This window comes from Coturnix japonica, chromosome 1 (assembly GCF_001577835.2).
Source record: "Coturnix japonica isolate 7356 chromosome 1, Coturnix japonica 2.1, whole genome shotgun sequence".
In the NCBI taxonomy this organism is placed as follows: Eukaryota; Metazoa; Chordata; class Aves; order Galliformes; family Phasianidae; genus Coturnix; species Coturnix japonica.
In genome coordinates this window covers 113198595-113486952 of record NC_029516.1, presented here as the reverse complement: position 1 = coordinate 113486952, position 288358 = coordinate 113198595, and the positions used below count along the sequence as shown (strand labels likewise).

The 288358-nt window shown below is 35.7% G+C and overlaps 1 protein-coding gene across 1 annotated transcript; it reads right to left on the bottom strand.

Moving 5' to 3' along the window:
• Nucleotides 1-128299: 128299 nt before the first annotated feature.
• ANOS1 (anosmin 1) lies at nucleotides 128300-248035 on the bottom strand. The gene is given in 14 exon segments (NM_001323185.1): nucleotides 128300-128355; nucleotides 129023-129164; nucleotides 131674-131894; nucleotides 133119-133290; nucleotides 135572-135666; nucleotides 149803-149952; nucleotides 154417-154564; nucleotides 156894-157096; nucleotides 167520-167649; nucleotides 174237-174421; nucleotides 180105-180327; nucleotides 183412-183474; nucleotides 225054-225101; nucleotides 247847-248035. Coding segments are annotated over 14 exon segments (2025 nt in total).
• Nucleotides 248036-288358: the final 40323 nt, after the last annotated feature.

Below are 288358 nucleotides of genomic sequence, written 5' to 3'. Positions count from 1 at the left end.
CTTTTATTGCCTAGGTTTTCCTGAACTTCTTTCCATACTCAGTTCAAAGAAGGCTGTTTTCATGGCCTTAATACCCACTCAACAAGCGGGGGAAATGTGAATGTAGGCTGCAGACCCACTCAGGAATATTATTTGTCCATCTCCTCAGAAACTGCCATAGCAATGACACACAACTAAGAGTATTTTTTTTATCTTTTCCTGTCAATGGACAAATGTTCAGTCAACAGTGCTGGAGTAAATGCCAGAGAGAAAAATGAACAGAATAAAGTCTCCTTAAGCAGGTAAAGCATCTGGTAAGGTGCTGTAGTAGGAATTTCAAAAATGCCCTTCCAAACTGCTCTCTTCCTAAACCTTATTACCTCCTCTGTGTAGCTTCACACATATATATGCATTCAGGATGCCCATAAAAAGAAATATACTGATATTAAAAAAATGACGTTGAAGACTTCGCCAAGGTTTCTTATCATTATTGTCCAAATATTAAAGTATTTGAAAAAATTTTGGTAGTCTTAGTTTTATACATAGGAAGTTACTGCTTATGAAGCAGTCTGTGAAAATCTCTTTTGATACATACATAAGATAAAAGTTTGTTTTGTTTGGTTTTTTTTTCCTTTTTAAAAGGAAATGCAAATGTCAACAACAAAATAATTTGTTTTATATCTTTATATCTCTTATATCCATGGCAGTGTGATCCTTGCCAAATGAAGGTACATTATAGATATTTTTCTTGTTGTTTGGTTGAAAAAAAAATGCAAATAATATTAATAAATCTCAAAAATATTCTTAAAATGTAATCTTAATATATTTTGTAGGTTTAGTCTTCAATACATCTCAGTATTAAATATTTCCAAACATAACAACAAGTCACTAAAGTGTGTGTTTTTCCCAGAAAAAATATACTGGTGTTTGATACATAAATGGATTATTCTCTCATCAGAGACACTGAGGAAACTGCCAAATATATATGCAAGAGACTCCAAGGCCCTAGTACCCTGTACATTTCTGATCCTTAGGAAGTGGAAAAAATAACTTTACTTAAATAGATGCCAGTTTATATTTGAAGAAAGATTAAATATTTAATTATATAAATGCACATCAATTTTCAGATTTATAACCCATGTTTTAATCATCTCCAGTTTGCAATAGACATATTAGGAATAAGTTCAATCAAAAATTTCAGACTGAGACAGCCACAAATTAGGGGAAAGTTTAGACTTTAGTCCAGAAACCTCTGATGCATTCAGAAGAATTAATGCTTGGATTATGCTCATAGACATTTCCTTGGCTATTTTAAGTTTCTTGCCTTTCAGAGAGAGATCAGATTGAACAAGGCCATTTCTTGATTTCTCCATTTGTCTCTCAGTTTAGATTTACAGCAATAGGTCTGGGCACCATGGTATGTGATGCCCCTCTTAACTTTAAGGGGAACTGGTTACTAGGTAATTTACTGCACATCAAGGATGATATTGAAGCGTGAACTTGATTTGCAGACATAGCTAATCCTCTTGGTTTGGCTGTGACAAGATCTAAAATAGAAGAAAATACATTTTCCTCATACCTTGAGTTATGATAGCCCAGTGACATAGGAGCATCAGATATAGCAGTCTCACAATTAGAGAAAAAGAAAATTCACTAAGATCAATATAGAAACCTTAGCATCTTTCTGCCAAAAAATAATCTGCTATTAGTTAACTTGCTATGTTGACTGAGATATTTTAACAATTTGATCAACTCTTGCCATTGACAAGAAAGAAAATTTGAAAACAAATTTGTTCTATTTTGTGTGTTGGTTGTGTGTCTAGTCTATGAGTTCATATGAAATCCAAAGACCATAGATACATTAGTACTGTTACTGTGGAATAAATAGCACCCATGATTACAGTTTTGTAGTCATGATTTTCTTTAAATTCCCAGTGAGTTCAGGACAAAGACTTAAATGTAAAGTGAAATAATAATAATAATAATAATGGCAGAAAGAAATATTCTCATTTTAATGTATAAACGTTAATGTATTAGCATTTTTAGGCATGAAAGTTATTCTATTTAAGCAAATTAACAAATCTAACAACATTTTCATTGCCATAAATTTTTCCCTTTTTCTTTTCTCTTCTTTTCCTATCTTTTCTTTTCAGAAAATAAATAAATAAATAAATAATTGTTACATTTGAGGGAGGGAGTAAAATTACTTATGTTTAATCATTCCTTCTATTTTGTAAACTGGCTTAACATTTAACCTTCAAGCAAAAAAAGCTAGTGGCAGTATGTAATTGTAGGGGATGAAAGATTACATTACAATGAGAACATTCAAAATCACATTTGCAAGTTGTGCTAGAAGCCTTTCAGGACATCAAGCAAGAAAATTTCCTATCATTAATAGCCACATATAAAGAACCTTTTAAAATGTTGAACAATTGCAGAAATATTTTTTTTTAATCTCCTCTTTCTAGGAAAATATTAAATAACTCCCTGTATTTAAATGTAGTATACTTTGCTGATATATGAAATATCAGGAAAAAAAAATCCTAAGTGTATTCACAGGGAAGGAATTACAAATGATGTCTAAAATTGTCAGGAGAATAAGTGGGTTTTTTGTTTGTTTGGTTTTTGTTTGTTTGTTTGTTTTAAGAAAGAAAACATGATCCTAAAACAACTATTCCCTTTTCTCTCATTTGGTCTTTTTTTTTTTTTTTTTTCTTTTTTCTTCCCTTTTTTTCACACTAAACTTCAATTAAACTCAGTTTTAAGAGAAAATTGCTGTCTGTGAGCAACCTCAGTGTAAGTCAAAAGCCCAGAATGAAAAGGTTTTCCTTGAATGGTGTATCCTGTTAAACAACAGGATACTGTTGTAAAAGACAAGGAAACATTTTTACCAGCTAATTTTTAAGACTGATGTCAATTTTTTCTCTAATTAAACTAAGGTAGTTAAAGATAATAGTTTCTTTTCTTCCTTAAAACATTTGCTCCTAGATTTCTGCTTGATTTCGTTCAATATTATGCTTCTAAAATTTGGTAAGCAGCCATTAATCTGGTTTCAATCAAAGATGTCCCTAAGAGATATTATTTGGAAAAATCAGTCATTTTTGTGAACTGTCTACTTTCCAGAACTCTTTGCATGGATTTGTTTCATTGTTGATGGCACCTAAGATCACTCTGACATCAAGAGTTGTATGAGATAAATGCTCAGCCCTGACATGAAAGAAAGAAACTGAAAGGTTTCCACATTTGGGCATTTGTTTTTGTTTGGTTTTGTTTTTAATTTATGGAAAATGGTTGTCTGCTTTCATATTTTTTCAAAACTTACTGTAAATGAAATATACCAGCCTTTTGAATATTTAGAAGTAACAGACAGATGTTTCCCAAGAGCATTTAGTTACACTCCTTCCGTTAAGCCCTGAAGTTTGTTTAAGAGCATAAAAAGCGTACTTTCAAATCTGAAAAAAAATCAGCCAGAGTTCTTATTGAAGATGTTGCCATTGCACACACTCATGAAAAGTGTCAGCACTGTTTCAAATATTGTGAAAAATAAATAAGCTTGGGGAAGTGCATTTCCATGTCCATTTTTCTGTGCTGTTGGACTTGATCTACAGAAAGACCATGAAAGTGATCAAAGGGTTGAAGTACCTCTCCTTTGAAGAAAGATGGATTGAGCTAGGCTTGTTCAGCTTGGAGAAGGCTCCAAGGAGACCTCCTATGACCTTCCAGTTCTTGAAGGGAGCTTAAAATCTGGAGGGGGACTAAGTTTTTACACAGGCTGATCAAAACAGGACAAAGAGGACTGATCTTACCTTAAAGAAGATTTAGATTAGATGATAAGGGTAGTATTTTTCACTTAGGGGGCAGTGAGGCACCCTGGTGAGTGGTAGCCCTGACCACAGGAAAGGGCTGGATCTAGATGATTTTTAAGGCCCCCCTCCAACCTAAGTCACTCTATGATTCTACTTAAAGAATTACAGATCATGGCCTTTTTGAGGATTTATTTAATAACACAGTGTTTATGAGGAAATTATGTGATATTACAAGGAATTTTCTGTAAACACTTTAAGTTACAAACAGATTTACAAAAATATTGTTGCTATTTTAGAGAATTAAAATGCATAAACATTTTGTATTATAAATGATTAAATTATTTCTGTGCTGTTCTCTATAGAGGTATGAATAGAGTTATTATCACATTATCAGCCAGAAGGAAAGTGATTTCTAGCTGAAAGTTAACAATTTTTTTCATTTATAAATAGGTAGAATAAAACTTCATGGAAAACTCATTTGAAAATGTCCTGTCTCTGAGTAAAAATCACAGCCATGGTATTTAGTAGATGTATTGTCATAATACATTGAATTCTAACATAAAATTGCACTGTCCTTCATGTATATGCAACTTTTATTATTTTCATTTTTTTACTACAGTGTTTTTCAATTGTAGACAGTCTTCTAAAAAATCTTTGTTTTGAAAAGGAATATTATCTTTTGGGGCAAATTTCAGAGCTATTGTATCACCACCATTTATCTACACACACACACACATATATGCATCTTCCCTAAACTTGTTGTCCAATGGGGCTATTTAGCCAGATGTTTTCCACTGTATCTCAACAAATTCTCCATGGTCCCAGCAGAAACTTAACACCTTTATCTCATGTTTGTCTAGGTATAGACATGCAAAATCCATGCATATATTCACACAAGTTCTTTTGACAACTTCAGCCAACAAAATTTTATAATCCCCAGCCAAATACTATTGATATTTTTCTCTGCTCATCTTAGCTCTACCCACACTGTCTATAACACTTCTCCAAGACTTGGGATGAAAGGATGATGTAAACAATAGAATATAGTGAGGTTAAGACAAGTGCATTTTTTAATGAAAATTTCATTGATTACATTGCAGCAGAAAAAGAAAGATGAATAAGTACATGCCAAGCATGGTGGAAATTATAGGAAAGAGAGAGGCTAAGCACAGAATAGACAAGATAGATTGCTAAAGGCAAGGTGCACATCCCAGTTAAGTAAGTCATTAATATTAGAAAAAGGGAATGGAGGGGCTGGAGAAGTACAAGGGAAAGTTGGGGTTGAGGTTTAGCTATCAAGCTTTTAAATTTACATCAACTAATTTTTGAAAAGTATGAGGCTAAAAAGATACAACATCTTTCACACTGTGACTCAGTCCTTCACAGGCATGTGTAGTGCATTCACAAGGGAGACTGATTTGCAGTCAGTACTTCTTCCCAAATTGCATTCAAGTAGCTAGCAACTGTTTTACCAAGATATTATCAACTTCAAAGCTATTATCAATTCACTTAGTTAAAAAAAAAATCAATTAGCTAGCCTAACAAGATATACCCTATTTTATGATACTCTCATTTGCTATGTAAAGTAAATTATGCTAAAGATCGAGTGAGCTCAGAAATAGTAAACTGTGATATATAATGTGTGAAAATAATTCCACACTAAGCCAAGATGGGTTCTTAAAAAAATCTGTATGTCTGTCTGTATAGTAAACTAGCTGTCACTAGCATTTTGTGCATATGAAGAGGAGTCAAAATGGTTATAAAAAGTCTTGAAAGATAGAAAAAGTATTTTTTATCAATAATTTTCTAGCAATTCTCCCTAAATAGGAGTGTCTTTTGTAAGAAATAGCTACTTTACTGTGTACACACAGTGATGCTTGGTAGAGTACTATGGAATAAAACTCTTCAGGGAAGAGGGGAGAAGGAAAGCTGGTTAATCTTCAAAGATCACCTCCTTCAAGCTCAAGAGTGATGCATTGCAACAACCTAAGTCAGGCAAAAAAGTCTGGACATCAGTGTGGATGAACAAGGACCTAGCACACAGGTGAACTAAAACACAAAGAAAATCTGCAGAGGATGTAACCGGGGATTGGTAACTTTGGAGAAATAAATGTATCAAGTTAGATAAAGTACAGATACAGGCAACAATAAGGGCTTCTGTAAAAGGAAGACTAGGGAAAATGTGAAAGGGAGTGGGAGACCAGATTTCCTAGGACATGGAGAAGAATCAGATGACAATAACATTTTTGGCTCAGCCCTCATAGGCAACTGTTCTAGCCACGCTGACCAAGTCGTAGAAATCAAAGCAGAGACTGGGAGAATAAATAATCACCTACTATAGGACAGAATTGTGTTTGAGGCCATAAAAGGAATCTGAATATGCATAAATCCATGGGACCTGATTAGGTGAATATGAAGCTCTAGAGAGAAATGGCAAATGAAGTTGCTAAGACAGCATCCGTATTTCTTGAGAAGTTGTAGCAGTCCACTATAGTTCCAAGTAACTGGAAAAGGGAAAACATAAGCCCATTTTTAAAATGGGAGGATCCAGGTAGCTACAAACCAATCAATCTTACCTCAGTGATGGACCAGATCATGGAAACTATGCAGATACTAGAAACTATGCAAAGCTTCACAGAGATCAGAAAGGTGACTGGTGACAGTCAATATGGCTTCACTAAGGACAAATCATTCCAGAAAAATATGGTGGCCTTCTACAATAGGATTATAGCTTTGGTCAATAAAAAGTAATTAATGCCATCTACTAGGACTTGTACAAATCAGATGACACTGTCCTTTACAACACCGTTGTCTCCAAACTGAAGAGATGGATTTGATTGATGATGGATCAGTCTCTGGATAAGGAATTGGCTGGATGGTCATACTCAAATGATTGTGATCAGCGCCTTATAGTCCAAGTGGAGGCCAGTGAAGAGTAGTGCTCCTCAGGAATCTGTATGATGATCAGTGCAATTAACTATTTTTGTTGGTGACATGGACAGGGAGACTGAGTGCAGCAAGTTTGAAGATGATGCCAAAAATTTTAGTTCAGTCAACATGCTGGAGAGAAGGGATCTTGACCGGCTTTGGAGGTAGTCCCAGGTTCTTAGGTACAAGTACAAGGTCTGCAGCCAGGTCAGGGCAATCCCAAACACAAATACAGATTGGATAATGAGTCAGTACAGAACAAGCCAGCAGTAAACATTGAAATATGCAGCAGAAAGCTGACCCTACACTGGACTGCATCAAAAGAGGTGTAGCTAGCAGATCAAGGGAGGTGAATTCTCACCCTCTACTCTGCTCTTCTTCCCAGCATGCAGCATGAGAAAGACCTGTTAGACTGGGTTCAGAGAAAAGCCATGAAAATGATCAGAGGGCTTCTCCTATGAAGAAAAGCTGAGAAAATAGGGGTTATTTAGCCTAGAAACAGAAATACTCTGGGGAAATTTCTTTGCAACCTTTCAATATTTAAAGGAGGCCTACAGGTAAGATATGGAGGAAGTCTATCAGAGAGTTTAGTGATAGAAGAAATGGTAATAGTTTTAAGCTGAAAGCAGGTAGTTTTAGATTAGATGTAAACAGGAACTTCTTCACTATGAGAGCAGTGAGGCTCTGGAACAGTTTGCCCAGAGAAGCTGAGGATGCCCCATCTCCTGGAATGTTCAAGGCCAGGCAGGATGAGGCTTTGGGTAATCAGAACTAGTGAAAGATGTCCCTTCCTGTGGAAGTATTAATGGAACTAGATGTTATTTATAGTTCCTTCCAATCTGTGATTCTATGATTCTATGACATAATAAAGACGGCATCACTTGCTGCTTAAATTCTGGACTCTTGTAGAACTGAATACCATTCAAGCTACAATATTCAGTTTAGCCAAAATCCTAAAACCCTGAATATATATCCTCTTTGAGGGAATATGTATTTTGAGTATGCGGTAAGAGTGAAGTTGAGATAAATTATTGTTTAAGTATACTGTGAATACGATAGATCAGGAAATTAATTCCAGATAAGAATTCTAGATGACAGCTATGAGGCTGAAAGTATTAAAAACTACATGTCAGCAAAATAATTATCTAAATTAATGATTATCTAGTTCTTATCTAAAGCTGTGTGAAAAAAAAAAAGTTGAATATTTTCGGAGGAAAAAAAAAAAAAGGTTATTTTATTTTAACATAGTTTTAATAGTAAAATTTTGTTCTGACTTCACCAGATAGCATTTGATCTAAATTTGGAAATATAAGCATTAATTTGCAACTTTGCTTTATTACTGTTGTCTCAGGTCTGATATCATAGTACAACAAAGCATACAGAACTCCAAAACAATCCTTTTAGAATATATTAATTTATTAGAAGAAAGGTAGTGATATGGGAATGTGAACATATGATGGAATACTTGATTGTTGTTATTTATATTTTTATCCACTGTCCAAATTATCCATCTGTTCTTATCCAAATCACTAGGTTGTATTAGTCTGATAAGCTGGTATTTAGCTGAAGAACCATCTTTGGACAAAATTACACTGACTGGTAACTGTTTAGATGTGGTAATATCCTTCGTTTTGCACAGGGAATATAGTGGCTTCAAAGGCTTTACAGATGACAGTAAAACATCTTCCTATCTTTGCTTTTTAGTGAAGGAAAGACTTATGCATTATGCCAATGCCTAAGGAACTGTAAAAGAAATTTCCACGTGGTTTTAATTATAAATTGTATTTGAAATTTATTTTCTTGAACAGAAGCCACAGAAATGGATTCTATTTAGAACATTTTATTATTTTTTTCCATTCTGATTATAGTTTCATTGGTCTTGTTGTAATGAGTTTTCTCCAAAATAAAAATTAATGCATCCTGTTCTTAATCTGCTTTTTTATTTTATTTTATTTTATTTTATTTTATTTTATTTTATTTTATTTTATTTTATTTTATTTTATTTTATTTTATTTTATTTTATTTTTATTCTTTTGCCTCACACAGGATAAAGTCTTCTAGTTCTATTAAAAATTGACTTGACTGGGAAATGAATAGAATTTTTTATTTTCAACTTTAGAAATTCTGTAATAAATTAATGATGCATGTCAGGCTGTTATGAAATGCAACTATGGGACATAAAGATAAAAATCTACTTACTCAGGAAATATTATTAACAGACCATGAGAGAACAGTATATTACAAAAGAGATTAAAAATAAAATCTGCATCTAATTTCATATCCCCACATCACAACATCACAAATCAGTTTTAAGCATATTCTATAGTTTCTGGTATGTAACTGGGGGGTGGGGGGTGGGGGGGGAACTTTCTAATTCTTAACTCTTAACAGTCAGCAACAAAGGCAAATACTTCTGTTCTCATGTACACTGTATACACAGAGCATTTATGAAACTGTACCTTATTTCAGTAGATCTATATATATCTTAGTGTGTGTGTATTAATATGTATGTATGTAAAAGTAAATGTTTTTGCTTGGATTCCCGAATAATTTTTTTTTCTTGATCTGAACTATCACGACTGTGTTTTTGCCTCATAACAGGTCAACTTAATTCAAATACCTGGAGATATACCACATCTGTGTACTTCTATGAAAGCTGTAAGGTAATTGTAGGGTCCAAACAGAGAAAATGAACAAGACTGAATTTTAAGACTAGGACAGCACCTAACCAGTGCAACATCATTCTACACTCTCAACTCTGCTGAGAGTTTGTCTAAATTCTTTCTGAAGTCATTTAGATGAAAAATATGATTCTTAGTTTTCAGAACCACAGAATTTCAGGGGTTGGAAGGAACCTCAGTATACAATGTCATACATCACATATGTCACTCGGGTAGGTATCCAGACAGGTTTTGTATATCTCCATAGAAGGAGACACAATAACCTCTATGGGCAACATGTTCCAGTGACCGATCACCCTTAGCATAAATAAGTTCTTTCTCATGTTTGTATGGACCTGCCCAACTCTCCAATCTGCTCAGCTCTTGTTGACTGGTAGCAGAGCCTTCTGGTGCGTCAACCACTTCTTCACCTTTGTATCAACAGCCTTGCTGAGGGTGGACTCTGTGCCTTCATCCAGGTCACTGATGAAGATGTTGAACAAGACTGACTCCTGAGGAACATCTCTAGTTACAGGCCTCCAATCAGATTCTGTGCCACTGATAACAACCCTCTGAGTTAGTTAGCCAGTTGTCAATCCACCTTACTGTCAACTCATCTATCTCACACTTTCTAAACTTCATAATAAGGATGTTATGGGAGATGGTGTCAAACACCCTGCTGAAGTCTCCCCACATCTGTACAGACAGTGATGAAATCACAGAAGGCTACCAGGTTGGTCAAACATAATTTCCCACATCCCCTTTGATCCTGCATAGTCTACCAATTCCACTTTTGTTAAAGCTATACTGAATGGAGAGGTTAAAACCTGTACTAGAAACAGAGAACTATAAATTCTGTGGACTTGATGGTAGGACCCTTGTTTTCTGTCCATGACCAGCAGTGTCCAGAACTGAGCTTTAACATTTTCTGTATCATTTATGGAAATTACGCAACTGTGAAGTCAAGATTTGAGCTAGATTTGTCATGAATATTTACTAAAAAGAAATAAAAGCCTTCTCAGTTTGTGGCTTTACACCAGAAGTTTCTATTATGTCTGCATCAGAAAACAGATAATAAGAATAAAGTCATAGCCAAAAAGGTTCTATGTAGCTCCTAGCTTAGAGCCACATTCTAAGAACATCCTCACTAAAAGGATATATTCTTACTTTTCTGTCTTGACTTGTTTTTCACAGCAGGTAATTTAATCAGTAAGGAATATTTTCTCATACACATAAGTAATAGAAGGCAAGAATGACTTTATTGTTTCCAAGTTTCAAGCTCTCAGGTGACTTTAGTCCTAGCCACTATTGGCCTACTTGTAGTTAGTGAAGAGAAACAGATAAGGTCTGTTTTCTATTTAATAATTATAATATCTGCCTCATAAACTTCTGAAGATAGCAAAGTGCCCCAAGAGATTCTAGTTAAAATGGCCAGACAAATATGGCCAAAGCCAAAGTCCTGTCGATCTACTGCTAAAGGGACAGTTGATATTCCTTACTGTAGGACACAATTTCTCTTTTATTTAAGTAGATTTTACTGATAAGAGTAACCAAACTTCTACAGAAAAAGAAGGAAACAGGTTACAGTTATAGCTTTGTCTTTTTTTGCGGAATAAAAGTACTTATTATTGTATAGTAACAATTTGAAAAATAAATCAGAAGCTTAGAAATTCATAATAAATATCTCATATAAGAATTATCACTTAATAAAACTTTGAGTATGAATCAAGACATCTTTGTTAATTATCTCAGTACCAGAGTTGTGTAAACATTCTACTTTACTGTGGCAACAAAAAAAAGTAAATTAGAAAATAGATTTTAGCAGACATATGCTTTAGGATCATAGACATAAAGAGAGAAATGCTGGGAATCTGTGACCAATGCATAGAGAAAGTAAGATTGAACTAAAGGTGAGCAAAATTTTTACTGAATGAAACCATAAAAAACTCAATAAATAAAGATAATTTTTTCCAAAAACAAACAAACAAATTTGTATGTTTTTATACTGTTAATAATACTAGAGATTAAAAATATTGAAATTTAGCTCAAATTTATTTTCCAGTCCACCAAGTATAATTTTAAAAACTATTTTGGTTCACACTTCTGGCAACATGTATATCACCAATGTATGCCCACTTGACATTTTCATTTCTTCCTCATAAAACTTACCAGAAAAAGAGGCAGACTGCAGAAAGGAATCATGTTGATGTCACATACATAGTGATAATAAAGAGCTAGATATTGAGAGAGTTGATTGTCCTCAATATAATTCAAACTACTCTGTTGTTGTTAAGTGACAAGAATATAGCGAGTGAAAATGGAGGGAAATGAAGATTCACAGGGGATGAAATATAAGAATAGAAATGTATAGGGAGTTGCTATTAGGCTTCAAAATACAAATAAAGAGGAAGAGGAGAACACCGGAATGAGGAAAACTTGGAATTAAACGGTATCTTTAAAAAAATTTATTGATGTGATCAATCATCAATAAATCATAGAAAACAAAACAAACCAAAACAAAACTGCTGATGTATCTTTTTTGTTTGGTTGATTATTATAAAATTAAATGTCAACAAGTAGCCATTTAATAGAATGACTATATGTAATTAACTTATATGTTTAATTAGTAATGGCTAACAATTGTATGATAGCTATTTAATTTATCTTCTAATCACTTAGCAGTTGAATATGAAGAAAATTAGAATAACTGCATTGATGTGATATTTAAATTTCAAAGCTTTTCAATTTTTTCCTAAACTTCTATTAATAAAATCATAGATTGAAAAGATGGAACAGTTCACTGTCGTAATCCTTTTCTGATCTTCTATAATATGGGTCAAAGGTCTTCCTTCTTAATGTTCCTGAATTTTAGTCAAGCTTTCATATACTAATATTAATCAAAGAATCTGAGGTATAGTCTGTGTAATCATGTTGGTCTGCCACTTGCCTTCAGAGTGAGAGTTGCTATGACTTTTCTTCATTTTTTTTTTTACTTCTTTTATTTGTTTACCCAAATACTAATGGATGAGTTTGAATGAAGGTTAGCAAGCCCATCACTCCTCTCTAATACAGACTCAGAGATAATAGAAAAAATAATAGAAAGTATATTTGTTCACCCCATGTCAGTAGGCATCCTGTTGATGGAGTCTATAAACAAAAATCTTGCTTTTCCTTTTGACAATTCTAAAAATCTGGACGGGGCCCTGGGCAACCTGATCTAGTAAAGGCGTAAGTTTGGTGGCCCTGCTAGGCAGGGGGGTTGGAACTACATGATCCTTGAGGTCCCTTCCAACCCGGGTAATTCTGTGATTCTGTGTGATTCTGTGAATATTACTAAGCTTCTTATCTTTTTGAGAATATTTGCTACCTGCAGATGTAATATGACTCTCCAGCAAGTCTCAGCAGTATTGTTAATCTTTCTCCACTACACTGGATAATTATTTTATCAATGTATAACCTATGTATATCTACTGCTATCTCACAGTCTCTTTCTGACACCCTTACTCATGCCTGATGCTTTACTAATAGAATCTCATCCCAACTCTTTGTCAAATGAGCCACTTCCCCCTCTTTAATGACGAAGAAGTTGTTCTGTACTTTCATTGCTGTCCCTAGTGAGGACTAAGCACTCTGGACATTTAAACATCCAGTGGACCTGGTGATAACTAGTATTAGAAGGTAATCTGAAAGTAATTTCTGCTAAACTAGCCAAATAGTGCTTATTTGAGACAGACTTTCTGTATCAGTTCAATATGAATATCTTCTATTGTAAATCATGCCTGTATTAACTCAGCAAATTGTATTGAGTAGTCAGTAAAGATCATAGAGACCGTAACTGAACATATATGTGCATGCATTCTCTACGTAAGGGAATATATCAACAACCTTTTGACTGACAGCTTGCTGCAAGGTCCCTTCTCTTCCTGTCAGGAAATATTTCTTTCTACAAGAATTGATACATTGCAAGAAAATAAACAGCTTTGTACACCCTATTGATATTCTACAACTTTAAGTCACATAGCTGTGAACAAATAAACTAATTTGTAGTTCCTTATTTTACAAACAAGAGAAAATAATCACTAATTAACAGATACAGCAAACAATTCACTTCTTGTATCTGAAAATCTTCAAAGCTGGATTATCCAATTAGATTCCTGTTCCACCAAAAATCATGAATGTCTGCTTTAATAATACAAAACAAGTATTAAACAGAATAAAAAATAGTGCAAAATTGACGTTTATCTAAATAAGGCACCCCCAACCCAAGGCCCACAAGTCACATGCAGCTCTTGACAGCTAGTTATGTGGCACTACAAAATCATCAATTTTTAACATTGTGTGATAATCACAGATATTTTTCATTAGACAGTTGTGCATAGCTTAAGAGTTGATTACATATGAAACAACAGAAAACTGTGGGTGACAGGGCACAGTGCAGTGCTGACTCCATCTCTCATGCCTGCTGCACACACTCAGTCAACTCGAAACCAGCGTGCATTACACGGTACATGAACTTGTGCTCTTTGGTGAATAAAGCACAGTTGATTAACAATAATAATATTATAACCTACCCCATGTCATCTCAAAAGAAAACAGAGCCCCAAAATAACATGAATTCTTCATGAAGGAAGAGTGTTCTAAGAAAAATGGACAGATGAGTACTCATGTCTAGATAAATTACATGGCAGTATGCTTAATTTGTAAGGAAGTCGTGTCAATTTTCAAAGATTAAGATTTGAAAAGACATTACATGCAAAAACATGTATCTAAATTTGATGTGTATCAAGGAATGTTTTGTATAGGCAAAATAGTGGAAAAGAACAACAAAATCTTTTATAAATATTACCATTCAATTCAAACAGACTCAGTTGTAATAGTTAGTTATTATAGCAAATCTGATTGCAAAATAATCAAATCCATTTCCTGATGGTGAGTTTACAAAGCAATACATTGAAGCAGATCCAATTTACCCTGATAATAAATGGATTTTTCTGATATTTGTCTCAGCAGATTTTATCCAGGCAAAATGATGAAATAGGAGAATTTATCAAAATCAAAATCAAAATAAATAAAAAACTAAAAAAAAAAAAGAAAAGTGGGAGTGAAGCTGTGCTAATATCAAATCTTATGCTTTGGTGATGAGTAAAAGCAGTGACACTATACATGGGACTCAACTTGCCATTTATACTAGTAGTATTGAAAACAAATGTGATGTCACTGAAGAAAATGATTCTTTGATGCCACTGAAAGATACAACTAATTTCCTTGTTTAGTATCAATCAGTAAAAATTACATTAAAATGATTTTCTTTACCCTTTGCCAACATATCTGGTATAGCTACAGATAGAACCCTGGCAATGGACAGTAAGAGAAACTAATAGGAGATAGTATAATTACTTCCAGCAACTAACATTTGATGAAATATTACTGCAACATATATGAAGAAAATTTGTGCGTGAAAGCTTTAAAATGGAAGATGTCATGCAAATTGTCATCAAAGATGCTGATTTCATGAAGTCCAAGGGACTGGATCATCCACAATTGTAGGAGTTATTTAAAAGTATGAATGCTGATTATGGGGACATAATTTACTTTTCTGAAGTAAGGTGGCTGATTCAAGGTAAAAGATTTTATTATTTGCAAAATGAAATCTAGTCCCTTGTGGAATCAAAAGGAAAATTTGTGTAGAATATGAAGATTAAAAAAGGTGAAGATCAGCTGTGTTTCAAAATGGAACAGCTTTCAAAATGAAACTTAAGTTATGGCAAACTCAAGTTATGTCAAATGAATTTATGCATTTTGATACACTGGCTAAACACAGTCCTGTGAACAGTGAAAAATATGCAGCCTTGCTTTCTGTTTTGATAAAAGAATTTGAGAATAAGTTTCAAGATTGGAAAAAAAAAATAAAATCACCAATTTTTGCTATATTTGTGACTATTTTCAGTTGACATAAATACCTTAACTGCAAATTTTGAAACACAATATATGGAGTTGTAATCAAACATTCAACTCAAACTCAAATTCAATCATGCCTCTTTACCAGACTTTTATATCTTATGTATCTTACGAGAGAAAAAATATCCCTTAGTTTACAGTCACTCTTTATTCATGCCATTACTTTTTGGCGGTATGTATATTTGTAAGCAAATATTTTTAAAAGTGAAGAATACTCTTCAAAATAGGAGAAAAATTGCATCATTAATCTGATGATCATCTTGAGAATTTGCTAAGAATTTCAACTTCTATTGAACAAGACTGATGCATTAGTTTCACAAAAAACATGGCCAAATATCCCACTATGTTTTTGTAGCTTTTCAAAGTTTTACTAAAAATATAGAAAATTTTGATACTTAAATACATTAATTATATATTTTATATGTGTCCCAAGACAATTCTTTTTAATTTAGTGTGGCCCAGTCCAAGCAAGAGGTTGGACACCTGTGGTCTTAAAGCGAGAGTTCAAAGTGAGCACTGTGTGAGACAGGACCACAGTCCACCATAGCATGAAAACAATCTACCCCCTTTACTGTATAGGTCCACAGAGACAACGAGATCACTAGAATTAGTTAATATAAAGCTACCTAAAAAGTAACACCATGAGCACAAAATTTAGAGGCATCTGTGAGGAGATGCAGCAGGAAGAGACTGTTGAGTTCTGAACACTGGGATGTTCAAATGACTTATTTGGTCAAATATTTATTTCAATTCAATTTCTACACAGACAGTGTTTGTTCATAGAAATTTAATGAATCAGGAATGATTCATTCAGAAGCACCTCCACAGGGACCATCTGCTGCAGGAACTTTTCTTTCTGAAGTGTATTCCCTCCTGAAGCATTTGTGTATATAGGAAATCTTCAGATGACTTTTACTGGTGGTCTGCTTAAACTTAGTCATAAGATTTTCAATTGAATTGTCAGTGGCTGAGAGTAACTAATGTTGTGGCAAAGCATAAGAGGGAGGATGAAACTGGAGTCTATTTGAGATGGGATAACAGTTAAATGCTAGAGTACGGAAAAAGCTGTGGGCTGTAAATTCAAATTATCATGGAGAACTGATTTCAGGACATGAGTGAGGTAAAGTTAAGCCAATAATGGCAAATAACCACTTTGCAATTAGTAAAAGAACCACTGTTAAGTTTAAAATTTTCACCAAAATTTCACTATATGACTATGTAAAAATTTCTGGGAGTTTTTAGGATTATGCTTGAAGGCTGATCATGTAGGTAGCTACTAAAGGGGAACAGAGCTCCTGAGGGTAAGTGTTGTTTCTCTAGTTTCTTTCTGCAGTGAGGATGTTGCATGTATGCAAGGTACCAGTAATTGCCTCTCATTTAGATGGCGAGTGCAGCTGCTGAGCACCTGGTAAGTGGTTCAATGAGCAAGGGAGAACAGTCATTTACATACAGACACAGCTAATGTTTTGTTATTGTTTCTGTATCTAGAGGATGAAGATTCCAATTTGTGACTGAGAAGACTCCAGTTTTACTGAACATGGAGGGATATTCACGTATGTAAGCTGGGTACTTCCTCTGTATGAATGAGAAACCATTGGTCTTGAAATCTTATAGTCAATTCATTTGTCTACTGGTATATATACATATATACATTTATATACATATGTGTATGTGTGTGTGTGTGTATATACTGCTTTTTATACTACTTTCAAGAAATATATACATACATATATATATACATTTCTTGAAATGGAGTACTACTGTGATCTGTTAGAAATTATGAGCAGAGACAACATAAATAGCTGAAGATTTTTTTTTCCAGACACACATCCTTTATGTGGGAGGAGGAAAGCGAAGAGGGACTCTTCAAACTATGTGGAATTTATGAGGGGGAGTTTGTTTTGATTCTACTTTCTGTTTAATCTCATATTTTAATAGGAATTACTTCAGAGAGCCATTCAGAAATACATAGTTTTTAATGAGCTTCATTCAGTGTTAATGAATATGGTTTTATAAAAGGAAAAAGAATTCCCTAAACTATGGTATTAGTATCCATTGTTTTACAGTTCAGAACAAGATAAATGTCATTTTTTGTTCTAGTGTTTAATATAACCATGAATACCCAAAATGCCTCAAGACTTGAGATGTACTATAGAAAAATCCTTTTTTTTGAACACAAATTATTTTGAGAATCATTTCCTTGATAATAGTGCAATTTTCTGGTCATACACACACTGAACACCAGACAAATAAACTATTCTCATTGTGATATTAAAAATGCCAATAAATGATTAAAATTTGTCATCAAATGAAGTTAACCACAATATTTTAAACAGACTTTATAGAATTCTTCTGCAATAGGTCACATCCATAGGCATCTTGTATATGATTGCTTAGACCCAGCTGACTTGAAAGCCTACTGGGGAAAAAACAGAAACAAAACAAACAAACAAATAAAACCCACTTTATTTATAGTGCATAATTTATCTGACTTATTTTAGCTATGTGTATTAGGACAGCTAAAATGTTGTCTTTCAAGAGGTATTTACTCACTGATACCAGAGTTTGAGGGAACTGTTTCATAACTGGTTAGGTGAAATTAATTCCAACCAGAGTTCTACTTAAATTGTCTCACTGGGTATGTCAGCACTGCTAATGCTAAAGAGAGCCTAAGAGCTATCTGTTGAGCTTCATTCAACATACTGTCCCATTTTGGAACTGCTCCTGCAACATTCCCTTTTCATTCCCAAGAACTGTGCTTCAGATGAAGCAATTCCACCCTCAAAAGTTCCTATAAAACTAGCTTAGAAAAGCTTTGCTTTTCAAATAGCAATTTGCCTCAGACCATTTTCATAACACATACAGTTTTCCATAGTACAAAAAAATCTCACTTTATTTCAGATACTATAAATGTAATGAGCAATGACAAAGTAAAAGCACCTCAGGTGCACATAGCATTATAAAAGGCACAGGAAAGGAAGTCAACAAAAATCAACCTTGTCTGCATTAGAGTGGAAGAACTGAATAATATGAGGTTAAATAATTTGTGCGATTGAATTTCAGGTCTGAGGATCAGTCTCTGGCAATGTTTATTTAATAGTAAACTCTCACTGCTGTTTTTTTGTTGGTTTGTTTTTTTTTTTTTCCCAAAGAAAATAGAAATGGTAAAAAAAAATAAAAATATTCTGAAACCAATTATTTTTGTATGCTTCTAAATTTGGTACTCTTGTTATTTATGATTATTTTCTATTCTCACCGCCAAAAAGAATTACCTCTGAAATGCTTAGCAAAAAGTTTTGATTGAGAACTTTTTGCATCAATTTTCAGTGCTTGTGAAAACTTCACTGGGAAATAGTTCTTTATTCTAAAATACAGCTAAAAATTCTTCCTCCCTAACCATTGCAAAATGCAGCTATTTCATCCTTTCTAAATGTAATATATCCATCTTTTTATCACTCCCCTGAAACACATGCCTCTTCATACCATCCTGCTTCCTGATACCTCATACCATCTTTCCTCAGTTCATGAGTTGAGAGTCAAGCACGAGGCAAATGCCCCTTACCAGTGTTCCTTCTACTTTCCTGTAAATATAGCAAAAACTATGGTGATGAAGAGAGTAGAATTCTAAGGCTGATACAACAGATATTAATGTCTTTATTTTAGGGCAGACATTCGAATGGGTCGTCGCCGCCGCGGGGGCGTGCGATCGGCTCCAGGTTATCTAGAGTCACCAAGAAAGTTGATAGGACACCAAATAGAATGACACCAAATTGTCTGGGAGTGTGGATCTGCCTGTGGGTAACGAGGCCCTACAGAGAGATCTGGGCAGGCTGGAGAGCTGGGCTGAAGCCAGTGTGATGAGGTTCAACAAGACCAAACGCCGAGTCCTACACTTCAGCTACAACAACCCCGGGTGATGCTACAGGCTTGGGGTGGAATGGCTGGAAGACTGTGTAGAGGAAATGGACCTAAGGATATTGATTGATGCTAGGCTGAACATGAGCCGACAGTGTGCCCAAGGGGCCAAGAAGACCAATGGCATCCTGGCTTGCATCAGAAACAGTGATGACAAAAGGAGCAGAGAGGGGATTGTTCCCCTCTGCTCAGCACTGGTGAGGCTGCACCTCGAGTACTGTGTCCAGTTTTGGGCCCTTCACTGCAAGAAAGATATTGAGGCCTTGGAACGTGTTCAAAGGAGGGCGGCAACAAAGCTGGTGAGGGGTCTGGAGCACAGGCCTTATAAGGAGAGGCTGAAGGAGCTGGGAATGTTCAGCCTGGAGGAGACTCAGTGGAGACCTTATTGCTCTCTAACTTCCTGAAGGGAGGTTGTAGTGAGCTGGGGGTCGACCTATTCTCTCATCTCATCAGTGATAGGACTAGAGGGAATGGCTTCAAGCTGTGGCAAGGGAGATTCAGGCTGGACATTAGGAAATATTACTTCTCAGAAAGGGTGGTCAGGCACTGGAATGGACTGCCCAGGGAGGTGGTGGAGTCACCAACCCTGGGAGTGTTCAAGGAATGATTGGATGTTGTGTTGAGTCCAGTTGGACTGGATGATCTTTTAGGTCTTTTCCAACCTTGCTGATTCTATGATTCTATGAGTTCATGATTCTGTGACTATTTTATGCTGTGATTCTTGTTACACATTTATAATAAGTTAACTATCTCCCTCTACTCTGTGAGAGAAAAAAAAAAAAAAAAGTTACTATATTATTTTTTGCTGCTCAGATTATTACACGTGTAATAATCTAACAAATTATATTTTTATAATTTCATTGGTAAGAGAAACAGTCCTTATTTAAACACATATTTAAGGCTCCCATTTAATTCTGTCTGGCTTGCTGGGAATTCTGTGTCTTGATTTGATGAAAGATATGTATGGAAAGATCTTAGATGGAACAATAATATTTAATATACATGCCATAAAATCCAACCTTACTTTCTTCAAAACTAGAATATATTTACATACTTGATGAGTTCAGTCTCACTTGATCTAGTTTTCCATACACTAGAAACAGCTCACATATTTACATTTCAAATTGCTTCTATTTTAAGTAAATTAGAAACAACAACACAATAGAAATTATTTCGTTAAGAAACAAAAAAACTATCAGTTAGATGTTCTGTAATATCACAGAAAACAAGACAGTGACATGTAAAAACCCTAGTAATTAATAAATTACTTTAACCTGTTTACTCACTAAGGTTTCATGGTGTGTAAGCTTGTTCCCTAAATCTCTTCCCTTTACATTCTCAATACATGTGAAAAGAGTAAACTTAAATAGCTGCAGATGCCACATACTTAGCTATGTTCTTTGGATCCTGTTGTGACAGCTACCTTCTTAGAGATCTTTGTCTTCACATCCAATTGCTAACAATTGTTGAGATACAGATTTCCACCTCTAAATTATCATATTATCATTTAAGCCAAGAGAGATGGGACAATTTAATTCATCTGAGGATTCCTAAAAGATATTTTTCTGTTAAATTCTAGACAATGCCCTGAATTCCTGAAGTGAGTAATGAATAATTTTAATCAATTTACAACATCAATCATAAAGAAAATTAGTTATAAACAGTTTCATATTGATAAAGAAGTGCTGAACAGTCAAATACTGCAGGAACAAAATGAAACAACGTACTCCACTACATAGTAAGTGAAGAATTATTCAGTTTCTCTGTCAAATGTCCAATTGGCAGTTGTTCTGAAAGAGACAGGTTGTTTTTTTTTTCTTTGATTTTCAATACAGACTGCCAGCTCCTTCCCTCTATATTTTCCCATTTAATTTTCCAAAAAGCTAAGATTTCTACTATCAAGAAGAATTAGGTCACAGCAATGAAGCAGTTAAATTTCTCTGTTGGGTAATATATCAGTCAGATTGAGCACTTAGAAAAACACTGAACTTTTTTTTTTATATTCTCTCTAGAATATATTTTACAAGAAATTCTACGTTGATAAAATCATTCCATCCAAGGGAAAAATTGAAGCCATATTGTGTAGTTTTGATGTCTGGAAATGAAATTTTGTAAATAAAGCATAACTGAGACCATGTCACTCTTCAACAATAAAAGGAAAGGAAAACAGAGGATATTTTTCTCTCGCTATGAATCCAAATGTTAATGTTGCCTGAGCATAGGACAGCATCTTTCACTAACTACTAAAAATTCTGTTTCCTATTTCCAATAGTGTTGCCTGGAAAAGATATCCTTAATGTAGCTTTAAGACCAGAAGTATCACTTGCCCTCTTTGAAGTTAGGTTCCTGATGTCCATAGATTTTACTTATCCATCAGTGAAAACTCATCAGTACCTAGATTCAAAGAGAGTAAACGTGTATCTACTTATCCTGCAATATAAATCATCTATCTACTATTTCATCCCATCAGCAATGGCAAAGATATGTTATCCCATTGAAAAATCTTCCCCAACTTCAGAGAAGAGAGTAGACTGCAAAGTAGGGAGAGATTCTAACAAAATCTCAACTGCATACCTCCATGCTTGGACACCTCTGGAAAGTTCCATTTTCAAATTACTTGAATACTGAATAGCTTTTTTGTATTACATATTAGTAGATTATTTTAACTACTATTTAAATATAGACTTCAGATTAAAGATATATGAACACTCATATAAACTGTATTTAAATCTGGTTGTCCGTGGGAAAAAAAAAATAAGAAAATTAGAAATATCTTAACAAATACAGAGGTAAATACTTGTGATTTTTTTTTTTTTCCAAAATGCCAAGGAAAGCTGAAACTCCTTTTGTTAATTGCATATTTAATTCCTGAATTAACATACGTTGTGCTTTTTAAAGGAAATGTTAAATCTATTGGGAAGGCATTGCTAAAGTGATAGTGCAAGGGCACTAATAATATAATATAATATAATAATTATAATATATATATATATAATATATATATTATATAATATATATAATATAATATAATATAATAATATAATAATATAATATAATATCTAATATTAAGATAAATAACCAGTGCAAGTCCACTGTGTGTCGTTTCTTCAGAAAACTACTAATTATCTTGAGAAGTGCAATGCTACCAGGTGAGTAAAAGGACCAAAAACAAACAAAAACAACAGGGGGGAAAAAAAAAAAAAGGAAAAAAAAAAGTTGTCAATTGTATTTTGGGTATCCTCATCCACCAAAATTCTGTTCTGTTTAACAGAACAGCCATATTTTACTACTGCTAGTGCCACACATCCCACAGAACATATATAATGCATTTTAATTTTTTTTTTAATTTATTTGATTGAGTATAAAGAAATTACGAACAATTCCATAGTTTCTGATCGTTTGTTGGCTAGTGCTGTTTTGTTCTTTAAGTATATTCAAGGTCCTAGCAATCCATTTTTAAACAGGAGTTCAGTTATGTATCTGCAGGCCATGTTACTCTCAGACGAGCATGCTGTTTACATGAGTAGTTGACACAAGACCTGATTCAGGTGTGCCCATTCCAGTCAGCCTTCATACTGACACATCAGTCAACATCCTTGAAGTCCTTCAGAAAAGTGATTGCTACTAAAGCAAGAATCATGAAACTTCGCTGTTTTGAAAGACAAGCTTTACTCCATATTTCTTGAGATCTTCTAAGCATCTTCAGAATTTACATAGCCACTTTGCTGTTCACAGAATAGTTTTAATTATTTTTGTTATACCTTTCCAAAGCAGCAACAAGTATGAGTGCATATACAGTGACTGTTGGTCTGACTTAGAAGCTACAGCAATTAGGAGCACTCATATAATAGTAATATTTTATTATATTAAAAACTATGTTTGAATCTCTATGTATTTCAAGTAACATGTGACTTGTGTTCCCTGTAGATAAATGACGGAGGATATCCTTCTATTCCAAAAAATAATTACTTCAAAGATCCAATCAAGAAATGAAAAACAAGGAGTTTTCCTCTTCCAGCTTATCTTGCAATACTCTGCTGACTAAGACAAACAGTCTAGGGGTAAATTAACTACTTAGAATAATTAAGCTCAGTAAATAAGAAACTCAGAGGAAGGTTGTTAACTTGGAAATATAAGCTATCACATACATACAACATTTCTTTATCAAAAAGATGTCTACTTGTTCCGTAATGTTTTTAAGTAACAGACAACGAATCAGCATAGTAAGATATAAGGGACCTCTCAATAATAAAACCAGAATCTGAACTAGTTTATATTATAAACTAAGAACAAAAATCCATAATAGTCAGTTATCAGTCACAATTCCTCTGTAATTTTTCAGTCTAAAAGGGATTTACATGTCAGTAGACAGAAAGTCTAGATTCTATTAATTGCAGCAATACATTAAGGAAACAATTCATATTCTTGTTGATTAGTCATTTGTTTTAGGCTATTGCAATAAGATGTTAATCCAAATGAGTAAAAGCCCAGATAAGATTATTTTTTCTAATTTGTAGAGTTCATCAACCTGAAGAGTTTGTGCTTCAGAAATATACATCATTAAGATGATTAAGAGAGGGAACGTGAAATCGTTTACATGCAGTCATCTTGTGGTGAGACCTAATCCAGCTCCAGCTTTACAGCCATAGAGACAGTTGTTTTGATTTAAAAAAAAAAAAAAAAAAAAAAAGTTTAGAATGATGATCAGTCTTAGAAGTCTAGTTCTTGTTGCAGCATTGTGCTGAATCTTGTACTACAAATCGCCCAAAAGCATCAAGTACTATCTTCCATTTAATACAATATTCCCAGCATTGAAAGCAAACAAAGAAAAGTTTGTATTTTCTTTCAGAAAAGTAAGATCTACCGTTTCATGACAATTTAGCCCAACACTCTGAAGAGGAAGTCTTTGCTAAATATTACATGAAGTAATATTTTGTAGCAGTCTATAAAAAGCAATGTTCTTTTTTCCTTATTACAGGAAACCAGCATTGTAACTACTAAGCTGTGGTCCAATAACAACATTTCATTAATGATTTACAAAGAAGTGTGTTAAAGGACAAGTAATAAATAGAAAAAAAATGACTTTTCTGAGCTTTGAGGGGGTTCAGTGAGTTTCCCTCTGGAAAGGATACCTGGTTTTCCTTGGAGTTTTTGAATTTTAAGCTCAAAAAACAAGTTGAGATTAAATAAGAACAGAATCTGAATCCCATCTAAAACACTCTAAGGTTTCCTTGACATTCTTCCAGCATAAATAGGTCTTTGATCGGAATCAGTATTTAAAAATAAAAATAAAAAACAATAAAAAAGCAAAAGTCTGTTTCACTCACCAAAGCCAAAAAGAGGGATGTTGGATTTATTTTTTTTCTCTTCTAATGTTTTTATATATATTGAATTTACTAAATGTCTTAGATTTCTGAAAACACATGCACAAGTGTGTTAAACATCTTCTATTTTGCCAAATATTAGTCAAATATTTAGGGTAAGCTTTTAAAAAGATTTGAGATTTTCAGGGTTTAACTGGATATCTTTGATGTGTATGATCTTAAGAACTTGCTAAAGCTATCTTACCAATTCACTTGTATAGATATTTATGGTAGGAAGAAAAAGGAAATGACAGTCAAATGACAATCACTGTAAATCAAACAGTTATCATTTATAACAGGATTCTGGGAGAAAAAAGAAGACAGGAAAACATGTTATGTTTTATGTTTTACTGGTGGAATCAAATTATATGATCCAAGTAAAGAAGCAGACAAAAAAAAAANAAAAAAGGAAGCCATGAAACTGCTGAAATAAAAAATATTACAGACCAGACTCAGATAAGGCATTGAGATAAAGTTTTAATGGGCAGAAAAGGAAGTGAAGAAGCAAGAAGATCAAGGACTTTTAAACTTACTCAGCAAAGTATTCAGGCCTTGGTGAACTGAGATGGTGAGTCGTCTGTTACAAAAGTTGAGTACCCAGTTCTGGAAGCTATTTCAGCTCTTAATGCTCAATGACTGCAGTGCGGGTAGTTCCACTATTATAGTATCCTTGTATTCTGCTCACAGAAAGCCCTGCTTTTAGAGTTAAAACACACTTTCCTATTTCTTAGTTTTCCAGCACTGAGTATTAAACTGTATGTCCTGTTTAGACAGTCCAGAGATGGTTTGTGCAACCCAAAATGCAAACTGCATAATTTATAAATGTACAAAATGAGCATAGGTGTACAGCTGAAGGCATATTTGAATTTGGGCTCTTTGTCATTCTGTAGAAAAATGCATTTTACTGTAGGCAACAGCATTCGTGTTTTATGCATTTGAGGAATCTGACATCAGGATGTTACGTGCTGCGAAATTTTAACACTGAGAAGCTAAATGAATAAACTAACAGACATTTTATTTACAGTATCATGATTTCCAAATCTTTATTTAAAAGTAGGCCATAAAATCCTCATTTTATTGAAGTAGTAGATTATGTAATGTAGAAAAATTGAAGAAACAATATTAAAAATCCCTCTTATTCTTTAACATACACAACATTCTTGTGTATTTTCATAACCCTGTAAATGTTATGAGTTACCACGATGGTTTCCACTAGTAAAATGAAGTAAAGCAAAGCTAATTTTTCATCTGATATAAAAAAAACAGTTAGGTTTTTTTATATGCGTATTGGAAGTTTTGTCATTTTAACCGTATGCAAGTTTCTTACTGTTCACAGTGGCTTAGAAGATCCTGTTTCAATTTCTTTTTACCTTTAAGAATTACAATCTTATGTTTTTTTAATTCAGTATTAATAAGATTAAACACAGTTGTTAACTTCTGAGTTTCAGAAATGTAAATACATATCTTCTCTTTTGCTACTGATGACTTTAGCATTATGGTAATCTAAGCATTGTTTAGCATTAGCACTTTAGCCTCCAGGATTGTTTGAAATTATAAAGAAAGTATATGTACTGAGCATCATTACAACTTGTAAAGTATTGTTTGTTCTGCTTATGAAAATTGCTGTTTTTTTGGATTTATTTTTTATTTTTTAGTTTTTCATTATTTAGTGCTGTGAATATATATCTATAGTACTTTCTGAGTAATCAGACTAAGTATACTCTGGAAAACCAAAGCAATTTTCTTTACAGTTTTGCATTGTTCTATTAAACAAAAGAGTTCTGCAAATGAAAAAGAAAAACGCAATAAAGGATTATGTTAGAGTTTTAAAATATAGAATTTAAGAAACATACCAATCCATTGATTATTCAAAATGGCACAGGTATCAGGACCTCTTTGACATATCAAAGAAGGCTAATACAGAACTTGTACGGAAACAAAGTTGTTTTTTGTTGTTGTTGTTTTTGGGTGTGTATTTTTTTATTTGCTCTGGTAGGTATTACATGTCAACTGTAGAATACAGTGATTCACTTCATTGCAGGTATGACTAAGGGCATGTGTAAATTTTACTGATGTTTTACAGGTTCAATAAATTAAAACTGTACTTCCGTCTTACTGTACGGGAAACAATATGAGAATAATTGAATCAAACCAATGTTGATGGATCTGTATGTAGGAAGTGATTTACCTATATGAAGTTATCCAAGGGAAAAATAACTGTGAAATAGTGGAAGTGATAAAGCAAGAGGAAAGTGGAATAATGTATTATGAAAATAACATTTTTAAATCATGTAACAGAAGAATTATTATCTGTTACAAGGATGGATGATATTTAGAAGAATAAGAAAGAAAATGTAATTGAGGAGTAAGTAGATGAATAGGACTAGGGAAAGTGCAGTTTTGCAGCAACAAACAAAGATAACATTAGTTCTTAGAACATTTAGGAGATTACTAATGAAACTGATAATGGTTTGTTTTAATAAAGAGAAAGTGTAATGGTTTTCCTGCTTTTATCAGTAGCACAACAGTATTGTTTCTTGATTATTATTGTATCAGCAAATGCTAACTTTCTTCTCATTCCAGTTTGGAATGAGAAAGGAGAAAAAGAAATTCCAATATATTTGCCAACAAAATGAAACTGCAGACAGGGAAAAGAGGTGAGAAGAATTGTTTAAAGAAAATATTTTACTAAAAGCATGACAAAGAATGCATGAAAAAAAGCACGAATTTGGTCACAGAATCATATCTCAAAAGATTGCACATAACTTTCCCTTTTTAGTGACTTAAAAATAATCTACAAGTAGCTGTGAACAAGAACAGCTTACAAACACGTACATGGTACCTTAATTAACAAAAGAATCTCATCAACACAATACACTAAAGAAAATAAACATCTTATGATATACCAGCTTGTCTCATCCCACAACTAAAAATATGCTCTAATGAGAACAGCTACAGAAAAACCCTGAAAGCCATAGCAAATTACAGCACCATATCTTCCTTTACTGACTTAGCATATATTCTGAAAGAAAACTCTATTTCTTTTATGGGAAATATCAAATGAAAACAGCACAACAACAACAACAACAACAAAAAAAGATAGGAATAATATAACTACAATGTTTGACATGCCAAATTTATCTAGCTTAAGACACAAAATCTTACTGGGGAAAGAAAGAAGAGGAAAAAAAAAAAGGAAAAAAAAAAAAAAAAAAATTAACAGGCCTTATAAAAGAGCATCTGGTTAAGACCAATTAACAAATACACAACTGTGACAAATGGTGCTGAAAGAACTGATAGAAGGCACCCTGTTCAGCTGCTGAAGTTTATTAATCAGGTATCCCACAAATAGTGGGATAGTAGGAATCTTCTTCCTGGAGTACTGAACATGTTGAGGAAGTAATTGTACAATTGTTTGGATACATTAGAGTATATGATTTGCCTGTCAGTGAGTAAACATGCCTTCCTAGGTCTGTTGTTTGTGAGCAGAGAGTGTCTTGAGGGTAAAATGACAGTTGCTGGTTGTCTTGGCCACGGTGTCCATGAATTTCAAATCTTTGGTAATAGGAGGAAAGCTATCATGAAAACCTCAACCCTAGCTATGGTGAGAGCAGGCTTCCGGCTTAGTTCACAGAGTCACAGAATCACAGAATCACAGAATCAATCACAGAATCACAGAATCACAGAATTACCCGGGTTGGAAGGGACCTCAAGGATCATGTAGTTCCAACCCCACTGCCTAGCAGGGCCACCAAACATACACCTTTACTAGATCAGGTTGTCCAGGGCCCCGTCCAACCTGGTCTTGAACACCTCCAAGGATGGGGCATCCACAACCTCCCTGGGCAGCCTGTTCCAGGGCCTAAACACTCTCCTAGTGAAGAACTTCCCCCTAACATCCAACCTAAATCTTCCCTCTTCTAACTTAAAACCATTTCCCCTAGTCCTGCTATTGTCAGTCCTTTCGAAGAGTTTACTCCCCTCCTGGGAGTAAGTTCCCTTCAGGTATTGAAAGGCTGCAATGAGGTCACCCCGCAACCTTCTCTTCTCTAGGCTGAACAAGCCCAACTCCTTCAGCCTGTCCTCATAGGGGAGGTGCTCCAGCCCCCTGATCATTTTCATGGCCCTCCTCTGGACCCTTTCCAAAATCTCCATGTATTTTTTGTACTGAGGGCTCCACACCTGGACACAGTGCTCCAGATGGGGCCTCACAAGAGCTGAGTAGAGAGGGACAATCACCTCCCTATCCCGGCTAACCACCCCTCTCCTGATGGAGCCCAGGATCCCATTTTCTTTCCGGGCTGCCAGAGCGCACTGCTGGCTTATGTTGAGTCTTTCGTCCATTAGGACCCCCAGGTCCTTCTCTGCCAAGCTGCTCTCAAGGACCACTCCTCCCAGCCTGTACAGGTGCCTGGGGTTCTTCCGGCCCAAGTGCAAAACCTTGCCCTTTGCCGTGTTGAACCTCATTAGGTTCACCCGAGCCCAGCTTTCCAGACTGTCGAGGTCCCTCTGAATGGCATCCGTTCCCTCCACCGTATCGACCGCACCACTCAGCTTGGTGTTGTCAGCAAACTTGCTGAGGGTGCACTCAATTCTGCCATCGATGTCATTAATAAAGATGTTAAAGAGCACCGGTCTAGTTAATTAGGTCCTCTAGGAAACAAATGGATCTTCATACCTTCAAAGGCAGTTTTGATCACTGCCTCCAAAAAAAGCAGCAGAATAGATAATTGTGACATGTTGGTAGTCAAATAGGTGGAGAAGGGAGATCTAGACAAATTAGAGAGCAAGTCAGGTAACTGTTTAGTTACCTTTAACTTGGAGATATGGAGCAACAATGAGGAGAAAATGAAGTTTGGGGCTGGCACAGATCCAGTTCCTTCACAAGTTTTTAAAATCAATTTCTCCATAGTCTTCTGCTGAACTACTACAGTACTGTGTTAATTTTAAGACTACCTCTAAACACTTGGCTAACGCTGTCTTAGGTCAAGTTGTTCTCTTGTTTAAGCAGACAAGTAAAGGTCACTTAATGGTCCCTAGTCAGAAAAACAAATGGTTAGTATTCTTTAATCAAGAACACACGAGAAGAATTCAGCAATATCACAATTTCATGCAAATCACTAACCAAACATTATAAAAAGGATAGGTTTGGAAAACTATGAATGTTTTAAGTTTAATTTGTAAATAGCATGGGTAATCTTGTTTGCTGTTCTTGGTTTTTGGGAAACCACTGAGCCCCAGGCTTGCACAAATCTGAAATGAGTAAGATATGTCTCTCCAGTGGTACTGATTCTCCCAACAGAAACTTTAGGATTGTGTTAATAGGATGGGGTCAGAAGAAATAGAAATGCTAAGCATTGGTTAGGATAAGTCTTTTTAAATGAATTTCTTTATATAATGTTCCAGTTATAAACTTGATTCATAAGTTACTGCTTTGAAAGTCATCGAAAGAGACTTATCACTCAACATCTGGTGTGAAATACTGATTTTTTCTCTCCTCTCTTTCTGAGGAGATCTGGACGAGACAATGATACGCCTAGAAAGGGCACTTTAGACATGATGGGCTATGGAATCCAGATGTCCCAGTATTGGGATGCAGAGCTGTAACGAGAGAAGTCTTCTGGATGCTATTTTTTCTAAAGTTTTCTTGCAAAGCAGTGAATTTCCTCAGGGTCTGTCTCAAAATCTCTGCAGTTATGAATTCACAGCCACAAGTAAAAGGTAGGATAACTTCTTGTGGGTCACAAATTGGCACACTTGGTTCCTATAGGACAGAGCCCAAAATACAAGAAGAATTATCCTACCTGTGAAGGTCTGTCTGTTGAGACAGCTGAGAAGTTCTCATTAGCTATCATATGCCTCCCTTAACTTTACAATAGGAGCAACGGGTGTTGCAAGGAATGTAGTTATGAGAGCACAAAACTCACTGTGAGCTGCCAAGTCAGTCTGAAAAACTAGATATGGGCTCTGACTGTCTCAAGTCTCTCCAACAAGTTTTGGGGACAGTGACATTCCTCTATTTCATCTATCAAAGCCTGAGTGTTTTAGGATAGAACATAAACCTGCTCAAAAACTTTGTCCTTTTGGAAGCATCATTTCCTAAAGAATTTATTCCTTTTTAAAGGTCAGACAACAGGATGGCCATCAAGAAATGAATATTTGCAGAATAATATCCCACATGAATACCCTCAAAATATCTCTGCCTTTGTAGTCAGTTTTTTTAACTAGCAAGGTCACAGTAAAGTAAAATTTCATGAAAAGGGAGAAAGAGTTTATATTATTTATATAGAAATAGTGTAATTAAAAGCAAAAATGAAAGTAGTGGGACACTTTTTTTTTAATTTTTTCCCACTGACTGCTAGTGAATTTGACAGTAAATTTAGAAAGTGTAAGAAAGGTGACCAATGGACTACATATACAGCCTTTAATGGGACAAAATTAACAACTGATCTAAAGGAGGAGAAACAGTGCAGTCATAGCATGGGACTCAATGATTTGTAAAATAGGAACAAGACAATCAGCAAGGACTGCAAGGCCAAATGACTCAAGAGAAAGCTTCTGACTAAGGAGAGGGATAGATAATACATTTCAGTGGATGGTAAAGGTCTATGTTTGAATATATTTGTTGTTTAGGCATATTTCTTAATGATTTTTCTTCTTAACACAGTCTCCGAAAGACTGAACAAAGAGCTGAATTATTTTTATTTTTAGACATATAACTGCCTATTTTAAAATAGCAGAATCTGAAGAGTAATAAAGTTTCTACTCTTTCTTGGAAATATACATATAGGGATTTCTCTTGAATCTCTCAAATAAGCTAGACTAAGAAAAGCTGTTATGCATTCTTAGGAGGACGTATAATAGAAAAAGAAATGCATAAATAAAGTGCAAAATTCTTTTTGTTGTTATTATTGTCCTACCTCACAATAACAACTCCATTCATGGAGTGTACATTGCTTTCAATACTCTCTATTGTGGCATATTCTCATTTCATGCTAAATGAATAATGCTAAACAGAAATACGTGTATTCCTATCAGTTGTTGAAGCATATTACCTTTTTTTACTTATTGAAAACACTGAGACAGCTAGTCTGCAAAATTGAATTTCCTCTCAAAACTTGGAGCTAGGGGTGGGGTTCTCATACCCATCCTGTTGAGTTCTGTGTAAGCTAAACCCTTTCTGGCACCATCAAAAACATTTTATACTTCATATGTTTCCAGTCCTGCTGAAAAACAGTAGGTCCTGACTTGAAGCCAAATCCGAACTTTCTTTTACAGCTGGATACCCTCGTGACTAACCACTCAGGAGTGATACTATTGTGTTCAGTGCCAAACTCCTACAACAAGCAGATAGACGTGTTTTTTATTTCCTTTGGTTTCTACTAAACTGACATGCATTCCACTCTTGTGACAGAGGCCTTTTCAAGTGGGAATTTCTTTAAAGGCAAGGAAAAATTGATTTAAATTAAGGTAGGAGTACAAAATCAAACTTCCTCATAATTTACTGCAAGCAATAAGTCATCAAAAAGTTAATAGCCCTGAATTTTATGGTATTTTTGTGATTTCTACCGTGGCATTAAATTTAAAACTGTGATTCTCTGATCTGTGTTCATAGGTTGAAGATTCATGTTCCACTGTTTTTTGACACACTCTCCCTCCTCGTTCTCTGCTAACCCAGGAATCAGCTTGAAACGGCCTCAAAAAGCCAGCCTGCCTGCATGTCTATGCAGAGGTTGGACAGACCTCACTGGTAAGGAGGCATAATCCACTGCTCCAGACAGCTCTTGAACTTCCTCTATGACCAGGTAGTATAGATATACATCAAGTCTGTCATATAGCCTACGCATCACTTTTATTGCCATTCCATGAGAGCTTCAACTATGCTACAAAAGATAAAGCGATGAGTGAAATGGATACCAAACAACAACATCCGATACGCATTCTGTAATATAAACACAAGTTTTTGCTGAAACATAGGACAAGAAAGACCTCTGAAGACAGTTATCAAGCACAAATACCTATAATTAACATAGAAAGAACATAAATGGTCCAGTTGAAAGCTAGGAAGAATGGGCCTTTTATCTTTCCTAGGATAAATTTCCTATTGTGTCTTTAGGATGAGAAAAGTGCTATCAACCAAGATGAAAAAGATGAACTGTACAGCTTGAAGACAGTTTCAGCACTGTAGTGTCTATGTTACACAGACATGTGTGATTTGTACCTTATGACTTTTCTGAAACAAAGCATATAGTATTTATATACTTTTTTCCATGTGATCAAAAAAAAACCCTTTATGTTTGGAAGTTTACAAAGGAAGTCTGGAGAAAGAATTGATATATAATAGCATTCAGTTAAGAAAGGCTTATCAACTTACCAAATGTAAAGAGCAAACTGAGCTTTATACATAAAGAACTAATTACTATATAATCTGTTCACTTTATCTGTTCATTTTACCTATACCAGCATGAAACAAGCCATATCCAAAATCTTTGGTTTTACAATGAATAAATAAAGCAAAATATAGGATATTTTATAAAAAAGGATATTATCATCAATACCAAGAAATAAAATAATTTAAAAAAAAAAAAAGTACAGATTTACATTCATGACTAGGTGTAGAGTAAAAAAATATATATTTCTTCATCACAAGACAGAATCATGCTTTCGAAAAAATTTCTGCAGTGTTTAAATTATAAAACCTTTCTAACCACGGAATACTATCTAAATTGCCACAGGGAGTTGTCATTTGTGTTTATTCATGGAACAAAAAGTGACTAACACCTTCAACTATCAATCAAAGAAAGGATATGATGTTGGAAAATATTCTGTTGATATACATTTACTTGAATGTGAAGCTTTTAGCTGTGTCCATTCTGGAGTCACTTTCTGTGACCTAGGCCGTCTACTCATCACCAGTCCAATGAAGATCTCTTCATACAGATAACCATTAGAGCTTCCTCTCCCTTCTTGAAGCCAGAACAATGGAACTGCCTCAACACCACAAAGGGTCAATATTGCTTGTTGGCTGTTATTTTTATGGTAGAGATTAGTTGCATTTATCATCAACAGCTGAGCAAAAAGCAGTCATCAAGATTCCATATCTTCTAGCAATATCCAGGCTGAATAAATACACATATTCTTTATAAGCCATTTTTCTTCCCTAATGTGGTGAAGCTTTTCTCTAAAGCAGTGTTAACACTCTGAAAATCAATCTTTCCATTTAACGCTGTGGTCAGCCTCAGAAAGAGTGGTTATTCTAAGTGATTCACAAACATTCCCAGTAGCCAATAATAATAATATTTGACTGAGGGTTTGAACTTGCACATAGGCACGTGTGCTCACACAAATACATGCATATTGTATATACCTCACTTCTAGAGGTACTAAACAAATGATGTGTGCACCGGTGGCACAGTGGTAGGAATGCCAGCTTGCAACACTGGGGCCTGGGTTCGAATCCCCCCTGTGGTGCAAGTGGTAGAAGTGCCGCTCTGCTACACAGAGGCTCAAATCCCGGGGGTTGGACTTGATGATCTCTAAGGTCCCTTCCAACCCGCACGAGACTATGAGACTATGTACTTCATACTAAAATATCTCTGATATCCATCTTTCTGCTAGTAGACTTACATTAGGAATTAAATACTCAAGGACTGCATGGACACCGGATTGAAAAGTTTTTATAAAAAAACTAGATAAAAATAATTGAGTGTCAGAGTCCTGAATCTATACACTGTTTACAAGGTGTGTATGATGCTTCTTAGTTTATTTTCCTTTAGAAACATTTTACTAAACAGTCACATGGTGCAAGGATACACGGCATATTTGAATTCCTCTGAACTGTATGTGTTTACATTATCTTGAGTAACTGACCCAAAAAAATTGATTTCCAAGATTTAGAGTCTTGATTTTTATTTAATTCTTCAGCCATAACATTACAATTTAAAAAAACAAAACAACAACAAAAAAAAAACTGATTTACTGTAAGCCCATTGCTTTTAGAGTATATAGTTTATATTTTCTTTCACCCAAATAGAGGAACTATCCATACAATGAATTATAACTTATATCCAACAGCAACTAAAATCCATTACCTTCACTGAAACTAGTGATGTGTAGAAAATTAAGTGATAAAATATGATTTTGAGGTATAGATGCAATTTTATTCTCGTTAGAATTAGAAGCAATTTTTTGGATAAAAGAATAAGAGAGGGTAGTTGTGTTATTTTTAAGCCTAGTAAGACAGTAGAAGCAAGACCAAGAAAAAGTAAGATATTTTTCCTTTCAAGATTATTGAACTATTTTCTTAGAAATAGAAAACAAATGCAGTACAAAATGATGAAATAATGTGTCCCATTATTTAACATTTTTTATTAAGAGTAATGTTTTAAAAGTCTTATAGGAATTAGATTTGTCTGGAATGCAATGTGTGTATATACTATCTTTGTCCAAGCTAACAGAATCAGAGAAAGTTCTCATGGCACCTATTTTCTTGCTTGTTTAATATTGAAATGATAGTGTTTAAACACCTAGTCATTTTAAAATGTAAAAATAATTAAAAGGATTTTTTTTCTTCCTTATGGTTTTTATGGTGAGCTTGAAATGCAGAGCTTGGACGTGCCTCCAGAACATAAACCCTAAGAGCAGTAGGCATGCAAGCAAACAAAGTTTTTGGCTGGACAAATAAAATCGGAAACTAAGTCTTTTGCTGCTGAGTATATTGGATCTGGCTTCCATTGTCTACTCTTGGGAGATTTTCTTTCTCGTATTATTTCACTTATTTTCTTTCCCTACCTTCAAAAACCTAGCAGGGTGCACACAGGCCCATTCATTTCACAGCATTCATTAAATATTGTTGAGATTTTGAGCAATATTGCACATGAATGTACTGTTGCACATGAAACTATTCATAATGTGGCAGCCAAGAAGGACTCTCTGTGGAGTCATATGCTAGGTGATGAAAGGAAAATATGAGTTTCAGCCAAACTGGAAAGAACCTCAGCTGGGAGGCAGAGAAAATTTTTTTTTTAAATGGGAGGCACAGAGTGAAAAACAAAGTTAAAAAAAGCCATTTAAATTTTCAAGATACTCAAAGAACTGACAATTAATAAAGCCTTCAAGTATATCAACACCAAACAAGCAAACAGCTAATGCTGCTCAAGATGAGGGCTCAAAGTGGCTATGCTGAGAATTCACTCCCTCCTGCAGTACTCCCTCCTGTGTAGCAGATGGGAAGCACCTTCATTGCCTTGGTATGAACATTCTGTATATCTTGTCAGAAAGGTAGCTCTCTTCTCCCTAATTCAAACTGATTCAAATTCATACACCTGAAGTAGGAGCTGATGTAGTAAAAGCCTGGGAAACTGCAGTGATGCACTAAATATCTTCTTATATAGATTAAAACTCTTTCCTTTTCTGAAACCTCAAGAAAGGCATCTTGAGAAAGTTATCAAATCTGTTGAAAAAAATGCTGCACTGAAGCAAATCCAGGATTCACTGAGTTGATAAAAGAAGGAAGAAATATGAGTATATAGTCTAATGCACTTAGCTGTTCAACTTATGAAGTAGTTGCATTTATTATTTAATTTCAAAATATTTGAACTGTACCAGGAACAGGATTAGGACTCATGCCTATCCTAAATGAACTGCATTAACTGCTGTGTTAATGTGTTATACCAAAAAGATCTGCAATATCTTAACATTACTATGTTGACAGGGTTTCGTCCTGTACTCAATAAACAGGATCACTGGCATTCCAGAGGTGCCTGTGAGCACCTCAGCCAGAAGACCTCTTCATAACAAAATGGGAATCTTAGAATCCATCTAAATTAGACATGAATTCTCAGATGCACTTCTGAGTTTTAGGAGGAACTTGGTGTGGGCAAAGTACAAAAGAAGAAAGAATGTTCTGTGACTTAATCCAGATTTGTTTCCAGTGTTTTGAGTGGACTGTTGGAGTCAAAGTCTTTTAGTCTTTCTGGGAAATTACAAAATTGTAAGTATTTTTCTGACTCCTCACCCATTAAAGCTTGTGTTTTGTCAGAGGATCAAAAATCTAAAGCTTTGCTCCAGCTTCAAAGATACAGATCAAAGTTCAAAGAGGCTTTTACTGTTACTGTACAATGACAGTGAAATTAAATGCTTCACAGAGTTCATCTTTAAGTTAAAGAGATACTTGCTACATTTGCTTCAATAAAAAACATACAGTAGTTCTGGAAGGAGAGGAGGGTGTAATTCTTCCAGTTACTGATTTATGCACCACATAGAGATATGAATATAAGCAAACTCTGTAAAATAACTTAAAAATGTGTTATGTTTTGCAGTTCAAATTTGCTATTAATTGGAAAGTTTTAAAATGTCCTTTTATCTTAATGGTATCAGATTGTATATGGAAATCCAGTTTAAAGGTCAGGTAATGCTAACTGATTGTCGATCTTTCCCTGCAGCCTTAATACAGAAGGTAGCTAGCTTTGATCTCCCATTATTTACTCCAGCTGACAAGACATTTTTAGCTCCTTGCAGACAGAGCAAATTTCAGTTAAATTCATGTCAGGGGGCAAGTACAAGCCTTAACCTCAGCTGGGGATTGAATTCCCAACCTTCCAGTGTAAGGATATATTTGATGCTAAGTCACTTGCTCAAGCACTGTGTCATGTACAAAGTTGCATGCTGTTATTGAACTGGACAAGATTTATCTACTTTAAATAGGCTCCTGAGTCAAGCCCATAGAAACTATAGCATGTAGCTCAACTGGAGCTGTCTTCACTTTTAAAATGTACTTTCCTCTTCAGGTATATTGACCAATATATTTTTAAGAAACTATTTTCTGTGTGTGTGAAAATTGTTTGTTTTATTTGACAGAACTCATCATCAACTGTTCATCAAAAGAGTATTGCTCTCCATTTGGTTTTAATCATGTGAGAAACAGAGTCCTTCATTTAATTCCCCATTCCCTGTTTGCCATTCTTAAATGATTTTTTGAAGAATTAATCTTAATAATTAGTTGCACCAGTTCTCAGCTTGACCATTGTCCTTTGTGTATAATCCACAATCATGCTGCCGTTTCCAATACCAGGTCTCACTCAATCCCCATAATGCCACGCTCATGTGTTTTTGTCTGCCCTTCACCTAGCAGCATAGTTATTGGTCTGCACTGACTTTTACATGTGCCTAGGCACAGAGAGCAAAATATGAAAATCTGGGGCTTGAGTGAGCCAAACATGGACATGAGCAGTTTTAGCTTCCTACCTAGACCCTGGTTATCCCTTCTGAATTCGCAGACAACATTAGCCACATTGCTACCCGGCTTTGACCTTGTACTAGTTCTTCATGTATGTTTTATGGTGTTCTTTTTTGCTTGTTTGTTTGTTTGTTGTTCTTTAATTCTTCCTGTCTCTGATAGGGCAAGATGGTTTGCTCAGGACATTCTCTTCTGAAATACTAGACGGCACTCCTTTTCATCACACTACAGCATCTGTTAACATCATCATAAACTTACAGATTCAGTTTCTGCATTATGCCCCTAAAGCATGCCATATCAATAAAATTTAAACACAAATCCATCAGTAATTTAGAGAGTTCATAAAAATGATCCTTGCAGTGCTCAGTTTAAGTCAGATTCATTATCAAAAAGAAACTATTTCTTCCTTTGCCATTTTACTCCACTTCTGTATCATCTGCAATTCTGTTCTCCCTCTTTACTGAAATTTGACACCTTTCAACCTCCTTTCTCAACACCAGCGCTTCACATAAACATCTCCATGAGCTCCCACTGTTGTTGTCAGTGAATAATATTATGAATTTACAGCTAGGATGCAGAAGAGAAAGTTTTGGACCACCAGGACACTGCAAAAAACCCAGCAGGAGTTCATCTTGTGTCAGGAATGGATTTGGTACTGAATCAGTCAGCCATGTACATAAATGAAATGTGTAAAGAACTGCCAAAGTCAGCAATGAAGAAAGCTTTGCTCAAATCTGTTCATGAATACAAAGGGAAAAAAAAAATTGAGGAAAAAAGAAAAAATAGGACATGAGGGTACTTGACAGGCAGTGTGGCTGGATTTGTTTAGTTATAAAATTGCATTTCATGGGACTATTTAGAGAACATGATTATCATTCAGTCACTCAAGTGTTTCTATAAAAAACATGAAGAGCATTACTTGAGATGTTTCTAATCTAAGGGGTTACACTCTGTTGTCTAGCTACTTGTTTAATCCTACAGTGTAAATTAACGTTATGACAGGACACGATACAGTCTTAATGTTTGCATCAGTAAGTTGTTTGTAAAGTAGAAGGAACAGGATAAATTATTTGAATAGTGAGAACTGATTATGCTCAGAAACAGCACTAAATTACACTGTACGCTCTTGCTTTTATGTGGAAAGATACAAATATGAAGAAAAAAAATGTGTTGGTTTTTTTTTTTTGGTTTTTTTTTTAACGTTATTAAAGGGAACTATTCATACAAGCACTGTACTGCTTTGCACAGTTTCTAAGTGCTGCAAAGAGTAAAATAATTCCCTGTTCCACCGTAAGTCATAAGTGATGAGAAAAACCTCCAAGGATACACAAAAGATGTTGGTCAGAATGAGTAGGATCATTATACCAACTCTTATTTTGTTCAACTGGCAAAACAGAATACCAGCCAAGTCTCACAGATGCCAAGAACTGAGAAAGAACGCTTTTGATGCACAGTTTACTCTTATGATTTTAATTTGTATTTATTTAGGAAATGTATTACAGACAGCTATGCAGAACAGTTTCACAATACTGTATTTCATTACAGTTATGTTCTGAAGCTGATGCAATCTGGGCATGAGCTAAAAGGACCATGAAAAAAATAATTCAATCAGGGCAGCAAAAGGCAAAATGTGCTTATTCAGTGGTTTCTTAAAAGGACAAATAAACCACATTTTTGTTGGAAGAACTGTACAAATTTCACTTCTCATTAAAAGACTTTTTGGTCTATAAACATCTTCAAAAATGATAAAGAAGATGGTAATAGTTTTATCAACATGGAAGAATAAAAATTCATGCTTACAGCAGGTCACATATCACATTGCAAAAAAATGTACTGCACGTTTTCATACGCACTTAATATACACATTTTAAAGTTTTAATATCAAAGTAGGTGAGTAGTTCTGAAGGTATTTAAATGTTGCTGGTTGATGCCAAAAGGAAGACAGCAGCATTTTGCTTTTAAATATTGTGAGAATTACATCATCATCAGATGATGTAGAATCTGCTCTGAACTGGATGTCTCTCAAAATGGCTCTGTGACTCTGTAGCATTAGTAATGTATTACATCATTTTGCAGTATTCTGGGCTGCCCTACAGTGCTTTGAGACACTTAACAGGCCTGTCACAAAAAGGCAGAACTCAGTCCTTAGGAGTTTCAGACAAAAATAAATAGTTTCTGATGAACATCTCTGTGGAAATTTCTATGAATGTGTTATTTTCCCCAGAAATGACTGTGCTGATTATACTTATTTATACATTTGAGGTCACTCCAGAGCCTCTTTACAGATAAAGGAGAGAGGTGAGCAGCTTCAGTTTGTGGTTGATCTAAACCATGCACGACTGAAATATTTTGAAGAAAAAAAAAAAAAAAGCTTCAAGAAAATACTGAAAGAGGTCAGAGGAATTGTCTCCTGAGATTTTCCCTCTATCGAGAGTTCTCTGGTGACTCACTTATGTGACAAAAAACATCTTGTACAAACAGATAACCATGAGTTACTATTGCCAAATAAAAATTTGTCTGAGGAAAATTTGTCCACCAAATGTGGCAGTTTAGATAGGCAAATGGAAGACACAATATTAGCTTTAACAGTATGATATTATGGTCACTGTACATAACGATGCAGTGTTTTCATAGACTCTTTTTTAAAATGGCACCTCTCTTGGAGTCTTTATTTTACAATTCAATGCCTCATTCTTTTTTGCTCCTGCCTCAAGTTCTTGAGATGAAATGCTTGGAATATATCGTTTATCCATCAGATTCACCTTATCTGAAGACAGTTCTCTCTGAAAAAAAATAGAAAGCAGTTCAACCTCACATTTGAAGTAATATCCAGCATATAAATTTGATTAAAATAATTAATAAGATATGTAAATAAAACAAATTTATTTTTTAGGACTTATTCCATACAAACAGACATATGAAACAAGCACACATGGTAGTGGTAGTACCAGTCTGTTTCATCAAGACAAGCAATTGAATACATTACCTGCTCCATCAAAGTCAAGACTGGCACAAAATAGCCCAAAATTTCAATCATTATTCATCAGTTTCTTCACAATAATGTTCATTTTCTAATTGCATATTCATTGTATACTCAAATAAGACATTTTGTTAAATAAAGAAAACACTGCAAATGCTTTTTTAAGCATTTAACCATTAAAATACATATTTCTGGAATTGCATATAATGAAGAAATATCCTGTTGATTGTGTCATATTTCTCAAAAAAAAATTTACTATGCTTTTCAAAGCATGAACCCACTCTTGTCAGAAAAATTTTAATTAAATTAAAGTCAGTGTTTAATAACATTCAGATGAAATGTTGTATGACACATGCTTTTCAGACCTTCATGTTCTAAAAAGTTGTTTTAAGTAGGTCTAAAAAGAACTCCTAAAATATTTCATTTGTCACTGGAGAATGCCACACAACAATTAGTCACAGCACAAAAAAAAATGGAAAATAGAGAGGAGTGTCAAAGTCTCAAACTACCCTGATGTTCAGAAGTGAAGAAACAGAGCTAAGATGTATCATACTTAGAAGAAATGAATTTGACTGCAGTGTAAATGAATCAGAAATGGGTACTAAATACTATTCATACTTTCTGATGCTAAAATCTTCAATTTTTTGTCTTTTTTCTCTTTCCCCAAAAATGTTCATAGAAATCGAAGTAATTAACATTTGAGCAAATCTGTATTTCACTGCACTGTTTGCATGGATAGCTCTTTTGATTCATACAAACAGAGAAGAAAACCTTTTTAGAGATTATCCCATCCAACCTATTACTCTTCTCCAAGTTAGGATAATCTGCATGCACACCAGTCCTCCAATGGTGGTCACAATGCCTATTACCTAGTTTTCATTTTATGAATTCATAACTCATTTCAGAGACTTTCATGTGTGATACTGACACTGTCACAAAAAAAAAAAAATTCAGGACTACACTCATTGAAGGCACTTTTCATCTCCAAGCTTCAGGAATAAGCTTCATGACGGACTGGTAATAAGAATTACTGTGATCAGCTATTGCAGTGAGGATAGCTGGATATGGACATATCCATGCAATGTGATGTCATGTTGAACAATAAAACTGGATGGAAAGAAGCAAGGGGAAGGGATTTTTTTCCAAATGAATTTGTTTGTATTCCCAAAGATGGGCCCTGCTTTCCTGGAAGTGGCTGACAATGGTAGTGAAATCATTATTTGTTCTGCTTTGCTTGGACATGCATTTCTTTTGTTTTGTCTGATGAAGTATATTTATCTCCAGCCATGAGTTCTAACATTTTTACCTTTCTGATTCTCCCACATCCTGCTGAGGAGAAGCTAGCAAGCAGCTGTGTTGATTTTCCTGCCAGGGATAAAGCACAATGGCTACTCATAAAGGAAAAGTTTTACCTTGCCAGGATACCCTGATGAAAAACAGTTGAGATACAAAAATGTCACCCCAGAATGGACAAACATAGTTTGTCCATAGTTGAATGGCAGTGAGAGAAAAAATTATATTCTTCCCATAAATCAAAGCATCACCATAGCAAACTACACTTAATAACACATTATTTACATTATAAATAGTACCATCAAGTGTTTTAAAAAATGGAACACCCCTGTGCTACAGACCAAAAAAATTAACAGCAGTTTACAACTGTGCTATGAAACTGTCATAACATATGATGTCAAATGTTAAAATGATCAATGAAAAAAGAATCAGTGATAATTAATGGGAAACCCCAAGTCACACATTCCATGACTATTAGTAGTAAACTTAGTCAAATTATGTCAGATACTCCTTTTGCAAGCTTCAGGCTTTAGCTATAGCTTATTTAAATTGATATGGTTTTAATAACAGCTATAATCCTCTAATTCATAAACAGAAATAATGATGACTGCTGATGTTATACATGACTATTAATAGTAAGCTTTAGGTTACATTATGGCACATATTTCTTTTGCAAGGTTTTAGGTTTTAGCTACAGCTTATTCAAATTGGAATTATTTTAATAAGAATTATAATCCCTAGATTCATCAGCAGAAATAAGGATGACAGTTTGTTAACTGGTGTTAGTTAAATGTTATGTAAGTTCAATACTAAAATCTTATGAAAAAAATACAAAAGCATAATAGCATTTGAAGTTAAACTACTCACACAGTTCTATTACAGGGTTCTATACTAAAACAGAATGAGATGAGGATATTAATAGAGAAAATAAATACACGAGGAAAAATACATGGAAATCCATCCCAAAGTATATTTTCTAATACTACTACAGACATCTTGAAACAAATTTTTACTGTTTTATTACAGGAAGAGCATTACTTAACATTAGTGAAAAAGGGCTCTGAAGAATGGAAGTTGCAATTCCAATAAATTTCTGACAACTATGAGATTTTAAATCGGCAAAATCAGAAATCGCCTATACAAGAAAATTACAATTTCTGTGGTAATTGTAAGCACAATTTTTGCCATACTTCTTTCACAATTCTACTTCAAAAATTTATTTTCATTCTTCAGATAGCTGAACGTTAGTGTTACTACAATTTACGTGGGTCTACAAAAGTCAAGTTTCACACCCTTATTACATTTTCTAATGGAAACAGTGATGTTAATAAATAAAAATATAATTTAGGTGTGGAATTATATGAGGTTACAGTGGATAACAGTTATAACCTTGTTTCGGCAGGTTCACATACATTAATCTCAGATGTAACAAATCTTAACTTTTGACCAGACGAGTTTTTAAACTGTCATTGTTATTCAACTTTATTTTGGCACCCATGGAAAAAAATCAAGATTGCACAGCATATACATGAAGAAATAAATTGATGGAGAATGGATTTCTATATTTCTATAAGCTTTGCAGTTGCAGAGCTGCTGAGAAACTGCTGATGACAGTGGTACTAGTAAACCCTCTATTAATGTGTTGCAATCATTTTCAAAATTATTTTACTGTGAAATTCCTAGCTATTTTATTGCATGTTTATCACACTTCTGAGAGACCTTTTCACTTATTCATCAGAGTTGGACCAGATGATCTCCAGAGGCCTCTCCAGCCTCTAAGATTCTATGATTCTGTGATTCTGACTCCTGAAAATTGCTTTCTGTTCTACAGAGGTTATTTTTTTTTCCCCTTCTTTTCAGTATTTCTTTGCTTGAAAAGTAACCTAAATCCCAGCTTAAGAAGCAAATGTATTGTAGACAAGTGTGCCAGAAAATCTCTAAGTGACTCCAGTGTGCATTGCTCTCTCAATTTCCTGACAACGTGGAAGTCATGGCAGCACCTTAGGTGCAAAATGAAAATAGCAGAGCTCATAAAAAGAACAATTATAATTGTTGTAGCTGAACACTATTAAGGTCATCATTCCAACAACATCAGCAGCGGACAACAATTTATGGATTTGTCTGCAGACTTAGTCTCAGTTTTACTGAGTTTTATGAGAAAATGCAATATGAATCAGGCTAACCACAGCATACCACTAATCCACCTGGGTCTGGAAAAGTAATAAGCACTGGTAACATACTAATCTTGCAGAGAAACAAACAAAAAAAAAAAAACCAAAAACAAAACAAAGAAAAATATAGAAAGGGGGTGGGAGGAAAAAGAAAAAACAACGAAAAACAATAACTACAACAACAAAAGAGCCTCTGAGAAATTGAGCCTTATGCTGCTTTTTTGTTCTTATAATAAATATTCTTTACAAAAATTTTTGATTGGAGTTTTTGCTGCATTTGCTTTTCCTACATTGACTTATAAACTTAAATAAAGATTAAACCGCACAGCCATGGTGAAAATAGTATTGTTGCCTACAAATTCTGTCACAGCTTGTAATCCAGCAGCAACTTACCATTTGTTTTAATTCTGTGCTGGATTTCTTCCTGCTATTGAACAGTTTAGTGCATACAGAAAAAGCGAGAGTTTTCAAAATAATTATATGTATAGATATGATACTTTGGTGGACAGTTAAGGAATCATTTTCATGTTTTTTCTCCTCCTATTATTACTTTAACTCCTTTAACTATTGCAAGGATAGTTCATACATTTTTAAGCAGCTTTTTTTGTTTGTTTGTTTGTTTGTTTGTTTTGAGCAGATACCATGCTTGGGTACTCGGGCAGTGCCAGCTGAGTTTACTTCGGGATCCATAAATTTCAGATGCAGTTCAATTTCCTCCAGGATACCTCAGACTTTCTCATATCTTTTTATTTCTTATTATTTCTGAATAATAACTTCCTATAAATTCCTTGTCTCAAAGCCAGATTTACTTTTGTCTCATTCTGCTAACTTGCGTACAACATTATTACTCTAGGAAGTAGCTTGCTTTACTGACCTTAAAGGTGACAAAGTCAAAATGTTGTGGCTGCATTTGATGCTCCCTGGCATTCCTATCTAAAGCACTCCCAAGATGTGTCTCTGCTACTCATCTTATAATGGGGCCACACTGGCACCAGTGGTGCTGATCTTGCCTCCCACCTATGGCAGTAAAAAACTGCTGCTGTAGCAGCACCACTCCTGGGAAAAATTATTCTGCAGCATCTGAAGGATTTAATCACCTTATTGCTCAGTAAAAGACATTTATGTAACTATCCAGCAAACCAGCCGTATTCAGCAAAATATAATTTTGGGCTAATTATGTGTTTAAGTTTTGATCTTTAAATGAGGTGAAACTCTTATCTGTAATTGGGCCCCAAAAGCTATTTTTATGGGCTTTCAGAACATTTTAATACTTATAACATTCAGAAGAATTAGAAGATCAGCATTTAACTAAATTGAGCAAAAATGAGACAAAATTATATAACTGTGATACATTGTTATCTTCCCAAATTACTCTCCCAAGCGGTTACAAAAGCAAAGAGGATATTCTCAAACTAGTTGGTTTAAAACTTCAGTTTAGGGAGCAGCCAACCACACTAAGTCTATACTCAAAACTTCAGTAGGATAAATTTTCCTCCTCTGAGCTGTGTTCTGCGAAAGCTGCAGTTCAGAACCAAGGAGAAACAGTGATCCTTACTTGGTTCAAGAGATGCCAACAAGAAGGAAGCACAGAGACCTGAGAACATCACCTTCCTAGTTATGTTACTTGCAAGTTTTTCACCTCCCTGCTGAGTCTGCAATATGTAATGGTTTAGCGCTGGTGCTGGATGCAAAAACTGCTGCACAGGCACTACAGATGAGCATAGAAAAATGCTAGTGAAGGTTCTGTATTTGTATTTGTAATCTTGCTACTGTACTTTCCATGCCTTAGCCCTTCATACACATAGTCTATGTGCTTCTTTGGTTACTAGCTGTACATCATGGTATTTCCCCTTCTCACAGCCTACGTTATGAAGGATTATGGAGTGCACATAATACTGTTTATAATACATAATACTCTGGATAAGAAGCAAAGTGCCTTGCTGGCCTGATGAAAAGACCATGCTTGTTCTCTCAGGTTCTGCTGGGATGCTGCTCAAGCACTGTATCCAGGAATACGGGAGGTGGCTACAGCAACACAGGCACAAGATAACATACTTCTGCCTGAAGCAATTGCTTTGAACAGGAACAACTTCTGCTTCAGCATTTCTGCAATTTTAAGCAGACTGTTGTAGAGACATTAACTAAACAACATCCACAGCAGTTGTCAAAGTAAGTAGCTACTCTACATTTTAAAAGGTTTGCCTCCATCTAGATCCCCAAATCTGTAACTTAAACACTCATGTATTTTCTCTCATCTTTGATCCTTCAGTAGCAAATATTTATTCACTTTTAACGTGCATGGTTGGATTACATGATAAGAGAAAAATAAAGCACAGGAATTTTCATCTCCCTTCCAAACCACACCAAGAGAAAGCTTTCTTCTATCAAAGTTTTTGAGACATGATGATATGATTTTACAGCTGATTTGGTTCTGAAAAGTATTTTGTGTGCCTTTGAACTTAAAAATTTTATGTGACCTGGGTCACATTGGCTTTCAGCTTTCTCTTAGAATCACAGAATCATAAAATATCCTGAGTTGAAAAGGCCTCACAAGGATCATTGAATCCAACTTCTGGCTCCATGCAGGACCACCTAAAATTCAAAACATATTTTGAAGGGAATTGTTTAAATGTCTCTTGAACTCCAGCACACTCGGGGTTGTAACCATTTCCCTGGGGAGCCTGCTCCAGTGTAGGACCACCTTTTTCCTAAATCCAACCTGATTCTCCCATGACACAGCTCAATGTCTTTACCATGTATCTTATCAACATCACCAGAGAGCAGAGATCAGCACTGCCCCTCTGTTCCCCTCATGTGGTGCAGGCTTCCATGAAGCCACCCCTCAGACTCCTCTGCTCTAAGCTGAACAAACCAGGAAACTTACAGTTACTTCTCATACATCTTGCCCTCTAGACAATGTCCTTTATTTTGATTCTCAAACCTGCACCCAGTACAGGAGGTGAGGCCACAAAGCATAGAACAGAGTGGGACAACCACTCATCTCATCCAGCTGTCAGTGCTGGATCTGATCCACCCCAGGGTACAGTTGGCTCTTTGGGCTGCCGAGGCACACTGCTGACTCATGTTCAACTTCTCATTAACTAGAACCCTAGATGCCTTTCAGCTGGGCCACTCTTCAGCCTCTGTACTACGTACTGGGAACAGTATGTAGTAAATCCAGGAATGCCCCATCCTAGGACCAGAATCCAGCACTTGTTCTTGTTGAACTTTATGTGGTTGATGACTACCTACCCTTCCAGTTTGCCCAAGATCTCTATGCAAGGGCTCTGTACCCTCTAGGGAGCCAATAGTTCCTTCTTATTTAGTGTTGTCCACAAAACTTACTATACCTTTAAGTTGTGCTTCCAAGTAATTGATGAAAACAGGAAAGAGAACTGTCCCCACATAAAGCCCAGATACTGGAGTTTCCAGACAGTAAACTTGAAGTCTTCCTAGTATTTTTGGTTGATTTATTATGTTGAACTACTGAATGTAAATGTTTACACAAAGACTACTTTAAATGGGTTTTTGACCACTGTATCCAAAAATATTTGCACTCAGAGGCAAGTTCAGAATCCAAAAGTAGATTGGACTTAAACACTTTGTGGATACATCTGTAAATGAACATGTTTATGTTGAATTAATATGCCAGAGAATATTAGCATTAAACTTTTCACTTAACTCATAAATATAATGGAGAAAAACACACATTAATTACAGCCAGGTAGGACTTGGAATAGAATAGAATAGAATAGAATAGAATAGAATAGAATAGAATAGAATAGAATAGAATAGAATAGAATAGAATAGAATAGGCTTTAAGATTAAATATTCTCTTTTCTCTTGCATTTCAAGTAAGCCCTTGAGAAGTTTGTTTGAGATATTACAATATATAGCAAAAATACTGATACGTGCCTTCTACAACTTTTTGCAAGGCCTGAACCATCTCTTATGCTTATGCTTGCATATTGCTTAAGGCAAAGAAGCCCTGATTTCAATTATAGTTGCTTAGCACAACTCTAATTACTACTTGTGACATCAGGTAAAACATATGCTTTATGGAATTTCTATAGGTTTAGTTAATGGTATATGTTAAATATTTATATGAGATCCTTTCCATATCCACATAGGTAACAAAACCATAAATTAATACCATATGACTCACTTAAGTCTTTTCAGTAATTGCTGTAATATAATATTTCAAATGTTGTCTGTGCATCCAGGTGTATCTTTGTGCTGAAATTCTCTTGTCATATGTAAGAAATGACCATGTAGAAGGCTAGAGTGTCTCTGATGAGGAATAGAAATCCTACCTAAAAAACTGATAATTTTTTTTTAAATATAGGAAGCTGAATTGAACTGATTTGTAATAGGACCTGAATCCTCAGTCTTTAGCCCTCCCAAGTGGGGTTTAATGGAAGTTAATCAAAGGTTGTTGGGATCCTAGCCACACATGTGAATATGTAGTCAAGTATTTAAATTACTCCTGAGGTTAAGCATTTGAGGGACTGTAAAAAAAGAAGAAAAAGAAAAAAAGAAGGAAAAAAAAAAGCAAAGAAAAGAAAAAAGGAAAAGAAACTCCCCTATTAGTCCATTACTAAAAACATAGTTTTGCAGAAACCTTTCTTACATACTAGTTTGTTTTTAAAAATCTTTGCCAAGAAAAGCTTCTTTGCCAAGTCCAAGCTTTGGTGAGAGTTCTCTAAGTACTGGAGGGGGATGTCATACCCCTTTTTGCACAATGATCCTCTAACAGCAGGTCAATATTATTAGTTACACAATGTAAATCTTTCTATCTTCTTCATAACTGTGTGAGAAGAATATATATATATATTTTATCATATGAGCTTTCAGTTGCATAGCACAATGTCACAGGTGTAGACAGTTTTTTGAAAGACCAGTCTTCAGTGTTATTTCAAGAGTCCAGTGTGAGTTTTTCAGCTGATGCTGGTATTGCTGCAGCCAGGTTTTGATTTAGATCTATCCAGATTAAGATGATCTAGGAAACTCACTCTTGAAACCAGACAGGACTGGTTATTTGTGTAAAGCTCAGCTACAAGCATAGAGGGAATTCAGTTGATACAGGGCTTCTCACACCACAGAGTTACTGGGAAATAATTTTATGGATCATACTTTTCAATGCGGGAGTGCAGTACTTCTTTGGATTTGATTTTAACTCAATAAGGTACTATAAACATAGGTTTCTTATCAGACTGGGAGGCACTTTCTGAGTTTTCTCCTCATGTGGAATTCACATATAATTGCCTTTGCTCATCCTTCGCTGCATGCTAACACAGCATATTTTTTACTTTCTTATTTACTCCCAGATGGTTTCTTAATTAACTTTTCCTGAGAATTTATGAAAAATGTTCTCCGTGTTTGCTGAGTCTTTTACTAGCAGTTTTCTCTCTTCTTTTGCCAAAGTATACATATCTTAACAGGTTTAAAAGAACCAGTGATATCATTAGCTTTTGGTGAGATATCTGCTACACTTAGTATACAAAGCAAAAATGCAATACAAAATATAGTTTCAAATATGATAGTAGATAAATAGTCAGTTTGCTACAAATCATCACCATTAGTAAAAAACATGATCTATTTTAGACATCATGAAATCAAAAGTAAACTTTTATCTCATCTACATGTGTACCTTCTTTTCACATTTCCATCTTTCTTTGGTCTTTTTTTTTCCTGTGTGACATCAGTGGAAAGTACCTTTATAGTCAGACATAGCACAAATCTAACCAAAAGTCATTTACCACAAATATATCTCTTTCTAGATTTTAAAGAAAATCTTTGGATGAATAATTTGAATTGAAACATAAACTAATTTACATGTATTTTGCATTCATATTTTACTCTTTTATACCTCTTTTGTTTATCAGCAGTAAACAAACCTGTGTTAAGAGCATTCTTGCATACTGGTCAACACACCATGCATTATTTTTAAAAAATAAAAAATAAAAAATCAATTTTTTGCAATGAATCTACTACAATGTGTAGGACCACCCAAAACTTGGTTCACATTTCACAGTATTTTCACTACTGCTGAAACTCATCAACCGCTCCTCACTGCATCCACTGTTCAGCAAATGATGATAAATGTCAGTGGGTGTAAATTTTTCTGCAAGAAGGTATTCAAGGACACACCTTTTCTCCATATGCACTTTCATATCAGAAGCCATTTTGACAGACTGCCTCTCTGCTGCAATCTGAGGCACAGCTACAATATGGACTATTGGTGGGAAGGATCAACATTCATTACCACACCACTAACATCTGCCTCTGACATAGTGAGCCAATGTAGTAACATAGAAGACATTACTTTTGGAGCAGCCCTGACACATTTTCTGCAAAACCTTTTTTATTAACTTCTAGCCACTTCCAGAGATGGAATAATATATAAATGCCCAACTAAACCTAATATGACAAGCTCAACATTTCTAAATGCTTCATTTTTTGTAATTCTAAACTATATCAAAGACTGCTGACAATTAATGATTGTAGATTTGTCCAGTATAGTTGTCCAACTTGTCCAATGTAGCTACTATTCAGCCAAAAATCTTTTTTCTCTTTTCTTTGATTTTTAAATGAACACTAGATGAAAACTCAGAGAACACTGTTCAGCAGTGAAGATCTGAATACAGGTATGAGGAGAAAAAAAAGAGGATACATAATTCTATCCACTACTAAGATCAAGTAACAAACACCTGGTTATGACAAGGAAAAAGAGGGTCTCTTGTGATTTCTTCTTTTACACCAGAAAAGAAGAATGCAGAGGCCTGTCTCAGGCACACTCTGACACCAGCCAATGTGGCTATTAGCAAAACTGTTTAAGTGAAATCATAAGTCTCTTGTGTTTCCTTCTTTTCCAGCCATAAAAAAGGTGAGGCTTGGCTCATGCTTATATCAAACACTATATTCAAATATTGTGGTTTACTTTTTCTTCAGGGAAATCACTCATCAAGGTCACCAGGCTAATCACAGCTCATTTTAAATCACTGGGAATGGGGAGAAAGTAGGAGTGTGAGAGAGAAAACATATTGATGTATTGTTAGTGACATTTCCCAGCTCTGTGATTTATTTTCCTTTGAGAGCTCTGTGCACTTCACAGAATCACAGAATTGTAGGGGTTGGAAGGGACCTCTAGAGATCATCGAGTCCACTTCCCAGCTTAGAAAGGATGACTCCCAGTTCCCCAAGCTGCCATATCCAAATAATTCTGAGACAGAGATTTTCTGCAAAAGCTTCACTATTTCTCTTTTCTATTTTCCCTACAGTTCATTTATTCTGCCTTTCTTTTATTTCTTTTCTTCTGATATGTTGTCTCACTGATTTGTGAAAGCTTCCTCTCCCACTCTTTACAAGTGGGAACATAGCAACTGAGTGACACTGTATCAATGACCACGCAGGATGCTAAAGGGAAGATTTTGTTTGTTCCTTCTCAGTTAGCAGGAGCAAGAATGTACCCAAAGAGTTTACATCCCACTAGCTCTTTGAATGAGATGCAACAAGAAACTAAACCACATTAATCTAAATAAAATAAAAGCACTGGTCAACAAAGGCTATTCCTTCCAGGATCTGTTATTTAAACTGACCTCAGGTATTAAGACAGCCATACTTCAAACTGCTCTGATTTGGCAAATGATCTGTATGAAAATAAGCTTTTTAAAAACACACTTGGTATTCCCATCCTAAGAATTGCAATCAGTTTTGAATTCTTCTCATGGGTGATTAATAATTCTTCACTAGATCCAGAATCTCTCTTGAGAGCAATATTTTTCAGTCCAGTACTAAATTCCTCCTTTTGCTGCAGCATAGATCATAGTCCTTGTTGCAGATCTCACTCTTCCTGTACCATTCTTTCCTTTCAGTGCTGCTGACAGTTTGTTTGTAAGGCACAACATCAGAGCCTGACTTGAGGCTGTGAATCAATATCTTTCATAGTCAAAACAGAAAAGAGACCACTTCAAAAGCCAAAGCAGAAGAGTATGCTGCTACTTTGAATCATGAGCTTTCAAATAACTGCAGTTGGATCTAAATATATGATGCACTGCACAAACATTCTTTAGCTATAAGTAGCCTTCCGTGTTTAACTAGAAAGGATTTTTATAAATCAGTTATGACATAATACATAAGGACAAGCTACAACAACAAAAAATACTATAAATTTAACAAAGAAAATAATGTAGGAAATTTGAGCCTACTGCAAGTCTGGATTCACTTCTGCTGTCACTAAGCTCTGTTTGCTAAAACAGAAGCAGAAGGGTTTTGGAGATAGAAGATATTTTCCTCGTTTAGAGAAGAAAATAATGATGTAAAGTGAGGGATTTTCTCAAGAGAGTTTCTCTACAGAGGGTTTTTTTTTTTTTTCATTTTTTCTTTTTTCTTTGCTTTTTTTGTTTTGTTTTGTTTTGTTTCCTTCAAAGCCAGACAGCTCAAAGAAAGCACGCAAACAGCTTGTTCTGGAAGAATTCAAACATACTACATCTCATTCTTCCTTCTGATCAGTTTTTTAGTAACTTTCTGCCCTCTCCAGCATGTAGCCATTTCCTAGACAATACCTATTCCTTTGGGTATTTATAGATGCTTCCACCATGTTTTGATTTGTCACTTTCTCTCATAGCCAAAGAATGACCTGTGATCTCTTTCATTTCACAGGAAAGACATGGTGTCTTTCTCTACAAGAAAGACAAATTTTAAACTTTTATATACTGGGAAATTCCAAACTCAAGATTTTTTCCCAAGAACAACATGATGAAGAAAATTCATCCCAGATATCTTCCATGCTTTGAGGAGCTTGAATGCTGCTAATCGACTGTCAAAGCACCTGAGTCCAAAGCAGCTTTCTCAATAATCAGTGTTTATGGGTAAGTCAGAGAAGTGCTGTGTGATTCCTACTTTGTTTCTTCAAGTGGCAGATGCCATCTCACTGTAAGAAATAGCAAAGGGCTGCCTTTTTGCAGTGTTTTACCCACCCAGAACACGTAATGACATTACAGGGAGCATCATTCTTCTCAAATAGATGGTGGTCAGCTTCCAGCACAAAAGCTACCAGAGCTGTGTGATTTCTTGAATGCAAATGAGAATTTCATACAACAAAAAGCAAAACTTTAAATAAGATGGCGTATTAGAGGAGAAAAAAAGAACATTTCTTCTTCTGTGTTTCAAATTTTAATCTTACAAATGTCCATTTTGCTTCCAATAGGTATACTTCAGTTCTCGTGAACTTCAGCTTCTGATAAATGATAATGGTAAATGATACTGGAATTAATGCATTTTGTTTCATTTTGTCCATAGTTTCTACAGTCTGATACATGTAAAATCTGTCTAAGCCTGTTTAAACAATATTATTTCTATTGCTGCATTTGAAGAAAAAATAAAATAATGCGTTCCATTAATTGCAAGATATTCAGTCTTGAATTAGAAGATAGACTTGTACTCTATTTCTTCTGCAAGGCTTCTTAACTGTGGAAACATGAGAGTAGTTAGTTATCCTAAGTTAATATTAGTTAGTTATTCTAAATTAATATTATAAAATACTTTTTATTCATTTCTGAAAAAAAGTTATCTACATAAACAGAAAAAAGGTTGCTTTTTTTTTTAATTTTCTTAAATGATGAGTTAGATTTACATTCATGATTTTCTCATTTAGATGACATTTTACATACAGCAGTCTTCTGTGTATGTCAGTCCTATTAATTCTTGCTAGCTAGATGTTCAGTGCAAATCATGAATGCAATCTAGAAAATATTTTAAGACATTTTAGTCAGTCATTGAGACATGATGCTGAATTTTCACTACTGCATTCATTTTCATGAAGCTCCTGATCCATTTAAGAATATACTTCACCCACATAAAAACATAATTTTACTTCATGTCATGACCACCTTGTCAAGTCTACACCTGTTACATACTGAGATAATGAAAACCAGGCAGGATTAAACCCACATTAAGTATATGGGATAAAATCATGATTACACTTGGAAAAAATGTGTATGTAAGCAACTTTTACAGCATTTCTTTCAGGTGAACTGCAGTTATTTCAAAACAATTTTTTTTTTCTTTTTTAATTCAGAAACACATTTCTTTTATAAGTACTCTTAAAAAACAACCAAAAAAAAAAAAAAAAANAAAAAAAAAAACAAACCTCAGTAAATAAAACCTTTTTCCTTTTTGAAAGAACGGAACAGACATTTTAGTTTGTCAGTTCTCAAACCAGATCATCGCTTATTTCTGGCCAGGTTTCGACTGGAAACAGTAGTGCCAAACCCAAGGAATTTTCTATCCCTATTTATCCAAATTACTGTACTACATAGTTTTAGTTGAAAAAGTATCAGTGAACTTTAACAAAAGTCCACATCTTTTTCACGTTACTTATTGCTGTCTATAAAACTGTCTTTGCAGATCTTTCTCAGTGGCATGGGACACGCTAGCAAGGCAAGAGACAGTCCTCAAGGCTGGATTTCTGCCCTAAATGCTGGCTGACAATTCTCCATCAAAAAATCCATCAAAGACTCTCAAAGGTAACTATTAGGTACATAAATTGAGCTCATTACCATATTTCAGATGTTATTCACCGAGAATCAGAAAACTGACTACATCTTTCAAAACAGTAAGAAGAATCACAATATTAATTAATGTTCATAATGCTTCTTATAATGCATAATTCAGCCTCTCATTGGAAATAATTGTGAAATATTACATAGTGTCCTGCTTGAATACTGATAAATAGATAGCAATGACGATTTTCCTAAATTTGAGCCCTTCTGAGAAATTGGTATGTAAAGGAGGTTTGTCATCAGCAATGACCCAGTTTAATCTGGGAAACTAATACTTTTTCTGTCTTTGCAAGCTTTATGATTCAGGGTTATCAGCAGCTGCTTGATAAAGAAACACATATCTATAGGGATAGTTTCAGCATCTCATCTGGCAATTTCAAAGTTATTAGTAGATGCCCAGGTCATTGGTTTTATTAACAGTGACATCTTAGATTTTTGCTGAGACAATATGTCATTTCAGTTCCAGACAACTCTAAAAATGTTCTTATCTTCATCTGATTTTCCCCATGTCCTTCCCCAGCTCTGTTATACCCAGTCCCAACAATTAGTTCCAATTCACTGTCCTCTGAAATTGAGAATATTTCATTAGAATGTCACATACAATTTACTGCTCTGTTTCTTCTTTACACTCTTTTTTCCCCCACACATCTGTGATCTTTTCCTAAGGCATCCAGAGCCAGCTGGATATACATTTATTAAAATATATGTATCATTCTACAGGTATTGACAATCATTCAGATCTCAAAACAACATAGTTTTACTTCTGTATTGGCTAACATTAGTTAAAAATATCAACTGCCCAAGCTATAAGGAATATGATCAGTGGATAAGAATTAAGGAAATCTTCCTCTTTTAGACCAAGTTTCAGAACCTTAGACGATACCAATAAGTGCTCACCAGTGCAATACAAAGCAAAGACAAATCAACTAACTGTACATTTACTTACCCCTTCCCCATGCCTATATCCAAAATACCTTTCTACTACTGAGATTCTCAGCAGGTCCCTGTGTCCCAGAATAACCACACTTTCCTTTAGCAAGAGGAATATTCACATCACCTACCTTTACAAAACTGATTAATAGGTTTAAATCAGAAGGTCAGCCTTCCCAGTGTCCATACATAGACACTGAAAAGAGGTAGTGTATTGCAATTATGTTCCTGTTCTGAATCACTGTATTTGGAGGATAATAAGGGAAAGTCAATGCTGGATGTACAAAATGTGTGGATATCTCATAACAATCAAATGGAAAGTAGCCTGAGTATACAAAATGAACACTGAAATTTCTCATTTTTGAAAAAAAATAGATTTGACGGAACTGAAAAAGCATAATCTAAAATAGGCTTATGGTTGAATAGGAGCCTCTATTCTTAAATTTGTCCACTAATAGATATCTAGATAGACTGTTGAGGGTAAAATGCCAGAGCTCCCTATTATAATTAAAAGTAATAAGAAAGCCAGAAATAAAATGACTTATTATCATTTCACAAAATCAAAAAAAAATTTATTTTTTTTTTTTTAAAGCGAAATGGCAGGTTTAAAATGGAAGATACATCAGCTACTAAATTCACCATCACAAGATACTGTGATAAAGTTCCAAAAATTAAAACCTGTAGAAAAGCTTCATGAGTGAAAAGCTTTCATATAGAACCAGCAGGAAACCACCACCACTCCAGAAGTTTTCACGCTTCCAATAACTGGAACGGTTGTTCTGGTTCACAGTGAATGGTTCACTGAGCAGAATTATCAGCTCAGGTTACTGAGCCAATGGAGTTTCAGTTTGAACCAGGTAGACACATTTCATCTTCTTACCTTTCATGCTGTTAGACAGGGAAATAATATATTATTCATTTAATAGAGTCACTGGGCTGGGCACTGATCTATAACTAACAAACCTGCTTTTACCATAAAAAAACTTAATACCTGTGCCAAATTGGAAACCTGTACAGTACTACCAGATATTTCACCACTCTCAACTGTCAGGTTTCTGGCTCACTGGCAAGCTCTGAATATTTCAGACTTTCTACTGGAATAAAAAGGCTACAGATTTGTCTGTAGGCATCTACATTTTTAAGAGCAATTTAGACTTCAAAAACCAACCAAACAAACAAACAAAAAAAAAAACCCTTATTTCCATATTTATTGCAAAATACCTCTTCTCCAGTTGATTTAAGATGATGAATTTATCTTTAACATTTTCACTGATTTATTTCAAAATATTATGTCACACATTTGCAGGTAAGTAAGCTTGTGTTGTTCGAGTTAGGACATAAAACACCTTTGGAATGTCAATCCATAACTACCATACAATAAAATTTAAAAAAAAAAAAAAAAAAAAAAAGGAAGGAAGGAGAAGGAATATATTTCAAATACTTCACTGAATAAGCCATTACTTTAATAAGACTTCTGTACACCGTGGCTCATGCAATTCAGATCTGAAGCTAATATGCTGTTTGAAAATGTACCCGCTTCTGAGATTATTCCTAAAGAGGGAGGTAGAATAGCAATTATTAGGTAGGACAAGACATGAGCTGAATTACTGAAATGTACAATAAAGAGATCTCAGCCTCTACAATTTGCCTGTCAAAAATGAAGCTTTTAATCAATTTAATCATTGTAACAATATATTAGCTCAGCAGCCTGCCATCTCAGCATGTAATTTTAACTATAAGGAACATTCTACAAACACTATAGAGCCTTAAAGTGATTTATAAAATGTCTCTAAAACATAAACAAGGTTTTTAATAGCCTGTGTCAGCAGGACTAGAACAAATCACAGGAATGTAATGAAGAAGCATTTTTTTTGCCCAAAAAGGATTCAACAGCACCAGATAGATAATCTGACTACACTCCTCATTCTTTTATGGAGACAGAATCAAACCTTGATTTGTCTCCTTCCCAAAACCTCTCTAGTTTTCATGCCACATGGAAGTACTTAAAATAATCTTCATTAGTTCTCTCAGGACAGTGAATTCATTCATTCCTAATTCCAACAATGCCTTGGCATACTCTGTAAAACACAAAGGAATGTTACAAAACAGAATGAAGAGCTGTAAAGTATTTGTCTCAGACTGCAGTAGATTTTTCCTAGGAAAGGATTACTGTGCCCTATCAATAATTTTAAAGAAAGTGAAATCACCATTTCTATCATTTAGTTGCTTTACAACATTTCAGTGAAGAAATTACTGTAATCAACCTTCCCTCATGTATTCAGTTTTCCTGGGACTAACTGTGAAAATTACCTTCTCAAGCCTCCCACAAACACACCAGTCACCAGAGATACAACAACTAAGAAAGCCAAAGTAACAGGAACATATACAAGAGGGCTAGACATGAAAAGGTCTATATATATAAACACATATTTATGTGTGACCATGAACACTTGAAATAGTATTTTAATGCAATATGGTCTTCCGCTTCACAACATAAATACATAGTTCTCTATGGCGGGAAACTAAGCTATTTGCTGAGCTTTCACATTCCAGCGCACCTGGCCTGCTTTACAATTATGAGGAAGGATGGATGTGCCTTTGACCTCCTCTGCTGCCTTCCCCATTTCACAAGTTAAGCTAGGGAGCAGTGACTGAACCATATGTAGGAATGGAATAGTGTTCTAAGAATTGCCATTCCACAGACCTGAGCATGCTGATGAGCCTAATGTGAACTATCCCCTAAAGAAAACTAGTTTTCTTTTATAAGAGAAGAAAATGAATGCTTGGTCCTCAAAGGAGAATACAGTATGTGCAAAAGCCAACAGCTGCACCATTACATGACTCTTAAAAATCTATCCAAGGAGAAAAACAGATGTGAATTTAGAATAAATTCTGGGACTTGTCTCCCTCACTGCACTGATAACAGGGACACAGAAGGCAGTAGCTTAAATCCCATGACTGGCCTTTATGGTTAGACAAAGCAAATATGTAAACCACAAAACTAAAGAAGAGAGATTATTCTGCTCTGAGAAGCAGCCTAATCAACAAAGGCTTTCCCCCTAAATCAGTACTTTTCATCTTCAGGAGAAATGTGTACAAACTCAATGAACAGGACAATTTAGAAAATTGAGTATTTACACATAGCAATATCTTTACATCAAGGTCAGTGAGATTCTGGTATATTCAATATCTACTATTTGTGAAAATTGCCTTCAGAAATCTCTGAACATATGATAAAATAAAATTTGGGTGGATCCTGCAAATTGATTGATGCGCGCAACCAACTATTAAGTCACGATCTGAATTTCATTTTCTTAGTTCTTTCTCACATAGCACTTATCATGTGACTGAGCATGAGAAATGAAAATTTCACATGAAAATTACCAATCTATTACTTTTTTTGTTTTTTATTTTCTGTGACTAATGATGTAAATATATATATGTATGTGTGTAAGATGGTGTGTGTGTGTGCCCACACAGCGGTGTGTATTCTGCTGACAGTCTGTGAGAACTCTAACGAAATAATCATACCAATAATGCAATAACTACAGCCTCAGTGTCATTAACAGTTTTGAACTCTGCTGGATTTTCCTCTTCATTCTAAATGCTTTACCTGTCCAGTGAGGAAGTAACAGTTAACACAGAAAGTCTTTTTTTGTTGTTACTTTTGTTTGTTTGTTTTTAAATTTTCTTTGTTTTTGATGGAAATTATTTATATGTATCTTAAACTAAGACAGCTGATCTGAGGGTAACGCCTCCTACTTTATTATGTCATCCCACAACATCAGAGGTGGAAGTGCACATAGCATGCAGGTTCTTGTTCATCACTTGTGAAAATGCATAGCTAGTGTTAGTGACTATGTTGAAAAACATTTTGTAGTTGGGAATTTGTTCTACCAAACAGTGCTTTTTGCATCTGTTGTAGTTTCTATGGAGATAAATAGGAGGCATTACATTCAGAGTGACTGACGTATATTCATGGTAAAAAGATTCAGAGCATCAGGAACAAACTTGCGTGTGGAGTTAATTATTAATTCATAAATTTGAACAAAGTTAAACAGACTGAATAAATCATCCTCTTTCAAGAGTTTGCATAGCCTAAGCCTGCTTTAGAGCTTTACACCTAATAGCCATTATACTTCTGAAACAATGTAATCAAAGCCCACAGGATATTTCTTATTTACATATTGTATCAAATTGATTAATCATAAATGATGTGTTAGTCCAGTCAAATAAGATCTTATAACGTAGAAGAAATATATCAGGGAGGAAATTCTATTATATTCTATTATATTCTATAATATAATATTTAAGGCACCATATCTCTTGTAAAATAATCCTTCTATATCTATCATCAGTTAATTATTTTAGACAGCTAATCAATTCAGTTATTATTGAAATAGTTCAAATGTTTGGCTTGGTAAATCTTACATACTGCAATGAAATATGCAGTTACATAACATATTCTTTCTGTAGAGTTGTTAGCTAAAGAAATACTGTTTGTCTTCTCCTTATTCTAGTGCTCATTTTCATGCTAAGTATTTTATCTTTACCATCCTTAATACAATTTTTTTATGAGCCACAAGACAAAACAGATCACATAGATTATTTTGATTTCAACAACAAACACACTAAAAAATATTCAGTGTAGAACATGTGAGAACACAGAAGATTGTGATGGAAGGTTTTATATATGCTGTTCTTATCAGGTAAGTAAATAAATAAATAAATAATATCTCAAAAATAGCCTGTTCACCATCTAAACAAGCATGAGGAAGGATTAAACTCGTGGACTATGCTTATATGGGAAAAAATAAAATTTATAATATATGAGGAATTAATATAAAATTAAATTATTATCTGTTATAAATTAATAGGACTTCTTACCATGGATGATGAAACAAGCGAAACACAAGGAAGAAAGCAGAGGTAGTTAATATTTCACAGCTGTTTTTCCTCAAAGCTTGCAACTTCACTTTTTTTAAATCAAAATGCCCATACAATCACCTTTAAAGAAACTGTAATGCAAAGAATGTGAATGGTTTCTAGAATATGGCTGAATCACTGTTGACACTGCAGTTTTATTTTGTTCTACTAAATATAAACATTAACAAGATTTAATTCTCCCCCAGTTCCCTGCCTCAGTCAGTCTACAAAATGGATGGTCTACCACTACAGTTCACTGAGTCATCCCTGGCCTCACTGACTGTAGTACTCAGAAAGGTTGCTGAAAAAGTTCTGGTTACATTCTTTTTCATAATATTTAAGTCCTTGACAAGTTTTACTGATTTTATTGTAATCTGACTTTTGGAACACAATAACGACTGAGAGGTTTTTGTTTGTTTGTCTGTTTACTTGTTTGTTTTTGGAGTGGGAGAAGCTGAAGCAATGAAAAAATCAAAAATATTGCATCTTTGAAATGCTTAAGATCTTCTGTTTTTAAATAGTACAGCATTCAGTCTGTGTATGAGCACTTCTGTCATCTCCTGCTGAGAAAGTTCTTTTTTATCTCAAACTGGAATTGACCTAATCTGATTTTAAACACCTCAGAAATTTCCATTTGATTTTGACTTCCGTTTTTTTACAGTGAATGAAAATAAAGTGATCTAATTGACAGAGAATATTTGTTTCATTGCAACATGACATTTAACATCGATCTGAAGCATATTCTTTGAAGGTACTTTTTCTTCTCCTCCCTTGGGATGGACCACAGTTAAATTTTCACAGAGAGAAATTTAACTCCAGATATATGTACATGACTGAGAATCAGTATTTTCCCTAGTTCACTAAAACACTGTAAAGCACTCATAACAAGTCCTGTATATGGACCATCATGCCTAAATTTTAATTTAGATAGAGCATATCAGAATGGAGAAAACAACTTTCCCCAGAAGTGAGCAGGGAAAAAGTGTGTACGCTCATACAGTTATACTATGAATCACAGTGTTCCCTACAGGTTTAAGTAAAGACCTCTAATATGCACAGAAAACTGTAGTTTTGGAAATGTTCAAAATAAAACCTGCCTAAATTCATAATCCATATATGAAGTAGAACAGTGATTACATTCATAGTTAGCATCAAGCCTAGACCAAAACAAAAGTTTTTATAGTCTTTATATACTTTTGTTGGAGCAGTTACCTTTATACAACTGGTAGTGTTTGCAAAAAAAGAACATCCGTGGCCTGGACCACAAACAGTTTAAGAATGCTGGAATACATAGGTAGCTCAGTTCCCTTGAGAGTAGGACAGAAAGCATCTCGACTATGCTTTTATCTGTTAAAATGGTAAAACATCAGCCAAGAACATAAGGACAACAGGACTGGAAGAGGGTGTCTACAGTGACAGATCAGTCATCTGATAGGACCCTGCCTCTTCAATTCATACACAATTTTTGTGGTTCTTTTCATTTCAGTTACAAAATATAACAAAATCAAGTTTGGCACCAAAGAACTAAAAACACAAAGTCTTCTATAACCCACTGTCTAAAAATGTATTTAAAAGAGTCGGAATCACATTTCTTTCTTTTGGTGACTCAGAGGTGGCCAACATAGCAAACAGTCTTTTGATTTTAATGTTTCCTGCCAACTGTAATGGCTCCCTACTCATGATCATACTTCTTAAACACCTCATACCTGCAGTGAATGTGTGTTAAAATGAATTTCCTTGAGTCATTTTGCTGTGATCAGACGTGTAGTTTTTAAACATTTAAGATTCTTCCCTGGAACTTATCCAAAGCTTGTGAAGTTCTTTGAAAGCTTGAATGAAAGGTGTTTTAAGAATGAAAAGTCCCTACTGTTCTAGAAAAAAAAAAAAATAAATGATGATGAATAGACAGTTGTTGAAAGATATTAAACTTTTCAGAACTTTTCCGATTACTATTTAAGTAAATTTAATGTGATAACATGATTTGTCTTTGTGTGTCCATGCTATGAATATCTGTAAGTGTACAAGTAACATTTACCACACTGCTGAGACAAGAAGGAAATGGAAAATACAGATTTTTTTTTTCTTCCAATCTGTTTTATACATATATATATCATAAATTTCTTTACTGGCTTTGGAGATATTACAAACAAGCTCAAATGTAGAGGTCAACAAGTACACTTTCACCTGGTCAGATGTAATACTGTAATGCATATACCTCCTGTGCCTTTGGATCAACCATGTCTACAACATCCACTATGAAATCACTACCCTAGGAAGGATCCATGGTTATGCTGTTGCAGGCTGTCTCTGTCTTGTACAGGTTGTGAAACATCTTGGCTCACATAGAGTGAAATGATTTGCTTTTTGGCCATGCAAAGTCTTGAATGTTTACAGATTTTTCTTAGTTCTGCTGAGCAATTCAGATTAAGCAATTGACTACTAAATGTCAGTGTAGTAAAAAAATACGAGATTTTTTTAGCTATGCAGTCTTGTGTCTGCAAGACTTTAAAAAAATTATTTAACTACATGCTTCTTTTTCCTTAATACGTTGCATCAGAAATTTCTTTCTAATAATAATAAAAAAAGATCTTGATCATAATAAATTGTCAACAAAGAAACTTCAAGTTACAGTACACTGTAGCAGAAAATAAATCTGTATTAGGCTGATTTGTTAGCTTGTCTTTATACAAAGGCCCAAGATCTAATACAGTTTTGGAAATGATTGTTAATCAATATTCTTTAGTTGGTTAAGCATATCAACCTTTATATATTCTAGACATTTTCCTAGCTTATTTCCTTATGGTATCCATGTAGAAACTAGTATAAAAGATATTATAAACTAAATGCAAATCTGGTAATAAATGTACAAATGCTAAAATTACTGGACAGTAATTCCTTAGAAATGACAGCCACAGATAAATATGATGTGACACATGTCAGGGACATCATCATATAGACAAAGACAAACCTTCAAACTAAGCCTCCCAGTAGTAATATGTTAAAAGCCTGAGCCCATAAGATTTTCCTGGGAATTAATTAATCCCTTTAAAATGTAGTTAGTGGCTACATTTTACAAACTTCCATATGCACAATAAGCAATCAGATTCTTAGTACTACACATACAAAAGCAAAATTCAGAAGGAATGTTCTTGTGTATTAAAAGCTGGTCATTATCACATGTGTAGTTCTGTCTCTCCAACTTCTTACAATTTACAAGAAGATCCTTTTACACTACCCACCATTTGTTACAGTGATTGAACAGAGAAAAATTTCGTTGTCATAGGAATCTGTTTTCTGAGGCCCTGAAATGAAGTAAACCAAGCTTCACGTGGATCCCTGGTTTGATCAGAACATCCACACAGTCACCCTCAGACTATGAGTCTTCAGCTCATTTAATATATAGCAGTTCTCTCAACTCAAGACTTTGTTCTCATGTCAAATCTTTCTTTAGTATAATCTGTCAAAGTAGATTCTTGGTTAATAGCTCTGATGAATGTGCCAACTCTGTATGTTATAATGTAATAACAAAAAATTGAAGGTTTTCTGTTACGGGAAAAGAAAAACCTAAAAGAACAAAAATGACCATGTCTAGACTTCACTGTGTATTTTTGTTGCCAAACTTACAAATAATACCAACCAAGCAGCAATGCATTCTCCCTCAAAATTAGCGCTGAAAAGAAAATGACAATTTTATTTTATGACAGATACATTACATTTAACTTCATGTAAGTTCACAGTTTGTCATGTACAAGCATTCATGTACAAAACACGTCTATACCTGCTTTCATTTTAATGAATAATCCTACTGATCTAATCACTGTCTTTTTCTTTGACTGATTTAATGGAAAGAGAATGTAGTCTTCTGCTAAAAAATGGTAAAATGATCCAACAAATGTAGAATGTTCCAAAAATTTTCTTAAAATACTGTTTGTTTGTTCTTCGTTTTTGTTTATTTTACAACCTCCTCTAAATCAATGACTGCAGCAAAAAACAAGAACACAATATTCTAAATAATTAAAAAGATGTAGTTTAAAAACTTCTGAATAACAGTGAGAGATTATTATTTCTTAACATGTCAAACCATTGGGCTTGGGTCCAGAGTGATCTCCTGGTCTTGTCTGTCCCTGTTCATCCCTAAGGGCTCCCTACCCATACAGTCCTAGACCCCCACATCGCTGCCAGGGCCTTGTTCCATTTAGGGAGAAGCAGTACTCAGCTCCAGTTCCCCACAGCTCTGCCATGCTCAGCCATAGCTCTGTGCTTTTGAGCCAAGCCATTGGCCTAAAGTTTGACTTCACAGAACTAATAATATTTTATTGGCACAAAAAAAAAAAAAAGAAAAAGTTCAGTATTACATACATGAGTTAAGCAAGTTAAGCATACATAAAGTGTGAATAAACATACATAATTCTGTGTGAAACTTGACTTTTCAATAGAGAGAAAAATGCCTTCTTCAAGAAGTTATCCATGTGGCCAATGGCCAGCCCACAAAGCAGCAAATAAAATAAGTTCACTTAAATACAGATGTAATCCCATTTAAAGATAATAGCAGTCTTCATATTATGCATTAATTTAGAATTCATCTTAATACTTATTAAATGGTACATCACATAATATTTAAGAAATGATACTCTCATTCAAAATTCATGAACTCACTCGAAATCCACAGTAAGTTCACCTTCTTCTTCTGGATATTTATTTCCCATCTAACAACTTAACTGTGTATTATATTGAGCCTGAATAAAAGCATATTATATTTTCACTTTAAAATACAGAAAATTATTCCCAGTAATTCCCAATTATTCTCATCATTATTATAAAAAAACATATGTAAATTAACATTGTCTGTACATGTACTCCAAAAGTTTTTAATGTTTAATATAGCCCAAGAGGAGCTTCTTAAACTGTCAACCACTGAACCTTTTCTAAAACAAAAACGTAGCAAACTATTTTGCAAAAAAAAGATACATAGGTGTCTTCTGAAGATGGATAACTTTAACTTCTGACCCTTCCTATCCACTGCAACACTGAATGCCTAATCCATATCCAAGATATCTTGTGCAAAGATATCTAGAGAAAGGATCCACAGTAACTGCTGAGTTGGAACAGCTAGAATAGTCAGGAGAATGTCTCAAAGAGAATGCAAGATAAATTTAGTTTTCAGTCTTCTTCACAGCCCTTTGGCTGTGAAGTTACATTTTCTCTAGCTGTGATGCACAGACATGACCAGTGTCCTTCAGATGATTCACAATATATAGAAAGACATGCATATATTTATAGATACAAATTCATATGGAAAGCATGTACACAAACATATATCATGTGTTTCTGTGTTTACATATATGTATAACTGCAAATATACTGTACATACAGGCACCTCATCAGCTAGTATCTTATGGATCACTAGCCGCTAAACAAGCCAGTTCAGTTCTTCCTCTGTCTGTGGGGGATGTGAAATAGAAGAGTCCACTATATTATTCTTGTTGAAGTGTTCCATTTTGAAGGAAAAAATTAAATTTTTATTGGCCCGAGAGACAAGCACATGCATAAGTGTGAACATGGCTTACTGGAAAGGATACACTCTTGTGGGTTCAGATTTCCTTTGTCAGGTACTGAGACATGACTGAACATTTCACATTTCTTGAGGTGAAAGGTACACTTAGAAACACAAGGGAAGGCAACTGCTGATCATGAAATTTCAGTCTGTGTGCAAGGGATGGTATTGCAGCAGAATAAGGTAACCCACCACCTTAATCTTTCTGTTAATGATGTAAGTCTATGACACACTGTTAAGCACATTACCTGAAATTTCCAAAGTACCAACCTATACAAGGAACTAAGGTACTGTAGCAAAAATGATAGTTTTACTGTATGTAATATAACATAGACTATATCCTAAAAATACAGAAGATTTCTTTTGCCTGCCATGTATTGGCAGAAATATTTGACTTAGAATTAAGAGAATAAGGTAGAGAGGGTTGGCCAAACTTTTCAAATCAGGAATACTAAAGTTTATTTGTTGCCCTAATAACTGGCTTATACTAAATAAACTGTTAATAATCCTTTAATGTCAGATGGCATTTTATGTATATGAGAAGTATTAACACAATCTTCTTTTTCACACACGACAAAAGCTTTTTAAATTTCTGACCAGGGATATAATTGGCCATCTGTTGGAATTTTTGGAATAAAGATACAGAATGATAAACTACAGTTAAATTAATTCTGGTTTTCCCAAGATGAAAATCAAGCCCTGATTAATTGCAGAGCTATGTTAAGGTAAATTTACTGCTGCTGTGGAAACTGACTTGACATGTTGGGAAGCTAGGAAACATTCTTAGATAGTTTTTATTTAATTTTTTTTTTTCCCCACAGAATCTGGATTCTGTGACTTACATGGAGGAACTGAGTATTTATTCTGCTTTACTTAAGGCATTTTAGAGGTAATTCTGCAGTGTATTTTGAACTACTCAGATAGATACTTCATACAGGTCACTGGAATTGGCTACTGATATTAAAAAAAACTGAGTTAGAAAAAAAGTAACCCAAATGTCTGTTTTTTATGTAGACAGAATTGAAATAAGTTTTGAAGTAGGTGCTACACTCAGGTCTGTCTACTCATATAACTGCTGATGAAAGCACTAGTTGGTCTCATCACAGTAAAAAACAATAGGAAACAGGATTTCTGTCAGTTAATTTGAGTAGCAGTCATTGAACAGCTACAGATTGTAATGACTTTATCTATTAATTTAGTTGAGATCTGAACTACTGACGAGTCCCTTGGGAAATGAAAATTGCAATACATCTTAAGCGTTCATTTCTCATGATTCTGGCTTTAAAATCCACTATGGTTAGCACACCTCATACTAATAAATATATTGCATTTATTTGGCTTATTTCTATAAAAAAGAACAGTTCATGTCAGGTTGATTGGCCAGCTATCAGATACTAATATTTGGCAATACTTAAAAAGCTACCATAAACATTGTGATATGTGCTGAGATGCAATTGATGAGATTTCTTCCAAGTTTTTTTTCATTTCATGTAAAGATCTGGTTATGAATAGATAAAGTTGTATCTACATTATGCATCTACGTGGTAACAGTGTCCAGGAAGGGATATATTTAAAGCTGTAAAGATGCTAGAAAGAAAGTCCAACTTCAGCTATTATAGCTGTGAAATCTGAAAATAAATAAATAAATAAATAAATAAATGAACAAATAAATAAATAAATAAATAAAATAATCTATTTATAATACAGGGGTGAATCAGTAAGCACAAAGAAGGTTCTGGAAAAAGATCTTGAGGTTTCTCTGTAAAGATCCAAGCTCTAAGACAGAGAAACCAGACTGTGTTCTACCTAATGTTTCAACTGGCAAGCCACCCTGTGTTTCTTTTTGCTAGTGATGTTCACATATTCTAAGAAGTACAGTGCATTATCATATCTGCTTAAAGTGCTACTGAAAGACTGTCTTAGGATGAAGAATGCCAACTGTCAGACCTCCACTATCACAGAAAAAACAAACAAACAAACAAACAAACATACAAACAAAAACAAAACAAAACAAAAAACACAGAATCTTCTAGGCTGGAAGATCAAGATAATCAAGCCCCACCATTACTCTTACCTACTGAGTCCCATTAGTGCCACATTCCTGTCTCATAAATACTTCCAAGGATAAAGACTTCATCATTTCATGGGCAGTCTGTTCCGATGCTTAATCATCGTCTCCACAAACTAATGTCCAATCTAAAACTCCAGTGGTGCAATTTCAGGCCATTTCCTAGTGTTCTGGAACGTTTTGCCTGAGAAACAAGACACCCTTCTTACCATAACCTCCTTTCAGATAGTTGTAGAGGATAAGTTATCCCCTCAAGCTCCTTCAGCCTAATCAATTCCAATTCTTTCTGTGATTTCTCCAAAGTCTTGTTTTCTAGCCTCCTCAACAGTTTTGCTAAATTCTCTGCACACATCTGAGCAACTCAGCATCCTTCATGCGGTGAGAGGCCCAAAACTGAATCTGTTTTTGAGGTGCAGCCTCACCACTACTGTGTACCAGCAGACAATCACTTCCCTGGTCCTGCTGGGCACAGTATTTATGATGTAGACCAGGATGGCACTGACCTTCTTTGCCACCTAGGTACACTGCTGGCTCATGTTTAACCAGCTGATGATCAGCATCCCCAGGTCTTTTTCTGACAGGCATCTTCCCAGCCTCTCGTTTTCTAACCTGTTCTGCTGCATGGGGTTGTTATCACCCAAGTGCTGTATTTGGCATTTAACCATGTTAAATGTCATGTGATTGGGCTCAGCTCGTAATTCTGTCTATCCAGACCTCTCTGCAAAGCCCTCCTACCTTCAAGTAGACTGTCAGTGCTACCTAAGTCAATATCATCTTCAAACTTAGTGAGAGCACACTATATTCACTCACTCAGATCGCTAATAGAAATGTTAAACAAAATTGGCCCCCATACTCAGTCCTGGGGAATGCTGCTGTTGACCAGCCACCAACTGTATTGAACTCTGTTCACTGTGACTCTAAGCCCACTGATTTAGCCAGCTGTTCACACAGTGAACTGCACATCTGCCTAAGCCTTGAGCAACCAGTTTCTCCAGGAGAGTACTGTGGGAGATGGTGTCAAATGCTTTACTAAAATGCATCCATTTACTAAATGACATCGAAATGCACCTGTCAGTAGATCTGACAAATCGTAACGGCTACATCATATGGGTTGCATAATACAATCTTGTATTTCTTAAATTATAGGCCATGTCTACATTATTAAATTAAACAGAAATAAGAGGCACAAAGTTAAAGTAGGCGGTGCTACTTCCAAGCACTGGAGCTTGTAATCTACTAGACTCCTTTGTATGTCTGTTGCATATTTTTTACATTTGGTTCCCAAACTATTTCTGGGGATAGACAAGGTCCAGGTGTCATTCACAACAAAGTTTGCATACAGTCAACTACTTTTGCAGGGAAAGATTTCTTAATGTTATGAATGTAGTCTGCTCCACATCAGCTGCCCTCAGTACTGGAGAACAGTCTTTGACACATTTAATATCCAATATGTAAATAGACTTTGCAATAGGTACATCATGCAACAGGAAGATTCAGGTTAGATAAAAGGAAAACTTTTTACCATGAAAACAGTCAAACATTGGCCCAGGTTGCTCAGAGAGGTTGTGAGGTCTATCTCTTGGAGGTGCCCAAGATTTCAAACCTTGAGTAATCTGATCTGCTTTGAGAGTGAAGTAAGATTTAATGACATCCAGAGGTCCCTTCCAACGTAAATTATTTTGTGATTTTGTAATTCATGTTCTGTTTCAAAGTCCAAATCAGGCAGTGCACACAGATAAGGACAATTTAATCCAACATAAGATTTGTTGGATTAAACTATTCTTTCTTAAATTGGCATAACAGGTCATATGGACAAATATTCTATGGATCTTATCAGTGTAATTCATGAGGTTTCAACCCAAAGAAGACCATTCTAGAATGATGATATCAGTATCATGTTAAGGAAGATAAACAGTCAGACTTGAGTACTCACTTAATAGAGACATGTCCTATCAATACATGAATTATATCTGGCAAAAGAGGAAGAAGAAATATAATAAATACCAATTACATTGCATTCATCTGAATGTAACTGAAGAGGATATTAACACCATAAAGGCAAAATCACAAAACCTCTGCCACTAGAAAATGTGCCTACATATCCTACAACCAGTATTTGGATCATGCATAAGATATGCTATGTACACCGTTTTAATCCTTTGAAATTGATTTAACTTAGTTCAGTATTTTTATGTTTTCATTTTAATGAATAGTGTTTATAATGTGTGGAAATTCCTCAATAAAATATAACGTATTTTCAAAAGTAACTAACTCAGCCAAGACAGAATTGTTTTCTTCAGAGTGTCGGGTATTATGTTATGTTCCGGTTCTAGGAGAAAAACAATGCTTATAGTTCTTGCTAAGTAGTGTTGCACAGAGGCAAGGCCATTTCAGTTTCTCAGTGAAGGAGCTGGGAAGCGACAGAATTAGGGCAGCTGACTTAAACTGGCCAAAGGGATATTCCATATGACATCATGAAGGCTGCAGCTCAAGCCTGGGCTACTCCTGTGGGGTACCCATAGGCTGTGCTCCTCCAAGCCTCACCCACCACTGCCCTGTGGGCTCCTCCATGACCACACACAGAAATCTGCTGTAATGCAGTGGTATTTCTCTTCCTTAATTCTGCCCTCCCAGAGCACACCCAGTGCTGCTCACAGCACAGCTCTGGCAGCAGCAGGTCCCTTTGGATAAGTTCTAGCCACTCTGCTCTGATGTGGGGGCACTGATGGGTTCTGCTCACAGGTCATCCCTGAAGCCTCCCTAATGCACAAATTTGAAAATACATCCCCAAACTGATGCTGTCTACCACAATATGAAACTTTCAGTGTACTTCTGTTCTTTTTATCTTTCTTTTCTTTTCCTTAGGACAGCAATATTGGTAGGAAAAGCATTGCACCAAATGCAATGGGGATTCATTACTGATCACTAGTCACCTGGAATAATTGGTGATCCTTAATAAAAATTCAATAAATGCATTATTTTCAGGATTGTAAAAGAAGACCTTCTATCAGAAGTTTTAGTTTCATGGTATATTCTTAGAGTTTGAAGGGCAACATGATAAAACTCAGTCTTTTGGGAGAAATATTGACAAGGGTGTTTCATCAGGAGGAAAATGCTAATTAGAAAAGGTGCTTTGTGGACAAATGTAAAAACACAGCAGAAAAATGACAAAAACTCTTAAATAAATACTGTGTTTTCTTCTGCATAAGAATATGTGTAAGAGAGATGCATTTTCTAAATTACAAATGAAATAGAGTTCAGAGATTCAAATTCTAGTTCATATATTAAACCTGATCATTTTCTTCCCCACCCTTTCATTATACAGCTGAAGAAAAACATTATGCTGCCAAAGAGGATTAAACTAGATTTGAGATCCTGGATGGTTCCATTATATTAGGCATCAGCAGGTTTTGTGCAGCATTCAGCACACTGACAACTTTCAACTTATCCTTCCTATTGTGGTACTCCGTATGATGTCTGTAGCCCAATAGCCAGGGCCATTGCAGAATATCTGTTTTTCTCTTAATCTAGTCCATTTTCAGCATTACATAGAAAGAATATGAACATTTTACTAAATCTACATAAAATATAGCTTAATCTGTCTACCAATGTTAATCTTGGCCTCAATCCAGCAGAGCTCCTAACATTTCTTAATACCATCATTACATTCAGCGTAACAATTGAAAAACAAACATATCTAAGCACAAAATAATCTCAAGGCTTTCAGCATTTTCTGTGCTGTAACAGTGAAAACAACAAGAACACAGAAAAACCAACAGTAAAGATCAGGAAGGGTACAAAAAGGTTAAAATCAAAAGAATATATTAATTTGATTTTTATACTAATTAATCTACGTTAATTGACCTATGCCTTAGACAAATACTTAAACAGGGGATACTTTCATACAAATGATAGCAATCATTTGAAATATTTCTCTATCTGGAGAGCCAGGTGCCTCACAGTACATTGGGCAAGGGTAAAGATCTTTCTGGGTTCCTCAGCACAGTATAAGATAAAGGCCAGAATCTGAGTGTAGCACAGGATTATAGCATACTTACTTCCTAACTGTAAACAGCATTCCCTGTCCCTGATTCTCTTTTTTGGAACTGTCCAGCTGTCTCTCCAAGAAAAAAAAAAAATTCTTCTAGAAGTTTAGAGCCCTAAAATACTATGGAGAAGAGCCAGGTGGGAGCACTTAGTCTTTAAGAAATAAATAAATTAATAAAGAAATAAATGAATCCCTGTACTTATTTAAAAATACAGCTGAAATGTCAGCGCCCATTTCTGGGAGATAGCTAAGAAAATTAACTCCATTTGTGAGATGTCTTGCTAAAGAATATGTGTATGCCCTATTTTTTCTCTTCCTGATATCTTTTCCCTTCCAAAGGTTTTGAAATCATTTTAACTCTATAAACAGATTTCTCAGCCTTGCTGTCTTTCCACAGCTAAAATAGAAGGTCATTCTTCTGCCTCCAGTTTGATAGAGCTCCTGAAAATCTTGGAGAAAAAGTACTTCCTAAAGGCATGTTTTTAGTTTTAAGTAGTCCTTTCTCTTTTACAGGGAACTCAAAACCTGAAAACAGAAATTTTATAGTATCATCAGGTTAAAAAACTTCTTTATTGTCTAAGTCCTAGATCAGGATTACAATATGGTGTCTTAAATAAAGTAAAAATATCAATAAATAGAGAAGTCAGATATAATTTCATTTAACCAATTGGGTTGTAGGCAGGATAATATTTCAAAGTGAGTGAAAAGTTTGAGATAAATTACTGCCATTCACAATGAGATAATGATAACAGTGTTTTTTAAAAACTATCAGAGATTATTTTTGACCAATTGTTGCAAAGTGATACATTTAATTATGATAGATAAAATAAAACAGATTTGTTTAACACATGGTCTTACTATGCCTACATGTGGGTGATAGTAATTTTCCTTAACTTACTGTTTTTCATAAGATAATTTGTACACTGACAGAATTATACCAGCAATTAAAGACATAATACCAACTTTAATTGTGTGTCAGCAGTTGTTAAAAATATCATTACACATGTAGGCTCCTCTGAAAGTAATACCTCTTATTTATTTCCAAGGAAACCTCAACAGATATAAAGACCAAAATAACACTATTTGTCAAAGCAAAATCTCAGCTATAAAACACTAGTTTTCAGCATAGTCACCACTATTATCTATGTCTTTTTGCCAGAAATGAATAGAGCCTATGCACTGATCTTGTAAAAATCTGTACCAGTGGTGGTGAACCACTCTCGCTGTTTCCAGTGCTGAAACATACCATCTACCTCCTCATTGTGCTCAAATCCACTGTTCTGTCTCCATAAATGTTTAGTAAGCATCAGTGAAAGTCAATGGATAAAATTTTTTCTGCATGAAGGAGTTCAGTGACACACCTTTGCTTCATCCACACTTCCATGTCAGATGCCATTTTGTCACAGATTCATAGAATGACTTAAGTTGGAGGGGCTCTCAAAACGATCTAATTCCATCCCCCCTGCCATGATCAGGGTTCCCAGCCACTGGATCAGGCTGCTCAGAACTCCATCAAGCGTGACCTTGAATGCCTCTAGACCGCCCCTCTGCTGCCATCTGTTACACAGCAACAGAAAGTAATGGAATGTTGGCAAAATGGTTCAGACTCTACTGCCATACCACCAACATCCACCTTTGACATCATGGACCAACAAATTAAAATAGGGGGCACTACTTTCAGAGCAGCCTTCATAATTCAGCAGATAGTAATGAATTTCATACCTAGGTGTCGAAAAAAGTATATATACTCAAGGAATTGAGGCATATGTTAATAATGGATAATATGATCTGACATGCTAGGAAAGTAATAAAAATAGTATGAACTGGGACATCCTTTAAAAGCTGTGAAGTACACAACAGTGACTTAATACATAAGGACACTGAATATGAAGAATTAGTCATATCACTGGATGCATATTTTTTTTGTCTAACTTAAAATTTGGGAGGCTACTCAGGACCCTCAAATATGATATCTAATATAATGATCAGTAACTTTAACAGAATTACTTATTTTTCCAAGTCAGAAGCACATAAATATGTTTTATCTAATCAACAGGGATGATTACCTCTCTGCTCATGTTGGACACACTATTTCTTATACAGGCCAGGATGCTGTTGACCTTCTTGGCCACCTGGACACAGTTTCATCCCATGTTCAGCTGAGCATCAACCAACACCCCCAGGTCCCTTTCCTCTCCACAGTCATCCAGCCACTCAGCCCCAAGCCTTCATGGGGTTATTGTGGCCAAAGTGCAGGACCCGGCACTTGGCCTTGTTGAACCTCATCCCATTAACCTCAGCCCAGTGATTCAGCCTATCCAGATCCCTTTGGAGGGCCACCCTACCCTCAGGCAGATCAACAGTACCTCCCAACTTAGTGTCATCTGCAAACTTACTGAGGGTACACTCAAGTTTCCTCATCCAGGTCATCATTGAAGATGTTAAATAAGATGGGCCCTAGAACCGACCCCTGGCTATGATTACGTCAGCTAATCTTGGCAAAGCAGATATATTATATAAACTTTTTAGTGCTTCTGGAAATACACATACATGTTAATGCATCTACTACTTACATGGATTTTCAGAATTGCTAAAAATGTCACAGACTTGTGTGAATAGCAACACCAAAATGTTTTTACATACCATGCAGACCGTGACAGCCATTGCCTCCAAGCATCCAAGCAAAACATTTTCCCTCAATTTTTAGAAGTTTTTCCTTACATTAGCATCTTACACATTTGCCTTGTAAACCAAAACTTACAATAGAAATACCCCACCACACCTTTTTTGAGTGACAAAATGAACCTAAAAAAATTTCCCTGTTAAGATTCCATTATAGTTCATTCATCTTATCATTTTCTCCCTGCAAAGATGCATTACGTTTTATCCAGGCTGTATGGAAAACTGTTGATCACAGCCTGAACCTCTGTTTGACCAACTGAGGCAAGCAATGAATCAGCTGTGGGAGCACAGGTGAAGGTAGAGCTTGACTCCACCTCTCCTAGATCCCATTTAAGGGCTGACTGCCACTGAGGAAGGATCTCTTTCTCTGGAGATTGCTCCTTTGTGGAGTTTACTGCAAGCCTTCAACATCAGTGAGCATTTCCATTTATTATAGATTATCTTTCCATCATGATAATCTTTCTTAATGAAACATCTGTTTAAACCTCTGTTTACCTATTGATTGTACACAAGCCCCCAAGGCAGCACAAAAGTACTATGAGAATATTTGCTGAAAACTCTCTGAAAGACCTCCTACGCTGCAATTCCAATTTGCCTGGAACACCTATGTGTCAGTTCTTTTAAATCAAGTGCCTGATCAGGTTTAGCACACATACTCATTCATAATTTATAAGCCTGTTAGGTCTGGGGCTTGAATTCTTTTAATACAGATTGTGTTGTTGTCAAAATTAATCATAGGTTACTTTCCCTAATGGCTCCTGCTGGGAAGTTGGGTATGCTAGAAATTCTGTTTTGATCTGTGATTAAATATTCATGTCAATAGCAGCTGCTTTGTGTTAGACAGTTCACTCTAAAATAATCCCTCCTATTTATTTGCATGGAAACTACAAAAGCTACAAAGAGCACACAGTAACACTATTTGACTACTTGGCAAATTTTCAGCTACAAAGCACTGGTTTTCAACACAGTAAGCACCATTAGTTATGCATTTTAACCAGAGATGAACAAGATCCTACTTGTTGCACTTGTGAAAATCAGTACCAGTGGAGCTGACCCACTGTAGTTGTCACCACTGCTGAAACACACCACCCAGCACCTCACCATACTCATATCCACTGTTCAGTCTCCATAAATGTTCAGGAAGTGTTGAGGAATGTTGGTGGGCGCAGTTTTTTCTACATGGAGGAATTCAGTGCCACATCTTTGCTTCATCTCCGCTTCTGTGTCAGATGCCATTTTGTCAGACTGCTCCTCTGCTGCCATCTGTCACACAGCAACAACATGTAAGAGGATACTGGTGGGAAGGTTCAGCCTTTACTGCAATACCAGCAACATCCACCTCTGACAATGCAGACCAACAGAATAAAATAGGAGGCATTTCTTTCAGACCAGCCCTCATATAATGCTATGCACGTATAGTAAGGAGGTTAATTGCTTATATAAAAAAATATTTCTGTCAAATTACCACATTGTAATAGTTTATATGTATGGTTTTATTTATCTTTCAAATGCAGAGCTTCCATAAATACAACTTCCTATTTTTGAAATAAGAAACAGTTTATTGTTCATGGTTTCTTGAAGTGCCAGTACGCGTCACCAGTATCACCACTATTCCAGTAAAACAAACACGTGCTTCTGTCCTTCATTCTCTACTCTCTACTATTACATTCACAATTATAGATTATTCAACTACTGTGTGAACTAAAAAACTAGTTTGTATTGTACTGAACTTGAAATCTGTCTTTCAAATGCAGAATCACAACAGTTCAGAGGTTCAAGAAGTCATCTGGTGACATTTATGTTCATATGTTTTGGTCTAAGTGACTTGAATCACAGAATCACATAGTGGTTGAGGTAGAAAGATACCTCATCCTGTTCAGTCCCCTGCTCAAAAATGTTTATGTAGAGCAGGTTGTCCAGGCAACTTTTTTTAATTAGCTGAGCCTTTCAGTTTTCTGTCCTTTGCAGAGTTGCTGGGGGTACTTTGTCCCATCATTCAAATCCAGATGAAGATGTTGAACAGGGTTGGATCTAGTACTGACCCTTGGAGTACTTCACTATTTTTCCTAAGTATCACCACCCTCTAGACTAAGCCATTCAGCCTATTTTCAATCCTCCTCACTGTTTTCTCACATAGTCCATAAATCCATAGTCCATAAATCAATAACAAAATCAATATTTTAAGGTGGACTGTCTCTAAGGCCTTACTGCATTTCAGGAAAGCAATATCCACTGCTCCCCCTTCATCCACCAAACTAGTCATGTCATCACAGAAATTTATCAGATTGATGAAACATGACTTCTTGTTAGTGAATCCATATTGTCTGCTCCTGATGATTTGCTTCTCCTTCCTGAGCCTGGAAATGTTTTTTTCTAGGATTATCTGCTCCATTAACTTCCCAAGGACCAAGAGGAGGCTGACCACCCTTCAAGAATCAGAGATTCTCCTCAAGCTATCATTGATTTTAACAAAATAGATGATGATGAAAGAGAATTACAAAATAATTTGTTGCATATTGGGCTAGTGTTGGGATGATTATCAGGTGATGTGCATTACAAATGACTGATGTTCAAAAACTGGTTAGGGTCAAGATAAAGAGAGGAGGATACAGTGCACAGAGAAAGAGGTACAAAATGCACTGCTAGAGGCAGAGATACGATTAATCAACCAGCCAGCATATTTATCCCAAGTAAGGCAATGGCATATGTCCAGTTAGATAAACTAGAAGGAGTCCAATAAAAAGTCCCCTGGAGTACACAATCTGCATTCATATTTGTGATGGAATATCCTCTGATCCAGGAATATAGGAAAGCTGTTTTGGAACAAGACATAGATCAAACAAGAGGTAGTTGTGAGAAGCTATCCAGTTTTTCTTTGTTTTGTTTTTTTAACCTAGAGGTGAAAAAGAAAGAAAGAAAGGAAAAATCATTGTAGAGTTATTTCCTGGACAAATTTTCCACTGAAGGATGATCTAGTGTGATATTTCCTCTGAAAAGTGACAAAAACACTGTTTCACTGTTTCCTGCAAACATTTTTAATGTATGACTTCAAGACATTTATTCTTCACATATATGACAGTGTAGAAGTGGTTGCAAAAAGATACTATCCTCTTGGGCTTAAATTGATTTTGATGCATTTTTGTTTATTCTGCTGTCGTAATAAGAAAAACAGATGTAAAGCATCATAAACATACTAAGCCTGTGGTCATACATATTTTATATTTCCTACGTGCTGTTTTTTTTTTTTTACTTAAAGAATTAAATGATTGACTCTGGCATCCTTCTGCCTGAGAAAGTGAACAGCTGAACTCAGATATGGAAAAAAGCTCTTAATAACTGTGTTGTGCAGCATAATTGATCCCCAAGTCACTCTGGTATCTGTAGTAACTTTTTTTCTAAGTCTCTTGAAAGTTTACTTTTGAAACAAAACCTTATTTCAAGAACCTACCAACTCTGCCAGCTCATCATACAAAAGTGTTTGCAATCCTTCCTTTAGACTGATCAGAAAGTAAATGTGTACTGTCATTATGCTGTCAGTATGAACTATTTCCTAGCTGACTCATTCACATGACTCACCCTTTGGAGCCTGAAGAATACATTCTGAGGGAGATGCTACCGTATAACTGGTCTTTTGGTTGAATCTGAATTCTGAAACTCAGTTCAGACCGAATACACAAGAAATACTTTGTGTTTGCATGATGGAGATAGCCATTCTGTTCCAGCTTACATTGTACAACTTTGTGAGAAAGCAGCATTTCTGAGCATGGCTTTGATTTGGTAGACTTTGCATGTGCAGGTAGCCAGTTTAGATGTGACCCAGTAAACCAGACATTCCTGTGAAATTTTGGAAATTGAAAGAAAAAAGGGTTACCACAGAATACGAATATTCCGTAGATGCGTACTGCAGGTAGTGACAGATCTATATAGAGGCTTCTATATATGTGTCCTAAAATTGAACTCTAAGAGTTGAACAGGCTGAGCAAAACACACACAATGGGCTCGAAAAGATGTTCCCTGAAACAGACTGTCATCCACAGTAAACAATAAAATCAATGTGCTATTAACATAACATCATAATAAGATTAAGAAGCACAGTCTGTCAAGCTAATTTAAGAATTTATTCTTGTAAATGTCCCACATGTATAATTTTGTAATTGCAAGCCTAATTTTACTGCTTTACCTATAATGGAATGAGTCAGTAGTTTTTAATGTGTTACAAATGTGCTCTAAGTGTGCATCAGCTGTCTCACCTTAGTGATAGCACAGAAGGGTTTGTCTGTCTTATCCTGTTGATTTTTAGTGTTTACATACTTAGTGATTCTCCTCACTACTCTGCTTCCATATTAAGCATATATGTAACAAAGAACTTGTGGGAACAAGTGGCTGTAATTGCTTTGATAAAACAGATCTTCAGCAGAAAACAGAAGTTTGTTAAAACTGAAACTTTGTAAGTTTACCAATGTTAACACCACAATGAAAGACACTCACCACAGAAAAAGTAGAATATCCATCAAAGTTATCACTCACAGCCTTTGCAAGTAGAAAGATTAATAAACATGTTAAAACATAACACAGGTGAGAATGATGATGAAAATTATGCATTTAAATCTTTTCATGTAGGAAAGGTAATAAAATTGGGTGTTTCAGCTGTTAGACAATTGTTGCAAATGCAGATGTTCTTGCCAGAAATTATGAATATTGAGTTTAAAACCATCTTTTCTCAAAGTTAGATACCATCTTAATTCAGGTAACTCTTGGCCTGCTGTCAGTTCTGAATCAACCTAGTGCATCACCTTCATACTTTAACTGGAGAAAATATTTGCATAGGATTTTGTCTTCTATCAGTGACATTGCATTTAACATATATCATTGTAGGAATACCCACTGCCTCTTTTGAATTTGTGCTGCATAAACTAAAAATTATTATCAGGTAAAAATTTTTATTAAAATCTGATAACACTGAGTGGTATGCTGTATGGTACATGTAAAGGTGTAGCAAAAAACTAGTTAAAACACTATTCAGTTTTACTCTTTTACAGTGCTCAATATTTCATCAAGGCTTAGAGTTTGTTACTAAGTTATAGCTTACATGAGCATATGTATATTAGATGTCTTTCTTTTTTCTTTTTTTCCATTGTTGTTCCTTGCAAAAAATTCCAGACTATAACACTGATCCCATTCAAATCCAGTTGAAAACAGTACATTACAAGTACTACAGATGGATTTCTGGATGTGATGTCATTGGTGCACTACTCAGGAGAAAAAGTAAGGAAAGAAAAAAGAGATGAAAATGTGGCATCTCTGAAATAAACAGGCAAATGCTAAGGCTCTTCAGATTAGATGCTCATAAAATATTTCAAAACATGAAATTAGAGGTTTTATATTTGTACTTTATTAAGCTATGAAAAATATGGATGTTAGGAAACTATACATAGTTGTTCAATAAATACAGATTTTTCAGAAATTGAAAAATATTGTACACAATTTATCCAACTGTGTTTAGTGTATAGGCTATATGTAGTACAGTAGCATAATACACTAATTGTCACATCCATCACCCCCATCATTATATAACACAAAATTTTTATGAGCACTCAGAACACGTGCAAATATAAGATTGATTGTTCAGAGTTCCCACATGGTAAATGTAAGAAATTAATGCCTCTTTCTGACAAACAAGTGGTAATGAAAGCTTTGATTCTACTCTGTCATTCGTTTTAACTTTTGTCAACTTTCAGCAATTTTTAGCATTACTGCCTCAACAGTCATTACTGAATGCTACAGTGCCATGGCCACATATGTCAAAAGAAGTTAAGAAGCACAAAGACATTTCCGTCTCTTTCTCTATGTATGTCATTAGTATCAGAGTAACACAACAAAAACTGAGAAAAATTTGAGATGTATTTGAGGTTGTTTCTAGCATAACCAAAGTAGATTTTTATCCTGTAAATCTTCAGTGGCCTTTTTAAGACAGAAGATGCTCAAATAAGGGTGGTCTACTTCATAGGATTTCCTGCATCTAGAAGAATCTATCTTTGCTTTTTCCATTTGGGCAGTTAAAAAGCCAGCACACTGGTGGTCAGGAAAGACTGGACTAACCTTTTCCAATTATGAACTAGCAGGGTCATTGGGAATGCTTGCTTGTTGACATACCTTATATCATGCAGGGTGACTGCTCAAAGGCAAATGCCGCACTACCCAAAGTAAATGTTTAGATACATATGAATTTTCATGAATACCTAAGTGTACTGAAAAAGCACACATTTCCTACTGCATCTGTGTACTATTGAATGATATATTAATCATTAGGCTATCTCTGGTCTAATGAAGATCATTTGGAGTCTCTGCATATTCTCAAAAGGAACTGCAGAGTTGCATTTTATATCTCTTCCAACAGCCATCATGTGTTTTCAATAACAGCAGCAATCTGCAGGTGCAGTTATCTTTTGCAGTACATAAATTTTAAGGAGATTGAATTCTTTTTCTCCCCTAACAAAGACCTCTGAGACTTGCCTTGCAGTTGAGACCTTACCACTGAGGTATAACCTCTGACCTTCAATGAAACACGCAGCAGAAAAAAGCGAACTCCCTGGTCTATACAGAACACCTGCCTCAAACATCTGCAAGAAACAAGCTGAGGATTTAATGAACTGGCCCAAGCCATGTGATTGCAATAGCTCTGCAAAGGTTCTTAAAGAAGCCAAGATTAAAAGTAATCAGGAAAATAAGTTGACCTTCTACAGACTTGGTATGATCAAACTTCATTGCTAATGTACCCAGTTAAAAACACCAGCCCACCTTCCTGTTGTGTGCTAATACTTTATGTACTTATTGGTTTTATTCTTCCTTTTATTTTGGGATGTCAAGTGGAAGGAAGCTCCACTGCAAAAGTGTGGAGAGAAAAATGCTAAAGGGAACACATCGTTCTGGGGGTTCTTTAATTTGAATATAGATCATTAAAATAAAACTCTATAGCACTACACTGCTTTGTTTCGTTTTTTCTAGTCTAGAAAAGTTAATATAGACAGTCATAAACAGAACACAGCACCTACCAATGTGGGGATTAGAACTTACATTTGTCTGAGTTCCTGATTTCGTGTTACCTTAGAACACCTCTAGTAATACTGATGCCAGCTTATACAGTGATTTGAAATCCGTGAAAATATCCTTTTTTTTTGCCTTAGAGATTGCACAGTCCTGGATGCTGTAAGTCTCCACAGAATCTAGCTGAAGTCCTACAGTTCTGAATTGTTTCTCAAGTTTGCTGGGGATACTCTTGTGTGTAATACAATCTTTACAGTGTTTCTAGCCTTGTACCTCTTTTATTTTTCCTGAAGTGGAAGTGGTATGTAATTACCCCATTTTGATTGCTTCATAATCATAGCTTATTGGGAAAGCATTGTGTTGTGAAACACACAACATACCATCGACGCACTTGTGGATCAGTTCTTGCTACCTGCCAGAGTTTACATATGTGCATATAATGAACCAAATGGAATTTACACTTATCAGTTCTATAACAACAACAACTCACAGAAGCTGGCTGTGATCTGGGGGAATCTAGTGAAGTATGAGCTTTTTTTGTTTGTGTACTAAGCTTAGTGAGTATGGCAGTCATGCCAAATTCTGAGTAGTATATCTCTAATAAAGGTAATATTTCTGACTTGCTGAGAATCTAGAGTCATAAGAAAATCAAGGAACAATATTAGTAAATATAAAAACTACCCAGAACCAGGTCCAATATGCCTTTTCTATAAACACAGTGCAATTCTTCTACTGAAAAACTTGTAAAACAGTTTTATACTATGCCTTTGCCAAATGCATATCTACTTAATTATTTAGAGCATTCTAATTGGGTCATTAACTGTTCCCACTTATCTGAATATTGCTGAGCTTATCTTCCCTGTTTGGCCACAACAATTCCTGTGCTTCTTTCTATTGCAAGAAAGGCACAACATAGAATCATAGAATTGCTCAGGTTGGAAAAGACCTTAAAGATCATCAAGTCCAACCACAACCTAACCATACTACCATAACTAACAACCCTCTGCTAAATCATGTCCCAGAGCACCACATTCAAATGGTTTTTAAACACATCCAGGAATGGTGACTCAACCACCTCCCTTGGGAGCCTATTCCAGCGCTNACAACCTATAACCCTTATACTACCCTAACAACCCTCGCTAAATCGTGGCCCTGAGCACCACATCCAAACGGTTTTTAAACACATCTAGAGATGGTAACTCAGCCACCTCCCCAGGGAGCCTAACAAGGATGTTTAACAACCCTTTCTGTAAAGAAGTGTTTCCTGGTATCCAACCTAAACTTTCCCTGGCACAACATAAGGCCTTTTTCCCTCGTCCTGTCAACTGTCACCAGTGAGAAGAGACCAACCCTGCTCTCTCTGTAAGCACCTTTCAGGTATTTGAAGAAATCAATAAGGTCTCCCCTCAGCCTCCATTTCCCCAGACTAAACAGCCCCATTTCCTTTAGTCTCTCCTCATAGGGCATATTCTCCAAGCCCTTCACAAGGCTTGTTGCCCTTCTTTGGACCTGCTCCAGCACCTCCATGTCCTTTTTGTACTGAGGTGCCCAAAACTGAACACAGTACTCGAGGTGAGGCCTCACCAATGCCGAGTACAGGGGCAGGATGACTTCCCTAGTCCTGCTCACCTCACCATTCATGATATGAACCAGGATGTCATTGGCCTTCTTGGCCACCTGGTCACAATACTGGCTCTTATTCATCCAACTGTCCACCCGTACACCAAAGTACCTTTCCATCAGGCAGATTTCCAGCCACTGCCCCCCCAAACCTGTAGGGTTGCCTGAGGTTGTGACCAAAATGCAAAACCAAACACTTGGCCCTACTGAGACTCATACAGTTTACCTTACCCTTCAACCCAGTCTATCCAGGTCCCTCTGTAATGACTTTCTTCCCTCAGGCAGATCAGCACTCCCTCCCAACTTGGTGTCATCTGCAAACTTACTGAGGGTGCACTCAATCGCCTCATCAAGATAATTAATAAAGACATTAAATAGAAATGGCCCCATTACCGAGCCATAGGGGACACCACTTTTGACTGGCCGCCAACTTCATTCAACTCCATTGACCACAAACGTTTGGGCCCTGCCATCCAGCCATTGTTTCACTCAGCCAAGTGTACTCCCATCCAAATCATGGGCAGCCATCTTCTCCATGAGAATATTGTGGGGGACAGTGTCAAAGACCTTACTGAAGTCCAGGTAGACCAAATTGACAGCCTTACCTGCATCCACTAAGTGGATCATCTTGTCATAGAATGAAATCAGATTTGTCAAACAGGATCTACCATTCGTAAACCCGTGCTGACTGGGTCTGATACCCTGGTTGATCTTTAGCTGGTCCATAATGGCTCCCAAGATTATCCATTCCATAATCTGCCCCAGCACCAAGGTGAGACTGACAGGTCTGTAGTTACCAGGATCATCTTTCCAACCCTTTTTTGAAGATGGGCATCACATTTGCCAGTCTCCAGTCTGCCAGGCCATCCCTGGTTTGTCAGGACTACCAAAGAATGATGGAAAGTGTCTTGGCAGCCACATCTGCCAACTCCCTCAGCACTGTAGGGTGCAATCCATCTGGCCCCATAGACTTGTGAGAATTCATCTTTCAGAGTAGATCCAAAACCATCTCATAGTGTATTATGCAGGGCCTATTCTGTTCCCATCTCTATCTACCAGTGCAGGGGACTGTGTTCCCAGGTAGTAACAGGTCTTACTGTTAAAGACTGAGGCAAAGAAGGCATTAAGTATCTCAGCTTTATCCTGATCCTTGGTCACCATGTTGCCCTTGGTGTCCTACAAGGGATGAAGATTCTCCCTAGCCCTCCTATTGTTGTTTATAGAAATATTTTTTTCTGTCCTTTACCTTAGTGGCCAAGTTCAGTTCTAGCTTGGCTTTTCTAATTTTCTCCCTGCACAACTTCACTATGTAAATATCATCATAAATAGCTCGCCCACTCTTCTAGAGACCATAAACTTTTCTTTTGTTCTTGAGTTCCACACAGAGTTCTCTGTTCAGCCAGTCTAGCCTCCTTGCCCATCAGCTAGTCTTCCATGACCTAGGGATGGTCAGCTCCTGCACCTTTAAAATTAGTTCCTTAAAGTATTCCCAGCCTTCCTGGGCTCCCATACTCTGCAAAACTACCTCCTAAGGGATGCTCTCAACTTAAAGAGTTTAAAGTCTGCCCTCCGGAAGTCCAAGGTGGCAGTTCTGCTGACTCCCCTCTGTGGTTCAACAAGGACTGAGAAATCTAGCATCTTGTGATCACTGTGCCCCAGACAGCCTCCAACCCTTACATCCCCTACAAGACCTGTTAGCAGGTCCAGGATTTTGTTTCCCCTTGTTGGCTCTTTCACCAGCTGTGTCAGGAAGTTATCTCCCACACACTCTAGGAACCTCCGGGACTGTTCCCTATCTGCTGTATTATAAATCCAGCAGATGCCTGGGAAGTTGAAGTCCCCCACAAGAACAAGGGGAAGAGACCTTGAAATCTCACCTGACTCTCTATAAAGTGTCTTGTGCACTTCTTCATCCTGGTTGGGTGGCCTGTAGCAGACTCCTAAGATAATATTAGACTTACTGGCCTTCACTTTTATTCTGACCCACAAGTTCTCAACCCTGTCATCACCATCATTAACTTCTATACATTCACAGTCTTTCTTAACATAGAGGGCTACACCACCACCCTTCCTGCCTTGCCTATCTCTTTTGAAAAGTTGGTAGCCATCCATCACAGCACTCCAGCTGTGTGAGTCATTCCACCATATTTCCATGATGGTGACTATATCATTGTTTTTCGGCTGCACAATGGGCTCCAGCTCCTGTTTATTATGCACGCTGTGTTTGTTAGTGTAAAAGCACTTGATCTGAGCCTCCTTTTGAGTGACAGTATCCCTAATACCCTCATGACCATACTCAGGTATTTCAATAGCCGCCAACCTCATATTAACATAGTCCATGTCACTCACTATGGTAACCCTCTCAGATTTCCAGGATTATAAATGAGGAGAGTTTGCCTTGTGTTAGTCTTGCTACTTGTAAATCGGGTTCCAAGAAGTAAGTATTTATCTACAATAAATTGCAATATTGCTTTCCTTTTTTTTTTTTTTTTTTTTTTTTTTTTTTTTTTTTTAAGTGGGACTTTTCCTACCATTCACTATAGTGCACACTTACATTACTGGTTCCTTAACCATCCCAGACCAGTAGATATGCTAAATACCTTACATTTTCCTTTCTATTTCGCTTCTAATGCTATCTCTTAAAACCCAATTAATCAAAGGCATAGGGCTGGGAGAACACATGTAGGAGACTGAAGAAACTTCGTGATATGATTATGGAGATGTGTTTGCAGGTATTTAAAATATCCCCCTTGATTTAATTTGAAAATGAGATACATTGTTTTGAGTACTGAAAAACCTTTGATGATATGGGAGGAGGGAAATCTATTGAATAAAATTTTATTTAATTATATAACCTTTTACAAAATTTGTTTTCCAGTTCAGTTTTTAATGTACCGAATTAGATGCGGTTTCATTAAATATCCCTAAACTTTTCTTCCTATTATTAGACTGTAAGAATGATTCTCTGATGGAAGTGTTGTGATCATGAAGGGACAGAAATGACTGAGAAAAGACAAATTTACAGGTTCCCAGCTTATTTATTTTCAGGAAGTCTCTCTGCTATTGCCCCTCTTTTCTACCTGCCAATCAGATACTAAGTAAATGTTCTGTAATGAAAATCCCAAGGAAAAACAAAATGAATCTCAATTTTCAGAGACATCTGTAAGAGTAAACAATTAAGACTGTCCACAGGAATCATGTTCATTCCAAAATACATAAGTAAATAACAGTATCTCAAAAGTGCACAAACAAGTTTAACCATGTCCACATCTGACCTAAAAAAAAAAAAAAAAAAAGTTATAAAATTGTACATACACACACTACACACACTCATACACACACTTATGCTGCTTTGAAAGTAATATCTCCTGTTTATTTCCAAAGAAACTACAACAAATACAGAGAGCACAATAACAGTATTTGATAGAATAAATTCTCAGCTACAAAACATCAGTTTTCAACACAGTTACCACCATTTGTCATGCATTTTCACCAGAGATGAATGAGAGCTTGCATACCATTCTCAAAAAAAAATCTGTATGGACATCCAGAACATGGCTTGTCTTTCACATCTCTGTCACTACAACTGAAACGTACCATTCACCACCTTACTCAACTGATACTCCCTGTTTTGTCTCCATAAACATTCAAAAAGCATCAGTGAATATCATCAGATGTCATTTTTTTTTTTTTCCACATGGAGGAATTCAGTTCCACACTTTTGCTTTATCCACATTTTCATGTCAGACATCATTTTGCCAGACTGCCTCTCTGCTGCCATCTGCTGCATAGCAACCAAACTTAGCAGAATATTTGTAGGAAGGTTCAAAATCTGCTGTCATACCACTGACACTTACCTCTAATAACGTGGACCAACATAATAAATTTTGAGCAGTTGTTCTCATATATGTTTAGTGGGAGAGCCATCTGTAGTCTAGAATTGAAAAATCCTGTCTTTACCCTAGGGGTCATTACTTGCTCCTATGCTATTCAACATCTTCATTAATGATCTTGATGATGAGACAGAGTGTAACCTCAGCAAGTTTGTAGATAACACAAAACTGTGACGAGTACTTAATATACCATGTAGCTGCAGTACTGCTAAGAGAAACCTCAACAAGCTGGAGAAATGGACAGAATTTATATAACTGTCATTAAATGGAAATGCAAAGTCCTGCATCTGGTGATGAATAATCCCATGTACCAGTACAGTCTGGGGGCTGATCAGCTGGATAGCAGCTTGACTCAGGTTCAGGTAAACAACAATCTTACCACTAGCCAGAATTAAGTAACACTACCATCAAGTCAATGAAGGTGATTCTTCCTCTCTGCTCCATGCTGGTGAGATACATCTGGAGTTTTGATTATGATGCTGAGCACACAAGTACAACAGAGGTATGGTCATACTGGAGCGACTGCAGCAAATGAATGCAGAGGTGATCAGGAGCTAGAACAACTTCAGCAGAAGGAGAAGCAGAAAGAGCCAAAACTGTTCTGCTTGGGCAGATAAGCTCAAGGAGGATCTTAACCATAAGAATAAAAATATGACGGGGGAAATAAAGAGCAACTCAGACACTTCCCAGTAGTGTTTACTGACAGGGCAAAGGTACAAACTGATAGTCATGGAATCATGTTTGAACTTAAGGAAATACTTTTTATTGTAAATGACTGAACACTGAAATAGGTTGCCCAGAGAGATTTTGGAGTGTACTTCCTTGGAGATACTAAAAACTTGACAACATTGTCCTGAGAAACTTGCTCTTGTTACCCCACTTGGACAGGGAAGCTGGACTAGAAATCCCAAGATGCTAGGCAATCCATCATCAACTATTTTGCATGATTCTGTGCAATCCAGTCTTTTTATGTTAGAAGTGGACGTCAGTTCTTCAATCTATTTTACAAGCTACATAGAGGAAATAGAACAGATGGTTCATTGATCTTTGATAGCTGTTTGATTGGTTGTTGAAAGAATCAACATGAGCTGGCAATGTGTGCTTGTAGCCACAGAAGGCCATAGAAGCCAAAGAATGCTAACCATATTCTGGGTTGCATCAAGAGAACTGTGGCCAGAAGGTTAAGGGAGGTGATTCTGCTCTTCCACTCTGCTCTCATGAGACCCCACCTGGAGTACTGCATCCACTTTTGGGGCCCCCAGCACAAGAAGGACATGGAGCTATTGGAGCAAGTTCAGAGGAAGGTCACTAAGATCATCAGAGGACTGGAACATCTACCCTACAAGGTCAGGCTGAGAGAGTTGGGGCTTTTCAGACTGGAGAAGAGAAGACTCTGGAGGAAATTTATAGAGGCCTTTGAGTACCTGAAAAGGGCCTACAGAAAAGCTGGGGAATTCATAAGGATATGTAGTGATAGGACAGGGGGAAATGTTTATAAACCAGAAAAGGGTAGAATTAGGCTAGATATTAGGAATAAATTATTTACTGTGAGGATGGTGAGACTGGAACAGGTTGTCCAACAAGGCTGTGGACGTCCCTTCCCTGGAATCATTCCAAGCCAGGCTGGATGGGACTTTGAGCAACCTGATATAGTGGGAGGTGTCCCAACCTATAGCAGGGGGATTGGAACTAGGTGATTTTAGATGTCCCTTCCTACCCAAATCATTCTATCATTCTACAATGCTATGATCTCAGTTTAGAAAGAACTGATTCAGCAGTGTTAACAGCCATGCCTCTTCTCTCTCTGTAAATAAATGTGCTGGCTACATGATGCATAACAAGTAAAATGGAATAATCTCTGTGATAGATTGTCCCTTCAACTATCCTACTTCAGAGTGAACCTCAGGGAAATAGGAAATCAGAGTCTATTCTCAGGCTAGTCAGTGGTTTGTATAAGACACAGGAAAAGATCTAAAATGTCTTTGGTCTCTAAGAATGTAAAAAGTTTGGCAAAAATAGTCTAGCTTCTAGGACTCTAAACATGGCCAGAGACAAGAATCTTTTAAGTTCAAGGTAAAATAACTATGCTGGATGTCCAAAACAGTTCTTGGAATACATGCAAGTTTCATACCAGATATTTCATCCTTAGTCATCAAGAAAAAACACATCCCACATGCCACATGACAATTAAAGCACTGCTTACTTTTCACTTGATTTTAAAAGATATACTTTTAGCTTGTTATAAAAGTGGAACATATAGGCAGAACTGATAGGCATTTGTAGAGGATGGGCCTTGATGAATTCGTCTACTGAGAAAGTGATGAGGAAGCTGTATATGTGATTTCAAGGCAATTCTCAAAATCTTTCTTCAGTTTTGGCAACACAAGTAGTTGTCTGAAGATGAAAGGAAAACTAATGTCAACCATATCTTCTAGAAGGGCAGGAAAGAAGATAAAAGCTTTTCAGCTTCACCTATTTCCCCTTGAAGATAACAGAGCAGATATGTCTAGAAACCATTGCCTGCGCATGAAGGAGAATAAAAACATTAGAAATCATCATCATGGATTCACCAAAGCAGGGATATTCCTGAGCAACCTGGAAATCTTCTGTAATTAAATCACCGTCCTGATGCATTTGGGGAGAGAAATGGGTGATGTCTACATAGACTTCAGTAAGGTCTTTGGCACTATCTCCCACAAGATCTGTATAGACAGGCTGATGAAATATGGGATGAATGAGTAGACAGGGAGATAGATAGAAAACTGGTTGGACAGCAAAATACCCCAGAGGTCGGTACTAGATTCAGTTTTGTTTAACATCTTCATTAGTAACCTAAGTGATGGGGCAGAGTACTCATTCAGTAAATTCACCAGTGACATGAAACTTGGAAAAGCTGATTTGCCAGAGGACCACACAGATATCCAGAAAGACCATAACAGTCTGGACAGGTGGGCCAACAAGAATCTAATGAACTTCAATAAGTCCTGCACTTGAGGAGCAATCCCAGGCACCAGTATATGCTGGGAGTTACCCACCTGCAAAGAAGCTCTACAGATAAAGAGACTTGGGAGTTCAGATAATGATCCAATTGAACATGAGACAGCCAAATGTCTCTGCCACTAAGAACAACAGTGGTTTTCTTGGTTGCATTAGATATGACCAACAGGTCAAGAGAGCTGATCCTTTCCTCCTTATTTAATATTGGTGAGGCTACATCTGGAGTCCTGTACCCACTTCTGGGACTCCCAGTAAAACAGACAAGGACCTTCTGGAATGAGTCCAACTTTGGGCCACTAAGCTGATCAAGGCAGTGAAGCACCACTCTTGTGAGGAGAAGCTGAGGGTACTGGAACTGTTCAGCCTGGTGAAGAGGCTTTTCGGATCTTGTGATTATCTATACACACCTGAACGGAGGGTAGAAGAAAGACAAAGCCAGACTCCTTTAAGTGGTTACCAGTGGCAAGAGATAACAGGCACAAACTGTGACACAAGATGGTCTCTGTGAACATCGAGAAACACTTTACACTGTGGGGAATGGAGCCTTTGAATAGGGTGCCAAGAGAGGCTGTGGAATCCCTTCTTTGGACAAATTCAGATGCTGCTTATATGTGATCCTGGGCTGTATGCCCCTGCTTGAGCAAATTTAGGGCAGGTAAGCTTCAGGAGTCCCTTCCAACTGTTCCATTATATTTTTTTTCTCCTTTAGAAAATGTACAGATTAAAAGAGGACATTTACAGGTAATGACTTTTTCATGAAGTGTTACTGACATGACAAAAAAAGAAAAGAAAAAAAAAAAAAGAAAAGAAAAAAAAAATCCAACAAACAAACCACCTTTTGTAGGTTTTATTTCAACAATTTTTCTTTTCTCAGCTTGCAATTTCTTCAGTTCTTTCAAAGGCATACCACATCAAGCCGAGATAAATGATTGCTGCAAACTCTGATGATAGCAGTTTTCTGTAAAAATCATTCAGAAATAAAGGACTATATTATGGAAAGTGTATGAAGCAATTAACACATTGAATTGTTCTGAAAGCTGCTGACACTGTTTGGAGATTAAGTCAGTCTTAGCCATTATTATTTGAGAGTTCTTAAAGGGAAATTTTAATGAAAAGTTATTGCATTAACAGTCTGCAAAATAAGGTTTATTTTATGAAGCTGATTTAGTAGCAAGGGCAACAAAAATAATCCACTTCTGCTAAAGCAAAATGCTAGATATGCTTTATGCTGATCTTTTTGCCTTAAAAGACAACTTTGAATAACAGCTAGATCATTTGCCATCTTGGGAAACAACTGGACCTTTTCTTTTGGGGATTCAAAATAATGGAACAAAACAAACTTCTAACAGTTTCAAAATGCAGCACTGAAAGATTTGGCAATTAACTCTTGAAAGGAGTTTGAAAGACTACCAATTCCTGGAGACACATCTCAGTTCTTCACCTCATTTTCTTAAGTTTTATTGGTTTGTTTTCTTTTTCCTTGGAGTTTTTATGAGCTTTTGCCTTTCTCTTATGTTCATCCAGAACTGAATTTTGAATTGTGTCACTTTTTAAGCAAGATATGTAAGAAATATTGAGCAATCAGCAAGACTCTCAGAGCACAAGGTATGAGTTCTTTTCACATTTATTTTTTTTTTATCAGAGCAATAGACATTAATATTTATTAAGCTGTTTGTGCCGAAAATGTAAATGAATCACACTGAATATCAGCATGTTTTGCTTCTGATTTTGTTTTGTTTTTCTGCTAGCATGTCAAGCAGATCTCTAAACATAAATAGATAATAAAGAAATATAATGATTCACTTCTGAATCAATTCACAGGAGACTTATTGCAGTAATTCACTGTAGGAAAAACTCAATTTTCAGATTATTAAAACAAACAAACAAACAAAAACAAAACAAAACAAACAAAACAAACAAACAAACAAACAAACAAAAAACCATAATACTTCATATAGGTGGCCCATAGGCATATAAATTAAGATTTTCACAAATCTCTGTTTGAATAAGGCTACATGTTTCTCTGCTTTTGCCCTGAACTTCAGGCTCACACTGGACTAATCTCTGGAGTCTCAGGTAACATAACATTATCAAGCAAACTTCATGAGCAGAAAAGCTTGTAAACTCAGTTTAAGACAAGGTGACTGACTTGTTGCAGAAGTCAGAAGAATAAATCTGAGGTCCATTCAAAATTTTTGCCATTACACCTCCGCTTCTCTTTCTATGCAGGTTGGAGTGCTTTGGCAGGTATTCAAAAATACTTACTGTTATTTAAGAAATGCTATCAGCTATACTGCTGAGAGGAAATGGGAGGGGAGAAAGATAGCCTTGTCTGATAAAGTAAAAATATAACTTTTTTTCTTTTTCAAGAGCATTTAGTGAGAAAAAAATCAGTAAGCCTTTATAAAAATCTCTGGTTAAACACAAATTAATCCACGCTGTTCAAAGAAATCTTTCTTCAGTTTATTCTTCATATTCCAATAGAGACTATCATCAAAAATAACAACAGATTAGGTCAGTATCATCTGATCAGATAGTACAGCAAGGACAATAAAAACCAGTTTCCTTGGGGACATGAGACATTTATTCTGAAGATAATTTACAAATAAATAATTTCCAGGGTAAACAAAGACAAAAATGGAGCTTATGATTATTATTTCATATGCTGCCCTAGAAAAAATTGGGACTTATGCTAAGTTTGTAATACTTCTAAGCTGTACTATGATATCCTATTTATTTTATTAATTTGTAGAAATTATTTTTGAGTAATCATATGTCTTCTATGAGCTACTATTCCAGAAGCTCCTAAATACACACAGAAATTAACATTTTTTCATTGCCTTTACTTTTTGCTATGATCAAGTCCGAAATTTGTCATTTTACCAAAAGAATTCCGTATTCTGTAATAAGTTAGATCCACTGATAAAACTGCTTAAGTAACACTGTATTTCAGAAACACAAAAATGCAGCACTCTATACATATTTTAAGACAAAAACAGAAATCATTCTATTAAAGATTTTATATTAGCTTTTCATTAATATGGTAAACTTGTATTAGGAATAAGTATAGCAGTAAAAATCCAACTAAAGATTAAATAAAAGTAAACGATTCTGAAGCAGCCTCAGTCTTTTATAGATACATTCCAGGTGACTAATATGCCTGACTATTAAACAAAGCAAATATGGACCATTTGGAACTACTTGCAAAGCCTTTCATCATTTCCTTAAAAGAAATGTGTCCCAAACAGTTCAGCACATCATTATCTGGAAACCATTTAGCTAATTTATAAAAACAAGACCACTGTTGAGAGTGTGGCCTGCATCTACCAGGCATAATTATTCTGCTTTATGTTTTGTTCATTCTGGAAACAATCAGCCACACACGTGCCAGAAATAATAGTTACTACGTGTTCAGAAAATACTCAAACACTGACACATGTGCATCTCATTGACTAAGGAGTTAGTATAAACCTACCTCAGCAAGCATCATATATTGATAATCATATGGTATTCTACTTCCACTGTTGACAGTTTAAGATAACTTTAATATCTAAAGGATCATAGTTGAAAAATGCTAGGGAGATGAAGCATGTGAGTGAGAAAAAGAGATCTGTAGTGAAAGTGAAAGTGGTAGAGATAAGAGAAGTGGAAGACAGATGAATAGCTTTCTGCAGAAAATTCTCGGAGCAGCAGGAGATACCAAGCAGACCTCACAAACAAAACACAATCCCACCTCTACAAATTCAATGTCATGTGCAGTTATAAAATAAAGTTACTCAGCCTAATAATAACTCCTAGAAAACAAAAACAGAATGTCTCAGAAGCACAGTCTTATTTTCCTGAGACTACTCATAGGATTCAACATTGTACAACTTCAGAAAACTTGATAGAATCAATTATATAACAATTATTTTCATAAATAAATGTTACTCTGTCTTGCTCCAATTTATAGGAGGGAGAGGAGGTTCTTAGTATATGTATACTCAGCATGAGATTAAGAAACAACAGTTCAAATGTTGGTCCTACCAGTTTATTACAAATCTTAGGGAGATGGGGAAGGGGAAGATGGACACTATTATGAGTTAGGGTGATGGGGAAGGGAAGAAGGGCGATAGAAAAGATAGGAAAAAGAAGCAAGGAGTCTTTGTAGGAAGCAAGAGGTAGATAGTCACCACCATGGATCCAGCATGGTTTGTAGTTCAGTCACTGATCTTCAGTAGTGGTGGGTTGTCAGGCACTGTTGTTCTGTTGACAATGACAGTGACCACAGTGACAATTTCCAATGGTAGTACAAACTTATTTATAAGTCCAAAGTGGTTGAGTCAGCTCTCCTTGGAATGGCAGCTTCTAGATCTGGGATCTCAGCAGAAATTCCTTTGTTCCCATCTTCCAGGCCTTGCCAAGCAGAAAAGAGGGAGCAGGGGTGCCCACCTGTATCCTGTTTCTCACAGGATACGATGGTATCGTTCCCCAGTTCTCCCATACCAAGATGAAGCTATTTAGTCACAGGCAAGATCTTCCACCAGTAAACACTCCTGAGCACTCTCTTCCAGAGGCAAACAGCTCTGAAGGAAGGTGCTTTCAAATGTCCACAAAGTGATGTTGATTGTCACACGATAGCACCCATCACTTGCCTCCTCCACAAATCAGTGAGTTTTATCACAAGAAATACCTCAGGAAGCAAGCTTTGAGCCAGAAAACAAAGGGTTCTCACATACTGGTAGGATTATTCCCCTAAAACTCTGTAATAAGTCATTTTAGGTCCACAGGTGATGATGAAAAGTCACAACACACTAGTATTACCAACAAAAGTCCCTTCTTCCCTTTGCTATTCACAAAGTACATATAAGGATGTACTCTCCAGCAACAGGATTGGCAACAGAGCTTTCCTTTAGCACCGTGATGGAAGAAAAGCTACCCTTGTAGATCTTTTAGTTTGATGTACGTTCAGAAAAACTTCACAGAGGCTAATATGTCAAAAGGGATGTAAATCAGCATATATGAACCAGATTTTGTAGGTGAACTAAGCAGAAAAAATTAGTTTTATACAGATAGACTAGACAGAAAACACATCTGACCTACCATAGGCAGGGTACAGAAGTTATTATCCGTGGATTTCCTTAATATAAAATCAATATAATTCCAGATTTGATCTCGCAGGATGAAAAGATTAGTGCATCTGAGAAATGTCAAAGCAAACAAGATTATGGTGCATGTGATGCATAAAGAACTGTGGGTTAAGTACAAATGGGTTCCTTGCCAAATCAATTTGCTGGACCTGTTCTTTTGTTTTGAAATCAGAATAATCTACTATCAAATTCATCTTCTCTGTTGAAAATGTATTATTACTAACTAAAGTCCTCTGGTGTTCATATGCTAAAAATGCCCTGCACAGGAATGGTCAGTCAGATTCCAAGAACCATGTCCAGGCAGTTTTTGACTATAATTCTCCAAGGAGGGAGACTTCACAGCCACTATGAGCACCATATGCCAGTGTTTGGTTACCTGCACAATAAATCTTTCTTGATATTCAGAGGGAATCTACTGTGTTCCAGTTTCTGTCCACTTCCTCTTATGCTGTCACTGGGAACCACTGAAAAGAGCCTGGCTCTGTTGTCTTTGCACACTGCCTTCAGGTAGCTGAACACATTTGCACCTCCTGTGACAGACTAGCAGAGACAGTGATTCCTGTGATCATGAATTAAAGGCACAGGATGAAATTCAGTTCAGTCTCCAGAAGTAACTTTAGTTCTCATATTTCCTGCTTTTCAGGTATACAGCTTTTGGGCTTAAATATGTTTTAATAAGTTTTGGAGATGTCATGAAATGCTATTTCCCTCCAGTTTTAACATGGTATAAAATTCAATCAGTATCTCAGCTATTGTGCTCTCTTAAGTTAGGCGCATCTGTTACTAAGAGCTTTGAATAATTATATTTTTACATTAAAGTTGATTTATTTGAGTATATATTAGTATTTTAAAACCTTATGCATCTGTCAAAATCTCTTTCCAAAATCATTTGTGATAACATAAGCAACAATAAATTTCCTTTGTCTCACCTAGGAAATTAGCCATGGGATCATGACTAGGATTGAAATGGAAAAGAAATATCATTTTCACTTTGTAATTTACATAATGCCTGTTCTACTTGAGACAGAAAAATAAAAGAAAAATGTTTTTGTTGTTTAGTTACTATTGTGCATACATATGCACGCCCGTATGATATACATGCATACAGAAAATGTAGATGCAGAGAAATATATAAGCACTATTATCATTAAAACAAGAAGTTTTTATGATAAGCAAAAGCTATCGGGCAGAATCTCTGACCTGGGTCAAGCTGACTAGGCAAAACTGACAGGTCACAAAGGTCAAGACCTCTTTCAATTAACCCCACACTGTGTGAATGGCATTAGGTAATTACTGTTTTAGATGTGCGAAGGTAGATGAATTCTATATGTGTTAACATTTAGACATTAAAGTATTTATCAGTGAATTTTATGTCGTATTGCTGCAGACCATTACCCATGATATACTAAATACTGACACTTAAAAATACTTTTAACCACATAAATTTCATGTTTAAATAATAAATTAAAATTATGGCCAAAATACTGTCATTAGACAAAATTTCCTTGAAGGCATCAGAATGAAGGGTAAACATAACCACATCAACAAAGGAGTGGCTACAAACCCTTATCCAAAAAGCAGTTAAGTAAGTCAACGAATGACAAGAACACTACCATATGTGAAAAATATGGGTAGTCTTTAAAATCAGTAAGAGATAACTTGATTGAAATACATATTATTGAAGTATAAACTATAAATGTATTCAACCTGACATCATCAAGATTACATTTTTAAGGCTACCTTTCCATAATTCATCAGCATCTTGATTTTACTTGAGACTCTATGCATTATCATATTTCTAACATTTTTAAGTTTCCTGAGCATGCAGACACAGAGTTTTTCACTGAATAAGAACTTAGAAGATATTTTTATTCCTTTGTTTGTACCCATTAAGAAAATGTAATTTCCCTCCTGTGTAAAGATAAGAAAAAAAGACTTTTTTGTAAAGAATTAATGAAGGCTACTGATCAGAGCTCAGTGGGAGAACTGGACAAGTTCAAAGTTTGCACTTTGGGTGACAAATGGCTTTAAACTATTAGATTGGTTCTTAAAGTTGTAGAGTAGATCTGGAATGTAAGTATGGTATAGCTGCTAAGCATTCAGGACATGACTTTTAATTCTGACCAACCTTGACAACAGTTGCACCTCCATACGCAACACCTACATTTGTGTTATCCTGGCTGAGTATTAAGTTGCAGAATCTCAAAGCTACAACATTCAGCATTCTGTACATTAAGAAGAAAAGATTACTACAATCTAATCACAACTGTGCACTGAATTTCTTCCTAAGTCAAATCATTACAGCCCTTGAACAGCAGCATCCAATGTCAGAAGTTGCCTCTGCTCAGGATCGAGGTAACCCAGTAAGTGCATTCCTGGTTCTGAACCTGCCCACCAGAAGTAAGAACGAGTAAGAACAGCTATAATGTAGGAAACTAGTTGGAAATATGCACCTTTCTTACACAAGGAAAGAGCTCTAATTACGCGCAAAAGTACACAACTCATGTTTGCTTGCTTCAGTAACAGCAGTATGCCCTAAGGCCAGCAAAAAAATAAATAAATAGAAAAGAAAAAAGAAAAAAAAAAAAAAAAGAGTAAAGTGTGAAGAGAAGAGAAAGTTCATAGCAAGTGAATAAATGGCATTGCTCATGTAATAGAAAAGTGGATATGTATAAGTACTTGGAGGAAACTTGAAATCCAAAGCTCAGGAAACTTCATTAAAGCTCAGGAACTTCAGTGTTCTGTCACTCTCAACAGCATAGGGAACTGGCCACGGAAGGTACCAGCATGATACGATATTTCTGCTTTCAGAAAGAAAACATAATTCTTCATTGTTTTAGTAAATTAACTGATCCATAACATCACATCCTTCAACAGCTATGTCTACTCTAATGAGCATAGGAATGTTTGTAAACAGAGAGTTTATATTTTAACAACAGCAGGCTTTAGGTTTGGGATCTTTGTAATACAGTAAATTAGATGGAAAGCCTTATTATTTGTAATAGCAACAAAACCTTATGCTTGGCTCAGCTCCTTTTCAGTTTCTCCATCTGTATGCAAACATCCACCTCACAAAGGTAAAGCAGCACTGTGAAAAGGCCTCAGAAAATGCCTCCATACCTGTCTCATTCTGATTTATAATTTTCTTTCTCCTATACCTCAGCAAGCCACTGGCGGTAGAATGCACTTTGCAAAAAAATCTATGTTTTCCAATATTTTTTTTCACCTGAATATGCCAATTAATCCAAACCAAGCCTTTGTTTTAAAAACTTTTAATTTCCATGTGTCTAGCATGAAGAGGTTTATCAATTGCCATAAATAGGAGGATCAATACAGAGGATTATCTAACAGCACAGATATGCAGCTGGATCTCCACAATTTTCAGGAAGTATTCAAATAATAAAATATTACCTTTTATGGGTTGAATGTCTGCTTTTCCAAGGCCAGGTTTATTCCATTGGAGTGAAGTATGGAGGTCCTCTGAATGATCCTTATTTTATCATTTTTAGGTGAAGGATTCAATAAAGTAAAGAGAGAGGTATTGCATTCCCTGTGGGATCTTCAATGTGAGATGTTTCATGAGCTACATTGAATTAAAAAACTTCCCAAAACAGGAAGAGAGAGAAAGGGGTCCTTGCCAGTGTTTTACTGGAAAGACTAATGATGCAGGATTACTGACCTTTTTTGACCTTTTGAACTTAGTTAACTACATCTTTTAAAAATACAATTTGCTCTATGCATTTTTTTCCATAGAAACAAAAGTCATTTTTTAACCTTGTGGTATTTATTCATCATATATCAGTGAGTAGAAAATAAAAGTTCTAGAAAAGGATGGTGCCATTATGAAGTCTTTCTTCATCATTATAAAAGATGTTTATTTTTAGTCCTTTTTTTTTTTCAGATAGCATCATGAATGAATACATACATGTATTCTTACTTTCAGCTAAAGAATTACATATTAACTTCAGTGGGAATTTTCATTAAAGTATATGAATATCTTGTAGATATTTTTGTCATTCATTTAAAATGAAAATGGTACATATGTCAGCATAAGATCTGGATCTCTAGAGACATACTGTTTTCTTTCATTTGATGTTCCAGCTTCTTGCTTACAACACTGGCTTTAGTTACAGAATGCACAAACTCCATGTCAGAATGAAAGCCTGAAAGCACCTTCTTAGTCATCACAATTCAGAGGTCTGCTATTTATCAGCTCACTTAGATACTCATATTTTATCTGAAACAGAATCAGTACTTGCATGCACTTCTTTTAAACCTCAGAATTAATCTGGAAAGATATAGGAAGTTCTATTTAAAAGAATTTCCTTTTTCCGTTGGAAGTATGTCACAAAGAAATATTTCTCTATGTCTGTTTCTGTACACAAACACTGAGTTTATCAATGTTCAGTCACTGCTAATTACTGCATTCTCTGTACTGCACTGCTTCAGTTGTGATGTCTCTCAAAAATAATCCATTAATAATATTGCAGCATAATATTCCATTCAACTTTGTATTAATCAATTTTGCAATTTAAAGGTTATAATTAAAATAATAATAATAATTAAAAAATACAATTAAATTAAAATATGGGCTGTCCTGCTAGAAACATCTCCATTCCAGTCCCACTGATTCACCGAGACCTGACTTGTGGTGCACTCATAGAATGGCCTGGGTTGAAAAGGATCATAAAGATCATCCAGTTTCAATCCCCCTGCTTCAGGCAGGGTTGCCAACCACCAGACCAGGCTGCCCAGAGCCACATCCAGCCTGGCCTTGAATGCCTCCAGGGATGGGGCATCCACAACCTCCATGGGCAACCTGTTCCAGTGTGTCACCACCCTCTGTGTGAAAAACTTCCTCCTAATTTCTAACCTAAACTTCCCCTGCCTTAGTTTAAGACCATTTCCTCTTGTGCTGTCACTATCCACACTTGTAAACAACCATTCCACCTCCTGCTTATATGCTCCCTTCGCGTACTGGAATGCCACAATGAGGTCTCCCCAGAACCTCCTCTTCCCCAAGGTAAACAAGCCCAATGCCCTCAACCCTTCCTCATAGGAAAGGTGCTCCAGCCCTCTGATCACCTTGGTGACCCTCCTCTGGACCTGCTCTAAGAGCTCCATGTCCTTCCTGTACTGTGGGCCCCAGTCCTGAATGCAGAACTCCAGATGGGGCCTCACAAGTGCTGAGTAGAGGGGGAAAATCACCTCTCTCTGCAAGTGGTAAAAAGTTTTCCAGCTACTAAGTTAAGGACAAAAGATATCCAGGACACAACCTTAACAATGCTTTGTTCTCTGTTTCTTTGTCCTCAGCTGCACTTTTGAATTTTGAAGATGTTGAAAACATTCTCTGCTTTCATTACAGTGTTGATAGCATCAGGGCTACTAGGGTTTGTGAACATTAACACAGCTAATAGTTAGAGTTTTCTCAACTGTAGCAAATGACAGGCATGACAAAATAAGTTTACTGATTTACCTACAGTAACAGTCTATCACATATTTTAGAGTAAAACAGACATAGTCTCAAGTCATCCTGAGATTTTATGTCACCTTTTCTACTTCTGGATAAGAAGTAAACATTAATTATCCCCAAATGGTTCTTGTGAGCTAACCTGATGTTTAGTGGGGAAAGGAGATGAAGGAAGGATAATACTCTCACCTTTGCAAGTGTTCCAGTCCAAGAAATAATTTTAGTTTTTTTAAAAAGGGGGTGGGTGGAAAATGTTTTCAGATGTAAAACAAGATGGAACTTACCGTAGATCACTCCCCAGTAACTACTGAGGGACCAAAGGATTCTTCCAATCAAATATCTGTTTACTGATTAGAAGGAGCGAATTTGGGAAAGGTATTTGGCTCATCCCTAGAGAAAAGCTGTTTATAATACCTTGACTTCATTAAGCTATTTGTTTAATTGTTCAGTATTGTAATAAATATATTCTTCCAGAGTATTTCAAGGCAATGGCTGACCATTCTTTGTATTAATAAAGAAAGAAATATATTGGGGGGGATGGGGAGGGAGAAGTGGAAGAGTTAGGCATTTGAGAAGATATACTGATCAAACTGATTCTGATTATTCTTTCAAAGTTAATTTCATTTATCTATGCAAAATTAAAAAATAAAATGAAATAAAATAAACGACAAATCTAAACACCCACTCTGCAGGTGTGCATATTTAATGTTGTTTGGCTTTGCTATGGAAACACAAATGTTCAAGGGACGCAACCTTAGTAATTACAAAGTACAGTGCAGCAATATATCTGTGATGATTATTGCTAACATATTGGTATGCTGCTGTTTAAATGCATGACTTGCAGTGAAGTTCTACAGGGTCTCTTCACTACTAACCACTTCTCTTTTGATACCAATGTGTAGAAATAGAAAACATGGAGGACTATTTTTGAATTGTATTCAAATCACACAAATTGGTGCTGACTTTATAACACATTGCATAGTAAGATATCAATAACTTCTGATTTTAATAATTTGTTTGTAATATACTTTCCCACTTCATTAGTCCATTACTCTAAAGTTGGATACTTCTTTCTTCCACTACAAATTCTCTCCTCAGAAGAAAGATGAAGTATCAGCCATATTTTTTCCATTTGTTTCTACACTATGCCAGAAGGCCTCTTCAAAGTTCTTTAATGCTTTACTTCTGAAGGAACTGTATTTGGCAATACGACTGGTATAGTGCAGGAAGAGATTCATAAACACCAGAAAGGTTTAGCTTCCCCTTCAGATATCAACTCCTCCATAAAAACTCTTGCAAATCCCTCATCCAATAGTTGAATCTCCATGTTCTTTCTTATTTCACCATCCATACTTTGTCTGGCGCAATTTTCATTGATTTCAGTCAGGAAATTACCATTTTTTTTCTCCTACATGTAGGCTAAAAATATAGAACAAAGATAAGGCCCTATCTTTAGAATTAAATCTTTTACCACTTCTCTTTTTCTCTTCTCTAATTAATCAGTGTAATTCACAGGGTTAAACCCTAACCCCTAACTTGGTCTTACTGTCCTAACAGTAGAAGACTAAATGAATAACCCGGGAGAAAATGTGCATCACTCCGAAACAACTTAGTGGATTGTAACACAACAGAAAGCACAACTACAACAGCAGAGGAGCAAGATCACAGGCTGCAACAAGTGAGGATTTGCTCAAACACAGCTATGAGCACCAAAATAAAGGAATGAATCTGTTTCCCTTCAGAAGACTTCAAGTAGGCAGGGATCTCTGGTAAAATAGGTTAGCTTCAACTACCAACCCTTAAATGAGGTCTGGGAAGTGGTGGATCCTGGCTCCACTCCTTCTGGGCACTCAGGTACATTGCATGCACCTGAACTCCCCTGGGTTGGCCCTGCTTTCCTACCAAGCACTCAATCAATGTTTCAGGCCATGACTTAGTATTTCTGATACAGGGATGCTTCAAGAATTCAAGGTACAGTGACTGATAAGTGCTTTCTTATTTTGTTTCCCATTTCTTATATTTTCTTTTCCTTTTTTTTTTTTTTTTTTAATTTATTTTAATTAATTATCATTCTGTGATGGAATGAATGTCAATGATCTTAAGAAACATTCTGTAAGAGAGATTTATTAAGTATAGTGATAACATTCAGACATATTTAACTAGTTACACCACAGTTCCATTTGAAATTTTGCTATGCTCACAAAACAAAGATGAATGTAGTAACAATCTTTTGAAACTAAAATATTTGTAAGCAGTAGCAGTGATACTGCTCAAAGGTATTATCTGCCATTCTGAAAACATCTGTATCATTTCCTGAAATTATGTAAACATCGGTTTTATAATAGCAAGTTTGACTTCCAGTCTTGTTTACATGTTCTAATCAATGAACATAGTTTTAGCATTTGATGTGCATACCTTTTGTTATCACAGAATTGTGGGCTGGAAGGGATCTCCCGAGATCACCAAGTCCCACCTCCTGCGAAAGCAGGTTTCCTACAGTAGATTACACAGGAAGGCAGAAAGTGGATCTTGAATATTTTCAGAGAAGGAGATTCCAAAGCCTCTCTATCAGGTTGTTTCAGTGCTCTGTCTCCTTCACAGTAACAAAGTTCTTTCTCATGCTCTCATGAATAGGCATTTAACAATACTTTCTCAACTAAAAAGTTCTGTTTCTCAATTCTGCAGTTAATTTCCCAAGTGATGGCAAGCATCCTATTAGCAGTGAGCAACACAACATCTATATGCAGTGATTTTTAAGAAAAAATTATATTACAAACTTTTTTTTTTTTGTACCAAAATCATAGAGTATGAATGCTTAGAAATATATTTATTTATTTATTTATTTTAGGAGGGGGTGGCATGTAGTCACATGTGTCTGGAAGCTTACTTTAGATATGAGTAATTCAAAGCATTTGCATCAAAGCTCTAACTTCTTTTTGCCATTAAAAGACTGTTGAGGTGAGCTTGGCAGATGCAAAGTCTTGCATTCAAAGCCAGAGGCAAATATGTTTATCTGCAGGCTTGTTCTGTTCATGTTTTCATTAATTGCAAAGAATGTTTTGCTTTAGGCTTACTTTATATTATAGATAACATAATCACTTCAGCAAAAGTAAGGATTCTTTAAATCACTCATAGAATTATCTTAGAAAAAAGACGTTGAAGAATCTTCTGGTCTCTGTTCTGCTATGAAAAAACAAAAACAACAACAAAAAACAACGAAAACCTACTGTAGATTTCTCTCTTTTACTAGAGCTATGTTCCCACCTTCAAAAGATAATTCACTCAGATGCTCAGCAAGGCTAATAGAAGTGATTCTCCAGGTTGTTTTGAAGCAAGTGAAAGGGTTATACGGAAAAGAGAAAAACTGATATAAAAGGTATTTTTGCTGCCCCATGGATCTAGAGTAAAGTGAATTTGTATACAACCATGAAACTTTTATTCTTGAATGTCATGTACCTGCAGTGACCCATATTTCCCCCATTAAAAGAAGCAGACTGTCAGTTTCTCTGTTGGCTTCTTGGTTGTCTGTAGGAAAGGACTATGTAAAAAAAGGAATTTTTGTTTATGGAGTTTGGAGGTGAGGAACTAAGGAAATAAGGCAGAAAAGCATTGAAAATTGAGTGTATGTTTGCAGATAGTAGAACCTTCAGGATGAAGAATAACCTTCATTTCCTTCAGGAGGGAAAGAACATCATATTTTTAGAAGGCATCAAGCTCTCTTAGAAACACATGCTTTCTCATTCATCATTCCCATTTTCATTCACCAGTTAGAAAATATCCTTACCATACCAAGCCACTGTTCTCTTATGGGAGTTAGAAACCCAGCAGTAAGGAGAAAAACAATACTCACAAAGATCATCTTGAGCAGTATCATTGCATTTGGGGTTCCAGATGGTTTTGGTTTCAGCTATGAAGAGTCATGCAGTCTGAAACTGACTTTTCTGAAAAAAAAAAAAAGAAAAAAAAAAAAAGAAAAAAAAAAAAAAAAAGTTAAAAAAGACTATCAGGGCTTAGGAAGCTCCTAATTCCACATGTCAACAGAGTTGATGCATAATGCTTGTACAGGTAGCAGCCCCTCCAGCTGGGATCAACATGCAGGCACCCTGAAATGCCTGTAAATCTGATAAGTAATTAATACTAATGCTAATGCTAGTGGTATAGTCTGCAAGTGAATTATAAGGTACCTGCTGTATGTTCATAGTTGCAAAAGTTCTCCTCACTCTCAAAGACTGGGCATGTATGTAAGGTGGAATGAATCAGTCAGTTTAACAGTCTTAATTAATTAATATTCCTGCAAAGCATAGATGCTTCAGTCGAATACTTTCACTTCAACTGGAATGGAAAGATCAGAAGACAACCAAATTCCTTGGAGTTTCCATAAGCATTAAATTATCACTGGTGTTTCTCAAATTCCAGGGCCCTGTTTACCCTGCACAAAAATTATTCTATTCACAAGTGAAGAACTCTTGAAGGACAACAAAAACCCTGGCTGTGCTTGTGGCAAACAGGAAAATTTTTGTGATGAGTATAAAAACAGGCCACATAGGACTGAGCTCTCAGTATGACTGCCTACCACAGAAAAATTATAACAGGAAAGAAGCATCAGCTCAGCAGGATAATGTAAACATATGCTGGGGAATTAAGGGTTGCATTTAAGGAATGATGTTAATGTTTTGGTAAATGATAATTTTTTTCTGGAAATTCTTGGGAGGTCTTAGATGTATTCTGGGAGATCTTTGGTTTCTCAGGATTGCAGAGCTTCTGAATGACCCACACACACAGAGAAGGGCAATGTTATGCCCTATATAGTTGTACTAAGAAGTAAAGTTCTCATTAGGATCTGCGCAACATTTTCTCAGCATTTGGATGAAGGCAGTGTTGAAATGCCACTAAGGTCCTGACAGATGCTTTTTTAGTAGGTGGCTAGATGGAAAAAACACAGATCTTGTCTGCCCAAAAGACGGAAGTGGCAACATAAGGACTACAACTTTCAAAGCTGTGCATTTGCTTCATGCATGCATCCGTAAATACTAACGCAGTAATCTGATTATTTTTAGGAGAGATGATATCCTGGTTGGTTTAATTAACAGAGATTTCAAACGAAGAGTTTTTCTACTCAGGGATTCAAATTCTCTGCCTTTCTGTTTTGTGTTTCTAGTTTCTTCTAGTTTTGTGTTTCTAGTTCTTTTTTTTTCCCCCTTCTTACTACTTATTACCTAGCTTCTTACTCCATCGTTTTCCATATCTTATTTACTCACTGCTGTTTGAATCCTCCAGTTCCTCATCCCTGTTTTTGGTGCTCTTCAGCTCCCATCTTTCATCACTCTTTGTTTGCTATGAATAAGATGTGATCATATTTACATGCTTGCTGTTCTGATTTCATGATAGCATCATAATATGACTTTCCCAGCAATGTGAGACCTGCAATAGACAGAGCTTTTTGTTGGATTCTTTCTTTCTTTCTTTCTTCTTTCTTTCTTTCTTTTTTCTTTCTTTCTTTCTTTCTTTCTTTCTTTCTTCTTTCTTCTTTCTTGTGTGGGGTATGTATTTGGTTTTTTCCTTTTTTTTTTAGCTTTGGTTTGTTCTAGATGTGTAGTTTTGTTGATATTGTTTTTGTTGAATCGTGGATTTTGCGGGTTTTTGTTTTATCATGGATTCTTTGCTAAGTATTAGTTGGGGTGTTCGTGTGTTTGTTCTTTTTTTTTTTTTTTTATTTTCTTTCTTTCTTTCTTTCTTTCTTTCTTTCTTTCTTTTTTCTTTTTTTACACATCTTTTGTAATATTTGGTGTTAAGTGGAAAGCAGGCTTTTCCTTTCACATTTCTACTATTTTAAACAAAAAAAGTTGTCAATTTCCTCGAACATGACAGAAAAAATAATCTGTTATTTGGACACAATTTTCTTTTTTGCTGTACGATAACAGTATTGACTCATCTCCTCATGCCATTAGACCATCTGCCACCAGGCCAGAGCAAAACAATGCTTATTTTGTCCTGCACCTAACACTGAAATTAGCTTTAAAACTGCATATGATACGTGTTAAGTAAGGGAGAAGATTTATACATGAAGTATATGCATTGAACTACATTCTTACATTTCAGATTATCTAAAAGGCATGTTGGTACTCATCCTACCTTTACTTCTCTTTTCAGCTGTTTTAGAATTACTTCGTCTAGTTAAGTCCTCACCACTGGAAGTTAATACATTCTTTCACTTTTAATTTTGTTTGTTCAGCACTTTCCTGGCTCACACCTTGACCATACCCTATCACCATTCACTTCAAAGTGTTTGCACCTAGAACAGTGCCGCCTCTCTATTTATTGCCCTTTTGCAGCCCCTTTTTTTTTTTATTTTGTGAGCATTACCCTGTGTTTCCTTTTGCCATCTGCTTACTGCATGTTTACATCTCACTCTACTAACCAGTTTGGCTTGCAGACAGCTCTCTTTGTTGGTTTGCTCATAAATTAATACACTATCAAAGAAAAGGAAAAAAATGCCTGAAATGATTGGTTCCTCTCAGTCTCAGTTCTGTGGGGTAGGAATTGTAGAATCATATAATCATCAAATGTTTTGGGTTGGAAAAGACCTTTAAGATTATCGAGTTCCTACTGCCCTGCTACAGGCAGGGACACCACCCTCTAGACGAGGTTCTCAAAGCCTCGTTCAGCCTGGCCTCACATGCCTCCAGGGTGGGGGCATCCACAACCTCACAGTAAAAAAATTCTGATATCTAGCTTAAATCTGTCCTCTTCCAGTTCAAAGCCATTTTCCTTCGTCCCACGTGTGCTTATAAGAAGTCCCACCCCAGCTTTCCTGTAAGTCCCCTTCAAGTCCTGGAAGGTCCAAGAAGTAAACACAGTTCTCCTGGTGAAGTCTCACAGGAGCAGAGAGGCAGCAGTTGACCTGCTGGTCACAATTCTCTTAATGCAGCCCAGGACATCCACAAATCCTTTTCCTCAGCACTGTTCTCAAACCATTTTCTGCTCAGTCTGTATCTGTGCTTGAGATTTCCCCTACCCAGATGCAGGACCTTGTACTTGGCCTTGTTGAACTTCAAGAGGTTGACATGGACCCTCCTCTCAAGCCTTTTCAGGTCCCTCTTGCTGGGCACAGAGGTGAGACTGATAGCCTGTATTTCTTTGGATCTTCTTTTTTTTCCCTTGTTGAAAATGGGTGTTATGTTTCCCCTTTTCCAGTTAGTGGGAACTTTGCCAGTCTGTACCTTTCAAATGTGATGGATAACAGCTTAGCAACTTCATCCACCAGTTCTCTCAGAAGCCATGGATGGATCTACTTGGATCTCATGGACTTGAGCAACTTCAAGTTCTTTAGATGGTCTCAAACTCGATCTTTTATCGGGCAGATCTTCCTTTCCCCCCTTTCTTACCTTTGCTTTCTGCAAGTTGGGTGGTACAATTAGAGTTCTTGCTGGTGAAGACAAAAAGGTCATTGAGTATCTCAGCTTTCTCTGTATCCCTCATGACCAGGTTTCTTGTTTCCTTTTGTAGAGGGCCCACATCTTCCTCGGCCTTCCTTTTATTAGGATATACCTGTAGAATTTCTTGTTTATGTCCCTTGCCAGATTAAATTTTATCTCAGTTGTAGCTTTTTTAACCTGATCCCTGACTGCTCAGAGAACTTCTTTGTAGTCTTTCCATGTAACTTGTTCCTGTTTCCACACCCTATAGATTTTCTTTTTGCACCAAATTCCGGGAGCTCCTTGTTGAGCCATGAATGCCTCCTGGCATTATTGCCCACATGTAATTTAGTCTTGTGTGTGTAGAAATGTAAACTCGAGTATTTTATAGATGCCAAACCACTTTTGAAAATATAATTATTAACTAAGAGAGAGAAATGTGCTTAGGATCAACAGCCATAATATGCTGTCACAGTTTTCTACTTTGCTTTGAATTAGGCTTTCATATTATCAGCTGCAAAATTTGAGTCAGAAGTTATCTGTAGAAGTTTTGTAATAAATGTATAATGCTAAGATTTTACGGAACATTCTTACTAGATGCACATCCTCCACATCAATTAAACAAGTGAATAAAACATAATAATCATAGAAGATTTTAGTCATGATTACGTACACAGGTCTCTGAAATAACTGCTTAGAACCCAAACTCATTTCATCCAATTGCCTTTGAATTTATATCAGTAAAGCTCATGCCATGAATTAATTAATTCTCTTTGGAAAGAGAATTTATATCTCTAAAAATATAAACTTTTGTTAATAATAATTTAATTGATAGAAATTCTACTGTACATTTGGTACATGTATCCTTTGTTTTAGAATATGTATCATCTAAAACATTTACTGTATTTTCCTTGGTACTAATGGTATCCTAAAATATTAGGTGTATTCAGCTTCTATATGAAAAATCTGAACTTGATGCCATAACTTTTTAACAGCGTGGATATTATAAATAAATAAAAATCTTCAAGCTCAATATTGCAGGGTTTTGTTTTGTGTGTGGGGTTTGTTTTGTTTTGTTTTGTTTTTTTGTTTGTTTGTTTTTTGTGGGTTTTTTTGTTTGTTTGTTTGCTTGTTTTCTTGGTTTGATCCCTTCTTGAAAGTTGAATATACTTTCCTTCTTTTTCAAGATGAAAATTTAGATGTTACTTACTTGGGTCTCCCCCAGGGTAGAATGGATTCATAGCAATGTTGAAATAGTTCAGACTTCTTAAAAAAATATACAGAAGAATTATTTTACACCCTGTTTACACTGACTAAATAGAAAAATGTTGAAACCTTGAGTTATTTTTGTTCTAGGCATTTGTCAGTAGCTTTCACACTTCTTTTTCTTTGACCTAGTAAGTTCTCTGTGTGTTGTCATGAAGCCGAGCTAGTCTGGGACACTGAAAGAAGTGAAATGAAAGAACATGAGGTAGTCAGAAGTTCTTTTTTAATGAATCTTTATTAAACTCCTACACATTAATTCTCATTATGTTGATTTCAATCTTAAGAAGAACTTCAAATATATACTCAGATAAATTGCTTGCTGAGAAAAAGTTTGAGTTTTGAAAAAGGTGATGGTATGCCAATTCCTTCAGCATGGAAAGAGAAAAACATTAGAGAGGTTAAGAATGCTTGCCCTGTTAAGGCAATGTAATACAGCAAGCCAGAGCCAGCTGCAGAATAGGCCAAGTAAGATTGGAATGACATAATTGCAGCATAACAGTGCAATCCTAGTAATGATTTGTGAGTGCCAGTTCCTGCAAGAAAACAAGTTTACAGTAAAATTAATTTGTGCTTCAAGAGCTTCATAAGACTAGCACCAGAGAGGGAAAGAGCTAACTCCTGTTCATGGTTTGACTGGGTAACTTAAAACCAGTAGAGTTTAAATAAAGGATTATAAAAGTCAGTCTTGAGCAAGGAATTAAGGGAGTTTTGCAAGAGTACTCATTAATTGGTATCACCTTAAAGTCAAAATATCTATGTTGATTTATAGTAACTGAAAACCTAGCCCTTTGTCTCTGAAGTCTGACTCAAGGGGCTTATAGTCACATGACGCTGAAGTAATATTACTTCCCTCAAGTCAGTTTCTCTGAATAAGGACATTGCTACATGGAGTGAATTTACTGACTGAAACTCCAAAGTTACTGACCAAAAGAAAACTGCACTGCATTTCCTGAATTTGCAAGCTCTGCTCTAAAGATTTTGTCACCAATGCTTTTGTATTGTGGAATTAAAGAAAAACTTATTAATTTGCTCTTGGCCTCGAAGGTTAATTGCCATGAAAGACATTGTCTCTCTTAAGTGGCTTAAAATTTTTCTTGCATTCCTTACAAACTTCTTCCTCATCAGACCTTGGCAGGAAGAACATGCCTTTTTCTACTGTTAGCAATTAGTCCAGTTATACTCTTAGAGGTTCAGTTCCGGCATGCCGGAATTTGGTTGAACAGAAGCACTTCAGGTTGTGGAAATCTCTGAAATAAAATATGCAATATTAATAACACTAAGGGAAAATTAATATTGAGCATAATTAAAAGAATGGTGTAGTCTACACAGATTCTGATATGTGTAAATGCTGTGATATTTCTAAAACAGTCCCTATCCCAAATGTTGTACCTCCTCATGGAACAGCTGAAGTAACAGTGCTGCACGTATTTATGAGAGTACATGAAAATTAATCCAGAATTCAGATCAAAATTCTGCAGAGTAACCATATGTCTATCAAAATATTTGAAGTAATAACGGCCCACCATTTTTGCTTCAAGCACCGTTTTTCCACATAATAATCTGGTCAGTCCAAGCACTCAGACATTTCTCTCTGTATTTATATTTCCTTTGTCAGCTGTTGGGACTATATATTTATTTCATACACTTGTAACTTCGTCAGTTCTTCATCTTCTTTCTCCTCCTGGAAGCAAATGACTGGATAGCAGCATTGGCAGGAGTCCTGTTGTACTGTATCCTTAATAGCAGTACTGGTGAAGGGAAGCTGGAAGGTAAGCAGCAGGCAAGAGAGAAGATCAGAAGTGAATAATTTATCTTGTAAGTAGGACTATCAGCAGGCTTTAGTTAAACTAAGTAAATTTTGATTAAATATCCAACCTAGAAATTCTAGAGTACAGACTGAAGTACAGACTGATTCCCTGTGTTTTACTTTCTACCAAGGAAACAACTAATACTTATCTGTGCACTATAAGATGTTAATAATAGACAAAATTACTATCCAAAGGAATTTATTACTTACATAAATAACGGAAAAAAAAATGTTGAAATGTACAGTTCATTAGTATAATAATCAGGAAAAAGCAGATTTCAGTGATTATTATTAAAAATTATACGGCAAATTGTGACTGATTTCAGACCAGATTCTTCTGTTTCCAAGTCCTGAGAAGAGATTAACATTCTCTTCTGACCGGAGGTGTACCTAGCAGCATTTCTATTGGATCTCTGCAATAAGAATTCACTGGACTAAGTCAGTACTCAGGCTCCTTTATTATATCCTCTTATGCAGATACACCCAAAAAGATAAAGCAATGCACAGCTACTTAATCTTTCCTTTCCACACACACTAAACAGTGTTAGGGCAAATTTCATGTGCAGAGCTGCCAGAAATGAATTGTACAAAAGAACTGCAGTATAGAAAATTATGTAGTAATGGAGGAAACTTGCAGTCAGTACTGACCTTTACCCAAGTGACAATATTTTCAGATGGTGAATAATTGCAGATACATACACATGCGTATATACTTCTCAGAATCTTTGATTTTCTGTGCAAGTTTTGTCTATTTAGCCAATATGTATTCTTTCCCTACTGTATTTGTCTATTAAAAGATATTAGAGTGAAATCAGTCTACATTTTTTTTTTTCAAAGATTTATTTATTTTACCAGTAGTTTCAGGATTTTTTTTTTTTTATTATTATTTTTAATCTAAACCATTTCAGCTGGGACAACAGAAAGCCTTTCTTGGAGTCTAGGTCTTCTGCCACTATAACCAGAAGCAATGTATACCCTTTGAAGCAGAGTACTTAATGGCACTTCTTGGGGATTTTGTCATTGTCCACTCAGCTTGTTCTGCAACTACCCAGATATCCAGCTCTCATGAAGGAATCTCCTTCTCCTTTAGGAATCACTTTCTTCTTTAGGAATAAAGTAGGAGTGTGATCCTCGCATACTGAAAGTAGGCTGTGCATATCTGTGTGCTTGAAGGCAAAATGAATTGTGGTTAGGACAGAAGTTTATTTCAATGTCTCTTAAACACTGGAATATTTCTTCAGGCATGGTTTGCCACTGCTTCATTGTCCTTACTCTTGTACAGCATTCTTCAAATGCTAAAATTTGAGTCCATTAGCTATTCATCATCTTGCTTCTCACTGCAGAACATTTCTAAATAGTTGAAAGTAAAGAACAATTTTTGCTTTTTCTTTTCTGTAAACTACCACACTCCAGAAATTCATTTTTTTTTTTTTTTTTACCATAGCCCATGTTTTCTGATCTCTAATCATCCTCACTGCTTTTCACGCTTTCCACAATCTTTCTTAAACTGAGGCTCATTCTTTAAATAGTACTCCCACTGAAACAGTACAAGTTCCAAGTATAACGAAAATTATTTTAATGTTTAATGCCACATTCCTGTCTAAGTAGTTCAGTATACTTCTTTTCTTCTGAAACAATACAGTATTGTTGGCTCATAAGCAGCTGGTGATCAGACCATGAATTCAAGTCTCTTGATGACTACTTAGCTAATTTTTCCCCAGCCTGTACTGTCCAGCAGATTATTCTTGCTCTAGAAAAGTACTTTCTGCTTATCCCTATCATAACCCACCTTTTATAATAGGCATTAATTTGAGAAGACTTCAAATTCTATTTGTTGATATGAATTTTCTTTATCAAGTCTTTAAATTTGACAAGAATACTCTTTATTTTTTATTGTTTAAAATATTCATGATAACAATACATAATCCTGGACAGAAAAAGGAGTCTCCGAAGTACATTAGTACATAAATTCTTCAGTATTGGCCTGTTACCTTTATTATTCTTCAACCATGTTTCTGCAGCAGAGTCTGCATATACTTTAATATTATCATCTGAATATATTTCTAATTTAATCCTAAGAGACATGAAGTCAAAAGCCTTGCTAAAATCGAGATATGAGAAAATTATATTCTTTTCAGTGTAAAAATTTGCTACTATACTATACAATGAAATTTGCGTAGTTTGGTCTTTGCTAATTCATATTGATCAATATTTATCTCCTTGAGTTAAATTCTAGGTTCTTACAGGTTGGGCTTTGATGATTTTTTCCATCCTTTGCTAGATTAACTTCCTTTATAATTTTGCTTACCTATTTTATTCCTGCATCTATACTGCTTTGCACTCAGAGAATCTACTTTCTGGTATATGATATCAATTAGACCATGTTAATTTAGTACATTTGTGAGTACATTTGGTATTTTTTCTCTAGCAGACTCCAGCTTTTGAATTCTTAGCCCATTCTTCTGCAGATTTTTGCCTTCTAAAGGTATACATGGTATAACTAGCACATTCCAAAAGCTGGCTTGACTGCCTGGATGGATTTCTTATTAATCCTACTTTAAGTACCTCTTTGTAAGCATAAATATCTGAGCTTTTACTTTGAAGTTCTCTATATTAAAATGTAAGAAAAAAAATAGCATCAGTAATTTTAATTCAGTTAAACAGACTTCAGCAATTTTTGTTTCAACTGTCTAGATAATAGCCAGTGCAGATATATAGTTCTCTCAGTAGAAATATATTCTTAGGTGAGTTCCTACCTCATTATTCTGTATTCTTTTCCCAGATTGTGTATGAGAAGCAACTAGTGATAACCAAGTAATTACTGTACTACCATGCAGTCCTGCTTGGATTATTCTGATTTCCATGGCCAAGACCATGATAGTGGCTATTTTCTTTAATTCTTTAATTCTTATCAGTATGAATAGAGTTCTGGAAACTTATGGAAACTTTATGCTTTTTCATAATATAGATCTCCGAGAAGAAGTAAGCACCCCTCACATTTAAGAATCTATTCTTGCTTATTTTATTTCCCTCCTGCTTGCCTTTCCTAAACAAGCTAATCCTTCAATATTAATGCTGTGACATATGAATCACCTGACAAATTTTAATCAAGCAAATGACAACTGAAGCAAAATGTTGACCATGTAATATAACCTTCAGTTCCTCCTACTTACTTCCCTCAGAATCTAAGATATTTGATGGACCAACCCACCATTCTGTTTTGTCCCTCCTCTGACCTTATGGTAAACACCTATATTCTTGCCAATATTCAGGTATTTGTTAAGGCCAGAACAGTTCATACTGATCTGATGGTTTTGTGGGGGTTTTCGGGTTTGTTGTTGTTGTTGTTAAATTGTCTCAATAAATTAGTAAATTGGTGAGAGAGAGATGCAGTTACTATCAGTGCCATGGGGTTTATGGAACATTATCCCATGGTCAAGGCAGCTGACATTCTGCTGGCAGCACCATCTGCTCACTCACATATTTATCTCCATGTCACATCTGTCCCTGAGCCTTGACCTTTGATCAGCAGAACTGAAAAAAAGCCACCTGAGCTCCTGACCCTTTCACCCCCTCATTCACAGAGAATTACAGTAGCTTTTAATCTGTGTAAACTCATTCCCAGTAGCATTATTAACACCCACACGGAACAGGAGCTCAGAGTAGTATTCAGTGGGCTGGAGGAGCCTTGGAAACATTTCAGTAACACCCAGCATTTGCGATCCTTGGAGGCCACATAACCTCTCAGAATGTCAAATCTTGTCAGCAGATGGGTCTCACTATCACTCTTATCAACACTGTCATTGACAAATCTCATAATCTTCTCACAAAAGTGGTGTTACTTGGTGCTTTTCATGCAACCTAATCCTTTAAACTCTTCATGAGAATTTCACATTCTTCTCTTCCAACCTCTCTCCACTATGTTATTGTCACTCTTGTAAAATAACAACTTTTCTATAGAAAAAGAAAGCTCAAAAACATAAGCTCTATCTGATAAGAAAGCAGGATGCAAATTAAAATGAAACAAAACAATGCAAAACCACATCTATTTTCTTTCTAAAGAGGGCTGTGATTTTTCATGCTTGTACAAGTCAGTCTGGTAATTCCAGGGATAATTTTGCCAACCACAATTAAAAGTACAGTAGAATAAAAGAATACAAACTCATCCATTCTTGGGGGTAAAAAGAAGATGGATGTTTTTAGTAATAAGCTTTTGCCTTTGCTAAACCTCTGACTGCATTCTTGAAGTACTTCCTGAAATATACTTTCATGAATAGTGCATTTTTGCAGTGGAAAGAATCAACATACACAAAATGCAGAGAACTTGCCCATAAACAAAATCATACTTTTGAAACATTTTAAGGAACACCTACTATAATATCAAATCACCTGTAGCATGATGATCAGCTGCTGTGAGAATGCATCTTTTCCTTCCTTAATAACAAGAATGTGGATAGCAGATATGATTTTTTTAGGGAAATCTCTTAAGTAAAGCCAAATAGATAAACATTTCACTGTGCAAATTGCGACATATCATGTCATAATAACAATAATGATTGCACATCATAATAAACGCTTTTAGATCCGTGGTGGGAAAAATAGACTCATTTTGAAGAAGACTAAATAAGGAAAATGATCAGATGTAATTTTAGCTGTATGGAATATGTCTCATAGCTGACTTATTGACTCAACTGAGAGGAAAGAATGAGATTATGAACATGGGAAAAAAGAAGCCACAAAAATCTGTGAAGAACAAAGCATCTCATAATAAACGCAAAGAGAAACAAATTAGTATTGCCAGATAATCTCTATAAAAAGTAACAATTATGTTATTCCTTGAAACAAGCACACAGAAGATAGATTCCAACCTAGGAGGAACATCATGTGCAAACAGGCAAGTCTTCTGACTTAAAATAGTGATCAAGAAAATTTAAAGATATTGTAAAGTTAACGGAGAACAAAGTTTGTAAATTTGAGACTGAAGAAAACACAGCGGAGGGTTTAGTAATTGGAGTCTTAAAAACACGTTGCAGCTAATAGCTGAACTTTCTCCCAAATGAGTGATGCCAAAGCATGACTGTTCCACTTGGGTAAAATTTAGTATATTCAGTTAAAAATGTCAGGTAGCAGTGGTCAAGAGCAAGCAAAGGAAAATTGCTAGAGAAGTAAGGAAGCCCATAAAGATGTCTTTTAGAGGAATGAATTTTCCATGTCAGAATTCTGGCTGTTAGGAACAAGGCTGAACAAAAGAGGAGAATGGCTCAGAAAATGGAAATATACCCGAGATGTAAAAATAAAATCAGGAGGATTGTCAAAGAAACAGAAAGAATGAGAGATATCACACAACCAAGGGTAAGTGTTGCATGTAACCTAGGATGTGTTTTCAAAGTCAAACATGATGAGAAGGTTGGGCTTGTTAATCTCAAATCTGGCAGGACTACTATTAAATTTAAAATGGATTTAAGGGCAGAGGTGAATGTGGATTGTAAGGGGAGTCTACAAGAGATGATCCTTAGAACCAGATGGAGCACTTGGAGATAGATAGTGCTCAATAGCCCTGGGGACATGCAAGTTGCCTAGTTTAGCACAGTCTACCTTAGCCATAAAGGGAAGGCACACACATTTGACAAATCCAGCATTAATAGCACTTCAAACACTGAAACCCCTAACTAAATCATGTTTAAAGGGAAGGAGATTAAAAATAAGTAGAAGAAGCTTTGACTGAATTTGGTAATAATGCCACAAAATCAGCGTAGGATTTAATGAAATAAGGCCTTGCTTTATGCCTTTGTTTATGCATTTTTGCCAGTCTTGCTGCTCATGTGGAAGGAAGACTGAAGAGCATGGCAAAACAGAAGTCTCAGCCATTGTTAACCTGATGGTGTGGTGTATTCTTACAGTGCACATGGCCATCATCACCCGGGTAAGCCATACATGCATTTTTAAGAACATTAATGTGTGGAAAACAACACAGTGCTAATAAAGAATCATAGTTTTCCAAGATGTCCAGACTCGCTGAAATGCAGAAACTAACAGATTCAAAGTGTTGCACAGGTGGTTTTTTTTTCACTCCCTTGACTAATTTTTGTGAGTTGATGCTATAAAATTTGCTTTCTGATCACCTCTGACTGATTTAGCCACTTCTTTTCTTGTCTCTTTGATTTTTTCTTCCAACAGAGGCTTTTCAATTTTTATTTTTTTTTTTCATATTATTTATTTTTTTCTTTCCCAGTTAGTGAGTCTGATCATTTAACAGAAAGCAAAGCTTTACCTTACCAAGGGATGGAAGAGTTTGTTGCTGTTCTTCCTGGTGTGCTGGCTCCAATGCAGTTCCATAGCTATTGAATTTGCTGCAGCCTAACTGTACCTGGACACAAAGAACAGCTAAGATGCACAGCATAGAAAAATACAGGGAGTACAGTGCTCATGTCTGACCTCCTTTTATTTCTGGCACATAAACTGTGGTGGGCTGTACTTACCAGTCTTCATCCCCTCCTTCACAAGTCCCTAAAAAATTCTATAAGTTTTATTTTCTTACCTGTGTGTTTGAGTTGATTTAAAGAGTGACCATTTTTCTTGGTTCTGTTATCCTGAAGTAACTATTTAAGGAGTCTGACACATTTTATTTCATCTGTAAGGATTCCAATGCTTCCACATTTGAGATGATTGTAATATATTCTTCACAATGTCTGGAAATAGTTCTTTCAGTTGGAATACAGCAATTCATACATTTAGATTCACATTTAAGATACAATGCTGATTAATTTCAGAAGTCTAAGTTCCTGGATGTACTATGTTTCTAAAAGCCAAAACAGCATTCCTTTCATTTGTCTGAGGCTGACTGATTCATAAGGCAAAACTGGAAGCTGATGATTTTGCAGAAATATTCTGCCCTCATCAGTTTCCTCACAGTCTGGATATGATTTAGCATAAAATCTGCAGGAATCTTCATTATCTGTCTCCTTTTGAACCCAAATTGCCCCTTATTTTTATAGAAACAGAACAAAGCTTTTGCTTGAGACCTACTGCCTTGTCAGAAGGCTTTTGATTTCAACTGTAATGTGCAATAAGACTCCAGCTGGGCTTAAGTCCTGACTTAGGAAGAATATCCTTATCTTCTGACAAATACCCTGTTGCAGCTCCTGCTTTTGGTACCTCAGAATCTCATTACTGTAGGTTCCCTCATAGTGTATATAAGTAGAGATCACTCATTTGTGGTCACTGCTAAAAAACATACATGGCAAACACTACTTCTTGTTCTCACCAATGAAGACTACTTTTTTATATCCAGTTGAAAAGTTAGAGCTGCTCTGTGTGCAGTACTTGGATATGTCTTTTCCAGTTTGTCTTCATTTATTCATTTCTGCAGATCTGACGCAGTCCCTCTCCTTTCAGCAACAGCTTGACAGTGAAAAGCTCACACAGCTCTCTCTCTGACGCTAGGTAATCACCTGGAATGGAGTAGACCACAGGCCCATTGATGTAAAAACCATTCACAAGGGAAGACTTGTTTACTGTAGCTCAGTGTTAATTTCCCTAAGTGCATAGCAGCCCAATGGAAAATAAGAAGTCAGTACTCCATATGTTCATCATAGTGGTGGAAAAGATTAGGGCATTCCAGAGGTGTGCTCCCACCACACAAATATAAGTCACGTGTCTCAAACCTTTTTTTGGACACACATCATCACAGAAGAGCCAAGCTTCCTGCAAAGTTGGTATCAGCAAAAAACACTGAAGCCTGTAAGAGCAGCAGACTGTGTTAGTCCCAGAGAGCAACCCAGCTACAGCAATGCTTTGCACTGAGGTCTCAGTTTCTATTCCATATCTGCAGATGCCTTGTCTAGTAAAGAAAACCAAAGTATTTCTATGAGACATCTGCAAGCCAAAGCTCAATGGAAGTATGTGGTGAAGAATGTCTGTGGTGGATTTCAGCATGAAGCATGAAGCTCTTTGTGCCAGTTATCTTTGCAGTTGGTCCACCCTCACCTAGTCTATGCTGGCATAATGCAGCATACTGGAGGTGTGAGGTGTTCCTCCCTCCCCACAGTGTGGGCACAGAAGCTTAGGACCATTTTGCTTTGATAGCAGGGGTATCTCCTGATGACTAACATGGTTTTCCTAGCCACATTTGCTCCTTCTTTTGTTCACGCTATGCTTGTGCAGTTAGTTATATGCTCTTCCTTCAGGATCAGCAGGAATTTACGTGCTGAATCCTTTTCCTTCTTTTCACCTTACACTGCTATGATGGGACAAGGGGCCTTTCCAAAGCATATGTTCTGAACACAGCCTTTTATTTCTTCAGAGATCCAGGCAATGGTGTCTTCTCCATCTGGCCTCTTCAGTCACAGGGATTCTGCACCAGCAGAACCAGTTAGGGGCCAGCCATGTTCTGTCACAGCCACAGCAGCCTGGTTGGCTCAGTTCAGTCATCCCACAGCCCCTGCAAGTCTCCTCAAAGCTCATACTCTGCTTGGGGCGAAGTGGTAGCTGAACAGAGAATTCAAGGCAGCAATTCACGGCACACCAAGAGGTAAGACAAATAGACCATAGCCATTGTCAGTAACAATTTATTTAATGTTAATATGGTAAATTACCACTTAAGTCCTAGCTCGTTCAATTTCACAAGATGAGCAATCTGTGAATTCTCTACAAACCTGGTTAATGAATTTTGTTTCTCATGGTTTCTGAAGTAACTCATGTCTGACCACATATAGATTGAGAAGCTGTTGGCTTCATTTTCTACAGGCTTTGAATTTCCCAGGGCTTCATCACAAATCTACTGAGAATAAAAGCAGCCATATTGTTGTTTTTCATAAGAATATTTTTTTTTCTTTTTTTTTCTTCTTTCAAGCAAAATTGTTTATGCCATGTGGTTTTCCACGTACCATTTCCTTGAAAGTTAAGATGTCAGTATTTGCATTACTGTTGTTTCACATGTAATTAGTAAGAGGGGATCTCCATCTTTGGTAATATTCAAAACATGAAAGGGCAATGCCCTGAGCAGCTTGTCTTCTGTGAATAATATAGCACATAATAAATTATTCTGGAGATTTTGAGATTAGCTGAGAAAGGAGAAAAAAATCCCCAGACAAAGTCTGAGAACAGCTACCAAAAACACTGACTACACAATTCTCTTAATTTCTTCCCAGTAACAGTATATACTGTTTTTAAAAACAGGAATATTTTTTCAGTCAAAGGTTGAATTTCAGGAAGTGAGAGGGTCCCACACTGAAATGTTCACCCAAATGAACTGCATTGTCCATGCAAGTTTGTTGGTGAGTGATGTCAACAGTTACATTAAATAGATAATATAATTTAAAGTAAACTTAATGAAATAAAGGGACGTTTTTTCTTGTAATAAGTTCCTTGTATTTTATAAAGTAACTTAGAAAATTACAAAATCACCTCCATGGTTATTAGAAGGAACATATGGAATCATATTATGTTTTTAAGGTAATCATTACACTCTTAGTGGAGGGGAAGAAAATGTAATTTCAGCTGTGTCAGCTTTGTACTTTTTGATATTATCCAGGCACAGAAGTTCATGTTATTTCTTCTGTGTCTATCTCTATCCCTCTGGTATTCATCTACAACTCCTGTTTTCCAGATTAATTGGAATCAGTTTGTGTTCAGACTAAGTGATGCATTTAGCTAACATGAAAATAATTTATTGTCTTAGCAGCATTTATTAGTCAGCAAACATGATTGATATCTATCAGTTGAATTTGCTTCTGTTTGATAGCTACCATTTCCTGTGGCTACCATGTCTGCTATTTAAATAGACACTAAAATATAGTTTCTCCAGCAGTATATGATGTAGATAATTTAAATGATATGGATACATTTTATTTCTAAAAAAAATGAACATACAAAGAAAGCAACGAAATGATACCTTATAACATCTACCCCCCCCCCCCCCCCCAAAAAAAAAAAAAAAGAAAAAAAGATATTCAACTAAAATAATGTGAGGAATTAATAGAGTCCTCAGATAAGTGGAACAATACAGGAATCATTCTATGGTGCATCATTATACTTTTAAGCTACTGTATATACCTGGCAACTCAGCCACTCATCAGCCCTTTAGTCATTAAACAGCATCTTTTCTGATAACAGATAAATGTCTGGATTCCAGTTAAAGCAAGGAGAATGCATGTGGATTTCACTGTCTTCAGTATGATTCAATGAACATCAAACAAAAAAACATGGTAGTCTCAGAGGGTTCTGTGAGCATCAACCCACGAGCTTTGTTTTATTGCTGTTGGTTTCTTGTTTTTTTCCCCTTGCTTTCTTTTTTTCTTGTATATTCCAGTCTTATGAGTTACAGCCTAATTGATATTGGTGTGCAGATGTGCTTTTCAAAAGTCTGAAACATAAATATTTCAAGCTAGCTTTGCAGCACATCTCAGAAAGTAATTTTTTTTTTTTGTTGTTTTGAATGCTTGTAGATAACTGATAATCCTGAAAATTGGACATCTGCAAAGGGAACAATATATAAGATCATTTTATGGGTGTTTTTTTATGGGTGGGAAGGAGGAGAACTGGTGATCCCCTCTTCCTCCTCTCACTTAGGTAGAAGTGACAGAGTGGAAATAACAGCTCATCACTCTACATCCAGTAACAGTTATGCACTCTGAACTATTTAAATCAGGCAATAATAAAATTATAAAAGCGTGAAAAATGTGTCAGCTGGTCAGTACTTACCATAGTAACCATCAAACCTGGAGTTAAACATTGACAAATCTGAACCTGTTACAAATATGTCGCTGGACAGTTTGTGAAAAAGACAAGGAAGTTCTATTTGAGGTACAAATATCTTTGCATGCAAATACAAAGGGATATTTGTGTTCAACATGTTTGCCCAACTTTCTTGAAAATGGCAATCTAATAATTCTCGAGTTGATCTTCTTTTGAGAAGAAAGAGATCTCCAGAATGAAACTTATTATTAAATAACATAAATTAATCGCCAAGAACAGGTGAGGAAGTGGTTAGAACAAGCATTCATAAATTCTTCAGTTTATGAGCCACACAGCACTCAGTAAATGCTTACAGCAAGGCTGTTATTAAATATTAATCTCTACTCCAAGTAGCGCCTTCAGGAGAAGCAGAAAAGATACTGTGCACAATCCAAAGGAGGACAGAGCTATTTGCTTATGTTGAACCATATCCCCTTCAAGCCTGCCCTGCCTGTATTTCAAAGCCATGTTCTCAAAGTTCTCCCCACTGCTTTCTTTCACCCTGACAGTTGCTGCATTGTCACTGGCGGGCTAACTGCCAGTGTTTTGGCTCAAGGCCTTCCTCAAGGAGGCTGGCATATATCCAGACGATGACAATACAACACCTGTAATAAGAAAACAGAAGTATAGGGGATTTATTTATTTATTTTGGTACTGTGAAGAGTACTTTCATTGTGTTAACATTTTTCTGTAAATGGACTTTCTGAATGATGGAGGATGTTCTGGTTTTAGATGCAAAACAGCGAAGCTGCAATGAAACACAAGATGCAAAACTCCAAACTAAAAGGATAATTACTGCCCAATATATACCAAATTTGCTTTATTTATTATGGTTGATATCAGGCAGCCATTGTCTCTTTTAAGTGTGCTGAACAGAATATTTGCTAACAAACATGAAACTAAGGAAGGAAAAAAAAGTGGATATTTGGAATTACAGTATATAGAACACTTCATCTACCTATTATCACATCTTCCCTACGTACTGTGATACACAACTCCTGTGAAGGGTTACTGTGTCATAAAGGTAGATATCATAGGAATACTCCATCTGGACATCTGGAGTACATATAGATTTCATCATGATTTTGAATTATGGAAATCCTGACCTGCAGGCTCAGGCCACTGATATAGATATAGCAACATATTTTAAGACAGTAATGCAAAGGTTGAAGAAAATTCACTGAGAGTCCATTAAAAGAGAGAAACTGTAGGTGTTTGCGTCTTGTGTCTGGTTTTTTATTTCAAGAATTACTTTTCAACACAAACATCTCAAATTATACCTAAATTATAACTTTCCAAAGGAAACAAAATATAGTAGCAAAAAGGGAGTATAAAATACTGTGATTATATGTACAATGAATTGTAGATGTACCAATGACAGTCTGTTTTTTAATAGATGACTCTGTAGGAAACAGTCTAAGACCTGTATGGAGGAGACAATGTAACAAGACTTCAGTGTAGGATAGTTTATTACCTAAACAGTATGTACAAACTCTAAACATGAAAATAATGCATAGAAGAAATCAGATTCTATTTACATTTACTTTTTTTTTTTTTTTTTACAAATTGTTTTTACAAGAAGCATATTTTCTTTCTCTAAATAAAAAGACATACTCATAAGACCAAGTGTTTTGTATTACATACATAAATAAATACTGACTATAAATGACTGCTATAGGAACATAATTTCTACAGCCAATTTGGGTAACAGATAAGCAGTTCTGTTACCTCTACGACAATACAATTAAGTACAATGGAAAAGTTTTACATTTAGAGCTCTGTTAATAACTTTGTAAATTGTACCTTACCAATATATTCAGTAGAGGTAATACAGTCGTTACATTTCATGCCCACAACTGAACAATGAGTTTTGGCATGCAAAACCATATATCATTAACATCTGCAGCGGGTCGCCACGTCATTTACAATTTTTTTAAATAAAGGGTTTTCTTAATTATTTAAAACTACATGCAACAGCTTATTAGCATCATATTCCTGGTTACAATGTACAAGTTTGCATAACATTATTTTTAGTCATTGATGTTCACAGGTACTGATCAAAAGGGTAGGAATATACTTGGCACATAGCATAAGAAAATGAATTAATAAATAAGTCAATATCACAACTACATTTACATATACACACAAAAATAAAAATTTCTATGATGTTGTAGTATACTTCCAACCCACTGACTTCTGTGCATATCGAAGTCTTCTTTTCTGTGTACCACCCTAAACCAGGTCCTGCTTCTCTGAAACCACATGACTGCAGTAGGGAGTATGGAGATGAAATTATTGTCAAATATGTTTACTCAGTATTTAGGTTTCTATATGTTTCTGCTAATATAAATGGTAAATTTCCCATTCACATTACCAATGATTATTTTTTCAATTTTGTTTGTGACTGTACCAAACATTAATGTCAGTGTTATCACTGCCACACCTCGACTCTTTCTGAAGCCACTAAGTTGAAGATGCCAAACATTTCAGAAGTCAGACCTCTTATTTATTCTTCACGTGCTGAATTCTTAATGAACATTCAAGATGTTGCACATCGTAGTAAAGCACAAGTTCTGCCTTACTTGATTTTCCTCTCCTCTATAAACAGATAAAAACTGTCAAATCAGAACACACCGTTGTCTTCTTAAAGAAAAATCCCCAGTGAACAGAAAAAAAAAAAAAAAAAAAAAAAAAAGTCCATTTCAAAAAGCAAAAATTAATCTAATGATTCTTTCAGAAAATAAACAAAATGCATCAAGAAACCAATGGACAAATCCATCGGAATTGTACATAAGAAATAATACACTGGTGTAAAGGTGCGGAGTATCTAAAAGCATCCCAATATCTAAATTAATTCTGTGTTATACAACATCATTAGAGAAAATAAATCTTTGACTAGTGAATCAAGTAGTGAATTACAAGTCTATTGCTGAATTAAATGTTTAATGTGATTTAAGCCAGTTAATTAGGACAATAACTTGTACAGTTCAGCAAACAAGGCTTTATGAATTAGGCACTAGGAACTTTAAATCAGTACTGCTAAATTCAAAGAATAATCAGGAAAGCACTCATTGCTGTGAATTTAACATCTTCAAGAGCCTCATTGATTGATTATTTCTGATTTTTGATTTGCACAATAATTTGGAAGGTGAGTTGATAAACTCATTTGTTGAAGAAAAAATAAATTTACTTCTCATCAAACCTTGTATAATTCTTAATACAATTCTACTTTATCAACTAGGTATTTGGTTGTTTCTTTTTTTTTTTTTTATGGAAACAGCCACCATATTCTTTAAAAGTTATGTATGTTACTGCTTTTAAAAGTTGAGTGTTTCAAAGAAACTGACATCAGTGAACACTAACAATTTTGATTCCTTTCAAAAGAACAAGGCTTCAGCAATTAAGATGAAAGATATGATCACTCAGCGCTGCTAACTTCCACTTCATCTCCAACCCAGGTTTAGCATTACTGTAATAAAAACTGACATCCATGTACTATGCTTTACCATGACACTATGAATACAACATAATTTCATTCACATTAATCAAATCACTACAGAATTACTCTAGCAGAACTGGAATAGATTCTGATGGAAAGATTTTGACAGAGGTTTTTAAAGAAGTCCAAATTATTACTTACCCTGATCCCACTTAAAACTATACTCAGCTAACATCAGAGAGATCCCTTCTATCCTTACTTTACGTTCCATGCAACCTAAATGTCAAAGCAATTCAATTTATTCAATTATAATGTATTCAACATTCAATTTATAATGTATTTTCTTTGAGCAGTCTTGTATACATCAAACATTTTTTACCCCTCAAAAAGTCTGAGACTTCTGGCCTTCTTTCAAAATTGAAAACAAACCAATTACCCTACAGATTTGAGGAAGAGTTAATATGTAAACCTGTTAATGTATTTCAGAGGAGAGGAGGTGACGAAGTGGCAGAGGAAGGAAACAAAAGCAACTCAGCCTTCTTTTAATTTTTGAAATAACTGTCAAAGTCCCAAATCATATAGCAACAGAAATTAGAAATAGAAAAAAACCAAAAAAAAAAAACCAAAAAAAAACCAAAAAAACCCAAAAAAACAAGTATTTTAGTGGCAAATAGAGAAACACAGAAAAACTGGAATGAAAAAAATAATCGGAAATTAATTCAGTTTCTTTCACTCTCTGTGGTATTATCCCATATGCACCAAAAAGATATAAATTTCAGAATCAATAAACTATGTACGATTATTTTTTGAAGGCTACACTGTAAGAAATGTAATTGTTATTCTTATTTTTCAGGAAAGTTTTTCTTTTTTCTGTATTTGCTTTTCTATAACACAAACTGAAACCATGGGAAAAAAGATATATTTACAACTAATTTATGATCTCATCTCATTGAGTGTCTTGAACTGATATGGTATAAAATTGTTTGTGGTATGCAATGGTAGAAAAAATTGTCTACCTTGTCAAATTTGACTACTGAACTCTGGAGGTATATATGATGACTCATGGAACACTGGAACCTGTGTCAAAGAATGCAGGAGCATTTTAAACATCTTGAGCATTAGAAGATAATTATGAGCATTAGATAGATGTTTGAATATACATTTATTGGCAAATAGTTTCTACCCTTGTGGATAACAAATCCTAGTAGCTTCTGCTTACCATCAGAGGATTTCACTCTGCATGGCAAGTTATTCTAGACAGTTTATATTGCACAAGAAATGCAATATGAATTCCCTTATGGTTTGAAAGAGCACCTTTCTGCCTGAATTTGAAAAATGCATTCAAATAAACTCTAAGACATTACTAGCCAGATGCCAGAGTATTGACACAAAATTCTTTCTGTAAGCAGCATAGCATGGAGCCAATACATCCATCCTTCTGTTCAAAAAATCCATGGGGAAAAGGGAGATGTGCATCAGAAGACAGAGAAGCCAAAAAGTAGCTCTACGACTGCTTGAATAATAAATGTGCCTCAGAATTTCCATTTTTAAAATGTGAACTGTTCAAGTTTTAACTAGAAAATTATAATTTCTTTTCAAGATAACAAGAATTTTAAAGATAATTATTGTAGGATCTATAAATTGTGTTAATTATCATTAATTGAAAACAATTGTATTAATTGTCATTTGCTTCTTTACAATGAATGGAGTATCTATACTGTATGTATTTTAACTGTTAACTCTTACTATAAGATCTACATGCTGAAATGATACTTCAGAAGAGATGTTTGATTATACACATGTATCATCATTCTCTCCAGAGGTGATGCTGAAGTTATTAAATCTTGATTATTTAAGGGTTTCTGGTTCTGCTACCTAGTTTACTTGTATGCTTATTTCAGGTAAATAGGAATTTTCTTCAAGAGCAAAATACACTGGGGCTTAAACTGTTGAAAGTCAGAGCATTAAGTAAAATACATCATTTAAACATACTGATGACAACATGGCCTCCAAGTGTTCAAAAGTATTGCATACATCACAGGCAAACCTCTCATATATTATTAACATTGAAGCCACTAAGAGAAATAACTGTAAACACTTCACTGTTTCAATCTACTTCAAACACAGAAATACAAAAACATTATAATCAACATATTTTATTTTCTCCAAGGTGTTGCGTTTAATGCAATCTTCAATTTGTTGAATAACGGTGGGACTGAAATGGTACTTGTTGTATGTTTCATCCTGGCCTCGGTAGAAATGCAATTTTTCATGACTAAACTACACAAGAGTAGAAACAGATTGTACAGCATGATAACTTCCACTGGAATACTGGATTCTTTGCTCCTCTAGATGTGCCTTTACCTAGTCTCCACTTGGGAGTTCAGTTTTTCTCTCACTTATTTGTATAATCATCTTAAACAGTTTAATACTTTTCTGGGGGTGGCTTGTAGCGGTGAGGATGATGTTTCAGATGAGGTCCTAAACAAAAGAACAGGAGAATATTCACATATGAAACGCTGAATATGTATTACAATAATTTATCAGATTTTACTGTAAAGCCTTCTTGAGTCCTTCAGTTCACAAGCCTTCAGCTTATAAGTGAATTGTCTAGGCTAGCAATTATATGCATATTGAGACCAGACATCTCTAGTGGGACCGGAAAAGGACAAAAGGGTTCAAGCAGATTCATTATGACTGTAAATTTTGTTGGGCTTCACAACACTGACTTGTTCTCTTCCAAAAGTAATAAAATGCTTGAAACCATTAAAGCTATTAAAAAGTTTGTAGAGCTTTAGAAATGTGATCAGGCAATAGATATAGCAGATCTTCAGTCTAACCTAAGCAGTCCCGCATCTAGCTAGTATTTGTAGAAGAGAACAACTCTGAATCCAAAATACTATGGGCATAAACCAAAGAGCTGTGGTGGAATGCAGTGTTAAACATAAGGTCATAGAAAATGAGTTAGAGAAAGGTGATATTTGATTCTAACAAAGCTGATAGACAGTAACAGAGAAAAAAGCAATACTGTCATGCATGTTATGTTTATGGACTTCTACCAGAGCTAATAAAGATTCTAAGATTTAGCAACCTGTTTAATTGTGTAGAAGTTTCTAAGCACATAAACACATGCCAAAACACTACTTACTGTGGGGTAAGAATGGAGGAAGATCAGGTGTTCGGAACAATTTTATAGTAGCTGGTCCTTCCCCGCCAGTTGTCAACACTTGAACTTCCAATCGGTATAGCATTGATGGCCTGAGATTGGGCACGGTGAGTACATAATGATCCTAATAAATAAATTACATTAATTCTCTTAGAGTCTAAAAAATAAAGCACAGTTGCTCTACTCACACAAATTAAGGTTCTATCACTCTCAGCAGTCACAAATAACTTAGAAATCTGTAAAAAGAATTTAGTATGTGTATTACAAATTCTCTTTTAATAAAAAAGTTTATTAAATACATTTGTTTTTATTTTTACTCTTTTCTGTAAATCCTACTGAATGGGAAATTAAATCAAGGCAATTTTCAGGGCTAGGGCCCCTGTTGGATCTAGTGGTGAGGCTACATTGTTTTCAGCCCAGATTACGTCATGGACACCAGCTCTTCTATTCTCATTTCTGGCATATGAAATATCTGTATTGTCCTTACTTTTCATTGCTCTGTATCTCTGGTCACTCACACTTCCTAAATAGAAATATATCTGATAAGGATGGGAGGGCATTCAGGAACTAAAGACCCAATTCACCTTATTTCACTGTAAAAAGGAGAGAAGAAGCACCCTGTAGTCCAGACCCAGGACAGGACAGTGGGGCAGAGACACTGGGCAGTGCACACAGTGTGTGCTCATTCAGTCAGACAGAATTTGCATGGCAAATTGTTCTGGAATATCTTATATCAGAGGGGAAAAAAAAGCAGAGGAAAAAAAAAAAAAGTGGGCTGTAAGAAAACTGATAATTTGCTGTTCCTGGCAAATCAGAAATAAAAGGGAAAAGGAGAGAAAAGGCAGGGATAAAAGCGGAGCTTTATGCCAAATTAGTGTGTATACTTAGAGGTATTTACTCTTAAAAATCCTTGCTGAAGCTGTTCCATTTCATATAAAATATTCAGTGAGAAGAGAGAAAAATGCCTATGTCACATTTATACATTCACTCTGCTCTTTTTGATGCTCCTTAAACATGTGCATGTTGCCCTGGATGTGCAATTAAGAAACTTTTAACAATTATAGATGACTAACGAGAATGAGTGGATGATTCTCACTATGAAATACTATACATTGTGGTGGTGTCTGAGAGGGAGGAAATACTATTTCAACTGAAACAAGTGTTTTGTGCAAGTTAACCAGCTGCCGTGAATAGAAGGATACATATGGCATTAAATAATTAAACATATGAAATCTCCAGACTATACAGTAACAGAATCAGAGAAAAACAAACATAAGTAATTAAAACACAACGTAAAGGAATGTTTTAAACAAAACATAATGTATATCCCAGACCTAACTGAAACAAATGCTTAAAAATGAAATAGTAATAATGAACAAACCACATGCAAAAAGAAAACTTAAATGAAGAATAAAATTCTATGGTCTGTAACTTCACTAAGGCTGTGGTCTGCATTCTAAGGTCTGTTATGGAGTAACCTCTTCACAATAATCCTGCAGCATGTCCTGCTGACGAGACCAAGGATGTATCTTCTTTGTGTCTCTGCTTCAGACTGTAGACTGAGCTCTGAATGAACTGATGTGGATCTCATTAAGTCTGTACCACTGCAGAAGAAAATAGCTCTGCAAGAGTGCATGGTAGCTTGACACACAGTTTGGGAGCATCTGTGGTCAACTTTGTTACTCTTTGTTACTCTGCCTGAAAACTGGCTTTGAAATACAGTGGCCATAGCCTCAGGGCAGTCTGCAAGGAATTAAGGCAAAACTGTGGGAATCTTGTTTTGAACTTGTAGAAAATGTGTTGAATGTAGGATGTGTTCAACACAACATTTTATTCATTCTTTGATGAAACAAATGTTGTGAAAAGACTTTCAGCCAATTCTGCTTGTGACACAATTGCCTTGATCTATCATGTCTCTAAAGTGCATGGAAAGACTCCCAGCACTGTTTGGAGACTTTGGATCAAGGCCAGCTGCCTAAGTCCTTTTGTTGGCCCTGGTCGATCTGGCAATACTGTCTGAAAGAAGTGCTCTTCACTTGCTTCTGCCAGAGGAGGAACTGAAATAGCAAATACCATTTTAAAGCTAAAAGAAGGAAGAATTCAAATTAATCATTCCAATACTTTCAACAAACAGCGAGTTTTAGTTCTCCTTCAAATTATTTATTCGTTGGACAATAGCAAGTATTCACAGAAGGGAAAGTGATTTTTTTTTTCTTATAGAAATGAGAAACTCAAAGGAAAAAAACCAGTACTTAATCCATGACATTTATTGACTTGGACACCAAATAATTAGTAAAACTGCAGTAATCCCCAAGTTGAACAGCCTGATCATCAAAGAAAATAAAAACTATCTATTGCCACACAGATGACCCTTTCCTCCCTTCAGGCATTTCTCAGATAATGGTTTCTAATTTGACAATTGTGCACATTAAAGTGTTTGATGTGCAATCGACAAGAGTAGCTGTGCCTTGTATTTCTAAGGAGGACAAAATTAAAGCATCTCCTGCTCCAACTTGCCTGCAGACAAGAAGAATGCTATGTGCGACATCTTCATTACCACTAAAAATTAAAAATATGCCACATATACACACAGTTATTAAGCCAGTATAAAAGGAAAAGGATGAGCAACTTACTGCTGGCAGTATCTGTGACTGTGAAATGATGCTGTTGGGCAAGCTGTTCTGTCGGCTTTCTGTGGTTACTTCTGCCCATGTGACTTGAAACCCTGTCATGGGCTGGTGAAGGACTGCCTTAGATATCTTCCAGGAAAAATGTCCGGTGATGTTACCTTCCTGAACAATGAAAGACGCAGATAGATTCTCGGGTTTGGCCAACACTTTGGGTAGAACTGGCACTATAAATTTGGAAAGCAAAAAGATAAGCTAAACTTTGAGAAGTAATGGTCAATAATATTCATTTAATTTCAAAAATTGAGGTCAGACAGAGCTCTTCTTCTGGTGTTACCAAGATCTTGTCAACTTTCTGCCATCGCATTTTCAGTGTTAGCCAAAACCTATCTTTGACATATTCCATCGGCATTCTGGGTCAAGTTCAAACTTCAAATCAAATTCTGTCAGCCACAGGTGACAGGCAAGAAAGTATATGCCATGTAAAATTATAAATGCCTCATTGATTGGCAACCGTCCTGGCAGTCCTCTGTATTTCAGAATATCTGAGCTGATTTTTAGATGAAAAGAAAACCCACAGCATAGCACAGAGCTCCATTATGCGGGGAAAAAGTAAAATTCATGCTATAAAACTGTACTACAAGTTAATAGGTACACTTTGGCTAGGTGAAACTTATGCTGCAGTTGCCCAGGAAGAAAACCGTAATGTTGGAATTCTTCAGGAGAAGTGGGCAGGAAATCATAGCCACTGACAGCAGGATTCTGAGGTGAACCACATAGTAAGTGGGAGGCAGTAAGAATTCAGAGTGAGACGGCCACTCTCTTGTTGAAGATAGAAGTGTCCAGACTTGGCTACTCAAAGCTATGGCTGACCTCACCTGCTTTGAGTAGGTGGTTGAATTAGCTGACATCAGGGATACCTTCCAAATAATTTCTCCACTACTCTGTGATTTCAAATAACCTTTAAGCAATACTCTGGATTGTGACAACACTGTCAAAAGCATGACTGTCTTTTTTTGCTATGTTAGAGAAGCATTAACCAAAACTAAATCAAGCTGAAAAAGCAGCTTTGGAGCCAAATATTAGGATATTCAAAAGATGGAACATGACAAAACTGAAAATCAGTTATCATCATTATAGCAAATATAACTGGGAAGCTGTTCCTCCTTACATAACAAAAACTGTGTAATAGCAGATGTAATCGTATGTTTATAAACAGCCCTCTACAATTATAACCTAAGTAACACAGCAGCAATATGGTAACCAACATCTATGCTGCTCTGCATTTTAGTTGATTTTTCAGGTAAGCATCAGTCATCTTTTTTTTTCTTGTTCTCAATCTTTCATATTCCATTGCAGAATTACTTTTAAATACTTTTATACTTTTTTTTTTTCACCCAATTTTAAGTGAATTTGAAATTATTTGGCAGGTTCTGCAGATTGTGCCTTACCTTCTTCAGCAGCACAATTAATGTGCTTATGGGTTTTTTCTTTAAATGTAGAGCAAGGTGGGGTGACAAAGAAAATACTCTCAGCCTTGAAACGACTTTTAGATTTTGCAGGTAAAACAGTTACTTTATATTTGCATGAAAATGACAGGTCCTTCAGAATCATGTAGTTCTCCTAGAACAAGAAAAGCAAAAGAGAGCATGATGCAAACAGATCCCTTGGGGGGAAAAAAGCAAAACAAACAAAAAAAACCCTGAAAGGTAAGTTTGCCAGATGATGAAAAATTTTCACCAATGAAACATTTTCCTGACACAATTAACACACTCCAACATGGCTTTTCTCATAAAAAGAAGAAAACATTACTTACATTATGATTATTTTCAATAGTAAAATAGTAAAATACATTAGCATGGCATTCAGAAAGGTCCATCCTTTCTACACAGCTCATTTACCATGTTATATAAATGTATCTACCTTACAATAGTTAGAACAGTCTCCCACATGGTGACAATGAGGTAGCAATGTGAAGATGTAAATACAAATTGAATTAAATAATAGTAAGGAAGATAAAATAAGCTGCTGTAAGTGGCTTCATCTACGTTTAGCTTTTTTTTGAAGTGCATTCAAAGTCCAGTATGACACTGAATCAATTATTTTCCTCTTTAGTACGTTAACTACTTCTGTCTTCTTATCAGGAAGGTAAACTCCACAGCTGAACAACACAGAAAATTTCTCCCTTTAAAGACAATGACAGTAAAATAAAATTTTATACAAAGTGTCATGCTAACTTCTTAATGTCATGCAAAATATGTTTGAAAATCACTCTGAAAGCTTAAGCACAAATCAAACTGTAAGGAAAAAAAAGTTGCTTTGTTGTGTGTTTTTGGTTTTTATTTTTCTGGGAAAATGTACAATAACACTTTCTTGGCTAATGTCCCAAGCCTTCGACGGCCATTTATATTATACTTTCTCTTTGGAAACACTAATCTCCAGTATTTGTCAGCTTAACGCCAACTTTTTTTGGAAGTTAATCTCAAACTACATTAGCTAAAATTTCACAGGAAGGGCATTTTCAGTGGGACACGGATTGGGCTGAGAATGGACTTAATTCCCAATTTCCTACCCACTTCTCTAACAGTTTTGACTCCTACTTACAAATCTAATGGTTGGTTCTACTTTTATTGTAAGAAAACAAATCAAAACAAAAGAACACGTTCCAGTCCTTTATAAATGACTGTAATTTGGTATTTGCTAAAGATGCTGGTGCATTAAGGCAAGGTTATCCTCTGTAGCCATTGCTTCTCATTCACTCCTTAAAACAGATGCTTGTCAACTGGGGTTTTGACTGGACTTTATGAGGCTTTATATTCACCTGCATCTCAAAATGAATTCTGAAAATAGCAAATTGTCTAACTTCAAAATCCATGGACCCTAGACAAAAGCCTAAATGCTCAACACCAGATACCTAAGTTCTTTATCTGCCTTGAATTATCATATTGATTATCAAACCCTTTGTAGCAACAGATGTCTTCTGATTACTTGCAATACGAATGAGCCCACAGAGTTTCACAAAGTGATTGTAGAAACTGGTGTAAAGCGATGGAAAATAAATTTACTAATCCCACAGTGCGTTTGGCCAGATGTACAAGTAATCTTTCCTGACCTCTAGTGGAAATAAACTTATTAAATACAAACTTTCTCCTAAGTTCATTGTTCATAACTTGAAATATCAAGACTGATCATAGTGTTATACCACAAGCATTTTTTTAATCCATCTCTAACATTTGACTTGCTGACTGTATGAGGTAGTAACTTAGAAGCAAACAGCCTCTTGCATGAGAATTTTTTTTCTTTTTATTTATTCTAGCTTTATATGACATTAACTGTACTGAATTGATCTGACAGTACAGGTCAAGTTAAGAAGAAATGATGAATTATGTTTTATTTCAGTATGAAGAATACCCCTGCAATATGTACTTGTCCTGACATGTACTTATATGGAGTTTTTCTCCTTATCTGACATGTGTCCAACTTCCAGATTTAATATCTAGTAGTTTCCAACGACTGCATTTATTTTCTAATTCTATTTTTCTTCTCAGTTGTGAAAACCACATTTATGCCTAAAAAAAACAAGCTAGTTTATAATTGCCATTATTACTATTCACTATTTGTACTTTTCTAGACACCTAGTTCTTATTATAAAACAAGCTGTGTTCTATCTGCTGTATAAATATATATTAAAGTCTTCCGAACAGCACCACCACAACCAACAAAAAATATTAGCCTAGCTTGGATTTAAAAATAAAAAAAGAAACACAAGAACAACTTCAGATGAACCATTTCTATCTTATGTAAGAAACAGTATAAACCAAACTGTGTTTTGTTGTAAAACCATCCTTCCTCTTGCAGCTTAGAAGCTACTCAGAGAGAAGCAGAAGTTTGAATGAAGACTTACATAAGTCAGCTCAGTTACTTTCTCAAGTCCCTTGGTGTCATTGTGTGTACAGGATTCCAGTAATGAGTGGACTTGGAATTGATTCATGTTGATACCTAAATGGGTCAAAAAAAGAGGAAAAGATATAATTACACTTCCACATATGCAGCTTCTTCTAGCTTTTTTGGATTTAGAGTTTAAGCATTCTAGCGCTAGTAGTTCCTCACTTGTCCACAAGCGCCCATTATTAGAAATGAACTATTATACATTCATAATTTAAGCCATACATCAGCTAAGACAGCTAACTTTAAAAAGAGAGAATTGGCATTTTCAGCATCAACTGATGTGAATGTTTAAAAAAATCTCAGTGCTGTGAAAATCAAAAAGCATGAAAGGGATTTGGAGAGTCTCCATATAAGGATGCGTAACCAACATCTTATTTTGACTATNTGCATGTGATGGGAATGACCTTGTACCAATTGCTTGACACTGTTTATATTGTTAGAGCATTGCAACACTGCTACCTGGCAGAAATCTGTGCCTGGAGGTATGTGAAAATGTCTGCAAGCCTCTGAGAATTTCCCTTTCAGAATCTATCATAACACCTGTTCAGTATTCGCCCAAATACAATTCTAGACTTGACCTCCAGGAGTAATAAGAAAATTAGTTCCCATTTAAATCAAGGACAAAACTTACAAGGATCAATACTATAATCTTTCAAGTAATTTCCAGATCTTCATTTTATTTTTTTTTTGAGAACCCTACAAATAATTGTAGAGGCACTGTATTTTACAGTTGCTTTTCTCAAGACTGATTGTAAAAGACAGTGAAAAAAAGGGCACTTAAGAATTAGACAAAAGAAGAAAATCTCACCAGATACTGACAGTACATCCTGTCATTTTTCTGGATTTAGTTCTCCTTTGTCTTTATATGGCAGATGCAAAATCACGTGTTTGTTACTATTAATTAACTTGGTATGACATGGCCACTAATACCAAATGCCTGATTGTGTGTTTCAGGAGTGAAAACAATATCTGCGATGCCCTTAGGGCTGTTCTGGCATTAGACTGCTACAAGCAAGTGGGTTGCAGAAGGGAAGGATTATAAATTAAAGAGAAAATGAGAAGTCTGAAACTAGCTCAAACCCTTGAAATTGACTCTTTTTTTTTTAGTGGCTGTTTGCATTACAACATGTATGCTAATCATTTGCATGATTTCTTTGGGAGCTCAATACTCTCTCAAAAAGAAATACCTAAAGAAACAACTTGCTGCTTTGTGATCATTCCCTTCCATTTGAAAAGTAATAAATAATTGGATGTGCTTTCACTTGTCTCTTGGTTGCTAGGTTTTCCCATTTGTTATGCTTCTTTGATGAAGACACAAATTCACAGTACACCTGGAAGCAGGTTTCATCTGAGTTAGTCTTTTTCTATTGCCTATCACCTGCTTGTGCCCCTCTCCTGGGACCTGAAAGCAACATGCTGCTATATCACTCATGCTATGTTAAAAATGTACAGTCCATGCAACATGCTCACATTGAATCTGTTACTAATAGCATATTCTCTGATAATCAGAACTTATTATTTTAAACTACTTGTTGTTCTGTTCTTTATTAAGCTATAAAACACCAAGAATCAAGAGCTTACAGCAACTTAGCATCCATCCAGAGATTTACTATGCATCTTTCCAAAAATGTGCCTGAAGTATCTAGTATTTGCAGCTCCTAGCGGAGTGGAAATCTGTTTGGATTCTACTACAGCTCCACCTTCATTTCTTACATAAGCTTTTCAGATGACACTGCCCTCTTGGAGTTCTTTGTTCCTCTTTCTCCTCTCTTGCATTAGCAAACCCTTAGTTACCTACTCATAAACAGCTGGCAACATCTTTATTCAAGCAATAAAATCAGGAATAACTAAAAACAAAAACAAAAAAACTTTCTTCCTTGACCTCTCAACTTGCACTGTAAATGTTGGATGAAAGCTTTTAACAACCATAATTTTGTATATTTTTTTTTTATTTAAACAAAATGTTGAAATTAACCTTATATTCCATAGTGCTCACATCTTGTATTCTGATAACAGTCTGTATTGAAAGACAACATTTTCTGTATTTCAATATTTAATCTTTGCATGCACATAGTATGTATATATTTTCAATATTAAAACTTCTTCACTTCTCATCTTAAGTATTCTGAGTAGAAAAAAAAGAAGAAATATAATAAGTCTCCTACTTGAGATTTTTTTTAAAATGTAAAAAATTTGGAAAAGTTGAACTTTTTTATTAAGTAGAGCTAGAGGCATGAAATACTCAAAGTGCATATGCATGCTTGAAGTACGCATATTAGATAATGAGACTGCTTTAGAAATTATTGTTAATTTTTTATAGAGCAGGAGGCAAGATGTATGGAATGATCTAAAAGGTCACATAAAATACTTAAAAAAAAAAAAAAAAAAGATGAGAATATGTATTTGTCTCGTGAAACTGCTTATAATGATCATGGTTTTAGAGTTTAGCTCTTAGGCAACTGATTTTGTGTGCACAAGTGAAACAAACGATTATCCTATCCTCCCTTTCTCTTTCCATTGAGATTATGACTGTAGTTTTATTAAGATTTTTCTTTTCATCTGTCCATTACAAACTCAACAACATGCAGCATGAAAACTGTTCAAGCAAAAGCCTAGGTGAATGTCAGCCACTATCACCACAGTTAATGGTTCTGCATTAAGTTAATACACTGTAACACACAGCTGTATCTTCTGAAAAATAATTTGAGTAGTTAATATTTACAGAATATCCAGCATTTACTGGAACTGATTTCTAGCAGTTCAAGCAGAAAGCTTCTAAGCATCCCTTCTAGAATAAGAATATCACACAGCAAAGAAACTGCCCAACTCTTTCAATTAATTCTCTTATATTTCATATATTACATTATAAAGAATCCTTGTATTTAATCAATCTTAATAGTTGGGAAATTTCTAGATTCTGTACTTCCAATTAGAAGACTTCAGTGAGTTTTATAACTCTCTTGCTATCATAGTTAGAAAACATAACATACCTTCCGACATGAAGAAGACTGATATACTAAGCATAAACTGCAATAATTCATCTTTCCCAGAACTGCAAATATGGGACTTGCAGCAGATACTAAGTGCTAGCACTCATTTGAGCAACTCTAAGCTTGTGAATTTAGTCAACAGAACAGTCACCTAAGAATTCCTTAAAGAACTGTTACAACAGGCAGCTTCATCAAACAATTTCTTTTGTACCATTAAAAATACTTTAAAATAATCACATATAGAAATCACTAAAATGGACATGATATGCCTAAGCAAAACAGTATTTCATACAGTTGCATACAGCTACTCCTCCCATAGAAATCAATAGGTAATGTTAAATATTTCTGCTATGATTTTTAAGTTGAATTTTCTGTAGTATGCAATTCCTAGACTTAAGAAAACATTCAGACATCACATGAGCATGTTCTTAAAATTCCACATGTGCTTAGCTCTTCCACTTTTAACTCTGTTGAACAAAAAGCTCAGAAACCTTGACTAGAAATGTCTTGATCTGGGGATGCTCTAAATCACGCTGGTGTTTGTTTTGACTCTCTCCGTCTTACATTCCACCCAAAAAAAGAACCTTTGATTCCAAAGGAGTATCTCCACAAAGCTATCTCTCTATTGATATTCTTCAAGCAATATTTGATATATTTCTCCACTAGAATTAAGTATGGTAAAAGAAAGAGGTGCCTATCAAAGTTTGGAAGATAACTTGCCATATGCAAAGCTGCTACCTTCTGCTGTCCATCAATTAGAATATCATAATGAAACTGCAATTTCTAAGAAGTTATTCAGTAAGAAAATTACTGAAAGAATTTGTTCTGCCCATATGTAAGCCAATTATACATTGTTGAAGATGATGATTCCTAGAGAGAATTCCAGTAATTACTTATGAGGGGCCTGTGACGGCTTCTCTTCTCTTACCATGAAGAGTGTTGATCTTACACTCTGGCCCTGATTCAACAAAGCACTTAAGCATAGAACAGTTGTGTTGACTTCAGTAGTTAAGAGCAGCTAATGGATCAGGCAAGAAAGTTTAGTACCCAACAGGATCAAGACATTAATGACCATATAAACTATAGTTAAAAGATGGTCTTGAACACATTTTTGATTGTCTTAGATCAAAAGGAAGAAGGAAATAGGATGAAATTAAATAATTCCCTTCCTGGACTGTATGTCTTGCAGTATTTCTGCTATAAAAACAGTCTATAGCAAAGTTTAACCAGATTGAGTTTATTTTTATATTTAATATCATAGCACAGGGCAGAGTCTGCTTAGGGAACATGGAACACATTTCAATTTGCATGATCGTTTCTAAAGTAAAGTTATAGTAAGGCTTTGTGGCGCTCTGTATAAACACTTTATCAAACAGGACACCACAATAAAATATTAAGGAAAACATTCAGGACACAAATTACTTTAATTGATGAAACTGTACTACTGTAAATGGTAAACAGTGAAATGGTAAATGGTGAAAATTAAGACTTACATAAAGAAAAATAATCTTTTAATTTAATAAGTACCTGAAGTTGTGTACAAGTCAACGAATTTTGTAAGAAATAGGAATAAGTTGCTCCTGTAACCCATAATACCCTTTCACAACTGTGGAAACAGTTCAATAAATCACTGCATCCAACCCACTATTCTGGCAATGTTTATTTTGCAGTGCAATTTGCCCATATTTCCACACTAAGAATTATTACCCAGTATTTGGGATACAATATTATGAAGTGTCTTTGCCCTCTCAGATCTTCATTCCTCTATTCATAAGGTCATCATTCTCAGTGGGGAAAAAAAAAAATAAAAAAACGTTATAATATATACCAATTTTTAAAAGCATTTATTCTAATAAAACTCAATTGCTGGAAATGTCCAGAAAAAATATATGGGAAAGGCCTAAATATAGGAAGAAAAAAGAAGAAAAAAAAAAGTAAAAAAAAAAAGTAAATTATCAGTGCAGTGCTATTTAACACAAGTTGCTTCAGTTTTGAAGACAAGATTATTATAAAGCTATCCATTCAGTACTTATTACATGTGATAGCGTCATACCATAATAGCAGAATGACTGAAAAACAGTTTGGGAGAGCATGCTTCAGTCTACTTCAGAGAAGCAAAACATGATCTTAATCACTACTTGATCATAACACTTATTTTCTCATGTGCTGGTTTACAGGCTATTCTATACTTCTATGAGTAATGGAATTTCTTGTTAACATTTGAAACCTGAAGCTAATGACAGTGCAAGAAATAATAAAGGGATAAGAGTTTTATTTAACTTATGGTAGATAAGTAAATGCAAAGTGCACAATCAAACAATCTTAGGGAAACAGAATGTACCTGTAACTACAAAATGCTGTATTGATGAGCTAATACATGTAAAAACTATGCTGCTGAAGTGTTTTATATCAGTCATTTTAGCTAAGATTTCCTAAAAGGCTAAAATGAAAACAGCTCTGGCTCCTTTAGCTGCCTGTGCAGTGAATCACCCAGTAGTAAAAAATAAATAAATAAATAAAATCCAAAATGTCAAATATTTGTCTAGGAAATTCATGATATTCATGTCAACTCTGAGAAAAAGAGTTTTTAGTGATCACCTATTTAAGCATTATGATTAAAATAAACACTAAAATCCTCAGTTGACATTTAAACTTCATTCAATAAACAGTTATTAACAAGGCAAAATGTACGGTTTCCTGCTCTTATATAGAATATAAGCAGTATCATTTAAATAGCGAAGATTTTGTTTCTTACATTATGCCATTTAAAACAAACTTTCTTTCTATAGAACACATTCTTTGCATAATACATCAATTATCCTTTCCAAAAACTATATTAAAAATTAGTGTGTAATTCAAAGGTGGGCTTGAGACAGTATTTGTGTCCATATTTAGGTTTAAGATTTAAAGGTTCAAGGTTTAAGAATGTATTGAAAGATTTAATTCTGGGATCATCTTTATTCTGGATTACTTCTACTCCCACTGACTTTCCCACACACAACACTCTACATAAAGTGAGTTCAACAACATCTCATTCTGGTTTTCTTTTTCTATTACAAGGAAATTTGCCTCATGTAAACTCCAAGTCTCACAATAGCTGCTCATAGCCTGAATAAAAGCTTCCTGCATTGCTCTTTCATAGCCAGGTATTCTAATAATTCAAAATAAGAATTTAATGAAAATGTTATGAGCAAGTCCAAGGCTTGCTATCATTCTACACCTACTGAAAAGCCTTCTGTTTAACTCGGACAAACCCAGATCTTAATGTCGGTGAAGAGGCTATACAGAGGGTAGGGAATCTGGGAGTTTTTCCCAGCTCCAGAGGCCAGGCACACATCCACCTTAAATGTAAAGCCTCTGTGGGAGGAGATGCAGACATGCACTTGTTTCAGCTTTCTCATATATTATGCTAAGAAAAAAATGGACAAGTGGTTGTTTGCATGTACAATGCATGCAAAATGCTTTCAAAGTTCCTAAACTGGCCACACCAAAAACTTAGGTGTGCTGAGAAAGCACTTACAGGCAGTTATTAATCCACAGTTGATAAAAGGTATCTTGATAAGCTCCATATCCCAGGAAATTTTTACTCACAATAGGAGTGGAAGGATTGCTCCCGGTATGATTGTCTAAAGACATAATAAAGATTTATAAACAGGCTGGGGATACCATTTTGGAAAACATATTTTCTCCTGAAAAGTTAAAAGTCATCTACGAATTAGTTTATTAGCTGGACAGTTAATTTTTTCAAAGCCTTGAAGTGAGTAAAGTCTAATCCCAACTTGATACTGAATGTGTCTGAAGTCTGACTGTAAGTCTATTCATCTTTGGGTTGTAATTATATTTCTATTTGATCTTTTAATATAAGTTCAAAAGAAATCAAACTTGTGTTCAGTTACTAAGGTTAAGAATAAAAGGGGGACTTACATTTTCACAATTACTAAAGGAATTTTAGAGTTTGAGTCAGGTCATACTGAGGGCTTGTGAACACTATGTGAATATTAATTTGTTATACCATATGAGTTAACCAGACAAAATGTTAGAACTAGTTTAATGTAGTATGGTACAGGCAATCTCTGCCTTGAAGCAGACTTCAATAGGTATCAGCTAAGCAAAATCACCCTTCCATGCTCTGCGCTGCCTTTGCTCTGTTACCACAATAGGTAATTCTAATTTGGCTTCTGTTATTTGATTTCCTGTCAAACTTTGAACTAATTCCAATTACATTCCTTGGGACTAATCACTGGAAAAACTTTCCCCAAAGTCTCCCACACCAAGAGCTTTAACCACACCACACACCCTGAGAGGTATATGGTGGTTTGGAAGCTAGTGAAAGGCAATCATTAGTGGTTTTTTGTTGTGTCTGTGGAAACATGAAGCAAGGGGGTAAAGTGTGACATTCAAACATTGCAGGGGAGATAGCCCTGAGGTTGCCATTATTGTAAATGTAACTTTAAAACTTTACCATTTGTCTAATACATTGCTTACTATTTGAAGAGTCGTGCATTATCTGCTCTACTATTTGTATTATTTGTTGATGTACCACTAGCTCAAATCTGGACATACACCAAATGCAAACCTCTATTTTTAGCCTGTTAATCCTCTTCTAGCAGAAGAAAGCAGAAAGATAAAAACCAGCATTAGAATAACAAAAATTTTATTCCTAGAATTAGATTAGGCCTATGCAAGACAAAGTTAGGGATGAGTAGGAATCACACGGAGAATATTTCTGACAGGATACTCTTTTGTGGAATAACATCCCACTAGAGTTACAACTGATAGCATTACATACTTCACTAGGAAGGCGGCTGAGGAAGCCCACAGGATACAGGCATCTGAGTCAGCTGTAGCACACATAGAAAAGTAAAATTATGCACTGTCTCCTGGTGAACTGCTGAACGGTTGATCCAGTCAAAGATTCCTGTGCCCAGGGACAACTTTACTAAATACAACTGAACATTATGTATACTCCCCAGTCAATCTCTGCTGAGCCAGTAGTTTTACAAGGAAAGATGAAATACATTAGTGTATACATTGCTATAACTAACAGCAAGATCTTTTTGGCAGAACCATTTGAAGCACAGTGATACTTTCGAGTACAAATAAATTCCAGCTTATATACATGATTAGATAATGGTGAGCTGTTTAAACACAGGTCTTCCAGTATAACAGTATTAAACTAATTACTTACTTACCGTTAAGAAACTACTGCTGAATCTTTTCCAATAACAACTGGCAATGAAGGATTTAATTAACTTCAGTGGCACTAGCTGTGCAAGAAGGGACCACAGGATAACATGGAGAAACCTTTATATTACTTTAAAACTGCCGTATGAAATACCTTATTGCAAGCAAAGAGTCAGCACACACAGTCACTTCATTTATCTTCCTGAACTAAGTGAAAGTTAATTTTGTTTTCCTAAGATATGGTTTTAAAAGCATTTCTGTCAGCTTTCTATTTGCTTTGCCTTGCCTTGCATTTTATTCTTCCCTGTAATTTAATTCATTATTCTTGTTGGGTTGATTTACCAGACAATGGAGGATTCTTTGCCTCTCCCTGTTTTAAGTGTTCTTTCTTTTCTTCTCTGCTTTAGCATTTACCAGAAATACAAAGAAAGAAGCCTGAAGCCAAGTTTTAATGCATTTTAAATATTTGTCTTTTTAAGCAAAACCAAGGGGTATATATATTGATTTTAAATATCTAGAAGTACTTCAAATGTTTAATTTAACACAAAGACATATATGCCCATAGACTCTATTCAAAGACAAGTGAACTAAATTAAATCTTTACCTGAGCAGGGACAGTTGAATTATTCTCTATGAACAAGTGCTAAGAAAACAGTAGTGAAAACCATGCAATGTGTTAGAAAATACTATTGTAATATGTTGCTTTGGACAGGAACCATCATAATAAATTGCATTCCAGTATTTCCATGTGTGAGAATTACAGCAGCAAATGATGAGGACTGAAGCACTGGATTCATAAAGAATGAAAGTTTTTTTCTCCTTTAGTCTATGAGATATTTCTTATTTTCATATACTAAAAATACGTAACCATGCAATAACCTGAAGACAGCTCAGCTGAGGTCCAAAACCTCAGTTCTCTGGTTGCCAAACCATTATGAAACATAGGAAACATAAGATCATTTTTGTTTTCATAATTTCAGTCTTGACTGCTTCCCAAGATACCAAAGATCTTAATTATTAAGTAGCTAGTCCTTTTACGCAAGGTTTTCGAAGTGCACCAGAACATCGTAATGGGTGATACTCTGTGACTCCAGCACCAAGGAGTTAAAAGGGAGTTCTTTAACTTGGTTCCACTACTTTACATAAATAGCACATAATTTTTAATTTCACATAGTCAAGATGGCCAAAAAATCTGGCCACAAGAAAGTTCCCCTTTTCATTTATAAAAGCAGAATTCATGCTGTTCAAGGAATGTACTGTGTTTCTCTAATCCCAGGCCTAAGTCAGAGGCTGCAAATGAAAGACATTTTCTTCTTTCAGAAAGAAAACATTGTATCCTATAATTACAATACACTTTTGTGATGACTGTCTAGTAAAGTTATGTGCATTTGCTAAGCACCTTGTACCGCCTGAAGTGTGCCGTTATTCTTGTTAGGATACCTCCTGAAGTAAAGTTATTATTGCCATCATACCAAAGCATTCAGACTGAAAGACTATTGCATAAAGGCATTTCTTTTAATGTAAAGTTCAGATCCTACATTCCATTCATGACTCATGCTTACTGAAGCTAAAAGGACTTATGAAATGACACTTGAGGAACTGGCCTATATAAATCTTTCCAAGGTAGCAAATTGTGGTACATTATGATACATAAATATGGAAATAGGATCTTCCACCCCACCTTTAGCACATTATTCAGTTCAAGGTATAAGCAGTTGCTCCTTTAATGCATAATATAAAGCCAGCTTAGTAATAGTTTGCAACAACCCCTCCATTTCATTTCTTGTACAGTCAAGTTAATTCTATTTAGAGGGATATTTAAAAAAAAAAAAAAAAAAAAAAAGTTTACTTTCACTGACTTCTGCAAATGACACCAAGGATTATATCTTCATAGTAATGGTACAACTATGTTTGAGTGTCAAGAAACATCACCATGCCTGCTGAAAATCCTAAGGAGCTCTGCACTGTTAGATGGCCTCAGTAGCAATTGTCATAAAGGACAAATTTTGGCAACAATAACAACATCTGTTACAGGATATTACAGATCAGTCTGAACAACCTAATTTACCTTCTAAGTTATTTCTGTTTTGAGCAGATCGGTGGATGAGACAACCTCTAGAGATTCCTACCAGCCCGAATTATTCTATGATTCCATTCTGTCTTTTTTAGACAGAATAAAATTGTTCAAATTAAAATACAAAATGATTTCCAAGGTAGAAAATGAAACAATGAAAATTAAAAAAAAAAATAAAATGAAAAAAAAATCTAACCTTAGAAACATGTTTGTGTTTCTTAAGTGCTATGAGACCACCAGATATCCATACAGATCTTTCCTTATCACTGTTCCTGTAATTTGTGGTGTAGGAAACTGTATGAAACTCTTTATGTAGCTGTCTTGGTTTTGGACAAAATTAAAAAAATAATAATTATGAAGTCTAATGATTCTAGCAGCTATTCCTGCAGAAAATGGGTAATATTACTCTTGCAAAGTGAAACACTTGTTTTAGTAAATTTTAAAGCTTTCCATATAGCTATAAGACACTTTATCACACGTATTCATCTTGAAAAGCACTAAGATCTAAACAACATATATGTATCATCATCACTGAAATCATCTCTGTTTAGGACCATTAAATCTAATGCAGAAAGTACTGAAAACCTTTATAAGCAACCAGACAAAGCAAAGATTGCAACAAACAATTGAAATTTTATTTAATTTACAAATGTCCAACACATTCAAGCTTCATATTTGTATTTCTTGAATTATTTCTTATGTCACGGGAACTCTCAACATTATCAAGATACATACTTCCCAGAGTTTAGTGATATTTTCATAATAGCTACTTGTTTTAAAGTCACACATCGTATTTTAGGACTGTAAAAAACTGTATTTCTGCTTTAAAAAAAATTTAAAAAATCATGGCTTTCAGTAGTAAATTGAATAGGATAATCTGAGTTGGAAGGAATCCACAAAGTCCAACTACTGGATGCACACAGTACTATTCAAAATTCAAAACCTATGTCTGACAACTGCTTCTTCAACTCTAGCAGCTTGGTACTGCGACCTCTGCTCTGAGGCACCTGTTCCACTGCCTGATCACTTTTTTAGTAATGTACAAAATAATGATAACATTAAAGCAATCAATAGGGACTCCTGCTTGTTTTCATCCATCATGCAAGATACAGAGGTCAGTTACATGTCAGGAAGGATTTGAACTTTGGTTGCCTATCGACAATGAAAACAACCTAGAAGTCAGGTCAAACAGTAGACTGAGGTAAAGTCTCAGTATTTCCTATTACAGCTGCTGCAATCACATACCTCCTACAAATCCATAAGCACAACTAGACACAGTGAAGTTCATAAAGGACAAAGAAGTGTGAGTAGAGTTCCAAACTCCGTTGGTTCTTGTGACTGCTGTCTTTTATAAGGCCAACACGCAACAAATATGCTCCTTCTGCTGTGCTCACAAGCACAATGAAAAAAACTTGCTCTGCAGCCCATCCTCACTAGTAAATTTTCATTCAGTATCTCAACCGTGGACTACTTCAATTCCAAATCCCTGTCAGAGCTCATAGAAGTTGGTGTCTTCTAAGAAGAAAGTAATTGCTTGTATTTCAGTTTCACATGAGGCAATGGCTCCTGCTGAGTTAATGAATATGCTGTCACACAAATTTTTGTTGAAAAAGAAAAGAAAAGAAAAAAAAATGACAAACTTCCATATTCTGCCCCTCTTACACACATTCGCTATCACTGGACGTCTGACTGTCCACAGGTATTACTGGATGTACAGGCAGAGAGTCAGACAAGAATCTGTACAGTAAGCAATTCAACAACTCAGCTAGAACATTCCTCACAATTCAAGTAAAAGCAAGAGTGTACTGCATGATGGATGCCCAACTCATGGACTCTGTCTAAATGTCATGTAGCACTTATAAAAATCTTCATGGACTTCCAGAACATTGTTGTTCATGTTGCTGCTGCCACTGCTGAAATGAACCACCCGCTGCCTCACTGTGCTCACATCTACTGTTTGCTTTCCACAAATATTCAGCAAGTGTCAATAAATGTCAATAGCTGCCATTTTTTCTTCATGGAGGGATTTATTTCCACGCCTTTGTTTCATCCACACTTTCATGTCAGATACCAGTTTGTCAGACTGCCATTCTGCTACCACCTATTACATAACAGCAACATGTAATGGAATACTGTCTGAAAAGATCCGTCTCTACTGCCCCACCACCACCATCTGCTGCTAACATCATGGGCCAACATAATAAAACAAGAGGAATTAATTTCAGACTTTGTATTGTACGAATGCTGATAAACTCTTTTCTTTTTATATACATTCATAGTCTTTAATACAAATATAACTTTCAGGTATGTGACATAGCGGGAAACAGTTCCAGATTTTGATGTCAACATTTAAACATTTACATTGCAATGTCTACTTATAAGCTTGATAGCCAATTTACCATTACAATTAAAGAAGTAGTAGTTCAAGAAACCTACTTTGAATCTTGAGACACTTTCTCATAGCTTTCTCATCTTGAGTGTCTTGAGACACTTTTTCAGAGCTTTCAGCTCAGACTGTTACATATTGAACATGTTCCCAGAGCGATATGAGGCATCTCTAGGTTTTCTATACATTAGTTGATCTGAACTGATCATCTAGGTCCCCTTAGTACTCAGTAAGGAACACAGGCAACTGCATAGGATGATTTAGCTGCTGTATGGGATCAATTACTTCAAAAGTCATCTGCTTTTCTGACTATAAAAGCAGATGAAACCACTTGTTGACAACCTGCTTTCAGAAGGATAAAGTTTGAGGCTATCGATATAAAGTTCCATATACACGAATCTAATTTTGGATAACTGAAAGCATATTATTATATAAACTTATTATTCAAAATTAGAAATGCCTCCATTTTTATTCAAACTTTAAATTATCTTGGCTTTCCAGAAAGTTAAGCAAAATTTAAATTATAATGGGAAAATCTATAAAATGGAAATATACTCTAGAAAAGGACAGGCATATAAAGTGTGTATATAGTCAGGATGCATGTGCTACTGCTTTATATGTAAATGCTTCAAGTTAAAACACTAATATTGAAGGTGTATTTTCAAATAACAGCATACAACACTGCTATGGCTACGCTAGAACAATATAGAAAAATCTATATGCTTCTAGAGGGAAAGAAAGGAAAATCCCGCTTTTTTTTTTTTCCATTTCTAAATCTGATTAGATACATAAAATGTACAGTATTTTCCTTCAGTCTCAAAGACTTAGACAAATCATTAGTAGGTTTTCTGAAAAAAAAAAAAGGAAAGAAAAAGAAAAGAAATGCATGTAGCTTAGCAGACAACCAGTGTACAGTTTTTTGCTGTGGTTGTGGCAAACTTTTTCCTGTTTTAACTCAAAGTGACTGATAAAGCTTGGCATCAAGCCTATTATGGACCTCACATAACCACTGCAGCTCTAAATTTTGTCGTTCAGACTGTAGTTTTTTGTGACATTACTACATGATTTCCAAACAGACTAATTTTCTGACTCATTTCTCCACGTAAAAGTCTAAGAAGTGATGCTGCAGTGGCATCCAAAGGAGCATCACACGGGAACACTGTGCACTTGAGATCCCTTGACCACATTCCAGAAAGACTACATGCCTAGTCATAAAAGTTATGTGACCTAAGGACAAATACTTATTATTTACTTAACATTTACAAGAAGCAATATCTTCTGAATCAAAAATCATCTCAGCTCTGACAAGATTAAGTACTCCAACACGACTGACAACAATTTTTGGGTAGCTGACACATAATTTCTTTCTGCCAGACAAAACAAGAGGCAATGTTTCACTCTGATGTGAAGGTGAAGGGATAGAGGGATGGATGTTGTACTTGACTTCAAACAATTGAATGAGGCTTAGTATCTTAAAACAACATTCTGCAACTCTGAGACAGGTTAGGAGAGTTCCTCCTTAGAAAAACAGTGAAGCAAAAAATTTGACAAACCTGACTTCTTCCAGTAGATTTTAACCTGAAGTTGATTGTCCTGATAGAAAGGAGTTCCAATTTTAAGAAAACGAGTGGGTTTTCTTCTTTGAAAGGTTGGGTAAGGATCTACCACTCCTTTTGGAGGTTTCTCAACAGATGTCTGTTCATCTGCAGTACACAGAAAAATAAAGAAATTATTTATTTAATACAGTGCTGCTTAATGACCAAATTCAAATCAATGTTCAAATTCAGAAAAAATAACAAACCTACTTTATTTGAATATCTTACCTACATGAAATTATTGTAACTATAAAAAACAAATGGTCCATATGGCCGAAAAACATAATTTGTTTCAACTTGAATAAATATATTTTAGAGACAGAAAAAAGACACACGAATGCTAAATATGAAAATGCTCTCTAAATTTTCAAAAGAATCATTAGTAAAGGGAGTGTATTTACATTCCCAGGAATAAGAGAAGTTAACATTCTGACTTTTTCAACAAGCATGGTATCTAGCTGTATTTCTATATAATCATTCATCATCTTCATATTTGCAAAGTATTTTAATATAGCCAAAAACCTAAGCACAGGATTGAGTGTAACCCACAGTGGCTTCATGTGGTTATTACATCAAAGTAAATACAGTTTTTTGGTACAGTATATGAGAATACTGTGGTCAGATTAAACATCTTTTTTGCCTGCTTTCCTGTCTCCAACAGTGAATAGTGAATGCTTAGGAAAATATTGTACGAGCAGAATGAACTTTGAGCAAATCCCTTGATATGTGTGCCTAGCTTCCATAAAGCAATGGTAATGCAATGTCCTTCATCAAGCTCTTCATCTGGTAATAGTTTACGAACATTTAGTGGTGTCAGTATTTAGAACAATTGCGGATTCCTAAATATTTTCAGTTTAAGAGGCAGTAGTGTGGATTCAAAATACATTTCATTGCACACTGTCAAGGTATATGAGTCAGCTTAACAAAAAAAACACTCATGTATTTAATTCAATATTACAACTAAGTGAAAAATGAAGATACCAGTTATTAGGAAGTGGCAAATTATTAGCTGTATACTTGACAGAAAGAGAGAAAGACTCAAGTTTCAACAATCACCATAAGCAATGTGAACTTGAATATGGTACCCTACATGTAACTTCAGCTAAAATTTGGAATTGCTTTTTGGAAAAATTTTACTTTTTCAATCTTTTGCTTAATCTGATACATTTTTACTTCTTTCACATTTAAGTAAATCTACCATATTCATATTTGCTCTTTTACAACGTGATCATAGTGTTTATGGTGTCTGACTGGAAACCACAAAGTGATAGAGAAAAGTACAAACATGAACTTCTTAGGTATATCTCAACATAAAGTAATTTAATTTAACTAAATTTGTATTTTGCTGTTTTCTCACCAATTCCAGAACAAGAACACTGACTTAAACTATATACTACATACACTGATCAAGACAGAGAGAGAGAATCTTGCTGCATTTCCCAGAAGTGAGGCACATGAATAGAGTGAGGCAAGATATTTTTGAGACTGAGGAAAGATAACGCCAGAGGGCCGGGGTCAAAGCTCACAGAAGTCTTCAGGACTAAATTGCTTCAGTGGGTTATAGACTGATTCTGTTCTGACAACATGAACAGCCACCTAAAAAAAGACCTTAATTCTACAGCGAGTTGAGCAAATGACAGTGGGACTCCAGCAAAATTGGAATAGTGCTTCTGGAACTACTTCCCAAAGGCCAAAAAATTCCCCAAATGATGAGGGGGCATGAATGTCCTGTCCTAGATAATATTTCAGGCAATTATTTTTTCATCTTTCTCCATCTGCTTCTGAGTATTATCAAAAATACCTCAAGCAGAAGTGCTTCTAAATAGCTAACTTCAGTGACAGTCAGAAGATTAGTTCAAATCTATTTGCAACTCCTTCAGCAGTACACTGTATTTGCTTTTCCATATAAGCCATGATTTAGCCATTTTCAGAATAGGTCCAAACACACTTCTCAGTAGAATGCTCTGTTGATTAAAATGTGTGGTATCACCAGTTTGAGCTCAAATAATCTCCAGTTCTTTCCTCCATGGCTTTAACAGAAAGTATGTTCTGATTTCTCTGTATGCTTATTATTGAAATACTCTTTTGTAAAACAAATATGTGTTTTCAAGTTCTCACAGGCAGAGATTTGCAGTTAAAAAGAAAATACTGCTCATGAGCTAAATGGATGGTCACACTTTGAATACAACATTCATGCACTTGAGGTACATTTGCAATCAAAAATACTCAGAATGTACTATTAATTTGGTTTAAAAAACAATACAACAGCCATTTAAACTTTTAGTTGAAAAGGTCAGTATAGTAAAGCGAAATAAAGAACAAAAAATTATGTAAATCATAAACTTTCATAGAAACTACTGATAGACTTAAGTAAAGGTGGCAAGGAGAGGGTGGATTATCCAAGTTATTCAAAGGACTTTAAACCCTGATGAAGAGGCAACACTGGTGTGGACAGAAAACAATGAAACCACCAGTCATTACTGGTAGATAAATGCCTCTTGGTAGAGGACTTGGAGGACTACAGTGTGGTAAGTTACAGGTGATCTGCATCAGATTCAGAAAAATAAAAACAGTGTTCTGGAGAGAAAGAATTGAAATGAAAGTCCTTCTTTCTCAGCACAAACCCACTATTGACATATCAGCAATACCATAGAGAGTTGATGCTGCACAATCAGTGAAACAGTTTCTTACAGTAAAGAAAAAGTAAGGAATGACATCTGCACAGGCAAAACCCAAGCTCAGTTATGCCAGCTCCAGTTTAAAGGTACTGCATTATGCAGAAGTCTTTGTTTAATATTGTTTTGTAAGACTATAACCTAACATCAGGTCTAATAATAAAGCCTGATGAACATCAGTTGATTAATTAGTCTTGCTTCCAAGAGGGGAAAATTTAGAAGGCTATTCTCATAGTAAAATGAGGGAAAGAAATTTAATAGCTTCCAGAATAAAGCTCTGCCTCAGATTCACATGAAATTTAGGTTACCCAGCCTACTCCTGGGACATTATTTCTACATAAAGTAGACTCAGATACATGTTCTTTCTTGGAGCTGTAATTTAATCTGGCAAAATAACAGTAGTTTGATATCATGCATGTTCCTGAAAACTAGGTCATTTTTGGGGGCAATGACAGAAAAAGTAGGTACAATCAAGGTGAGCCAGCGGAAATGCAGAATTTCTATATTCACTTATATAGCGCTTCAGCAAGGATTTAACATATGTAAGCTTGCCTCTGTGAAGATTCAAGCTCATTTTCTGTTATGACTTCAAGAAAAGGCAGTACATTCAAGATACCAGCATTTGGCCCTTTGCTATTTCTAAAATGGCCCAACAAGGTAGTAAAAATGAGCCTAATATGGAGAGAGAGAGGAAGGAAATGGATCTTTAAGTCTGTTTTATGTTCTTGGTACATCAAAACAGGAAGCAACTGTAGATGTGGAGGTCTGCCATAGGCAGTAATTAATTTAAAGTATTTTCTTCCTATCCAAACAGAATATACATGTAGAAGGGTCCAGTAAAAATAGCCATCAGTTAGTTAGATGAGGCTATTTAGGGTGAATGCAATGTTAAGAAAATGGTGCCAAATAAACTTTGTTTGTACTTTAAAATCAAAACGTAAATGGATGGAAAATGAAATAATCAGGAAAGAATATTAGAAATGATATCTCTAGCATCTTCTTGTCAGAATTTTGCTTTATCGATTTATTGACTAATCACAATGTATCAGCAGCTAAGACAGTAACTCAGTATTGTATTGCAATTATAAAAACATTTAACTAAGACTCAGTTTGCTCTCATATTTAGACACAATCTTAAATTATATTGTCATAATAAAATGAGAGAAAGAAATTCAATAGCTAGCTTAATGCTACTTTGGATGCATGCCATAATAATGCATAATGGCACCTGGGATTCTTTTCCATCTACTAGAACAAAGTTGAGCCAAGCATTTCTTTAGTATCTGAAGTTTTAAATATCTCAAAAAGAAATAATCTGACCTCTAAGGATCTCAAGATTTTAATTTGAATTTTTGCCCTGTGTGTGCAATAATTTATTACCAGTTCACTTATCAGGCATGAGACAATTCAGATTCTCAAATAGCAGAGTCAGTGTTTTATCTCACTTCCTACAAGGTACATATTTGTATGGTCCAAGAACCTGAATTCACAAGCCAGTCAAAGTAGTCAGGATTATGAAAAGCGCTTCAAGTCAAAACTGTCCAGTTAAGAGAAAGACACAGAAATGGATTTACAGCAGCCAGAAAGAAATACTGCAAGAATTTATAGATGCACTGCATTTTTAAAGTCTTAACATCACAGTGATGCAAATGCTTTCATTTTCGTTGCTTTTCTTTAAGGTGAGTAGAAACTAAGTAAAAGAAATAGGAAAAAATTGTTATCAAGTTTTAAATAGGAAATGTAACATTAAAAGGCTACTCAATTTCATCAAGACAAGATGACTCTGCAATCAAACAACCAGCTTAAAGAAAATAATTTAAGAAACCATTACTTAAAACATTCAAATTCCAATCAAAGAAGAGATAAAGATTTCAGATGTCTGAACGCAATTACTCACTATTATTCCTGTTGTCCTGTGTCGTGCTAAAATGAAGAGAAACCTTAGCACTTTTAAGGCGTATCTGACCCCAGCGTGTTACTGCCTGCAGTTCTACATTGTAGTTGCTGTTGGGTTGGAGTCCCTCCAGGACCACATAATTTTGGGGCTATAATAGAAAATATATGTATATGGAAGTTATAGTATTACTGAAACACAGGCTTGTATCAAGAGCAGGATTGTTATCTTAGGCACACTATTCTTTTGAAATTAGAAAAGAAAACTTATGTATAAATTCCAGAAGAACAAAAGTTTGCTTCTTTAGAACTATATTTCATTGTACTCTATCTTTCTTTGTCATTTTTCTTGGTACGAACCTTACTGACATTTACGGAATTTCAGTAATTCCTTGGCAAATACAGTCACCTACAGTTTAGGCCAAAATTAAAGTTGTTGTATATATACACATACACATACATATATATACACTTTTTTTTTTTTTTTTTTGTATGCCAAAATTATTTCAGTCAAAGAAATTAAAATGCATTCATCCACAATTTTTTTGTATTAGCAACACAACTGACAACTTAGTCTTGAGATAGGTAGTCTGAAAACGGTTACATACAACATTCAGTACAAAGAAGAGGCAAGGCTGCACAATATTTTTACACTTGTAAATATTTTTTAGTATTTATAAGACTGCCCTTCTCGCCTATGTCTCAGACAGAAGAATCCATTTTCTTAATTGCTATTCATTGTGCAATTGAAGTTTACCCATCAGTCCAGAGTAAAGATAACCATATAGTACCACATTTAAGAGTTAAGGGATTGTCAAAAGTGTTTCAAATAAGTCATGCTCACTTGTTTTTGCTGAAATATTTACTACTGACTATAACAACTCTAAACATTTTACTCGAATTATTTGAGTATTTTCCTACATAAATCACTATAAAATTATTTGTATTAGACTAAATCTGAACTAGTCTATCTCTAAAGGCAAAACCTGGAAAAAGAAAACTGTCAACGTTCTTTTAAAAACAAGATTTCTTAACCTTGTTTTATATTTTCTGTAGTTTTGATTTCTAGATTGAATATTTCTATCATATTCATTGGCAAGCAGTAGCCTGAGAAGTGTTCTATGGGGGTAGTTTGAATCTCATTGCTGTACAGTTTCATGCAACTCTGCAGGAGCAAAAGAACATGGGGCAGGAGTAGCATGAAAGATATTTTAAGACTCTACCTTTCCACTGAAATACATTTTGGATTTTTGAATATCTTCATATTCAAGTTCGGACCTTGTTCCCAATTACTTTAATGCTATGAAGGTCTCTAGACAATGGCATCATTCCTGAGAAACATAAATACTACTACCTAACAAAACCCAACTCTACTTCTGCCTTGCTAACGTGATTTTTATAAACTACAAAAATGAGCTAACTTTCTTTTCTGTGTATGTTAACTACAGCTTTGTGGATTTTCTATTCCAAAGTATCTGACTTGAGTAGAAACAAAGAGCCAAGTTACCACAGTTGCTGAAAAGAATCCACATTATTTCCAGCAGTGGGTATATTTTCCTTTCACTCTTTCCCACTGTAGAGCTAGTGATGATGGCTGCAGCCACTAAACTCTCATCTCTAGCAGTTCCCATTGGAAGGGATTGGTTCACGGTGCTCATCCAGTGTTGGGTCTGCTATGTCCTGTCTGCTGAACATATGTACATATGTACAACTCAGAATAATATAACAAGAATATACTACACTGCTCTCATGTTTTGCAGGTTTTGGTGGCTAAGGGACAGAGATACTATTACTGGACAGCTGTCATTCATCACAGTGCAAGAAAAGGAAATAATTTCTCACAGTGCATTAATAAAAGTACTTATTTGTGATACATTTCTATCTCTTTTAACTACACTTAGTTACTGTGTAATGACAGCTTAAGGAAATGACAGCAAGTTTGATATCTCAATAGAAAATTGCTGCTATGAAATATGTCACATCTTTGGCACAATGTATTATTTAAATGTTTGTTATTCTTTTCTTTGGGCCCACACTGATTATTTAATGGTTATTCTATACAGTGGTGCCTTGAGTTTTGTTTACAAACTGAAAAAAATAATGTAACAGATGATGTTAATGTTTCTTAAAAGAAACACAACTGTATTTTTCAGAAGGATGATAAAATAAATCCTGTTTTAGATGAGAAAAAGCAATGAACTTTCTATCCATCTCTCCTGCAAAGTCTGATACTTGTCTGCATTCTAAGACAGAAGTCTACTCCTCGAGATCAGCGAAGCAAAGGAACTGAGGTATCAAATTTGTCTGTGGGGTTGGTGATCTTAAAAATTACAGCAATTACTCTCCAAGCAGTTGAAATTATTGTGATTCATCACGTTTTTGTTACTTATGCTCTGTTTATTTCATGACAGAAATAAGTTTGAATGTTCCAGAATTAACACATAGCCATATTTCTGTCTCATTTGCTATTTTCTTTCTTACCCCATCAGTAATCTTTCTTCTCTTTTTTTTAGCTGGGATCACATATTTACTGTATGTCCAGCTCCAGAAAACTTTGTAGTGGTGCACCGGGATATCAGGCTCTTCTGGAAGATCCCAAGTAATCATTACATTAACAGTTCCATCATTGTTTGCACTGATATTGGCAATTCTGATATTAGACGGAGCTGGTGGAGCAGATGGATCTGAAATTAAAAATAAAGTAAAAATCAAATAATATTAAAAAAAAAATAAAGAAAATCTTAAGTGAATTAAAAATCATATTAATCTGATGTATTTACTAGTCACACCAAATCTGTATTAAACATTCTCCTTCCATTTAAGAAAATTCAGGCAAAAACTTCTCACAGTTGAGATGGCTTTTTGCAATTTCTACAAATCCAAACTTTACTAAAATTACAATTATGCATTCACATGTAGGATTATCATTATTCTCTGTCATGTTCACAAATGTTATAAAGTTTCATAATGTGCTAAGTTATTAGGCTTATTTCCACCATTCACTATTGTAAATACATAGTGAATGTAAAAACTCCTAGTTCACAAGAACAGAATAAAATCTTGCAGACATTAAATATTTATGTCAGTGTTGCCAGAGAACTGTAAGATGAGAATATATTTAGAGGCAGAATCTTTCTTTAAAATTCTTGTACTGATATCCAATATCATATACATAGACATGCCCTAAGAATAAATATAATTAAGATGTAATGAAGAATTCAAGATATGCTGCCATAGGAGTCCATAAACCTTTTTTTGGTTTGTTTTAATAACAACGGCAGACTCAACCATCCCCACAATTTATTTCCTTATTTGAATTTCTGGTTAATATTAACTGAGGTGTTGTTCCTTCAATTGCATATGTGCCAACCCTAGATTTAAGGACACAAGATAGTCAAAGGTTCCACCACTGAACAACTTCTAATATTGAATGTTAGGCCCTTGTGTATAATATAATGGCTGAGTCATGTGAATAAGAGGAAATTTTTCATCCGAACTTTTCAAAGTCAAATCTGGTGTCATCTGAGTCTTACTTTTTAATGACAATTCTCAATATAAGTAAACTTGATAACAAAAAATGTTCTCAAGAGTGAATATGGCAATATATTTCTTTCAGCAGCACTTCTGAGAAAGAATACTTCAAAAAGTTGTTTGTTCTTTTAAGTGTCTTTGTTAACCAAACATTATTGGCAAGGTATAATGAAAACACAAAAATCAATAAATAACAGTAAACAAATTCAACAGTGGAGCTGATGAATATTCAAAATATTTCAGGCATATAAAGGAAATTTGTAGCAATTAAGGCATGATGTGAAGTTGAAGCCAAAGAGATAAACAATGGGATTGAGAAAATCATTTTCACAAAACTTTTCTGCCAAATGAGCCACCACTTATTGCCAGAAATAAAACTGGAGGTGTGCAGAAGAGACATCATGCATTCATTTATGGTGCAGTTCACCTGAATCTTCTCATAATGGTTAATGAGCTGTTAAATGAACTTTCCAGACATACTAAGTTCATCAGATAATCCCTATGACTAATGGTCTCACTGAAAAATTCCATCATTTAGGTCATGCAAAGTGACACATTCAGAGTTAATAAAGACAGCATTTTCTTTTTAAAGATCAGCAGATGTGAAATAATGGCTTATTCCTCTTATTTAAAAGGAGTCTCCATTAAATAACAGTAGATACTTCTGTTACCTCATGTGTGTCATTTTAGTTAAATAGTAAAGAATGGTCCTGTTATCTCATACTGGCCATAACTGTTATAAAAATCACCATGAGTTTAAGAATTCTGGAAATTTCACTTAATTTCATTTTCCTAATTACTTCTTTTTCTTTTTTCTTTTTATTCTTTTTTTTCTTTTTTCTTTTTTTTTTTTTTTTTCCTGGCACTGTTCTTACATTTATTGTCCTACCTAGTAGCCAACAACTCCATTTTAAATATATACAACACTGTATATGTTTTGGGAGAGGTAAATTATAAGAAGATTAATTTCTAAAATTTGTTTTAGATAAATAGCTCGTATTGTTATCTAACATAATTCATCATCTATTTCTGTGCTTGCTAAAATAAATAGGAGCAAATGAAATTTGGATGCAATAACCAGAACTTTGAATCAAAAAATCCAAAATCCATCTTCATTGACTTAAAATGTTGTGATTTTTTTTGATTTTTTTTATTATTTTTAATGCAATATGACAATGCATTGTATGAATAAAACATTTATAACCTTAAGTGCAACTGATCATATTACCACAGGTGAATTATTCAGGTTAACTCCCACAAGTACCACACATCATGTATTATGAATACATAACATATGGGATACAGTTAAAGTGTTTTGGAGAGTATGCTTTCATGAATGCTCTGATATAAGCCTAAACAATTTTAATTGTACAACATGCTTTCTGCATCTATAAAATACTTTTAGTGTCCCCCAAAATACTAAAAGTTAAATGAAATGGCATTTCAGAATAAACTCTTCATGGGTCTAAAAGCAAAAGACCAAATTTGTTTAATTTGTTTTCTTCAAAATTCCTTGTCAAGTGTTTCTGGCCCTACAAGAAAAGGAATAGCAATTTTTTTTTGGAAACCTAGAAAGTTCCATTGAATTGTGCCTTTTAAGAAGATGAAGAAGAGTGGTCGTAGACATCAAGGCAGAAAGAAAGGAATTCTGCAACTGACAGGCATGAAAAGGTGAGAAATTGGAGAGTACCACATTTTCTAGAAAAAAAAATAATAGACTAAGCTGTGGAAAATAATCTATGAGGGACTCTGAAATAATGCCTTCTAGTTTATTATGTTAGCTCATGAAGTCAGAGGCAAATGTTGGTAGTATGGCAGCAGGGACTGAATTCTCCCAACAATATTTCATTACATTTGTTGCTGTACAATAGCTGGCAGCAGAGCAGCAGTCTGACAAAATGGTGTTTGAAGTGAAAGTGTGAATGAAGAAAAGGTGTGGAACTGAATTCTTCCATGTGGAAAAAATGGCACCCATCAACATTCATTGACATTTGCTGAAAGTTTATGGAAATCAAACAGTGCATGTTGGCACAATGGGGTGGGGGGTAGAGCATATCAGCAGCATGGAAGACAAGCCTCATTCTGGACAGCTGTCACACCATGGAATGAAGAGTGTCTCCATCAGCTCATCTATGAGAACTGGCGGATTACAACCAGAGAACATAGTTGAATGTAAGTCTAAATGCACTGGAAACAATGGTAGCAAAGTCTGAATATTATAACGTTTGCATTAGGCTTTGTCCCACAGGTGCTTGTGTAGGAACAGAAAGAACCACATATGCAGGCTTGTCGGGACCTAGTGAACCAATATGAGGCTGAATGTGACAGATTCCTGGATCAAAATGTTACCAGTAACAAAATGTGGTGTTACCACTACAAGCTGGAGTCCAAGTAGCAGTTCATAGAGTGAAGATATATGAATTCTCAGGATTTTTTTAAGAAAAAGTACCAGACAGTGGATAAAGTGATATGCATTGTCTTTTGGAATAGGAGGATTTCCTAGAATCTGGACAAACTATCAACTCTGACTGCAGTATCATGATGCTGACTAAGATGAAGCCTCAAACTTTCAGAGTCAGGACAGATAAGACAACAGTCTTTCTCTTGTAACATGATAACACTGGGCCGCAAGCCAGTTTGAAGACCATGGAATCTCACTGCCAGCCTTGGCTGGACTGTCCTGACATATCCACCATATAGTCTGAATTTGGCATCTTCTGGCTTTCATCTGTTCAGGTCAATGAAAGATGTACTGTGTGGACAGCATTCCCCTAGCAACAACACTGTTGCAGCAGCTGTGGAAACAGTGGGTCACCTGCACCGATCACTGATGCAGGTTTTTATGGGAGTGCATGCACTTATTCATCACTAGCAAAAATGCAAAACTAATGGTGATGACTATGTTGAAAAATAGTGCTTTGTAGCTGAGAGTTTACCAAACAGTCATACTGTGCTCTTTGTATATGTACATGTTGCAGTTTCCATGAAAATAAATAGGAGGCATTAATTTTGGAATGACTTAAACGGAAACAAGTAAAATGATCAAAGATGAAAAAAATTAGAAGAGAACACAATATAACAGTTGGAAAGAACCTTCAGAGATCATCTAGTCCAGCTATCTGACCACATCAAGGCTAACCAAAAGTTAAAGTATATTACTAAGACATTATCCAAATCCCTCTTGAACACTGACAAGCATTACAGTTTCACATTTAGTCATCTGAAAGAAAGGAGAAAAAAAAAAAAAACACAAAAACTAAGAAACAATTGTTTGATTTTGGGGAACCAACAATAAAATATTTCCTGGATTTCGGGTACCTGAAATATGAAGCCACTTAGTGAGCACTTTATATCTGCTGAGAACTCATTGCATATTATTTCCATGTGATGACATAATTTATTCTTCTATTTCTATGTCTCTCTATATCACTCATCATTTTTATAACTGACAGAACTACAAATTTTTTTACACCAAAAAACAGGAACATCCATGTTTTCCTTCATTTGAAAGGTCTGAAGTAAGACAGAATAGAAACAAGGTGATACACTGTGATCTCTGTTATTACCAAGACGAAAAACAAAACAAACAAGTAAATAAAAAAGCACCCTACACTAAAAAAAATGACAACACCCTTAATATCCCTAAAACTCAAGAAAGCAAGCAAAATGTACTTCTTAATAGCCTTAAAAACATACTCCTTCATTATGCATACAGACCATTTATGAGATAACTGTAGTTTTTTTCTGTTTCATTTTGCTGTGTTTTTTAAGCCTTCCCAATTCTATTATTGAATGGAAATGTCATGTTTCTACAAGGTGCTCCATTATGCTTATGTCTATCCAGACACAGAAAGCCACACACAACATTTTATGCTGAAATATTTCTAAGTCTAATAAATGGTAGTGGACTACAGAGCTTATACACCTTTGTTAACCTGACTATGAAGCTAAACTGGAATTCTAATGACTATAAAGCTAACAACCATTCTGCTGTTTGTGTTCATATAACTGTGATCCCTTTGACTGACTGCCCACATGTATTATTTAGATATATAAATGTTAAACTACTGGAAGGGAAACTACTGTCAGTTTTTCAAATTTGAAGGTCTGAAATTTTATTTAAACACATTTATCTGAGTGTTAAATTGAATTCTTTGGTTTGCAGAAAGAATGCTGTTAGTTGCAGTATTTCCTTTGCTGTTTATGCTACAGCTCAAGTAAAAGTCCTTATATATACTAGAATTTGGCACAGTCAGTTGTTTTCAAATCTTAAAATATTCTGGTCTTAGCCATCTGACAAGTAAATCACTTCTCACTGCTAGAAATGATAGCTTCATTAGGTCAAGGCTGAGACTGTTGTTCCAGCACATAGAGTAAGTACTGCATTTGTCTGCATTGTATCTGGCTTGAGTATACCCAAAGGACTTAAATGCTTGCTGGCTACTCAGTCATCACAAGAAAAACTGTCTGCAGTCCCCAGAAGGGAGAATTCCTTGCTGTTAATACAAGAAAAAAAGAAAATTTTCACATCACCATTCCAAAATGCACATCTTCCCACAATCATATTTTTAAACATAGTGATAGGCACTTTATATTTTACAAAATTCTTTCTATAAATAGGATCTAGACGCAACTTACAACCTCAATAAAAAAGCAAGTGCGGGGTAGGTACAATAATCACATTGCACATTGCTGCAAAACATTCACTTTGGCTTTAAATGTGGCAACTGTAATGAAAACAATAAATGATTTAAAATATATATGTCAGAGAGGAAATAATGACACTGAAACATGGAATTTCCATCTTCAGCTGTAAAAATGATGGCAATTTTGACTCCTGTTTAAACCTTTTCTACAGATATATTTTTTTTTCTCCTTACTTAAAATAGAACATCCATTACTATCTTTTAAACATTATGTATGCCAACTCTAAAAATCTGCTGAAACTGCTCTACAGACAAGTCTTCAACTATTAAACAGTTCCAAGGCATAAGTTAGAGGACTGGCTTTGCCCAATGGAAATGGCACACATAAACCAGCTGTGCAACAGTATAAAAAAATCATTGGTCTCAAAGGAGCAACAGAAAGAATTTTATTGCCAGGAGTGGGTGTCTGTTCTGGTTTTACTAACACTCAGTAATGCATGCATGAAATCTCATCCAGCATGGTACTTATGTGCTGTGAAAACAATGTTGTCTGCTTCCTTTTGCTTGACAATTCATCCTGTGTATGCTAGCAGCTGCCTTTATGGTGAAGATAAAAACCTTTAGTAAGGTAGAAGGATCAGGTTTGGGCTCATTGTGTTGATCTTACAGACTCTTTTAGCCCATGAAAATAGCACAGTGTCTAACTACAGACTGGCAAGATAATATATTATATGGTAATGCTTAATGCTGGTTCCTCTAGTTAACAGTAGTATCTTTTATTGAGAGTTCATTGTCATCATAGAACCTAAAAGCTAGAAAAAAACAGTCTAAAAACTTACACAAACACAAGTTGAATTACTAGTGCCAAACAGCTTCTGGCAATTTGGGCTTGGCTATCCAGTGTCCACATAATGAAAGAAAAGATAGCTTTTTTTTTTTTTTTTTTTCCTAAATAGACTTATTTTTGGACTGTAGGATCAGTTCCTACAAATCTCTCCTCCTTCCAAAGTAAATGAAACAGTTTGGAGAGGATCAGTTAAAATATGAGTATATTCATATCTTTGGGATCATAAAGATTGTGCCAGACATTCTGTTAGCTTTTTGCTGTTACTGCAAATTACTGTCACTCAGTGGAAGATGAAAAAGAAAGCAAACACAATTAAAAAAATAAAAGCGAAGTGAAAATCACTATCAAGAATAGCAGAAAGCTTTGATCCATTTTAGCTGACAGTATCAACCTCAAAATCCATGTACAGAGCCCTACTTTTAGGAAAGGACCCATTCTCCTCAGTGCTGTATTGACTCCATCTCCTGGCTATCTGCTTTAAGGAGATATACATAATCTATTCTATGTTTCTTGTAACTTTGGTATCAAATTATGGCAAAATAAAGCATCGCTTTTTTCCCTGTGAAAAGTTATGCCAGAGAGGCCAATATAAATGCTTCATCTCTTTTACAGGGATAAATAAACAGCATAAAAAATTCTGAGAGCTTAAGCTCTGAACCTTTCATAAATTATTTATCTCAGCTGTGTCACTTTGTTTATTTATTATTTACATACTAATTCCATAAATTAATGCATGAGGCAGTGTAAAATAGCTAATAAACCCTCACCTCAACTGTTTACAGTATAATACTATCAACATCTACAGCAGATAAATAATCAAAACACGAGTAGATGAAGAATGGTGTAGAACCATTATAGCTGGAATGCTTGATGAAATTCTCTTCTGCCTTCCTAGTTTTATGTTTTTCATGACTGGGATATTAAACTAATTTGTATAATAAGAAGTTTCTTAGTGAAATAAAAGTTACTGAATAACTAAAAAGATGTAAAGATATTTTGAATTTTAAAAATCTTGCTTTGTTGTATCTACTTAGAAATCACATTTTTGCATTTGCAAAAGACACAAAACAATGTAAACTGTAACACAATTACCAGACAAGTAAGTCTCTCTCAAAGTAATTTTGGCATCAATGTCTCTGAATGTTTTTGTTAACAGCTTAAAATATTTAGTGAGAGAGATTTTGTGGTTCTATACTTTTCCCCATATTCTTATTATATGTCATATTTGTCTCCCTTAAGAAAAAAAAAAATACAATTTGCTATTTGTTGTAACTTATGAGCAACTGGTAGAAGTTCAACATTATGTGTGAGAGACTGTTTTAGGAATTGCTGTCACATTTCCTAATAAAAGGATTTCTTCTTGAAAAAATAATGTTAGTAAATCTGATGAAGGTGATAAATCTTCTATTGCTTTTTGGTGCAATATAATCAAACAGCAGAAGAACTGTTATGAGTTTCTGTCCACACTTTGCACAAATGTACCAAAGGGAGACAGCAGACTTTCAAAGGTGAGATGCCAAAATCCTGCTTCCCTTTCCATAACAGAAGCTAAATATGCCTATAGGAGCTCAGCAGGAATGAGCAGATGCTGGCACCCAAAAAAAGGGAGCATGTGATCGTTGCCTCTCTGCCAGGCAGGGGCAACCACTTCCCACTGAGTTCCAATGCAGTAATTAATAGTCTGTATAACACTATAGCAGTTATTGCTATGAGTACCTGCTCAGGGACATGGAGATTGAGAGATATTGACTGAAGCAAGCTAGTGTCATTCCTGACAGTCACCACTGTCACTTAATGCTTCCAAATTTTATTTGGTAAGTGAGGCATCTTTGCAATAGCCACTAACATAACAAAGCCTCTAAAATACTCGAATGAACGGGTGGAATGTTTCTGGCTGCAGAGCTGACAGCTAACTGTATCCCTTTCGTTTGCTTGGCATCTCACAATGTTCTGTCATGTGCTGGTGCCTAGATTTAAAAATTGTTATTGTGAGGGTAACAGTAGATGAGGGTTACTGCAGACTTTTGAATAGAGCTAGTTTATTTTCTGCCCTTAACAAAATCACTGCTGTTTTCATTATGTAACAGCATGCAGATGTTCTGCTAGCTTCTGTACATCTCACAAAGTCCTAGAAGTTCTCAAAGTGCTCTCTGCCCACCTGACAGCCATGAGCAGTACTACTGGAGAGCAAATGCTTCAGGAGCAGCTGTAGAGAGTGCAGGAGAAGCAGACTCTGGTATCTAACAAACAATCATTTCAAAACTTCAAGCTCCTGAAAATCACTGCCAGGTAGGAGATTATTCTGAATAAATATATCTGTATGCTTATCACGCTCTCACATTGTCCTCCAGAAACCCCCTTATGGATAGGGTCAGATACTGGGCTAAAGAGATGTTCGGTACAACTTAGCACAGATGTTCTTACATTCATTACTAATGTAGGTATTTTGAACAATATGCTCCTGTGGTGAGCCCAACCATCAGGGGACATGTTTGGAACAGAATTTTATACAAATGTCACACTCAAGCCAAAACCCCATGGTTATCATGATATATCTTTATGTAACTGCAGTTGTGGTGCTTTCAAGCAGAATAGTTGGAAAATCTCTAGCAATTCAGAAAAACAACTGACCATGGTATATGTTTAAAAGAAAGCTGGTGCCCAATTCAGCAATGAAGAACTGTATCTGCTTAACTGTATCTCACGAAAATAATCAAAGAGAAAGCTGATGATGAGTCTGTGCAGTGAGCTCATCATAGTTTGGAGGAACTGCATTTTTTATGTCATTGAAATTGTGTGCTAATTAATTGTAACAAATTCTTAAAATAATACTTCTTTTGTTTGTCTCACAGCAATAGTGGGATGGCCATGCCAACAAATACTTCTGATCAGACATGGGGTTATAGCATTAAAAATTACTGATCTGAATGTAAACTTGTTCAGTAAATAATTAAAACATCCATATTATCAAAAGCACTTGCAAACTTACATAACTGTGCCTACAGTAAGATCTTTTTCTAGGATTGATTATGACCAAAAAGAAAGAAAAAGATAATGTGGAAACCCATAAATAGCAACTGCTTATATTGCAAGTCAATTCTACAGGAGAAACAAATGCATTCTTCAGAGTACTCTTTATAAAAGTGTAAAGATCCTGTCACTACCAAAACAAAGACATGTCAATCTATTGTAAACTTCATCTCCATCAGTAATACAGTGAGGACTGCCAAATCTCATTGTTTGGCATCAAAGCCAACTAGCATGGTCTGGCTATTTCCAGACTATTAACTTTCTGTAAGAGAGAGCGACCACATCCAGACTATTGGGGATGGCTTCTGGACTGCGATACCATGCTTGAAAAGTCATCTGGAAAAGCTCTAATTCACGTGGGTCAAAAGTGCACCAGAATGAAACTTCACAGGAGGGGAGATCTGTTTGAGCTCCTATCTTCCCAGTACCAATTACTGATCCATTTTCAAAGTTATTGCCCGAATACATCCCTTGACAAATCAAGCGACAGCAACAAAAATTCCTGCAACACTTAATGGACTGGCTAACATGCCTTCCCAATGAAAAGTAACATGCTGCTTAACCTTATTATACCTAAGCCCTTATGATTAGTGCTAGAAGGAAGGGAGTCATATTAAAAGCCCCTATTGCCATTAAAAAAAATGATACTCCGACTACTTAGATGTGGGTGACAAATATTTCTGTACTTGGCTAAACATATGACAGTAACAAATTTTCTATAACTGTAAAGGAACATAAGAAAGATCTCTTGGAATAAAACACTGAAAACCCATCTCCATTTTTCATGGTCAGAGTCTTGCTGTTTGATACCAATAGCATGGAAAATGTCTAAGAAAAGGTTTATTCATTGAGACACCTTTCTGATAAAAAGAATAAGGATATCATTAACCTTTAATTCTTGAGAAGACCTCAAACAAACTTCACACCATGTGAGCTAATGCCAAAGCTAATGGCAAAACAACCAAAAGCCCCACTTTCTGCCACAAAAACAGGCTGCCTTCCACATTTGAGCAAGCAGAAGATGTGCTCCAGATGTAGGGAACCAAAACTCACCTTTAGAGGAGCGGAAGTGCTTGCTGGGTGCCGTGAAGCCCCTTGTCCCATGCACGTTCACAGCTGCCACACGGAACTGGTACCACCTGCTTGCTCTGATGTCTGACAGCTGAACCCGCTCATCCGTTGTCTGGTGGAGAAAATGTCACGGTTACTGTCTGCTTGAATGGGGCTAGTTGTGCTCTCTGCAATGTAACTCCCATCAGTCAGACTGGGAGGTAGCAGATACACCTCTTCAGTACTCACAAGTGCCAACAGTTGTGAACAAAACCATGTAACCACTAAACTGTACAGTACGTTGCAGGTTTCTTCTAGAAAAGTGGCGTTTAGAAAACTGGTCAAGTGTTAAATTCACAAAATGATTTTTTCAGTTATCACAAACATTACTAAACATGTAGGACTTAGCTAATCAGCTGATGAGTTTTTAGGGAACTCATTACCCCAGATCAACAGACTCATTTATCCAGACCCTAAAGAGTCAGGCCTCCAAAATTACTTCATAAAATCCAACACTGAGAATCCACATTTTCTGGTTCACAGGGAACACAAAGTCCTCAGGTAATGACAGTGAATCCTCCTTCAAATCTTTGGCACTTACAACAAAATGATAATCACAGCCTTAACTCTTCTCTGCAGACTTTTCTTAGGTCATAGGAGATGATCTTTTCTCCTACAACACTCACTAAGACTGCTGGTGTGTCATAAGTTCCATTTCCAACTTCTGCAACGAGTGCCTTAACCACTGACATATGGAAAAAGTATAAATGCACTCTGAACTCTTTCAGGAGGAGGTGCTTTTAACACATTTATTCTGAGGTCTGTTTTTATTCTTTTCCTTTAAGCTTTTAAGCAGCTGGTTTGTACACTTTCTGAATTTTTTTCTGAGGTACAAACACCAGAACTGAACACAGCTTTCTGATAACAGCTCGATCACTACCAGTAGAGAAGAAACATTGTCTGTGGAGCTCATCAGAAACTAATCTATTTGTGGCTATTTTACATTTAAAGTTACATCTCAATTACCCAAAATTCATTTCACAGCTCTCACTTTTGCTGTTTTAATACTTTAATCAAAACACATATAAGCTTGAAATAAATGTTTTGCACATGTCTAAATAAACTGCACAATCAATAAATATCATTACTGACCCAAGATGCAATCTCATTGCTTTATTAATATCGATTTATTTTTATAATGGTTGTTTCCTATAACTTCAGAAATCCACCATATAGGATTCAGCATCATTTGCAATGATGCCAAGTACTTCCAGAAGAAGGACAATGCTGTGATCTAAGAAACTCGACACAGCTTCACAAAGTGACTGACCAATCTGGTAGTTTTCTACAATAGGGTGACTGAATCAGTCAACAAGGGAAGACCAGTTGAGTGTACCTGGACTTCTCTAAGCCTTTGACATTACATCTCACATTACATCCTTATCTCTAACTTGGAGGGATTTGAAGGCTGGATTATTTGGTAGCTAAGAAATGGGCTGGATGGCCACAGCTAGAGAACTGTGTACAGCAGGTCCAGGTGAAAGCTAGAAAAAAGCAGGATCGCTCAGTTCTCTATCTTGGGGTCACTGTTCTTTAACATCTTTGCCAGCAACCTAGCCAGTGGGATTGAATGCACCCTCACAGATTTGCTAATGACACCAAGTTGAGTGGTGCAGTTGATGCTACAGAAGGAAGGGATGTTATCCAGAGGGACTTGGACAAGCTTGAGAAGCAGATTTACATGAACCTTCAACAAGGCCAAGTGCAAGGTGCTGCACTTTTTTCAGGCAATCCCAAACACGTATACATATTAGGAGAAAAATTACTTGAGAACAGCCCTCAATAGAAGGACTTGGGGTTTGTGGTGGGTGAAAAGACAGATGTGAGCTAGCAGTGTACACTTGTAGCCCAGACAGCCAACAGTATCCTGGGCTGCATCAAAGGAAGGGTGGCCAGCAGGGTGAGGAATATGCTTGTCGTACTCTACTCTGCCATCATGAGGTTTCATCTGGAATATTATATTCAGATGTGAGAAGCCCAGCACAAGAAAGACATGGAGCGACTGGAGTGGGTTCAGCAGAGGGCCACAAAGATGACCAGAGGAGTGGAACACCTCTCTTACAAAGAATGGTTGAGGGAGCTGGCATTATTCATCCTGAAGAAGAGAAATCTCTATGGAGACCGCATTGTGGCTTTCCAGTACTTAATAAAACATAAAAAAGATGGAGAACAACTTTTTTACACAGACTGACTGACCAGACAGGGGATAACGATTTTAAAGAGTGGAGATTTCGATTCGATGTAAGTAGAAAATTCTTTACTCAGAGGATGGTGGGGCAGCACTGGAACAGGCTGCCCAAAGAATTTGTGGATGCCCCATCCCTGGTGGTATTTAAGGCCAGGTGGGATGAGTTATTGGGCAACATTTTCTAGTGAGAGCTATCTCTGTCCATGGCTTAGTACTAGATGATCTTTAAGGTCCTTTCCAAAATAAGATATTATATGATTCTATACATTTCTGCTTTTTGCTTTTTTTCCATCCCCTGGAAGAAAGCAGCAGCTGCCAACTTAAATTAGACAGACAGAACTTCAGAAACATGCTCCAGCTCTCCAGCAACAGTATTTTTAGAGCCTCCACCAGTAAAGTTTGTAGATACTATCCTGTGCTTAATCTCTTCAACTTGTTGACTAACAAAATTTAGGAAAATGGGTAGTAGGATTGTGTGAGCATGTGAACGAAATAGGTGACCCAGTGTTGCTGTCACCACTACTGAAACACTCCACCCACTGTCTTACTGTGCTCACATCCACTATGTGATCTCCATAAACATTCAGCGGGCAACAATGAATGTCCAGAAGTATAATTTTTTCTGTATGGAGGAATTCGATTCCATACCTTTGCTTCATACACTATTCCATGTACTATGTCATTTTAACAGACAGCTCCTCTGCTGCTGTCTGTCACATTGCAACAAAATGTAATGAGATACTAGCAGGAAGGTTCAACCTGTACTGCCAGGCCACCTCTGACATCATGGGACAACATAATAAAACAGGAAGCATTATTTTAGGAGCAGTTCTTGTGGCTAGAAGACAGGTATAATGTGAAAAGACTTGATTGACTCTACATTCCTCAACTGAGAAATCTCAGTTGTAATTTCTTTGCACCAGCCCAGTTATCCTGTTAGGGCTCATTTAAAACACCAGATTTCATTTGTGTCATTCTTTGCACGGCGACTGTGAGATGTAGAATCAAATAATGCGTCAACTCATATCACTAAAATTATTTTAATTTATGAACAGGCTCTAGGCTTATTTCTTTCACTATTGGCTTTGTTGGCAAAGCTCCTGTTAGTCTCGTTGGCATGTAGGAGATGTATCTGTAACAAAAGCTCATGCATTATAAAAAGCTTTGGTCTTCCTAGCCAACCTTTACAAAGATTTAACATATTTGAAGAAAGGGCTAAATGCTGTTGAGAAATCTTATACTATTCTATTGGGAATTTGAATATTTTTTCAGTTAGTTCACAGAGAGCTATCAGAGTAATTATTAAAAAACAATTCTCATTGTGTCTTAGAATGTTAACATAATGTTCTAAAGAATTTAATCAATGAAAGACAAAAGAAAAAGATCGTCCCTATGTTAAACAATTATGAAGTAATAATTCGTAATTCTTTTGTCTGTGCACTTATCCATTCACTTAAAAGTGGAAGGTTTTACAGTTAGGTTACAACCCTAACATTTGGACACAGCCTTACCTTGCTGAGTTCATAGCTCCACAACTATCTTTTGAAATAATGCAAAATGATATAGAATTTGTAGATAAGAGAGTGAAGATATATCATCCATAGTGTAAGAAGATCTGAGTTTGTATTTCCTCTGTCAAAAAAGAAGTCTGACAGTGCCACATTTGCTACTCTATCAAAGGACAGTAGACCTTCCTTAATTAAGAACATTTCTGCTTTTTAAAGTGATGAATAATTAAAATTCTTTTTAATGTTAAGATTTAAATAACATAGTAATAGATTGTCTCCCTTCTTCAAAAGAAAGTATCAGAAAAGAACAACAATAGACTCCAAAATACATACACTTTTTCAAAAAAATACTTTTTCAATACCAAATAAAAATTTATGTGACACATGAGAAAATATTTACATATTAACTCACAGGAATTAAGTAGAAAATGGTAGTAGTTTTGAAAAGTAAATCCTTCAAAAAAGTTATTTAAAATTATAGTCTCAGCTGTAAATGAACAATTAAAAAGAAAAACAGAAAACTGTATGAAAATCTCTGACAAAATATTACGAATTTTCATGTAAGAAGGTGCAAACAAAAACTCTGTATAATCCCAGGCATATTACTATGCAGTATACAAGCATAAAAAAATTCAGAACCTTGCCTACAGCCTTGTTTATCTTTCTCTGCTCTGAATATGCCCTCTAGCAAAAGTAGAGAAGAGAGTACTGAAGAGGCATGAGCTCCCATGGACAGTCACGGAGTTCTTAACTGAATGGCTGAGCTCTTCGCAGCCTTAACCTACAATTAAACCTATAAACAAGTGCCCAGTGCTTTAGAATCATACAAGAAAAAAATCTCAGTTATATGGACAAGAAAAGCCTGGAAGAGATGCACACAGTCACTTCAGTCACATTGGACATCCATCTTTGTTGCTGACATGGCAAAAATATTTCTAACGCATTCAGCCAAATCCAGAATTTGATGTCTAAAACTACAAATACCATTGAGGTACACGACTACAGAGACAGAAATTCTTATTATTAGTGCCCCTAAAGAGTGCCCAGCCTTTATGCTGCATTAAGTACACATGGTTTGCAAAGTCAGACAGGCATCCTGAAACTTGTTTTGACCTGACATCCCTAGTGGAGGCTGTTTCACTATGCAATGTATTTCTCTCAAGATTTAGTAGGAACATCAAAGTTCCTAGGAAGAAGTCAGTTGGAGGAGTCTTCTCCTGACATAGTGAATAACTCAGCCCCTTCTGCCTTCATATTGTACACCCTCAGGAAAGTTACCTATCAGGATTCTTACCATTCTGTAAAGGAAAGATATTTCTGAAGCCCTCTCTCTTGTACATCACTGTGAGAACGAAGCTTATGCAAGCTTCACCACTGTATATAGACCTTGTTCCCAGAAATATGCAAGAGGTTATTTCTGGGATGAGATAAAGTGCGGGAATATGCTATCTTTGCAGAAGAACTATGTTTCTACAGCCTAGTTACATGGCATAACAGCGAGAAGCAGTTCACATCTGGCTTATGTTTACTAAGTGGTATTCACCTAGTAGCATTATTACGAAGCTATTTTCTGAGTATGGGGAACACAGACTGAAGATCTGAACCTCAACTGAGAGACAAAAATAAGTCACTGCAACTTTATCAGGTGTGAAGTTGTACACGTTCCTTGGGATGCAATTGTGCAGGCAGTGTTTCATGCCAAGCTCTGCTGCAGGTGACTTTCCCTGATTAAGACTGTAATGTTGTAACAGTCCCGCGTGATACAACAGTAAAGCGAAAGATTTCACTTTTTCAGTGTTCAGTTTCAGAAGCTTGACATTATTTTAAGATACCTTTTTCCTATACAACCTGAACTGAGAATGAAAACAGACTGCCACAGAATTTAAATTCCTTATTTTATTTTGTGGATTATTCCTTCTTTCTTTTTTTTCTAGCTGTTTTGTTCTTCCACTCATGTTTTGCAGGTCTTTTCAGAATCAACATTCTGCTTTTCTTGTCAGCAGAGATGATGATGAGACAGTTAAGATAAATGATTGGAAGTCTGCCAGTTCCAGGTGGACTGTCAGCGTGTTAAGGAACAGATTGAAACTGGGAAGAAACTAAGCAAAAATTTATGCTCTTTTGGCTGCTTCCCATTAAGAAACATTTGCTCATGAATCTTACGTTCTCAGCCTGGATGGCCCTGAGTGATAACAGCATGACATCATAGGTTTTTCTGAATTAGGAGGGAAACATCTGAAAAAGTGACCTTACAAATAAAAAATGTTTCACTCTTAACACTTTTTCTTTTAAAAATTGATGGTCTTTTGATCAATTATATTTCTTAATATTTTGCTAAAATCCAAGCCACAACTTGGAGACCAGGCATTGGCTCACACTGACTTTAAAGGGACTGTCTCTCACACGATTCCTTCAGTAGATTTCAGTAACTAAGCCTATACTTTCAGTAGATTCATGGCTTTTTGGAATACCTAGCTGAATAGATAACAAGTATGTGCTTATACAAAAGTTCTACTGAGCGTTTTAAGAAAATCAAGCTTTCAGGTAGATCTATAGATCCTTACCTACAAAAAATAAAGTAATTTTGGAAACATAAACTTCTGAATGTCATTTCCTTTGGGTACAGGGAAAGAAATATTTTCTTTTTTTGCTAGTGTATTCACACATTTGTAATTATGTCATCTACTATACAGAATCAAAACCATTTGATGTTTCTGTGACTGAAAAACTGGAAGACAAAATATTGAAGTTAATTTTTCCTGAATAGGTCTTGAAAATAGCTCATTTGAGCAGTGGAGTAAAGCCTTGGAGATCTAGACCCTGCTTGCGACTATCCTGTGACTTAGAGAAACTCTCAAAATGCATATCTCTGCATCAGTCTCTCAGTTTATGTAATCTAACTCTTCTCTGATCTGAACAACTTTACAGAAGCTAGGGGTTCTTACCATTTTATGAAGAACTGACCTGTGCCACAGTTTGCCAGTTAGTGGCGTCATCCTCACTAGGATGGATTCCTTGATTCCACCTCCTCTGAACAACATAAATCACAGGCTCAATTGAAATATTGAATTTTGAAGACCACTTCACCTCCAGGTCTCCAGACTGGAGTTCGATGAATTTTAACTCTTTCCGGGGTTTCAGTGGAACACCTGCAATAAGAACATAAAGATGAAAATATTTGAATAATTTACAAATTATTTCTTTATTTCATTTAAGAACTAAAAGTAGTACAGATCTGAGAGTTGTGACTTAAAACTGATTTCAGTTCCAAATTTTGATAACATGGAGAAAGATCATCTGATCTCAAGCTGAATCAGCTACACCGCCATTCAGATTTTCACCTAATTTGTCTTTAAACACTTCTCATCATAGAATTTTCCCAGCATCACTTAGCAATCTCTGTTTTTTTCCACTGCTTCTCTACCTTTATTACAAAACTTCCCCTTGCTCAGTCTTTGCTGCATTTTAAACTCAGTACTTGTGTTCATGGATCATGGACAACAGATCGTATCTTTCACCTATGGAGAAGTCTTCTGAGCACTGTAGGACTGTTGTCATCTCTTTCATTGCTTTCTTCTTCTGTCTAATAACTGCATTATACTCCTGTAAGAGTTTCTCTTCCTCTGATTATTCTTGCAGTTCTACTGTCTAAACTCTTCCATTTGACCACAGCCTTTCTCCAAAGCCATCTCTAAAACAAGACAGTCTCCAAAAAGAGCCTTTATGTATGCAGTATAGAGTAGCAAAATTATTTTCAATCTTTTACATCCATCTAATACATGTAATCATGTGGCTTGCATAATTATTACTGTGGCATGCAGCCGTAGTGTATGATGTGTCTGTCACTCTTCACTTTTCCCTAAATAACTAGGAAAGGTAAATTTCAAGACTTCTTGGAATAGATCTGCTGCATCTGTTAAATGTGGTCCAATTGTTACATTTCAGAGTCCAAGATGTCTTTATAATATTTAAGAGTAATTTCTCATTACATGATATTACTGAAGAACAGTTATTTCTGTTGTTTAGCCTTAAGAAAAGAAGGCTGAGAGGGGACTTGATCCAGGTTTATAAATACCTGAGGTGTGGGAGCCATAGTGGTGAGGCTGGTCTCTTCAGTAGTGTGTGGGGATAGGACTAGGGGTAATTGGATGAAAGTACAGCATAGGAAGTTCCGCACGAATGTGTGGAAGAACTTCTTTACAGTGAGGGTGACGGAGCACTGGAACAGGCTGCCCAGGGAGGTGGTAGAGTCTCCTTCTCTGGAGATATTCAAGACCCACCTGGACGCCTACCTGTGTGACGTGGTGTAGGGAGCCTGCTTTGGCAGGGGGGTTGGACTCGATGATCTCTTAGAGGTCTCTTCCAACCCCTACAATTCTGTGATTCTGTGATTCTGTGACTCTTGACAGCACTGCCTCTTTGAACTATTTGCAGCAGTTTAAAGGAGAATACCAAAATCAAATTTGGCATCTTTTGATTAAATCAACATACCAAGCATCTCCCTCGATAGATATTATAAGCTCATGTATTTAATTGTCCATCATTTTGTCACTTTGGGATATGCTACACACAGGAATTCTATGCTGAAATATAAACCTTTTTACTAAATTACTGCATGTTTTTTATCTATTTCACCATTTCATTGGGGGACAATAAAAGACCAGCTGTATACACTGGTTCAATAAATTGCAATATTAATGTTTCTACTCAGTCTGTCATAGATGGCTGGAATAATGAATCTTAGAGGAGCAAACTACTTCGATGTTTTAAGAGGTCTTCTCCTAAACGTGATTCAGTAATTAGCACCGAGTCAATACAAATAGATACAGTAGCCCTTGAAAAAACCTAAAATCAACCTAAAGAAAATCCAGTACATAAATCCAGTACCACCACAGTTTAAACCATGCGTATCATTCAACAGTCAGTCGTCTTAGCCTAATATAACTAACATCATAGATCCTGTCAGTTCCAATTTCTACATTTCAAACTCCTTCTTTAATTACAATGTACAATAATCCTACAATTTGCATGTTAAGAAAATCCCATCTGCTCTGCATTAGGGGCAGTTGGATTTGCTTGATTGCAAGTAACTCAGCCTCTTCACTGTTATGTAATTGTGTGCAGATGGCTTTCAGCAACACAAACTACAGCATCACACAAGTGCATTCTGAAACTTTTGTAGAACCAGCATCATCAATTTCATATCCAGATGTGTAGATCCAATTACTCCTCAGCGTGCTCTTTCTTATGTAAATGCCTAACCCCTTCATTGTGCTGGGACCAATCAGTACTTCAAAGTCTGTATTTTTTGAAGAATTTAAATTACTGATTGCTGTATGCATGCAGCACCAAAACTCAAAAACAAAAACAAAAACAAAAAAAAACCACAAAAAAAGAAAAAACCAAAAAAACAAAACAAAACAAAACAAAACAAACAAAAAAAACCCAAGCATTTCCAAAGGTGTATTTCAAAATATTCACGATGTGCCTCAGTGCTACAAAAAATACTTGTATCCTCTTCAGTCACAAGAATCTGTACTTTAAATGTTGATTTTCCAGGAATTCAAAAAGCTTTCATAGAATGGTTTCAGACAGTAAAAGCTACATTCAAGGCATCAATATGATCCTAAACACAGTTGTTCAAAGATGCAAAGATGAGCATCTCTAAAGCTGTACAAGTTTTTTAAAACATGAAATTATTTTTTGTTAACCATGAAAAAAGTTTTAAACTATGGATGACAGTTCTGGCTCCAGCTGTCGTATTATGACACTGCCATGCCACCTTAGCCTTTAAATGTCATGATCTTCTCTTTTTAACTCACTTTGCTCAGATCTGCAGTTCGGTCTGCTGTAGGGATTACTCCCTCACACATTTCAGACAAAATTAATTAGGCTGGATTAGGCAGTACGAACCCTGAAACTTTGATCAAAAGAGGTTGTGGAAATTTCACTGAAGTTGAGATATTATCACACTGGAGAAACCACTGACTTCTGAAAAGGAAAAAGTTGATGGATAATTATCCAGCTGTAACCAGATGAGTGTAGAAAAAAAGATACACGTTCATGCCCTTACATGGAGATGAATATGTGGGTGTTAGACAGTGGCTTCACTGTGATCAAGCATTGGACATCACTTTGTCTGCCTTTTTGTTCTGTGGTTTTATATGATCTTATTTCTGAGTAGATATTCCTCTCATTTTTATCCATAGAATACCAAGTCTATCTTAGATATTTAGATAGAATTATACCCATATAGGAAAAAAAAAAAAAAAAAAAAAAAAAAGAAGTAGGAAAAATCAGAAAAACTTTCTGAAGTCCTTTACTAATTGAGACAACACAAAGAAGGTGGATGAGGCAGAAGAGTAAAAGAAAACGTAACTCCATCAAAGGCAAAAAAATAAAATAAAATTGAAGACTGTGTAACCGAGCAGTAGTATGCCTAACAGAGATGAGGAAAATGCAGTCATATAGACAACTTGATCATTATTGAATACAAGCCAATTAAAACAAAAAGGGAAAACAAAAACAGTAAAACCCAAAAACACTTTCAATATATAACTTTGGTGTACACATACTTACATTGATATCCTTTTAGGATTTAGCTTTCACACTCAGTACTAAAGCACACATCCTGTTATATCAGGTATTTTATATCCATTGTCGTAACTTTCATCTCTAAAATTGGATCAACATTGAAACTCTAGCAACTTCTGCAGACTCTAAGATTCAATCTGAGTTCACTTTCTAGCTGTGAGTGCTGTCAAAAAGGTAAGAATAAGTACTAGATGTGTTCACTAGATCTTAGTCATGCTTGCAGAGTTTGCTCTTTAGTGACAGTAAGGTCATTTACCCCTGGAGGAAATGAATAGCAAGCCTGCTCTGCTTCTATTTGTTCTTTGTTGCAGAAAGACAGGTTGAAGAGGCTAATTAGCTGAATTCATCAGCTGAGAAGGCAGCACTGTATTGGGTTTGCCCTTCCTCTGGAAAAAATATATGTTCTTACAAGAAAGCACCTCCTGCAGATAGGTGATAAGATGTTAGAGAAGGTTAGTTCTGCTACTACATAATTAGCTAGAGCAAAAGCAGACTCTGCAGTGTGCAGTTCTACAGTGTATCCCCCTTCAAAAAAACGTACCATCTTGTTTCACATGTTTGCTGCTAGATTTGTTCTCACCTTCTGTGGCTGTCACATTTACTGGAATGCACTGCAGCATATTGTTTTCTGACTGTAGAATGGACCCTGCCCATGTAAACCATTAATTACACATGCAGTACAAAGGCTGTGTTTACTCTTTTGTTCAATAATCTCAAGAAAATGTCAGAAATAAATAAACAGTCTATTAATTCCTTATAACTTGACAGGGCTGTTCTGAAGTCCCTTGAAAGCCAGAGAATTTCCATTCTACACTGGAAAACTGGATCACAGTATTTTCTGCCATTCAAACTACTTCAAGTACTGTTTTCACTAGTTTCACGCTTACTCAAACTCTATGACTTCTATATCAAATTTTCTCCACTTGTGTAAGTAAGACACTGTTGATGGACAATGTTGTATGTTCAAACTCAAGATACAAAAGTCAAAAGTACATTATTTATGACATACATTTTCATCACTAAGGACATTAAAAAATATGCATTAACATTTCTGTTAAAAGAATGAACTTAAAGAAAAATCACCACCTCCTTCACATATTTGACTTCCAATATCAAAACAGATCTGATATTTACTGTAATCAAACACACAGAATCATGATAGCCTGCTCAATTTCAAGTACCATTAGCAGGTTTGTATGCCAGGAAAGGTCAACAACTCTGACCTCATCCAAACATTCATTCTATGTTTTTTGTGTTGCAAACAACTGGAGATCTGCAGATGGAAATAAGGCTGGATTTAGACCTAAGCCTGAAACTTAGTTCAAAGTTCTTCTGATTGCTCTCTCCATGGAGAGCTCAAGCTATCAGCAGCATACCTGATTAGTATTTATTTTTTATCACTAAAGTAACAGGAATGGATTTCTAACAAAATGTTCCAACTCCATTTAGCAAAAAAATGTCATTCACAAATGATTGTTGCTTTGTGTTGGATGCATATTTTAAAAGTATTTCATACATGAAGCTTTTTTAAAATAAACATAACAAAATCTGGAGGCTGTATAAGCACAGATCTTTCCTAAATCTGTATGCTCTTGCTGATGGATGGCAAGGACAGATTCTCAGGACTCCAGACAAATAAAAACTTTTTGAATAATTCATGGTGCCTTAAATTTAAATAATGCAGTAATATATATGTGAGCATTATCTAGGTCATTAAGTACACCAACTCCAAATACATTGCACTGATTTGTTCTTTGGCTTTGTTACCACACAATTCCTATTCAGTAGTGCTATCTTCTTGGCTCATAATCATAAATGTCATTTGTGATTAATAGGACTCAAACTATTTATTGTTAAATATTTTCCTGCTGCATTCTCTCTCATCTGCATCAAATTAAGTGAGATTTCACCTAAACTGGCAAGTCTGTTCTGCATAATAGCCATATGCTTACATTCCACAGATTTCCAGATACGGCCTTCATAAGGCAGGGAAGAAAAAAAAAGAAAAAAAAAAAGAAAAAAAAAAACAACAACAAAAAACCCTATCAGAAACTGGAACAACATTTTTCTTTGTATTTACATATTTTATACATCCAGTCACATCTCCACAGGAACCACCCTCTTTGTTTTCTCCTCCATACAAATTCCTGTGAAATGAAAGTCCTGGTTCTCGAGGAGATTTTACTATGGCCTGAAGTTATTAGCCCAGTATGAGCACATATTAATAATAATTTCTACCTTTGTACAGATTCTTGGGAACTTGGCACGTGTGACCACATCCGTTGGAACAGCATTTCTTCACTCCAGAACATTCACTATCAGCTTCACAGCTTTCAACGCAGGCAGCTGCAAAACCACTGGCCTTTTCAGGTGCTGGGCAGTCCCCTTGCTTCACTGACAGGATGTATTTAAGGAATTCACAGCTAGTTAGGCATTCGTAATTCTTCTTGGGGAAAAGAGGCTAAAGGAAAAACAAATGAATTACAAAAAAGTTTTCAACAGGAAGAAAGAAAAAAAAAAAAAAAAAAAAAAAAGGGAAAAATATTGTATATTTCCCAAGACCTACAAAGATAATTTCAGATTTTCATCTTTTGCAAGACTATCCCCGGAGACTTCTATATTCAAGTCCCTTCTAAAATAGCATTCCAAGTGCACAAACATGAATTCCCTCAAGTATGATCACCATCTTTAATGGGATAAAGCTGTTTACATCTGCCAGATTTCTCTTATTTTCTTCACATTGCCTAGCTACAAAATTGCTCAATAACGGTTTTTTAAAAAATCTCAAAACAAAGGGGAAGCAATTGTCAGATGGTTGGGTTTCTTTGTTTTGTTTTGTTTTTTTGACTGCTCCACATTCCTCTCTTCGTATTTCATCAGACTCTATCCATAATATCTGATGTAATGCCTCTCTAGGAAAATAAGTGAAACCTTGTTTCCTTACACTGTTTGAACTGAGTTGGTTAAAAGGACATCTTTATTTTCTTGGTATTTTCTTGGTTCTGATAAAAAGATCATCAGATTAAAATAGAATCATAGAATCACAGAATCTACTTAGACTTAGAAGGGACCTTTAAAGGTCATCCAGTCCAACTCCCCTGCAACAAACAGAGGATAGAGCTTAAATACAATAATTAAAGCTTAAATAAATGCTATCTCTTAGAGAAATCAGCTCCTAGCTATAGGAGACACTATTTTGAAGCGTATATATTTTGCAGTATATGCACTACCCAGACATTTGAAAGTTTTTTGTTTGTTTGTTTTCCTCGGCTTTATTAAAAACAGCATCTAGAACCCCATGGAGAACACTGCATACAACACAGGGACTTCTCCTCTTTTAGCTGGTGCTTTATTTAGTTTGGTGTATGACCAGTTATGGCAATTCCCTCAAAGAGACCACTGAAACTGTAAGTAGTTAAACTTCATAACTGGGATTACCCAAGTTTTCAACCTACTCTTCAAAAACCCATTCATGTAATGTCTGCAACTTCATTGTTATCTTCCATATTGAAATATTTTCCTTTTTTTATTTATATTGCTTGCAATTTACAGCAAAATGAGAAATACTGTTAAGTATAAGGAGGCCCAAGTGGGGCCTCCCTGAGTATGCGTCAGTTTATGCTCCAGAATCCAGGAATGTGTCACTAAGGTACCTCTCACATTTTGTCTTATAGGGTAGTACCGAATTTTTGAATAAAACTCCTCAGGATATATTTAAGTGACACAGTGTAACTACTGTCCCCCTTTTCTCTCCTACTAACCCCAGTGTTCCTTGGACATGTACTCACGCTGTTCTCCCAGCTGACTATATTTGATTCCACTGCGACTTAAGAAACCAGCAGGAAATAAAACTTTTGGAAAACAAAGGAGATAAGCAACCTGCTTCCTTTTCTTCTTCACGTGAAGGTTACTTTAACAGTAGCATCCATTACCCAGATAAGGACTTATACACAACAAAAGACCTTGAGAAATACAAAGCTAAAGTTTTTATAAAAAGTACATAAAGATGCATTTATTCTCAAATTTTCATTTTCTCAAATGAGAACAGTCTGGCTTAATACATTCAGATAGTGTCTACGGAGCAAACATGAGCTTGAAAGAAAGGAAAATGATCTGTGTGTGTGTCAAGGAAATTTCAAATCTTAAAACATCACAAATTTGCAGCTACTTAATTAAAAACTTTACAGCTCCCTGAGGCATAATACATCCTCAAGGCTTCTCTTCCTCACCCTATTTCACAGCTCATTTTTCAGTTAGCTGCTAAATGTGCTGCTCTTCATTACTGGCCTTTGAAGTTCTAAATTTAGTTTCAACCACAAAACACTAATCAAAGAGGGATGCTCACTGTTTTTAACTACAATAGAACAGTGTTCTACAAATGTTTTTCTTTTAAGCCAAATTTATACATTTTTACATCCATATCTGGAAACTGACAGCCTGAGTAAGAAGTGATATATGAGGATGACATAAATTACACACGGTAAAACTGCTTTATTACCCTTCTCTAAAGTTTTGTTATATAAGGAAGCAGCAACTGATTCCAGTTAAAGAATGTTTACAGGATTAGACTATCATGAGAAGTTTTTTACTTACTCTTACAATATAGTTAAATAGGTTAGTATTCATTTAGTCCTTATTTCCATGTAGTTATTTGAATCTAAAATTTACATTTTTAGTTCAAATGACAACTTTTCCTAATCAAGGTATTTAAAAATGTTTAAACAAGATGTGATATTCTATCAGCAAAAGAGCACCAACAGCAATGAAGAAGACGATCAATCAATCAGTTCAGTTTATCGGTTAAGGTCATTTCTGTTTTTATAAGAAAAGCTGAAAATCTTAATAAATACACATTTTAATTGATTTGAATAAAGGTGCATCTTTATAATAAAGCAACCTTCTACTGAGCTGGTCTTTTTATTTTGTACTAAAAGCCAGTTAAGGATGCTTCAAAACCAATCCAACTATCTCCCATTTTGTAGTAGTTTAACTGATCTATGCTTGTTTATTCACTAGGTTATTTTTAAATGCTATGCAGAAACAGTTTTCTTCAGAAAAGACTTGTTCCTGAATAATTATGAACTTTGATGCCTTCCTCCTGAATCTTGTCACAGCCGTTCTTTCAAGAATTAGACTGATTTTCACAAATAAAATGCCATCCTTTTTTCTATCTGTCTTTCACATGGATTTTCACATTTGTGACACTTTTATCTTCAAAACGCCTTTTCTTACACATGTCCAGATAAGGGAGAAAGTATGTGGGAATAAAATAAAGGACTGATTTAATAGCTCCTTCTCAGAGATATTACGTGAGTGTGACCAATCAGTGCTTCAAATTTCAAGATCATTTAGTCAGGAAAAAAAAGCTTTTTTTTCCCCAGACACATTACAACTATATCATCACAAGTGTATCCATTAAAATGAAAGAAAATGCTATAAACATCCCATGTTCGTTAGCTGTCTCCTTTAAGCTCACACCTCTAATAACGTAAGTGAAAGAGGCAGTTGGAAGAAAGTGAGAAAGAATGCCCTTGGGCTGACATACCTCACAGAAGCTTTGGCAATGGTTTCTCTTCAAGTCCCAGGATTCTTTGCAGGGCTCCAGGCACTAAGAAGAGTCAAGAGGGGAAAGTGTCAAGAAGGAAAAGAAATAAACATCTACAAATGACCCCAGTTTGTTCTCTGATTGTTTGTGTGGCCCATAGGAAGTTAATAACAGGTTTTTAAAATCCACTTCTCCTGAGGAAGAAGAAGATTGTGTCATTGAGTCACAGTGTCAGAGCAAGGGCATGCCAAACCCTGTTGAGATTACAGGAAACATTTTCAGTACTTCTTACAGTACAAGACAATTGCCCTTCTTATTTATATGCCATCCTATTTTCTGCCTTACTGAGCCTAGGTCCTAATAACACTTAACACTATGTCACTGGATCACAGAGCAATGTCAAGAGTACTAGTCTAAACAACAAAAACTTAAAACTGCTCTTTATTTATCAGACTAAAGATTAGATGGGAACATCATCTTCCCACAGGAGGAATTATTTCATCAAGCTATAGAGTAAATTCAGCAGAAATTTAGCCACTATTCCTGTATAAAGAGACAATGTTCACTGGTCTGTTAGCAAAATCACTTTATTTCAAGTACCATATTATCATTTTATCACCTTCAGTCTCTACTACAATGGATATATAGAGTTCAGATTCAAACATTTATGTATTAACAATTATTATTAACAATTTATGTTAATCAAAACCGAGCACAAATACATGCCCGCTGTATCTCAGAACAGCTATTCTCCTGTACTGTTAATGTGCTGAAAAATTTAATTTTTAAAAAATTAAATGTTTTTCCTCGTAGCAACAAAATCTGAAAAATACTGAAAAGTATAAAACCATTAGTCATAGAGGTTACATAGTTTATGAATGCAAAATACATTTTCTCTCTGCTCTGTGTACAAGTAGGGGTCAGTGACAAGCAGTGTCCTGCAGTAGTCCATCACAGGACCAGTGCTCTTCAACATAATTTTTAATAACACTGATGGTGGAACTGAATGTACCATTAGTAAGGTACAGCTTGGTTCAAACAATACCAGGCTGACTGGTACAGTTGTTACAATAAAAGGAAGGGATGCCATATAAAGGGACCTGTCCAAGCTTGAGAAGTAGGCCCATGAGAACCTAATGAGATTAAATAAAGCCAAGTGTACTTGGGTATCTGCTCTCTGGTGGAACAGAGTAAGAACTTTGGTTTTCAGAAAACACTCTTATTTATTTATTAGCTTCAATCCTAGTTAACTTTTATTTTTGTTATAATAATTAGTAAACTAAGTATGTTTTCCTTCTCAGATCATTGTCACTGTTTTTTTTCCCTTTTTTTCCATTTCTCTCCTTTTTGGGCCAGGGGCCTGATGTTCCCCCGTCATGGACACTGATCTAGTACTTGATCTAGTAGTTGGCATACCTGGCTGCAGAAGGGGATGTTGGAATTTGATGATCCTTTAAGTCCCTTCCAATAATTCTGTTCTATGATTCTATAATTATAATTACAGTCATGAGGGAGACTGACTTTTTACACAGTCTGATAGTGATAGAACAAGGGGGAATGGTTTTAAACTAAAAAAGGGTGATTTAGATTAGATGTTAGGGGAACAATTTTCACTGAGAGGGAGGTGAGACAATGGAACAGGTTGTCCAGAGAAGGTGTAGATGCTCCATTCCTGGAGGCCAAGTTGGCCTGGGCAACTCAGCCTAGTAGTTGGCCACCCTGCCATAGCATGAGGGTTAGAACTAGATGGTCTTTAAGGTCCTTTCTAAACCTATTCTATAAATACACATACTGGTATTTTAGACCCAACTTCTAGCTCTTCAAAATTCACAATGTACTGTCCATGCAATTAAAAGGATACATTATAAAATGTCACTGAAGTCAGTAAGTATAATTAATTCCAGAGTGTTGTTTGTCTTGTGGCAGAGTTATTGTACATCTGAGCCCCATTCCCTCATCATTATAATTTTACAGCTCTTCTAACTGTCTGGTGGATTTAACACCAATTTACAGCAATATAAGTGGTGTCAAAATAGAATGGGCTAAATTTTGATCATGCTGGGACTCTATCAGTAATTCCCAGGGCTTGTCACGATTTCCATATTATTTTCTTTTCCTAATTCTTTTTTCAGAGATATGCAGCCACACTGACTGTATCCAAATCAGTATATCCACAATCTCACCACAAGCTTGAGATGAAAACCAGGTGCAAGTTCATGCCAACTGTTTTGTTGGACTATGCTCCGTGCAGGCTACTGGAGCAAAACATTCAGCATGCCTGGAAGGGAATAACAAAATGCTGTGCATTTTACAGGAACTGTTCTAGGTGCTTCTACAAGGATGTCTTTACCTACAGTGTACAAAGGCTTCAGTGTTTGGCATTTTGGCTGTTGCTTTGTTCAGAAAACAGTCTGGACTGCCAGGATATTCAGCTGGAGCCCAGCACCTTTTGCTGTTATGAATGGCATAACTGATGTGCAAATCAGCTGTACAAAATGAACAAGACCTGAGCGGCATCCTGGCATCTGAGTGTTCTCAGAATATTCTGATAATGCAGCTATCCATAAGGCCTCCATCATAAGATTAATAAGTGCTGATTAAAATATACTCCTTATTACATATAAACAAAAAATCTTTCATATTTGCTTAATATTCCTGTTTCATGAAGTCTCCTCAGAACACTGGACTTAGCCTAGCACCACAAGCTGATCCATACACCAATTGCCCAGCTTCAGTGGAGCTGTATCATTCTGTAAGTCAGAGAAAAACTGCTAGCAGACACCAGTGCTGTCAGTAAGATTGTACTAGAATAGTTCAGGATAAAGAGAAGAGAATAGAACAGAACAGTTGAAAGGGACCTAGAGAGATCACCAAGTGCAATTGCCTGTTCACTTTAGGGATAGCCAAAGGTTAAAGCATATCAGTGAGGGCATTACCCAACTGCCTCTTGAACACTGATGGGCACGGGGGATTGATCACCTCTCTAGGAAGCCTGTTCCAGTGTTTGACCACTCTCACAGTAAAGAAATTTCTCCTAATGTCCAGTCTGAACTTCCTCTGGTGCGCTCTTGTATAGTTCCCTTGAATCATACCATTGGCTCCCAGAAGAGCCTAGCGTTTCTCTCTCCTATTCCCCTCCTCATGGAACTGCAGAGAGCAAGGAGGTCACCTCTCTGCTTTCTCCACACTAGACACTCCAGGTGCCCTTGGCCCATCCTCACAGTACATATCTCCTTTTGTTGCTCTCCGCTGGGTGCTTTAAAGGACCTTAACATCGTTGTCACATTCTAGAGTCTAGAACTGCTGCACATAACATTTTAAGGTTAGGCTGCACCAGTGCTAAATATTATGAGAATCACCTGTTTTGATCTACTGAAGAACATACATTTTCAGTGCTCTGCATAATCCTGAAGTAAAACATTTCTTCCCCCACTATGGATCTTTGTCATTTTTAGCCCACCTAGCCACAGCAAGAACTAAGCTGAAATTTCTCTCATGAAAAAGTAGAATCAGGCCTTTTTTTTTTGATATGCTCTATTGAAGGTTTTTTTGACAAGCACCTGTAACTGCACAGTAAAAATTCATCTTAAAATACAAAATCAGGGTATTACTTTTCTAATATCTTGAGTGTAATTCAGCAAAGACCTAACACAGAGCTCTCCTGGCCAACAGGAGTTATTTCTCTCTCACATGTGGGCCATGGCATTCCTCAGAAGATAATGAGTGTAAGTGACGCTCAAATCCTCCTAGAGCACCCATACCTGGAGATCCAGGCTTGCATTCTGTACTCAGAACACTGCTAAACAAGTGCAGCAAGTGAAAGCAGCAGAGCTAAGAAAGCCCCCACTATTGATCAGCCTTTAAAATCTGTCTGTGCACATAAGCACACACACATACACATACATATATGACTACTACTATAGAAATGTTAATAATCGGTATCCTAAGAAACTGCCAAAAATGAAGACAAATTCTCTAAAAAAGGTGTTCCCACTGCAAGACACTGAGTGGAGAACATTCTTGGAGTCAGGGATTTCACAAAAGCCAAAGGAGATTACAGTGTTCAACACCCTTACAGAGCATCTCTTCATAATGGGTACTCTTACATGTGCAGCTGCACCCAAACGATTGAAAAAAATGATTTTCCATCCATACATCTCAGCAAAGTGATGGTAAACATACACAAATGCAAGAGCTCCTGACAAGTTCTTTTGTTTTGTGCATATCTACTGTTTATTAGGCATAGAAAATGTTATTTTCTGTGTCTCAAAAAGTGGAATTTAAGTTGTCCAAAGAACATTTTTTGATTCCCAGTTGAAAATTTACCCAGTCCAAGTCCTCTCGTAATACATTAATCTGGTAGGACAATAATAGATATCAGAATTAGCATATAATAGAACACACTTTCCTTTGAGGCAACTATTATTCTTCTTATGAATCACGATATACGTGATTTGTATACTCAAAATATTTTGCATGATACCATGGAAAAGAAGTATCAGAAATTCTTAAGATTAGGGGAAAAAAAGGCACATGAATTAGTAATAAAATAAAATTTAAAAAAGCAAGAAACAGTCTCACTAGTTCTGGGTTATCTTTTCCCAACAGCAATACTCACACATTCCCTTCCTAGAAGACACACACCTCACTTATTAATGCCAATAATAAATACCATTCTTTTTATTAATATTTGAATCAAAGACCAAATTAGATTATCAAATTCCAGCACTGTAATAATTGACATGAGTCAGTCACAGTACTTCTGTACTTAGAAGGATATTCTATAATTCTGTAAGCTATTCCCATATGGAAATAAATTAGCAGAATAGTAAAATATTATTGCCCATAAAAACGTGTAAGAATCACAACTCTTCAACAATTTGTGATATAACTTAAAAGTATTCTGAGATGAAACCAAAGAAGTCATCTGAAGGAGTGTACCTCTATATCTTAGGGATATATATATATATATATTTGTAAAATCATTTTTCAAATGTTTTCTTGTAATCTGTTTCTTAGCTTCCTATGGAAATGAATTTCCTCATAAATCTAATGTAGGTGTTTTCCTTCTATAGACTAAAGGCACCGTACTTGAATTCTGCAAACTGAAATGAAGAAATAAGTTATTAATTATGAAACTAGTTAGACACATCAATTAAAAGATTCTTGTTTTGCTGTATTTAGTATTACCTCTAGTTCGAAATTTAAATCAGTGTTAGAACACACAGTGTGTGTGGCCCAGTTTCACAATGAATATTGCAAAATGAAAAACTTGGGGAGATAGGTATGCAGCAAGAATTTCAGGCACTTGGAGTGAGAATTCCTGCAGAGATGAGTAGGTGAATCCAAAATCATATTGCAAAAAACTCTTCTCATTTTCAGTCCAGGTCATTCTCAGTGGTCTCCAAAAGACATGCTTTATGATTTGACTGATTCTGAGACTCCACTCAAGTAATTCTCCATGAGAGGTCCGTGGTATCAGGATATCAAACTCAAAGTTTGTGAGCACCCTTCCTGGTCATTAGGTGCCTGCTGTGATCCACTACACTCTCTGGTGCTTGCACATCCTATCAGATCAGCCCCCCTCTATACATCTACCTTATTTTAAATAATCTGTTAGAAGCAGAGATGCACTAGTTTTTTTGGCTGGTTCCTCAGTCCAAAATAATTCATAAGCCCAAAGAGAAATGTTCAGTTTCAGAATAAGTAGCTGTCATATTGTATGTTGATACATGCTGGTTAAGAAGCCTCTGAGCATTTTTTGAGATCAGTTTCAAGCTGAACCTGTCTTCTGCTTCTCTGTCTCTTTGCCTCCTCTCCTCTATCAGTAGACTGAACCAGAGCACAGGTCATCAGCTTTCTAGAAACTTAATGTGACATTTTAGCTCCTAAAATTTACTTACACTTAATGTAGACAGGCAGAGTCTTAAATATCTTTAAAATTTTGAGAGCCTAAGAGAAACAACTGTAAAAGCTATTCTTTTGTGTAATACTAGCTTCACACGACTACCTGGAGTTACTGTCTGTTAAAGAGATTCTCATGAGAATTACACTAGTAATATGTTTTCCTTGTAACTAAATAACAAATGAGTTAAATGACAGAGAAAGGTTCCCTGTCTGTGCTGCCTATTTTCCACTACCATAGGTCACTGAGCATCATGATTTGGTGAAAAGAAGCGATTTTGAATTCAAGGATCAAGTCTTAATTAAATTAGTTACAGTTAGGGTCATTCAATGATATTATCAAGTACACTGGGAACCCAGCTGATATGGTCTGAAAGTATTGCTAATCAAAGAGCTGGTTTTCAATGAAAACCAGGTTTCATGCTGACCTCGTACAGAACTATTTAGCACTGAAGTAATAAGGGTTAAGTTGTGAGAACACAGCATTTTACATTGATTGCTAATATCAAGAAATAAGAGGCAATACAAGCCAACCAAGAGTGGTCTTACTCAAGAAGAGAGATGTACTTCCTGGTACTATTTCTTAGATCTCTTATGAAAGGACTAGCAAAAACCATTTAGCAGAGATCCAAAACACATCAGTAAATATACATCTGAGAGTTATTTTTATAATTCTTATCTAATAAGATAAAGTATTCAACCTCCAGGAGAAATACTGGACTTGCAAGACATTGACTGCTTTAGCAAATTAACTTATTTAATTAGTTTAACAAAAAGACGGTAAAGTATCTATCCTCCTAAAATATGGTAAATAGAAACCTACAAGGCAAGAACCTATCCGGGGTCTTGAAATTAAACTTCCAAATATATGAACAACACTCTCTCACTAAATCATCTCAGAATGGTTTTAAAACAAAAATATTTTTAATTACATGTCTAAATACCCTTAAATAATTTTACTTCCAAGCACTGTGCTATAAATATCTCTGCATATAGCACTTACTGCTGACATAGAAGTGATTATTAAAATCTCTAGTTCACCAAACTATGTAGAATGTAAGCTACAAATCTTACAATTACAAATTCCGAAGGTCCTAGGAAAAAAAAAAAATAAAAAATCTAATAGTCAAAACAATATCAAAATAATTAAGAGAATGGCAGTATACTGACACGCTTCTTTTAAGTTGAAGCTGGATCTTGCTATTTGAATAGAGAGGTGGGCAAACCCATGAATTTGTCCCTGCTGGGCTTTTTAGAAGGCATAAAGTCACTGAATCAAGCTATTGCTTTTTATGTGCAACTGTTTTCTCTGTGGAGAGTGAACTACTCGTTTGAATGGCCAGTTCACTGCAAAGCAGAACATTTACGAGAAACTTAACTAGTAACAAACTTGTGCGGAGCTTTTTAAACTGCTATGGCAAACAGTTGTATTTGGTATGTATTTATTTTACTCGGGCGTAGTGGCACTAAAAGCCCACACAGAGACAGGTATTGCTACCCTCCCATGATAAGCAAACCATGAAAATCAGTAGATACAGTACAGGCAATTTTCAGAAATAGAGTTGTTGGATATCAAACAAAGACTTCAGCTTGAACTTATCACCTCCTTTTTTTTAATTGCTGATTTCATTTCAGTAGAAAACATGGCAGATACCAATTCATAATTTCAAATATTCACATGCCCCAGTATCCTGAATAAGAGCAACAGAAAGACCACAACACTTGCCAAGAATGTCATGTCAAATTTTTTGAAAGTCCATGTAGCCTTTACTATAAGTTTTATAGAATTTAACAGAAACTGACTGCAACCAGAGAAGACTTACTTGTACTGAAGGTGAGAATCATTGAATGTGCTGAAAACAAAAGACACAAAGAAGAAAAATATTTCATATTATTGTACTGAAACAAAGCAGCTTAAACTCTGATCCTTTTAGAGAGAAAATAACTTTTAACACTGACAGCTTACTATTTATCTGTATGATTTAGCTGTCCAGCATGTCAAATTTTGCCAAAAAACTGTATGCTTAAAAGGACAGGAGAAAAATCCTAAGACATTTTTCATATATCTATTCCTTGTTACCAAATAATAAAAATCATGGCTATTTATGTCAACTGAAAATTAGCTCCCAAACTTTGGCTTATTTCTGACCAGTTCTTTTCTAAGTTTTTTTTATAGATTTTTCATACCAGCAAAGGAAAACAGGACACACATTCCTCCTTTTCTGCACCTCACAGTCTAGAGTCTAAGGCAGATAAATAAATAAATAAATAACATTAAGTTATTTTGTATGACTTTGAAACACACAATTGCACCTAAACCACCTACATTTAAGACAAATCCATGAAATACAATAAATTTGATGGATTTTCTGAACATTTTACCAGTCAAGATATAAGGCATTCATAATGGCAAAATGCTACAAATCAGGAAGTGAAGGAGCTCTCCTACGCACACCAGATGCATATACTGTGTGCAAAGTGTGCAAATTATTTCATGAAAAAATGAAAAGCAATCACAAAAAATAGTCAAGAAGGACTTCTGCAACTGACCTCTTTCTAGTAGTGATAATAGCTTTACTTGCTGAGAGCCTTCCACCTTTGGTTCTATTTCTTTTGCATGGAATTCTGAAGTAGTGTCATTACTATAATATAATCAATAATATATTTGACTACATGAATTTAAAGCACAGTAGCAGTTTTACTTCAGTGGCTGAACCTTCATATTTCAGACTGCAGTACTGTTGTGCAGCTTACCAAGACCAATCTGTTATGTCTGCACATTTTCCAACAGCATGTCTCAGATTAGTCAGGTCAAGTCTTATAACTTTTAAAGCTCCTCCAAGATTGCACCTATAACAAAGTATGAATAAAAATACAGATCAGCCAAATGCAATGACTTTTCCCTTCCATTGATTAGAATGGTGGATATGCCATTATTTATTTCCAACAGTAGGTACAGAGAATGTATGATGAGTTACTCTAAAAGAAGCCCATCTAGCATTCCAATGTACTTTCCTATCCTGTCTTTTAATTTCCTAATGCTTGACTATTTGCTTTAGTGACATAATGCTTACAAAATAAAAGTGATTATAAATATTGTGCCATTTAAGACAAGCACAGAATTTTCACTGAGAAAACGTAATTCTTCTAATCCGAAACAGACAAGGGAAAACCTTTTCAAGCTGGCACTCTCCCTTTCCAATCTGTTAGAAGGCAGCTTCAGATAACCACACACAGTCTTGCTATAAACACCATCTTGCCATGGAACTTGCAGTGCCTGTCAGACCAGCATGACTCTCTCCCAGCACAGTCAAGTTTTTTTTTTGTTGCTGTTTTATAAATGAGTTAAACTAGTGAACTCTTCAGATAACAGATTACTCTTCCTATACATCACCCTGCAATTTCACACATATATTTCTGAATGAAAAAGCCACAGCTAAATGTTCTCTTTGCTTTATCTACCACAGTATTATGGTTTTATAGACCACCTAACACTCAGAGGCTAAGAAAAAAAAGAGTGCTGGGAGGGGGGCTCTTTGTCTAAACTGCTACTTTGTTTCTCTTCTCTGGCTTTCTTCTTTCCTCCCAGCACTGCCATCACCATCAGAAACGACATATTCTGCATTACTAAATAGAAAGAGCCGTAGGGCTTTTCACTTCTAATTTCACGCTGTAATAAAATGCAGTGGTTGTTTCACTGGGGGACCTGAAAAGCCTGTCTTTGTGAGGCTCGTTTGATGGTCAGGTTAAGTATCACATTCTGGCAGCAGGCATCTGTGCCTGCCTCTTCATGCAGTTAGAGCAAAGGGAAAGGAAAGGAACAGAAAAAGAAAAGGAGGTTGTCTTGAGGAAAAAAAAAAAAAAAAAAAAAAAAACATAAATAAAAATCATCCCCTACTCTGAATCAAGCAATTTACATTACACAGCTATTCCTTGGTCTCAGCATTTTCAAATATATCTGTTGTCCTCCACAATGACAGATGGATAAATCTAACGACAGTAAGTTTAGAAAGTTTTCAGTGTATGCAGTTAGACTGTTGCTTTAATGGGAAAAAAAAACAAACCTGAAGTAGACTTCGTGGGATAAGAATTAGGAAAAAACAATATAGTACTTCTAAAAATAACAAGACTGTGTGTTATGGAAATACAGCTTCCTTCTACAGAAAACAGAAATTAAAACTCAGTTAATTCTACAGAGAACAGGAATTTTAAAAAGGAAGATGTAATGGTAAACTCTGCGGAGTCTGCTACACTCATCTTGGCTTTCTCCAAATTTACTCTCGCTACAATAAAGAATGTTTTTCTGTCCTATGTTTAGATTCCCTTTTGCAGCCATTGTATTTATTTATTTATTTATTTATTCTGTAAAAAGAGATAATGTGATTCCTTTTCTCAATAATCTCGTGCATCTTAACACAATCTACTGAAAAAATAAAATGATTAAAATTCTATTAGTTTACATGACAATTCACAGAATAAACTGCTAAATAGTACTTTAAAAAGCTAGATAATTTCACATATTATCTACAAAAAGAATAATTTTTTTTTAAAAAGGGATTGTCATTTAAAGAATAAAGTGTCTAAATTCCTTAGGAACGTTCAAAATAAGTGACCTAAAATTGCTATCTTGCTTAAAAAGGATTTTTTCCAAAGGTTATTAAATAAATTATTTCCTTGCTACTACTTTTCAATATATTTTACACATTAGCAAGGAAGAAAAACATTTTTCATGCTAAATTTCTTGGTCAGTCCTCTAAGCATTAAGTTTTTGAGGTTATGATTATGTTGTGAACAGAAGTGAATCTATATCCATGATGCCATTGGTAGATGTAAAGTCATGTGCTGGTACTAGCAATCCTTTGGATGTAAATTCAGAGAGCTTAGGTGAAAAAGCAATCACATTCTTAGCCATCTATACTTCCTCATTCAGCTCACTCAGTAGCCTCATAAAAAACTAGCTGTCTAGGGCAGGGACTTGTGCAAAAGGGAAGGAGAGAGGAGTGTGTAAACACCTCTTTAATTGATAGCATGTACTTACAGCAGCTTAAGCATGTCATAAAACTGCAGTCTAAAAAACAAACACTGTCTCATTTTCCCAGCAAGGCTGAGTAATAAAGCTTAACATTATAGTATTGAGAGGTAAGTAGGACAAACTAGCAGAAGAATTAATAAATAGTTTGGATCACACTCTCAGAGAATGTAATAAACTCTCCTCAGCCTTGCACTGGGAGAATTGAGCTGGATGCATTTTTTCCTGGCAGTAGGTTTGTGCTAAACCTCTGGACATTTCCAGTCCTAGGACTGAAGAGAATATGATTCTGCTGACCAGAGACTATCAGGAACAGCTTCAGGTTTCAGTGATCATCAGCGTGGTAGTTGAATTCTGAAGTTCAAACAGCTATCATCGCTTTACTTTAAGGTATAAATTTAGAACCCTACGTGGGCAAGCACAACTCTTCTAAAATATTAAAATTAATTGGCAGATATTACTCCTAGAAGAACTTCGGGACTGTGGCTGAATATGTAGCTTTATTATTATTATTATTATTATTATTATTATTATTATTATTATTTTAACTTTAGCTTGGAAGTTGAGCTGTTTGATTAATTATCCACTGATCTCTAACATTACTAAAACACCCAGATCCTTCCAGACATGGACCACTGTACATAAATGGAAAAATTGATAATGGCATATTTCTAGTCACCCTAAAGTAACCTATCAAACTTATCAGATGCTGAGATAATGAAACGGAATACAGTTGCACTAAAGTCAATGCTGTAGCACAGCAAAAATATGTAAAGTGGAAAGTCGGTGTATATAATGCTTAATCCAGTTTTCTGCCATTCATCTTACTGGGACTCATGAGCAAGCTCTCAGAGTCAAATAGAGTAACATTTTCGAAAGGCTGGCATTATGTCCCCAGAGTACAACTGTCTGAAAATCAACTCATTGAATAGCTCTTCCTGTACTACAGACCAAAAGGATTACTTGCCTTTTATGTAAATACATACAAAAAACCACTCTAGTTAGTAAAGCCAAGCCAAAGGGTCTAAACTGAATATTGTAATTCTAGATATAATGAGCACAGGCTACAGATGCCCAGAACAATTCAAGAGCTGACTACAGAACCAATACACACAGAACTACTCTGGAGCCTTACAAAAGACAGCTCTACCTCCTACCCCAACATCTGCTTTTCTCCTGAATTGTTTATCCTAGACCTGTCACCTTACCATTCACAATGGAAGCTGAAGCAGGTAGACAGCTAAAAGCAGAATGCTGGCCATACACAGAGAGAGTGACCACAGGCTAAAGACAGAGGGGAGTTATGATCTTTTCTATCAGACAAAGAAAAGCCAAGTAGGAACTTGCACCAGCTTTATGTGTCATGAATTTCCTGATATGAAGATGAGAGCTTGTATTCGTCATAGATTAGGTTACCTCTTTCTCTCCACTGTCTGACACTTCCTCTCAGAGTTTATACTGAAAAATGTAGTACATCCTATGGCTTTGCAATAGAAGAAAAGAACAACTCAATATTTTAAAATTCAAAAAAGAAGTCATTTTATTCTGTGCAATTAACTAGGTAGTTTCCTCTACTTCCATAGGATCTAGGCCACATCTTACCTCATGAAATAACCTCAAATTTAATAGAACATGTCTGTTTTCTTTTATGATCCCATCCAGGTTTCTCTTTGCTATAAGTGACAATCAGCAAAAAGCATAGAACCAACTTTTCTTTCTTAAAAGATAAACGTACTTCTTGAGGTCTAGCCCCTACAGCAATACCAGATACCCAAATCTTTAGAGACAGGAAACCATGCAAGCATTATCTTCAAAGCTCAAAGGAGCATAAAACACTTATTTCAGGAATTATATAACTCTGGTCAGCAAATTCAGTAGGAGCTGTGCTTTGAATGTGCCAGGGCAAAGCTACCAATTTCCCCAGACAGAAAATTATCTAAGGTTTAACTTAGTTTCCCATTCACAGGTACCTATATCCAATATAAGATGGCAACTTGCCTCAAGCTGCCTCTCCTGAAAGGCAAATGCTCCTTGCTTTTTAAGGCATCTTTTACACCTGTCAGCGTATAGATTCTGGGACTCTGTGAAAGCTGAAATTCAACTAGGTGCTCTTGTGTAAAGAAACAATACAAACCTTTTCTGGAACCCTGGTTTAGATAGCTAAACTACATGTGATACAGGGTCCTAACTTCCCATTAGCTGACGATGATCTAGTCAATGCAGTCAATGACACATGGAAAACCATTCAGTGGAGCTGTATCTCCTACAGGTTGAGATAAAAAATACTCTGGACATTTCTGACTGTACTAACTGGATCCTACAGACAACCTTGAGACTATGGATAATCCCAAAACATACAAATTGCATAGAATCCAAAGTTTACGTTTGAATCTCAAGTTAGGTTCCACCACTGGTCCAAGTACTTTTAATTTTTATTAGTATGCTTGGATTATCATACTGATAAACCATTTCTTATCCAAGAAATGTAGTATTCCACAATAATCTTGGAAATATAGGATACGTCTTTAGCAAATATTTCACAGAATCACAGAACCACCTGGATTGGAATGGACCTTTGAATGGACCTTTAAAGTCCATCTTCCTTGCACTGAACAGGGACACCTGCAGCTAGATGAAGTTGCTCAGACCAGTCTGACCTTCAGTGTCTTCAGGGATGGGGCATCCACCAAATCTCTGGGCAACCTGTTCCAGCGCCTTACCACCCTTATTGTAGAAAACTTCTTATTATATCCAGCCTAAATCTCATTTCTTCTAGTTTGGAACCATTTTCCCTTGTCCCTTCACAACAGACCCTGCTAAGGAGTCTGTCTCCTTTTTTCTTAAAAATCCCCTTAACATACTGAAAGGTCACTATCAGGTCTCACTAGAGCCTTCTTTTATCCAGGCTGAACAGCCCCAGCAATCTCAGACTGTCCTTGTAGGGGAAGTTTTCCACCCCTCTGATCACCTGGCCCTCCTCTGGATGCGCTCCAACAGATCTATGTCTCTTCTATATTAAGGACTGCACTGCTGGATCAGGTACTGCAGGTGAGGTCTCACCAGCATGGAGCAGAGGGACAGGATCACCTCCCTTGTCCTGCCAGCCATGTTTTGAAGCAGCCCAGTATATTGTTGACTTTCTGCAAGGGCACATTTCTGGCTCATGCCCATCTTACCATCTTACCATGAACCTGCAACTTTTCGGCAGAGCTGTGTTCTACCCTTTCATCCCCTAGCGTGTATTGGTGGTAATGGGGCTTGCAATGATCCAGACACTTCTAATCCTGTGGCTGTGCTTTACTTCTTAAATATTTGAACACTTATTCATAAAAATAGACAGTAAAATACTCATGAAGAGACTTCTAAGCAAGATGCTAGATATAAGATACAATGTAGTTTGTTTCACAACCAGTTTCCTTTGTTACACAATTTCACTCATTTTCACTCTCTCAATCCAATATGAATTTAGATAATTTTTGATCACATTTCAAAAATATTTACCTCTATGTATGAAACCACCAACATAATAATTCTGCTTATTCAAATAAACTGCCTTAGTCATTTTATATTTTCCATAGTGTTTCTCTGGGCAAGAGTCTAGAGATGAATATTTAAGGACCTTAGGGTAATCATCCTTATATTTGTCTGAACAAATGCATCAACTGATGTTGTAGAATAAAAACAATTTTCTCTTTTCCCTAATGTCTGCAAGACAGTTAGATAAAACTTTTCCACCACCATGAAATACTTCCATTGCCAGTGGCAAAACTGCTGGTATACAAAAACTGTTTTAGAAAACTGTAACATAATAGACATGAAGTTTTATGATAAATGCCAGGAGTTACCAATCAAATCATTAAAATTATGGTGCAGTGTAAAAAATTCTCAATATGTCATTGTGTTTTTTTTTTTTTATCTTTGAAAGAATAAGGACTATTTCAGGATTCTGACTATTAAAAATGCCTTAATGACATATGACTGTGAAGAAATAATGTCCCTCTCCTGCATTTTACAGTTTGCTAATGGATGGCTGCAAAAATGTACATGCATCTGACAAATGCTTTCTTCATCTATACTCAAAGCTGTTTAGACATCCATAGAAAAATGATTTGTTTTATGGTTTAACTTCAGTGATCACAGAGCCAATTTTGTGCTGAAATTTACATATGAAATGTTCATTAATGTCTATAGGAGCCACCCAGGCAACCACGGAGATAGAGTTTGGCCCTAAATATCTTAAGAATAATTTGGCACAATTTTTGGAACAATGTTTAGGCCAATTCACTTATATAAACAGTCTTTCCATTCATATTCTTTAAAAAGCCAACAACAACAACAGCTGTCAAAGACTGTCTAAATACACATTTCCCTTTTTCACTTTAACCTTTTAGACTAATCTGTACCTGCATTTTTAGATATTTAATTTCAAATTGTCTTTTTCACCTCTTTTCATCTACAAGTAAAATTTTCTTTCAGCCAACAAAAGAGGAGCTTGAAAAGAGTATAATTCTAAATTGTAGCTATTACAGGTGATATACTTTTTCTTCCACAATCACTCATCCCTGTCTTGTTTGGTGTAACAAAAGAAATTGCTTTTAGGCCTGTGGAAGACCAAGAAGAGATGGCTGTATGAACATACCTTGAACATAAAGCCTTTCCAGAAAAAGGGCATCAGTGTTGGCAAAGATGAATTTTATCCATGTTAAACAACCTACACTTCTCAAGCACAGTTCAGGATTTTCTTAAGTTTCAGAGATTCATGGTAGATATAAAATCATTTTAATTTAGATAAAGATTGTAGTATTGTATAACTTACTCTTAAAGATACAACCTTCCATGAAATTACATTGTGCCTGTAAGAGTCTTTTCATGCCATTATTATTGCATCTCTGCAAGTATTTTGCTAGAGTAGTATCACAGTTCTACCACTCCAATGTATACTGCCAAAGTAGCTGTGGATACTACTTTTTTTTTTTTCTCCACTCCTGGATCTGATGACAGTACAACAAAGGTGCACTGTTACAAAACTTTAAGTCTTATTTAAAAGAGACTAAAAACTTAAGCCAGAGTTCACTATAACTCAGCTTTTGAAAAATGTCTCTCCAGGCACAAATTTAATCCAAGAAGTCAAAGAGAAAAAACCTGCCAGCCCCATCTGTAATACATTTTAAACTAATTTATTGCTACTAAACTGTTCCCAAGTAACTGACTTGCCCTGCAAATACTATAAGCTAAAGCTTTCACTTAAGAGCTTTATTTTATTTGCTTAATGGATCGTTTTGGCACGTTTTGCTGTTTCCCACTGCAAAAGTGGTAGTACATTTCATGTACTCAGAAAACTTTCACTTAATGTCTCAGAAGAAAGGGAGAATAATCTGAAATTTTGTTATTTGCACCATTAATAACCTAAACTGCTTCAGTCACCCATATTTGTTTGAAGTCTCCAGTACAGGTTTCCACCATGGGACCAATTTACTGATATTTCTAAATGACACACCATTTTACAGACAGATTCTCTTTAGATCATTTGGTTATGTCAACACAGTACAGTCTAGAAACAGTGACTCCAAAACATTATATATATATATATATATATATATATATATATATATATATATATATATATATATATATAAAATAACAGAAGCAGACTAAACAGTGACATCTACTTCCTAAGATTACACAAGGAACACTTAACCAGCCAAGAATGTTTTCCATCTTCTCCCTTCACATAAATATGCTTGAGGGTCTGTATATCCTAAAGCTTTTCAGAACTTTTGTTTTGTTTTGGTTTGCGCTTTTCATTGTTGCTGCAATGTTGTTTGTTTTTTTATCTCCAATTATGCCAGCTCTTTATGAAAGCTTTATTCAACTGGATGAAGTTTATATACTATGTAAGACCTGTAATGGACTTTACCTTCAAGTGTGCTGCTTCTTATACAGCCACTCAAAAAAAAAGCATAACACAAATGATACCAAATCAGAACAGTGCTTTCCAACTCTTTTTTTTTTTTTTTTGGAAAATTTTGGGAAATTGCTTTTACAAAGAAAACAGTGAAGACTGAGAGGCACAAAGAAGCATTAGTCAAGATGCAGTTGACAAATGGTAACCTCCCTCTGGGCTGTTAACTAGTACAAGTGAGAGAAGTCAAGTCCCATTGCCCTTCATAATGATAGAGAGAGAACCTTGTGTGGAGATGGGCAGGTGAAATTCCATGAACAGCTTAAGCTGGTTCTATGGTTCTGTCTGGGCTGCCCATTCTGTTTGTTCGTTAAAATGCTCATTTAAAAAGATTTAAAAAGCTTCTCAATCAACATGAAGAAAACAAGCTAGAGGAGAGACAAATATTTCTTACCTCTCCTGAAACCAATATTTTGAGTGACAGAACAAATGCAAATGATCAGATCTTTATCAATCCATGAAAACCTTAAAACTGGAGCAGTTGAAGCTAGAGTACTGGCCAAAATAGAAATAAATTTAAAACAAACAAACAAACAAACAAACAAACAAAAAACTAATCAGAGAAAGAAAAAAGAGTTGCATTCTGAATTTATTATTGTAAGAATTAAGATTTTTTTAACTGAAAATAATAATCAGATAGAGCCAACAGGACTTCAAATCAAAGTCAACTAAAATCAATGATATCTTTACGTTTATTTCAGCAGGCTTTCAAAAGGACTGTAATTGCCTTAATTGAATCTTGAAAGATAACCTGTCATTGTATCATGTACATTATTAACAACAGATAGTTAGTTGAAAAATGAGACTGTTAAACAACAAAAGGTTCTTTTTTTGCTACTTATTTGCCATCTCTGTAGTTTAAACTAATGCATTTTTTTCTAAATATTCATTCATGTTTGTATTTTTCTCCAATAAAACTAAGACTTCCAAGTTTTACATTGTTTAAGTATATTTCTCTTTACTCAAAGTGTGAAGCAGCATGTCTTTAGAAGGAAAGTTACAATTATTTTACACAATTTCCTTCCAGTGAAACTCATTTTTCATTTATTAACAAGAAATTAAAAGATCGTTTTCAAAGTTGAGAACATTTTCAGTGCAATGTGAAAACATGGACAATTCAAAACCATGTTTACCAAACTCCAGTAATGTTGTAGCAATTAACTTCATGTGAAACTATTTACATTTTATTGCAAAAAGTTCTATAAAGCAGTGATTTTATAAATCTGTCCTAGTAATCCTGGACTATTGCCTGGAAAAAAAATAATAATAATCAAATAATTGCACAGGACTTCACAGCAAAATCTTCATAGCAACTTCATTAGCATAGCTCATAGGTGTTGTATTCACATATGTATAATAAAGAATTGTTCAAAGAAAATGTGTCCAGCTCAAACTGCAATTCCTAATTACTTAAGCAGATCCAAATTAGCATTCACAGCCTGCATTTCCTTAACAACAGGCTTTCAAGCTGAAAATAATTTGTAAGTCAAAAAGGATTTCAGTCAATAGATACTGAGCATGCAAAACATGTTTGGCACTTAAAAATCCCAAGATCTGTTGAAAACTTATCTTATGAGTTTATATTTTCTTGTTTCCTGTAATTTTTCAGTGAAACATTATAAAATGTACGCATGATTTGATATAAATTGGAATTATTCCCAGACATTCAGTTTAGACTAATATCTGATATTTAGTTTAGACTAATATCTGATTCTTAATATCTGATGAAATCTTAATCTATATTTACAATAGCTCTTTGACTCCAAATGATGTAGTGTCCTTATTGCTTAACAGGAAAATATGTCAAGAAAACAATCTGTTACCTAAATTTGAAACACACCAGCCTTCTCTTCAAAATGCTTGTCTGTACATATGCATCGATTATAAGTATAGTTGCTGCTATATATTTTTACTCCAGTAATAGATGCATTAAAATGAAACAAGGCTGAACTGTTGGTTAATTATACCACTGTGTTACATCTACTACTGAATGTGCAATTCTAATTAAATTTATGAAGATTTTATGGTAAATAGTAAATCATAATAAATAAAAATATCCAGTATTTTCCTATAATAAAAGTAGAAAAGCATATCTAGAACAGCTTATTTTTTTCCCTCTACTTTGTTGTCTTTGGAAGTCTGAACTACTTAGTCACAATATAATGGAAGTAATTTGTGGTATCAGTGTTTCTGTAGTGTTCCTGCAGAATGCAGAAGAAACTTCTGAAATAGTTCCTACAAGACTTAAGCTGTCATTGATCCCACTAAGTCTGTTACTGATTTGGGCAGTACATGCTTTCCTTTTATTTGCCTTGGAGCAGAGCAGAACAGAGTTATAGTCCTGTCAAGTCCCCTCTGACGGAAGAGACACTTAGCATGTTAGCCCTCACCTGAAATTCTCTCTCCTACTTTCCCCTCCAGCTTCATGCCCTCATCTGACACATCTGCAGTGTAGTGCTGCTACCTACCAACTTCTTCAACTGGATCTGGCCAGTTGGAAGAGTTTGCTAAAAAGATTTATGTGATGCAGGGAATATCATGTTTTAAGGAACCATGCTGCAACAAGAAAAAATGAATGTTTAGATATATACAAACTTTGACAAGAGTCTACATTCATACAGAAGAGCAATGATTGCACAGGGGGAAAACAACTCAGAAGAATGGATGAAGATTCTCTTCTGCACATTTCCCTGAAAAAGTAATTTGCCCTGAAAAGTGGTAGCACTTTGAATAAATTCCAGATGATGACAAAATAAACCCTCATATCAAAATTTCCCAGTATTATGTTTATGTGTTCTGGTGACACAAACAAGGAAGCTAGCATTCACGTCTCCTCTCCTTTCTTCCTTTCTATGGGACAAACATTCAGATGCTGTAATGCCAGGCCACCTGGGCAATGCCAACATTCTGTGTAATAACTTTTTGAACATTTCCAGAAAGACTAAACTGAGGCAAGTAAGATAGCTGAGAGTTAAATGGAAGCATAAGGAATGGCTAAATTACTACACAGGCCAATTATTTACTCAACATTTTCCTAAACTAAATGTTACCACAAAACATAAGTAAACAGTTAAGAGTTTGTCTTCCATGACTAACCACGTAGGTGCTCACTATGAGCAAAATAATAAATGTTTGTGACAGACCAGCATATATTAATAATGTTGAAATATTTCATCAGCCATTAGTACCTTTGGAGGACATAAATTTAAAACAATCTGCTAGAGCAGTTTCTGACATACAAGAAAAATTAAGCTGTTTCTCTGTTTATATGCGGTGCTGAGAGTAGAGAACCAAAACATGGCAGAATTGTTTCACACCTATCAACTTATCATGGTATCAGTTATCATACAAAAGAAATTAAAGACAATTCCACTGATACAAAATATAAGTGTAGCCAAAGGGAACACATACATTATGACACACTAATTATTCCAAAAATATCCCAACAAAGATTTCATTTTGGCAAAGTCATTTTTACTTTTATAGTTATGATAGCATAATCCTTTTACTGTTCAGCACAACCAGATGTAATCAACACATATTATAATAACTAGATCAACCAATGACAAGGGTTCATGATTTCAAAGACAGAAAATATAAACTGCAATTCTGATACGGTGTTATGTACTCTTATTTCTTCTCTTTCAGTGTTGATTTCCATAAAATCATCACACTTAGACGTGAGTTGGTACAAACAACCTCACAGAGACACTGGACAGCAAACAATGCCTGTATTCACTGAAATATTTCATTCTGTAAAGACGGCCATAGGAGACAAGTAAAATTTTCTTTTCAAACATCATTATGCTTTTCTTCCCAATAAGCCTTTCAATTATTTCATAAACCCATGTATGCAATCTCAAGCTTACAGAATGAAGTTATTTTTCAGTTTAACAGCAAACTGAGTGCTATCTATACACTTTCATAACCATGAAAAAACCCAAGGGAAGTAAACACAATTTCATTTTACAGATGGGAATGTTAGAGAAGAGAAAGGATAAAGAATTTGCCAAGAGTCCTTAAAGTATACCATCAACAAAATCATGTGTCTCAAGTCCAGCTAAATCAAAATCTTATTCTTACCTGAGTAATTTCATCCTTTTCTACCCCTAGATGACAGAGCAAGTCCCCCATGCTTTAAATATATTTTGCTGTGACATCTCTATATCCCATTTTTGTGCCACTTTTATACTAGAAAATATTGCACTTCATGATTTCCTCAAGCAAGTGGGTCCATAACTTTCTACAGTCAAAATGAGGCGAGCTCATAAAAAATACAAACCTGTTTGAAATGATGAAGGCTAGGTTATGCTCTCCAGAGCTGCAGAATGGGGATGTAGTAATTGCAAAGATACTGCTGAGAGGGACAAAGAGATAAAAATCTGGAGAATTTAATCTCTTCAATGGTACTATAAGAACCAAAAAAACCTGCAGGACACAAACCAGAATATGTAGCTCAGACTGAAGGAAACACACACATCAAGCCTTTGATTTGTGCTGATTAGAGTGATTTTATCCACAGAAGACATATTTTTTAATTTCTATAGTGAGATTCTAACTCCATCAAAATGACAAAGGAGAAATACAGTGTCAAAAATGTAGGTTAGCCGACAACTGCATCTTATTCTTCTGCTAATATGATCAGGGAAGACAAAGGCATATTGGAAAGCTGGAATCATCATAAATGAGACAGCTCCCTGGACAGAATCTAGAGAGCAAATTCAGCCTCCTGTTGTCTGCCAGCATTTAAGAACTAGTCACACAAAAATACATATATACTCATGTTTACACATTGTCATGGTTTTGTAATTTTTGCTATTGGTATTCCACATCATGACATCACATGGAGCCCAGAGAAGAAGAACTACACATCCCAGAGGACCTCACGATATGATATCATAGTTAGTAAAATAAGCTTTCCTCCTTAGATAGTTGCCACTGCTCTGTTTGTTTCCTTGAGCCCAGCTCCCATCTCCCTACCCCTCTCCCCTTTCCCTTCCCATTTTTTGGGGGCAAGGGGCCTACAGGCCTTGGTTGATACACACACATACAAAAATAAATATGCACAGCCTACTCAAAAATTTATGTTTCCTATTTATTTTCATGGAAACCTCAACCAATACAAAGAGCACAATAACACTACTTGATAGAGTAAATTCTCAGCTACAAAACACTACTTTTCAACATAGTTGCCACCATTAGCTATGCATTTTCACCAGCAATGAACAAGAACCTACATGCCACACTCTGCATCAGTGGAGGTTACTCACTGTTTTTGCACAGATGCTACAACAACACCATTACAAGAAAAATGTCACTCATGCAGTTCATCTTCCATTGGCACAAACAGATGTAAGTCAGAAGGCACAAATCTGGGCCATATAGTGGGTGTGGTAGGGCAGTCCCACAAACATTGGCAATGCGCTCCATGGTCCTCAGACTCATATGGGATCTGACATTACCATGTTGCTAGTGAAAGGTTGTCTTCTTCTCTGTCCTGGCTCTGAAATTTCAAAATTTCTGCTTCATCAGCATCGTGATGTAGCAATCAGAAGTGATGCTTTTTCTCAGTTCTGGAAATCCAGGAGGATCGTGGGTTTTAACCGTTAACTATGTGATCCAGGAAACTGTCAGATTCAGTGTCACATTGTTTCAATAGGTCCTGACAAACTTGCATACATTGTGTAAGCATTAGTGGGACCCACCCAGCACAAGTACTGTTATATTTCAATGTGGCTGCCATTGTTTCCAATTTGCTTAAGCCAATACTCAGCTTTGTTCTACATTCCTTGGTTGTAATCCAATGATTCATGCAGATGAGCTAAACAAGACTCTTCATTTCATTGCGTGACAGCTGTGCATGCCTGTCCAGAATGTGGCATGACACTGTTGCCAGTGCTGAAATTCACCACTCACCTCCTCACTGTACTCACATCCACTGTTTGCTCCCCAGAAACATTCAGCAAGCATCGATGAAAGTCAGTGGGTACAGTTTTTCCTTATGGAGGAATTTATTTCTATCCCTTTGCTTCAGATGCACTTCCACATCACATGCTGTTATGTGGCAACAACGTGTAATAAGGGGATATTGGTGGAAGGTTCCACCTCTACTTCCATAATACCATCATCTTCCTCCAACATTACTTCTGGAGCACCCTCATAGGTATGTATGTATAGACAAATACTCAATGCTTAGTAGAATTCACCAGAGTGATTCAGATCTTCAGGTATGAAGAGAATTCATGACATATCAAAAACCCGGAAGTCCAGGAGAAGGCTTATCAAGGCAGCTTTNACTCAAAAACATCTCTTGTGAAAGTAACCACCCACTTTTCAAATGAAGTAGCCAGAGATCTTACCCAGTTAGCAACTCATTAATCTGAAATATGGTTAAATAACAATGAGAAAGCCCGATCAACTGAAATTAAGGAGAAAAAAACAAGAGCACAGAGGATGCAGGTAAGTTACAAGATCTAAATGGGAGTTGAAAAGAGGTATTTAATTTTAAAACTCTCATCCAGTAATTTAGACCACCACGGCTTTCCACTCTGTTCAGTAAAAGAATGAATATAAACTTAAAAAGTAAACACACAAACAACAATTTAGTCCTCTTAGTTATTGACCCAATTGAAATACTAGCACAACTCTATTTGTTGACAATTATCACAACTCAGTGTGGCACAACTTTTTTTTTTTTTTTTTTTTTAATTCCTCTCATAATTATGAACAATACAAAAATTAAAAATTACAGAGCAGTGTTCCTCCTGTGAATAAAATCAGCTGCAAATATAAAGTGAAGAAATAAACACCAGTACTAGCTCCAATACTCCACAGCAACAAAGATGACTAAAAATTAAGCAGCGATACTTCCATGTAGTTCAAGAGACTACAAGCCTAAAATTAGCACACACCCTCCTCCAAGACATTTTATCTGTTCCTTAAAAAAAAATATCACAACAACCTGAATGTGAATTAAATGCTGCTGCTTTTTTCTTCCTTCTTTTAAACAAAATCTGCATTTCAAAGGAAAAAGACAATTTTATGTTGGATAATGAAGACAGTATTTGCCAGCTCTTCCCTTCTTTCTTCATGTTTCATATCTTCCCTTTTCATCTTTTTATCTTAAAGTACCTATTTCAGCTAGTAAGAAACTTCTTGTCCGAAGGATCATTAGAAACATTAGAAACAGTGCAGTGGTCAAATATTTACTTGCTATATTATACTTCATGATGACATCTATATCTGCATCCCACAACAAGCTTAAGTCAGCTCTGGATATCACCTAGTTCAGACTCATCTATTCAAAGCAGAGACCGCCAAAGTCTCTTTGCTCGGAATCTGTATCTATGTAGGAGAGAAGCATGCTGCTGTTTATTCATTCATAATACAGTAAGAGTCTCTGACTACATCAGAAAGCCATACAGCTATATGCACAATAGCTTTTTAAGAAACAAATTCATAGTCTGAAAAGTTTCCCATGATACAACTGATGACGGTACCACAATATAAAGAATATGGCAACTACCAATGCTGTAGTCCTGGTATTTTGGATAGACGTGATCCTTTTGTACAACAAACGGATGAGTTTACGGCAGTTACAGATGAATATTTAGTTTAGACATTTTCATAGTTCGTGGTCTACAGACTCTAGGAAGTTGGGCTGTAATCATCTGTAAAGATTTCTGCATCAACAAGCAAAAGCAAATCCTGAAGTTGCATAAGCTGTCATAAGTGGGGCACCACTGCTCAGCTTCAGAATTATACCCTCCTCCCAGTTCAGATGTGTTCCTTAACAACTGGCACATGGACATGAAAAAATAACACACATATTTCCTTGGGAACTGGAATTTGCCTGAAAGACATACTAGAAAGAAAGCAAGTACAAGTATCTCTAAGTTGAGGCCCAAGTGGAGATACTGATGATGGTTGATCAATTTTCTAGCTCTCACTGCACTATCCATATTAAATGCCTTATTAAAAATCTCACTCAAGACATGCTGATAGACATTATTATTTTGGAATACTTCATTATGTTCAAGAGCAAACATGGCCTTTTTAGGCATAAGCGTGGTAAAAATATATTCCATAAACAAAAACAAAAAACAACAAACAAACAAACAAACAAAAAACAACAGGGTGTTTCTCTCCCAAACTGTTCATCAAGCAAAAAAGAGAAAATGACAAAAAAGCTCTGAGGAACTTATGAGCTCACGAAGATGAACAGCTCCTCTTCACTATTTCAGAAGCCCAAAGATTTACAGCAGTCCCAAATTTTGACCCCTATGTTACCTCACAATTTTCTTAGGATGGCATAGTCTGTGTTCATTGAAACTCTAAAAGTAACTTTTCGTGAAGTAGCAAAACCAGGAACAGATACAGATGTAAAGTATTCAAAATGCACTAACAAGGCAAAACTTAAGAGTTCTCAAAGAAAAGTCCTTTCAACATTCTTTCCTTATGAAGGGAAGAAAGTCTGTACTTATCAGGAAGATAACGCTGAGGTGAGAAGATATGCATGACATCTGGAATCAGAAGGTGATTAATGTTTGTGCTTCTTTTCTCCCTTTTCGTGGCAACTTCCTCTAAAAAAGTCACAATCTTGTAAATGCTAGAAAAAGTCATTATACAGATCAAAACTAATTCACACAGTGGAAGAGTCAAAAGGCTTTTAAGCACCTAGCACTTTAAACAAGCAGTTTAAGCAAAGGGGATTTAAAAAGAAAGTAACATATTTGAGAACTATGCATTTCTACATAGGCAGGTGCTAGATTACATAGATACTGCAGCAGAAATAAAAACAAATGAAAATGTTCCCACTTTACTATGCATCAGTTTCTACCTTAATAATAATAATAATAATAATAATAATAATAATAATAATAATAATAATAATAATAATAATCTCAGTTATGTGAAAATACAGCAATGAAAATATCAATTACATATAAAAACTGTCATTGACAATGCAATGTTTTGTGAAAACCTCAGCCTTTAACCATTTCCAAAAAAACAAAAACAAAAGAAGAAATTGTGCGCTATTCTATCAGCTACCTACTGCAACTTACAAACAAAAAATCTCCTCCAGGCTGTAGCACGATTGCTAACTCTTCAGCTTGAATGAAGTAATTGCTAGGAAAAGACTGTGTCATTGCAGTGCCCTGACTTTCACTGGTTTTCTCAGGATACAAAGTAAGACAAGCAATGCTGGATTTGTCTTTTGGGAGGAATGACCAAGATCTCTGGATTCAGATTTCAGAAAAGCCTCCTGAGGCAGGTGACTGAATATCATTGCCAACATCAATTCATCTGCTTCAAAGAGAATAACTATTTTAAAATGCATATGGGTGTATAGGCATATAGAGTATTACCAGTCAACAAAAACAATTATTTCATAAGAGGTTACATGAATAGGTTCATTTAGAAACTGTTAAAACAAGGGGCATGTTCAGTATTTTCAGTAAATGTTGAGTATGATGGTATCAAAATAGATTCAGACAATTATCTTGAAAATATACCATAGTGTGGTATATGGAAAATATACCATATACTATCTTACATTATAAGATCTAGACAGGAAGTCTTGTATCTCACATGAAGTGTGACTAAGCGGATCAGGCTGCTATATATAAATTTGGAAGCACACATTTGCAGTCTTTCAATTTTCTTTCAAGCATATTTCCATCACATTTTTCCTATCTCACTCTCTATAAATCAAGCATCAGTGATGTACTAGTCTTCTTTCTGCAAGCAGAACATAACTAGAATAATCATTTTTCAAAATCAACCTTTTTGATACATTAAAGTGCATGTTAATGTTCTGCATTAAGGGGCCAAGAGAGGGAAGAAAGATCTTGTTAAATTACTTAAATTACTTGTTAAAACAGGCGGAAGAACACACCAGTTTCTGCAAAGAGGCACAGGTTAGAATTCTTCCTATTACATGTCGTGTAGAGTAGTTCTGCTGACAAACTGCATTACACAAGCATTAAGGCTTTACAGTTGGAAGATGAACATATGTGACACAGAATATACTTTGTGACATGATGTAAAAATTTCAGCTAGTGTGTTTATCACTACTGAGTTTGTCATATTTTAAAGCTTAAATTTATTATTACAAGATCTTCCTAAAATGGATTGTACATGACAAATGTTAGAATCCATGGTTTTACAAAATCATCTGTTCTCACTTACTCATTTTGTGTGCACATTTATACTACATGGAAGAAAGCAAATAATGCATATTAAAGTATACGTTGACTTAGTCTTCTTTTCATCTATCCCCCAGTCACCTATGAGATGTGAATACTAACTTAAACCTTATTTCTGAACATCTTCATGCTACTGGAAGACCTGTGTAAACACACATAGCAAGGCTGAACCTTTATATCTGCCCTACATATTTTACTAAGTTTTAGGAAGTTTACAAATCCATTCCTTTCAGAAAAACACCTTTTTGCCTGTAGCAGTCACATCGTTTAAACTACTTCTTCATGTCCTGAAGTGCGTAGACCACATTGCTAATGCCTGTACTTGTGCATATAAATCTCTAATCTGTCAATCTGGTTCCCCATGAATAGACTATTTAGGTTGGGCTTAAAGCAGTGGGAAGTCGACCTACACGAGAGAGTTCTCTTGTAAAATGACCGGAGGTCAGTGTTATTATCTCTGTAGGCTACCAATGGTGTATTTGTTCCACCCTATGTATGAGTCATTCATTTATAATAAGCTCCACTGCGCTTTGAAAGTACGGAGGGATGGATACAAAAGCTTATCTTCTGTCAATTGGCTGAGGCATAAGACTCAAAAAAGAGATGTCCTCAGTATTTAACTGTTCAACTAGAAGATGATTAACTTTGTTATAAATAAATGAGAGCTTACACCCAAACCTCAGTAAAATTATGCTACAATCACACTTTTATTCTGGCAGCCACTTTGTTAATATACTTCCCTCACCTTTGAAGTTCTCATTGTTTACAAATGCCTATTGAATATGTGTACTGTCAACAACACCTTCTCATTAAAAGCAAAAGTGGTTAGAAAAGCCATTTAAGCAATTTGATGAAAGTACAGCATAATTATCAAGATGCAGTTCTGTATCCCATGTTTATTTCTTATGCACAAAACTCTAAAATGATACAATTTAAATAGTACAAATAAAACAAGCTTGATTTTCAATTTGAAGTAAATTATGCACAGACTTAGGTTCACATTTTCCTGAGTCTAAGGAGTTAGAAGCAAAATCCTCCTACTGTTTGAAAATTTCTCTTTTATAGACTTCTTGGGGGAGTGAGAGAGGAAGATGAAAGGAAAACACAGTAAAAGAAAACAGTTAAGGAATTACTGCACTCACTGATATTTGTAAATGACTGCTAGATTCATGAAAAAAAACTATGCTTCTAATGAATGTATCTGTAAATGAATTTACACAGTAGTGTTACTCATACTAATTTATCAACCATAATATAAGTGTTATTTAAATGTTTTGCATGCTTTTCTTATCATACAATCTCAGAATCCCTTACACAATTCCATTGCTGCTATTTTTTCCTATCTTACTCCATGTCCCCGAGGCCTTTACTTAAAAGCCTTTCCACCTGTTCTCTTCATACAATGTGGCATTTTTAGATGGTAGACCATCAAACTAAAGAGAAGTTTGTTAAGGCTTTCTTAATACAAGAGACAAAGGTGTCAAGACAGATAAATTTCTGTGGTGTTGTCTTGAAAAGATACAGAACAATACAACTTGGCGGCTTGACAATTCTTTCAGGCTTTGTTTACTGTTCTTGCAGCATTCACAGTAAATGAGATCACCAATAAGACAAGGTCAGAATATCATGCTACCCAAATGCTGGGTAAAATATAGCACAGAGCATGCAAACAGAATGTCATATATCATTACAGAGGAGCTCACATTACTGTAGGCATACAGTACTACACATCAGTAGTACTTGGACTTAATGCAACACTTACCACTTTGACAGACCACACACAAAAAAAACCCCTACATATATAATTAAATAGGACAAATATTTTTTCTACTTTTAATAAAATTTTTTAGCCATAAAGAGAAAGTGTAGTCAGTGTTCTGAGATGCAAATGTAGACATTACAAAAACCTTTTTTTTACCCAAGTTTCTCAAACCTATTCATATCATTTCCAGGTTATATGCCTGCTTTCAAGTCAAGTATCCATTGTGGAGTCATTTGCAAAGCTGAAACAGTAGAACACAAACAAGAAGCAGAAAGGTCAAAACAGGCCTGACATCTTCACAGGCCTGACTTCTCAATGACAGATTTCTCAAAACATACTGTGCTTCTTGTTAAGCAAGTGTCACAAGTCTCTTTATTGTCTTCTTCAAAGGTGTTAAACAGCTCCATACTGTTTGATAACCTGTCATCACTCAACAAATGTTGGTAATAAAAAGAAAAAATGCACCAGCTTTCTATGACAGCACTATAAAATATATTCTAGAGCTTTCATTAAAATTCACTATTTGATAGAACAACAGTAAAAAAATACAGCGTTATTTCAGGTATTTCAGCCGTTCCCCAGGAAAACAAAAAAACAACAAAAAAACAACAAAAAAAAAAACAGTAAAAACTAAACTATAATGCCTTAGATGCCACTATGAACCAATGGATCAATGAAGCAAGTTTCTGTGCAAACTCAAAACACACTTGCCACACATGCATCTGTTCTAATTCCACTGATCCACGCTGAAAACCTTGACAACCTGGGGAAAGAACTGTTCAAATGATTATGATATAAGCTTTTTCCTTTTTGTGAACAACTCCACTTTCTGAATAGAAGTTAAATTTATATAAGAAGAAAACATGGCTCATTTCCTAACAAGGGGGAGATCGTGTAGGAAAAGATTAGATGTGCAAAAATCCTCTTCATACATGATCTGCCTGGCAGGGCAGGCGCCATCCCTGCCAGTTTTCTGTTAAGTTGAGAGCATGTCATCTGCCTACCCTACTGTACTGACCTTTCACTGCTCCTTCACGGCCATGCTGTCCTCTTACCATTACTTTTACAGAAAGTCTTAAATGTGTTGGTACGATCTGTCAAAAGTAGATGTTTAAGTGGCCACTAGGCAAGTTCCACACTTTGTAAATGCAGGACACACTTTAAATCAGTTTCACAGCTGACAATCTTCCTACCACTGAATCAGTAAAATTTCTGATTCATTCAATCTTGCTGTCTTTGTAATTAAAAACAATCTTTATGAATAGTGTTTGCAACTCTACTTTATTGTCATTGTCTCTGGAAATAAATAAATAAATAAATAGATAGATAAATAAAATTGAAGGGATGTCTTTAAAGAACAGCATATAGATATACTTGTTTCCTTACCGTAACCACTTCCAAATGTATTATAAAATGTACTTGCAGAGTGATGAACCTAGGAATAATGAGGACAAAGAAGCCTTTCTCTGAAGATGCCGATGACCTACTTCTTTGCCATTTAAAGAATTAAATTCATTCTGCAGTACATTAAAGTCCTTATTAAATCCAGGAAACATGAAAATCAGATGATTTTCTCAGTCAGATACTACACTGAATGAAGTAAATATTGTGATTTTATACAGCACTATTATCCTTTAAAAATATTTCCACATAATAGAACTGCACTAAGTTCTGTTTTCAGATTATTTAAAAATAAAAAGCAGAAAACAAGGCAAGAAATCAACAAACCAGTTATCTCCTTTGTTTTAAAACACTTGGTTTGTTATTCAAATATATAATTATCGATTATTTTTAAAATAGTCGGCTATGAAATGGAAAGATTTAATTGCTCTTTTGAAGAAAATGAGCAAATAAATGGATTTTTATTTTTCTCTATCATGGCCCCACCCTACCAAAAAATGTAATCACAATTATCATCGGAGTTATATATGATGACTCAAAGTGAAAGATGATTTTTAACGAGGAAAACTTGGAGTAGTAACAACTCTAAAGAAAGACTGCTAATATGCTAATAACTGCTAATATGCAGTTATCTTCAACTATAAATGATGGTAGGGAAGAACAGATTTTCAGTGTAAAACTGTTGGAGGATTATCTTTCTGAGACACCAGCAGTTCTTAAAAAAGTATTAGTTGAGCTGATGATCATTCAAGGTGGCTACGGCAGGTTTCCTAAGTTTGTCATTGATTTAAATTGTTACTAGTCAAATGTTATTGTCTCAGTGCTACTTTACAACTGTAGCTCCTAACTTAACAAATATCCCACCCATTCCCTTCATGCTCACAGTCCATTATTTCTGCCACACAGTGAACGAATAATGAGATCATCATATCACTAGATTCAAACAAAAATGAACAGCTGTACCCAGACTGATCTCTGCCTGCTGAGTCTGACCACACACCTGCCTGAGCACTCTCACCACCCAGAAAGCAAGCATCGTTAGTACTCCTCCTAACAACAGCAGCATGAACCAGACATGAATTTGGTACTTTATATGGTACTTTGAGGCCAAACTGGAAAAATTACAGAGAGCAATGTATCACAATCCACTTGCTGATGAAGTCTGATTTGAATGGACATAAGTTGTAAGCAATGACAAAGTAGAAAGTCTATGCAATACCTTGGTTTCTAGCCATGTTTATTAGGGCTAGCAGAGTATTTTGATTAATGTAGAATAAATATTTTTCTATCCCAAAGAAGGTCAAAATATAGCTAGTTACTATATAGCTAAAGGTTTAACATTGACAAACAAGTTGTAGATATTTCATTCCTAATATGAAACTGCTTTAAAAATAGTTTCTGAATTCCCGAATCTGGAAAATTTCTATTATCCTCAAATGATGTAGTTCAAATCCCAAGTGCTTTAATTGAATTTTCCTTTCTTGCTCATGCCTGGATTCATTGCAGATATTTAATATGTTTTAGATATATTCAAATATATATAGTTCTATAACAATAACATTGTCTCTTTGAGAGGAAAACATAGACATCTGTTTTCTTTATTTTTCTGTAAACTCTTTGCATGTATTTGGTGGAATCCAGAAATGTTACATATAATAGCAAGTACAGCATATTCTGGAGAAAAGACCCTTGTTCAAAATTTCTTGTTTTATACTTCAGAGAAAAAAATCCCTTTCCAGAACTCATTACACAAATCCTTCATTTCTAACGACAAACTGAGAAAAACCTTTCTCAAAAAGCATATCCCTTTTATGCCAACTTGCACCAGCAACAAAACAGTACTAAGATGAATAGTTAGCCTTCTCTTCTTCCATTTCCATACAGCACATCCTGATGGTATTCCTTCATGAGCAATTCCATATATTGAAAATGAGCCCAAAATATTTCTTCACTTTTCCCATGAACATTAAGTACATTTAGCAATATTCTAGAAATATGAATATGATTTTCCCCTTTTGTAATTCTTCACTTTGTATGAAGTGAGGACGCAAACCAATTTTAAATTACAGTGCACAACATAGCCTCCAATTTCAGAAATATATGTGACTACAGAAAAGATACAATATTGGTAAATAGGCTTGAGTATTCTCCTGTGTCTACTTTCTGTCAGTATCTTACTTTTGGTGATTTCTGCCTGGTACATTTCTACGCTGCCTCTGTATAAACAAAAATTTTCAGGCTATTGAAATAATTAAAAATATTTGATTTGATTAAAATCATAATGTATGTAGTTTGTAGAGTAAGCACGATTCTTATGAAAAAACTGGCAAAGAAGGGTTACCTTTCTGATCCATTAACCTAAGAGTATACCCCAAACTGATTTTATGCAAAATCTCCAATGAAAATCAGAAAGGAGATCTGCTTAAACTTATTGGCAAAAACAGTTCTTTGACACCATACTCCCTTAGAAACATTTGTTTTTGCTGAACATAGAGAGTTATTCTAAGATACAGATGGTGTTAAACAGCAATTAACTCTTTAAAGCCTGATTAAATATCACACCGAGTATATGAAACTTGCAAGTTCTTTTTCTGGAAGGACAATGCTTCTGTGCTCAGGCTGCTCTTCAATTCTTTCCAGGTACTAAAAAATGGAAAATAGCCACAGCTCCTACTTCTAGCTCAATGCACTCTTTACTACTCAATCTAAGTGAAGAGAAAAGCGGCTCTTACCTCCTTAACTATGCACCTCTCAGCACAGCATCCTCAACCTAAACACATTTTTCTATCTCCTTCAGTATCACAATAATGGAGAAAACTCCAAGTCACTTGAAAAAGTACAGTCTTGCCTTATGTTTGTTTAAAGTCATTATTTCTTACCCCAGTGGACTTACAACAAGGGTATTGTCAACTCCTTTTAATAGCAAGTGTTAGATAGAGACTTGCATGGTTTTCAAGCTCTATCCCTTTACAGTGGCTTGAATGTATTTTACTACTACATTACAAGGTCACTGTAAGTAAATTTTATCTTTGTCACTTAACTAGAGCTATAATTGATCTAACTCTGCAGTTGTCTCCTACAAGAGGAGAAAAGGATCATACACTCAAACAGATTATTACAGCCTGTTTTGCACGAGGAATTAATTAGGTTAATGAAATGTACTTTAATACGACAAAATTAAGATTCTGATCTCAACTGCAAAGTTATAAATTTTGCACAGATTCTCTGATTTATATGAGCTATTAAAATTCCGGAGTTGCATTCATGCAGCTGAGCTTAGGGAACTAAAAATGTGTTTGAGAAATCATAACCTCAAATACACTTGTATGTTATATATTTACCTCTGCATTTTGGCTGCAAAATTACTGAAAGATGAGGAAAAAATATGTACAATGTTACAGCAACCTGAATGGTGAAAGACCTGGGAAAACTCTAAAAGATTTAAAAGTTTAATTATTTTGTTTATTTTAAAGCATATTTACCACTAATGTGTTAGCGCCTGTAGTACTGTCTGTCTTTCCTATCTGACCAGTGCTTCTCCAGTGATGACTGGTCATCTGCAATATGTTACTTAATCAACTGCTTGCTAGATGGCATAGATTTACAGTTGATTAAGCTGCATAGCTCAGCTGCTATTTCAAAAGTTTCTAGGAAGGGATTATTTTTGTGCTCAAATACTTCTAAATAAAGGGTTCTGCAGTCTCAATATCCCTGGATTCTGAACAGTGTTCACTGAAGCAGACAAAGCTAAGTTAAAGAAGCATTTAGTGCTTCAGAATGCCAGCCTCAATAAATATCTGTCATGCATGTGTGTGTGTGTGCGTGCCCATGCACACATTTCTCTCCTTAGCTGTAGAGCATTTTTGTATATATTGTAGAGTACGCAGACTAAGGCCTAAAGCCAACATTTGCATTTTGCATTTTGAGACTGGAGATGAGGCTCCTGTGCTATTATCCTCAAAGCCAGTGCTAGTACAGTTCAGCCACTAATGACAATTTTGTGTCCTTTCTCCATGAAAGAGGGCTACTTAATCTTTTGCTGGCTATGCACATCATTGACTCATTTTTCTCAGTATTCAGTAGTTCAAATTTCAAACAGCACAGTGATCAGACTTGCTTACTTTTGCTAGCAAGTGGACCAGATACAACCAGCCAGAAAAGGAAGATCCTAAACAGGCATTCTTTTCTATATATCTATGAGGAAGATCAATAACAAATTCCAAATGAATGAAAAAATGCTGCACAGGGAGATACAACAAATAAAATCAATTCCTTTTTAACTATCATAAGGGTTCTGACAGTGGTGATTAATTTTTAAAAGCAGAAAAAATGAGAAGAATGTACTTCTAGCTGTTTTTTATAGAGACAGAAAGTTATCAGTAGAACCATCCAAAATGAAGACTACCATAATACCTTCCAGGAGCCCCAAAGATCTATTCTTCAAGTCAGAAAAGATTCAAGTTGAACAAACAAGTAACCAAAACTAGTGTCTAGGAAAGAACCCTTTCTGTTTCACACTACCACTCAAAACAAGTAATAGGGATTAAGTAAATTATTTCAATAGCAATTTATTCTAAACCTGCAAGTTTACTTTTCTAGTTGGTAACACAGTAGAAGAGTGGAATTATGATCTTGACTGCAACTATGAAGAGTATGAACTTTCTTTATTTCCTTTTATTTCAATATCCCATATTCTACTACACCTGCTTTTTTGATACTAAAAAAAAAAATAAAACTTGCTATTTACAAGTATAGAGCAATATATCAGAAGATTACAAAGCATTGTAAATATTGTATGTATTTTAACTCTGTTAATTTCTCAAGGCACATAGAGAACAAAAAGATTCTTGCCATCACTGCACTAATGCTTTTGTATAAGCACTGAATCACAAAGCTTTCTTCTACTTCTTCACACAAAAACATCCAGAAACTTCAGTCAACTCTTAGCTACTTCAGCTCTAATCATCTAATCACTATTGCTCTTCCAAACCCCTCTACCTTTCTGTAGAAGAATGCACTAAAAAATCAGAAATGCAAGCAGTATTACATCTGCCTTCTTATCTCATATATGCTTGGGATTATCTTATTTATTTAGCAAACCAACAATGTGAGCAATTCTTCTAAACTCTGACTCTATTAAATAGTTTTACCTTATCTTTAAGTAGATGAAAGAAAAATAGCAGATTAAGAAAGAAATTTTATTCCTCCTTTATTTCTTTCTTTTTCAAATAAAAATTAAAACATCAATTACCTCATCCTCAGGGCTAGCACTTAAATCATGATAATTTACAATAGAAGAATCGCTATTCCTCCTAATTATTACAAAGTTATCCCTATGTTGCTGTAGCATTCTCGTGTAAATAAGAGTGGCTCAACTACTTTCCAGCAGAGATGTAAGTTTCCAGGCTAAAAAAACTGGAATGTTCCAGCTATTTCAGGCTAATGATCTCTCAAATGCACACTAATATGTTTGATAAAAGTCTCTCAGCATGTGTGCACAGAATGCTTACCATAAGAATGACAGTACTATGGGCAGGGCAAATCACTGACACCATTTCAGACTGAGTTTGATGCTGGAGGCACAAATTAAAACTGTGAGCTTTCATTTCAGTGGGCTTTGACAGATGGAAGAGTGCATCAAATCTCTAATTGTTTAAACCATTAACTCATCTTTCCACCTGCATTATCTTTCAAAAGAGCTCGGCTGGAAACCTGGAAGAATTGTTCACAGACTGAATTCAGTAGTGTGTCCTATTCTCAAATGAAATCAAGGTTGGTTTTTTTTGAACAAGTATGTTAAATTTGGCTGCAGTGTTTGTAAACTTATTAATCTTTACTTTCACATTTTCCTCTCAGCCCTGAAAACTCAAAATAGCCTTTCAGCCTTCCTGAAGAATCAATCAATCAGGGACCAGTGCCTTGACTGCTGGGAACAAGAAAGTTCTATCACAATTCACAGTGCATTATGATGATCTCCATTTATCTCGTCCTTGAAAATGCCACTGCACATGCAGTTCTAAATTATGCCTGCTGGTCTTTTGACTTTCAGTTGCTTAAAAACTTGTGTAAGGAACTGTAAAATATATATATATTATATATATATAAAATATATATATATGTATATATGTATGTATATGCCTTTCCAAGGCATTCTGGCCTCTTTAGAATAAAACGCATTTTTCACAAAACAAGAACAAATGTAGAACACTTTGTCATTTCATGTTACTCTCACCAGTGTTTGACTCACTGTTTTAATGGGGAAGCATTTATAACCTGCTCCGCACTTCCAAGTACTTGAAAAGTAAATAGTGTCTGTATTACGGAGCTTACAGACTGGCAAGGATAGAACATGAGCAGTAACTCTATGTGCTGCATTCAGTTTAGCAAGACTCAATAAAACAACAGAAGGTAGTGGGATTTAAGGAAGGATCTTTGAGAATGATGACTGCCAGGAGTCATTCTAGGCTTAGAAAGCATAAGCAGAAAAGAAGAAAGGGGCCATGAATATAATTAAAGGACTGGAGCATCTGCCATATGCAAAGAGGCTGTGAGCCGCGACTGTTCAATCTGGAGAAGCAAATGCCTGGAGGGAACTTACCTTATTGGGGTGAATAAGAAAATATAGTCAGATTCTTCCAGTAGTTCCCACTAATCAGACCAGAGGCAATGGGCACAAGTTTAAAAACAAACAAACAAAAACAAACAAAACACACAAACAAACAGAAAACTGGAAATACATTCTGGACATAAGAAAAAAGAATGGACAAACACTGAAACAAACCAATGTGGAGGTCTATATTTGTGGAAATACTCAATGCCCAACTGGACATAGCCCTAAACTGTGATTCTGTGTGATTCTGTGATTCTGTAAACAACTTGCTCTAGTTGACCCTTCATGAGCCAAGAGGTTGCACTAGCAGCTCTTAAGCCCTTCCAACCTAATCTATTCAGTGATACTTCCATAGATCTGTAAGAAATGAGTAGATGGGGGTACAGAATATAGACCATAGTAGAGAGGAGGCATAAAGCTATGTAAAGATTTTCAGAGGATGAGTGGAAGAAATACAAAGTTTCAAGTAAAACTTATGTAAAGATTTGAAGGTTAAATTTTATAGCAAGTATGAAGTCAGTGTGGGAGCTCAACACACAGCAGTTTATTGTTAATGTACAAAAAGAGCAAGCCTCTAGTGCAACACTGCTTTCCTTGAAGGATTTGAGTTGACTTAGAATTTTGTTCTATTTCAGACACTCATGACAAACCTGACTACTGCACAAAGGTCAAGAATACAGTCTTCATGTTTACCTCACATTTGAAGTAGGAGACAACTAAGAAAGCCCACAGTTTTCCACTGAGCCCCCTGTAAGCCAAGATGGAGGAGTGTGTGATGGCAGTGGATACTAACTGCTGTTACCAAAATAGACAATTTATTTTGTGATCCCATAATAAACCTAATTATAATATATAGGTTGTTCTGAAAGTAATGCCTCCTACAACAGATATTAAGAGAACAATAACTGTTTGGTAGAGCAAATTCTCAATCACAAAACAGTACTTTTCAACACTGTCACCACCATTAGCTATGCTTTTTCACCATCGATGAACAATAGCCTGCATGTGGAACTTGTAAATACCTACACCAGCGGAAGTGAACCAGTGTTGTCACCACTGCTGAAACACACCACCCATCACCTCACAGTCTTCATATCCACTGTTTGGTCTCCAGAAATACTCAGCAAGCATCACTGGATGTCAGTAGGTGTCCTTTTTTTTTTTTTTCTTCATGAAGAATTTCAGTTCCACATCTTTGCTTCATCCACACTTCCACAAAGATGCCATTCTGTCAGACCATCCCTCTGCTGCCATCTATCACATGTCAACAAAATGAAATGGAATACTGGTGGGAAGCTTAAGCCAGTACTGCAGTACCACCAATATCCACCTCTGTCATAGTGGGTCAATGTTACAAAATAGGAGGCATTACTTTTGGAGCAACCCTTGTATGTTATTTATGATATAATAAATTCACCACCTAATTTTAAAACAGTATATGCATTCAAGAGCTTCTCTGAGCTTTACTTTGTAAAACAGACCACTAGAGAGATCATCTTAAAATACTTATAAAATCACTGGTGCGTACTTTGATGTTCACAGTCACACTTTTGTGATTTGCTTCATTAACATAACAAAACTAGTACTGTGAACTATATAGGTTGCAATCTACAACCATTCCTGTGAGAGCAACATCTATTTTACATGGTTAGATTTGCATCTATTTGAAAATTAGTTGCTCTGGAAAGTATTCATCTTCTAACTAACAGCTGTTGGCTATATTTGTACTAGATGGCAACAGTGTAATTGTTTGAATTAACTTCAGAGGTACTTCACTAACAAAATGAACAAAAAAAAATTTTTCAAAGAAAAAAGAGATCTTCTATGGAAAACTTCTACTACAGAAGTGTCCTTATATATAAAGAATATAGATTTTCATGAGGAAAAAAAATAATAATAATTGGCATTGTATGCAAGTATTCCAAGTTCTATGTTCAAAACCGTGTCCACAAAATTACCACAGATTTCAGTGTAGGACTAGTTCTCGGAGAACAGTGCAGAAGGGTATGCACCAGCTTTTGTCAATTCAGGTCTAGGAAAACTGAATCCAAAAGGTGTTTCCAATGAGGAGAAAACAAATGCAAAAGCTCTATAGTGAATGCTTCACAACAGTATTTTCTTTTTCTAACAGGAATAGCTGCATACTTATGGGAAATCTATAAACTTCACAAGAAATAAGGAGAACATAAAGTGATATGATTGTAAAGTATGTAACATAATTTAAAACTTAGAGTCATTACATTTTCTGTTATAAAATAATACTAACGTTTAGCATTCATTCACCTGATTTTAAGAGACTAATACAATCAAAGTAATCTTCAAACTCATAATACCTCATATCTATTTTATGTGGACTCATAATCATGGAACAGATCCTTCTGGAAGACATGCCAAAGCACACAAGGGACAAACGTGTGATCCAAGACAGTTAGCATGGCTTCACAAAGGGCAGATCATGCCTGATCAATCTGGTGATTTTCTATGATGAAATGGCAGCATCAGTGGACAAAGGGAAGGAGAGTGGTTAGGCCCTGGAACAGGCTGCCCAGGGAGGTTGTGGATGCCCCATCCTTGAAGGTGTTCAAGACCAGGTTGGACAGGATCCTGGGCAACCTGATCTAGTAAAGGTGTATGTTTAATGGCCCTGCTAGGCAGGGGGGTTGGAACTAAATGATCCTTGAGGTCCCTTCCAACCCAGGTCATTCTGTGATTCTGTGAAAGGGAAGACAACTGATGTCATCTACTTGGACTTCTGCAAGGCCTTTGACATGGTCCACCACTACATCCTTATCTCTAAATTGGAGAAACATGGATTTGAAGGGTGGATAAGGAATTAATTGGAAGGTAGACTGTTCCCCTCTTCTATGCCCTTGTGAAGCCCAAGTAGTACATCCAAGTCTGAGGCATCCAAGAGGGTCCAGAGGAGGACCACAGAGATGATCAGTAGGCTGGAGCACCTCTCTATAATATAGGCTGAAGGAATTGGTCATGTTCAGCCTGGAAAAGAGAAGGCTGCAGGGAGACCTCATTACAGTTTTCCAGTATTTAAAGAGAGATTCCAAACATAAGGGAAAACAATATTCTTGCATGTGTAGATAGTGAAAGAACAAGGGGGAGTGGTTTTAAACTAAAGGAGGGGAGGTTTAGACTGGATGACAAGGCAGAGTTTTTTTTACTGAGAGAGTGGTGAGATGATGAAACAGGCTGCCCAAAGAGGTTGTGGATGCCCCATTCTTTGGAGGTGTTTAAGACCAGATTGGGGGTTTAGGACCAGGGTTTAGGCCCCAGGTTTAGGACCAGGGGCCCTAGGCAGCCTGGCCCAGTACGTGACCTAGTGGTTGGTCGCCCTGCCTGTGGAAGGGGAGCTGGAACTTGATGGTCCTTGAGGTCTCTTCTAAACTAAGCCATTCTAAGATTCTATGAACTTCAGATTGATTCAGAAAGATGTTTAGATAACCTCTTTCTTGCTTTAAAAGATGGGCTTTTCCCGTATGACTCATTCTTTGCTAAGCAGACACAAACCATTCTAAAATCTTTCCGACTGGATACTATAGCAGCTTTGATAAGTGAATTAGAAAAGTACAACAGGATCACTGCAGTACCACACAAGACCATCACACCCTCCTTTAAAAGCAATTTATTTATGACAAATCCCTTTTTCTCAAGAATGATAACATTCCATTTCAAAAATTCAACACATAGCAGTGTGACAAAACTAATCTTTTCCCCTCTCTTCTTTCACTGATATGTGACACATATTTTTTAATACCAATGACAGTGTTCAATTTTGTTTTTATCTTCTTGTAGCAGTACAGTCAATAACAGCTCATTTCCAATCTCATACACTTCAATGGAAACAAAATTCTCTCTTTAGTGAACCAACAATCTCTTCTTAAATGTAAAGAAACTGTTACATGTAAAAAATCAAGGTCAGTGCTTACATAAAGAAAACAGTACAGAATGATGCTACTGTTTTAATCCAATTTGTGCTATAACCTTCACAGAATAAATTGAAGATAAAATGCCCATATTATTATAGAAATACATTTCAGATTAGGTAAGAATACTGGAGAAAACTCTTCACCATTATCAAGTAAACTTCCAGGCCATTGAAAAGATGCATCTCTTGTTACATTTATGAACAAACAGTGCCTGGAATGTCTAATTCCACTCTTACCATCGAAGCTCCCACATCACTGCTGTTTCTGTTCAGATACCATGATAATATTTTTACACAGTCAGTTGACTGTTAGCTCACCTACTCTCTAAGCTTGCCAAATCAAGATGTTAAGATTGCACAGGGCATCAGTGACCTGTTTCAAGAATCATTTCAAAGAAAATTCAGTGTCGTGGAAAAAATTAAATACTTGAATAAAGAGTTGAATGTTGGCATACATTGGCACAATTCAGTGAATTTTTTCAAGTGACTGACAGTTTCACTGTGCATGTGCAAAAATAGTGAAACTTTCTGATACAGCAAATTCCAGACAGCATAAAGTTTGTTGATAACCACAATCACTTATCAACCAATTGTTGTTTGTTTGTTTTTCTTCCCAGCTAAGAGTTATATTGGTTTACCTATGCTCAATATTTATCCTCAGGCATAATTCCTTTGTCCTGAAAAAGTAGTCCATTTGGGTTTAATTTTTTAACATTTTATTATGGATTGTGGTTTCCAAATGAAAGATGAAAATTACTTAACTTACACACAACGTGGAAAGCAACCATATATCTTCATAAATAGGACGTGGAAGAAAATAACATACCTTTGAACACTGTTTGTGATTCTGGCACCAAGCAAGTGACCCATTGTTCTGAAACACAAATAAAAAAAGGTAATTAGGCTACAAACTGGTGTTTCAGCCATGTAAGATAAATTAGTTGCATCTACATTTTTAACACTAAAGGTATCTTGCATCAGATGAGAAGTCATTAATATAGATTTGGATCAGACACACTGGGAAGCCCAGGAATCAAAACAAAGCATCTATTTTTCCTGTTATTCTTGTACCTTAAGCACCACATTTCTATATATCTTTTTTTTTTTTTTCATATGAGTTCTAAAGCTAGAAATTTCTATTACTGTATTACTTAAGGGGCTCTGGGAATAATAAATGTAAAGATATATCTACTGTTTTCCACTTCTAAGCTCATTTAAGAGCAATTTCAAAATTCTAGTTCATACAATTTAATTTCAATATTTTATGAATATTTGTTTAGTTTTATATCCCAGCAGTTTACTATGCAACCATTATTTGATTTTAGGATACCTCTTTTTTTCTGACTTTACCATAGAATTTAGCTAAAACTGAGATTTGTTAACATAAGAGTTAGCTGTGAGCAACATGTCAGGTCCAACCCCTTCAGAAAGAGAGACGTACATAGAAGAAATAAAACTTTAGAACAGCCATAAATAACACACACTAGTGGGAATACTTTGGTATTATCCTCAATACCATATGAGGATTTATTATCTCCACTTACAGATCTAGCCAACAGTAATGTTAAAACAATATTTTATGTGCTGCTTCCAATTTATCCTCCCTTTCTTCTTCATATAAAATGTGACAGAGGTAGCTGATTGCAATAACAGATTAGTAGTAGCTCACCACTTTATTTCAGTTATGCTACTGCTTTCCACTGAACTAGAAAAAGCACTCCTAGTTTTTGAATTACATCTGTTACTAGAGACAATAAATGTCCAGATGCATGGCTCTCCTTATTCATAATGTATAATGTCTAGAAACGTTTTCATTTCTCCACTAAAAACTATTATTACTTGAATTCAAAAACCCTGTTTAACAACCTTAATTTCACACAAACTAACATATGAATGATTTTTCACTGTACAAGGTAAACGTGAGTTCTACAGGCTTGCTTGGAACCAGAGGGTATGAGAGGAAGCAAGAACACTCTTCACTCTCCATCTTAGAAAACAGATAACACAAGTTACAAAAACATTCACTTATGTATTTATTTTTCCTGTTTCTAATCCAGTATACCTGGTAGAAAGTCTAATTTCCAAGAGTCAGAAATCTTGTATTTTACCTAGAGCATTTTGCATCCCAAAAATCCTTAGTTTCCTCACTCAGCCATGGATCATCTTGCACATGCCTTAACATAACTCCAGGAAGATCTGCTCCATGATTTTCCCAGGCACTGATATGAGCATCGCTGGCCTGTAGTTCCCTGGGTCTTCCTTTCTCACTTTCTTAAAAATGAGAGTGATATTTCCCTTCCAGTCATCAGAGAATTTCCCTGACAGTCATGACTATTCAAATATGAGGGCAAGTGGCTTGGTAACCATTATCAGCCAGTTTCTTCAGGATCCTGGGGTGCACGTCATCCAGCCTCCTAGACTTGTACACAGTCAGCTTCATGAAGTAGTTTCTGACTTGCTCTGCCCTTACAATGGGAAGGATTTTACTCTAATTTACTCTAATTAGAGGGATTTGCCTCTAATTTTAACCTTCCTGATCAACCTGATCATGCCTGTTTCTTAAAGGCAGTTCCTTGCAATCTACACACTTTTTAACATAGAGGGTAACTTCCACGTCCCTCCTGCCTTGCCTATCCCTTCTAAAAAACTTGTAGCTCTCAACTGTAGTATTCCCATTGCATAATTTATCCCACCAATTTTATGCAAAAGCAATGAAATCACAGTTTTCTAACTTTCCAACTAGTCCTCCTTCTTTCCCACGCTGCATGAATTGGCTTAGAGGCACTTCATCTGGGTTACTGGCCTCATTATCCTCTTGGAGGAGTCCTCCCAGATTCCTCTGTGGCAAATTTGAGGCTTTCCTCTGCTGTTGCCTAAAGTGACAGTGCTCCTCAGCCCCTTTCTGCCATTTAGAAGTACATCCCCTCCCCCGTCAAACCGTTTAAAGCTCTGATGATCAGCCAGGCTTCCTACTCCTTATATTCTTGCCCCTCCTGGTCAGTTGCATCCCATCAGATATGCTCAGTCGCTTGAAGGTCCATTCAAGATCACAGTACCTGAAATCCTGAGCACAACATCATCTATGCAGTCATTCATTTAACTGGTCTCTTCCTTCTACCTGCCCCCAACCACAAGGACTGAGAACACCACCTGTCCTCCCAATACTTTCAATATCATGCCAAGGGAAAGTAAGCCTTTTTAAATATTTTGTCATTTCCTGATTGCAGCCTACAGTGACTCTGCTTGAAAGAGCTGGTGTAGAGAGTAGACCTTTAGCTTTATTGCACCCAGTAACCTCTTTTTAATGTCCCAGATGCAGGTTCCCAGCAGGCAGCAGACCTCTCAGGAGGTCAGCAAATAAATGCCTCAGTGCTCAAGAGATTAGAAAAACAAAAGCGGTGGAGGGGGGGGGAGGAGGGGAAATAAGACAAATACTGAAAAATTTATCATTCCAACTTTCCATGAAAACACAAATTATAAGTACCTGAGACACAACAAGCCAATGCAGCAGTAGAGGCTGGGGAAAGTGCAGCTGGTTATTTGCCAGGCAGAAAAGGACTTAAAAGGTCTGGTGGACAGCCAGCTGAAAATAAACCAGTAGCATGCCCAGGTGGCCAAGACCAGTGCCACTCTGGCCTGCATCTGAGATAGTATGGGCAGCAGGACTAGGGAAAGGACTGTCTGTCCATATTTAGTGCTACTAAAACCACACATCAAATATTTTGTTCAGTTTGGAGTCCCTCACTAGAAGGATACTGAGCTTCTCATGTGGGAGCAAACAATGCTATGTAGCTGGTGACAAGACAAGAAAACAAGACAAATGAAGAGTGGCTGAGTGAACTGGGTTTGTTTGGTCTGCAGAAGGGGACCAGGGGAGATACCATTGCTCTCCACAACTACCTGAAAGGAAGCTGCAGCCAGGAAAGTGTCAGTTTCTCAGGTGACAAGTGACAGCACAAAAGAAAACATACTTAACTTGCACCATGGGAGGTTTAGATTGGACATTTCAAGTAATTTTTTCATTGCAATTGGCTGTTCAAAGAAGTAGTGGAGTCCCCAACCCTGGAGGTATTTAAGAGACACATGATCATGGTTCATTGACGGACGTAGTAGTGTTAGGCTGATGGTTAGATCTGATGATCTTCAGGGTCTTTTCCAATCTAAATGTTTTTCTGATTCTACTTGCACTGAAATTGATTAATTGGTATCTCTAAAGAGTCTGAGTGGGCTTCATTTCAGCAGGCATAAGTACAAGCTTGTTTTCCCCCAGTAAGCAAATACCCTGAACAGTTACGGTAGAAACCTCTGTGTTCTGTGTCATCTCATGCCTTGAAAAAAAGCAAGCTGTGCAGCATCAAGCAAAAATAAAACATGTCAGAATCAGTCCCAAGCAACAAGAGACTACCCTTTTACTGGAGCAATGGCAAAAGACAACAACAACAACAAAAAAGACAGAAAAACAATTTATTTCATTTGTACCCTCATCCATAATTATCTTTTAGAACATAGAATCCTTCTTTTGAAGTGTCAAAGACCAGTTGTGAAAAATGAATGAGCCACTTAATCTAAAATGACAATACCTGGTATCCCTTGTACCAGTTTTGGAATTATCTTCTCCCCTGCAGGAAAGTGCACATCCAATGCACTTTTAAGTGAAACCACTCTCTCTCCTAATGACCTCTCTAATACTTCCAGAATGACAATAAATAAATAAATAAAAATAAAAACGAGCCCTTCAAATAACAGTTTCCCATTGATGTACAATAGAGCAATCAATAGCTGCTGTAGCTGCTGCAGTGATGAATTTAAAGAGATAAGTTCCCAACATATTCCTTAAACTTTCAGAAAGTTCAGCAGCGTGAAATCATATGTAATGTTAAAATATCCCTTATACTGTGCCCCATATACATTTCCTGCCCCTACGTTCACTGAGACAGAAGTTAATATAAGGACTTATCAGTGACAGTTCTGTGTGTTCCTAGATTCAGTTCTAATGTGTGAAAAAAAAAAAAAAAAAAGGTGCAGAGTGGAATTAACAAATTCAAATTAGGCTTTTAATATCCAAAATGCCAAAGCACTCACCTAGGAATGAATTTCAGAAAAGCCTGAATACTTAATAAGAAAAGGTACCAAACCCAGAAGATAGCAAATCCCAAAGAAAATGTTGCTTCTCTATGGAGCATAAAAATGAACTTGAAGTAAATATACAAAAAGGGGAACCAGAGTCACACATATCTCTCCTGGGCTCTGTTTTTTTAATTATCCTTCTGCATACAAATAACTGGCTCGCATTTTTCTTTGGAAACTTGGCTGAGAAATGAAAAGAGCATACCTTTTTATGTAACAGCTAGAAAAGTTGCCACAGAAGTGTCTCACCAATCCAGAATGAATTTAAGCACTTATGCCCTTTGAAATTACTTTTCATCATGTCTGAGTCAAGACTGAAACCTGACCAGAGAAACTAAAACACACTATAGAAACAAGTGAATGAGCGAAGTCATAAAGCCCAGATACAAGGTCTACCTCTAGAAAGCAAGACTGCTAATTAAAGGACAATTTAATATATGGGATAATAAAATATGCTTTAGTTTCTTCACTTCTAAGTATTTCCCCCTTACAAAGCAAATTTGAAGATCATCCACTGGGGAAGTCATGGAGACAAAAGTGTTAGTATTCGATAATACCACCCATAAAACACAACAGAATCCCAGAATTCCTTGGCTTCCATCAAGGGAAGATATTTTCCATGATCCTCCATACAAACAACTGAATGCACACACTTTGTTCTTTTTACAAAATTTATCACTATGTTGTAAATTATGGAAAAATTAAATCCCTAGCAAGGCATTTATCTTGCTTTGCAATGGTTATAATAAGAAATTAAATTATATAATGCAAGAATCAAAAAATCTTAAAGTGAACATTACTGAGCAGGACCATTTCTCACTGTTAGATAAACAGCACCAGCATTTGCATATATAGCAACTGTTTCCACTATAATCATTTGATTGGGATGCTTCATTCCATCCTGATAGAAAATTATTAGTCTTTAGTCCGTTACACTTTCATCACCTCTAAGCTATATTAAGCCATGTGGCAACTCCAGCCACTACTAGAAAGCTCCAGATAATACAAAACAAGTAGTAGGCTGAGCTACAGGTGTACTTGGCTCTAGCCCTGCCTCGTGGATATATTTCACATCTATTTAGTTAGTAGTGTTTCCTGGATGCACACTGCAGCTCATCTCTGGCTCTTTCTCCCAAATGGACTTGGGTTCCTGTGCTTAGGTTTCACTTCATCCCAGTCTCCATCCCAGTCTCCATCCCAGTCTCCTTTTTCTTCAGACTGGAGCCCCAGCCTGGCTGTGGCTCAGTGCTGAGCCTTGTCACCTACACCTGACTCTGTCCATCCTGGGCAGGCAGACATGGGCGGTCCCTTGGAGAGAGCACTGCCTGCACAGGGGCAATCTTCAATTCCCTGGCCCCCCGAAGCAGCTGTCCTTGCTACAGCTAGAAGTAGGAGACTCTAGGTTGGAATCTATAACAACCTTTATTTTTCCCTGATGTGTTAGAAATATTCCTTGATCTCACTAGCAAAAGCAAAGGTTAAAATTTCAACAATAAAACCAAATAAGGATCATCCAAACCATGTAAAACAACAAAAAATGTAAGACCTATCAAAGCAAAGAAAAAAAATCACTTAATGGGACACTAACATAAGAGAACATGTTTAATGTATTACCATCAGGTACTTGAACAACTTTAGAGTGAGGTCTTTATATTAAAACTTGTACAGATATAACAAAAAACCTTAACTATGTACATTCCTCTGCCATCCTACAGAGTGCCTACAACAGATGTAACCCTTTTTCTTCCTTTCCTTCTTTCTTTTTTACTTCAAATAAACTAATGAACAGAAGAATGCATTTTTAGAACAAATATGTGGTGACTTTCTGTTACTGTACCTAGTCACCACAGTCACTCAAAGTGAACAAAACATACATCCTACTTAGCAGAATCCCTTTCTGCACTTAAACTGTAGAAAAGTAAATGTTGGTTACTGGTTAACCCAAAGTAATTAAGTTAAAGAGGTGACTGGATGTGAGAAACAGTTATAGAACTGATCTGCCTAATAGTTGACTCGACATAACTGCAGTTTGTAAATACTAACCAATGTTAAATTATCATGCATAACAGCTTGAGTAATACTGCAGTCTAATTTTAAACGTCTGCATTTACCACCAGCAAATTCATATCACCAACAATTTAATCAAGGTACCAGCAGCACTAGCCATGTGTTTTCCTTTGGATTTAGAGATGTCGCAATCATGTAATGCAGTAGCTCTGATCACAATGATACAGTGGGTTCCTCTTGTGGATGTGTGGAGATGAACAGAACCACACTGAACTTAACATTGCATTGATATTTTCCAAACAGTTCCTCAAAGTCACCTTTAATTATTGTACGTATCACAGAACGTTCTTATGAAAATTTACATCGAAACAACTTTACATAGGAAAACACAAGGAAAAAAAAAAAAAAGAAAAAAAATAAGATCTGAGTAATTACAAAAGCTATTGAGTAAAATCTGCAACCACCACCTAAATTGTGAGACACAACAGTATTCGCTGAGTAGCTGTTGTCATTAGTAGGTTTCTAGAAGACAGCTATCAATATCCAAAGGTCATTACCAGTGAAACAGTGAGCAATTTGAAAGCTGCTGATTTTGTTTAGATGCATAGTTTTGATTAAATTTGTACCTCCAGTATGCAACACCATTTCTCTTTTTACAGTAGTGCCTTCTCAAATGGATAGAAAAACGACTAAATAAACACAAGCTGTAAAAACAAACCAGCCACAAGATTCCTTGTGTCTCACTTGTGAGTTATGACTGCCTTCTTGTGGTTTCACAGACTTCACTGTTACCACTTCTAAGAACAATCTCAACTGAAGTTTTACTCCATATATCAAAAGTTTATATCAATTTACAAAGGAAGCCAGGATGAAATAAACTTCATTAAGCAGTAGGAGGAAGTAAAGACACTAACTTGAAGACTTTAGAAGTAAATACATAATCTCACAGTAAAATGTATACTTTGGTCAAATCTTGCACACATTTCTTGAGGTTAGGTAATCCAGTTGAGATGAACAATAGCTAATCTAAAGCATGAATAGTCAACATAAAAGATGTCTCATCAACTAATTGTTTCCACACTCTACTTCAAAACCCCCACACTTCCAACATATTTCCTAAGGTGACCTTTGTAACATGTCATAAAGCAGATTTTGCTACACAAACGAAATGATAACAGAAGTGTATGCTAGTGAGAAATAAACACTTAACAAGAACAAAACAGACTACTAAAATGTAGATGTTTATGACCTATTTACATACATTTTAAAAACAGAGAAAATGTGAGAAAATATGATCTACCAAAAAAGCAGTAATATTCCAGGTTTCCGAAATGTGCTTAAGTGCTAACTTACATGACATTATAACTGAAAAAGTCAGTTCTTATGACTATTCTGTTTAACTACAAGATTATTAGGTAGCAGAGTGATTCCCAACAGTATGTGATGTGGCATACTTATGACAAGCTTCATTCACCTGCACTGCTTACCAGCTGATATGCCAGGGTCAGCTACAAATACATGAGGGTGTCTCAACACTAGGAATTAGAGTGAGCCACAGCATATCCGTTGAGCAAAGCAACTGGTGTTGACAGAACTAATGCCTGCACTAGATGCATGTGAAGGTTTCTTATCCCTGAGATTAGCCTGGTCCCACGGACTCAATACGCATTAACTGTTAGAGCACATTAAGTTCCTGAAGATCACATCTTCCAGCAATGTTCATCCAGAAGAAACCTACTGCATGAACTCTCCAGTTGATCCATGGTGTTAAAAAAGATAATCACGTAACTCAAAGGTCTCATCCCAAACAGACACTCGGACCAACATTAAAAAATATGTGTAGACACATCCCTGAAACTTTTAACAGCTTCCACAAACACAGCAGAGAAATATTTCAGTTGTTCCTTCTAGACTAGATCTTCCTCATAAGCCATCTTATTTCATGGCCATCCAGAGTACCCACCACACTCCCTTCTGGATTTGCAACGGGTTAAGAGTGTCTTACATACTGAAGAAAATAAGAATAAACAAAAGGGTATTATATATATATATATATATTGTTAGATCATCTAAAATGTTTATAACTGTATATTAATATATATATACTAAATATACATATATATATATATACTATTTCAAACATGAATTGGTACCTATATCAACTAGAAGTTGGCAAATATACCTATTTCTACTTAGAAGAAAAATAAATTTCATGCATTACCCTTCTCAACAGAAAGAATTTGTGACAAATATCCCCTATGCTATTCTAATTGTCTTGATATATTACTGTGGAATGTCTCCTTTTTGAACTGTGAAATGTAACAGGCTTGACAAACTTTATTACCAAAATACATACTTAGTTTCAATGTCCCAAGTTCTTTCAATATTGTAAAAGCATGCAGAAAAGTGTAATCTCAGCACTAAGAAATAGTACAAGTAATGATCATAAAGATTAAATATGCAGTTTAAAATTTTTATTACTATTACACATTGGCAGTTCCAAAGATTCACATGTATTTATAAATATTTTTTTTCTGTATAAAAATCCTATTTCAAAAGACTGTTACTTCATAGCAATGCTCTCAGAAGTAACAAATGTCAAAATCAGCACAGTTGTTGTAAATCTAACAGTTGTATAAAACAGTCTTGGTTTGTTTTTTCCCTGTTGTCTATAAAAGATCAGGCTCAGTAAGTGAGGTGCACTTCACCAGACCCAGGATTTCCTTGTGACATCTGGACAGGTTTTCTGCAGTCATTCAGAAAAGAATGGCCCAAATGAAAATATCTCTTGGACTCGCACACACTCTAGCCTCATTTCAATCTGAGTGAAAAGCAAGATAATAATGTTAACATACGCTCAGAAAGCACTAATTCAAAGAAACATATGTCAGCCACACAAAAAACAGCTTTCACCACAACAGTTAGAGAAGCACTTCAAGAAGAAGTCCTGTTTCCTAGACAGGTTTTAATTGCTGCAGTTTTTCAGTATGTCTGCCTTGATTGTAGGCATTACAGGAAGACAGGCAAAATGTAATGGGTACAGTTTAATTAGCCCACAACTTTATTATCTTATATATATAGCATAACCCAGCTACTAATCAGACTCATCTCTCTACAGCTTCTATTGGTTTGGCCCTCAGCCAGTCCTTTCCCAATTCAGCTCTCAGTTGTGCAGGAAGCAATCCACACTAGAGCATTATATAACAAAGCAGATGCCAGTTGTAGCTACATATCACACCAGATGATGAGTGTTCCTCTCCTTATTTTATCATTTAACAAAAGGGATCCTATGACCCCTTTCTCTTGTCTTTAGTCGACCAGCTCCCAGGCCTTTAAATCTTGTTCATATTGGTGCACAGACCACATTTTTATTCGCATGCTCTTTTAAGGAACTGCAAAGGCTCCCAGAACAACAAACGTTACAATGGCATTGTATTGACAATGAATGAAAAACAGGTATCTTGTGAATCCATGCTACACACAGTAGCATGGGACATATGGGTCTTTCCACTTGATCCTAGCCAGAACCCTTTTGCCCTGCACAGTCATACTATGCTCCTGCTAGAAGAGACACACTTAATTCACACTGCAATGGATACAATTCATTTGTTCCACTTAGGAGCTTTTTCCAGATTGTTAAGAACTGTATGCCATTTGACACAAACACAATTTCTACAGTCCAGCCTTCTACAGCATCCTGCAACCAATCTTAAACTGCGGGGAAAAGGACCAATGAAAAGGAAAGGAAATGAACATAAAATCTTATTGCTTAAGATATAAGATACTAAAATTATTCATATCACCTGTACTACAGGGATATTAACTGGATCTCTCCACAGTGATAATTTTCAGTGGAAGTACTAAGTTGCCACACTGTATTGTGATAAACGTTTCCATAAACAGAAAGGCCTTTCATGTGCCTGTTTTCAAAAATACAGTCTGATAACTAGATAATGAAGACATACCATGAAAAGAAAATAAATCTTTCTTCAAGACAGGACTAAGTATTTGTCATTGATACACGTCTGGTTGCCAGAGATATATATGCATAGCAATCGTTTCCTGACAAGTATATCATGTTTCAGACATATCTGGCATTAGGTGAAAGAGTTTAAAATTTGAACAGCTTAATTTGTGTTGAAGTTATTGAAAAGCTTGTAACATGAGAGGTATCAAAACTCAGCCTAAGTTCCAATCCAAGCCACAATATTTTAAAGAGTCCAGTTAATGTAAACAATTAGACACAGAGTTTTTGAAAAAATTCCACTAGTAAGATCAGAGTCGTTCTGAAGTTTAAGATTTTGTTTTGTGTCTTCAATCTAAACAAAAAACAATAAAGGAAAATAAAATAATAATGTCCACATATTACCAGCTGAAGCATCTACAGCTGAGATTAATTCCAGTTATCAACATCTTGACTTATCAGTATTCTATTAAAATTTTGTTTCTCTTTCTTAATCTTAAATAATCTGTTCTCACAAAAATGACATATTTTAGTTGTTCCATCCTTGGAAACCAGATACTGGTTGTATGCTTCAGGAATTCTATCCCTGGATTGTTGCATTGTTACCAGTCTTGTCACCTGTGTAAAGCAATTAGGAAAGACAGTGAAGTGAAGTGGGTTGTGGTACTATAAATATGTTGATAATATTCAGGTTTGTTTTTCATTGGACTGAGGAGCTCTGCTCGATTTGCTTTCTCAGTGGGAAGGTCATGGATGAGAACAAATTGACTGAGGCTCGATCTATACCAGATGGATCTACTAGGTATGAGTAAGCATCTCAGGGGCATGAAAATTTGACATCTGCTTCTATTATTAAGACAAGTCACGCCTGTTGATGAAGCTTACAGGGATGCCTTGAAATCCCTAGGGGCACCTGGATATATAAAGTAACAATCAGTAACTGGGCTGTATCATATTCGATAAAAAAAATACTTACCGTCTTTAGTGATATCCCTAGCCCTGGTTACCTCAAAATGTCTCTCTACCTTTTTATACAATCAGAAAGAATAACTCCTAAGAATATCTCTGCTTGAAGTCAGGGGTTTTAGTATCTGGTAAATAGCTGGCGATTCACTTTTACATAATTCTAATGGCACAGTAGCATTTACCACCACAATTAATTGTAAAGAATAATGTTAATAAATAAAAATGGTATTTAACAAATTTAAGTTAATATAAACAGTATATTGGAAATTATCTTATTCATATATATGTATGTATGTATGTATGTATAATATATAAATTCTGTAGTTCCGATAGATTTTGTACTGGTCTAAGAGTATTTCCACTCAAACATCTAGAGACATTGCCATCAATTGTAGAGATACTAGACTCAGAACAGTAATGAATACTCCAGAAAAATTCTGTATTAAACTACTGATCATGTAAATGAAAGAGCTGATGAGTACCTTTTAAAAAGCTAAAAAATCTCCAGCTAATGAAATTACATGAACTTATACTACATTAACGTGTAAAGCTCTTCAGTCTTTAAAATCGAGTCATGCTTTCTACCCTAAAACAAAGGCAGCCATCATATCCTTCAGAAAACTCCAGATGTTCATTTCATTCTACAACTTGGAAAACAGATGAAGTTTGGTTTAATTTTCAAGTCTAGCCCACATTCTGCTCTTTATTTCTACCTGAGAAAAATAAGGTTCAAGAAGACTTGAAATAATTATTAGTTTCTGTTAAATATAATTGCTGCAGAAATTATGGGTCTGGTTCTGTCTAGCTCTCAAATGTATGCTTGTGTTTATCTGTGCTTAAGCAAAATTTTTCACAAGATGAACTAATATGCTGCATGTGCAATATCAAAAGCACTCCTACTCCAGTTGGTCAATGAGGATTCACTGGATGGAAAATTCTATAATTAACAAAAGCTTACTATCTTTCATATTTTTCATTCAAATTTATAACTCAAAATCCAAATCCAACAATAAGCAGCTAGTTGCAAAAATCCACATTCTCTTTCTTTCTTTATACTGACAAACATCCTATAGCTTATAGTAACTATTATATGAAGAGAGTCATACACCTCAATAATTGGATGATTTTTGCTTCTTTCTGACAGTTTTTTAATGCCAAACACTCTTTCCATCTATTGCAGGTCCAGAATGCCCAAAGGGGAAAGAAGCCTCAAGCTCAATATATTCACTTCCCTTCCCAAAATTGCTAGATATTAATCAAATGTCAACATACAAACTCTTTTTGACTAAGAAAAATAGGGACAGATAATAACGTGATTCATTTTTATCTAGCTATAGTTCCACGGTAACATAATTTCATTGTATTCAAAAGAGTTATAACCTTCTTCTAACTGAAAAAAAAGAAACAACCCTTACTGAATTAGTTTTTATTTTTTTTATTAGTTTTTAACATCAATTGTGAAAAAAAAAAAATAATAATAATCATTGTATCAGGACTCTATTGTTATTGTTATCTCTCCTCAGATTTCAGCTATTAGTTTCCTTACAAATTTATCCACCCATGTTCTAAATTCCAACAAAATCCAAAGACCTATGTCAAGTGAGGTTAAGAAATGAATTTACAGTGTTTAAGATCAAAAAAGCCTAGAGGCCTGATTGGAATGTTTTTTTTTGGGGGGGTTGGGTTTTTTTTGTTTTTGTTTGTACAAAAAAAAAAAGATATTAATAGTTTAAAAACATCACCAATTCACCACAGATGATGTATAGCCCTATATCTATGCTTTAAAACATGAGATGAGAAATCATGTTCATGGGTATGAAGTGCATGTTCTTTTTTTTTTTTTTCCTTTTTTTTTTTAATAGGAGTTAATGCAAATATATCTTCCCCAAAGAGTAATCCATAAGGAAGAAAAGCAAAACTATTCTTATAAATTCCAAGAATGAGAAGGAAAACCAAATTATGCTTGTGCTGTATCAAACAAGCACATTATTCTTTTATAATCTTCACCACTAACTTTAGTCTCTGGCTCTGTGAAAAGAAGATATCTACTTTAAAACAATCATTATTTGCCTCGTATTATCTTGTTATATCCACAGCAGCTAGATTGGAATTTTCACAGGCAACAAAAGCATGAGTTCTTTATTACCTTGGCTAAGTGTGCAGTTTGACATGTGACAGTAGAAAAATTACAGTGGCAGTAGTGTCAAACTTCTTACTAGGAAGAGTTTTGCAACAGACAGAGCCCAATATTATGCCTAGAGAGGCAAACAAGCTTTGTCTAATGTATGGAAATATACCAGGCATACAGCTCTTCTCTCATCACATGACCAAACTTCCTGTGCACGTGCAATTCAGTAAAACCAGCACTTTTGAAAAGGCGTGGAGTGCACACATAAAAAGATTCAAAGTTTTCCCTGAAGAACTAGGATCATTATTTAATCCAAAACACATGTAAGCAAATCACAGTATTGATTAACTCAAGATAGTAAGCTGCCACCAACAGAACCTCTGTCTGGTTAAAAGCTCTCCAGAACAATGTGATGATGTTTAGAGAGCAGGAATTGTTCAGACAGCAAAAGTAGCCTGTTCCTTTATACCTCTTTTCCCACAAAAATGAGATCATCATGGTTAAAGAATCTAGGAAAGGCAAAAAGAAAAGCAAACCACCATCATCCAGATACAGCTTAACTGCCTACACCCTGCCAATATACTTCTAGTAAAAAACTAGACAAAACCAAGGTGAATAGAAGCTAGCCAAGTGTCAGCACAGTTGTCTGACAGGCTGTACACTTCAGCATCACTGGCCTCAAACAAACTTAATATTTGCTTGCATTGGACAGGTAAATGACAGCACTATGAATTAACTACATCTTCATGATAAATTTTCTTGGAGGTGTTGATCGTAAGCATTCTTCCTGAAAAAGTACAAAGAATTTTCAAACCACATTTTTACTAAACTACAAATAATTAGCCTTTTCAAATCAGGTAAAAATCAAAGCTGAATTAGCTGAAATTAGAAGTATTTACAAACAATTCTTACTATGCCCATTGTATCCATGACAGAACAGTTCCCTATTTTGAGTCTTAGTTTCAAACGATGTAATCTTTAGTCTCAATAAATCAATGAAGTCTACAAATCCCTCTACCCTGACACAGGTGTTTTTTTTCCCAGCTTTGTCTTCCCTATTGCGTGCTTACTGGAGGTTGTCTTTGTCCAGGTTTCCCCCTTTTGAGACTGTTTCTTCATTTCCTTCTCCTTCAAGTTCTGGGCCATAACTTCCTGTAGTAATCTCAGCTGCTGCCAGGGGATTTACTCCTTTTGCAGACTGAGTCAAGTCACTTCTGTTTTAAAACATAACATAAAATACAAACCAAGGGAAAGTAAAGAAATAAATCCAAATAGAGCAGTGTCCGTAAGGATATAAGATGTAGATGTTTTCCTGTATTATGCTTTTGATTAATAAACATGTTTAAATGGTTTAGACATCAAGTCTCTTTAACAGTCTACAGAAAGACTGATGAAAATATAGTTCAGAGAAGTCTATGGAAATTTTTATATAAACTCCTGGCAGAGATTGTTCCCCAAATCTAGAACTATTCTCTAGTATTCTTTCTGGTGAGTGAAAATGAACACAGTCTATTTTCAAGCTATAAGGGCCCTCTTACCTTTCAGCACCTCTAGTTCTCCACCTTCATATCCTGTGATCTCTTGGACATTAAAGGATCAAAAAAAAAAAAAAAAAAAAAAAAAAAAAAAAAAAAAAGAAAGAAAGGGGATACAACTACATTTGGGTTAGCAAGTTCACAGCATTCTTCTTTGCTAACAAAGCTGCATAGGTCCAGTGTTTATACATGAACCTGATCCAGCCGAAATCAACAGTAGGCTTTTCATAGACTTCAAAGGTTTTTGAGATTTAAGGCCTTATAAGGCTTAGCTATGAGAAAGATCGGAAAATGAAGATGCTTGGTGTAAACTCCTAGTCAATAAAGCTTTTGGAGCATGGTTTATATTTGTTAGGCACTGGTTACTTAACATAATTTTGAATGCATCTTTTCTATTATGTTATAGTCTTGATCATTAATAGTACTTCTAATTTTTAAAAACTACAGTTGCAAAATAGTTGTACTTTCTCTGTTTACAGAAGGTAGAGATGTACTCAATCCCAGATAATCACAGAAAGCAAAAAGTCATACAGAACAGCTACTGGAGATGCAGACCAGCTAATGAATAATAATCTCTGTTTGTAGATCCAAACAAATTCAGAACTCAGTCTTAAGAAATTTGCCCTTTGCAAAATGACAAATGTTCAGCATCTGGGAAATCAGTCTGTTTTTCAAGCTGACCTAGGAATGCATCAGGTTATTTTTATTATAGGACACTTACTAAACAAAACACAGATACAGTAACAGAGACAACTAATACGCAGACAATAGCTTAATAATACTATGAACAGTATCTAGTTTATAGCCTATCTTTTCATACTCTTTCACCACTTTCAGTAGTAAGTGGCGATATGTTGAAATGGGAAAAAGATTTGTATTTGAAAAAATCCCAGTATTTCTCTTTCAGAAGTTTTCTGATACTTTTCACAAGTAACACCTCCTTTCCCTCAACATATACCTTTGACATTAAAAATATGACTATACACAGAATGTCCACCTCAAAATGAAATGCTCAAAATCATATTAACAAATTAGAGAAATCAAAATTGCTAGATAGCAATGATAGCACTATAATCCTTGAGCTCACACTGACTGTGAAGGCTTTCACTAATGCGAAAGAGATTTGAGTTTGGTCATGAGAGAAAGTCATACCCCCAACCTGGATGTGATTGCAAAGACTAACTGGGAATCTATTCCCCAGTGCAGATTCTCAACACCTAGAATAGCGTAGGTGTTTTCTCTAGCTGTAGCTATCATTATTCAAAATGAACATTTAGTCTTCAAAAATTTTACATAAGATCACATTAGAAGATCTGTGCTTCTCTTGTTCACAATGGCAGATATCTATAATATGAGCACACCAACTGCCAGAATAATTATCCAGACCATATGCCATCTGAACAATAAAAACAGAAGAATAATCTACAGTTTTACCATTTTTTAATGAAATCATCAAGTAACAGCAAATGTTCAGATTTGTCTGTGGAACAAAATTAACAGCTGTGTGCTTGTAAAGAGACATATGAAAGTCAGAATTATTTAATACAAAGACTATTTTTGGAAAGGGGATGAATACTGAAACAGCAATACAAGCAGATGACACACATTTCCTAAGTAGTAACTTGTAGAAAAGAATACAAACGTGGCCTTGAAGACCTGCATCCAAATGCCTGGACAGCCTATGAATTGAAACTTAAGCATTCCATGATTAAAACACAACATGCCTCCTAAGTAGCAGAAGTAGTGCAGGTATTTTCAAAAGACTCTATGAAGTATGACAGCTGCTCCAAAAGTAACGTCATCTATTTTATTACATTGGTTCATGTCAGAGGCACTGGTGGCACTGCAGTAGAAGCTGAACCTTCCTGACAATATTTCATTACAGAATCACAGAATTGCGGGGGTTGGAAAGGTCCTCAATAGATCACTTAATCCAAACACCCTGCTGAAGAAGGTTCCCTACAATAGGTCACACCAGTAGGTGTCCAGATGGATCCTGACTATCTCCATAGTCGGAGACTCCATAACCTCCCTAGATAACTTGTCCACAGCCCTGTAACCATAAAGAAGTTCTTCTTCATGTTTGTAAGGAACTTCGGCTGCTCAAGCTTCAGGCCATTGCTCCTTATCCTATTGCTACACACAATCATGTTACATTTTGTTTCCATGTGACAGATGGCAGCAGACGAGCAGTGTAAAAAAAATAGTGTTTAATGTGGATGTGCAAATGAAGCAAAGGTGTGCTACTGAATTCCTCCATGCAGGAAAAATGACACCCACTGACATTCATTGATGCTTGTTGAAAGTTTACGGAGAACAGTGGATCTGAGCACAGCTAGGTGGTGGGTTGTACATTTCAGCAGCAGTGACAGCAATGTGAAAAATTAGCCATGTTCCTGATGGCCAGGCACAGCCACAAGATTAAGGGCATCTCCATCAACTCATTTGCACAAATCAGCAAATTATTACTAAGGAACTGTGTACAGAGCTGAATAGCTGCTTAAAAGTGTTGAAAACAACAGTGACATATCACAAGTTTTACACTAGGTAGGTCTCACAAACGCTCACACAGGAACAGAAGGAACTCCATATGCAAGACTGTCATGACCCAATGAACCAAGTTGCAGTCAACGGCTCAACATCCAAGTAAAGACTGGTGATGAGTGGCATTCCTCGTGGATCAGTGCTGGCACCGCTGTTATTTAACATCTTGGTAGGTGAATTCCCCATTGAAGGAAAGGTGCCAGATACAGCCCTCAGCAGGTAAAGTGATGTGTGCTGTCTTCTGGGATAGGAAAAGGGTGAACCTTCTGGATTTCCTGGACAGACCATAACCTCTGACAGCTATACAGTAACACTGATTAAATTGAAGACTCAAAATCAAGTCAGGTCAGAGAAGAAAACTTTCCTTCTCTAACACGATAACCCCAGGCTCCATGCCAACTTAAAGACCATGGAGTGCACTGCCAATCTTAGCTGGATTATCCTACCACACCCATCATATAGACCAGATTTGGATCATTCTTACTTCCATCTGTTCAGGATGATGAAAGATGGATTGCGTGGGCAACATTTTCATAAAAATGATGCTGTCACAACAGCTGTGAAAATGTAGGTCACCTCCACTGGTGTAGATTTTTTACAAGAACAGCATGCAGCCTCCTGTTCATCACTGATGAAAACGCGTAGCTAATGGCACTAACTACGTCAAAAAGTAGTGTTCTGAAGCTAAGAATTTGCTCTCTTAAACAGCATGATTGTGCTCTTTCTGTCTGTTGTAGTTCAATAAGAAACAAATAGGAGCCACTACGTTCAGAGTGACCTATGTAACTTAAAGTTTTCAAACTAGACAGTTACAATGAATGACTTCTTCACAATCTTAGTCTTCTTTGTAGCAGGGTACAAAGAGACAAATTAGCCCTAGACTTTTTCAGTTTGGCCTACAGGTTCCATCTGGAATTGATTGCAGGATTTTGCAGGTGCAATCACTTTGGAGTTACAAGCAATTTGAAGTCAGATGTGCTGGCATTTAGACAACTAGCTGCCTGACTCGTAGGTAAAATCTGGCACTGCCTATCTAGAGGTAATCACTTGCACATTATTTGCTTGAAGGTATAAAATCTGAGAACTTTTAATTATTTCTTTAAAAGAATTGCCTGGTTTCCCTCAAAAACTTTAGTTGTTCTGATAGGCCATACTCTATAGGAAACATGGAAAACAAACTCCTACCACTATACAGTTATCAGTCATTCCACTTAAACTTTTAAGGCTTTACTGCTCCCTCTTATAGCCATTACAAATTATGCAAAAAGAAGAACTGTCAGCTTAAAAGAACATGTTTCCATATTCAAAAACAAATGTTGGGTTAGCATAAGCCAATCTAGATTGATACTTACGAAGTTGTAATTCTTAGCACATTCCTACTAGATTTATACTGTCCCAGTTAAGAAGGAAAAGTCTCTCAGTATTTTCCCTTATATCACAAACCAGGCTTGCCATTTGAGGGATGTCTACGCTGCAACAAAAAGTTAGACTGGAACTCATCAATCATCTAGTATCACCTAGTATTCAAGAAGTTTAGCTTAGGTATGAATACAGAACCCCTATTTGATCAAGTTCATCCATATTTGTTCATACATTTTTAATCAGTGCCCACCTTAGTGAGTTTAAAGCAGTACCTCATGAATGGTAATTATAATTCTGGATCACGCTATATATGTGTATATAGACACACATATGGATTTCCTTGGTAATAATAATTTGCCAAGATTCAGCTGAAGACTACCAAAACAAAACACTGCAGAGATATCTTCATATCTAAAAAACTAAGGGGAAAAGAGCATCTGCTTGGATTTAGCACTAGCATTTTGTTTTTAATACACAGACAACCATAAATGACCATTTATCATCATACATAAACTAATACAAGAAACTGATAACACTGAGAGTGCATTTAAAAGCACTGTATCTTTAAGATGTAATTACTCCTATTGTCTGTCCCAGTCACCACTTCTGATCCAGTGCTAGGCTCCCCAGTACTCAAGAGATGCAGACTTAGCGGAGCGTATCCAGCAAACCCCCCTATGATTGAAGGACTATAGCATCTCTTGTAAGAGTAGAGACTGGGAGAGCTTGGTTTATCATGCCTGCAATAGAAAGGTTTCTGGGGTTATCATCATCATTTATAACTATCTGATGGAAGGAAATAAAGAGAACAAAGCTAGATAAACAGTGGTGCTACTACTCAGTGGACTACAGGAAAATGAAACACGAGGGCTTCTCTCTGAACATCAGGAAGTTTTTGTTTTGTTCTTTCTTCTTACAGTGAAGGTGAATGAACACAAAAAGAGGCTGCTCAGAGAGCTTGTGGAGTCTCCATCCTCTTAGATATTCAAAATCTGATTGAGGATGGCCCTGGCCAATTTGTTCTAGCTGACCCTGCTCAGGAGGACTGAATTAAATCCCAGAAGTGCTGCTGCAACCCTACTCAATGACTCTGTGAGCATGTGGATATGGCTTCTCCCTGTTCCCACAACTATACACATCACACATGGCCAGTCTTACCAATAACTACCAACAACTTCTTGCCACTACAGTTATTCCATCCTCTTCACTCCTGACCTGTCACAGAAGATATCCACCTCCACTACCTGATCCTATTTAACAAGCTGTATATAAAGATGTTTGAGAGGTCTATAAGATATGACAACTAAAATGAAAGATCTACAAGCTCATAGGTCCAAGTAAACACTGTTCACTCTCCACAGTACTGTACATTTAACCTACGAGCTCACTGTGAAATTTACCTCAAGCTTATTCACAAATAAAACTTTCAATCAAGCTGTGTTCTGAACCTGGCTGAGAAGACGGACAGTACAGGTTAAAATCCAAACTGTGCTTTCACTCAACTTGAAAATGGAATGCTAGAGGCCGTTGCCATGCCTGCTCCCTCAAAATGGGACAAGTTCATCAAAACTAATACCACAGATGGGATAGGCTACGCCCATACACAAAATGCACATATTTAATACAGACAGAAAATAGTGTACATGTAATGTATATGTATTTCCTACATATATAACCCATGTAGAAGGATATCTCCCCTATTGATCACATATGATCCTTGTTGCGATCTCTGCCTAGAATTCTCCAAATTATCAAAAACTGGAAAACTCATGGGAACTGCACAGCAAAAAGCAGACATCTGTACCTGTTTTGCAGGCATTCTGAAGATAATACAGTTTAGATTTAAGTGACTCCTTCTTCTAGCTCACAGCAATAGACTACATGGAAAACAAAAATCAATTCTCTGACTTGTGTCTTGGTTAAAATAATATCCTGCTGAGAATGCACCTTTAAAATGGGCTTATAACTAATTCTCAGACATAACTTAACAAAAACACCAAGAGTACACCTCTCTCAACCTTCTCAAACAGTGATAGTAAAGAAAAGCAAGTGCAGGGGGGAAAATAACATTATTCACAGGGGAAAAAAATAATGAAAAAAACCTTGTGAAAAAATATATACATATATCAATTGCCATTCAAACAAGGTAAACAGCAGTTAGATAAGCAAATGATCATTTCCTCTTGATACTACTCATTCCCTGAGAAGATTACTGAAGTGCATTTGGCCCCACGAACTACATGACATGAACTCTCTGACATGTGGTGAAGTCCTCCAGCAAGCATCTATTTGCTATCTCCATGACCTCCCACCATTGGGGTGGAACCTAAAGCAGTGCTGGGAAATGAGTGGGTCACTTCTTTCAAATTTTGTTCTAACTGTGGGATCTTACAGTTCTTTTCTGATCCTGTTGGGAGGAGCTGGTGTTTGGTTCACTTCAAAGGTTGAATCAGATTACAAGATAAGTGGATATCTCTGCAATGAAAAGAACTCCAGAGACTGCAGCCAGTTTAGATGAAAGCCGAGGGGCAGGAGGATGGCTGTGTTAAAAAGGAGGAAGACGAGAGAAAATGAGAAGAATATCACACCCTTCAACGCTCTAGGAAGTCTACTTGCGGAAACATCCAGCACTCCCTGTACAAAACTCTCCTCCTTTCCTTCATTAACTCCTATAAACGAGAGCACTTTATCTTCCAAACATTTACAGTTTCATATCTTGCAAGACTTTAATCCCTGGTAATTTAGATAAATTACCATGTGCTATAGCACGTTGGGGTTAAAACTGCAAGATTTTCACTGATTACAAAAAGACAGCCAGTTATTAAGTCCTAACTGAGTAATTTGCAGCTTATTTCACCCTAGCTAATTAAAATGTAATCACTATTGTTTGGCAATGTGCATTCTGTCAGCAGTTTTAAGTCAGAAAAGAAATCACGCCAAGAAAACATACGCACATACAAAGAAAAAGCCTTTCACCAGGAGCTGGCTTGATCTAAACTGCCTCGTTAGCGCTTCGTTAGCCACTGAAACTGTAAAACAAATAAGTTACAATCTCCTGACAACGCAATAACCGCTCCCGAGATAATGAACTATTTTAACGATCCCTGAGCTTCCAAGGGATGCACAGAAGCGGGGCCAGCGCTGACAAGCGAGCGCTTCATCGCCCCGGACCCGGCGGAGCTGCGGCGGAGCTTCAGCCCGGGCAGCGCGTCCATCCGCCTGGGGAGCGTCCCCGCTCCGTCCAGCTGGGAGCCAACCGCAGGCACCGCTGTAACAAACACTTTAAGCTTTTTCTTTTCTTCTGTCGGCTTATCCTTAAGTATCTCACCCGACAGCCTTTTGTGCCAACACCTTAAAGCTACTTTACCCCTCAAAACATTGGGTTCCAGTTTCTGATTCACAGAGACGCACGGGGAAGGAGAGGAGCGCGCTGTATGTAGGGCTGCGCTACCCCGAGGTGGGGCGGCTGCGATTTCCCAACGGGCTAAAGAACCCTTCACAACAGGAACCTGGCTGCTACCGAGCGAGCAGCACGGCTGGTCCGAGGGCTTCCGTCATTCCTTTAGCTCAATGCTTGGACACTTTAGAACAGGTGAGGAGGGAAGAAGGGAAAGGCGTTTGTTGGATGGGGAAAAACAGACAGGCACTCACCTCCCATAGTCGTTTTAGGAGATTTCAAGGCTATCCCCCACCCCATTCCCATTCCGTTAGCCAGAAGCGCGCACATACGTTCTAGGGACACCTGCGAGGAGCCGGAGCGCCCGGCCCGCATCCCACCGCCCCGCGGGCAGCTGACACGAAGAGCCGCTGCCTCCTCCCAGCGACAGAGAGACTGACGCCGCGGGGCCGTGCCCACCTGCCCGCCGCCGTCGCACGAAAAGCCGTCCCGAAGTTTTACCCCGGAGCGCTCCGACTCCCGCAATCCTTAAGGCCGCGCCGGGCGGGCAGCGGGGGCCGAGTGTCCCCACGCGGCGCCGTGCCCCTACCTGGAAATGCTTGAAGAAGGCGGAGATACGGGTGATCTGCAGGCTCAGGCACCTGGAGGTGCATCTGGCGGTGGAGAACGCCTCGTCCTGCCTGCGGGCGGTGGCGGCCCCCGGGCCGGCGGGGCTGCAGCTGACGGCCGTCACCCAGAGGAGCAGGGCGAGGGACGCGCCGGGCGCCCTCCGCACCATCGCTCCGCGGGAGGGAAGGGCAGAAGGGCGGCCGGGTGCTGCAGGCTGAGCCGCTGCTCGGCAGGCGGGTGCCGGGCTGCACTGGGGGCAGACGGCTCCGCGCCGCAGAAACTAAACAAGAAAGTTCAATCATTCAACTCTCCTCACCCCCTTCTCTCCCTCCCCTCGGCCCACAGCCCTCCCCCGATCGGCGGCGGGCGGGCCGAGGCTGACAGCGGCCGCGCCATTGGCTGCGCCGAGCGGCAGCGCTGGGGCGGGCGGGCGGTGTGGCTGCGGGCAGGTCGGCCGCTGGGAGCGGGGATCCCGCAGCGCTCCGCCACCTGTGGGCGGCCGGCGGGCAGGAGCTGAGCTCTGAGCCGTCACACAGACGCAGTCACACACGTAGGGGCCGAGGGAGCGACCTGCGGGCGCTGCCCGGCCGGTGGGGTGCGACCCGTAGCAGCGCACCGCTGCTCGGCCCACCCTCTGTTGCATACAGGGACAGGCAAGGACGTGGTGAAATGAGTTTTTGAAGCGCGGTGCGCTTACAGGGAACGTGGTGAGCGTGTTTGTCCCAAGGTGGAAGCCGTAAAGGCTTTCCTGAAGAGAATTATTAAAGAATGAAAGTGTACAAGTCATCGTTCCAACACCTCTGGGTAGCAGCTGCAAAATTAAAATACCGTCTTTGGCTTTAAAATGGCTCCCACACAGTATGTAGCAACTCAGGTCACTTCTGCTCCTTCAGCTCCTGCGTGCGGTGGTATGTAGCACAGAGGTTACGCTCTGCATTCCTCCCTGCACGTACAATGCACGGACTCCTCCCGCTGCAAGTATGTGCTGTGAAAGAGCAGAGGGTTCTGCTCACACTGCCATCTCTGGTTTGGGCCTCCTGAACCTGAAAACCGAGTGCAAGCTGAAGTGAGTCTTCAGGCTATTGCAGGAGATGTGGTACAAGGTGCTAGTTGTAGTGGCTATTAATAGTACTTGCTATAATACTACTGCAAATAATTGCATAACGTGGTTATCAGGCACTGTATTAAACGCAGTATGAAACAAGCTGTAGCATAAGCTAAGTGTGTTTTAGGAAAGTCACCTAAAATCTCATCAAAATACAGCAGTCTTTGACCGGTCTTGTACTAATTTTGCACGGCTGTAACTCATTTCTTAGCATGTGATCCAGTGTACGCAAATGTGAAGTAAAGCATGTATCCCAGTGATTACCAGCACATCTGTATAAATAACTGCCACAAACCGATGTATATGCATAAAACAGAAAATCAATGTCTGTTAAATCTAGACTAAGAAATCAGCTGTTAAGCTGCATGAGCAAGGTGAGATATAACTGGAAGTGAAACAAATGTAGTTTAGATGTTACTTTGCAGCTCACAGTGTCTGAGCTAAATTCTCTTGTCAATTGACTTGAAAGCACTGGAGATAAGCCAGTAGGCTGCATTCACTCCTGCAAGTGTTAACAAATCGCAATGACAGTTTGTGTCCTTCCATGCTGGAGGGAGCACAGTAACCAGAAGAGGTCACCTGCTACTTCCTGGCTTAGGAGCCTCCCTGCTGCGTGCCCTGCATGAGCATTCTCCACAGGCTGTTTTGGAAATGAGGCAAGGAAGACTGCCTCAGCAACACCTGCAGAAGTCTTCCTCATCTGTGGAGCTGGAATGATCACCTGCAGCTTGTGATGAGCTGAAGTTGTAGGTGAGCCAGAAATAGCGATCCCAATTCAGACTCATTTCTTGCTGCCTAGAAAACCAGTTAGGGTTCTGCTGGCAGCAGCTGATGAGTTTAGCCTAATTTGTCATCTCTGTGTTGGAAAAGAATAAGGAACCACATAATAGAACAGCACAGAAGTAAAGCACAATCCTAGCACTACTGTGACAAATAGTGATGAGGCCATTCAGGCTTCAATATTAAGAAATTCCCAGTTTCTAACAAACTTTCACACAGATTTTATTAAGCCTTAACTGAATTCTTTGTAACTTTTTGCCTTGAGTCAGGAAAAGACTGATTCATAGTGTTTACAGATGCACCAAATGCTTTCAACTTTTGCCATATTTCAGCAGATAATACAAAGTGCCTGAAATATATATATATAACCATCTATAAATCAGACTACAGATCGGGAGGGGGCAGATGGTTCTATAGATATATCCACAATGTTAGTGCCAAAGCAATTTATTTAGCGTATTACAGATTTAAGTAAAAGGGTAGGAATCCTGCTTCTTTTGTTTTATAAAGCCTGGCAGCAAAGGGCATAGAGGCCTTAAAAAATGTAAAAGTTCATGAATACACAGTTTACTCAGTTGCTTGTGTTTGAAAGGTCACGGTTACAGAGATCAACAGTACAGCCTGTGAATTTCTTTTAAGCGAGGGCCGACTTGGTTAGCACACAAAAGGCTGGCTGTTCAGTGCCAACAGAACTGAATTCACACAGGTCCTGTTCCCTTGCAGGAGATTAAGAAACAGCCTCCTCAGCTCAGTAATTCTGTGGGTAATCAAAACCCACCATGGACTAAATATCCAATAGACTGAAAGATAAGATATGCATATTTGTAAATACAGTTGTATGAAGAGATTAATAAATTGGATAATAGAATACACAAATGTGGAAATAAATGAAATGCAGAAAGTAAGCAATCTTAATAAAAATTATCACTAAATCTTTTCATTATCCAGGCATTTTTGGACCTTTCAGAAGTCCCAGGTGATAAGAGTTGTAGTCTTGTAAGATAGAAAAGATTCCTTTTTTTTGAACTTTTCATAATGCTTCTTGCAGTTATGCTTGGATTTAGTTTTATTTTCTGAATCATAAGTTATTTTCTAGATAACATTTGTTATTTACTTATGTATAACGTGCCTTATTTTTCTTTTTATTAAAATAAAATCCATAACCACACCAGTAGGCATAATAAGCACATTCTTACATTTTGACTGCTATTTTTTATAAACAAATGAAATTAAATAATCTTTCAATGTTAAAAGTAATAGAATTGGTACCAATAAATTATTTCAAATTCTGAATATCATTATTTCAAGAAATATTGGGCTTGCTGTCCTATCTGTACTTCAAACCAGGGTGATATGTACTTCTCACAATGTAAACACAAGCTGTTTGGGAGACCGGCTTTGCAAAACTAGGGCTGATTTTTTACAGGAGACAGCGCCACATACTGGTTTTGCGAAGTGATTTATTTCTCTTTAATGACTTGGTTTAAATCGATTTTACATCAAGCTGACTGCACCTTAAGTAATTTTTACTCATTATATGGTAATTACCGATAGTAATATCTAACTGTATGAAAACAGAGAAAGCAGATAATATAAATAATAATAATAATATAATCGTAAGACAATTATTAAGTTTATTATCATAAATAACCCTGATGTGCCATTATTTACTCAGCTCTCTCTGGTGTTGATTATTTTATGTAAAAAAAGAAAAAAGTGATTATAACTTCCAGTACAATTTTTGAACAATAATTTGAATAAGTACTTTTATTTCCAAGAGCATTTTCTGTATAAGAATAAAGTAAAATAAAAATTCTAAACAGAAAATTATTACCTAACCTCTTCACGTTGGAAACAAGTTGCTTGCTTGTTGAAGTCTGCATGGATTTTCCAGGGTGTGTTTCTTTAATTCAGTAGTACAACTTATGTTCGAGCTGTATGGGGTTTTCAAAGAGCAGTAACCCATTTGTTTTAGTGAATTCATAGGTAGGGGTACTAGAAAGCATTAAATCTCACCTACACTTCACATTCAGTTCATTAGTATTCAGGACATACATGAGGAAGTTGATGTATTTGAGTTATATACATTAATGTAGAGATAATATTAGATGCTTTAAATGTATTTTAACATTGCTTACAAAACTGCAAAGCTGTGGGAGGTGGCTGACCTACCTGTAATATTTTGAATGTGATTTCCTGCTAGCGGTGGCTCACCAAAGAAACTACAGTAATAAGAATTCCACTCTGTAGTGGTCTTTAATTTGCTGTTGAGCTTTGAATCCAGCCTATGTCTGCTACTGTTTACTACTGCTCAAAGGAGGAATTTACCATGTAAAATGAAATCCTACTGAAAGATGTTTCCACAAAATTGTTTCTTTCTGCAAGTGAAACAATGGAAGCTAGAACTGACATAGAAAGCTAAATGAATTTGAGCCAGAAATTATGCCTTATGTGGTGAAATCCTGATGCTTTTGACCACAAGGATGAAGCAGACTCTCATATGATTCTGCACATTCCTTCAAGGACCAAATGCAACTTAGTTCCAATGCTAAGGGCGGTTCAGTCACTCTTGAGACTTTTTGTGCCCAGCTCTGGGCTCTCAAGTTTTAATTCCTTCCACATGGGATCCCTGAAGTCACACATGGTGTTCTGGAAATAGATGACTTTCTGAATATTAGTCTGAGGAACAGGATTTTGCATAGGCCTGTGAGCAAACTCCAGAAAGCTGTATCTCATATTGTTGATACTCCTTACTCTTTGGTGAAGAACTGCAGTCCTTATAATAATACTTTGTGCCAGGAGAATATCAATTTTTGGAGTCACCATTTTCTCTTGTACAAAGGAAATCAGTGGTTGGTAGTAGAGCATTAGCAGTGGAGTTCGCAGTCACAGTGAAACAAAGGACAAAATGATTTGCTGCTCCAAAAATTTCACCATCTCTGTTTCAAGCAAGAGTCAACAGACGCCTTTCTAAATATTGCTTGTGAAAAAAGAAAATAAAACAATTCGGTGATTTTAAGATATGCAGTAGCCTTATCATGTATGTGCAGGAAACACAAGCATAGTAAGTTATAAGGAGGATCCAAAGGAATACAATGAGATATCTTGAGAGAGATTCATCAAACACTCTTCCCAAACTTGAAAAGAAACATATAAAAAAGCATGAAAGTGCTATTTTAAAAATAAAAAGGATGAAAGATACATGCTGACATCAACGATTGGCTGTAAGGATGGAATTCTTCACTGCTGAATTAAAACAATGGCATTTTAATGCAGTGCAGAAGAGAGAGAAAAAAAATACAAAGGGAGATGTCTAGGGAAACAGCCTTTGCCCTGTTTGGACAAATGAAAATGTTCTTGTATCAAGAACATAGAAAAGAAGTCATAGTATTTAGGTGGAAAATGATAACAGACAAGAGTTTAGATGTGTGAATGAGAAGAACTGAATATGAGAGACATTCCCCAGTACAAAAAAGACAGGGAGAAGAAGGGCCTGGAGCATCTCCCTTATGAAGAAAGGCTAAGTGAACTGGGTCTGTTTAGCCTTGAGAAAAGAAGACTGAGAGGGGACCTGATCCAGGTCTATAAATATCTGAGGTGTGGGGGGCAAAGTGGTGAGGACAGACTTTTTTCAGCAGTGTGTGGAGACAGGACAAGGGGAAACGGCCAGAAAGCAGTTCCTGGAGCATAGGAAGTTCTGCATGAATATGTGCAAGAACTTCTTTACTGTGAGGGTGATGGAGCACATTAACAGGCTGCCCAGGGGGGCTGTGGAGTCTCCTTCTCTGGAGATATTCAAGACCTGCCTGGACAGCTGCCTGTGCGACCTGGTGTAGAGAACCTGCTTGGCAGGGGGGTTGGACTCAATTATCTCTGGTGGTCCCTTCTAACCCCTACGATTCTGTGATTCTGTGATTGTACCAAATAATGTAGATTTCAACAAGCTTTGATTTACAAGATGTAGAGATCAAATCCTTATAATCAGTGATGATGCTTGAATGATACTCCTGACTGAGACCTGATCCAGAATGCTAAGAAAAAGAGACAAAGCAAGAGACAAATTTTGAACAAACTGAACTTCAGACCTTCCATAAAGAAAAGTCAGAGGCAAACAAATGCTGAATGGACATACTTAATTCCACCCACACACTCTCACCTTTTTCAGGGTCACATAGAACAGTGCAAAGACAAGGCTTTGCTCCAAATCTATGTCCTCAAGTGGTTGGTTAAGTGAAAATATATCTTATTGACATCTTCCCAGTTACCTGTTGCCACTCAGGTCATTTAGTCTGAGATCTTGTTTCAAACAGAACACAGTTCTTGATTTTGTGATTTGTACTCGTATATCCCACATTTATCTTCTGATCAAATTAGAGCATGATTGTAAAAAGGCATCTACTCTTTTTACTAGGACAGAAAACAATGTTGAAAACACATCTTTAGGGAAAGTTTATTTTGTGTTTGTCTTTATTAAAAACTGTTTACCTTATTTCTAGTCTCATTGAACTTTTTATTAATGTTCAAACACTGAACATTTTCCATCTTTCAGATGGACTTTAAGATTGCTGAAGTGACGTCCCCACAGTATTGCAGATTTCTTAAACCCAAGGCATTTTATGTATTTCCTTCTTGTATTTGGTTTGGTTTGTTTTATGTTTTGTTTGGTTTTGGGTGGTTTGTTTTTTTTTCTTGTTTTGTTTTGTTTTTTGAGATTTGTACATGCTGTCCTAATGATGGTGTCAATAACAACATACTAATGTTGTATCATATCTGTAGTTTGTATGATTAGTCTTCACCTTAAGTTCTACATTGATCTGTGTCACTGTATTACAATGTGAGCTCATGTTCAATCGGTTATTCACCAATCCCCAACAGCTTTGATAGGGACAAACTTTCTAAGAAACACTTTTTGTGTCTTGTGTGTATGACCTACTTTCTGTATTCCTAGATGTACAACCCTGCATATGGCAGCATTAAAATGTATGATGTTAAAAAATGAAGTTACTGAGTGATTCAGAATTTCCTATATATTATTATTAATACTTGAGTCAATAATCATGTCATATGCAAACTTTATCTGAAGTAATTGTTTTATTCAATTCTAGATTACCACTACACAAACTGAGTAAAACTGAGTTATGAAAAGCACTAAATCCACTAATTTCTATGACAAATTTCCATTTACCATTAGTGTTGGAAATTTTCAATCCAGATTTTTTTACCAATCTAAATAATACAAATATGTTTTACACTGATTATTACTGAATATTGAATTGTAGTTAAAAATTCACATTACAATAAATTAAGTAGTATGTTTTGGACATAGTCTTTCCAAGTCGGATTTGTAATCTCCTCAAAAGACACTGTCAGATTTCTTTGTATATGTGTATGAAAAGTATTTTCACATTTTCATTCATTTGTTCATAAATTTCATTTGTCTCCATGCTTTCCATTGTTGCTTTTTCCAAGGAGAAACAGAACAATCAAGGTGAAGGGTATATGAAGAACCAACCATTGTTTGCAGAGTCTGAAAGGAATGTGTGACAAAACTGCAATAATTCCCTTTAATAAGCCTCAATCTTAAACAACTACTTAAGACCCAACTGTTACATAACAGACATTATTTCTTCTTACCACCCTTTACTGCATACTATTAATATTGTATATCCTTTAGGATTTATTTACAGTATATTTCAAAAAACAGCATTCAGAATGACGGAACTACAGCAAATGACCCTTATAAATATATCTGACTAGCATATATATAGTGTTAATATTCCTAATCAGTGCTTACTGTAACATTTTTCTTTTTTTTCAAAAAATATAGCTAAAGGTAAGGTATGATATACAAAAACATTCTGTGTTCCCTCGAATTAATCTGAAACTTTTTGATGTACCCAAGAGTTTGTTGTTTGTGCAGTGTGTCCTTCAACCTGAAATAACACCAAAAGTGATAGAATGAAAAATGACAACAGTTAAGTAGCTGAACCTGCAAATTTGTTTTTATGGATTTTCCTGCTCTGTGTTGCAAATGTTGAGATTTAAAATACAGAATAATTCAGAGTTCTATCATTCACAATTCTCTTTTCAAGGTTGATTAATTTTGAAATGAATAGAATAAAAATCTATAGCAATATGTTTACCTTTATACCCTATCTTTCATTAAGTGTACTTGACCTTATTAAGCAGGTACCTGCACCTTTGCATGGGCAGACAGACACATGTGGAAACTCATGAGAGTAATGAATGACCCTAGATAAGTGGCTTTGTTTGCCCATATTCACTTGGCAACACATTTCAGAGTGGAGCTGTTCCTAGTACCACTCAGAAAAGCAGCAAGGCTGGCAACAGTTGTGTTACTCTGCAGTACTAAAGGATATGACCAACCGAACTACACAACTGTGGACATCAGTACTAATATCTGCTTCCTCATGCCTGCAAATATGATATCTTCATTAAAAAAACAAACAAACAAACAAATGGTGTGAATTGCTGCAGTCCATCAGTCCTCCATATGTATGTCTTCCAAAATATTGACTGTTGAAACCAGTTTGGCATCATATGCAAACATTTCAGCAGTGCACTCCGCTACATCCTTCAGAACAGTGGTGAAGACGTCAGACTTGACAGATCTCAGTGTAGATCCCTGCTATATCCACTTGTCACAGACATCCAAGTGGAGTTCTGTCCACTACCTCCCACTCCAACCCTGTCCACCCAGCTAGCTTTTTGCCACTGAGTTGTCAAGCCAGCCCATAATAGCCTAAATTGGTTGAAAGATTGATTAATAATAATTTAGCTGTTCAAGCAAATTGAGACTGACCAAATGTGAATTAACCCATTCACTGCCCATCAGTGAGCAGAACTTATTCTGCTTACCTCTAATGCTAGTGTTCAAGAGTGCAACTTCAAGTAAGCAACTAAAGTTGATTTATCTGATTTGTCTTTACGACTTGTCCAATGTCAGGTTATGTATGTAGTTATGGCATTGGGTTTTCATCAGGTCTTTAGTAGCAAGAGCTAGTAGTTGTAAGAACTGCCCATTTCCCTCAAAAAAGGGTGTGTGTTTGTTGTTTTTTTCACAAGAATTGAAAGACTATTTCAGAGTTTGAAAAGTAGCAATTTAGCAGCTGAATGAAACAGCTGTACAGTATATATGTCAATACAATATTCACACCAATGTACTTAACTTTTTCTCTATGCAGTTGAAGCCATGAACCACTTAAATAGGGTACTCGCATAGATATTTATGATCAATACCGGAAGAAAATGATTTTTTCATACTGTCACATGCTAGCAGTAGTGCTACTTATAACTATTTTGCTGCTCATATGCCATGCACTACCTAATAAGTACAATATGTAGTAAAACATTGCAAATCCAGCATATTAACAACAGTGGATTCTTATAGTTGTGGGTGGGTTTTTTTTTTTATTCCAGTAAAGATAAATCATTTTTCAAAGTGATATGCTTTCAGCATTTTTGTTAGCAGGAGACTGTTTAAAAGTTAAGTTTTGATTCCAAAGCAGAAATAATTTCATTTTCTAAAGGCAGCATTTTCAATTTTAATTAGAGCACTGAGAACTGAGAAGTTCTGTCTTCAGTCAGAACAGCAAAAGAAACAACATAAAACAAATAATGAAAAGCTTGTTTAATAGTGAAATATGTAGGAAAAAAAGATGCACGTCTCTGATAACCTAGTGATCAGATGCAAGATACAGATCTTCAAGAATGTTTTATTTGTATTACTATTTAAGCTGCTTCTCTTTAATTTATTTGTTTCTCTCTAAGCTGCTCTAATTTAATTGAGGAGCTGGACTAACATTAAACTGGTTCTGAACTTGAGCTTTCTCTTGCTTGTTTCGAGTCCCTTCAGTGTATCCCAAAATAATACTCCTCACTGCCTCCTTCCAATAAAATTTTTTAAAACCACAGTTTTAATGTTTTTTACTGTGATGTCAAATTTCTGTGTTGTCATGGTCTTCACAGGAAGTACCATTTTTCTTTACCTCAGATAATTTTTGTAGCTTTCATGCTCGTCTAATGTTCAGTCATATTTAATAATAATACATATTTGATATTGCCATGAAAAGATTAAAAAGTTATGCACTTGTCAAATCTTTTGACCCTACCAAAATTTCATGGTAACTGAAAATAATAATAATAATAATAATAATAATAATAATAATAATAATAATAATAATAATAATAATAATCAGATTAAAAGACAGTATTTCATGGTCATTGAAGTTTCTCTGTTGCCTTGCAAGGCAGATTAATAAAATAAATAAATAAATAAAATACACCAAATTTTCATTTTCACTTCTGTTCTCTAGCCTCAGAAATTCCTGAAAAAAAAAAAAAATAAAGCTGAATTCAACCTCTATGTTCTAACAAAAGCAAAATCATCATGAACTGTATAATTTTTGAGAGCTCTTCAATCACTGCTAAATTATTCTAAATTATAGAGTTTTTCTTCTCTCCTTATTTTCTTATCATCACAAAAGTGAGATTATTTGTCCTCCTAAAAGAAAATTTCCTGACTTTGAGAATTCAAGGTCATTTCCTAGTTATGAATGACACTGTGATAAATTGCTCCACCACATGTAGAGGAAATCTTCTCTACTAGAAGTCCTTTGATTTTACTCCAGATTCTTTACTCAGAATTGAGCAAATTACACCAAAATGCATAATTCACATAGTTATTTCAAAATAAATCTACTAAGTGTGAAAATAAATGATAAAATCAGCATGGAAAGGAATAGGTGCTACCCTTATAGAATCATAGAATCAGAATTACCAAGTGTGGAAAAGGCCTCTAAGATCATCCAGTCCAACTGTCCACCTATCACCAATATTTCCCACTAAACCCATTACAACATCTAAAAGTTTCTTGAATACAGTCAGCGACTCCCACCAACCTGGTCAGCCTGTTACAGCGCCTGAGCACTCTTTTGGAGAGGAAGCATTTCCTAAAGTCTAACTTGAATAACTCCTGGCACAACTTGAGGCCATTCTCTCTAGTCCTATCACCAGTTAGACAGGAGAAGAAGCCAACTACCACATCACTACAACCCCCCTTCAGGTAGATGTAGAGAGCAATAAGGTTTCCCCTGAGCCTCTTTGCCTAAACAATCCCAGCTATGTCAGCTGCTCCTCAAAAGGCCTGTGCTCCAGATCCCTCACCAGCTTTGGTGCCCTTCTCTGAAGATGCCCCAGGGCCTCCCTGAATGCAGTAATTGAGGTGCGGCCTCAAAAGTGCTGAGTACAGAGGGATGATCACTTCCCTGCTCCTGCTGGCAATGTTATATCTGATACAAGGTAGGATGCCATTGGCCTTCTTGGCCTCCTGGGCACACTGCTGCCTCTTTTTCAGCTGTGTGTTGACAAGTACCCCCAGATTCATTTCCTCTACCCATCTGCCATTTCCGTCTACACAAGTCTGTAGCTTTACTGCGGGTTGTTGTGGCCAAAGTCTTCTTTCTTTTAAAGAAAGATTTAAATTTTAAACAAGTAAAATTGGAATGATATAATCATTACACATGCAGCTGTTCTTGGAAATGAACAGGTGATGAAGTTTTATATATTTGCCAAATTATGTTACTGTTAGTCACCTCTGAAGAATATTTGGAATATATTTTCATTTTGTGATTAAATAATATGAGTACTGTCCTAAATACATCACAACTCGAACTACCATGAGAAGTATCTTCCAGTGTAGCCCAAAACTGTCTGTCAAGTTAGAGTTTTGAATGAGATGCTTATATGTCTCCTTTGTCAGATACTGAAATGAAGTTTTCATGCTAATTTGCTGCATCAAACTGAAGGTATTTAATTAGTTATGATTTGCATGTTGCTTTCTGCTGAAACCACAATTTGAAATACTGATGTGACAAAGGTATATACTACTATAACTGAATCCAAGAAGTAAAACTAAAATATCTCAGAACACACTATTTTTGCCACTTTTGTGACAATTTTCTGTGAAGATTAAGTGGAAGGAATCAGCTCTTTCAAAATAAGGGCAAGTATGTTTCTCAAAGAAGAGGATAACTTCATTTTCATGTCTTTTATGCACTGCCTGAGAGAAGAATTCTGTGGAGAAAAAAAATAAAGTCAGTAATTAAATAGTTTAGCATGTTGTACATGTAAAATGGGCGCAATTGATTGCTTGGGTAATTTAGATTTTGCACTGTGATTTCAATTTTTAACTCTTGGACTTTTGATTTTAATACAATTCCTTTTAGGGATTTACATCATATTGTATATTAATATCTGAAATTCCTGTGTTCATTGGTTGTCCTGTACCTTTAATATCTGTTCTTACTGGCAAAGTTATACAAGGCATAGATGTAATATGAAGTACATGGCAACACAAGAGTCCCATTATTAAAGAGCCTTTTTCATAAAACTACCCTGAATCTAATGATCTCTAGCTGATCCAGTTTAAATGAAGCAGCAGGATAAATAAAAGTGTATCTGTAAGTAAGGATTTTGATTTCAAAAGGGCAAACTGAGAAATTATGAGAACCAATCAGAGACAATGACTGGATTGAGAGATTAAAGACTGTAATATAGAAGTGCCATGCACTCTAATTCAAAAGAGAAAATTCTATCTAGAATTTGCAGACTAAGCAAGGAAGAAAAGTTGCAAGCAACATCTGAGGACTCTCAGGATAAAGCCCCCTGGAAAACTGCGTAAAAAGAAAAAAAAATGATTTAGTTTTATTTGATAAATAGATAATAAAATATAAATATAATATAAAATATAAAATAGATAATAGAAACAGTAGTTGTAGAAAACCGAAGTAAAAGTAAAGCCTCCTGAAAGATATTTACATACATTTAATAAACAGTATCCGTTGAGGTAGAAATGAAATGGAAGATATTTTGAATATAGCCCTAAAAATGCATGCATGTTTTTCTTCAATTTTCAGTACAGCTGATGATGCAGAGCATCACCTTTTGGCTCCCAGTCTTCCTGCAGACTGGCCTTGTGTCCCAGGCAGAGCTATGTGCTGCAGGCCATCCACTTGCCACACATTCTGGCATGCAATACATAACAGAGCTAAGAATTCCTACACAGAAAATTCACAATGAAAAATGAAACAATGTTGGTATCTCCAAATCTGTCTAAAAGTTCTGGACCTTAGGAAGACCGCAGAGATATAAAATAAAATAAAATAAAATAAAATAAAATAAAATAAAATAAAATAAAATAAAATAAAATAAAATAAATTTTTTTTAAAATGTTTTCTGCAATCCTTGTATCTTGCTATATTTTTCTGAAAAAAATATAATTCCTACCAATTAACACTCAAGATAGTATTCATCAGCAAGAAGTGAATATTAATAACAGTGTAGACTGTTAAAAATTTCATTTTCTCTTACATCAGAAAAAGAGCTTACAGATTTGCTTAGTCAGATCTGGGTCCAGATGACTGAAAGCAGCTCTGATCAAGACCAGTATTCTATATACTTAGTCTTAAATTACTGCTTTTATGAAGAATAATATTCTATTGTAAATTTATTTCCATACAGAAGAGAACAAGCTTCCTCCCCCATAAATCTTTCTGCATGAATTTTACCCAGAGAATATAGTTTTACTTAGACAGCTTGCTGAGAATACATAAAAAGTTCACATAAGTTTTATTCAAAGAAAGTTAGGGGCTGTAATGCATTTAAGGACCACATCACAGAGGTACCATTTGCCCTTCACTAATGACTTACTCCAGCCTGTGCTAAGCCCAGATTTGTCTCCAGCACTTCCAACACAAGCTAAATTTAGTTTTCCTTGATGTTCTGTCTTTAGTTTTGCCAGAAAGATGAATTAGTATTTGCATATAGGCACTTTTCTCTCTAAAGTGACTGGGTAATATTTTATAGAATGAATGAAATATTGCTGCTAGTGGATGTATTGCCTCACATATCACTATGAAAAACTGCATAGTAGCCACTTCTTGTCACTACAGTATAATCCCTAATCTATGGATTTCTGTGCTCTGTAGTTTAAAGACAACTATGCCAGTTGTAAGTGGAATTTCTGAGAACCTTGCCAGTAATATTTTCTGTACAGAACTAAGGACACTTCAACTTCTTATACTGTGCTGACAGGAATGGGGCTGAGAGTCACAAGGGGATAGGAGGGAACAGAACCAAGACAGATGATCTAAACTGGCCAAAGACATATTCCATACTATATGGCGTCCTGTGTAAAATTGCAAAACTGTGTGGAGCTGGCTGAGGATTCTGTCATCGCTTTATTGCTTATGCATGTATGTATATATGTATATATAGTATACATCTATATACGTAAACCTATATATGTGCGTATCATTATTGTTACTTTTTTTATCTCACTTCCTTTTCTGTCTTAGTAAATGGATTTTATCTGAACCCATGAACTGTACTTTCCAGTCCTTTCCCACATCCCACTGAGTGGGTGGAGTGAGCGAATGGCTGTATGGTGCTGAGCTGCCTGCCATGTTAAACCACAAAAAACTTGAATGAAGTTTGGGGCAAGCAATTAATCCGGTAAAAAAATATACTAACTCTGGCATTTAAGTGAAGCTCTTAGTTCTATAGAAATCTTGTGTGCTTTGGATGAGACTCTTGGGGAAAGGGAAAAGGGAAGAGTAAGTTTCATAAAGGTGTCAGATTTACTGTGCTTTTTTGTTTGATCAATTTCTTGTTATTTTAACATGATCATAAAAACGTGACAGTAAATCTTTGTAATAAGAATTAGGCATGGTAGACATTCTAGATGCCACTCCTTGATGAATAGGCCTAAATTTTCTGTTATAATTAATACATTTCTGAGAAAACCATAGACATAGATGGAATTCAGTTTTTTCTATACATTTTGATGTCACATGCAAAACACAGTCAAAAGTATGGTATATTTTATTGCCTGATAATTGATATAATCCAATAATTATTTTCTTTTCACAGGCTCAGGAAGTGCATAAATTACAAAAATCATATCCTGTAACAGTATGTGGGAGACATACATTTAAATGTGTTTCAATGTCTTACTTCTACAAAATGCTGAGGTATGGCTTTCCATGGAAGCCCTGAAAGTTCAAATCCAACTGCTAACCACAGTCACAAGAGAATCCATTTGGTATGTAAATATTTTTATCACAAATGACTGTAAGTAACATTTTCAGCCAAGAACTCTACTCCTTCTAAGTAGACCTGTTTTCTTGTAGAAAAATTTAGAAATATTTGCAAATGTCCTTTTCAAGAGTACATCCTTCTATTAAAACCCATACTGAGTTAAGTATACTGAACTGCCTATCACAGAATCAAAGACAAATAAGACTGGAAGAGATCTCAGAAGGTCATATACTCTATTCTTTTCCCTGCAGGCAGAGTCAACCGCACTTGTCGACTCTGATAGATGTTTTCCTGATCTGTTCTTGGAAATTTCCAATGACTGAAACTCCAAAAGATCTTCAGGCATTCTATTTGAGTGCGTCATCATCCATGTTCTTAGAAAATTTTACTTAATATCAAAAATTTATCTGACGGTAATTCAAGCCCAGAGATTCTTTTTCCATTCTCTCTAGGATAGACCCAGAGAACTCATATCTTTCTTTATTGCAGAGGTATTTTATATACTTGCAGTTCATTACAATCCCATACTCCTATTTTTTTCTTCTTTACTGAAGCATTCCCACTAGTAATTTTTTCAGTACCTTCATTCTGACAAGTTGTTTTCATCAGTCTTTTCAGTCTAAGCATCTTAAGCAAAAAAAAAAAAAAAAATTGCTATAATGACAGTGGTAATGTAATTTAAACAATAGCTGTCAACCTTAATTCATATCTGTCAATAGTTTACAGGCTGGTAAACAGCCCAGTTCTGTGACTAGTGGGTGAAGGGATCTGTGGACCCATGCCTCCAGAAAGGGGAAACAGGGGACTCAAAAATAATTAAAAACAGCAGCAATGATCTGAGTATAAACAAACTAATTTTACTAAATATGGTATTGGAATGCAAGATAACACAATATAATACAATATGATTAGAACGGAAGCTGATAAATCAAATATATTGAGAGAGCATCTGAAAACTGTAGGCCTAATGCTGAGGAGATGCATTTGGTTGGGATGAGCAGAAGGGAGGAGAGCTGAAAAAGGGAAGAGCTCGTGACTTTGCCAGGGGTTATATTTCCTCTCTGAATGCAAAGTCCTCTGGGATATGTAGTTCTTCTCTTCTGGACAGGTGCCTGGAATTGGAGCATTAATTCTTTAACTCCTAGTGTGCTATATGATGTTATGATGTAGAATACCAGTAACCAAAAATCATAATACCATGACAATATCTCTGTGACTCCAGAGTTTAAAATGGTGCTTTAAGTATGACGTTCATTCTAGGCATTTTGCCTTAGAGGCATATTGGATTGCATTTAACAAATGAGGAATCAGTCTACACCATTTACTGCATAGATCATATTTCATAATTCGTGTGGTAGGATATTATGAATGCGTTCATTCAAGGTTTCCTGTCTCTACTTGTTTGATGTGATAGTATTGAGAAAGCTGACAGCCAAAAGTTACATAGTATTGCATTTTTCTGTCAAGAGAAAAAAATAAAATAAATAAATAAATAAATAAATAATAATAATAATAATAATCTTTCTTGTAATCTACGTATGTTGAACTGATTACTACAAAAAGCTAGGAAATGCAATTTAGCAATGGTGCTGTTGAAAAAAAAATAGAGCAAAGGGAGCAGTAGAAGAAGACATAACCTTTAGAAACCGATGATGAATAATATTAGTGACATAATTTGTGTCCAAATGCTATCACCATCCTACTGAAATATTGTGTTCCCTTCTCCATCAGCTTTCTGGTGGTGATACAGTCACCACTCAAAGCCTAGCTGAATCTGGTATAGCCTGCTTCTTTCCAACAGGCTGAAGGTGCACACTGAGAGATTCTGAATGCTGTAGTGGAAGTTCAGATGAGAACTGAGTACAGAAAGATTTAGTGCTTGTTTGAGAGTTCCTTTTTGATTTTCTGTAATACTATGTAACTTTTGGCTGTCTATCACCCAAGAAGAGCATTGAGAGAGAGCTATTAAAGTGTGCCAAAAATGAAATCGTGTTATTATAAACAATAATAAAACCTGTAATGAAAGATCTATGGCAGGATTTTTTTAATCATTTCAAGCAAACAAAATATTCTCCTTGAGTATTCAATCTGTAGTCTGCATTATGCCCTCATTTCACACTACTTCAGAAAGTTCTGTTTTACCTCAAGCATATAGGTCATTATTCCATTATTCTATGCTATGTCCTGACCTAACAGTACTTTCACAGGCTCCACTGAGACTCTTCTTACTTCTCTCTATTGTAAGTCCATAAAGAAGATTTAGACCAGATCCTACAAAATCAGATGTTCTGCAAATGTAGTGATTGATGGTTACTATTCTTATTCTCACAGCTATGCTGCAGATATACTGTGCAAATGTAATCAGATCTAACATTTTTTTTTCTGCTTCAGATTGCTGATTGCAAAAGAGCAATTGTTTCTTTACCCTGTCCAGCCTTTCTGAGAAATGTATGTATAAACCTGTTAATCTGTTTATCACTTTTCTTGTGTCAGGAATAACATAGCTCATGTCACAGTTGCTTCCATTAAGACTACATGGCTTTGAAACATTTTGGCCTTCTGCAGTATTCAGGTATGCTAATGAACTTTGCCTTCATAAGGACTCAGATCTTCTAATAGAAACAGCACTGTATGGTACAGCTACCGTAGCCACATCATGGGTTTCAAATCACTATAAAACATTAAGATTTTGCTTTTTGCATGTATTCCAAATTTTCTGGTCTAATTATTCACATCCATCAGAACTTTACTGTCAAATGGAAAAAAAGATTATTTTGATATCCTGTGTTCTTTATTCTTTCTTTGTAGTCAACATCTCACTTTCTGATATATACTTCAACAAAAAATGATGCGAGAATCACCTAATAAAATTACCTTCTTGATCTGTAAAACTTATCTCACATACAGTGATAATTGATCTCTTCATGTTTCTTTTAGAGCACTCCATCACCCGCTACTTCCAGCTTTTTTATGCCATATTTTATATTCCTTTCAAGCCAGGTTAATAGATCTATCCTTAACAGTCTTTTAAACCTACACACAGTACCTACATACTGAACTCACATTTTTCCTTTAGTCAATTTTTTTTCTAACATAAACTGTGAAAAAAAAAACCACAAAACAAAACAAAACAAAACAAAAAAAAGTCAATAACAATTATACATTCAAGAAAACTTTCCAATATAGTTTTTGAAATCCTTATTGTGTTTTTCACTTCCATCCTCTAGTGTTTGCATCCCTTCCATTTTTCTTGTCTGCTCTGTTGCAATAGCCACTAAAAGTCACCATTTGCAATGTCATTCTACATGTTCTACAGTTTCCCAGTGCTGAAGACAGTATCACTACAGCCAGGATACTTAGTGGTAAGATGAGGCTTTTGAATGGTGACCACTGACATTTTATTTTACAGCTGACAAGTGCATTTCCTACAGTAGCACACCAGAGCCCAGAATTAATCTAAGGAAATGTATTAATCCTATATAGTATGTTTCTTTCCTTTTTCCTTTTTTTTTTTTTTTTTTTTTTTTTTTTAAATATTGTGAGCTATAATATGCACCCAGCAGTTTCATTAAACAACATTGTTTGCATTGTTGGGTGCCTTTTGACTATTGTTCCAATAAAACGTCTTTAAATTCTCTGAGGAATTAAATGGAGTTTATATTGCATGTACAAACAAGGATCACCTCCAATGCACATACTGTACAACAAACCCTGCCCCTCTCACAGTTATTGAAATTTGGGAAGATGCCAGAACTGTGAAATGAACTGAAGCTCCCAGAGGCAGGCTTTCAGACACTTCATACTCGTAATACATATAAAACTCTCCATCTCTCCACTGAGGCCATGGCTGCAACTGGCCTTTGAAGCTCCTGGAGCATGCAGGAAGGCATGGGAAATGTCTAACATCATAAAACTACCCAGACAGGTAGAACTGCTTTCCTTGGATACAGTGTTCTCTGGTAAAGCAGTAAAGGCATGTGGGAGATTACATAATGTTCCCTGAAATAAGTGCTTTCTCTTATACACACTCTAGCTATGCTTTTGTTTGTTGTTTTTTTGTTGTTGTTGTTGTTTGTTTGTTTGCTTGCTTGTTTTTGATCTTTAACTTAACCCAATCAGATGTATAGATAAATCATTTTTTAAAGAGTTTTTGTAATGGATAAGAAGTTACATAAAACACAATCATTGTGCCCTTCATAAGATAGTTGGAGACAATTCTAGAATGCCACAGGCAATGTAGCCTATCAGAAATGAAGTGCTTTCCCTACACCACCTAACATAACTCTTTATGGTTCCATTGAAGGCAGGAAACAATGTGGCAAGAGCTTGAAGTCTAAGATTGAGAAAATCAGAGATGTTCCAGACAAAGAAAGTAGATTCCTAATAATGGAGCAATCCCATGGAATTTGAGAAGTTTTGTCACTGTTGTTTGAGATGAAGATATAACACATTCCTATGTGCTGAGTGTGTTTTATCAAATCTCCTGTTTAGTATCAAATCTTCTATACAATAGGGCTATACCTGTATCTCATTAATACACCAGTAAAGTCTGGGCTCAAAACTAAGTGAAGTCATGTCTAAAGTCACGTCTGTAACTACTGAAAAAGATTCTACAATAACGGAGGAAGAAGTAATCCATCATATATTCTTCAAAGTAAAGGTCATATATTCTCCTTTTCCGCAAAATATCCGTGTGGGTTACTACACTGTCTTCTGCAATTCATCAAGGTACTTTTACAGCAGTCTCTGAAATCCACCTAGGGCTGGTAATGACAGGAAGTTCTGACCTTTCAGTGAATATTGTTCCACCTGTAAAGCAAGCTGATGGTTAAACCTATCTCCAGTCCACAGCACAGCGCTTTGCAAATCTGAGGAGAACTTTCAAGTGGTGCAAATAGCCTTGGTAAGATACAATATGCCACAGCTGCAGTTTGACCTCAGTAAAGTCTGATGACATTCATACTTCAGTCAGTGAAACCAGGTATTTATACTTCAAATTAAACTAATACAAAGCTTATAATATTATTTTATAAGAAATTTTATTTTGCCAATTAATATACCACATAGAGAATACATAGATGTTTAGATTTGGCAACTTTGATTTGGACTTCTAATGTCATGAAAGTAAATGTAGATGCTTCTCCAATATATATTTTTATATTACACTTTATATCTTCATCTACTTTTGAGCCACTTATCCAAACTTTTAAAATAATTTGTATATAAATTCTTTCACGTAATGGACATGAAAAGTGGCATGTTAATACAGGGCTTGATATTTAGAGCTTTCTTCTGTATTCCTGTTTATCTGGTTTTCCTTTCCATAAAAAACACTTTTCCTTCCAAGTGTCATTCACCCAAATATACCAAGACACGACCTTTATGAGCTAGACAAAGTAAGGAACCAGAAATACGTATTCAATTAGAGTAGCTTTAAAATGTGTGTACTTTTGATGAGGATAATGCATCCATGGGTCACTTAAGTTGAAGTTGTGTTATGACTTTTCTCATAGCATGTACATTAACATACATCATAATGGGCCTGCATTAACATAGCAACTTCCAGTTCTGTTATTACATGCACTGTTTAAATGAACAACAATCTTTGAATATGTAAGTGCTAAAGACATGGTCCTTTTCAGATCTTCTCAGGGATTTTTAATTTCACAAAGGTACCTCATACTCAAGAGGTCAAACAAATTTTTCTGTAACAAAGAATTCGGCCTTTCTGAGACTACCATTAAACCAGCCAGCAAAGCCACACCTAAGTGATATGAATATATATTAATATAAATTTTTAGTATAAACACAAGCATATAGTATGTGTTCTTGCATTTCACACATCTTTAATTTGTAAAATAACAGGCTTATCAATATTGCGCTACTTGCAGAACCACATACTTTCAGTTCATGAACTAGTTTTGTAAGTATGGATGATGTAAAAAGAACAGTTTTGCATGAGCAGCTGAAGTAATTGTACATTAATTTTTATCATTGTAAATGTGTTGGAAAAGATGTAAATTGCATTTGATGACATCTAATTCAAGAGAAAATGTGCTGCGCTAGACTTTATAAATGCTTATACTTCTAATGACTCAAATAGAATAACTTGTTTTAAAAAAAGAAGTAAAAAGAGATTGCTAAGTAATTTAATGTGCACACAATTTTTTATCACTCCTTCTCTCAATATTTAATTTAGAAGTTGGTTTTACTTCTCTGATTTCTACAAAACCAAAAAGACATTCCAGATACACTGTTTTTATTTGAATAGCTTAGGATTTTAAGTTTGTGAAGACATGCATTTTTGGTAACATAAGTGTTTCTTGAGTTAGCAGACTGAGAACCTAACACTGCAAAAATATCCCTTTTAGAGGATTTCCTTTTTTCCTCTTGATTCCTTTTTCAAACTGCAAGAAATACAACAAAATGCATTTTTTCCTGTATCTAATATGAAGACCACTAACATATTTCAACTGAACTGAATTTGTATTATCTTCTCTGACATACAAAAGTTTCATAGACCCAAGCAATTTTCTACACAACTGTAGAATTCTTTATGAGTCTTTATGCACCTTTTTGGGGAAAATTAAACAAATAAAAGAATAATTTGATAAAAGCATTTAAGAATTTCTGAGCACTGGATTTTAAATAGAACAGTTTCTAGATTTATTTATTTTTAATGTCTGCAGAATATTTTGTCTGCATGCATTTTTGCCACTGAATTTAGTGTTTTTTGTTTTGTTTTGTTTTTTAAACAAATACATATAATTAGATGTATTTCTTATTGAATAATGGAAGAAGGAAGATATATTCTTCACAGAAGTTCAGATCTTGACACTGTATTGGAATATTACAGAACAGGAAAAAAGACAATAATAGAAATGTGTTCAGTAAGGTAGCACAGATATCAGTCAATTTTTTTGGTAGCAGAAAGAAAGGATGATAGCGAAAAGACTGCAAGTTTAGACATCTTTTTTTGGCAGTGAGAAATAAAATATGTTACAGTTAAGGACAAAGGGAAAAAAAAAGATATGTTTAAAAAATAAACTTAAAAATAATGAAATAGAACACCATCTTTTTCAGCAAAGTATAACTTCAGCTCCTAAGTAGTTACAGTTTTCTTAAAATTTAAAAATAATTTTCATAATATAGCAAATTTATTTTATGTAATTACTGGATACCCATGGAACTGTGCATATTTGAAGCTGATGAATCTTACAAGGTCCATTCTTAGGAGTTACTTTGCCAGATTTTCTTTTTAAGATACTGCTTTTGCAAAGTAAAAACTCAATTTCCAACTTCTGTTCATCAACCGCTTCAAATTTCGTCTTCTTGAATACCTCTAGGAATACATCAGACCTTTAATGCTACCCTAAGTAGGATTTTAATGGCTTAATGTATACTTGAAGTCTTTGTGCATGAGAAGGGTGAAACCCATCTGATGGTCATCACATCACAGTTAAGATCTTGCTGGTATCCCAGGAGGTAATTTAATCCATAAGTGCAGGGTAGCTGGGCCTGATTTACATTTCCTATAGATATGACTTAGAAAGCTAGAATCATGCATGCTTGAAATAAATAACTGTCAGAAAAGAGAAAAAGCAAAACTTCATATTTTAATGGTAGCAAATGAAACTTTCAGACACAATAGCTGCATCTCACAGTCTATTGGTAATTCATCCAATCCCTAGTTATTTGGTTGATCTAAAAGTTCATGAACATGCACTGAATGGCAGCTCTCTGACTCGTACAAATGTGTCATTCCTACCTGATATCTTTGCAGAACATGCTGCTTTTAGTATTATTGCCCACTTAAAACCAAGCAGATTTTAAACATATAGATGTTAACTGTTATATTCTCTGCTTTCCACCTTTAAAGTGACACTGTATGAGGACATGCATTTCTGAAGGAACACAGAGACATATAAACCCTGCGAAAGATACAATACACCACTATACTAGCCTCAGCCTAGTCTTCAATACACCAGTTTATTAGCCTCAGCCTCGTCTTCATTTTTACCATTCAAATTTGGATGCCATTCAGGTATATGTCATAAAAGTGATGGTTTTGTCCATAATTTCACTCATTGGAGCAGCTTTTTTAGATCATATTATTCTTTTTAGAGTATGTAATAGAGTATATGATGTTTTCTCTGAAAAAATAAAAATAATAAGAGTCAAAACTGAAATAACAATAATTACTATGCCTGGAAGTTGCTACTGATATATTTAATAAATGAAAAATTATATTTTATTATTTTTATATGTCTCATTACAAAGTGCTTATATTTCTTATTTGTTGGTAGAATTAAAATAATGTGCATGTTATAAATATACTTTTACACAAGCAATATTTTAACTATTTTTCATATTTTTTTATTATTTTATTTTACTAATCTTTTTATCAGCTGGATCTGTGGGTCATAAGTAATGAACTTTTCTGGCTCCAATACATCTCAAATCCTACATGACACTATATAGTTTGGGAAAACAGCCTACTAATTTGTCAGTGAACAGAATTGAGAGGTGGTAAAGGATTCAGCAATGCAGTAGTCCGTTCTCTCTCCACAACCAGAACTCCTAAAGATTTCCTGTCAGTTAAAATGAGAAAAAAAAATCCCTGAGGACCTGTAAAATTTTAGATGATTCTGTTTTCTATAAAAGCTAGATTAGAAACACTAAAGAATTCAATGCAAATGAAAAGGAAAAATTATGAGGCACTGAAGCTGCTTAAGTGAAAAATAGAGAATATTTATGAATATTGTGATATTGTGAAAGGAAAAGTAACCAAACAAGTTGCTCGTAAATAAATAAATAAATAAATATTGAAATAAATAAATGACTTTCCAGATAGTTACAGAAAGAGATAATCCATATTCAAATAAGTCAAACTTCTTGAAATCATCTTAGGTTGTAGTCACTGAATGGATCCTTCCAGACAGACTTCAAGATTGAGGAAATCATCCATTATCAGAGGGTTTAGACTTACCGATAGATGAATTCTGCTCCAAAGTAATGCCTTCTATTCTACTATGTTGACCCACAACATCAGAGGCAAACGGCAACGGCGGTAAATGTTGAACCTTCCCACCAATATCCCATTATATGCTGTGGCAATGCGACAGATGGCAGCAGAGGGGCATTCTTACAAAATGGTATCTGACATGGAAGTGTGAATGAAGCAAAGGGGTAGAAATAAATTCCTCCATGAGGAAAAACTGCACCCATTGACATTCATCAATGCTTGCTGATCATTTGTGAGGTCCAAACAGTGGATGTGAGCACAGTGAGGAGGTGGATGGTATATTTTAGTATGCACATTTTTATGAGAGTGGCATACAGGCTCTTGTTCATTGTTGGCTAAAATGCATAGCTAATCATAGTAACTGTGTGGAAAAATAATGTCTTGTAGCTGAAAATGTTCTCTATCAAAATGTGTTGTTGCGCTCTTTGCAGCTTTTGAAGTCTGCGAGGAAATAAATAGAAGGCATTACTTCAGGTGTGACTTACACATTCAGAACAATAAATACTGTCACTTAACCAATAAATGAGGATCTTCCAAGGGTCCTGAAGTGTGATAGAGTTAAACAAAGACTCTCATTGACATTAGTGGGATAAATTGGGTCTGTGTGCTGTTTTCAGAGAACTTCAGTTTTTCCTAAACTTCCAGGAGTAAAAAAGCCTTCAATGGAATCCAAGAGCCATGGAAAATAAAATAAGAAAATTTCACTTAGAGAACAACTTTCAAGTCCTTCCATTTATAAAACCAGTTATTGCCAAGAATGCAGAGATTTGAACTGAGTGCTGAAAAACCTTCATATCTTCTTTCCTTACTTAACTGTTCATAGTTTTTGTGAAAAGCAAGAACTTTCCTTCAGGCAGAGAAAAAATGAAATGTAATGATACTGCATCAACATTTTAAACACCCTTTCTTCTCCAAAGTGAGAAGAGATATCTTGCATTGATTATAAGTAACTCCAGATCCATTTTTAAGGTTTTTTTTTTTTCAATTTTTTGTACATTCCCAAAACACCTATTGCTATCAAATCAGTTTTCACCTTGTTTGAATTAATATTTCAGAATGAAAATGAGGAAGAGTGATCATTAACAACTTGCTACATGAACAACACATAAGTAGCTTTCCAAAGGTAACAGGGATTAAAACAGTAGTTACAAGAGAAAAGATTACACTGGGTGAAATTACCTGTCAGAGCCAAATCCTTGATAGCAGTTGAATGATGCTGTACAAAAGCATTAGGTCCTGTGCTAATAATACTAATAAGAATGGGGGGGGAAAAAATGTTAAATTCTGTAGATTTTCTTGACAACAGAAAATACGTATCACCTCCAGAATGAGTATGTCTTGCAACAACCTCTGCTTCAGATTCTGAAGTAAGAGGTGGCATTTAATTCATACAGTCTTTGAACTGCTCTAATTAGGTACTCAAACATTTATATTCAATTGTTATTCACCTACAGCACTCAGAATTTAAGCAACTGTTGATTAAATTTCATTACAATCTGACATGTCTATGGCTGTCCAAACTTTTTTATTCCATCTGTAGCATTAGCCATTGTTAAAATATCTGTAGGACACTGATAGGAGTTGGTGGTTTCTCTGAAACATTTTGCAGCAGTGCACGCCTACTCTTAAATACATCAGAGCTGATGTGAACTGAAGTGGGAACAGGTTCATGTTACGTAAAGATTATTTTTTAAAATGTTAATACATTTTTATAGGTTTATTTTCTCTGTACGTGATTGGAGAGCAATAATATCAAAGATACAATTATAATTGATGTTTACTAACTATGCTATCTATAGCCTTATCCCTGTACATGTCTGCTTTGTATGTGTTTTCTTGTTTGCTCACTTTTATGTCTTTACTGTTCTTAAGGCTCTGTACTGTGGGCTCTGATGCATTATACCATAGCTGAGGCAAACTGCAGAGTGGGAGCGATTATTTCACTATACCCTCTACTGTCACACAAAATTTTCCCAACTTAATCTTTTTAGGAAACTATGCTTGGTCTCCATTGTCTATACTGTCCTCTGTTTCTTAAAGCTCTTGCTTGGAAGATCAAAAAACCTTGTGTCCCTAGGAGCTAATGAAAGAATAGGAAATTTGCAGAGTCTTCCACTAATCTGAATCTGCCAAGACATAAAGAATAGAGTAAGGCAGCTGTTGTATTTCTCTTTTGCTATGAAATTCAAATAAGATGGGAGAAGGATGGTGGTAGAAGAAAATACTGGAAATGGTTTGCATCATACAGAGTTATTTTCCTTCTGTTTTTCTATCACGGGACAGATTAGGAAAAGAGACAATCATATTATGTTTCAGAAATAGCTCATTTTGGCATAATGAATGGATGAAAAATTGAACAGGAAACAGAAAACTTAATGGAAGCATAATCCCAAAAGTGAAATGAAGTTGCATGAAGTTTTGTATTATCAAGTTTTATGTTTATAAAGATTTTTTTTCTGACTGAAAATTTAAATTCCAAGTCATCTTGTCTCTAACCCCCTCTAGCCATAATTTGTATAGAGTTTGTTGGTGAGTATATAGAGAATTCATGGAGGAAGTATCTTTAAGTTAGTATTTCTCCTTATTTTATCAAGACCAGAAGATAAAGATATTTTTCTGTCATTTCAATGTATGTCTGTTGTTATCTCAACAAAACAAAGCTGGTACAGAGCAAGTAAAAACAATACAGGATTATCCATGTTAATATACATATAAGCGTGTAGGTAAAAATCTCAAGGCTGAGTCACAGCCACAGCCTATAGACAAGAATGGTAGTGCAGCTGCATAACAAAACTATACTGATAATTAGATGCAGGATCTGTTATTTTTCTTACACACTCTAGAATTTTTCATACACCCTCTAGAATCTATCTAAATACAAGTAAAAGAAGAAACGTTTATTATTACTACGTCAAATATGATAAAAATTTACTCATTTACATTTTCACACCTAATAGATGACATATTTAACATTTGAAATGTCACATATTACACACATTAAAACACACATTAGAACATCACAGAAATATCAGAAGGCAGGTTAGGCATTTGCCTGTTCTTTGTTAGTCACCTCTCCAGGTGTGAGACAGTTTTCCAGAAAAACAGAAGTTACATTTTACCTGAGAAAGTATATCGGTATCAATGAACAAGCTCTGATCATTTTCCTACTCTTAGTAAGCAGACAGGGATCGTAGCATATACCGAGGCAAAATATCTTCTATAGCATAGACTGGTATCACTACTATTACAGTATTGGGCATCTAAAACTGTTGAGAGCTGAGAAACCACTTGAAAAAAAACAGGCATCTGGTCAGAATTACCAAAAAAGTAAAGTGAAGGCATAATTTAAAATGGAGAATGTAAGGTGATCTTGGAGTGCCAGTGCCGTCTTTATTCATCTGATCATATGCATTAATAAGCAGGTTTAATCTGTGGAAAAGTTTCATGAGGAGTTCTGTCTTATTAATAATAACTTAAGATTACAGTTTTTCTTCTATGTGGAGGTTAGAGAACTGACATTCTCAAAACAACCTAATATATTGGTAAAAAATAACCTTAGATCCTTGTCTATTGAGGCTTCTGGCAAATGTAAATCTGTTTTTTTTTTCATTTTGGATTGGTGGATTTTTCTTTTTGCTTTAGTTTTGGCTAAAAACAATAGATTGTAAATAAGAATTTGAGAGAAAATAGAGCAGTATTTTCTACGCTCCTATGTAGTAGGAAACAGTAGAATACAAGGGAAATGGATCAGGAGTGACTGAGAACTGCTAGTGCAGATTGCATGCAAGACAACATTTCTTATAGTGTAAGTGGCTGTGCCACCATCTTGCATACTTAAACTAAAATGTTACCATTACCATACCAGTGTCAAGGAAGTAAAAACATCCTTTTTTAAAGAAAAAGATTTAATCATAAATGAAGTCAGTTGCTGAAAAAGAAGTAATTATTTTTGTACAGATTTGGGGGTGGGGATGTTTACTGTTTGTTTGTTTATTTTAAGTCATCAGGAAGTTATTCCTGATGGCATCAAAAGCAAAAAGTCTTCTGATATTTTACATAAAGGTGTATTATACTTGAACTGTTACAAATTCAAACTAACTGTAGTGTAAACTTTCAAACACTGTATATAGCTACTAAGCAAAGAGGGCTTGGGTTGTCATATTACAAAAACAAATGCCATAGAAAATATTATTAGAGAAAGTATCACTAGAACTGAATCAGAACCTCCTATAGACCCTTGTGGGTAATAAACTGTAGATCCTTAAAAGGAAGAAAATATTTTTCTTTTGCAGGCACAGAACCCTGTTCTCTATCAACATAGACTTGACTGCAGTCACTACAGCTGATCTGACTGTGACCTTGGGCAAGTTCCTTTGCTTATGTATGTATTGTTCCTTTCTTTTCAGGAGTAGCTTTAACCTCATTCTTTCTACTGAAGGCACACATTCTTACTTAACAGATTAGAATAATTTTAAAGTTTAAAATTCCTGGATACGCGTGAAGTATTATTAAATGTCATCTTCTGTTTGCTCCCTCAGTTCTTTTGGAAATAATGTGCAAATAATTGGTACTTGTAGTCACCTGCCCTTTTAGGAACTGGCTTTATTAAGTAGGAAAACAGAAATTGCTGCAGTTCTTAGCCTGCAGAGAAAGATGACCTTACATAAACTTATAAATGTCAAATTCAGGCAGGAATAGAGACAGCCCTGTGGGATAGTTTGAGTCAACTATATATGTTATTTTTGAGATTCATACTAAACCTGCCATCCAAAAAAGTACACTGACAAAGAAGGCTTCTGTCTATTTATCATGTTATTGTATAAAGGTGTTATTTTTCAGTGTTAATCTGATATATTATTCTCAGGCTTGGACTTACGGTAAAAGGTAAAGGACATCTAACTTCTTGGGTACAAGCATCAGACCTGAAGAGAAGTTGTGAATGCGTAGTTACTAAAGATTCAAGGCAAGAAATTGCTATTGTGGTGAAACAGAAGTAGAATGCATTCATGGTTATCACCCTATTTTGTTTTGCTGATCATCTTTTGCCAGCATTGCGATGACATTTTTAAATGAGTAGAGATAGAGAAGAGATTTTATAATTGCAGGAATATAACATATTGCTGAAGATCTCTGTTACCAAAAATGACTGTAGTTTCTTAAGTATCAAAACGCAATTATCTATCCAGTAAAACTAGTACCTGAAATTGTTTCTCATCCTTGTTGCTAATTGACTAAAGTGAAAATACATTTGAAATGTTTTATGTATTTACTGATGACTTTAAAAAGACTGTTTGAAATTGTTGCTCATTGAAATGAAGATGCTATACATAGTACCAGCAGGTTTTCCCACGCTGTTTCCTGACCTGCAGAATCCCTGCTGTTCTACTGTTTTGCTTTTCTTAAACACAGACCACCAGTGGTGTTAAATTATTCTTTGGTACCCGCCTGAGGAATTATGTTGATTTCAGTGACTGAAATACACCCCTTTCTTTTGACATGAGATGACTACATAAACCTTTCTTTAAATTTTTATATGGAAGCTATGCTAGGAAAATAAAATTTTCTTATGTCAAACTTCTGAGCAACTTGTTTACCTTGGTTATAAAGTGTTTGTATATGCCTACTACTGTTGATGCTAGGACAAGCCATCTTACAGCCTAATGAACTTCAGAATAAGTATATTGATTCATATTGTTTCACTTACAGAAGATTTTACCCAAAGTTGTTCTTGAAGACTGTATTTTGACACAGCCTAAACATTAAAGCAATGTAAAAACTTCCATTATACTTAGAATAAAATTCTAAATGTCTGGTGATGACCCTATCTCACATTTGGACTTTTGTCAGTGTAAGGTAATAGTATATATTATCAGTAGTTGTCTTTTCTCTCTATTGAATAAATAAAAAGTTGTTAGTATCTTGTATTTTGACGACACCCATACCAATTAATTAATTAATTAAATCCGTATTACTCATTTTAGAAAAACATGATTAGCATAGAGAACCTTCCTAATTTTTCTGTGAAATTATTTGGAGCCTTGAGACTCATTTTCCAAAATAACAGCTTTTCCTTTCCTTGTTCAGACTATACTTGTTTCTAATAAGTTGTCTAGGTTTTCACAGCTGTTCTGTATTTATAGTCTAATGGGAAATTTCACTTGTCAGGGTTGGTATGACAAATAAATGTCCCATATGTGTATTTTATTCTTAGTTATATCTTCTTATCAGCCAACAAAATGTCAAGGAACATAGTTTGAAGCTGTTTAACAGCACACACAGAGAGACTGTCATTATTTCTTTTTCCTTCCTTGTCATATGCCAACCAATTGAGAAATGAGCTTCAGTTCTCCTTCACTGGAAAATATTACTGACCTTTCAAACCCTTGGGGACTTTTTACTTCAGTCATTCCCTTTTCAGGAATTCTTGGAGTAGTTAGCTGGAAAATTTTCTGCCTTAGTGTGGTGGGGGTGATGTGACAAATGTCCATGCCATCAAAATTTTCTGTGTAGCATCTTCCTTTTGAACAAACTCAAATAGAACACTTCCAAAACTGCTGAAAGACCGAGGCTCTGCAGCCCAATTTTCAGAACCTGAACATCTCTGCTGGCATGGCATGTCCTCTAGGATAGACTGGGCAAAGAAATACATGAAGTCTTGATATCATTCTTGTTATTTTTAGAGACAGCAAATGAGCAAGTACATTCCAATAGATATATGTTGTTGACAAAGATTTCTGTTGGAAGGAATTAGTAATAAACTTTCACATTTTTCATGGGCATTTTGACTTATCTAGTTCAACATAATAGCTCCTATTACATTATCAAACAGAAGCCATGATGAAAATGGAGCTTCTTTGCATTCAGCTGCCAGACAGTACCAATTACTAAGGCATATACTGCATTTTTTCTTTTTTTCTTTTTTCTTTCTTTTTTTTTTTCTTTTTTTCTTTTTTTTTCAAAAGAGTAATGTAAGGGCTAACTGAATTAAACATGATTTGTGTAAGTCATAATAGAGCTGGCTCTGAATTGGCAAATTTCATGACAGTTATGAAAGATAAAAAGTCTGGCAAAATCCACAAGAAAGATGAAGATTTCTCTACTAACGTTTTTTTTTAGCAGAAGATACAAGGTAGATGAGCTTTGATCAACAGGGAAAGGAAGATGTACATGCACAGGAAAGCTGAATTGATACATAATTATAAGAAATGTTAAGGCAAACAAGATTCCAAATAGAAAGCACAACTTTTAGGTAAAAATTATCTATTATCATATATCTAGGACTGAACTGCCTTTTCTGCACTGGTTGTCTCTGATGACTTGCCCTCTGGAGATGTTTTTCTTCCATTACTGTCAATAAAGAAGATCTAGTTAAGCTGACAAAAAAGCCTGAAATAGGATGAGATATCTCACTTAACTATATATGAATAGGAAATAATCTTTACCAGGGAGTCTCTTATGATTGGCACTAGATTTTGGCATCAAAACTTCTTTTTCTACAGTTATGATATATCTCTACTTACTTACATTAATGGGTAATATTTCAGCTACCTGTTAATGAAACCCATAGGTAGAATATTGTGCTATTAAAGTAGGTAGCATACAGCTGAACGTAAGTTAGTGATTAGTGCCAAAAAAGGCACTTACATAAATGTTTCTTGATTCCTTTGCTATATATCTTATCATTCCTTGCCATGTGATATGTAGAAATAACGTCAAATGGCAATACATTTTTTTTCTGAACAGTATTGCCAAAACAGTCTCTACATGTTTGAATGCTGTAAAGAATTTCAATTCTCTTGAGCTGATCCTTTCCAATTATTCATTGTTTCAGTGAAATAAATGGGTTAATCATTTTAAACTTTTACAGATTTCCTGTAGCATTATCTGTGTTGCGGGTAGACTGCCCACACACTACACAAGATTTACCAGTTGCTGGTACAGTTCAATATATCCCATTAAAATTTATTTTTTGCTATAGACAGTAATATGCAATGCTGGTGGCAGAATTTCACAGATCAGTGACTCTGCAAAGTATTTAAGTGCATGTCAACAGAAACAGCGAAAACTGGTCAACTTTAAGTCACAGCTTACTTAAGAACTGGCTAAAGATTTTATTGGACTGCAGCTGCTATGATGAGGGGGAAAAAAAAAAAGAAAAAGAAAGGAGAAAAAAAAAAAAAGGAACAACAACCCACTTATCTGTTCTCTACAGAATTACTTTATTACTTTATAATTTCATTATATGAACAATTTCTATCCACAGTGATCTCCTGTGAGTTTGCAAGATCTTCTGGCTTTTGTATGGAATGCCATTTCCACCATACTATGGCCAAATATCTAAATATTTTGCCTTCTGAATTTGCCTATACAAACTGCAAAGCCAGATGAAAAGCCAGGATCACCTTATTGCGTACATGTTCTAACAGGCTGATGACTTCTAAGTTTGCCTTCAGTGCAGGGCAACCAGAATCTTTCAGAATGTGAGTTCCCAAGACCCTAACCTTATTTGCCTCTAAGGCGGTTTCAGAGATTCAGACAAAATCTCCAGTAGTTCAAAGGGATTCTGTCATTAATCCTCATTGCTGCTCTTTTCACTTCAGTAATTCAGTTCCTGCTACCTTGCCTTGAAACTAAAGAATTTCAAGTCTCAAATAATTGGGTTTTTTTGAAGGGCTTGCTTATGGAGTAAGTTTCATTGTATGTAGTACTTTGGCAGAGACTAAACAAGGGTGATTGCTGTTGACCTTAAGCATGACTGTGGTGATTATATATCCTCACATATTTTTATAATGTTTTAATAGTGTAAGTCATCAGCAAATACTCCATCTCCCATAACAATGTAATCACACTATTGAAAATGTTGTGCATTTGTAGAGTGGCAAAAGAATTTATCTTCTCTTATCCACTTACCTGACTCGCTAAAGGTTTTTAATAATGCTTAAAGTAATGGGAACTGAATAATTCATTTCCAAATTAGATATGCATTAATGGTCCCGGTGCAGTTAACTGGAAAACTCTGGTCTGGATTAGTGCATGCTTATAGCAATAAAACACTTTGAAAGCTACTGTGACTGTAGCTGCTAATTTGAATAAAGCTGAGTCACTAAAATGAGATGATTTAATCTTTCCTATTTTCATTCTATGAAGTACATTTTCTGCCAAATTATTGCCATAAAGGAACAATTTACATGGCAAAAATAAACAGATTTTTGCTTTATTTGCAAAACACCTTCATTACATAACACTTCTCCCCATTGAAGCTGATTTTATACACCCTCTGCAATGAGTTACTCAACATTTAAAAATTCTACTACATAAGATATATTTTAAAACTTATGGAAGTGTGTGCACAGCTGAACAAATTTTATAGTACTGACACTTCTCTTGGAGTAAGTTAACAATCTTAAATTTAAAAAGAAAACAAACTCAAAAAATGCATAAAAACTTATTTGGAACTACAGGTTTATGGCTACAGTTGCAACAGATAACTTGTGGGGATAGTAATCCAAAGTATGTATAAAATTCAGTTTCCTGAGCATGCTGTGTGAAAAAAAGAGCATACTAAACTTTCACATTCTTATATTTATTATGTACGGTGTTTTTGGTGTATATTTATTCTAAATCTGTGCAGATGCGTGTAAAAATTCAGGTTCAGAATGTCAATAGCTTCTCTCTCGACAGACAATGCGCTTGTTGATTTCCACGTGGAGTTGAGCAACGTTTGGCGTCAGCTCAGACACGAGGTGGCAGTGTTTCCATTTTGCTGGTTGCTGTGCTATCCGGGAGTAGGGGTGGCTGTCACGATGCACAATGGCAAGTCTATCTCAGCAAATTAAAGATACTTTGATTTCTTTGTTAAATTCTATCAAACATTTTACGAGACAGAGATGGAAAGGATTATAGAATTAATTTTAACATGTTGTTTAAATTAGTGATCTTTCGTTTTTCTCTTTAATTGCAAAACCTCCTTTTGTTGCATTTCTTTTTCCCCTTAGCATTGTTGATTTAAACTTGATATCATATTAGGCATTAGCTTATAAGAATAGACATCTCTCTCTGGCATGTGCTTTATGGCTTTACTGTTGAAGTATAGTTTATTGTGGTGAATCTCTTAGCATATTTCTGTGTCCCCTTAAAATATGAATTTGTTTCTCTTTACCATTTCTCTCCATAAGGTTTTGAGTAGTTGAGAGGCTCTGGACATTGGAAGACAAAACATGTAGACAATATAGCTCTGTGTTCCTTTGGTGTTCCAATGGTTATGTAAATGTAAGCCGTTTTCATCTTAAAGGAGTCCTAATGCTCAAAAGAAAACAGTTTCTGAAGAAAGGACAGCTGACACATGGAAATAGTACACTGTCTAAGCAGGGACACTAAGCAAACTACAGTCATCATTGTCCCTGCTCTACCCCTCTCCTTATTTCTCTCATTGCTCAACAAATAAGATTCAAGGTCCTTAGAAAGAGATATTTCAACCTCTACAAGCAACATACTCCAAAATTTGACCTTGTGACCTGCCTGTGAAGTAATGTTCTTCTTGTTTATTCATTCTTGAATGAGATTACTTTCTTCCATTACAGAACATTTAAATGTTTTTCCTCCATTCAACCAAATTTGCATTGTAATTACAGATATCGTGCTTCCGTTAAATTGAAGAGATTTCTATTAATTTTCCTTCAAAGAGTCATGTGGGTAGAAATGTAGAAGAGCACTATTTCATTCCAAATCTTAAATCAGATAGGAAAATATTGGACAAGGAAATGAATCAATGGTTTTAGTCATGTCAATAGTGATTGTATGAATAAATTTTGTAGAGTTTTCCCACAAAAGAGCAGAACAATTCTAATCAGCTGATCTTTAAATGGAAATAACCAAAGACTAAGAGGAGGGAGCTTGAAAACTTCTTTTCAAGCTTCTTTTTTCTCTAATCAAACTTTTGTCAGTACCCAACTCTGACTCTTAATCAATTCTTTAAATCATAAATATTGTATGGACAAAATTCTAAGTGCATAAGGCAAGTAAAACTGATGGTAATAAATGGTTGTCTAAAATGGGTCTTGATGCTACTTTTTAGCACATGTGGACAAAATTCACTCTGTCTGCTCTCTGGGAAATCAAACTCCATAAAGCCTTTCCATTGCAAATGTTAGGGATCAAGGCTTGGAGAGAAATTACAACTTTAAATTATAGCTTTGATTGTATATATATGTATATAATATTTTTTTTAAAAAAAATTTAAAATATGTATGTATGTAGGTCTTATTAAAGGTCTAAAAGTTTTTCTCTCAAATCATTTGTCCTTTACCAACAGAAAGACCAGGTATGACCACTAATTCACCTTAATGCAAAAGTCATCCTTGTAAGTAAAATATTAACTACTCTGACTCAGATGTCATTTTACCCCATATTACCTTTCTCTATTAATTAAATCAGATCAAAACTCCTTTGTGATCCTTTTAAATATTAAGTGTCCATCAAATAGAACACCCTGTGAAATATAAAGAAAAACAAAGCAAAAATAAATAAAACAAAATATATTCCCAAACATTATTCTCAGTTAGAAATTTTGTAATAAACATGATGTAATTAGCCATTTCTGAAACAATCACAAAACACAGCCTTCATGACTGAATTTCTGTAAATGAGATCTAATGTGGAAGAATATGACAACTGTTACCTTGAGCTAAACCAACCTAGTCTTGCACTGACAAATATTATGTTTGCGAATTACAAAATGCTGTTTAGGTTGCCAGTCTGCTCATGATAGGTAAGATCCCCATATCTTATCTTGAGGAACTTTTTTAATTGTCCAAAATTGTGAATCTTCTTACAAAAAGCATTTCTGGTACTCATCAGAGTTCACATTTGCAAACAACCATCTCTTAGCTTGTACACAGGTTAGGTACAATTAAACTTCAAGGAGCTTTCCATACGTTTGACATATTTTTGTTTTCCTCTTATTTGCGCACCATATTCCCTGATTTATTGCTTTCTATCAGAATTTTTCGTTAATACTCTACAAACCCAGAGTAACTCTGCAAGTTAATACAATTATGTAGCTTAGTAGAGCTCAGTGAATGAATTTCTGCTGATGATTACGCTCTCCAGATATTTGCAAAGGTACAATTCTATTCTTTCTCTTATCCAAGTTACTTACATATGATATTCATCAGTTTGTTCATGCTTATTTACTTTTATTGCTGCTCTCAAAATTCTTTCCAGGTTTTATGCTAGATTTCTGATAATGAACTACTTAAAATTAAATGCAATATTCAACACTGCGTTTCACCTCAGAGACTGGATCTGTTTGAGGTCTTCAGATTGACCTGCGTAGAATTCAAAAACTTAGAAAACCTTGGCTTGTTAAAACTGAGATATTTTAATGAAGTACTCAAGATCAGAACTAAGTTTTGGTATTACAGATGTCTTACAATGGTTTCCCATTGGAGACAAAAAGTGTTTTTCTTCCCTTCTAGACTTCCCACCCAATGCTGAAAATAATAGGGGGATAAGGCTGAAATATGTAATATCTCAGATATGTCCTCAGTTCTTCTGATGTTCACTCTGTCAACTATCATGAAGGGTCTTGAAGATCTTCGCTTCATAGAGAAGATATTTTGAAATTTCAAACTAATTTTATCTGTTTGATATGTCTCTTTCAAGCAAAGGATAAACAGGCTTCCTTTTGTCATAAATCAGCTTTCTAATCTAAAAAGGTGGACTACAAACACCAAAACTTAAGAGAACTGTGCTATTTAATGTAGATTCAAAAAAGGCATTCTGCAATCTGAATCCCAGCTAACTCTACAGAACTAGACAGACAGCTATTTTGTTCTTTGATAGGGGGATGATGAGAGGCAGAAGACAAAAGCTAATCAAAACAAGTTCTCATAAGATATTGGGGAAAAAAATAAATCAACTGGTCGTGAGAATGGCCAGAAGCTAGACCAGACTGGGCAGGGGTGCTGTGAAATCTCCATCTCTGGAGATACTTTCAAGTTGCCTGAGTACAATCCACAGTAACCTGCTTTAATTGACATTTCCTTGAATAGAGCTGGGACAGGAGTTCAGTTCCAAACTGTGGTTCTGTAATCTGATTTATTAATATCAGATGTATTTTGTTACTTTGCCAGGTGCCTCTCTTATATAAGTAAGTGCTGAAGATTACCACTCTGCTTAATAACGATGGTTGAATGACAGACATATCCTCTTCTCAGCCTCTTGAGTTTATAGCCTCACATATTAAACAACCATGATACATTCTGCAGCTGCTACAGCTGTCTTCCAGCAATACTCAGAGCTTTTTTGTTCATCTATGTATACAGTATCATGAGAGTACTGTTGACCAAGTATTAGACAGATAAAGTTTCTTGAATTTCGCATTACCAGTCTCATCTCTTAACTTCACATGTCTGCTATGTATCCTGTCAGTGCTCCTGGGCAACTTGTAGCATACTTCAGTGCAGTAATTTAGATCTGATGGTTGAATCTTTATTTCAGCACTGTCTAGAAATATGAGTAGATTTTCTGCTAAAATGCATTAAGAATCATGCTGCTTTGTGGCACAACAATCACCACTTCTAAACAGCAGTATCTTGTGACAAATTATATTGTAAAGCATTTGTATGGGCTATGCATTTAATGCATTTATGCATTTGATACTATGTACTAATTGATAGATTGAGCTAAAATTAGCTTGTCTAAATCAAAGATGTCTCAATAACACCAGCAAAATGATCTGTAGAGAGCAGCAGATGCAAAAATTTAAAGACTGTAGGGGGTTCATTGTTTGTAAATCAAATCTTTCAAGGGAGGTTATTTATCATATTACCATAGCTACTCAAAGATTTCTGTTTTAACAGCATGGAATCACTTCCCTTACTTTGTATTTATTACATCTTCATCTTGTTCTTACTATATTTTTAAATATTATCTTCCAGCAAGAAATAAATTAAGCACTTTACTAGACCAGATATGCATGTTAATGGACACAGGTCATGAAGAACACTGACTTTGTCATTAATAGCTGAAATTATATAAAGCATCATAGCCTGATTTCATTTCCTCTCATTTCTTTTCAATTGTAATAAGCCTGTTTTATTGGTTTTTTTTAAGGTACTTACTGAAACCACATCTTTATTTTGAGATTTCGCATTCACTTTGTGCACATAATTTTCCTTTGTGAAAGAAATTAAGTGTGAAAAATATGTAACCTTAAATGCAGAAAATCTAACATTTATTTATTTATGTTAATCAATAACTGATACTGATACTCAGCTTTACATATCATATTTATTGGAGATGTATGTTGTATATCTATAAAATATGGCTGACTATTACAATTTAAAGGAGAGGATCATTACCAAATATGACATTTGTATATCTTATTATTATAAGAGCATAGATGTTTATTTTCAAAACAGCTTAAAGAATAAGTAACCCTTAGCTTATGCATCTGTATAAAAACTATTTTATTCTATGTAAATGAAACTTTCCATCAAAGTGGGAAACAAACAAACAAACAAACAAAAAACTATTGGAACAGAGGAGTATGAGTCAAATATTCTGGTTATTCTTAAAAAATGGAAAATACTATGTAGGCATTAGCTTTTAGAGATCAGAGGGAAAAAAATGAAGTTTTTATTACATTTAATGACTGATTCCTATCTTGCTTGGATAATGAGAGACTTTTAAATATCTATTAATTTTGATTGTGTAACATACAACAAAGAAAAAAAAAAAAACCCTAACTTTTAGAACACAAGTATTACCATGAAAACACATACTCTCCAACAGTTGAAATCTTGAGAATTAGATTCTGCCTCTTAGGTAATAACACCAGATTTTGCCTGGCTGAAAATATTTACACTGTAAACTTATTATCTCAGAAATAATTAAAATTGAACTTTGTGGTTTTATTTTCTGTAGCTCTTAACTGGTGTCATTGGCATTTCTTACTGAACAGCTCAGTTCTTTTTTTCCAACAATGCCTTCTTCCACTATCCAGGTTAAATGTGTAGTTTAAGATGATTGTTTCATACAAGTAGATAATACAGTAAAGAACTGTGAGTAATTACATAATGAATTATCATTCCTAAAATGCATTTATTTCATGCATCCATTTGTATCAGTAATAAAATGAGAAGCAGCTGTTACAACTGAGTATGACAAAACCTGTTAAATGCTAAGGACAGAGAGTTTCTATAGTTGAATTAACCTGAAAGCACTGAGGCCTGCATATTACTTTGTTTAGAATCACTTAAAACTAGCAGTCTATGCAATTTTGACACTCACAAGCTCAACATGAACAATGAGCCTTTGTGGTGTCAGAAGGGCAGTATATGCAGACCAACAGAAAAACTTATGCGCAACTTCCACACATGAACTTCTCTGCCTGCCAGTCAGCTCAGGTGTCCAAGTTCCTTTGGAAATGCAAATGTGTCTGTAAGGATTTGTATCCTGTATAAATGCCTATGGCATGGATTATTTTATTACTTAACATAAGGGAGTTTGCATTGCGGGGGGCAATTATCAAACCTAATCACTGCTGTCCTTTGTGAGTGGGGATCTCAAGCTGCAGCATGGTAAGCTCTGCCTTAGAACTGTGTTAAAGGAGACAGCTCAAGATTAAACAATACTTATTAAGACAGTAATTAAGCCAACCATTAACTGAATGATGATAATGAAGACTGCTGCCTGGCAACCGCTATGTGCTAGCTTTTACAAATTAATTCTTTTTTCAGATTATTATTTGGCTCATTTTGTTGAATTAAAAAAACAAAACAAAACAACCACCAACAAAAAGACAAAACCCTGTTACTATTAATTTAAAGGTAGCAGAAAGAGAAGGTGATCTGAGGAAGGAAGGGAATAAGAAGTAAGAATAGGAAAAGGAAGACTGAATCAGGGTGGAACAGTCCTTCACGTGGAGGAAAAATAAACTCTTGAAGTGAAGAGCACGTGGAGGGGAGAGAGGCAGAGAACAGAAGGAACTGTCACAGGAGAACACCTGTAGAAACAAAAACAAGACATGAAAACATATGAAAAACAGTCATGATGATTAAAAAAAAAAAAAAAAAAAAAAAAAAAAAAGGACAGTGAACACTTTTGAAGAATATGGGTACATTTTATTTAAAATACATTATTTTTTTACCTATTTCCCTAAGGAGTACTCTTTTCAGATTCAATTTTCCCAGAAGCATTCAGATGTGCAGGTAATCTGAGAGCATCTGCACCAGTAGTTAAGAAGCAACAATCAAACAATCATTAAACTCCTTTTGCTTTTTGTGACCAACTGGTATATTCATCATAGTTCCCTCACTGATGATCTCAGAAGGAACCAAAGGGTCCTGCCTCTATTTAGTTTTGTTTAGTTACTTCATATCACTGACTTCAAATAAGCCCAGTAAAAAGAAATTTTTACTTTTTAATTTTTAGATAATTCTGTGGCAAAGATGTGATTT